Source organism: Miniopterus natalensis, chromosome 21 (assembly GCF_054644295.1).
Source record: "Miniopterus natalensis isolate mMinNat1 chromosome 21, mMinNat1.hap1, whole genome shotgun sequence".
Taxonomy (NCBI): domain Eukaryota; kingdom Metazoa; phylum Chordata; class Mammalia; order Chiroptera; family Miniopteridae; genus Miniopterus; species Miniopterus natalensis.
In genome coordinates, this window is record NC_142101.1 from 19,545,243 (window position 1) to 19,764,557 (window position 219,315).

A 219,315-nucleotide genomic window follows, 5' to 3' on the forward strand; every position below is an offset into this window, starting at 1 on the left:
TGCCCTTCCCTGCCCAGGTGCGGGATTTGCAGAAGTCCCCCCCTCCGTCCCTGCCGGGCAGGTGGGGGTTACGCCTTCCTTTACTGTGGCCATCCGGCCGGGTACAGCCTTCTCGGGGATGCACTGTCCAGGACAAGAGCGTTGGAGACTCAAAGCTAAATAAAGCTGGTGAGGACACCCTGCCCGCAGATCCTGGGCAAGGTGGCAGGGCTGCTCCTGCAGGGCCACTGTCCAGAAGGGACAGGAGAGGGGCTCCGCCAGACCCCTCACCTCGCCTGCACCACCAGCCTTAGCTCCTCACCTCAGGAAGTGGGGGCGGGGAAGTGTACCCCGGGGAAACCCTGTCCTGCTAGCCAGTCCCATCGCGGTGATCAAGACCTCATCCTGGTCCCCTTCATATTCCCACCTTCCCAGCCCCACCGCTGCCCAGCACAGACTAGCCTAGGGGCCGGGCTGGGATGGGCTAGGTCAGGGCAGGCGCCTCCCCTGGGTGGCGTCTGTGCTTCCTAAATGTGTTGATAATCACCACTGTGCATCTGAAGCCAACGCAATCGTGTGTGCTGCCTGTCACTGACAAGTAGAAATAGAAAAATAAAATAAATACACAATCCGTGTGGAATGTATGGGGTGTCCGAGTCCACACGGGACAGGCCGGTGCAGTGAGCACGCTGGTCATGGAGCAGCCGGCTTCTGGTGATGTAGCCCTAACTGTGCAGTTACTGTAGTTAGGGAATACATGTAAAGTCCTCAGCACAGCGCTGGGCACACAGTAGGGCTAGTTGGCGGCAGATATACGGAGCCAGAGGGGCCCCTGTGTCAAGTTTAGACGGGGAAACTGTGCTTGTTCTTTACCCCAAGTGGCCTCCTGCCTCCTGCATCCGGGGGCCGTCTCCTTTGGGGAACTGGCAGGGGAGGGGTGGACGGGACAGGAGAGGGGTGAGGCCACGTATGCTCAGCAGGTCTCCCTGACCCCTGGTGTCAGCACAATCCCAGCCCCGAGCCGCCAGGGGACCGCACCACCTCCCGCCGCCCTCCATATTCCTGAAGAGCAGCCCCAACCCCACTGCCGCCTCCAGACTTGCACTGCCCCGGCCTGATTTTCCAGGGAACCTGCTTTGGGATTAGGGTGTATGGCAGGTGTGGCCGAGGCCTGAGTGCAGGGCTATGGGCAGGGCAGGCCCTGGGGCCTGGGCGTTCCCCACCAGCAAGGAGACAGCGTCCCCAAAGTCTGCAGTGGCCAGCAGTTTCCACCTCTTAGCTGCTGGGTGGGGGCTGAGAACCCGGGATGAGCAGGCGGGTGGGGCCCGGAGGTGAGGGTGGGCTGGGCACCCAGACCCTGTTTCTGTGAATTCCCAGCCCAGAGGGATTGGGCCTTCAGTGTGGGTCCTACAGGGAGCATGGGGGCATTGCCCAGGGAAGCCACAGGTGCTCGGGAGGCCCCCAAAGATTTCTTGGGAAATCAGGGACTCGAGCAGGCCCTCGGGGATGGGAGAAGTCGGGCTGGCAGAGAGGGAAGGAGAGGCTTTCTGGGGTAGGGAAGAGAAGAGACGGGCTCCGGTCTGCCCTGCCCTCCAGCCAGCCCCCACCCCAGCCTGGGACCTATGCCTGAGAGAGGACACCTCAGCCCCCCGCCCAGGGTGGGACCTGCCCCACCCTCTCCAGAAACCAGCTGTGGAGTCAGGGGTGGAGCCCACCTGGGAGTGGGCCCTGCCACCTCCATCCTGCCCTGGCACAGACTGGGGCGGCCACTGGGGCGGGGACAGTCAACAGAGGCTGGCTCTTGAGTTTCTCTTCCTCAGTCTGGACTCGTGTGGACACCCTTTCCTCCAGGGCCCGGGTCTCCCGGGGACTCAGGCCCTGGTACCTGGCAAGGTGAGGGAGGGCTCTCCTGTCCCGCCCCCTACCTGCCAGGTGAGACAGAAAAAGTGACAGAAATGCCATTCGGTGTGCAGCGGCTTTTATTACTGGTGTGGGCATGTGGGATACAGTTGTGTGCAGCGGCGTCCGGCTGGGCCCCTCCTGGTGTCCAGACAGGAGCTACCCCCCCCCCCCCGTGCCAGGAGGGCCCCAGGAGTGGGGGGCATGCAGGGCCGGGATGCAATGAGGAGCAGACCCAGGTCTTCACTTCCAGCGCCCGGTGACCTTGGCCTTCCCGCGGGTCTTGGAGCTGCAGGAAAAGCAGGACCCAGTCAGAGGGGGGTGCAGAGCAGGAGTTCTCCCCAGGGTGGGGTGCTGAGGGTTGAGAGGGGCAGCCTGGAGTGGACAGTGGCCATGGGCTTGGGGGGAGGGAAAGGGAAGCCCTGAAGGGGCCCCGAGAAGAAAGCCTGGCGCTGGAGGAGGGCGGGAGGGCGGGAGACAGGAGGGAGGAGGCGAGGGCAGGGGAAGGCCGCACTCAAACACTCACACTTTCTGGTTGTCATTGATTCTGTTTCTAAGAACGTTGATCTGTGAGAAAAGTGGGAAAAACAGAATCACCTGGGGGCTCCCTCGGCTCAGGTCCCAGGTGCCCTGGGGGTGGAGAGGAGGGGTTTCGGCACCGTAGCCGCAGAAGGGGCCTGACCCAGCAGCAAGGTAGGACCCGCTCAAACCAGGGGGAGCAGGGCTGGGGAGGGGGCGCGGTGGGCCGGCTCACCTCGTATTTCTGCTGCTTGAACTTCTCCTGCAGGTCGAACTTCTCGGCCTCCAGGTTATAGATGCTTTGCCACAGTTCCTTGGCTTTCTCCCTGCAGGGGCCAAAGTGGGGGTGGGGGGGTGCTGAGGACAGGAAGGACGGGCCCTCCTCTGCCGTCATTCTCACCCTCACCCAGCCCCAGGGGCTCAGATCCCCTTCCCACCTGCCCGCCTGGCTGAGCTCGGGGCTCAGGGGCAGGTACCCAGTGCCCCAGCCAGAAAGCCAGGCGGGAATTGGCGGCACCTGCTGACGCCAGTCCCACCAAACTCGCCCCTGGAGAATGTGCGGGGCGGCAGCGCCCCCTGGTGGCGGAGGCGAGAATGCGCCCTTGCCGGGGCCCCACCTCAGCTGATCTTCATTCAGGTGGTCGATGGCCAGCACCTTCCTCCTCTCGGCCAGAATCTTCTTCTTTTTCTCCCGCTCCGTCTGCCTCTTCCCACTTCTCTTCTCCGTCTGGAGAGGGTGGCAAGCAGGGGGAAGGGGCATTAGCTAAAGGACATCCCCTCCCGTTCTCCAGCCCCCCCCAAAACCCGGTGGGGAGCGGACAAGGCTGCAGAGGGACCAGGGGCTCATCCTGTTCCCACAACACCCGCCCCATCGCTGCCCGGATTCCCCAGAGAAACTGAGGCATGGGCTAGGAGGGTCATTTCGGCCTCACCAGGATCCGTCCGCCCCACCCAGCCCCATCGCCAGGATCCTTCCCTCCAGGGAGCCCCCCCAAAGAAAAGAGGAGGTTTTGTACCCACCTGTGCCTGCTAAACCGGGGCACCATGACAGAAAGACCAGAGAGAAAGGCGGAGAAGAGACAGAGAGAGGACAGGCCCAAGGCGGAGAGAGGGAGAGACGGGGCAAGGAGAAGGTAACTCAGACGTGCTCCCTGTGGGCCCCTCGGTCACCAGGACGTGAGGCTGGAGGCGGGCAGGGTTTGGCTGTATGGTCGCCCCGGGGCGGAGGTGGGGAGGCTGGCCTGGCTCTGGGCTGGGGCTCAGAAAGGCAGCTGGACATCCCCTCCTCCCAGGGAACGAGTGTCTAGCAGGAGGGGGCCTGAGAGTCAGGAATTCAGAGGGAGTCCCCGGAATACGCTGCCTCACAGGAGTGAACCCCCTTGACCTCAGAGGAGGTGGCAGACCCATTAACCCCACTTTACAAATGAGGAAACAGGCCCCCACACAGCTGTCTCCGACCAGAGTCTCCGACCGGAGCTCTTGAGTCCAGGCGCAGGGCTCTGCCAGCTGCGTCCAACCTCCCAGAGCTCTGGGAGCGGCTGAAGCCGGAGATGGGGGGCGCTGGGGTGCCCCAGCCTCACCCACAACCCTGACCCCAGCGGGCCCTCCTAGTGAGACCAGCCGCCCGAGGGGGTGGAGGGCTGGCACGAGGAGGCCGAGGTCTCACCCACAGAGGCTGGGACGTTCCCCCTGGGTCCCCGGCCCTGGCCATCCCCGGGCCCCAGAACCAGCGCCGCCCACCCACCCACCTTCTGGATGTAGCCCCCGAAGTGCATCATGTTGGAAAGGGCCTTCTTCTTCCGGGCCTCGTCTTCTGCCCGCCTCCGGCTCTCCTCTTCCTCTCGCCGGGCTCGTTCCTCCTGGCGGGGGGCGCGGCAGGTCAGGGGCCGGGGCCAGACCCTGGTTCTGGGCTTTATGGGTGGACCAACCGCTTCCTCTCCATGGGGCTGGAAGTTTCCAAGGTCCCCGCACAGGGCCTGCCCCTCGGGGGCTGTGGGGCCTCTGACGTTCGAGTGAGTGAGCCTCGGCCCAGGAACAGGGCAGGGGGGCCGTCACCTGGCAGGTGGCCCCGGCTGGGGAAGGGACGTGCGGGGAGTCCCTTAAAATACTGAGCTCACGCAGACCACGGTTCTGCCTCCCAGCTCTCCTGCTTGTTGCTCTTGACGGAGTCAGTGTCTGTGAGTAGAGGGGCTGGGGCCGCGGGAGCTGGAGCTGGGGGCTCCCTGGGCGGGCAAGGGGGGTCACTCACCGCCAGCCGGGCCTGCCGCTCTTTCTCCCGCTCGCTGCGGATGCGCTGCTGCTCGGCCCGCTCCGCCCGCCGCTTCTCCTGGGGAGGGCGGGTCATCAGAGGACCGACTGGGGAGAGCCGGGCACAGGAGCCCACCGGGGACGCCCCTCCTGAGCCTGAGGCCTGGCGTGGGAGGGCTGCGGACAGAGGGGGTGTCAGGGGGCAGCTGGGTGGGACGCGGGACACCTACGATCCTGTCCTTGAGTGAGATGAGCTCCTCTTCCTCTTTCTTGCGGTTCTCGAAATGAGCCTCGATCAGCGTCTGCAGCTCGTTCAGGTCCTTCTCCATGCGCTTCCGGTGGATGTCCTGCGGGGGACACGGGCTCCAGGGGGGCACAGGCAGGCACTCGTCGCCCTCCTCCATGCCTGGGGCCCAGCCTGGCCGGTGCCAAACGCCATCCCGTGCCACCTTCTCCCAGCCCACAGGTCCTGAGGTCTCCCCCTCTCATTGGGGGCCCTCGCGACGGCCCCAGCCCAGGCCTGCCCTCCCCACAGCCCCCGCTCACGTCGAAGTCCACTCTCTCTCCGTCAGGGATCTTGGGCGGCACCAGGTTGGGCATGAACGGCCTGTTGAAGGGAAGTAGGAGCTGAGCACCAGCCTGTCCTGGGCCCGGGCGCTGGGGTGCCTGGTGCAGGCAGGGCCCCCGTTTCCTGCAGAGCTCGGTCACCACTGGGGTGTCTGGGCTGGGCTGGTCACAGTCTGCCCCCCTGAACCAGGAAGTGTGTCCCCCCAGTGCCCACCGTGCCACCCACCCCTGCTGGCCCTCTGCTCCCAGGCCTTGCCACAGGTATGTCCTGCTCACCTGGGCTTGGGTTTGGACTCCTCCACGGGGCCATCTGCAGAGGAGAGAAGCACACAGCCACGGGGTCAGGAGGCCCGGGCCTGGTCCCAGCTCTGTCCCGATGGGCTGGGTACTATGGGCCTCTACTTCCCCATCTGCACAGTAAGTCCCTTCCAGCCCTGAACTCCCAGTTCCAGCAGCACCCTTGAGAATTAAGGCCCAGGGCTGCAAACCCATTCGCCCTCTCGTAGCGACTCCCAGGGTGCAGTCTCCCTGGACTTCCCGGGGGCAGGATTCTAATCCTGGCTGGCTGCCCCTCCCCCCAGAGGTGTGACTGTGGCCACAGAAGTGACCGCCACGTGGACCCACTATGCCTTGAGATTTTACCCTACGGACCCCGCACCCTGTGAGTGATTCTGCTGAGCTCCCAGAACCTCATGTGTGGATATGACGGCTGGGAGCTCTGCCCAGAATGGGGACCTGGACACTGGTCACCTCCCCCATGGGGGAGCCCAGGGCAGCTGCTCTGGAATGAGGAGGGACAGAGGCGTGGAGCCAAATGTCACGAACCTACACAGTGACCAACTCTGTCCTGACCCGCAAGCCCTTCTCGCCTATCTCCCTGTGAGCCGTCTCCCCCAGGGCCTCCAGGAGGGTCCCCTCAACACCCCAAACCTCTCCCCTGGCACCCAAGGGTCACCTTCAGCCTCTTTAACTTCTTCTTCTTGTCTGTTGTCTAAACAAAAGGTGAGAAATTAATACAGTCCTGGTTCTAAGCTCAGGTCCCCCTGCCGGGACCCCCCCATAGACAGGGCATGACTCAGTGCACCTGCTGGTTTCTGGGGTCACGGAGCTGTCGGTTCACACACACGCACACACGTGCAAACACGCATGCACACACGCACATGCACACAGCCACACATGCACACACATGTGGGCCCTGGGCCCGGACCCCGCCCGACACAGGAATGGCTGTGGGGCTCTGCTCCCCGCCTGCACGCGTCACAGCCCCGCACCCTCCCCCGGAGCCCCACCGTCTGCGGTGGTCGCCTCAGCCTCAGCCTCTGCCTCAGCCTCAGCCTCTTCTCCTGCTGTCACCTCGTCCGCTGCCTCTTCCTGCTCTGCAGAAGTGACAGACACAGTGACAGAGTGACAGACGCAGTGAACACCCAGGCCCCGCCCCCGCCCCCGCTCCCGGAGGCTCCCAGGACAAGAGGGGTGGGCATGAAGCAGAGTCATGGAGACCTGCCCTCCACCTGGACGCCATGGGGGCTGGACGTCCGGGGCGGGAGCATTTAAAGCTTCCCATGGTTAAAAACAGAGAGAGAGAGGAAAAATAATAATAATTCTTCATTGGAAAAAGTGGTGATTCTGTTTGAACAGGGGGGTGGTGGACAGTAGAGACAGGTTTAACCCTGCCGTGAACCTGAGCTACCAAGGTCGGGGCTGGTCCCCCGTAGGAGCCACAGGTGTGGAAGGAGCTTTGCTCCGCTGAGAGGGACAAAGACAGACAGACAGCTCCCCTGGGCTCCCGGGAACCCTGGGCTCCTGGGGCTCCTGGGGCTCCTCCCACCTCCCACCATCAGCCCAAGCTCCGTACCTTCCTCAGCCTCTTCTGCTCCGAGGTCACAGCCGCAAGAGAGAGACAAGAGGTGGGTCAGTTTCCAACCAGGCCCCCTTCACCCAGATGAGTGTGCAGGTGGGCGCTTACCTTCCTGCTCCCTGCGGGCAAGAGACGACAGTCAGGAATGTGTGCACACACACTGCCACACACACTCACACTGCCACACACACTCACACTCACACTGCCACACACACACTCACACACACACTCACACACACACTCATACACACACACACACCCCACCCCCATCCTCCTGCTCCCAGGCAGCTCCAGGGGCTGGAGGGAAGGGACATGCTCCCACACTCACCCCTCGTACTCCTCCACCGCCTCTTCTGTGTCAGACATGGTCTCTCCCTCCCTCCAGAAAGAGAAAAACGTCAGTGCGGGTGGGAAGGGGCCCATCTTCCTCAGCTCAGCCCCCTTGTCAGTCCTGGAATGGGCATCGCTAAGACTGTGGCTGTAACAGTGTCCGCATCCTAACTGCAACTTGCAACATAGTTGCGCAGATGTTACCACTGGGGGAAAACGGCAAAGTGCACAATGAAGCTGCCTCTTTTTTTTTACAAGTGCTGTGTCCTCAGAATGAGGGGCCGGAGAAGAACCCTGGGGTCAGGTGTGGGGGGGGGGGGTCTGGCTGACAAGCACTGCTGGGTTCCCGGGGAGCAGCTGGAACTGGAAGCTGAGAACTGAGGCTGCTCCCGGAGCAGGGGAGGAGTTTGTCACCTCCAGAGGGGTCATGTGCGGCCAGTCAAGGGCATGAGGTCTCTGGTGTCCTCTCCCCTCTCCTGCCCTGCCTCCCACCAGCTCAGAGCCACTGGCCCTGGGGTGCAGAGGAGGAGGGAGCAGCCTGGAGCCTTCTCCCTGTTCCTGGGAGCACCACCCAGCTCCCCAAAATAGCATGCCAGCCACCAGAGGGCGGGGGAGGAAAGTCAGGGCGCCAGTTGCCTAGGCCTGGAATGTGTTTGAAATTCCTGACACTCCAGGCAACCCCTTCCCCAAATATTTTCTTCACCTGCTCAGAAGCTAAAAATCAAGGAACTCTCTCTCTGCAGGCATGTTGGGCGGGAAGAGCTAGATTCAGGGCTAACCTCTAACCTAGCAAGCTGAGCTCACAACCCTGAAGGGACCTCCCAGCCCACATCTCTGGGAGGGGAGGATGCTGGGTCTGGAAACAGGTGAGCTTCATCTGCTGGACTGTGGCCCCTCTCAGGGCTTCTAGGGCAGTCTCTGCGTCCTGGAGAGAGTTTGACCCCCTGGACTGCTCCGACTGGTGTGGCCACAATCTCACTCGACTCTCAGGGGACCAAGAAGGACCTGCCTGGGAAGCTTCAGGGGAACCTCAGCCTGCAGGGGGACACCGAGCCATCTAGGGGAGTCTCCGTTGTTAGGGCTTCGTGGTATTTAGGGCAGGCAGGGGCCTGATGAGGATCCTGTCCTTTCTGCCAATGAGGAAACTGAGGCCCAGGGATGGGATTAGTTACCCAAAGCACCCCAAGTAAAACGTCTTTAGCGGCAGATTTGGGGCTCAAACCTGGGCCTCTAATTCCTAACAGAGGGTTCGCTCTGCTCTCCCTGGAGTCCCATCCCTGGGTCATCTCCTCCAAATCCGGGCCTCCTTGTGGAGGCCACGCAGACCTCTGCCCACTCCAATGGTCTTCAGAGTGGACGCTGGCAGAGCCTGCTCCCCCCTCTAGCGTCTCCCCAGGTCTTACCTCCCAACAGGAGCTGCCTGCAAAACAAGCCGCCTGTTCAGCCTGGGCAGGGACTGGGCAAGGGCAGGGGGCGGACAGGGCTTTAAGCAGGCACGGGGGCTGGGGCCTGTGAGCCAAGCCTCAGGGTGGGGGCATGTGCAGGGGGCGGTGACGCTGGGGTGGGGGTGCCAGCCGCTGTGCTGGCAGGTGGGGGGACAGGGCTGTCGGAACATGGGCTCATCACCATATAAGCCCATGTGGTGGTCCAGCTGCTGGGAGAAGCTATTTAAAACCGGAACAGATATGCAGGGGACAGAGGGGAGCAGGCGGGTAACAGAAGCCAGCTGTCCCTCTTGACAATCCTGATAGAGCAGATGCCAGCGGCCGGGCCTGGGGAGGAGGCTGGGGGCTGGGCTGGGCTGGGCTGGGGCAGGAGGCAACCCCACAACAGTCTTGAGTGGACAGACGTCCTCCAGGCCACTGGCTGCTTCTCATGGGCCAAGCGGCCTCCTCGGGACACAGGTCTGGGGCCTCATGAGGACATCTGCAAAGTGGGTCTTCTCCATGACCCCCCCAAACCACGGGACAAGCCCAGCTAGCTGGGAAGGGACGAAACCCACCCCAGGAGGTCAGACAGGGAGAAATAACTTCCAGGAGAGGGCGACGGGTCTCCTGGGACAGGCAGCTGGCTGTGTGGGGACCGTTGCTCGCCCCCTAGGGCTTTTAAACGAAGCTGGGATCTTCTGGACCGACTAGACAGTGAGACCCGCAGGGCCGGGCCCAGGGTTTTCCGTCGTCTGCTGGCGGGTGTGTGTCATGGCCCTAGTACAGCCCGGGACAGCTGAGGGCTCAGTGTGTGACCGAGACTGAGTGAGCAGAGGAAACTGAGTGGTGGCAGCCGAGCTGACAGTCCCCTGATCTCACTGAATCTTCGAGGCCCCGGTCCCAACTCTGAAGAAGGGGTGCCCCCGTCTGGACCAGGCTTCTCCTCCAGGTGCCCCCCAGCGCTGACCCCTCGCCCCTCCAGATCTTGCCCGTCAGTGACTCGCGCTCTTCTCTGTGGGCAAAGAAGGTCCTGCCCACTCTTCCCTTCACTGACCTGTGTCCAGCCTTCCCAGCCGAGCTGCCTGGGGGGGACACTGCACTGCAGCCGGATGTTTCTCCCGTCTCACCCACTCCGCCCTCCAACTCTTGTCCCTTCACTCAGCTGAAATTCTCCCCTCCATGGTCCCCAGCAGCCTCAAAGCCCAACGGCCTGACTCCACCCCACCCCCAGGCTTATCCCCTGCCTCGTGGCCCCCCACCCGGACAGCAGATCGGGGCAGGACACGCTGAAGCCACGGGCCTGCCAGCCAGCACCCTGGGGGGCAGGCAGGGAGGGGCGGGGGGCAGATTCACTGAAAAACCGTGGGTACCAGGCTCACCCGTGGCAGCCCACCAGGGCCCAGCATAGCTTTGAGTCCTGGCCTGGAATCTCCTGGAATTTAGGGGTTGTGTTTCCTAGACAACCCCCCCCCCCTTAATCTGAGCGGCTTCAGTGGGTGATAGTTCCTTGTAGGCCCAGCAATCCTTCACACAGACCATGACCTGTGTGCAGGGACACCAGCCGAGGGGACTGGGTGCCTGAGTCCCCCCGAGCCCCACGGGAACCCCCGTGCGTTCTTGCCGTAACTGCGGGAGGCGGGGATCTAATCCCGAGAGCTGGGAGGCAGTCCCTTAGCTGGTGTGACCACCCAGCCACCCGCAGCAGCCACACTGTGACACTCAGGGCTGCGCCCACCCTTCTCAATGCCCCGTCGACCGTGAGACTCAAGACAGAATGTGTGACCCTTAAGGGTCCGGTTCCAAGATGCCCTGGAGTTTCCCAGGCGGGGGGGGGGGGGCAAAGCAGATGGGGGCAGGGCACCCATATCTGTACATTTTTTAAATTACAGCATTGAGGGGTGTGACCGGCCACCGGTCTGTCATAGTCTGGTTTGCCCTAGATTCTCAGATGGCCCAGCATCTCCACGCTTACAGGGGCCATGATGTTGGGGGGCTGGCGGACTGGATTTTGGGAGTGTGTGTGTTTGAGGGGGGCTGGCAGTTCTGCCCCCAGACTTACTACATAGCACAACAGGATGCAACCCACCTTAATGTGAGGAAAAGAGGGGCTATAAGGAAAATGGTGACTGATTTACCCGCCCCCCCAGCCAAAATAATCCACAACCCCCAACACAGACACACACTCAGAGGCCCGTTAGGAAGCGGAGCCTCCAGGAGGGATGGGTTGGAGGTCGTCTTAATCACTTTCACCTGACAGTGAACGAGTTTATCGGATCTTTCCTGAGAACAGAGCGGTGAGGGCCACAGAAAACACTGAGGCCCCCCGGGCAGTGAGAGGGGGCAGCGGGCAGGAGGAGAGCAGTACAGCTGCTCCGCATGGGAGCTCAGCCAGCGGAGGAGGGGGGCAGGCCCCCCAGGAAGGTGGGGCGACCGGGCCTCAGCTAGGGAGACACCTGCTGGGAGCAGATGGAACAGGTGGCCTGGAGTCCTTGAGAGACAGAGCCACTCTGACCCTGGCAGGAAACAGGAGACACCGTGGACAGGGTGCTGAGGCCGCAGGGTGCTGGTAAGAGCCAGGGCGGTGCCCGGGCCGACGCAGCGGGACAAGACAGAGCCAGGGCACACCTGCCCCCTGGGGCGGGCTGGGAAGGGGTTGCCGGAGTTCCCCGGACATTCCTGGCCCCGGGTCCAGAGGCAGAAAGGGATCAGGGCAGTGGGAGGTGAGGGTGCAGCTGCAGGAGGTGGCGCCTGGCCAGAGGGAGGGCCCTCAAGACAACACTTGCAGGATGTCCTGGCAGGGCTGTCACACCTGTGGGACAAAGGTCTGTTAGATCAAGGGAAGGGGGCTCCTAGGGCTGGGAGGGGAAGGGGTCTCTGGACAGGAAGGCGTTCCTTTGCCCAAGCCCCGCACCCACACTGGGACAGAGACCCCCATTTTATGGGATGGAAGGGGGTGCAGCTCACAGGGCTGCAGGGACACAGCCAGCTGGGGCTGCAAACAGGGCTCTGGAGGTTGGGGCACAGCAGCCTGAGAGCAGGGCCAGGGGCACTCTGGGCACTCTAAGTGGGCAACTGCAGGCCAGTTAGTGGGTGTGGGTGTGGGGTGGGCATGGGGCATCCCCCAGGAGTGAAGAGGGGCTGCCCCTCACCTCGGCATTCAGGGATAAGTCTGCTTTTTTCCCCCACTGGGTTCTCTTGGTGGCTGTCGACTCTTTCTGCACCTCCTGGTTGGGGGCATCAGGGTGAGGGTCAGGGACAAGGCAGACTGCAGAGGGACCCTCAGCCCCTCCCCCTTCCTGGAGGGAGGACCCCAGAACCGCCCCTCCTCTCTGGTGCCTCAGGACCCACCGGCTTCTGCACAGCCTGCCCACTCCTGGGTTATCCCCTTCACTCTCAGGGCCCCCCTGACCCGCCTCATTCTACCCTGAAAGGGCCCATGGTCAGGGGCCTCAGGTAGGAACCAGGTACCTGGGGATCCTGCTCTCCCGGCTCCTGGGTCCTGCTGATCCACAGGTTGAGCCTAGAGGTCACGACCCCTGAGAGCTTCAAGTTCTCCTGAAAAGGGAGGCTCCGGTCAGAGCTTGGGGCCACTGATGCAAGACAGGACCCACCCCATGTCCACCAGCACAGCCACATAGACCTGGAGGTCGCTGCCCCCTTCCCCGGGACCTGTGGAGTCTTGGGCTCAGGTCACAAACAGATCAACAGCAGCTTCTGCCACAATGGACACATGAAAACACGGTGCTTTCTAGCAGTGCCAGGGCCAGGGCTCTGGGTTGGGAGACCTCAGGCTCCGTCAGCCATGCCCCTCACCTTCCGGCTGGAGGCGGGGTCTGCCCGGCTCTGTCCTGCCAGCTCCTTCTCAAAGAGGTGGCGCTTGCTGGCCACGCCCACGGGCGCCACGAAGAACTCGGTGCGGGAGGAGCCTGAGGACCTGACCGACTCTGATCTCTGGAAACAGAGAGCACAGACGCTGAGCCCGGGGAGCCGAGGGGGCGGACCACACCCTCACACCGGCAGGCACCACCCACCTGGATGGCCGAGTGGTATCTCTCCAGCTTCTCGCCTAACTTGACTGGGAGCCTCACACTGGCACTGTAGGACAGAAGGACAGGGTGAGACCAACCAGGTGATCCCTGCCCCCAGGGAGACTGCTCTGCTGCACCTCCATCACCAGGTGAGGCTCTAATGACCTGGCCCAGGTAAAATCTGCAGACTCCAGGACTGTCCTCACCTCCCTGGAAGCAGCCATTCAGTAGGACCAGGACTCTGCCATCCTCCCAGGTCCTGTCACTTCTACCCAAACACATCCCCTGATTCTCCTCACCTCTGCCCACCTCCCCTGCCTGTCACCTGCATTCTCCCCCGGCTCGAACCCCAGGCCGGGAACTGTGCCTCCCCTCGTGTGCTATGGAACAGCCCGGCTCAGCAAACACAGGCCGAACATGACCAGACAGGAGAGCAGAGCCTCCGCCCCTGACCTGCGGGTTAGGGTTGTTTCCGAGTTGTTTATCCTGGGGCTCATCTGAAAGGAGAGAAAGGCAGTGATGAGTGTGTGGCAGGGGGTCCCAGGGCGGCGGAGCCCCCTCAAGGAGGGGCTCCGCTATCAGAACACCTCCCACCCCTCCGCTGCTCAACTCCCAACCTAACCTCCATGAAAGGACCCCCTCTTGTCTGGGAGATACCTGCCCCCCCACCAGTCTGGGTCAAAAGCCTCTCCTTGGGTCCCTGCAGGTGTTTTGGGGGTACCTGCGGTTCTGTCTGCCCCCCGACTGCAGGCCGGTGAGCCCTGTGGGGGCCTCCAGGCTCCCTGCAGCTCCGGCTCCCACCACCAGGTGGGGCTGCTCTTATGTGTCCATAAGCATCTTCCAAGTCAATAACCTGCCCTCCTCAGGTAACTCAGTCTCCTCCGCTTTGGCCCCCAGGGGAATCCAAAGCCCCCCCCCACCCCCAACTCCCATGCAGACAGTCTTCCTGGGGTCTGACCCAAGGCCTCTGTGCTGTGACGGATGCTGGTTCCCTGGGCTGGCCCTCCCGTGGACAGGACAGAGGTACCCTGGGCTCTCACCCGGAAGGAGATGGTCCTGGGGCTGGAGCGCCGGAGGGAGCTGCTGTAGGTGGCCTGGGTGGGCGAGAAGGTGTCTTCCTCCTCCTTGCTGGGAATCTTCACCTGGATGGGTGGGGCGTGTCACACAGGAGGTCTGGGGAGCCCCGAACCCAAGTTGCCATGGGGACCACAGGTGGCCCGGCCCATCCCAGGCTGCCAGGGGAACTGCTGGAAGGACCCCGAATCCAGGCCCTGAATGAGGATTTGCTCCCCATTACGCAGCTGATGCCTCTTGCAGCCCAGCAGCCGCCCTTGCCTCCTGTCCCCTGTTCTGACAGTGACTGGGAGCAGCTGGGGGTGGGGCACGCACACGGCCGAAGTCAGCCTGAAGGTGGGAGACAGGAGACAGCAAGGGAGCCACAGGCACCTGGGCGGGACTGGGAGGGAGGGGGCACTGCCAACCTGGAGTGTGATGGGGGGGAGGCGGGAAGTCGCAGTTGGAGGGCTGCATGCTGCTGGCTCTGCTGAGGACGTACGGTTCTTCCCAAGGAGGGCCCTTGCTCTCTGGATTCTCCCAGCCCCTGGCTGCTCCTGGCCCTGGGGGTGCTCTGGGGCCTGAGGCTTCTCGTGGGCCTGGGGCTTCTCCCGGGTATGGGGCTGCTCCTGAGGCTTCTCCTGGGCCTGAGGCTGAGGCTTGTCCCGGGCCTGAGGCTTCTCGTGGGCCTGAGGCTTCTCCTGGGCCTGAATCTGCTCCCGGGCCTGGGGCTTGTCCCGGGCCTGAGGCTTCTCGTGGGCCTGAGGCTTCTCCTGGGCCTGAGTCTGCTCCCAGGCCTGGGGCTTGTCCCGGGCCTGAGGCTTCTCATGGGCCTGAGGCTTCTCCTGGGCCTGAGTCTGCTCCCGGGCCTGGGGCTTGTCCCGGGCCTGAGGCTTCTCGTGGGCCTGAGGCTTCTCCTGGGCCTGAGTCTGCTCCCGGGCCTGGGGCTTGTCCCGGGCCTGAGGCTTCTCATGGGCCTGAGGCTTCTCCTGGGCCTGAGTCTGCTCCCGGGCCTGGGGCTTCTCCTGGGCCTGGGGCTTCTCCTGGGCCTGAGGCTTCTCCCGGGCCTGGGGCTGCTCTGAGGCTGCAGCCCTCTTTGGGACCAGCTTTGTCTCTGAGACCTGCGACCTCTCAAAGATCAATGCCTTCTCAGACACCAGTCTCCTTTCCGAACCTGACGTCCTCCCTGGGGCCGGAGGCTTCTCCGAGACACCTGTTTTTCCTAGGACTGTTTTTTTCTCTTCCATCTTCTCCAACACCGATGTTCTCTCAGAGATGGAGGTCCCCTCTGAGTTCAGCCTCTTCTCCAGCGCTGACGTCTTCTCCGGAACGGCGGACTTCTCCGAGACGGGGGACTTCTCCAGGACCCCCTTCTGTCTGCCCGCCGAGCTCTCCTCCTCCCGGGCCCAGGGCCCACGCTGCTCCTGGCTCAGTCTGCGGCGAGGCGGCGCCCCCACCTCCTGCTTGGGTGAGAGGGGCTGCTGCTCCGCCGGCCCAGGGCCCGAGCGGTCCCGTCCCTCCTCCGCCTCCAGCCGCTCCCGGATGGGGGCCTGCGCGACCTCCACGGCCTGTCGCCGCTGCCTGCGTTCCCTCCTGGTCCTGAGGATGGCCTGCACATCCTCGCTCTCCTCTCCGGAGGCTGCGGCGGGCGGCGGCTTGGGGGCCTCTGCTTCTTCCACACTCGGCAGTCTGAGCCAGAAGATGGGAGGTAGGGTCAGAGGACGTGTAGGGTGGGAGAGACCCGGGGTGTCGGACCCAGTAGGGATGCCACCAGGGTCGCTAGGGAGGGGCCCACCATCACCATCACTTAAATAAGGACCGCTTTCGTCTGCTTTACGCAGAGGGCGTCTGAGATATCATTTCAACAGTTTATAAAACCCTGTAAGGCCCAACCATCCAGGGTCAGGCCTGATCGATAAACATGGGTTGGACAACTACTTTATATATGCTAAGCCCTGTACTGAGCATGGGAGTCAAAAGGAAGAATTCGGCCCCCACCTTAGAGCTGAGATCAAGACCAGAGATATTCAGGGATTTGTCAAGGGCCACACAGCCATTCAGCAGCGGAGCCAGACCCCAGGCCCTGATGCAGGATCCACCCTCCCGTCTGTCACCTGGACGCACACAATGCACTCCCTCCTCTGGGAGACCCATGGGACCCAGGGAACGTGACAGGACCGACTGAACCCCCAGTGCCTGGCCTCCTGCAGGAGGGGGTTCACCCTTCCCTCAGATCCCTGTTCCCCGTGTGACTCGGGAGAAGTCAGCTCACTGTCTGGGCCTTAGTTTCCAGATCTGCAAAGTGGGCTTATTAGGAGGGAAGATGAGACTCGTCCCACGGGTGAGCCCTGCACAGTCCCGGCACACAGGAGACATCTGGAAAATCCTGGGCCCTTCTCTCCCTGGCCCTCGAACCCCAAGGCTAGGCGGCTACACCAGCCCCTTCATCCCTCCCCTTAGGAGGGAATTACAGAGGGTCCGAGTTTGAGGGTGCAGCCTGGTTTAATGGGGAAAGTGGAGCCACAGGGCCTGACAGATTGGACAGAAATTCTGGCCCCGCCGCTCCAGGCGTATTACCTCAGCACATCACTTGTGTACGCCCTGACTCAGTTTCTCTACCTGTAAATGGGCTCATGGTACCTCTCTGGGGGACACTGTGAGGACTGAGTGAGACCCATCAAATGCCCAGCAAAGCACCGGCTCACGAATGGAATGAAGAGATTGAACTGATTACAGCTGTGAGGTGAGGGGAGCCAGGCAGGGTCCGGGGCGCTGGGGGGGGGAACCTAATGCTCCTTTTCACTCCCTGAGACACGTGTGCCCCTCCCCCCCACGCAGGCCTCAGGCTGCACTGAGTGGTCAGCCAGGAGAGGCTGTGACACCCGGCCCCGGCCCCCACCCTCACCTGTGGGAGGCCAGCCGCCCTCCATTCTGCGCGAGCCCGGGCGACCCGTCCTCGGAAGTGGAGCTGAGGTTCCGGTGGCGTCGCCGGCGCTCCCGTTGCTGCTCCTCTTGGTCTTCCAGGCTCCACTGCCGGGCCAGGCTGCGGGAGGGGCGGGAGGTCAGGGGGGCCCAGGGGCCCCACGCCCTGGCCACCCACAGGCAGACCTGGGAGGCCGCGGCTCCTAGGTGGCGCCCTCTGCGGGTGGCTACGGGCGCTGCGCCCACGTGTGTGTGGAAGACCATACGAAAGACAACCTGAGAGTCTCAGTGATAATTCTGTATGCGGGCGCCCACCCCAGACGCCCCAGCCGTCCGGTGAGAAAGGGAAGCGTGTCCACCCGTGACTCCCCAACCAAAGCACGGAACTGCTCCGCGGAGGGAGAGACAGGTACTGTAGGTTGTCAGGAAGGCTCAGGGCGGAGAGAGGGGCCCAGGGTAGCCTGGGGGCCACCTCCCTCCTCCTGCTTCAGGCGCATCTCTGCTCCACGCAGGGGAGGTGGAGGGCTCCAGGCTAGGCCATGTGGCCTTGACCACAGAATGTGGGAATTTCCCTGACCTTCACACGACCTCACAGCTCTGCACAGCTGCACACGCATCGTTCATTCATTCACTCGCTCGCTACACGCAAATGAGGTCCTCTTAGGACTAGGAGCCTGGGTCGGCCGCTGACCAAGAGGGATTCCCTGCCCAGGGCAGGCTGAGCTTGCGGTGCAGCCAGGAGAGCAGGTTTGGGGAAACCCAGTGACCAACACACTGACCTCTCAAGTCCAGAGCCAGGCTGGGGAGGGGGGTTACCCGTGGGTGCCACCATCCAGGGAGTCCCGGCCACCCTCACCAGCTGAAGGCCACTCCCTCCCTGTTGACAACCCTCTCCTCTGCTTCCACCTGCATTTGGGGACATGCACCCTCTCTGCCTCCCTGTAGGGCTGTGACCCCTAGCTGCTCTGGCTAGAGGAGGGGCAGGTGTGAACACTGCCCCAGCGCAGGCTGCCCCAGAGGCTCAGGAAGTAGGACCTGCCAACCTTGGAGGAGAGAAAAGACAACAGGGCCCAGGCCTGGGCTGGGAGGCCCCGCACCACTGGCTGTGTGACCTTGGGCCAGTGTTCAGCCCCCAAGGGTTGCACACAACTAGGGTCACCCTAGGCAGTCACCAAAGTCTGATGGTCTAGGGAGAGGTGTTGGAGGAGACCGAGGGCAGCCCTGGAAGGTGGGAGGGCTGCTCAAGGCCCAGGCAGGAAAATGATTAACCATGAGCTGCTCGGGGCAGGAGTTCTCAGATCCACCTCCACCCCCAGCAGACAGGCCCAGCCCAGCCTCGCCCACGACCGGGTCAGCCCAGGGAGGAAAGGACAAGGCTGCTGACAGGGCATCCAGCCAGTGGCTCACCACTGCCCCCGAGCCAAGGCCACAGCATCTGAGTTTCCACTTCATGCCAAGGGTGGGCTGCAAGCTGGCCCTCAGCTCCCTGCAGGGCCCCACTCGTCACACCTTCCTTGCAGTCCTCCCAGCCTGCTGGGTGATGTGACTCACGGCCCTCTCCCTCCTGTGCTGGGGCCTGTTCACCTGGGAGCGGAGCGGGAGCGGCCCTGTGCCCTGGTACATCAGGGTAACAGCTGGCAGCAGTGTGTCTGCCCTCGGGGCTTGGCCAGGGCTGGGGAGGCAGGGAGGGCAGAGGGGCTCCTGTTGCAGGACTGCCTTCGCAGGGCCACCTGGGCACCTGTGAGAACTGGACTCCGCCCCTGTGCCAAACGCGCCTGTGTCCCTCTGAGGAGTGGATAAGCTCAGACCAGACCCTGTGCCCATCTGAAAAGCCGCAGCACCCACCACACGCACATACCCAGGCAGGCGTCAGACAAAGTCACATACATCCCGGCAGCTGGCTCCTGGGGAGGCAGCGTCTAGTTTGACTGTAGTGAGGTCCGCAGTCAACACTCAGACGGAACCTGCTCGGACACACGGGACCCTACCGCCCACTCAGGCGCTTGCTCACTCCACAGGCCACAAACACGCCTACACACACGTGTGAGCACATCCGCAGGCACAAATATGCCCACTGTGAGAGAGAAGACACACCCACAGCCAGCCAGGCACACTGACCCACAAGCAGAGTCCAAGGCCTCGGCTGCCAGCCCCACCCGAAGCACATACCTTCCCTGGGGTGTGTCTAACCTCTCGGCAGCCGGGGTTCCTCTCCCAGAGCTCTGAGCTGCCTCCACTCTCGGGGCCTAGCTTCCCCCCTGACACCCCATGGGTCCCTCTACATGGGTCACCATGGGGCTGTGCTGCAGAGCAGTGGGAGGTGGGCCCCCCGCCTCAGGAGACGAGTGGGCCGGGGGGTGGCTGAGGCTGAGGCCCGGGAGAAGCTCTGTACTCAGACCACCACCGGAGGCGGAGGCGGGGAGACCCCAAGGCCGCCTTAACGGGGAAGGCCTGGGGGGGCGGCACCTGCAATACCCCAGCGCCCACCTGGGCGGGGCCAAGAGGCCAGCTCCTACCTGGGTAGTGACTGAGGGTCTGGGTCCGAGTTACACGGACCTCAGTTTCCTCAGGGGCAAGATGTGTGCAGCAGGGATACGGGGTGAAGGTGCTCGCGGGAGCACTTCGGGGTGCTGCCTCTGAGACGAGCCCCCTTCCCTGACCCTGACAGGACGTCCCGCAGGCAAGGATAGGACGCCCAGTCCCCTGACCCCCTGAGGGCCCCGCTCACAGATAAAAACGAGCACAGAGGGGGACACCGTCTATCCTGAGGTCACCCAGCCCAAACAGCACCCAGAATGCCAATCTCAGAATCTGGGGCTCTGGGGGCCAGCTTCCGGGGGGGCCGCCCTACAACTCTGCCAAAACCCGCAGCGAGGGGGACTCGGGAAACGAGGCTCAGCCACCCCTGACCACCTCCCAATCCCCCAGAGCTGGCCTGGGGGCGTTGGGGGCTCCCCAGGCCGGGCACCAGCGCTCCCCACGCGCCCTGTGCGTGGCCTCCACCCCCACGGGGAGGAAAGGAAGCGCGGGGAGCAGCCACACCACCCTGACCCGAGGGCCCCCCAGTTCTGGCTCCCTGAGGAGCGGCAGGCTCCCGGGACAGCCCCCCGGGGTCCGGCTCACCTGGACAGCGCCGACCAGTCCTTCCTGCCCCCGGACATGCTGCGGCCTCGCCTGCGCCCCTCCCCCGCCCCGGCCCAGGTGAGTCGCGGGGACTTATATCCGCGCCCGCCCCGCGCCGCGCGCTGATTTGTCGCGGCCGCGGCCCCGGGGTGTGGGCTCCCCGGTCCCCGCCCCGCCCCGCGCGCCGGACAGACACACGGCCGCTCGGACGGCCGCCGGGAGGCGCGGGGCTGGTCGGCGGGCGGCCCGGGCGAGGGCGCCGGCTTCCTGCCCAGAACCAGTCGGACCAGCTGCGCCCTCCGCGCGCGCAGGTGCCGCGGCCCCGGTGCCCGGCGGGGGGCGGGACGCGCAGGTGGGGTCAGGCTGAGCGCGCGTCGCCCCAGAAACGCGGGGCGGGAACGGGGCGCAGGTGCCCGGGCGCCGTGATCTCGCCCCAAACAGGCCTGAGATGGGCTGGGACGTACCCCCTTCCCCCCCCCCCAAAAAAAAAAAAACCACACACGCGATTCTCAGATTCAGTTCAGCAAACGCTGAAAACAGGAAGGTGTGGGAGGCTCCGCGCGGCCGCCGGGGCTGGACTTTGGGCTGGAGGGGCGGGCGTGCAACCGGCCAGAGGAAGGTCCGGCTTCCCCGGGAGGAAGGCGTGGACGCAGATAACTGGGACTGGGATTTTGGGGGAACTTGAGGCTGCTCCGGCACCACCAGCACCACCTGGCTCCCTTCACCTGCCCCTCTGGGCCGGTGGGTGCGGCCGCTTCGGCTCCAGGAGCCAGCTTAGGGGGGAAGCATCTCCCCTGAGGGACCCGAGCTGCAAGGTCAGCGCCCAGAGGAGCTGGCTGCAGCCTCAGGGGGACCCCCGGTGAGAGGACCCCGGGCTGTGCGCAGAGGCCAAGGCAGGGCCAAGAGCCACTTGCTGTCTCCAGGGAAGGAGAAGAGGGAACAGCAACCAGGGGCGTCCCTGGGTCCTCGGGCCCGGGCCTGATGGAGAACCTAGGGCTCCCTGGGCACCTGGAGCACACTCGTCCCACAGTGTCGGTGGTGGCACCTCAACTTAGAAGAGAAGTACCCCCAGGCGCTGGAAGCCTGGCCCTTCCAAGGACACTTCTCGAGGCCAAGAGATAATCACGTATCTTAAAGTCCAAAATCCACCCTGACTGGGTGGCTCGTTTGGTTAGAGCGCCGACCGGATTCGCCACGGTCGCAGGTTCTATCTCAGGTCAGGCCACATACAAGAATCAACCGAGGAGTGCGTGAATGAGTGGGGCAACAAGTCGGCCCCTCCCCCTCGCTCTAAAATTAATAAATAAAAATTTAAAACTAAAAGTCCAAAACCCGACACTCTCTCTGTAGATATAAAGACCCACAGACATGGACGGTTGGCGTGCGGATGACGGGAGTCATGAGGAGCGGTAAGTTCTATGACGTGCATTTTTCCAGCCGCTCTGTGCCGGGCACTGTCCCCAGGACCGAGGTAACCAAGTGCCGCCAACTGGAGCACTGTCTCTAGCAGCAAAACGGATGAGTAATCGGTGGTGTTTTCATCATGATTCCACGGCAGAGGAGATGAGCTGCAGGTGACTGTGTCCCCAGGGATGATTCTACAGCCTTAACCTCCAACAAAGCACCGGACACGGCAGAAAGCATGCGTGTCTGCCAGCCAGGCCGACAAAAAGGTGTGAACATCATGTGTCATTGACGAATTCACGAAATGTGTGATGATGTCGTACAGACAAGAAAAGGAATGAGCCCGGCCGGCGTGGCTCAGTGGTCAAGCATTGACCTAGAATCCAGGAGGTCACTGGTTCGATTTCCCGTCAGGGCACATGCCGGGTTGCGGGCTGGATCCCCAGTGGGGGGAGCAGGAAGTGGCCAATCAATGACTCTCATCATTGATGTTTCTCTCTGCCTCTCCCTTCCTCTCTCTGAAATCAATAAAAAAAATTAATTAATTTTTTTTAATAAAAGCTGCTCACCTCCTCTGGGGAGAGCCTGAAAAGACCGAGCATCGCGCAGGAAGTCCCTGGTCGAGGTCAGGAGTTTCCAAGACGTCCCAGCCAGCAGTGGGAAGAGGTCACGTCTCTGCTGCCAGGATGACTTCAGGCTCTGGAATCCCCCAACCTCAAAGGGCAGCTTCTCCTTCCCCAAGAGGCCAGAATGCGGACCCAGGGGGATCCCTGGCCCCAAACCAGCGGGGTTGGAAGTCACACCTGACAGTCACGAGCCTACCCCCCCCCCACACACACACACACTCCTCCTGGGGCTCCCAACTCAGAACACCTGTCCTGGCTCCCAGGTGAGACCATGTTTCTCTCCTGAGCCCGGAGCAAAGGGCCAGGTCACCCAGCCTGTGTGAGGGCCAGGTGTGGGCACTGGCTGGAACCAGGCACCTGCTGAGATGGGCCAGGAGTGGGCTCCCTACTCAGGAGCCCAGGCCTCTGTCTCTGGCTGGGAGACCAAGCTCTGCCCACACCCAGTGTTTGCAGTGGACCAGGAGTCCAGGGCCCTGCGTTTTAGTCCCAGTTTAGGTCTGTGACCTTGAGCGAGTCACTGTCCCACTCTGGGCCTCCTGACCTTGGCTGCAGATGCTGTCCCAGGGGTTCTGAGCTCACGCTGCTCAGCCCTGGCCTCAGGGACCCCCAGGCCAGCTCAGGGGTGGGTTGTGGGAGCAAGAGCCTCTCCCTCACGTCCAGTGATGGGCCCTGCAGCCGGCACCCGTGGGGCTTTCTGAGGAGAGAGCCCAGCTGGGTCAGGAGAGGAGGCGGCCATCAATACTGGTCCTGGCGGCCTGTCCTGGGCCTCGGTAGCCTGCTCACCCACCTGGAACGAAACTGCCCCCCTGGCCGTCCAGCCCAGAGTCTGCGGGGAGTCTGACTCACTTCACGGGGGGCCATTGGGGCTAATGTTTAACTGGCTCCCTCCTCGTCAGGGCACTTTAGCCCTAGCAGCCCTGAGCACTGGGCCTGCTGCGAGGCGGACAGACAGACAGTGCTCGCCCCCTGGCCCCTGGAGGAAAGGGCCAAGTCGGGGAGGGGGCTACAGCTGGCCTCCCGAGGCCTCGGACAGGCAGGGGTAGTGGCAGGTGGCATCAGGCCCATCTCCAGCTGCAGAGGGGGTGCTCGCCAGCTGTTGTGTGTGGCTTTGTCACCGACAGCCCCCCAAGTAGCCCCCTTCTCTTCACCCGGCCCCAGTGAGGCCCTACTGTGAGAGGAAGACCTCTCCTGTGATGTCATTTGCACAATTCCCCTTGGGCAGGACTGCTGCACCTCCCCAGGTGCAGGTGCAGGGCCCTGACCCCCAGCCGGGTCCCTGAGGAAGGTGGCTGGTTGGGCTCCGTTGACACAGATCTGAGTCCAGAAAAGCTCAACCCTGAGGCCGGCTGACCCAGGTTCCAATCTCCAACCTGCGGCCCCCAAACCCTGTAACTGAGGGTGAATTACCTCAACCCCCCAAGCCTGCGTTTCCTCCCCGTCCATCTGAGTCACGGTATCCACCTCTTTCTGAGGTTTTTCTGAGAACGGGGTGATATAATTCTGACAAATCAGCAGCATCTTATTTATTATTATTAAAATAGTGACTGAGAGCCCAGCCTGCGTGGCTCAGTGGTTGAGCGTCGACCTGTGAACCAGGAGGCCGCAGTTCGATTCCCAGTCGGGGCACAGGCCTGGTTTGCGGGCTTGATCCCCAGTCGGAGGCACGCAGGAGGCAGCCGATCAATGACTCTCATCATTGATGTTTCTCTCTCTCCCCTTCTCCCTTCCTCTCTCTGAAATCAACAAAAACATATTTTTTAAAAATAGTGTCTGGGAGTGTGGACTCTGACAGGCCTAATGGTTGAAGTCCTGGCTCCTCTGTTTACTGGCTGAGTGACCATGGGCAGGCGTTAACCGCTTTGTGCCTTGGTTTTCCCATCTATAGAATGGGGGTGTCCTAGTACCCTTCATGTGCTTGTGAAGGTTGAGTGAGTTAGGTGTACAGAGCAGTGCCCTGCATGTAGTGGCCCAGCTCTGCTCTCCCGGGTCCAGTCTGGGTCCCGCTGGCTCTCCATGGTGGGAAGATACACCATGCCTCCCGCCCAGGCCCCCTCCATGGCTGTAGCTAAAGTCCCAGCCCCTCCCCAACGTGCCCTTCACCCAAGGGAGCCCTGTGCCGGAGCCTCCTCCCCTGGTCCTCTCAGGGTCTCCCAGGCTCCGTGCCCACAGGAGGTGGGCTAGCCTAGCCCTGCGCAGAAACTGGAGGGACCTGCGGCCGGCCCTTCCCCAAAGGGCCCTCGTCTTGGGTGTGTGCAGCAGGCCCCACCTCCTCCGCCCACGGGCTCTCTGCACCCAGGTGTTTGTTTTGAGTCAGGCCTGGGGCTGGTCTCCCGTCTTATAGGGCAGGGTGGGGACCCCAATCTGCTGGGGCCCCAGGTGACTGGTCAACTGGTAGGACTGAGATTTGGCCTTGAAACCTGGGGCTCGGCTCTCGCAAAGGGCTTACAAGAGACAAAGCAAGGAGAAGCTTTGGACCCAGGCTAGCTGGGAGGAGCGCCGGGAGGCAGGGAAGGGGGGCTCTGTGGCTGCCTGGGCACGACGCCCCGCCCCATCCTCTGTGGCTCAAGGGAGCGCCCGTCAGGTGTGTGTGTGGGTGGGTGTCACTGGGCGGGCCTGAGGGTTTCTGGGTATGGTAAGAATTGAGTCTGCCTTTGTGCCCACAGAGCTGCTTGTAGCAGGAACCGCAGGCACATCTCTGCCTCCCCGGACGCATCCCATTGCTGTTCCCTCTCTGGCTGGTGGCGAGGCAGCCCCGGGTGCCAGACCCTGCCCTGGAGAAGAGTTGGCGCTGCCCTTTGCACCTGCTTTTCTGGCATTTATGACAGACAATATGCTGGGGGCAGAGGGCAGGCAGGGACATGCAGGCGGGCAGAAGGGGGCTCCTCCTCTCCTGGGATCAGCAAGCCAAGGGGCCCAGGTCAGGGACCAGACACTTCCTTTGTGGGCTTGGCTCTGAGGTCTGCAGCACAGGCACTGGGTGTAGGGGCAGGGAGGCTGCCCCAGTCCTGCCATCCACCCCAGCAGGCCGACGCAGCTCCCTGGGCTTTGGGTCCAGACGCAGGTCGGATGGAGAAAGGCCTGAACCAGAGGACAGACCACTGCTGGCCCATGGGGGCAGGGGGATTGACCTGTCCAGGGGTGTGAAGGAAATAACCAATAGCCTGGGCGAGGGTGGATGCCGGTGGAGCCAGCCAATGCTGGAGGGACCAGGGAGCCCCAGGGACGGGATGGACAGGCGCCACCCCCTGGTGGCCAGGTGCAGAACTGCTCTGTGCCCGCAGGCCCCCGGTCCCGAGCTGAAATCTCCCGACCTCTCAGCCCAGAACAGTCAGGAACCCCAACATCTCAAGGAGAGGGGCCCAGGTTTGCAGAGGAAGGGGCTGTGGAGTCAGACCAATGGGCTTGGAATGCAGAGGGCCCTCTGGATGGCTGGAGCCTGGGGGGCTGGGGCTGTTTCCAAGGTCAGGGCTTGGGTGAGCTGTGCACCTGGGGGGTGTGGGCGTGCCGTGTGAGGTCGCCAGGACTGGGCAGAGGGGTCCCGGGGGACCTAAGCGGGCTGATTCCTCAGCCTTCATTCTGACCGAGCTGCTGACTGGAGCCCCAACAGCCCTCTCTTCACAGACTCCCCGAGAGAGACACTGGCAACACTGGGATTTTAATGGAGGGGCCACCGTGTCTGTGGCCACTGTGCTTGTCATAGCAGTGGGGGAGGGAGTGGCGGGCGGGGGGGAGGTGCCACCCCAGGCCGGGGTGAGGTTTTCAGACGCTGGTGCTCTCTGTGTCTGCTGATCCCGGTTCGGGTTCCCGAAGACCAGGACGCTTCCCGGGGTGAAGAGGGAGGTGGGGGTGGGGTGGGGGTGGGGTTCGGAGACAGGCAGAGGAGGGACCACACAGGGATCCCAGAGCCAGCGCAGCAAGCAGCCTGTGGGGACAGAGAGGAGGCAGCCATCAATCCCAGTGACCTGTGTGCCCCCAGGTGGCACCCATGCCGCTGGTGCCAGACCACTGATCTGAGACAAGCTCCAATGATAAGTGAGGGGACATCTGTGAGTGACACGCCCAAGGTCTCAGGGTGCTGAGCCAGGATGGACCCCACGAGCATCCGGCCAGCTGTGTCCTGGGTCCCTATGGCCCCTTGGACCCAGGTGGGCCCCCGAGAGGAGGGAAGGGGTCTCCGGGTACCTCTACTGGGAGGTCGGAGACTTGGCCGCGTCGAACATCTTCTTGCGGCCCTCCATCCCGGACATGGCCTCCACGTTCTTCCTCCAGTCGCCCACCTCCACGGGCCGCTCCTGCGGGCAGGCCACACAGCGATCAGAGACCCTCCGGGCCCCCACGGGTCACTCGCTGAGGCTCCACAGGTGACCGTGGGGTGACGGCCCGTTCCAACCCCAGGACCCCAGACCAGCCTTGCCTCCAGGCCCCACCCTGCCCTCCTGGTCCCACTCAGCAGCCCAAGGCCACCTCCTCCAGAAAGCCTTCCTCCTGCTAATTTGGCTCCGTTTTCATCCACCAGCGTGCCGCCAGGCCCCCCTCTCCCATTATGAAGCTTCCTGGGCCACGGGCCACGTCTTTCCTCCGCGTTTCTCACCGACCTGCTCGGTTCTGAGCACGGACACCGTGACCTCAGCCAGCTTTGTGTGACCTGAACTGTCCTCTAACCTCTGTGCTCTGTGTGCTGTGACCGTGACAACCTGCTATCTTTTCCTCAGTGACAGAGGGCAGTGTCTCCAGTCACCCTAATCTCCACATCCTCTGGGTGTTTCATTCCTTGATCTGGTTCCTCCGTGTCCCTGTTTCCTCCTCAGGGAACAGTCAGGGAAGGGACCAGGTCTTCTTTCTCCCCAAACAGAATGATCAGGCTTCGTTCCTGGCCTCCCAGGGGCTTCGAGAATGTTCTAGCAGGAGCTCCTGGGCCTGCCGGGTGGCAGGTGAAGGCTGGTGGCTGAGAGGCTCCAGGGAACTCACCTTCTCGGTGTCTTCCTTCTTCACGGACTTCAGGTTGGCCCGCAGGTCCATGGACACCTTGTGCTTGGAGCCCAGCAGGGCCCGCAGCATGGCGTCGGCCGAGACGCGGACCCGGCGCAGGGGCGGCCGCTTGAACTTCCCTCGGAGGTCCAGCACCTTCAGCTTCAGGTCCTTAATCTGCAAGAGGGCAGGAGCCAGGGCTCGCTGGAGGGGGGCACCGAGGGCACCCTTCCTGAGGGTCCCAGCTAGAGCTACACCCAGATTCCCCGGACCCTCCGAGACACACAGACCCACCCCTCTCCTTGCAAATAGCCATGTGTGTTTGTTGATAAATGAACAAGTGGACAGATAAAGGCCCCCGGCCTCCATGGCCGTGAATGGCTCCTAACTTGTCCTTCCCCACTGAGCCTTCAAGGCAGCTCCTCGAGAGCAGAGCCTTGGTCCAGGTGATGGGTGAACCCCAGGCCCTGACCCCAGGGGGGATATTCAGGGTTCAATATCTGCGGAGATCAGTGAGTCCACAGATCGTCACTGCTGATGGGGGGGGGTGAGACGTGCCCAGAGGCAGCAGGAGCCCTGCCCTTCCTTGCCCAGAGCAGGGCCTGGACTGTGGAGAGAGCACTGAGCCCTGGAGTGTGTGACCTGGGCCGCTCTGAACCTCAGTGTGGTCCTCTGCGCGGCGCAGATAATAGCACCGACTTCATCCACAGGCGGGCGGAGGGATCAAAGGCGCCTGAAAGCTATTCGCTCAGGCAGGCTGTTACTAACAGGCATGTGAGTCTGTGGTGAGTAAGAGGGTGGCTTCTGCCAGACTGGGGAGCGTGTGTGCTTTTCATCTGAGCGGCGTCAGCCATCTCCAGCCCCGTGGGGCCAGAGCGGGGGAGGGAGGGGACCAGAGCATCCTGCGGAGCGGCCACCTCCAGACCCTGCAGAAGGAGGGGGGCCTGGTCCACAGCCGCAGTATCCTCGCCACCCCCTCCGCCTCCCCCACCTGAGTCCCCCCCCAGGCTCACCTCCCTGGTGTTGTGGAGGCATTTGGCCTCTATGTCGTATCTCTCTTCATCCACCATCTCCACCTTGGCGTGCAGGTCACGGCACAGGTCCTGGGGGAAGCAGGGATGAGGGGAGCCTCCGTTCCTGCCTCCCAGGCCAGCGCCCTGGCCCCCTCCCTGCCCCTCTGCAAGGCGGGCGGTCCAGACAGGAGCTAAGGAGCCCCTTCCCCCCGAGGCTCGCGACTGCTGACTGCTCAGCGAGGAAGCCCTGTGCCTTCCTTTCTGAATGTACTTGTTTTATTTATTTTTTTGAATATATTTTAATTGATTTCAGAGAGAGGGAGAGGGAGAGAGAGAAACATCAATGCTGAGAGTCATTGACCGGCTGCCTCCTGCAGGCCCCCGACTGGGGATGGAGCCCGAAACCCGGGCCTGTGCCCTGACCGGGAATCGAACTGTGGGTCGACGCTCAGCCACTGAGCCACGCTGGCCGGGCAATACTTTAAAAAGTTTTCTTATGGTAAACATAATATAAGCTAATTGTAGAAATTTTGGAAAGTGTGTGTTCAACAAAAATAATAAGATAAAAATAACTAGCGTTGGTGCAGCCCCAGCCCTGTCCCCAGCTGCCAGGCTCACCTGCAGGGCGCTGAGGGACAGCCCGCGCATCTGCAGCGTGGGGATGCGCTCGGCCAGGTAGCGCGACTTTTCGGCCTCGCGCTCCTCCTGCTCCTGCTCCCAGCACTCCTTGGCCTTGGCCAGCATCAGGCTCTGGACAGGACAGAGCCTGGTGAGCCTGGGCCGGGCGGGCCCTCCTGCTTCCCACGGGCATTGGGCCTGAGGGGAAGGCCGGCTCGGGCCTTAGCTGGCCCGTCAGCCTCTCTGTCCTCACGCTCTGGGAGCAACGCGGCCAGGACGGTCCCGAGAATGGAAGTGTGTGCACTGGCCGTGTGGGACAAACACCGCGTGACCCCACACACTGCAGGTCCTGGAGCTCGTCTTTCTCTCCCAGGCTCCTTCTACCCACTTCCGTTTGTTTGCCCACAAAGCTCCAGAGAGAGAAACTCTTAACCACAATAAAGCAAGTCCCTCTGCCCTGCCCTGGCTTCCCACCCCACACCCGGTCACTGCCTCCTCTCCGAAACCCAGGTCCCCACCCCCGGGCCCCCTGCTCCTGAGCTCACCTTCAGCATGAGCTTGCGGGAGGCGGTGATCTTGGATTTTCTCTGGGGGTGAGAGGGGGGAAAGACAGGGTGAGGGGGAGGCTGCGGAATGGAAAATCTGGGCCTGGCCAGGGTGAGTGCCGGCCAGGGTCGCTGTCATCCCCCAGAATCCTCGCCTGGGGTCCCTTCAAAGCTCCTCTTTAGCCAGTATTCTCAAATCCAGAGAGGGCGTCAGTCAGCTCCCCCGACTGGGGGCTAAGTCTCCCCTTCCTCTGGTTCTGCTGCGGCTGGAACCCCGGGAGATGCCACGGGTCCCGTGGCCTCCTTGGGTGCCACCTCCTAACCTGCAGGGGTGATGCTGAGATCCACCTGCCCCAGTTGAGAGTATTACAAACAAAATAAGGTCCGGATGGGCACATTCTTTGAAAAGCAGCAGAGAGATGCGTATTTGGCATCTGGAGGGAAACGTCCCCAAACCTGGGCTGGACCAGCTTTCAGAGCGGGTGACCCAGTGCTCAGCGCCAGGTGAGGGTGCAGGGTAAGGAGAAGGTGCTGAGTCACGCCCAGCTCTCTGCCGTCCCAGCCCCAGGGCCACCTTCCGTGACCTTATGCACTGGGCACCCCTCCCCGGACCCTGAGGAGCCTCATGTCCAGATCTTCACCCAAGGTCCCTATCCTCCCGGGAATTTGCTCAGCCGCTGGGCATCCGCCTCCCCAGGCCGCGACCCAAGCTCTCTCTGGTCTCCTGCAACGCCCACCCCGCCTTCACCAGTCCAGAGACTTAACCGGCAAGAGATGCCCCAGATCTCACTTACCTCGCTTCAGGCACCGTCACGGGAGGGACCAGGGAAAGAGCAGAAGACAGAGAGGGAACAAGTTATTCAGGCAGCCGCAGAGCCACCTGGGCAAGCTCGGGGGGGGATGTGTGGTGGCAGAGGGGCACCAGAGAGAAACCAGGCTCAGGCGGGGGCCAGAGGGACAGAATGAAACCCCGGGGCCTCTGGGCTGCTGGAGGCTCTTGTCGGGAGCGACTCCCCATTGGGGGTGAGGAGGGGGCGGGAGGTCAGGGAAGCCTGGACATGGGGTCCTGCAGTGAGAAGCTCCCATCTCTGGGCTCGGGGATAAATCCCCAGAGCTCCGTCCATCCATGGGACCAATGTTAAGTCACGGCAGTGGGGGCCAGTGTTAAATCTCAGCCTGGCACAATTCATTGATCAGTGTGGACAGACTGACTCTGGAACAGGCCAGGAAGCTCTTCCCCAGGCAACTTGGGGGTTTGGGGACACTGGGGATCCAGGCACTCAGGGCCATTTCTGTTTCAGGATCCGGCTTCTGGGGAACGGCTTTGGGGGGAGTCCAACGCTGGGGCTGGATTCTGCAGCAGAGGGACTTGCCCCAGCGCCCAGGGTGGGGTGGGACTACTTACACTTCCGGCATGGCGATGGGCGGTGGGCGGTGGGGAAGCACCTGGGGGCACAGAGAACCATTAATGAGGGAGATTACAGCTCCCGACCCCAACCCCATGGGGAGGGAGAGTCAGACAACAGGAAGCAAAACCCAGGCAGGGTGGACTCTGGTGGGTCAGACGGGATGGACACTGCATTTATCCAGGGGCTCCGCTCACGCTCCTGCAGTGTAACTGTGCCGGGCTAGTCGCCTGGGGGACAGTGTGCGGGGCACCCCTGGGGGGGCAGTGAGGAGGTCAGGGAGGGGGGTTGAGCCAGGAGACGGGGCAGGCCTGTATGCTATCCCGGTCTTCGTCCTGACCTTCTCCAGGCCCGCTTACCTCTCTGCAAAATTAGGGGCTTAGAGAAGTCGTTTTCCACGTAATGTTCAGCGTTTGAACCGTGTGTGAACCAAATGGCACTCGGAAGCAAAACAAAATCCATCCACAAGGGCTGACGGGGCTGGTTGCCGGGGTTCCCAGGGGAGCCCAGGGTCCTCTGTGAGGACCCCGGGGGGCGGGGTGGAAAGTGCAGCCTGAGGGCAAGGGGATGACCCTGGAGTCTCAGCTGTCACCCTGGGCGCAGAGGGAGAGGTGGGTGCCAGTCCACCCGCACATTCCCGAGATGCTTGGCTGAAATTAGATTTTACCGCCAGATGTTTGTTCTGAGGGCTCCGCGCCCCCGGAGAGACTGAGAAAGTCCCAAAGGAAACACGAGCTGGGGAAGAGCCACCCCCGGTCTGTCTGTCCGTCATCACTGCCCTCTTGAAATGCCTGCCCCGGGACTCGGCCCAGCAGTCTCCCGGCTCCGTCCTGGGATGCACCTCCCCCTCGGGGGACACGTGGCTGTGCTCGCGCCTGCCTCAGAGAGCCCCTGTCACCATTGCGGGGCCCACCTGCCCAGGCCGGCCCAGGCCTCCTGCCAAGCTCCAGGGCCTGCCCACTGACAAATGCCAGGCCAAGTGGTCCCCAGCCTGTGCCGTGATTCCCAGCAGACGGGACCCCTTGACAGGTCCCGTGGGAGACAGGCAAGGGCCTGATAAGGAGTCAGGATGTAGATAGAGTCAGATGGGGGGTTGGAGGCCAGCATTCCTTGCCCCCCACAGGGGGCCAGCAGGGAGGTAATCAGAAAACCCACAGGGAGGGAGGAGCCGGGGTGTGCCGCCCAGTCCCCTGGGGGGGGGGGGGGAGACTATAGCACTGAGCGTGAGTGTGTGTCGGGAAGAGAACTGGGCTCCCTGCATCCCTGGTAACCAGGGACACACATTTCTAGTCAGGCCCCAGTTCTTCCCCCTGCCTCCCACCCCTGACCTTGGGCCCAGTTCAAGGGCACCTCTTTGCCTGGCCCTGAATGAGTGTGGTACCTCAAGGCTAGGGCTGTGGACACAGCACAGCCCCATCTCGGGCTCTGTCTTCAAACCTGGCGGGAGGTGCGGCCTTGAGCCCCAACCGCAGACAGAGCCCCTCTCCCGCCCCCAGCCCCGGAGCCTCCCCACCCTCCCCGCAGAAGGTGATGCCCCTGCCATCTGCCCCTACCCCTCAGAGGCAGGAGCGGTGCCCAGGGCTTGGCAGTCCGCCCTCACCTGCCCTTGTCCTGCTTCCCAGACGGGCAGAGGGAGCTAAGCCATCCCTCAGAGACAAAGAGAAAGAGGCAAGAGGTGTCCTGGGTCAGGGGCACCTGGGGCCCCGTCTTCCAGGCTCCCCAAGTCCCACTAGCCATACCACCTCCTCTCTCCACTGCTGACACCGCTCACGTTCACTGCCCACCTGGCCCTTGCTAAGCTTCCACCTCCAGCCTGTGCCCCCGCCCCCGATCCCCAATGCCGCCCACTCCCCAAGGGGCTCTTTCCCTCCTGGGACTTCTAGGTGGCCCGCTGTGCAGACAGGGCCCACTAGGCTGTGCCCTGGGCTCGTGGGGCAACTTGCGGATGCTCTGCTCGTGGCTGGTAGCCCCAGTGGGCAGGAGAGGTTGGCATCCTATGGATGAGATGCTGTGGGGGGCCCAGGGCTGCTCCAGCAGGAAACGGCTCCTCCCATCTCCAAGCCCTCATGTTCCCCGGCCGCCCCACCCTGGTTCTGGGCCTGGGCTCAACCTGAATTGGAGACCCAGACCTCGGGCACTCACCTGGGTCAGTGTGCGTGAGCTGGGCTCACTGTGTCCCGCAGCCGAGCAGACTGTGGGGGTGGCATGGAGGGGAAGCTATGAAAACTTCGGCCCTCAGCAACTGGCTGGTAAAAATAGAACAGGCCCGATGCCCCTCCCGCCGCCCCCTCCCACCGACTCCCAGAGCTCTAGCTCCTACACACACACACACACACACACACACACAGCGGGCCCTCGGGCTTGCAGACACATGTGGGGGGCTCGGAGGACACACAAATCCTGTGCACGCAGAGGCCATCGGCTCAGTAACCCGAGCACCGCCTGGGGAGCCCCGAGTCATAGGGAAGGACAGGCAGACCCAGGGGGAGCAGCAGTGGGCCTGGCGGGTGGGGACACTGGGAGTCCTGGGCAGCAGGGCTGGGGGAAGAGACTGTCTCAATGACCCTCCATCTCTTACAAGGAAAAGGGGACGCCAGGCCCCGAGTCCACGCTCCGCACCTTTTGGGGACGCTTGTAGTGTGTGAGTGTGGAAGTCTGAGGGTCTGCAGACGCCTGGCGCCCCCTCCAGGTGGGTCTCCAGGAATCGAGGTTTCCCCCAGGCCTGGACCTCGATGAGACTGTCTCCCCTTTCCGCCCCCCTTTGTCCCCAGCCTCGTGCCCACAGGTCTGCACCTGTTTACGGGGTATTTTTAGGATGGTTGATGAGCACATAATACCCACCCTATAGTCAGAGAAAGACAATGCCTGCTATGTTAATCCAGGGCTATTATTGTCGGCCGACTCAGCCTCAAGGGGCAGAGCCCAGGCTGGGCCAGGACAGCGGTGCTGACCCCTCTCAGGCCAGGGAGAGGCCTGGCAAGAGGGGTTTGGGGAGCTCTGGGTCCCCCGTTTGGTGGGGAACAGAGCTGGTGGATGGGTGTCCCTACGAGATGCGCCCAGAGTGTCCAGTAGTGAAGCCCCTGCTCTCCAGACACTGTCGTTCTGGGGAACCACAGAGGTGACTGTGTGGCTCTGGAAGGCTGCCAGGGAGAAAGGACAGGGTCTGGACGTCATGGGGGCTGGAGCCCAGGGTTCCGAGTGGAGGGGCAGGGATGGAAAATCAAGGCCCGACCCCGCCAGGGAGCAGCTGGCATCAGAGAAGGAATCCAGGGCCAGGGCTGAGTCGGCTGCAGTTTATGGCATTGCTTGTTACGTTTATAATTTGTACAAGAACTTTCTTACGAAGGCTTCACGTGCACAATAAATGAATACCTGGGTGAATTATCCTGCGTTTTGACAAGGAAAGGAGAGAGCAGACTGGCCAATATAAGAACAAAAGGTGGTCAGAACCACCCAAAAGGTGGGGAATGTGACCTGCCCAGTGGACCCCTTCTGCACAGGGAATCTCGGGGAATCACAGGGAATTGCAAGGAATTATGGGGAATCTTGGAGCATCTCGGGGAATCTCAGAGAATCTCGGGGAATCACAGGGAATTGCAAGGAATCATGGGGAATCTCAGAGAATCAAAGAGAACTTGGACTCTGAGCGTCCCGGGTGCGATTCCTCCCCAATCTCCTGCCGGGAGAGAGTGTTGCCGGAGTCCCTGTCCCCGGAGACCCACCCCAGGACTTGGGGGGCCACAGGGCAGGGGAGGAAGTGTCTGGCCAGGGAGCTAAGCCTGGTGAGGCTGTGGGGTGGAGTCAGGGCCTGGTCCCTCCTGACCCACACCTGTCAGCCCAGCTGCCCTGCATTGTCTGGGAAGTGAGGAGCCCAAATTAGCCAGCGTTCAGGCCCAGGAGCATCTGTCTCCCGGGCTCCCCTCCTGCCACAAGCCTGCCCCCACGGTTGGGGCCATGGCCTCAGTGACAGCCACATCCCCCCTCTGCCTCCTCCCCCACCCCCATCCAGAGCCCCCCTCCCCCTTTGCTCCAGGGCTGGGTTTCCAGGGACTGAGTTCTGAGCCCAGGCCAGGCTGGGGGCTCAGGAGCAAGAGCAGAGGGATCAAAGACCCAAATGTCGCCACCCCTCGATTCTCTGCCACGACAGGCCTTACCACTAAGGCCTGTGGCATCAGAGACACACGCGGGGCAGGGGAGGCACTGAAGCACCCCCCTTGCCAGGAGCACCAGCTCTAGGAGCTTTCCCCACTTAACCCTCCGGAGCCTCTGTTTCTCACTGGGAACCCAGGTGGCCGTGCTGTGCTGAGGTGGCCTGTGTCTGCACCTGGCGAACCCCTGACAAGTGTCAGCTCTCAGATCCTCCCAAGGAGGCAGGTACTGTTATCACCCCCATCCTGCAGAAGAGGAAATGTCTCAGAACGGTTAAGAGCTCCCCCAAGGTCCACGGCAGAGGGGAGGCAGAGCAGGGCCAGCGCCGGGGGTCTGTGCTCCTAACCAGCCAGGTGACGACCGGCCCAGAGCACGGGCTCAATTAGCCGGCTCCATTATGACTTCACTGTTCTCTGCAGCCAGGGAGGCGGCCCCCTGGGAATGTGGGATGAACTGGCAGTGCTTCCTCTAACTCATTCCAACGTTAAAAACTGTAAGTAATGCTCGGAACGACCGAGTCTCTGCCTAGCTCTGTGTAAATGTTTCAGCTGCATATAAACAGATGGTATTAGCACTGTTTTCAGGGCTGAGATACCTGCAGGAGGAGGCCTGGGCAGGGCCAGGGCTGAGTGAGTGGCAGCTCTCGGGGCCACTGGAGTGGGAGAGGCAGGAGGGAGGGCCTGGCCCCGGCAGACTCCAGGCTGGCTCCCGGACAGGAGGCCCTGGGCCTCAGCTGGTGCATTTCTCACACCCTCGCCTTCAAAGCCACCCCCCACCCTCCGACTTCCTCCCACACACACACCGCTGCCCAAACCTGTTGCCTCCCTTCTGCCTGGAGCACCCTGTCCACCCCGAGTCCTCCAGCCTGTTCAGTGCTGTGATGAAGGAAGGGACCCAAGGCCACCCCCACCTCACCCCAGGCCCCACTGTGCTGCCAGCTGAGCCCTCACACCTGAGGGCCTGGGGCCAGGTCTCAGCAGATCTGCTTCTCCAGAAATCCCATAATAAGCAAGTGGGGTTTGGGGCTGAATCCTGTAGGGATGGCGGGGGGGGGGGGGGGGTGCGGGGCACTGAGGTGGAGAGGGAGCTAGCAAACCAGGGTGGACCCCACCCTAGAGACAAGCATCATGTGAGCAGTCAGCAAGGCTGGGACTGGGAACCCAGCTCACTCTCTCCCAATCCTGTCTCCCCATGCCCATCCCCCCCCCCCGCCCCACCCAACGTCACCACCCCAGGTCTCTCCTGCCAGCTCCCGGCTTGCCCGAACCTCCACCCCTGCACCCGCCTAGCTGCTGCTCCCAGCTCATTGTGGGTTCTGCTTCTGCACCTTGAAGCTTGAAGGTTCCCACAGCAGGAATGCTTCTCCCTCATTCCCCCCAGCCCCCTGGAAGCTGCCCTTTCTTCCAGGCCTGCAGGAAGCCACCCCTTCCTGGGGGCCTTCCCAGACTCCACCTGTCTCTCCTGCCACAGGACTTTCTGTCTGTGCCACTCACTGGTAGTAGCATTCTGTCCCCTCTCTTCAGGTGAAAACCTATCTGGGGGAAGGTGACGGGGCTTCTGCTCTCAGTCTGCCCTTCAGGACTCAGCACGGTGTGGGCAGGACAGGCCTCGGCTAGCCCAGTGGGTTTCCGCCTGTTGGGTGCGTCAGAGCCCCCGCAGGGCTGGGTAAAACACACACTCTGGGCCCCACCCCAGGGTGTCTGGTTCAGCAGGTCTAGGATGGAGCCCAGAAATGTGCATTTCTAATAAGTTCTCAGGATGGGTGCTGCTGCTGGTCTGGGGACCCCACTCTGAGAACCAGGCAAGGTAAACCAATTAGTCTGGTTTTTAATTCCGTCCCTGAGGGCCAGGCACAGGAATCGATCAGGAACTCCTTGACTTCCAGGTCACTGCCTGCGGGACCGGCCACTGTAGTGAGCTGTGGGAATTGTGGTCTCCTGGTCTAATAAAATGTCCCTAAAATGACAAGTTAGGAAATTTTCATAAGGAACTACATAAAATAGTTAGTGCAGCTGTGGCTTTCATTTCGGTCCCGCCCTGGCCTGTACCCAGGACCTGGAGGTGAAGTTCTGCTTCTGGCCACCAGAGAGAGCATGTGCCTACCTGCGCCCGCGGGTGTGACGGGAAGAGCGTGAGTGGGACTGACTTGTGACCTATCCACTCTGAATCTGAGATTGTCTCTGTGTGAGGATTGGGGGTGGCTGCCCGTCTGAGGATATCCCTTCTCTCCATCCCACCCTGGCCCGCCTCCTCCCAGATGACAAACAGTCACAAGTGTTTCCGGTCCCAGGCCCGATCCCATCACTGGCCGAGCCTCCCCCGCTCCACGGTCCTCCTCCGCACAGTGTAATCTGGGTCAGCTCCAGCGCCAAAGCTTAGAGAGCAACAAACACAGCTTATCTGATACAAGTGTTTGGAAACACAGTTACTGTAACCCCAGTGTAGCCACTCTGGAAATGTTTATCTTTCTTAAACTGCTGGCTAGACGGTCCCTTGAGGAGCTAAGGGGTTACGTGGTTCCTTGCTTTGGGGAGGGGAGGTAGAACTTCCTTTGAAAACTTGTAAAATCCAACACATTCACACACATCATTTGAAAAGTCATAAGCTCTCACACGTGCCCATGCCAGGGCTCAGAGGCCCTCGAAAACGCATTCAGTTGATAAAGTTCAGAAATCTTCCAGAAAGTACCCCCCCCCCCAAATATATAGGAAGTAGGTCAGGAAGGATAAGATGATTAAATGAGCACCAGGAGGTGCATATTTTGCTAGTTGGAGTTTCAAAGAACTTAGAAAGAAATAGTTATCACAGAAATTAAAACCGCACCTTCCAAAACCCAGGGGGCAAGACTCACCAAGCGCCCAGCCCTGTGTCAGCAAAGACCTGAGGCACGGGGACCAGGAGAAGAGATTTGAAACATCCACAGAGAAGAAGAGGGTCCCATACCAACCCATAGCTCTACTGGAGCATAGGATACAACAGATAATAACAATGTATCAATATTTGTTCCTTCATTCTAACGAATTAATTGTAACAAATGCAGGATTATTTTAATGATTGGAGAAACAGTGTGGGGATGTGAGAACAGCATTTAGGAAAACTGTACTTTCTGTGAAATCAGTCTTTCTGTAAACCTAAAACTGCTCTAAAAAATAGTCTATTTTTAAATGGAAAAAAATGCCTTCAGAATTCTAAGGGAAAATCATTTCTAGTCTGACCACCTGCATTGTGTGTTCCTGCCTCCCATGACCTCTCTCTCCCACCCCACCCAGGGACCCTGGGAACAGGGTGAGATGGGGGTGTCACCCGGAAGATGACATTAGGGCGCTTGCTCCCTCACCAGCTCAGCTGGGCACGGGGTTGGGTGGTGCAGACAGGCCACCAGGGGGCGCCCACACCCCGGCCCACTGGGCCCAGGGAGCCCTGAGGTCCAAGAAGAGGCGGAGGAACAATGGGGTGATTGATGCAAATAGGCCATGAAAGACAAATTGTTCGGATGCAGCACTGAGGGCTCCTGCCAAACGCCCAGGGTGCGTGGAATTTCAAGGAGAAGCTGAGGAGAGTGGGGCTGCGGGCCGGGACTCCAGGCCACCCTCCTTGGAACCCTGCAGGCTTGGCCTGGGCCCCCAGAGGCCTGCCCCGGGGGTAGGGGTGGGGGCGGCAATGGAAGTGGATGGAACAGGTGGGCAATGGGGGGACAGCTCTAGAATGGGGACCAGACTCCCACCCCTCAGATGGTCTCCCGGTCCTGAGTCCACTCAGCCTAGAAAAAACTTCTCCCACCACCTGCTAACCCCACGCCCAGAGCTGGTGTGAACCAGGCTCCCTCCTGCTCCCTGGGTGGCCTCCAGTGTGGCTGCCGCTTCTTTGAACCTCTGTTTTCTCATCTATAAAATGGAAGCACCACCCCCTCCATTTCTGCCTCCCAGGGCTTGTGAGGATCAAATGAGAACAGCCTGGAGAGCCCAGCATCTCTGTTCCCTTCTGCTCAGAGACCACCCTGGGCAGCCCATCCCACCTCCTCCAGGCCCCAGAAACCCCTACCTTGCTCCCAAGCCCCCCCCCCCTCCCTGAGACCTCCAGGTGACCCTGCTCCATCCAGGGCCCGCAGTGTGAGCTCCTGCCTCCTCCCACCCCAGGATCTGAACTTCCGACCACCCCCAGGCCAGGGAGGGTGGGGCAGGATCTGAAGCTGAGGCACAAGGGCTCCTTGTCCCACTGGGCAGGCTGGCACCGCCTGTCCTGTCCCCAGGAGGAGTCTCTCTGGCACTATTGTCTTTCTGTTATGGTTTGGGGGAGGGGCCCATCGGGGTCCATCAGGACCAGGCCAGTGGCCACAGCCTGGGCCACCTCCACCCCACCCAGACACCTGCCAGGCTTGTGAACTGTGCCACCTTTGCCCTGTCCCCTCTGAGAAACCGCAGTTCCCATCCTCACAGCCTCCATCCTACGCTGGCTCCTTTGCTGTCTTTATTTAGTGAATTATTTACAGTTCATACACTGCCCCGAGCAGAATGCCCGCCCACCTAGGCTTTCAGTAAAATCTACTATGGCCCAGCCGCCACCCTCGGTCACCCAGGGCAAGGAGCTAAAGCTCCCAAAGCTGACTCTGGGCCTCCTGCCCGCCACGGCCCAGGGAGGGGTCGGCAGGCCTGGAAAGGGTTAAGTCCCCAGGATGGGCCTGGGACCCAGCTGCTTCCCGTGGGCGTGTGGATTTACAGCCTCTCCCACTGGGGGGGCTACAATCCGGTGCTGGGGCAAGAAGTGCTCCGAGGGAGAGAAAGGCAGGGTCCTCCATCCACTGACAGATGCCCGTCAGGCAGCCAGGGCCTCCCACGCAGGCGCCACTGGGGGAGCCAGGATAGAGGGTCTGGGGGTCTGGGAGCAGTGAGGGCCCCACCCCAGACACCGGGATGGTCAAGGGCGGAGCTGGCCCTGTCTGTCCTGGGCCTCTGCCCATCTGGGGAGAGTTAACCTCAGAGAAGTTGGTCTGGGAGTTCAGACTTTAATTTCCAGGTGAGAGTGGCATGCTGGGATGTTCTGTGCCTCAGTTTCTCCCCTCTGAGCACACCCTGCAGGGTAGGTTTAACAATGGGCCTCCACAATGTCCACCTCGGTTGCAGGTTCGATGCCTGGACCTGGTCAGGTGCACGCTGGAGACAACCAACCAACGTCTCTCACATCTCTCTCTTTCTCCCCTCCTATTGTCTCTAAAAAAATGGACAAAATATCCTCCAGTGAGGATTAACCAAAAAAAAAAAAAAAAAAAATGCCAGAGGGAGAGAGTGAGGAGACAGATGGAACTCAGTCTTCTGTGGCCTCATCGCAGAAGCTCCGGCCCATCCTAGTCAAAGGCTGGGAAGCAAGTCCCAGGCCCATCCAGAGACTCTGCCGGGAGGGGCCCTTCTGTCCCGCAGGAGAAATGGACACTCTGGGCGGAACCAGGGAAGGGACCCCCAGACGGTGAGAAACACCCGATGGCCGTGTGTAACCTGCAAGTGGGGTGAGCACAGCTGAAGCTGCTCACCGGCCCTGATCACCCCCCCAATCAAGTGTAATTAAGGGCTGAGTGGGTGCCGCTGGCTCTTCAGATCTGGCTGAGCCCGGCTGTTAATCTTCGAGGTGTTGGCTTACAGGGGGGACCCACCTCCCTTGCGTTAGGAAGCCAGAGCCAAGGGCCCTCGCTCAGGTAAGGTGTGTGACATGTGACCAGTCCTCCCTTCTTCGTGGTGGGGGGACGGGGTGAGCAAGTGCGTGAAGGGCTGAGAGCCCCTGGAAGGCCCTGGGGCTATGGGTGCGCAGCACCCTAACCCTCGGAGGGGGCTGGCGGGCTCCGTTCATCCTGTCCACCCAGGAGGCACCTGGGGGGAGTGAGAACAGCCAGTCCCAGTCGGGGGCACTGCCTCCCCTTCTCTGAGCATCGCCTCAGGCTCCTTTAGGACGCAGACGCTTATCTTGAAGGGATGTGTCTCCGAGTTTCCTCGGCGGTTCCGGCCCTATTAGGGAAAAACCTCGGCGGTTCCGGCCCTATTAGGGAAAAACCCCGGCGAGCTGCTAATTTCGGTCTAATTGCAGGCGGCTTTCTCAAGAGGGTTGGGGTTATCTCACTGTAACAACAAACTACCCCCCACTATCTGTGCATCTTATCTCTTTATAGACATTTCCTCAATTAATTCTCACAGTGGTTCTAGGAAGGAAGCTGTTATCATCTCTGTTTTAATGGGGTGACAGGTAACTTGCCCAGGTAACACAGCCAGTAAGAGGCCCAGCGGAGCTTCACGCTCAGGTCTGCCTCCCTCTCTCCTGCTGCTACTGGGGCCAGGGAAGCCAGGGACTCTGGGCCCCACTCGCCCTGACCAGCACGAGCCGTCCCTTCTCCCCTCAGTTTCTGCACACACCCACACACACCCCATCCCCCACCCCCGGCGCCTCCTCAGACTCCCAGTTGCTAGACTGGGACTTGCCCTGTCTCCTGGTCCCATGGATGACTCACACAGCAGGCGGGTGGGCAGGGGTGAGTCTGGGCTGCCAGGGCTGAGGCCGTGGCAACAGCCCCTCCCTGGCCGCCCAGCATCCACAGGCCCAGCTGAGCAAAGTTTTCCATCCCGTGTGTGTCTGCTGGCACTGCCGGGCCTGTGTATGCCCTCGAGGGGGGCCTTGACCCCTCTCTGTGGTCCCACCAAGCATTCCTGAGGCCCAGGCTCCTTCTCCAGAATTCAGAGCTGCCGGAACAGTGAGGACGCCCCCAGACCCAGGGAGCAGGCTAAGCCCTTCCCGGCATAGAGACAAGCTCTCCCCTCAGAGGTCACTGGGACACGGATGCTCCAGGCACTGGGTCTTTGTGGGCAAAGAATTGCACTCAGCAGACAGTGTGGTCACTGCCCTTTGCAGGGCGTCTTCATTGTTGGACAGGCATGAAATGGTAATGGCCAAACCCCCACCCCACCCCCACCACCTCCAGGCCTAGCAGGGCAGCGAGAGCAGAAGGACAGGAGGTGGGGGGAGACGTGTGCAAAGAGAGGGCCTGGAGGGGTGGGGGTCCCAGGGGGACCTAAGCAGCAGGAGACCCCCCCCAAGTGTGGGCCTCAGACCCATCAGCGTCCCCCACCAAGGTCAGTCCGGAGGTGATCTTCCCCTGGGTGCCAGGCTGGCCTCCTGTGTCCTGAGGCTTAGCACCCTACGGGGCTCTGCCCTCCTCTGGGCGCGGCACCAGCCAGGACGGATGGCAGGGCCCCCGGAGGGGCTTACATGCCAGGTCTCCGCCGTGATCCATGAGTCAGGCCTGTGGCTAGAAGGCCCTGAGCCGGGGACGTCCTTAGAGTCGGAGAGTGTCCAGGGGCTGAATCTTCATTCTCAGCCCTGCGTGGCCTCTGCCCTCCTGCCCAGCCATCCACCCTTCAGCTCCAATGCCTCCTGCACCTGACCATGACTCCGCTTCGCCGGGTGGGACGTGGTCATGCCCAAAGGGCCATGGCGCTGGAAAGAAAAAGAGAGTATCCACAACAGCTTCCCCACCACGAAAAACAGAAAATAGTGTTTGTACATGACTGAGCAATGGGGGAGCCTGCTTGCCCACCCCACCTGAGGGACCAGTGAGGGTCAATTCTCACTGAATGGGGATTCAGTGTTTACAGGAGGGTCAGAGCAAGGTGGGGCCCCACACGGCCCCTGGCTCACTGGGACTCTCCTTGTTGCAGTGAGGAAGCCTCAGGGCAGGGAGTCGAGGAGTGGAAGGTGGGGGGTGGTGGTGAGGGGGACTTGGATCCTCACCAGGGAAATTAAAACCAGAGTGGTGCAAACCCATCCCCAGCCTGGCTCCTAGTTCCCAGGGGAGGGAGTGGCATCTGGGGCAGAGGGCACAGGGCTGGGGGCCAGGCCTTCCAGGTTCTATTCCTGGTCCCTCCCCTGGGCCTTCCTGACCACAAATCTGCCCCACCCCCTGCCCTACCACTCGAAGAAGCTGAAGACATCACAACTAACAAATCATGTGCCCCTCCTGCCCCATCTTCTCTGGCCCCACTGGGCATGGGCTGGTGCTCAGGGGCAGGTGGACAGGTCCATCCCCGGGGCACCGGTGACCTGGCCTGCCCTACCTGCAACTCCCCTGGTCTCCCAGCAGCTCAGCCTTAAGACCCAGAGCCCACTGTCAACAAAGGGTGGTGGAGCCCCGGCCAGCCCAGCCCAGCCCTCCTGCTGAGGCCCCCACCTGGCAAGTGGGGTTCCTTGATCTGGTCACAATCCCTGAGGACCCCACTAACAGAGGGAGTCCGTGTTTCTGCCTCAATTCCATGCTCAAACTCTCCTATGGGGAGCATTCATCCTAGCAGGAGGGGGACAGGCTTCTGTTCACCGGAGGCTGGGTTCTCCCAGCTCCCAGAAAGCGGAGGCCCCAGGTGGTCTGCCCTGCAGAGGAGCAGAGGCCCAGCGGCTTGGGGGGCTGTGCAGGCCAGCCTCTCTCCGCCTGAGTCATGGTAGAAGCAACCTGTGGCAAGGCCCATCCCGCCCATCTTTCTCTCGGACGCCTGCAGGGCCCCCCTACCAGGTGCCCCAGGGGGAAGTCCAGTTCTTGGCAGGGTTGGGGGTGGGGGCAGGCCTCCCAGGCCCAGACTCCCCGGCTCCTACACTCTGCAGGGGCCCTGGGACGGTCCAGCTTTTAAGTGGAATGCTGGCAGGAGCCCCCCACTTTCTCCGTAGGGAAGACAGACAGAGCGCCCAGTCCCCAGAGGGCTTACCCGATGTGACCCCGGGCACCGAGTCGGTGGAAAACTGGAAAGCAGGGCAGGTCAGAGGGCGCGCCCCGGAGGTTTAGGACACGAGGGTTCCGGTCCCCAGGCTCTGGCGGGCCCGCACCGTCTGGATGGCCTGCTGGTTCTTAAACTTGACCAGGCCCAGGGTGATCTGGGCGTTCCAGCCGGGGTCTTCGAGGGGGCAGCGGAAATCGATCTCGCCGCCACCCTCGGTCACCAGCGTGAAGTATATGTGGCGCCCGGTGCTTTCCACGCACTCCACGGCCTTGATGCGCGCGAAGCTGAGCTCCTTGGGCCGGCCGCCCGCGCCCTTGGGCTCGAAGAGCTGCAGCCCGCGCTCGGTGAGCACGCAGCGCTTACGCTTCCAGAGCTGCAGGAGGCCGCCGCTGCGCTTCTCCAGGACGCCCTCCTTCAGCACCGCCGCCGCCGCCGTCATGGGGCCGCGGGCCCGGGAACCCCGCAGAGGACGCCCCTGCCCGGCGCGCGCGCGCCCCGCTCGCCCCGCGCCCGCTTCAGGCCGCAGCGGCCCGCCCCGCGCGCCCAGCTCCGCGGCCCGCACCGGGCGCCCGCTCGCTGGCTCGCCTGGGCCCCGTCTGCGCCAGGGCGGCAGCCCCGGGGACTTGTCCTTACACGTCCCGCCGCCGCCTCCTGCGCGGCGCATTCCTGCCTCGCCGGCCCGCCCCTCGGCGCCGCGCGCCCGCCCGGGCACGGCCTCGGGGGCGGGGCCGGCGGGGGGCGGGCGGCTGCCGAGAAGGGGCGGCGGACACGACCGCCCCAGCCGCAGGCCTCCCGTCGTCCGCTTCTTGGAACCCCTGCTCGTCCGGGCCTTGGCCCCGGGGACGCGGTGGAGGCGGGAGGGGACCGCTGCCCGCGGTGGGGAAAGGCTCGCGCCGCCGTCCCGCGGTGCCACGCGCACGGTGGGCGCCAGGCGGCTGCTGGATGCTTCTGGGACCGCGCGAGGCCCGGCCTCCCAGCCTTTGCCCTCTTTCCTAACTCTGCCAGCTCCCCCTTGGCGTTGTGCAATCAGAAGCATAAGCAGGATCCTGGGGTCAGGGGCAGGAATGGGACTCCAGGCGCGTTGGGTTCCTCCCCCCCGGTGCAGGGCCCTGGAGAGGCTGCCCGCAGCTGTCTCTGTTGGGAAGACCCAGCCCTCCTCCCACCCCCATCCCTAGGGGGGAGCCTGGCAGAGGGGAGCCAAAGTGAACCGAGGAGAGGAACCTGGAGGTCACTCGGCCTCCCCTTGACCTGGAGATGTCCCAGCCTGCATTCCTCGGCATCGGCACACACCGGGAGTGCCCCGGGGCTCTGCTTCCCCTCCTAAGAGAAGGGCCTTCTCCCTGGACTGAGCTTCCAGGGGCCTGGGGGGAGGGGTTCCCTCCCTGTCCTGCCTTAGGGTTGTGTGAAGCCAGGAGCTTTGCAGAGCTGGGCTCAGACCTCAGCCCTGCCCCTCACTGTGTGTCCCTCCCGCCTGCCCAGGGCAGGGTCACTACCCTCCAATTTCCGCAAAAGTCAAAGGGGGGGATAGATTTATTCTATCCCGTAGATTCTGATGGGTAAGGCAGATAACATTTTCGGAAGGCCTAGGACAGGGCCTGGCAGCTCCCAGAGTCTCCACAAATGGGATTCCCCCCCACACACACCCCAACTTCCACTGCCTTAGAGGATGGGGACCCTGAGATAAGGCCCAGCCCTGGAAGGTGGCCACTCTGCCCCATCTGATGAGCTCCTCCAGGCCCTCCCATGTCCTAAGGGCCTAGTCATTGACGTGTTAATAACAGACGATTATGGAAATAATGATATGTAGTAATGACAGTAATCAGGCCTCTTTATACCCACACCCCAGGTTTCCACCCCCCTGCCCAGTGAGACAGAGCCTAACGGGCACCAGGAGGGTCCAGTGTGGAAGGGGGTGCAGTACCCCACCCAGGAGGTGGGGGGCTGTCAGTGTCCTATCACAGTTCTTCAGCCCTGGAGCGGCAGAGGCGCCCCCACACGAGAGATCGGGACCTTCCCACCCCCGCCCAGGGAGAGGGTGGGCGACACCGTGAGAGAAAGGAGGGAGCCAAGGCCGGTGTCCCCTCAGGCCCAGAGGGCTGCAGTGGAGGGGTTCAAGGTGCCCACAGCCATGACTTAGGGACCCCCCCAGGTGTCAGCCATCTGCCAACACTGCCCTCCTGCGGCTCCTCTCCTAGCCCCCACCCCACCCCATCCCTCCACAGGAGTCCACTGAGTGCCCCAGCCGGGGACAGTCCTGCTATGACCCAAAGTTTCATCTCTGTTACTCGCTGCTCTCCCATCCCTGGGCCTGGGACTCCTGAGGCTCCCTCCTGCTCCAGGTTAATTCACAATCGCTCTGGCTTTTGCGAGGTCACAGAGCCCTGTCACAGGTGTTTGGTTCTCATGACTGATCGGTGTTGTTTTACTGAAGAGGAAAATGAGACTCAGAGAAGTCAACCAACCTAGATACGGTCACACAGCTCTGCCAGTGGCAAAGCTGGGGTGGGAAGGTGGGGTGGCCAAGAGCACCCAGCCTCTGCTGATGACACCACACTGGCCTGTGCGGGTCCTTGGAGCCTGGGAGTCCTGTCCTCCAGCCTCATGACCTCCTGGGACTAGGGCTGATGACTCACTTTCCCCATCTGGGAGAGGCTCAGGCCCAAGGTGGATTACTTGGGCCATGAGAAGAATCTAGAAGACTTTGGGACCCAGGCGGAGCAGGATGCAGGGGGCTGGTGCTCCCTCCCTGCTGGGGTATTCCTGCCCCCCCCCCCCCGGAGGGGAGCTCTAACTTAGCCTTTTGGGGAGCACTCGGCTGGGGCAGTGCTGGGCCCCAGAGACACTCAATTCTTATTGACTTGTTGACTGCACATGGGGCTGCTGGACGGAATGTCCCCTGGTTGCAGCCCAGAGCGGGCTCCTCCAGCCCACCCTGGAGGAAAGGCGATCTACCCTGTCTGTCCATCTGGGTCCAGCTGGAACGGCTGCATTGCACAACAGCCCGGGAACCGTGTGCCAGGGACGCTCTGGCGAGGCCTGAACCATCCCCCGTGCAGAGGAGGGAGCCTGGGTCCCCTCGGGTGGCCTCCCAGGACAGGGTGGGAAGAAAAAACAGGAATAGGGGTGACCCGAATGGGCACAGAAAGTAACACAGCTTCCTAGAAGTCTCGTTATAAACTCCACTTAGTGGTCACCCTACGGGACCCGCCTTGCATTCAACGCCTGTCCTCTGTCACCCACGCTGCCAGGGTCTGAGTCCCCATGGGGAACAGGCATGGGGTGCTTCTCAGGCGGTAAATGCAGGTTCTCATTGAGTAGGTCTGGGGCGGGACCTCAGACTCTGCCTTTCTAGAAGCTTCCATGTGATGCTGGTGCTGCTGGAACATGGAACACACTTTGGGCAGGGAGGGCCCAGAGCAGGGCTCCTCAGAGTCCCCCAGCAGCCTCATCACGGGGTCCCTGTTAGAAATGCACCTTTTAAGCCCCACACCCCCATCCCCGCCCAGACCTGCCAATCAGAAACTCTGGATTTGGGGCCCAGCCCGCTGGGCTTTACCAAGCACGCCGGGTCATGCTGATCCGCGGAAGGTGTGGGGACCTAGTGTAGGGGAAGGAGCACTGAGGAAGGACACCTGTGTCATAACCCAGCTCTGAGGCTCCCCCTCTCTGACCTCAGTGCCCTTGACCTTAAAATGTAGCTGTCTGGCCCGTATTAAATTTGCAAGGCTGGCTGGTTTATGGGGGCTAAGGACCGTCCACGTCAGGGGTCCCTCCTTCAGGTAAGACAAGAAGGTTGTTGCTGTTCCCGCCTCAGCCTGACCCAAGTTCCCGGATTCATCGGGTCAGGTAGCTCCTCCCCACCCAGACATGACAGGAACACGGGTCTCCTTCCAGCTGTGCTCCCCCCTCTGGGCTTCTTCACGCACCCTCCAGCCCTCAGGTCTCCCCCTCCTCTCCCTGGGAGACGCCCCCAGCTGACCTCTCCCTCCGGCTACTCCTGACCCGCCCCAGCCCTTTGATGTGGAGCCCTCGGTCCCAGAGCTGTGGGTATCCTCAGAGGGAAACAGAAGAAACCGATCAATGTTTCAAGGCTCCGAGGATCTGGGTTTTATGGGCACCGTTGCAACAGACCTCGAGTGGGCAGCACCCTGAGGCCAACCCGCCCAGGCTTGCTCCTGGGCCTGGCCCTCTCGGTGGAAATCCCCTCCCACGCTCAGCTCTTTAATCACTTTCCAGGCCAATAACTTTCCTGATTCACCAGGGATCCCTTTCGTCTCCAGGGCGCCCACTGCCCCCTCTCTGATGGGGCCGAGTCTGGGCTTGATGACATTTGATCCCAGCTTGGGTCTGGCAAGGACTGGACTTGTGGGCTCAGGGTTCAGGTTGGGGCCTGCAGAATTTCCCCTTTTCCCAGATCATGCTGGCATCTGGGCGCTCTTGCTGCAGGAGCAAAGGGGCCTCCCTGGCATGACCCTTGTCCTCGGGGACGCTGGGCTGAGGGGCAGGGACATCAGAAGAAGACTGGCTGATGCTCAGGGGATGTGTGACCTTAACCCACCTGCCAGCAATAGCAGAGCAAACTGGACCCAGGCTCTGGGCACTGGGGACATTGTTCTCTTTTTAGTGGGAACTGGCCAGATGGGGAGGTGGCGTTCCTGTCCTCCGGGAGCTCCCTCCTACTAAAGAAGATCTCAGAGTGAACGTTTCACAGGCCACAATCTTGGCTTTGCAGAAACACGTCCCCCGGGATCAGACACAGCTGCCTAAGGTGACATCCCCACGTCACTGCTCATACCGGTGCGTGTATGTATCAGGATAGGCTCGGCCCTGCTCCACCAACAAACTCCCCCAAATCCCACAGGTTGTCCCAAAACCCAGCGAAGGTTGTCCACTCGTCCCACACGCCGACAGGGCTGGGGGGGGCAAGGCGAGGTGTGCAGACCATTGCAAATGGGCACGGCAGTGGCCCACCGCACAGGGGGACTGAGGACCAATGGCATTCATACATTTAAGGTCTTCAGTTAGTCTGCGACATGTAGTAAGTGCTCACGAGGGGCGAATGATACTCTTGGGGACAGATAACTTACACCAGGGCCCTTAAAGACTTTTGCCCACAAGGGACACTTCTAACCTCAATTCAGAGGCCAGAGCAAGCCACGGGGCCACATCTCACTTCAAGGGAGGAAGAGACGTGTGACCCAGAGGGGGCACATGAGTGACCAGCCCTACAGAACTAGCAGTGCAGCCTGTGGGGACCTGTGGGTGTCCCCAGGAGGCCAGGACCAAGCCCACAAACCCTCTGAAGTAGTCAGGCTGAGGTCAGCAGAGAGGAGATGCAGAAGGCTCAGGGGTAGGAGCTTTGAAAAAGGCAGCAGGGCTTGTCCAGGCATGAAAATGCCCACGAAGGGCTTTATTCAGATGACCTGCTTCCTGAATTTTCCTGGCCTCTGGGGCGAGTCTTCCCAGGCCCATAAACCCAGAATGTGAGAGTTGGGCGGGTCCCCAGAGTGTGGCCAGGGCCACAGCATCAGCACCACCTTCCCCTGGGAGCCGGTGAGAGATGCTGGGTCTCAGGCCCCACCCCAAGCGCCCGAAAGGTATCTTCATTTTCACAAGGTCCCGGGAGGCTCCCCGAACATTGTCACCTCGGAAGCACTCCTCTGGCGTTTAATTGAGGCCAACATCCTCGGTTCACACAGGAGCGGTTGAAACCCAGAGGGGAGGAGGCTGGCCCAAAGTCACACAGCTGGTTCCAGCGCTGGCTCCTCTGCTTGCCAGTGATTTTGACTAAGTCACCTGAAAACTCAACAGGTCTCAGTTTCCTCTTCTGTGATAAAGGGATGGTATATCCGCTTCATACTGCTGATGTAGGACTCAAATAAGACAGCATGTAGATTAGTGCCAGTGCACAGTGTGTGCTCGACGCATGCTGGCTACTGCTATGGACCTAGCACAACTCCTCCTACCTCTCGGCCCACGGGTTCTTCTAAAGAAGACTCAGGTACAGTACAGCGGTGCAGGACTGGGACCTGGACCCAGCTGCCTGCATGTCTATCCTGCTCCTGCCATTTGACGTTAAGCTGGTTCGAAAATTGTCCTTTGGTTTGATCATTTGTGATGGGTGTGGTGACAGGGTTATTGTGAGGATTCAGTGACTTAATATACTTATGGTCCCCGAATAGGCTGAGGCACATAGTGAGTGCAGGAGATGGGTAATGATGCTCCCAAAACGTCCAGAAGAGGGAGGCTCAGGCTTGGGTGGAGGGAGCCAGCCCGGCAGGAGAGGGTCTTTCTCAGAGGGAGCCACTCTGCTCTGCCCACTGACCTATTTACTGCAAGTCCCCAGGCTGCTCCTCTGGCCCCTGCACAGCCCCAAGCCCGGCTGGGATTTTCTTTCTCAGCTGATGAAGTGGCTTCCCCCAGCCTCTATCAGGAACCACTGAGTGGCCAGGGTGTTTGCCCTGGAGAGGGGCAGACTTGAGCCGACAGGCAGCTGTCACAGGACGGAGATTAGACCTGCTCTGGGTGGCTCTCAGAGACAGAAATAGGAAGTCCTCTCTAATCATTGAAATCGTGCAGAGCCCAGCTGCCGGGTGGGGCGCCAAACTCAGGGCAGCTGAGCGGTCACCTACCCACAGGGCTGTGGGGTGCAGGTTGGAGCTGGGGCTGGACTCCCCTGGTCCTCAAGCCTGGCTGAGCCTGAGTGTCAGAATCACCTGAGGGGCTCTGCAAATGCAGATTGCCAGGCCCGCTGCATCAGAGCCTCCAGGGGGTGGGGCCGGGAATCCACTGTAAAAGGTTCCCCAAGTGATTCTCATAATTGGGGGAATTGGAGGAGGGACCAGGGGCAGGGAAGGCAGGGCACCATCCAGCAGTTTATCCCTGAGGGTTCTTCCCCTGCTTGGCTCACCCGGTCCATGTGTCGGTCCCTCCCACAGTATTTCCGTGCCCTGTTCAGGGATTAATTAACTCCCACACCTAACAGCAGCTAACTTCCCTCTCTCTCTCCTTCCTCCCAGCCTCACCCCTCGTTGGTCCCTCAGCCCTCAGGTGACCCAAATAAGTTGCTAGGGCTCTGGGAGGAGGGGCTCTCCTGAAATTGGCCTCCCATCAGGACCACAGCTGCATCCCATCGCAGCTTCCTCGGAGCGGAGAGCAAAGAACAGCCACTCCCGCCCACTGCGCATCCCGGCGCCCAGCTCGGAGATGAGAGAACCAAGGAAGGAAATGCCTGGACGGACACTGAGATCCCGACTCCCTGCCTTTGGGTCACTACGTGGCGTGGTCTGCTGCAGGCTGGTTAGCGGGAACCCCTCCGAGGGAGAAGCCGTCACCTGGGATTCCAGGTGAGCACCGCGCGCGCAGCGCGCACGGGGGCGGAGAGCGGGAGGGACGCGCTGACCTGGCCGGGAGCCTCCTGCCCTGGCTCCACAGCGCCACCTGCCGGCGGGTCCTCCTCCCTGCAAGGTACCACCCCCAGGCGGCCCTCCCTTCTCCAGGGCTCCTCCCGCCCCCCCCCACCCACTACACGGGCCCGCGCCCCTGACTTCACCGGGTTTCGCTCCAAGGAGGTGCGTCCAGCCCCCTCCCCACAATGGGGCTGTTCTGGAAGAGGCAGGCGGATGGCCTTGCGCTGGAGAGCAGAGACCCACCCAAGCAGCCAGCAGAGGGCAGCCTGTCCCCAATTTTGGGCCCCAAACTCCCATTCTGGCCTCTCCTGTGGGCCTCTCCCAGAGCAGGAAGATGGTCTGGGGGGGGGGGGGGTGTGTGTGTGTGTGTGTGTGTGTGTGTGTGTGTGTGTGTGTGTGTGTGTGTGTGTGTGTGTGTGTGTGTGTGTGTGTGTGTGTGTGTGTGTGTGTGTGTGTGTGTGTGTGTGTGTGTGTGTGTGTGTGAACATCCATCCCTTCTCCCCGACGCACAAACCCTTCCCAAAGACCATAGCCCCTGGCCAGCCTCTTTCGGTTGGCCACAGCCTGGGCTGGACCTAGAGACCTTGGCGCTCCTGGAACCCGCAGCCCTGGACAGCACGCTCCTCTAAACCACCACAGCTGTGCTACCTGTCACCTGGCACATGCATCTGGTTCTAAAGTATTGATTGGTCCCACACACGGTTAGATCCCATACCCAGAATCAAGGAGGGGGTCTGTCAAGGCCGTGGTTGGATCTGGTCATCTGGTTGTGAGGCTCACTAGGTTTGTTGCTGTTACAGCATCTGCTTATTGTGGTTTGTTTTTTTAAAATATGTTTTTATTGATTTTAGAGAGAGAGGAAGGGAGAGGGAGAGAGGAATAGAAACACTGGTGAGAGAGAAACATCAATAGGCTTCCTCCTGCATGGCCCCTTCTGGGGATTGAGTCTGCATCCCAGGCATATGCCCTGACTTGGAATCAAACCGGAGACCTCTTGGTGCATGGGACAGTGCTCAACCACTGAGCCACGCCGGCCGTGAAATTTCTATTCTTTATCGGCCACCCCGTTCGTGGTGTTTTGTTGGAGCAGGCTGAACGGAGGAAGGCAGGGCCCTCACAGCGCCGGGCTGAGCCAGGCCCGCCACTCCACCCTGGGCAGAGGGAGCTCTCTGAGTTCCACGGGGAAGTTCCCATGGCTGAGTTCCCCTCTCATTCTGGGGCTTTCCAGCCAAGGGAAGTTCTGAGCACAGTTTTGGGGCCTTGCTGAGCCTCTCAAATTCCAAAGTGCGCTAAATTCCATGCCCAGATGTGGGGTTCGGCGAGACAGGTTCCTGCAATAGAGCCAGGACAGATCACTCCATTCCCATGGACCTCATGGGAGTCTCCAATCCGGCTCCCTCCCGGCCCCAGGCCGTGGCAGTGACACAGACGGACACCAGAGCTCTGTTCTATCAGCTTTTATTGACCAAGTGAGGGATGAGCTTGAAAACAGCCTGAGCAGCCCCCTCCCGGGCCACAGCTCTGTCTTGTCCTTTCTGTTCCTGGGAGCAGTGAGACCACCCCCACCCCCTTGTTCCTGCTGCTCCTGACCTGGGGGCCTGGGAGGGATGGGGGGGACGTGGCCAGAGAAGGTCCTGGGGAAAGGTGGGTGGCAGGGGCAGGAGGGTCCTGAGCTCTGGGTGCAGAGGGGAGGGGTGTCCAGATGAAGACTGAGTTGTGTGCCTCCCATCCGAGGGCCAAGCGGGCGCAGCAGCAGAGCCCTGGGCTGGGCGTGTGGGGACAGGGGAGCCGTTATCGCTGCAGCCTGGGGACCCCACTGCCAGAGTCGTCTCCCCTCAGGTTTGGGCCTCTGATAACAGAAGTGTGTGTTTGGGTGTTTCATGGGGGCCCCCATCACACAGGGAAGTGGATGCTGGGGAGGTCAGACGACATCCAGACTCGGGTTCTCAGACCTGGGTGTTCTCCCACCCCGAGGGGAGGACACCAGCTCACCACAGCCTCAAAGGTCACGGCCTCAAAGGTCATGACCCAGACGAACAGGTGTCTCCTGCAGACCAGGACCCCATCTCATGCCTCTCTGTCCCCTTCCCTCCCCCCCCCAGTGGCTGCCGAGCTGGGGGGACTCCCCAGTCCTTTTCTGAGCGATACCAAGAAGCCCACCCTCTTTCCCACAGAGAAGAAACTCGGGTCAGTAAACTGCAGCCTCCCCTCTGGGCTCTGAGATGTGGGCTCAGGGTCTTGGCCAGATGATGGTGGACGCTCAGCCTAGGAGGCTAAGAGCCGGGGCCTGTGGGGTTGGTGTGGGGAGACTAAAGCCACAGAGACTCCTGCAGGTGACGGAGGCAGACCCCAGGCAGGGGGAGCTCCTGAGAGGGGGACCTCAGGCAGACTCCAAAGGGGGCCTGAACCAAGGGCTGAGGAGAGGCGTCCGGAGGTGGCCGAGGCTGCGGGGAGGGGGTGGTGGAGATGGCACGTGGGTGGGGATGCTGTAGGCGGCCTTACTCCGAGTGGACCAAGGCCCCTGCCCCTTGTCCGAAGCCAAAGCCCTTGGGCCCAAAGTTTTTGGCATAGCATCCTGCAGAGAGAAGAGGCAGGTGAGACACTCCGCCCCCAGGCCACCCCTTCCTGACCCCGCTGTAGACACACCGCTCCTAAGGCCTGACCAGGCCTCCGCAGTAGTGCTGTCCTATCCCAGGTCCTCTCCCTTCTGCAGCACCCCAAGCCCAACTGTAAGAAGGGTCCTGGCCCCACCCTGTCCATCTCCCACTGCAGAGTTGACAGAGGCACTGTCTGCGGTGACAGCCCAGGACCAGATTCAGGGATCCACTTGGCCCGCCCAGCCTGTCCCCCGATCTGCCATGTGACTCCGGCCATGTCACTGTCTCCCTCTGGGCTTGTCCCCTCTGTAAAGTGAAGGGTGTACCAATGTTCTGGACCTGACCCCGAGGCCAGGAACAGGTTTACACAACCAGGGCGTCATCGCTCGGTCCCCACCCCTGGGCCGCCTGACCCCGGGGCTGGAAGTGGCCCACCCACCTTTGCAGTAAATCTCGCCGTCCTTGTCGGCCAGGGTGGTGGACTCCAGGCCTTTGCCACACTTGGCACATCGGAAGCAGGACTTATGCCAGGACTGTATGGGAAGGGAACAGTTAATGCTGCCACCAGGGACTAGGGTGTCCCCTGCCCCCAGCCCCCTGACATAATGACATAGAGGGCTGCTCAGCAGAGGCTCCTGGGGAGATGTGGCCCTGGGGCCGGGCCAGGGAGGTGCAAGCCAGGACCTCACACCACCTCACATCACCTCAAGGGGCCGGGTGGTCAGTGACACCAGCTGAACCACAAGCAACAGGCCAGGGGGTAGGGTCACCGCCCAGGTAGCTGTGCTTCATAGGTGCCGTGGGTCAAGCCTTCTCCAGACCCATGGGGTCAGTGGTGTGGGCATGGGCTTGCCCCAGCCCTAGCCCTTACCAGCTGCACAGCCTCAGCCACTTTCTCCTCCAGGGGCCTCTCCGCCCACCTTGCAGAATGGACATGGGAACTAGGTACATGGATGCTGCCTGGCCAAGGGCACGCTTTTATCATGGGGACTCTCCTGAGGCAGCCCGGCCCCTGAACTTTAGAAATGGGTGCCTCGTTCGCCCAAAGGCCCTCACCTCTTGGAGAGGGGGCTGGTGGCCCTGCCCTCACCAGGCAGCTCTGAGGACTACATGACTTTCGCAGTGGACAGTGCCTGGGACAGGCCTAGCCCGCCCGGGGGAGCCCCGGGCCAGTGGTGTCTGGTGTTACTTGGGAAGGAGATGGGTCTGTGAAGTGCTCTGAACTCAGCAGGAAAAGGCCCGAGTGCAGCTTCCCCAGGGGCTGCAGGAGGCCCTGGCGGATCTAGGAGGAGCTCGGAGGCCCCACAGGGGTAGCAGCCTGGCGGGGACGGCACTGGCCCAGGTTTGCACCCCGGGATGGAGTGGCTCGGGCAGGAAGACCTCTGAGAGACCAGCTCCAGAGGTAACAGCTGCGCAAGCTCAGGGGTTGAGGTGTAGACAGCCCTGAAAGAGGCAGGCGGCACCCAGGCCGACAGAACCAGGCCTTTTAAGGGCAAAGAGCCTCCCTCAGCACAGCCCCCCATCCCGGGATGGAGAGCGAGAAACAAAACTGGACCTCCTGGGATTTCCTGGCCGCCAGACCTCTGCACGCTCTCTCCTCCCAGAGACCGGGGGGGGGGGGGGGGGGGGGGGGGGGGGGGGGGGGGCCCAGCCCCCAGCCCCCAGCCCCCAGCGCCCTGCCTGAGCTCTCCAGGCTGGGGAAGGAGACTCCTCTGCAGAGCAGCCTTGAGTCTAGCTCAGGCCCCGCTGGCTAGGTCATGGAAGAATCGATTCTTAGCCACTTTTCATCATTTTCTTTCTTTCTTTTTAAGAAGCTCTATTGCTTCTTTAAAAAAAAAAAAATGTTTTCTTTTTAAAAAAAATTTTTTTTATTAGAGCCCACAGCCCAGGTATGTGCTCTGACCAGGAATCGAGCTGGTGACCTCCTGGTTCATGGGTTGTGGCTCAACCACTGGGCTACACCGGCGGGGAACTTTTCATAATAATTTCCTATTCTCACAGTGAGTCGGCAGAAAAAGCACCAACTTAATCCTGTTACTGTCTCCTGTTTTCATATCATCTAATCAACGGCAGGGATCTTCCTTCTGACCTCACGGCCACCCCCAACAGTAAACAAGGACAATACCAGCGGCGGACCCCAGGCGCTGCCCTGGGTGGTATTTGTACGTTACCTCATTTAACCTTTTAAACCACTTTCTTTGTCAGGGTCCATCGTGTCCTCTACTTGACAGATGCGGACCCGAGGCTCAGGAAGGTGACGTGGTTTCCCCGAGTCACACAACTAAAGGGAAAGGCCAGACGGGCCAAGTCCTGGAGCCCACGTGTCAGGAAGGTATGTCGCCGGCCCACACCCTCCCCTCTCCCGGGACGCCCGCGGCCGCCTTACCTTGCCCGCACCGATCACCTTCTCGGCGGCGTAGACGGCCTGGCCACAGCGGGGACAGCGCTCGGAGCCGCCGATCTTCTGGGCAAACTTGGATGCGTTGGGGTTGGTGGTGGGCCTGTGGCCAGGGGCCCTGCGCGAGGAAAAGGGGACGGACGTGGCTCACACTGAAAATACGATGGGGCCGGATCGGGTGGGCACGACCCCACCTTCATCTCACAACGGGGGCAGCGGGCAGCTTTCCGAGCCAGTTATAGGACCAGGGCTACCAGGAACTCTTGGGTGGTCTCCCATTTCAGAGATGGAGAAACCCAGACTCCCCACAGTGTCACTTCCCTGGAAATACCCTATGGCCCTCAGTCGCCTGGTTACATGCTGGAATCGTCTCACACCTCATTGCTAAGCACTGCCCTCCTCTCCCACATTCCTGCAGACTATTATCAGATTGTTTCCAGGACAAATCTGCTGACCAGTCATTTCCCCTGGGCCATGACCATGGCTGGCATGTGGTAGCTCATCTGTCAGTCGTTTCCGTCCATCCCCCTGGGCCAAGGAGCCGGCCAGGGTGACTGCTGACAGCCCTGTTTACAGCAGGTCAGGGGTCAGTGGGTGCCAGGGCCCTAGTGACACCCTGTAGCATTTCCAAGGAAGGGACGACAGAGGTGACAGGTGGCAGAGGCTGGTCTGGCTCAGACACTCGCTGGCAGGGGACCCGACAAGTCACGGGCACTGGGCTGAGTTTTCTTGTCCGTGGAAAGGGGACAGGGAACCAAGTCAGCTTTGGGGTCCTCTCCGCTCTGACCTGCCACTAGGCCTGTTGGTTCCCCTGGGACCCCAGCTTCTCCGATGGGCCTGGCACTGAGTGGGGGCCCCGCGATGACCTTGGAAATAGGTTTTCTGAGCTGTCGCCGCTTAACCAGAAGCGGTCGAGAGTGTCTGGTGGAGCTGGGGGTGGGGGAGCTCTGGTACTTACTCCTCATGCCGGATGCCCAGCGACTCCCCCTTGTCTGTGCTCAGAGTGCCGGCGCCCTGTCCGTAGCCGTAGCCCTTGGGCCCGTACTTCTTGCCGTAGCAGGACCTGCAGTAGATCTCCTCACCGTGCACGGCCACGGTTGTGCTGTCCAGGTTCTTCTTGCAGACCACTGCGGGGGCGGGGGGAGGGGCACAAGAGCCCGTGAGTGGGCACAGGGACACACAGAGGCTCCCCGAGCATGCGTCACACCTGCCACCGTGACCTTTGAGGAACAGCCTGGAAAAGCAGGTCGGGGTGGCCCCGAGCTGGGAGGTGACAGGGAGGGAGTCTGCATGTCCCAAGGCCGGGGATGCCGGCCAAGCCACCTCTCCCGGGAGCCCGCGTGCCTCGGAGGCCTCCGCCCCCTCAGGATGCCCAGACAGCAGTGCACGCAGGGGTCGGAGGCAGCAACCTCGGCTGACCCCGGCCCCAGGAAGCCCGCTGAGGCCTCCACTCTGCCCCGGAGAGAGACCACGTGTCCGGACGAGGGCGGGGGGGGGGGGGAAGAAAGGAAGGCAGAGGAGGGCAGGCTCCCAGCAACGGGGGCCAGAAGGGACACTCGGTGTAGGCTTGGGGGGAGGGTTCAGGTGAGGCAGTGAGCCCAGAAGGGAAGTTAGTGTTTATCAGGCACCCAGCTGGCAGGCTTGGAGATGAGACGCAGGATTTGCCAGCAGCATTTGAAGTTCCCAGTCTCAGCGTGGATCCCCGTGGGGGGGCGGGGGAGGGGGAACCGGGCTCAGACCCGGGGAGAATGCCCACCTACTGGGCTAAGAGATCGGAATGGGGGCAACTTTAGAAAACTGGTGGGCCTGGGTACCTTCCTGTTTATGCCAGAGGGGAGCTGTGCCCAGCCTCGCAGAACAGGGCGGCTCAGAGCCTAGGGTCCTGCAGCCTCAGCCAGGGTCAGATCCCGGCTCTCCCGCTTTGCAGTGACCTCGACCTGGGGCAAGTTATTCTTATCTGCATTTGCAAGTGACACTGAGCCCAGAAATGGAAATATCTTCCCCAAAAGGTGGCTGTGAAAAGCAAATGAGGCCTTTCGCAGGAAGTAAATAGCACAACACCTGCACCCAGGAGGTTGACTGCTCTCATTAGTATCTGGAGTGAGTGTCGTGGGGCACAGGGATGGAGGGACAGGTCAGGCCTCCAGAGGCCCAACTTCGCTTGTCTGTCAGCTCTTGTCCTAATGATGTTAATTTGGCTTCTTGACATTCCTTAAATATCAGGATCCAGTGTGCCCCACAGACTGACCCCTCAAGCCTGCCCTGGGGAAGCCCCGCCTGTCCCGGCCCTCCTCTCACCTCCCTCCCAGGAGGCTCTGAGCTCAGCCCTCTGCAAACTGGCCACCCTCTCCCTCTGAGCCCCAGGTTATAGACTTCAGACTAAATAAGGCCCCTCTGGTCCAGCCCTTGAGATCCCCACCTCATTCCAGCACTCTGGGCAGCCCAAATACGGAGCTCTCCATAGCCCCCCTGGGGCTTGGCTCCGGACAGATGGAGGGAGAGGGAACAACAGGCCAAGGCCTCCAGCATTCCCTTCTAGGGCAGGAAGTCAGGAGCTGCTTCCCATAAGGCCCCGATTGAACTGGGAATTCCAAGACCCGGCAGGCAGATAGCAGAGATGAGGGTCTCTTCTGAGGGGGTCTCTCCAGCAGGGGTCCCGGGAGCTCAGCTAGGAGACCCAGGGCCTAAAGTGGCTCCAGGTCACGACCCCCATGGGTCTCTGTTCTCCCAGAGCCCCCACTCCATCCTGGCTTTCTGCCCCTTCACCTCCTCCAGGGGATGCGCCCTGGAGTCTGCCCACCTGCAGGCTCCACCAGAGGCTCAGGTAAGGGGAATTTTTAATGAAGGGCTAAATTGATTTCTGCCAAATCATGTTAAGGCAGTAAAGAGAGTTAGGGTTAACAGCTTGGGCTGATTACTGAGTATTGGTTGTACTCCAGGTGCGCTATGCCTGGGTGAGTCCTATCATGCTGATTGGAATCACAGAAAAGAGGCAGCCACAGGTGAGGGCCCGCCCTTCCCCCACTCAGGCCGAGAGCAGGTCTCTCTGCTTCCAGAAGGAAAACCGAGGCACATAAGGGACCGGCCAGAACACAGTGTGACCTGGCAGCCCACACCCCTGTGAGCCAGGCCAAGTGTGTGGGACCAAGAGGTGAAACCTGACATCAGACCTCACCCTGTGGGTAAGGAGACAGGGAGACGCTGGTGTTCTGGGGCGTGCGACCCCTGGGAGCTTCCCTGTGCTCTGGGTTCTGGGAGCAGCCGCCTCCATCGGCCCCGACCATGAGGTAAGGCCAGACCTGGAGGGAGCCTGTCAGAGCTCAGAGCTCAGAGACAGGCACTAGCCTGTCCTGTCCCCACTGTGACCCCAGGGGTGCAGGGCAGGGCCTCTCTGTCCCTGCTCCCAGGTCAAAGGCCAAGCCCAGGACGGAGGCCCTGCTCCCTGAGTCCAGCTATTGCTTCACCCTGTCTTCCTGTCTGTCCCAGACCCAGAAGGGACTGTAGGCCCTGAGCTGAGCAGAATCCAGAGCCAAGGACCAGAATGGTCAGAGGAGCTCTGGGGATGGGAGGCACTCAGGACTGGCCAGCAAGGGGCCCTTCCCGCCAGCCAGGCCCAAACCCTGCGGCCTCTCTTCCTTAGGAGGGAAAGTCCTCTGGTTCTGTGGGTTGCCCTGAATTCTTGAACTCAAGCTGGACGTTTCTTAGTGCACAGCGAAGCTCCTTCCATTCCAAACAGGTGGCCAAGTGCCCGGAGCCGTTCCGGGCACCAGGAGCCAGCCTTGGAAGGCTGGGACCTCCTGAGGTCCGATCCTAGAGGGACCCCAGGGATGTGAGACCGCTCCCCATGGCTGTTACTTTCACAATAGCCTCCCCCACCCCCCGCCCCAGCCCTGTTACAACTGTTTCTAACCCTCCACACCTCCTCACACCCTAGCCCAGCTGGCTCCTTCCTCTGCGGCCCCTGAATTCCTGACCCCCCTCCACTGCCTGACCCACAGCCACCCCTACAGGCAGGACTGCAGGCGGGGGGGGGGGGGGCAGCTCTTGGCCACAGCCGGCCCTCCTGGTCAGTGATTAAGCAACATTTGAGAGCACAGAGGCCCTGAGGACTGGACCCCAGCAGCCTGCACCCTCTTCCTGGCCAATGCCAAACTCTCTCATTCCCCCTGAAAAAATAAACGGTTAGGAAATTCCTCAGGGCAGTGAGTTGCTGATAATAAGATGCGGCTGTTACGGCTCCTCGGTGGGCCGGTGGCCAGCGGACCGCACCAGGGCTCGCTCACCCTCCATTCATCAGACTCGGCCCATGGCTGGTGGGCTGTGGTTCCAGCCGGCTGGGCAGGGGTGGGCCCTGAGGCCTGTGCTGGCTGCTTCTGCTGACCCACCAGGCAGCAGGTAGAGACCTAGTGAGCAGGTGGCCCCTGGCCCAGCTGGTTCCCAGTCTGGATCATAATCACCTGGGACAAAGACGCCACAGGGTGTCCTAACGTTGCTCAATGCGTCACAGGATGACGTGGAACAGGCTGGGTCTTCAGCCCCTGGGCATTGTGACCCTGTCTCGCTGTGTCAGCTGTGTGTCTAGGAGTGTCTGTCACACACTGACCACTCACACCTCCTTCAGGTGCTTGGTTTCCCAAACTTCTTTCATTTTCATTTCCACAAAACCCAGTATCGTTACCTCCCGAGAAACAATGAGAAAACTCAGCCAGAGAGACATGGACTAACCTGCCCATCACCACTTGGAATTAAACAGAGTCCCACGCAAACCCCGAGGACAGGACTGGCTCTGAAACCTGGGGCTTCGCTGGCCATTCTTGAGTCCCCTCCACCTGCCCTCAAGGGCAACGCATCGATGGACATTGCCGCTTCCTCAAACCCAGATCCTCTGCTGCGATCACAGTGAACCTGGGGAGGCCCCCCAAGTCCTCACTTCCTGGGTGCTCTGAAAACACGCCTGGCCCATGCACCAGCCAGCAAAGGGCAAGGAGGCAGGGTCCCTGGGTGGCCTGAGGTCTCCTGGCAGCTTGGCATCTGCTGCCTGGTTCTCGCTCATCCAGGCTGCGGTCGGAGCGAGTCTCATTCTGGGCTGTTGGGAGTGGGTGTTAAAGAGCTTGGGCTCACCTGGCCCTGGTGCCTCAGGTGGCTGAGCATTGTCCTGGGCACCGAGAGGTTACCGGTTTAGTTCCTGGTCAGGGCACATGCCTGGGTTTGGGGCTCAATCCCCAGTCAGGGGCGTGCAGGAGGCAGCCGATGGATGATGTTTCTCTCTCGTCGATGTTTCTCTCTCTCTCCCTTCCTCTCTCTCTAAATTCAATAAAAACATATTTTTAAAAAGCACGTGGGCCCCTCTTTGCCTGTCCCAGGCTGTGGGATCAGGAAGGGACAGAACAGAGGTGAGGGCCGGCCCAGAGGGGGAGGAAGGGACAGCTGGCTCTTGGCCCAAACTCAGCTCCTCCTAAGCTTGCAGCCTGCAGGGCCTCTGAACAAGGGATCGTGAGGCCCACGGGCTGGTGAGACTTGAGGCTGAACATGTCTTCAGCTCTTAGAGGACAGACTGTGACAGAGAGAAAGGAGAGGGAGCGAGGGGAAAGCTTTCCTAAGCGAGTCTTCGCAGCTTGGCTCTGGGCCTGGAGCCCGCCGCCCCCACCGGCTCTGGCCAGTGTCCGCTTGGAAGGCGGCTTCCGCGGGAACAAAGAGGCCCTTAAGTGCTTCCCGCCCCAGCTGCGGCTTCAGCCAAATGTCAAGCTGTTTACATCCCATGGGGCCAGCTCCCAGGGGCTCTGACAGGCCCGGCCTGGCCTGGGGGTGCCCCCTCCCATCCTCATGGCAACCGCGGGCCTGGGCCTACTCACTGCACAGGAAGCAGGACTTGTGGAAGCTGCTCCCTTCACACTGCACCTCCTCGGCGAAGTACACGGTCTTCTGGCAGACCCCGCATTTCTTGCCTCCTCCCCAGTTGGGCATCCTGGAACTGGGCACAGAAACGGGAGTTGACGACGGGACACCCAGGCTGCTCGGGACAGAGGACCCCAGGCGGGGACCGAGGAGGAGAGGAGGTCAGGAGACCCGGCTCCTGCAGGGGGGGCCCAGCCCTGGTGGGGGGCACTTCCTCTGGCCCCCTCCCCAAATCCTCCTGCAAGTGCTGCCTGGGGGGCACAAGTAAGCGTGAGATACAAGCCCCACACGGATGAACCTCACAGATGTTCATTTGGAGCAAAACCGGCAGACGAACGAGAGTTCAGAGAACACAAGTCCCCCAGTCAGGTCCCCACAGGCAGAATCTATACTGTCAAGTGCTCAGGAAAAAAAAATACCCTGATCTTCTGAGAGAACCTCCTGGAAGCAGCCTCTCCTCCTGAGCAAGGACAGGGGAGCCAGGGGCTCTGGACCATTGTCCCCAAGGGGCCAGGCAGGCCCAGGATGAGGCTGACAGCGAGTGGGGCGCACAGAGCTGAGAGACAAAGAAACCCAGTGTGTGGTGACCTCATCGAGTCACCGAATTCAGCCAAGCTCTCTCTGAATTTTCCAGTTAAGGAAACCAACAAATTCCCTTTACTGTTGAAGCCAGTTACTCTACAGCTGAATGCATCCCTGGAGACAGTGATTACTGGGAAGCTGCTTTGGGAATCTCCGTCCCAATCCATCCCTGCATCGCTGCCAGGGCCCCTGCTCTAAAACCATCAGTGGCTCCCTAGTGCCTGAGAAAATCAAGCCTCCCTGAGAGCCCCCATAGCACAGCCTTCACTCACTTGCCAGCTCAGGCACCTGCTTACTGTGCCTCAGTCACGATGGGGGCTGGTGATTTAATCACCGCGCCCACCCCTACAGTGCTCCATGCAGGGCCTGGCCGTAGAAAGAGCTCAGCTGTGCCTGTGCAGAGCTGGGGTGTGCACAAAGTGGGGGGCTGGAGCTGGGGGCCTGCTGTCCCTTCCCACCTGGCTATTGACCACTGCATGTGGCCAGCTGCCCCTTTCCAGGTCTGGACCAACCGCAGCTTACGCACATCACAGACACACCCGTAGGTAGGGTTTCTCCAAAGGCACCTGATTCTCTGTGCCCTCCTCAGACACCTCCCAGGGCCTGAGCTCCCTGATCCCCGGGGACAGTCCTCGTGCCCCACAGTCCCTTCGGCCCCTTTCGGCCCTGGAGGTTCCATGGGCCGGCTGCCTGGCTGAGCAAGCGCTCAGGGCTGCAAAACCATGTAGCATGGAGGACAGCCAGTCAAGCACAGTACCGGGTGTCAGTCTGCCTCACTGGCAGCCTCCTCCCTCTTCCTTCCTGCAGGAGGCTGAGATCAGAGTTCCTGCGGGGTCAGCTCAGTTAGGAAGATGGTGTCTGGGTTCAAGGCTTCCTAGCTGAAGGCTTGTGGGCCGGCTCCTCTGCACTCTGAGCTCCAGTTTGCTTGTCTGGGTGGGACGAGTCTTAGTTCTGAGGATTAAAGGAGACCATAGCGCTGTGACCACCACGTGCCGGGCACGCGCTCCGAGCACGCTCTGCTGCTCCCGGCTAAGGGACTGGCCAGGTGAGCCCTCCAGCCAGATGTCTGCTCCCCTCCCAGCGGGTCTCTATCTGGAACAGTGAGGCCTGAGAAGGATCATTCCCCGTCCAAATAAGAACCAGGAACTCACGGCTTCTCCGTCAGCCCAGCGCAGGAGCCTGGGACGTGGGACCTGCCCTTCTTTGGGGTTCACCTGGCCACCTGCAGGCTGGCTGGCTGTGTCTCTGTCCCCAGGCCCTCTGTACGTGGGTGGGATGACCGGGGGGCAGGGCTGCCTTCTGCTATCACGTCAGCCACCTGCAGGTCTACAGTGAGTCCCATCAGAGCTGCATCCCTGCTGGGAACTGCAGTCCGAGTCCTGGTTTCTCCTGCTTTCCTCTGTTAATATCTCAACAGAAAGGGCTCGGATGTTCTGCAGAAGGGCTGGAATTACCTGGAAGCTCTTTACCGAAAGTGTCAGGGCCCCCAGGGCTGGACGCTAGAAGCCCAGGATGGATCGGCCTCATCTCACAAGCAACCAGCTTGTGTCTGTCTGCCACACCATCCCATTGAGAACTGTACCCTGATCCTTAGTCTCGACAGGACAGATCCGAGGTGGCCCAGGATGTCTTTCAGCTGGGCTAGTCCTTTGAGCCCAGCCGCCCAGTTGGAGGGGGTCTCCCTTCAGGAGCAGACACAGGGCACAGGCTCCTGTTCACCCCAAGTCTCTGAGAGGCCAGGCTGAGATGACAGGTTCAGCCATGTTCCGAGTCCGAGAAACCTTCTCAGAGGTGGACAGTCCTTAAGTGCCTGAAGGAGACCCCCTTCTCGTCAAACCAGTAAGCGACAAACCACTCCAGGCCGTTACGTCCAGTGGAAAATCCCCATCGCTCCCAGTCCAACAGCTCAAGTTCCCTCCAGCCAAAGAGCGACTTCTGGGCACAGTGCGTGTCCCCACCCACGCGGTCTGGTTGAGACCTGTCAGGCGTTTGTTGAGGTAGAAACGTGCTCTCACATTACCTGAGCCCTGTGGTATCCGGCCAGGTACGCACAGTCCAGCCTCTTCCCGAATGCCCCCGGGTCAGGATGGCAGCCAAGGAGAGGAGAGAGGGAAGGAGGGGGCTGGCTGGTCAGGGCTCAGGGCCCATGTCTTGGAGGTGACACTGGAGAGCCCAGGAAGATGACCCCTGAAAGTAATGGTCACTGGCAGGGGACAAATGGCCAACGTGGAGACGTAGGCCCGGCCTTATCCCCGCATCTCCCCAGGATTTCTTTGGAACCCTGAGTACAACTTGCTTCTCTGAGCATTCCACCGGCATCTCTCCCGGCCCCGTGGCCCCCCAGCTCGGACGGTCCCTCTAGCTCAGCTCGCTCTCTCCGCTGTGAGTTTTCTCTTTCCAAAGCCCTGTCCCCTGGCCCTTGTGGGACTGCGAGTGACAGAGGCGGGGTTATCTGAGTCTCTTCCCTTCCTGCTGGCCCCCTAACGCCTTGTACAGCACAGCTCTTCCCCCTCGGAGTTCAGAAATCTGAAGGTCAACCCAGGTCAACACCGGGGTCTCCTGTTTCAGCGGTTCAAGCCTGTCACGGGAAATCCTATATTATAATAAGCCTCCCGGAGTAATCAACAGATCAAGTTGTTTTGCTTTTGTCTGGAATGATGCCAACTTGGAGGGGTAACCATCGTGATCCCTGAGAAGGTCTCAGTGATTTCTCTTTAATTTTTTAAAACAAGGTAGCACTCTTTTCTTTAAAAAAAAAAAAAAAAAGAAAAGTTGTTTGCAACTGACATCTCAGGAAGCCCCATCCTGGACATCCCAGATAAAGAGCACTGGGCACCCTGGGCACCCTGGGCACCCTGGGCAGGGAGGCGCTGGCTGCCGAGCTGCCCCCCTGTGAACCTTCTTGGTCGCTTTGAGGACTGGGCCGCAGCCTTCGGCCCTGGGGAAGCACTGGAAATGCCAGTCTGGAAGGCTGCCGCCTCCATATTTACACACTTTACCATACATGGGAATCCCTCGGCGCTGACGTCAGATGAATTCCTGGGGAGCTGCGTCTACAGCCAGTCATCACCATAGCAATTACTGAAAGCTGGAAACCACGGGCCCAGGGCTCCTGTCAGTACCCAGGACCCCTCCCTGTCCCCTGTCCCCTGTCCCCTGTCCCCTCCCCCGACAGCTCCTGTGTGTGTGTGTGTGTTTCCTCAAGCGGACTTTTTTCCAGGCTTTTTCTTTCCTGCACACTTGGAACCAAAATTCAAACACATCAGACCTGAAGAAAATGTACCCACTGGGATCTGGGACCCGCTTTCCGGGGTCTCCTCTCCCCACCCTGGCCAGGCAGCCGAGTGAAAACCTAGACGCCCTGAGCTTTAACCCCGACGCCATCCACGTTCATACTGATAAAGCCACTGGGATAGTTTACAAGCTGCTGTAGAGCACTTTGCAAAACCTATGTTTCACAGAAGGCAGGTGTTTCCTTAGTGGGTCTCTAGAAATAGGAAACAGAGTAGCAAAGAAAATGGCAACATAGTGACTGAGGTGGGTTTGGAAGGCGTTGGCCTATGTTTGAGTGGCGGCTCCGCAACTGACAGGCTGCAACACTGAGCAAGTGAAGAATCCCAGAGCCTCAGTTTCTCTCTCTGTAAAATGGGCCGCATCTGTACCTACCTCAGAGACTGTCCCAGGCTTAGGCTGGTGCAGATACCCGCTCACTGTTATCCTAAGGAAAGACCAACTCAAACACTTATTGCCCAGTTTGGGGTCTCTTTAGAGATTTGCCGATTCGCCTGAGTATTGGCAAATGGTTGATGTGGAGAAAAAAGTCTTTTTAATAGTCCTTAAGCAAGCCAACGTTTCACAGTATGCTGGGCTTGGACAAAGATTTCATACTTTAACTACCTATCAAAAAAGCCCTCCCACCTCCAAGGAGCCTTCTCTACCAGGGCATCCACAGTAAATAAAAAACCTTTCCCCCCTCACCTGGTGCTCACCACTGCTCACAGAAAAAAACCGGCCCGTGGCCATTTGCAAGGTTTACAAGTGTCCCAGCTCAGCTACCAGCCCATTGCTACCGCATTCCTCCTTCATCTCCAGATATTTACTGAACGCCAACCAAGTGTCAACACTGTGCTCCTGGGCTGCAACTCTGGCCGGACTCCTGGCTCCAGCGGCAGACACTTGCAATTAAAAAAGAAAACACCGGGGCCAGGAAGGAAGGGGCCAGGACAGACCAGAGGCAAAAGGCCTTGGCACTGTTTGTCACATTTTACTTAGCAGCCTAGTGGCCGCGCTGGTGGGTCTACCTTTCAGTTTCTCTCCTGCAGCCCCCTTCCCAGACCCTTCAACCGGGCAATGCTCCCCTCCCCCTCCTCTGGCCCACACCACACCCTCTGCCAGATAAACTTCCTTCCCTGTGCACTGGCCTGCCCCATATTTTCCCAGAGGCAAAAGGTCATCCCCCAGTGAATGCAGAAGCTGCCTCGGGGCAGCTGAGGGCTGAGGACCCGCTCTCTGGCAAAAGGCCGGAGCCTGGCTGAGAATCGAGAGTTGGGCGACCACAGTTGAGTGACCGTTGGGGAAGCTCAGCATCCTCACCGTCCCAAACTCCACCTGGGACAAATCCCCCAGATGACAAAGAAGCAGCCAGCACCAGCACCAGCCTCCTTAGCTTCTGGGAGGCCCTGAGCGGGGAGACAGGGAGAAGATAGCAGCTGACCCCAGCGTGTTCCTGGTCTGCTGTGCACTCCATCTCCAAAAGGAACTGAGCAAGGAGAAATCATTTGTCCAAGGTCACCCAATGTCAAGAAGCAGCCAGTCTGCCTTCCAAACCATCTCTCACCAAGACTCCAGGGAACCTGTGGACGCCCAGAGACGCCCAGTGGATGTCCCCGGTGTCACTGTCACAGGACCCCAATGCATAGCCCTCTGGGCTGGGAAGGGGTGGGAAGGGCCTGGCCCTTCACCCGCCCCGCCCAGCAGGGCGTGGGTGGCTAGAGCCCAGGTTTCCAGGGAGGGGCCTGAGCTCACCTACTGCCCCAGGCCTAGCCCCAGGTCCTGAGTACCTTACAACCTTGCAGGGACTGGAGCTTGAGAATCCCCCCCCCTGTGAGTAGGCACCTGCCTAGCGGTTGCATGTTGGGTAACATTGTAACTGGCTGTGCTCAACACCAGCAGCCTTCCTGCACCGGAGCCTTCACCGACTGAGGTCACCAAGCACCCACTGTGGGTTACTTGGGCTCTGAAATCGCCCCTACTTGGCACCAAGACACGGGTGGCAGAGGTGGAACATTGCGCTTCCATCTGGTTCTTTGGAAAGCTTGAAACCGCACACCAGTGCTCAGGGCGCAGATGCCCCAGGCGGGCCAAGCGGCCAGATGTTCCCGCGCCCCACCCTCGGGCATGCTCTCCCGGGCCAGGAGGGCCAGGGAGGGGGTGGCACGGGGGCCCTCATCCATCCCGGCCGTACCATGAGCGTCGGGGGCGCGCAAAATCGCCTATTGTTCTGCTGTGGGACCTGCGAATGGCGCCCGGGTCAGGGCACGTGGGAGCCCGGCGGGGAGGGACCCAGCGCCTCCCGGAAAGAGAAGCGCCGCGGGGCTAACTGCCGCCACTTCTCCTCGCTCAGCGCCCGCGACGGCGCCCGGCAGCGCCACTTTTCCTCCCAACTTTCCTGGCAGCGGGAAGGACCCGAAGGCGCTCGGGACACGCGGTGCGAGGGGCACAGCAGAGGAACCGGGGCGCACTCACGCGGAGCCCGCTTGGCCCCGGGGCGCCCAGCCTGGGGCGCGCTTCCGCTGCGGCGCTGACCTGGCGCACTCACCTGGCGCACTCACCTGCGGCGGGCGGGCGGGCGCGGCTGGAAGCGCTCTGGAGCAGCTGCGGGGTGAGCCCCCGCGCGCGCGGTTTTGTTCTGCTCCAGGAAGGCGTGTCCCGGCCCCGCCCACCTGTGGGCTCTGCACACAGCACCACTGCAGGCTGACGTCAGGGCGCCCGCCCGCGGCGCGGGGGGCCCCCCCAGACCCGTGCCGCCGGAGGGGAGACGCGTCTCAGGCCTGCCCTGTGGCCCCACTGTGCGCTCAGACCTCTCTGGGGTTTCCTATCAGCCAGATGGTGAGGTGGGCATGTGATCTGAGACCCCTGATAAACTCGTGACTCAAAGGAATGGGTGGGGGTGGGGGGTGTCTCACTTTTTGGTGTCCTGGTAGCCAGGTGTAAGGGACACATTTGGGCGCCAGGCAGAGACAGGTCTAAATGCTGATCCTGCCCCTTCACTTAGGAGCTGAGCTCTTGTCCTAAACACAGACCCCCTGGGCTTCGGCGGTTGAGCGTGGAGGTCAAGGTTGGATTCCGGGTCAGGGCACATACCTGGGTTGCAGGCTTGATCCCCAGTGGGGGGCATGCAGGAGGCAGCCCAGAGATGATTCCCTCTCATCATTGATGTTTCTATCTCTCTCTCCCTCTATCTGAAATCAATAAAAAAAATATACATTTTAAAAATATACTTTATTGCTAAAAAAATGTAACCATCATCTGACCCTTCAGAAAATCAAACATAGTATCTGAAAAGTGCAATAAATGCGGCGTGCCTGTCTCCATAATTCCACGAAAGCCCCAGGGGAAACCAGGACATAGGGTCACTGGGCATGTCCACCCAAAGACCATGTCAGGGCACGGGGCCTGGGAGCTGTCCAGGCAGAGCTGGAGATAAAGGAAGTCTAGCAGGCCCTGCCTTATCTGCTGATTTTCCAGAACCTTCCGCCTTTCAGTCACACCACCCTCCCTGCATAAGTGCCAACCCTCTGGGCTCAGGCTTTCACAGCCTTTTTGCATGTAAAGTAGACTCCGGGGACAGGGAGGACTTTGGGGTTGAGGTGATCAAAGGTGTACAGGGTTATCGACCAGGTACACAAGGTACTGGCCTGATGCTGAAATCTTAGACCATTAGACTTGGGGCATCACACACACCCAAAGCTCCTCTTGCTGACCTCGGTTAAATAGCCTAGACTGGCCCACCGGGCCAGCAGCCCCACCTCTTCACAGACAACTCGGTCAGAGCTGCGCAGTGCCAGGCGCCCACCAGCGCGGGGAGTGTGGCATCTCGGAGGCTCTTTCCAGCTCTGGATCTTCCTGGGTCTTTCTGGATCAGATGAGTTCGGAGGCTGTGACAAGGCAAGTTGAAGGGGAGCTGTGGAACGGGCCCAGCGTTTCTAACCGGGACTCTCAGTCTCTGTACTCATGTTCCCAAGGAGGGGGTCCTGGGACCTCTGGGGGTTTGCAGGGGAAGTGAGTGAGCCTGACAGCCAGGCCAATGCAGAGGCGGGAAGTCTGGGTGTACACGTCAGGAAGATAAAATTCTTGGAGGCAGGAAAAGGGGAAATCCATCTGTAAAGGAACCAGGGGGGACTTCAGGGGGCTCCGGATATCAAGTACACTGTGAAGGCCAAGATGGGTTCAGGGGAGCTTAAAGGGTGACTCGGGGACTCCCTCGGGGAGGCTCAGGGCCAGGTCCCCCAGGGCTGTGAAACCTGCTGGTTACCTTTTTAAATGACCACTTCCTCTCCCCTCCCCTGGGCCTGAGCCACGAGCCACTTCCGCTCCCCTTGCAGCCTCCCTGCTACTTGTGGCCTCTGAAAACAGGCCTCCATGGGGGGAGGGGGGCTCCCGCCTTCACCGTGTGGGCAGGGACACTGGCCACAGGGAGTGAAGGGGGAAGGGAACTCGGGAGCTGTGCACCCTCCGATATCCTGAGCCCCTCAAGCCTGGGCAGAACTGTGTGTGGCCACAGGAGGGCGGCTGGAGGCTCAGGAGAGGTTTCCCTGCCAGACGCGGTTCCAGTCCGCCCAGCTGTCCTGGCTCCTGGTCTGCTCCCTCCTGCTCCAACCAGGATGCTCTGTCTTTTCTGCTCCCACCTCCTCTGTGGTCACTGGGCCAGACAGCAGAGGGTGAGGGCAGTGGAGTAGGTTGGAAATACTGGCTCTAGGTAAGAACTTGGCCACCTCTGTTCCAGCCGGGTGGGTCCTGGGAAGTTAGGCTCCAAGAGAGAAGAAAGGATTGGTGGTTTTTGGAGTCTGCAGTCCAAAGACAAGCTCAAGACAGAGCTTATGTGCTGGGAACGTCTCGGAGGGTAGGGACCGTAGCCTGCTCTCCTTGGCAGCTCATGGGGAGCAGGTGTTTAGTTAATATTTTATGAACAAATCCATCGCCTAGTTTACAAAGGAGCAGGAGCAGGGCTGCTGCCTGCTGGTGAAGTTGTGAATGACACGTCTCTGCAGCCCCAGGAGGGGGATCCCCACAGTAGTTATCAAGGAAGGTGGCACCTGTGCAAAGGAGGGGGTCATGAAGGGTGATCAGGATTTGATGGGCAGTGTTCCAGGTATCGGTTGTTGGAAATTGCCCCAAACTCAGCAGCTGGACACAACAACAGTCTTTTTTTTTTTTTTTTTTTGCTCTCGTGTGGTTCTCGGGTTTACTCAGGCCAGCTGACAGTTCTTGCCCAGGGCCTGTTGTCATGTGACCGCTCAGAGGATGGCTGGCTGGAGGCCTCCTTACTTTCATGACAGCCCTGGGGTTGGAAGGCAGGTTGTCACTGAGATGACACAACTAAAATGTGTCTACAGGGAACGTCGGGACCTGCTCTAAATTAAGGAGAGAAAGTGGGGTCTTCTCTTTTTTTCTCTTTTTTCTCTCTGGTTCAGCTCACTGCTGCAGCGTCCTCAGGGTTTCCCAGCTATAGGTTCCAGGCGGTGGGCAGCCGGGAGGTTTCCAAGTCACAGAGGCTCAGGACAGGCTTCCAGCCTGACTCACTCCGCCCAGAAATTCGGTCTGGATCTTATTCTCATTTATTCTTGGTCTCGTCAAGGGTGCTTCAGACTCCAGATGAGGGGATTCTGAGCTGCAGGCGTTTCTTCCCACCCCTCCCAATGGATTGCAAGGTTTTTCCAACCCTCCTGCCCTTTCTGGGGCTTCCCCTGGGGCTGCAGAAAGCAAAGCGCCAGCAGGGGTCAGCAGCGCGCCACGTCTGGCAGGAGCGCGGCCACAGGGGCGCAGGGGCGCGCGGTCTCCAGGCCTCGCCAGGCCAGACGCGGAGCTGAGCTCCTCCCGCCTAGGCCTTGGCACCCTCTGAGCCTTGAGGCTCCAGCCGCCTGGCCCTGCACGAGGCGGGGGATGGGGGAAGGCAGAGACGTGTGGGCGTGGGTGTGATCCCAGACACCAGCGATGCCAAGTCCCCATCTGGTTTTCGCCTGGAGGTTTTATGTGCGTTGGCACGTGGGATGTACTGTGCAGGTCTGGATGTCAGAGGACGTGTGTCTCGGATTTGCCTCGTGGAAATGTTCTCAGAGACCTGGGATTTCTGGATTTGCTCAGTGTCGGAGCGCCCTGGGGATGGGCCTGCCTCACAGCCTGTGTGAGCCGCGCTCCCACGGTGCCGGCCAGTCCACGCCCCACGCAGGCTCGGTGGGGAATGGAATTCTCCCCAGGCAGACACACAACGGCGAGTTCTGCTCTCATTTCCAGGCTCAGCCTCATCTGGGCCCTCGGCAGCCACCGTCTCCCAGCCCCCTCCTCTGGGCCGCACTGCTGCTCAGCCCCACAGCATCCCCACCTCCCAGGACAGCTGGAGGGGTCCCATTCAAGACTCCCGCTGCTCTCCTTGCTTCTCTGTCACCCCCCCCCCCAAACCCCTGCCATGTGGTGGTGGAGTGGCCAGAGAACCATCAGGAGCCTTAGGGACAGGGGTGCCGCTGGAAGATGGGCCCAGCCTGTAGCTGAGACTCCTGACCCCGGCCCCCTCCAGGCAGCCCTCGGGTGCTGCTGTGACTGACCGGCAGATGCCACACCTTTCCACCTGCCCTTGGCAAGGAGGACCTGGGCCAAGCCTGGGCACCTGGCCTGCCTTCCCAGGAAGGAGTCACAGCAACTGATCTAGGCAACAGGTGTGGGCCCTGCCGTGCAGCTGCTGCCGGGCACATGGTACCCAAGGGGAGAAGCTGCTCCACACAGCAGGCCCGTCAGTCACCCGCACACCCCAGAGCTGGGCGGCGTGTGTGGAAAGGTCAGGGGGTGACAGAGCCCCTCCCCGTTGCCCACTGGGCTGCTGCGGGAACCCCCCCCCCCCTGCTTAGGCAGGGCACTCCAATGCAGGGCCTCAGGAGTCAGTGCCTGGGTTCGAATCCTGGCTCCAGCAGGTATGAGCTGTGAGGCCCAGGCAACTCGACCTCCATTTCTTCACTTATAAACGGGAGATGAAAGTGGTACCTATTTCCTAGGGCTGCTGCCAGGATTCAGGGGGTTCATAAATGGTAAAATCTCAGAAAGGCAGTGGGGACGAATCTCAGTACAGCGTGGCCACCTCAGAGCCGGCTTCTTAAAAGGGACTGTCCGGCCCCGCCAACCCCACCTCTACCCGCCCGGCCCCTCCGAGAAACATTTCTCTTCCAAAGCCATCTTTGGAAAAACACTGCGGGCTCTCAGCTCATCTCATTCCTGGTAACGGAGAGAGAGGGAGGAGCAGTCTTCCCGATAAGGCAATGACTCGCTGGCTCCCATAAAACACTCATGACTGTGCCAGCCCGTCCCCGAAGACTCTTTCTCCCAGGTCCCTGTAAGTTCAGCAATCAGCACGGAGGGCCCTTCTCATGGGGGACCCTGGGGCCAGTCTTGGGCCAGAGTGGCCTCTGTGGGGACCGTGCTTTGCCCATGCCTCACGCCATCCCACTGCCACAAAACCCCTCGCTGGGTAATGAGGCGAGTTAGACAGGACAAGGTTATTCGTGGCCTGTCAGAGGTCCGTCTCTCAATCGTGGGTTTTTAAGCATGTTCCCTGGGTGGGGGGGAAGGGGGCCGGGGCAGGAGCACAGTACAAACCTCTCGCTCCCCCGTTATCTCACTGAGTTCCCCCCCGAGCCTCGCCTGGTGGCGGTGGTTGTCCCCTGGGTGTCAACACCCTTTTACAGAGGAGTAAACAGAGGTGACGCACAGCATCGCACGGCCCGGCTGCGTGGACGCCGGTGAATTTCCACTGTGCCCCGTGCGGAGGCCAGAGCTCCCTCAGACTCCACCTCCAAAGCTTTAATGGCTTTTTTAAATGCTCAGGAAATAAAGCAAAGTGCTGTCTTCACATCCTGCCAAGAGCCTCGTGCGCTGCTCCCGGAGCCCGAGCAAGAGCCAGAAGGTGGACGGGGTCCCTGGTCCCTCCTGGGCCACACGGAAACAGCTCCCACGGCTCGAACCCCCAGAGTCCGGCCAGAGCCCCCACCCGCCGAGACAAGTCAGCACAGGCCCGGGGACCTCAAGAGGCAGGAAAACAGGCAGAGTCCCCAAGGACATGAGGCTGGGCCTGAGAATGTCACTCACTGAGCTTCCTGGGGCTCCCAGAGCTCACCTGCAGCCGGGTCTGAGAGGCTCTGGGGACCACAGGCTCCTGGGCTGATGTTTGAAAACCCACTTGTCTCCTTGGCGGTAAACCTCTTAGTAACCTCCTGTCCCTACTGGGGATTGGCTCTAAGCTGTGGGTAGAGGAGGGGAACCGGGGAACTACTGAGTGTTCAGGAGCCTCAGGAAGGTCAGCAGGGCCTGGAGGCCACCTTCTAGACGACTGCGTGGGGCTGGGGCTCATGGTGAGCCACCAGGGTCCCCCTGCAGTGAGACTGAATCTCACTCCCCGGCCACCTCAGTCCCCAGCACCCTCCTCTGCCCCCCTCTCCCGCAGCCGGGCCCTTGCCTCCACCTCTCATTGATTTTCATATTTCAGGAAAACCCATTTGCTTGACTCAAAGCAACTGAGTCATCACTGTGCTCAGAGGAAAGCCTCTCCCAAAGTAGGCACTTGGCTGAGGCTCCTTTTGGGATGGGAGGGGACCCGGCAGCTCTGTCCAGTCCGGCTGCTCCCTGGGGTCCCCCCTGTTTCAGGGGCCTTCACCTCCCCTGCCCATCACCCCAACCAGCCTGGCCTTTCTCCCCTGCCCCCCACCTGTCCACATGCTATGTGGCTTGTCATGGGGACACCGGAGCAGGGGCTTGTATGAGGGCCCTTCATACTCGAGGAGACTTAACCCTTAGGGAGCCTTGGCTTTGGCTTTCTCTCCTGTCCTGGGGAAAGGGCATGGTCTCGGCATCGCCAGGGGGAGCGGGGCCCTGTGTCCCGGCCTCTTCAGCAGGGAACTTGCTCAGTGTTCCTGTGAGTCGAGTCCATCCACAGTCACTGTGACCTCAGGCGGGACCCGGGCCCCCACGGCCTCCCCTGCCGGGGAAGCTTCTTAGACCTTCCAGGGAGCAGCTTTTTTTTTTTTTTTTTGGCTTTCTGTTCTTCAAACCTCCCACCACCTCCATCCAACCCCAACACCCTGGACATGAATCAGCCTCGCGTTTCTCAGCGGGAGCCGGGGAGTCTCTGACCCCCTCTGCTTGGTCACTTTCTCCCTCGGAGCCCAGGCCACCGGGTGGCCTTCTGCCCTCCTCCTGCGCGGCGGGGACCCCCTCGCCCCCCACGGCCCTTTAAGGAGCAGAGGCAGAGCCTGGAAGTGCGGGCAGGTCGCGCGTTTCACTGAGCACCTACTCCTGCGGGCCCTCCTGGGGCCTCCGCTCCGCTCCGACGGGGTCCGGGGCTCAGGGAGGGGGCGGCGGGGGGCGGAGCCAGGAGCCGGGACGCGGCCGGCTGTCCATCTGTCTGTCCCCTTCTCCCCCCAGCGGCCCGCGGCGCGGCCCCAGGACGCGTGCGGGGCGGCGGCGGCGGGTCCCGGGCGCAGGAAAGGCTCGATTGTGCGCGGGCTTCCGCCCCGCCAGCCCGGGCCCCCGCCCGCCACCCGGCAGCCGCCTTTCCGCGGCCGGGAGGCGGGGCGCAAGGCGCAGGCGGAAAGGGCCAGGGGGTGGCTTTCCAGTGACCCGTTCTGGGGGGACCTGGGCCTCCGCCCCTCGGCGGGATCCGCTGGCACCGCGCGCGGGAGGCCGGCGGGGCGGGCGGGCGGCGGAGGGACAGCGGCGCGCGCCGGGGGCAGCGGGTCACCAGGCTCCGCCCCGGCCCCGGCCCCGGGGACGCACTTTGTTCAGGACGCGCCTCCCTCCGCATTGTGGGCCGGGGCCGGCGGCCCGAGCGAGCGCGCGAGGCCGGAGCGACGCGGACGCCCAGCCGCGCGAGGAGCCCCCGCCCGGAGCCCGCGGGAACTTTCTCGGCGAGGCGGGGACCGGGGCGGGCGCTGCCCGGGATGCGCGACTGTACGCGGCGGGGCGCGGACTCCGGGACTCGAGCGCACACGCACCGGTGAGTGGCCTGCGCGGGGTTGTCGAGGCCCGGGCCGGGGCCCCTGGGTGGGGGGGGCTCGACCGGCAGGTCTTGGGGGGTTGGGACCAGCCCTGGGGAGGTGCGCTCGGTGCCTGGAGCGGCCGGACCGGGGCGCTGATATTACACTACGGGGGAGCTGGGTCCGGACGTCCCTACGGGGCTGCGCGTCCCATCCAGGAGCTGACTCACCAGGGTGGCCGACTTCAACCTTCTGAGCCTCAGTTTCCCTCCTGGGAAATACCTCCCGCTGACACTGCGTTGTGATTGTACAGTCAGGGACACCCGGCGCTGCGTTCTCTCACACCCGACGCGCGCGTCCTCTCGAGTCCCAGCGGAGCGAGCGGAACCGCCTGGGCAGGTGACCTCGCGGGCGGGTCCAGATGCTCCCTGGGCACCGGGATGCGCCCAGAAGAGAAGGGATCCCGCGTCCCCGTCCCCCCCTCCCCCACCTCCGCGTCTCCTGAGCTCCGCTCCTTGGCGCGCGCCCAGGGCACGCGTTCCCGGGGGAGACCCTGGAGGTGCAGGGAGCGGTCGGGTGACCGCGGGGAGTTCACCTGAGGGCGCGCAGGGCTCCAGAAGCCCCCAGGGTCCCTCTTGTCCTCGGAGCCCACAGAAACTGGTCACAGGATCAAGCATCAGCGGAGAGGGAAGGATTCGAATAGGGGGCGGTGGGGGCGCTGTCCAGGGGTGAGGTCCCCCCCCCAACCGGGCCAACGCAGGAAAACGGGCTGCTGAGCCAATGGGACTCTGTCGGGACGGCGCGGGGCGCAGCTGGCGCGGGCTCAGGGAAGCGCGTCCCCGCAGGCCGGCTGTTTGTCTGGCTTCCTGTTTCAGCCTTCGGGAGACCATTGGCTCGTTCAAATCCGAGGCTGCGACGCTGCAGCCGGCCGCCCGGCGAAGGCAGTGGTGCCCGGTTTTCCTCCTGTGGCCTCTTGTTCCTGCTCCATGGGGTCCCCCCGCAACTCCCTTACTGGGGAGCAGGGGACTCACGCAAAGAACCGCCCCCCCCCACACCCCCAGGCAGGGCTGTTCCTCAGACGCCAAAGATACATGTGACTCCAGCCACCCTGAAGGTTCTCGCCCTGCTTGGGGTTTGGTTCGGTGTCTTTGGAACTAAGTTGGGAAGGGAGACAGGGGCCGTCGGGGCTCCCTAAGACGAGCTCTGCGGGGATGCAGCTCTCCCCTTGGGTTTCTAGGGGAAGTTTGCTGGCTGTCTGTAGTTGCGCGTTGCCTGGAGAATCCGAGAGTAAATAATTCCTCGCTGGGCGGGCCTTCGTTTCCACTTCTGTAAAATGGAGCTGGGGGGGTTGAAATGGAGCTCAGGGGGGCAGAAGCTCCAGCCTCTGGGGTCGATTTCCTGAACTTCCCGGGGTAGGAGGGAGCCGCCCTGGGGGAAACACCCTCCCCGTGGGTTTCACATCCTCCTTTGTGTTTAGACATTGGGGGGCGGGGGGGTCTGTGCACAGGCCTCATCTCCTTGCCTTCCAGCCAGAGGCCCTCTCTGACCGCTCACAATACCCGGCACACAGTAGGCACTTTATAAATGGCTAGCACACAGTAGGCACTTTATAAATGCTGAATTAATAAAATTAATAAAATTGGGGGGATCTAAATGCCATCCAGAGGCCCCCCATCCAATGCAGGTGCCCGTTTATACGTTGTTTGGTGTGTGTGTGATTTGTCTCCACCCCCCAAATACACGGTCCATAGTGAGGTGGATTTGCCCCCAGGTGGGCCAGCTTTAAGCATTCAGGCCTTTTCTGGGATCTCCTTGGGGAGCCGAGGGAGCCTGAAAACAGGAACTGTTTTTCCTTCCTCCCTAAGCCGGCCCCTCCTGAGTGACCACGAGCCCCTGCTGTCAGCTCGGTGGGGAGAAAAGAGGGGCCTAGAGGAGAAACATCTCTTGTCCGTCTTTGAAAATGTGTCTCTTCATTTTTCCTTTGGGTCAGTGCCGCATCCCTCTTTGAAAGTTCTTTTGAATTTTTAAAGGGTTTGGCTTTTAGAAAAACTAAAATGTCAAAGTCCAGAGGATGGCTTCCCTTCCCACCCTGCTCTGCCCTGGGCCCCTTTACAGAAGGGACGGATGGGCTCAAAGCCACACAGCTGGGCCCCCGCCTGGCTCCGGACTCATGCCTTCCCAGCGAAGCCCCTCCTGCCTCTCAGAAGGCTCTCCCCCGGGTGCTCCCAGAGGCTGCCTGGCTGTTGGCAAGAGAGGAGGAGACAGGAGGGTAAGGAGGGTGATGGGACCGACTGCAGCAGCCGAGTCTGGGAACACGGAGAACTGAGCAATGTGGCAATACTTGGCGAACAAAATATCTCTCTGGCCCCTCGTCACCAAACAATAATTAAAAACACTTTTAGTTTCTCCTACAACTTAAAAACCCCACCAACTTTCTGAGCGAAAGCCACCCCCTTCAGGAAGCAGCTTCCTGGGTCTAATCTGGGCCCTCCCCCTTCTAGGAAGCTGACTCAGGCCAGTTCCTCCGAGGGGCCTGGGATTTCGTTCCCCAGCTTCCCGTGACTCCGGGAACGTGAAGGGGGGCAGTTTGGCTGAGAACCAGGTCACGCTGACCTGCTCGCAGAGGTAGTTCTCCTCACGCGTGTCCTGCGCCGTCCACACCACCGCCCCGGGCCGTTAGGTCTGTCTGCTCTGCTTAATTTTCATAGGAGATGTGCTCAGATGCCTGAAAAATTACAGGTGCTGATGCATGTGCCCGCGCGGGGTCCGTTAATAACGAGATGTTTCCAGTTCAAAGGACCCAGACTGTCCTGCTGCCCAGCCAGCCCTCAGATGCTCTGAGAGCAGCGTAAATGGGGGTGTTGTCTTAGTTTCTTTTCAGAGTGTCCATGGCTGGTGCAGAGAAACACGTGTGTGTTTTCTCGTTCTCCGGATCGTTGCTGAATTTGATGTTTAGCTGTAGTTTTTTTGTTTTTTTAATGTGTGTGGATTCCTTGGGATTTTCTATAGATAGAGGATCATGTCAACTGTGAGTAGAGATCATTTTATCTCTTTTCCAATTCGGATGCCTCTTATTTATTTTTCTTGCCTGATTGCTCTGGCTAGGACTTCTATCCAGTATGATGCTGAATAGCAGCATCCTCGTGTCGTTCCTGATCTCAGGGGATAAGCTTTCGGTCTCGAGTGCCCTTCATCAAGTTGAGGAAATTCCCTTCTCTTCCCAGTTTTCTAAGTGTCTTTATCATGAAAGGGTGTTGGATTTTGTCAGATGATTCTTTTTTCTGCGTCACTTGAGACAATCATGTGTTTGGGTCTATTACGTCGATTGTTTTGCTTATGTTGAATTACCCTTATATTCCTCTGATAAATCTCTCTGTGAGCTTTTTTTTTTTTTTTAAATATTTGAAAAGTTTCTTTTATTTAAAAAGATTGAAGAAAATTTGACAAAGGGCTAACATTCTGCCGTTGGGTGGGTTGGTGCAGGCCCATTATATTTTTCTTTATAGTTATTGAGCTTTAAACATTTGAAAAATGTTTATGGTGGTACAATGTACATAACATGAGCTTGGCCACTTAACCACGTTTAAGTGTACAGTTGAGTGGCATTAAGTGTACAGTTGAGTGGCACTGAGCGCGCTCACGTTGTTGCGTACCGTGGTCATCACATCCATCTCCAGAGCTCTTTCCAAACTCTGCAAGTTTGAAGTTTAGTTTCCAAAGTGAAACTTTGTATCCATCCGACAGTACCTCCCTGGTCTCCACCTCCCAGCCCCTGGCGAGCAACATTCTACTTACCTGCGCTCTCTATGAATTTGTGGAAACTTTGTAACCACTAGAAAAGTCAGGACTCCGCTGAACGCTGCATGGAGGGTTCAAGGACCTCACCTCCCAAGGGAGCACCTGAAAGTCATTTTGATTGGGAGCATCATGACTTTCAGCCTCTCAACAGCTGCCTGCGTCAGAGGCTCAGAGGGGTCTGGCCCAGACGTGGGGATGAGCCGACTCCTGGTGACCTGGGCGCAGGGGGCAGCAGGGCACCTCACCCGAGCCCCGCTCCCTTCAGCTCAGCTGTTCTCCTTCTTGGCTGCGCATTGGAATCACCTGGGGACCTTTTAAAAGTCCTGATTCCTGGGCCCAGCCCAAGAGGTTCAGCTTCATTTGCTGGAGTGTTGTCTTCAGTGTCTGTTGTTTTCCAAGCTCCTTTGACGGTTCTGATGCTCCAGGAGGGTGCCGGCTGCTCACAGGGGGAGAGCTGACCTCCTCCCTGGAACCCTCGATGGGTTGTATTTTCAGTGACGCAATCCCCTCCCCATCTGGACAGCGGCAGTGACCCACTTTACCTCCCTTCCCGGATTTCAAAATCCATTTGTAAATAGAGTCAGTGCAGACTTGCACGGGACCCAACCTTCGAAGTTGTAAACTGTAGCCCTGTTTTTTTCACGCACATCAGGCCCCTCTAACCGGGGGTCATTGGGCTTGGATACCTCTGTCCCTGGGGAACTCACTCCCAACAGCAGGATGTTGAAATCCTCTTAGTCCCTACTTGGGCAGCTCTGTCTTTCAGAATTCCTCCTGGTATTAATCTGTCATGGGCGAGGCTTCTTCATTCGTGAATGATACCAAAATGCACCCCAGATAAAGTGGGGATGTTCGAAAGAAACCACGCAGAATAGGTGTGACTGACAGATAGCCTTGCGCAGCCACCACCTTCTGGTGTCTGGGCGCAGCCCCACGTGCCCGCCGCCTCCTCTCCGCTCTCAGCAGCCCTCCTTCCTCAGGCCTTTCCTGGACATGTTCTGGGAAGTAGGTGATGCTGTAGGAAGAATTCGCACCATAAAATGGGCCAGACTTGGAGCCAAGGTTCAAATCTTGACTTTGCTTGTACAGTGCTGAGCTCTTGTGAGTATCCAGTGAATGTTAGCAATGGAATTTCTGTGTCTCGAGGCTGCAACGTGGGTGACCTGAGGCAACCACAGACCCTCTCAGGGATCCCAGGAAAAGCGAAGCAAAATGCCTTGCTTTTTTTTTTTTTTTTTTTTTTTAATTTCGAAGAGAGGAAGAGAGAGGGAGAAACATCGAGCCAATCGACTGCCTCCTGCACGCCCCCTACTGGGGATCAAGCCCACAAGCCGGGCATATCCGGGTGATGCTCTAACCCAGCTCCTGGGCCATGGCTCCTCCTCAAGATTTTATTTTTGCAAAATGTCAAATCAATAGAGAGGGTGAAAAACAGTGGATTCTGGACTCGCTGTTCACGTTTTGCTACGCTGCTCCACCCCTAGGTCTGTCTGTCTGTCCACATACACATGTGTAATAAAACTTCCCTGCAATTATTTGAAAATAACTTGCCCGGCACTGTGACTCTTAACCCCTGACCACTTCACGTGCGTCTGCTGGGAACAAGGACCTTCTGCTACAAGCCGCAGTGCGGGTCACACCCTTGGCACTGGCTCGGGCAGGATCATTTGATCTACGGCTTATTCAGAGCTCCCGGTTGTCCACCCAGGGCCCAGTGCCCCGCGTGCAGGGCCGGGCAGCTTTCTCTCCCCGAGTGAGGAAGGTCACAGCCCCTCACCCTGGGATGGTGATGCCCGGGTGCCGAGCACTTTGGGTTCTTTACGGCCTTTTGTCTTGACAACCATTGCACTGGGGGAGAAGCTGTGGCTCGGAGAGTCGTCTCCATAGCGCGAAGGGGACGCGCCCGGACTCCCTCCCGGGCCGCGCGTCCCGGGCGGGTCACGGGAGAATGAGGCCTTTCTCACATTCGCACAGAGCCTCCTCCGTGTCCTTCCCGGGCCCTGGACCTTCACCGCCGACGTCCTGTCACACAGATGCAGAAGTCATGCTGAGCCTTTATCGTTCATTTTGCTCTTGCGTTATTTTGACAAGCCCTTCAGATTTGTCTTTTCATAAAAACTACTTAAAAGTGCATCCCCAGATTTATCACTCGGGCTAATTTTACTCGTCAAAGCAGCCTTGTGAACGTGTTATATTTTGAGCTGTTTCTCATGTTCTCCTCAGAGTTGAAAATAACTGTCGTGCCTGAGTTCAGGCCTGTGTGAGGCTGGTAGCCCATTGGGGTCCTGGCCAAACAAGCTGTCCCCTCCCCATTTACACATCTCCTGAGCCGTCCAGCTCTCTCCCCGTCACTCATGGCCCGTCTCTGCACAGAAGGTCAGCACAGAGCCCCGTCTCTTAAGGCCACGTCTCGCCCCTGAGTCATCTCCCCACTTCCTCCTGCTGGCCTGAGAGAAAGCAGAGGCCACTGGGGAGGCCCCGAAAGTGACCACAGGGTTGGGGCGGCTGTGGGAAGTGGGCGGGAAGGCCGCAGTGAGCTGGCCGAAGAGACAGCAATGCTCCCGTGCCCCATCCACCCCAGACAAAGGCCTCTGTGTTTGGGAGACAGGACTGTGCCCGATGCGGGGCGGGGCCTGGCATGCTGATACTGGCTGGGGGAGGCTGCCCGGGGCAGAGAGGAGCCCGCAGGCCACACGCGGCTGGACTTGCATCTGGAAGTGGCCAAGCTGGGTCCTAGCACATGGCCCGGGCTCAGGAAATACTTGCTTGTTGATTCCTGAGAGTGATAGGGGTGAGGGATGGGTCTGCCCTTAAGCTGAGGGACAGGCAGGAATGAATGTCCATCTCTTTCTCTTACCGTGGAGTGTCCTTGGTCCCGAATCTCCCTGGCTTGCTCACAGGCGCCTCCTCGCTGCCTGGGCCTTCTTTGGAGTCAGCCTGGCCTGGGCCCCTGCAACCCCTTGAGCCTCAGTTTCCTCACCTGTAAAATGGGGACAAGAATATCTACCCCCAGAATCGGGAGGGGCGTCCTGGAGGGTGTCACAAACATGGGGCACAGTTCACATTTGCCGTCAGCCTCACCCTGACCTGGACACCCCACGGCTCACTGCGCTTGGTCCTTTGAGGGTAAATGCAGGCTTGTCAAAGTGACTGGACCAAGCCAAGAATGTCTCGAGCATTCACCCGCGAGCCCTGCAGACCACGCTTCTGGGCAGATTTCTCCCCAGAGGGGTGTTTGAAGGACTTTTCTGTCTGAGCGTCAGACGTGTGGGAGATGCATGGTCCCTCCGGGCTCCAGACTGCAAGCTGCTCGGGCGGCGAGGGGAGTGGATGGCCTGGGGTTTTGTTTGGCAAAGCCCCCTCATTATCTGGCCCTGGCTGTTTCCAGGGCATTATAAATAGCGTGGGCTTCGGAGGAGGGGCCGCAGATGTGACCGAGGCAGAGTACAGGGGAAGGTGGGAGATTTGAAATGATGAACTCAGCCCCGGGAGCCAAAATACAGGCCAGGGCCGTCTCCATGGCAGTAGGTCCCCACGGAGGGTCTGCCTGGACACCTGGCTTCTCCGCCAGAAGGAGCCGTGCTCAGTGGCCCGTGGGCCGAGCCGCCTGCTCCGTTGGCTGCCATCTGCCTCGGCACAGAGGCCTGGTGCTGCTTGAACCCGGCCGGGGCCTGAGCGGAGCTGGGGCGAGACCCAGGTGGAGAGAGACAATTGGAAGGTAAAGTCCCTCACCTGTGGCCTTCAACAGGGGGGGAGGTCTCTCTTTTTTAAAATGTTTTTATTTTTATTTTTTTAGAGAGAGGGCAAGGGAGAGGGAGAGGAAGATAGAAACGTCGATGAGAAACATCAATCGGCTGCCTCCTGCATGCCCCCTGCTGGGGGTTGAGCCAGCAACCGGGCCTGTGCCCCGACCGGGAATTGAACCGTGACCTCCTGGTTCATGGGTCGATGCTCAACCCCTGAGCCACACCGGCAGGCAGTGCTTGTCTTTTTTTATTCTTCCGTATTTGGATTGAGGTGTAGTTTACAAACACCTTCATAACCTGCACCCCAGACTAGATATAAGATGTCCCCAGCAGCCACAGTGTCCTCCCGTCTGTCCACCGGTCACCTCCCCCAAGCCCTGTGTCCTGATTTTGTCACACAGGGAAGTAGTGCCTGCTCTGGGACCCCATGGACACCGAATCCCGAGCGTGCTCCACAGCGTGTCCGGCTTCCGTAGCTCACACACTGTTTCTGAGGTTCACGGTGCTGCACGAGCTGGTTTGTTTCTTTTTTCCTGAGGTCAGAAGGTGCCTCCGGTTGTTTGGGGACCCTTCCCCCTGTGGCTGGGACCCAGGCACGTCCGGAGCATCTTCTCTCGGCAGCCCGGGGGCCATGGAGCTCACCTCAGAGAGGCCTGGAAGGAGAGGCCACTCTAAATCGCTCTCTCGAGTCAAAAGGCCCCCTTCCTGTTCAGGAAGCACCGAGGCCTGAGGGGCAGGAAAAAGGTGTTTCCGAAAGAGAGGCCAAGAAAGGGAGAGGGCGAGTGGGGGTGCCCGGAGGCAGCCGGGGGAGGGGTCGGTGGGTGTGGCTCTGGCTGGGGACAGGCCATTCAGGAACCTGTGAGAACAGCCCAGGGAAAAAGGCCCAGGAGGGGCCTGAGCTGGAGACAGGATTTCAGGTTGAGAGAGGACTCAGGTGGCACATGGGCGCCCGGATGGGAAACCTCAACCATAACTGTCCCACCAGCTGCAGCCTCAGCCCCTGTGGGCGGAGGCTGGGCCCCTGGGCAGAGCTGGCTTTGCAGACAAGAGAACCCCGGGCACTGTCCTGAGGGAGGTGACCCGCGAGCCTGGGCCCCTCTCCCTTGGGTGGGTCCCATTTCGTTTAGGAGCCCTCGGGGACAGGGTGGTGCTGCCCCTCCACTGCTCCAAGGACAGGCCCCCGGGCCCCCCGCCCGTGGTGCCAAAGGAGGGCAGGAGGAGGGATTCTGGGAAAGGGAGCCCCAGCTGGTCCCCCTTTGTCTGCATGTCGTGCACTTCCCGTGGCTGCCACCAGAGGGTGCAATTGCCCAGCAGAAGCCCGCGGTCCCCACCCTCCTGGGCTGGAAATGGGCCTGGGCCTCCTGCTCTGCAGACTGGACCTGGGGCTGGGGGCCCTGCACCCTGGGGCCCCCAGGGAGGGTCAGTGAGCAGGGTCAGTGGGGGGGGGGTTGGGGGGAGACGGGTAAGCTGGATCAGTGTCCTGGGCTCTGTGTTTGCCTCCAGTTTTCTGGGTGTATCAAAAATTCTCTTATTTGCCGGGCTCAGCGGTGGATCCAGGAGGTGGAGGTTCGATTCCAGGTTTGGGGCACATGCCCGGGTTTGGGGCTCGATCCCCAGCGGGGGGGGTGTAGGAGGCAGGCAATCAGTGACTCTCATCATTGATGCTTCTATCTCTCTCCCTTCCTCTCTCTGCAATCAATAAAGATATAGATATATATATATATTTTTTTAATTACCTTATTTTTTTAAAATTTATTATTGATTTTAGAGAGGGAGAAACATTCATTGGTTGATGTTTGTATGTGCCCTGACCAGGGGTCGAACCTGCAATCTTGGTGCATTGGGAAGACACTCCGACCAACTGAGCTACCCGACCAGGGCAAAAATTCTCTTATTCTTGATTTTGGTTCTGTCTCCCTCTAACCAGCCCTCCCAGCCAACCATCAGCATTCTTGCCTTCTTGCCTCAGGCCTCCCCTTTCAGGACACAAAGCCCAGTAAGTGTCTTAGGTGACAGCCGGCCAGGGTGCTCTTGGCAAGAGCAAAAGGTCAAAGGTTTTTCCAGCCTGGCTGCTTCTTCCAGAATCTTCTCCCCTTTGGGCGATGAGACCCTGAGCCAGGGCAAACCCCTCCGCCTCCGTATGGCCAAGACAGCTTGCCCAGGGCAGACGGGCAGTGTCCCCAAACCACGGCTGGGCTGGCCAGTGACCCTGCAGCTGGGTAGTTTGGGTGCCGACGGGATGAAACCCCGGAATGAGGCTGAGGAGGGTGGGCTGGAGGTGGGCCCGGGTTCCTTGCTCCCCACAGGCCCTGAGAGGCCGGAACGTCATGAAATCCTGTCTCCCATCCCTTCAGGGCCCAAGTCACCGTTTCCGTGGAAAGCAACCAAGATCCCTGGATCTGGCCCTCCTGCCACGTGGCAGTGTTTCCCTCCTCCCTGCTCTGAGAGCTCTTTCCTGGGAGGGCAGGTAACAGATGCCGCGCCTTTGGTGGGCTCCGAACGCCCAGTGTGCCCGACCTCGGTGTTGGGTCTCTGCAGGCAGAGGTGTCTCTGAGGGGAGACAGCTGGGGGACAGATGTGGAGCTGGCTGGGACGGGGGCAAGCCCGGAAGGCTCCGGATGCCACTCTGACTCACCCCTCGGGCCGCATGGGTCGGTGGCCCAGGCCTCGCTGGCAGCGGGCCCTCCCCCAGGCACAGCTGTGCGTCAGCAGGGAAAGTCAGCAGGGGTCCTGGCGGGGACTGACCTATCGCCTTGTGAAACTGCTTCAGGGCCCGGCGTGCCCCTGGGTGTAGCTGAATGAATGCCCTGTGCTCACCGGGGCTGGAGGTCCTCTTTGTGAAGGAGGGTCAGCCCGAGCCCATCCATGTCTAGCACCGAGGCTCCCCATCCCCAGTCTCCCCTTCCCGAGCCTCTGCTCTCCCCTGTGGCTGCTGTGACAAAGGACCGTGAACGCAGAGGCCTAAACCCCCCACATTTGTCCTCTTAGGTCCCTGTGCGTTAGAGCCTGACAGGCATCGCTGTGCTGAGACCCGGGTGTCACAGGGCTGTGTCCCATGTGGAGGCCTCTGGGGAGAGGGGACACCCTTATTCTTTGGTTCTCAGCTCCTTCCCCCAGTTCAAAACCAGCAGCAGGCCAAGTCCTTGCCACACCGCCACCTCCCTGGGTCTCTGTTCTCAGGTTAGAATGGGCCACCTGGACGGTCCAGGCTACTCCCGTCTCAGGGTCCTTAACCTGGGTCTCACCGGCAGAGGCCCTGCTGCCATTTAAGGTGACGCGTTCGCAGGCCCTGAGCATCGGGGCGTGGACGTCTCTGGCTCCATGTCCTGCCTGTCACAGGGGTCCCTACACAGAGCATTGTTGGGAGGAAGAAATGGGTATTTTTTTTTAAAGGTAATGTGTGGCCCGGCCGGTGTGGCTCAGTCGGTTGGGCATCAACCCAGGAACCAAGAGGCCACCGGTTGGGGCACGCGGCTGGGCTGCGGGCTCGATCCCCAGTAGGGGGCGTGCAGGAGGCGGGCTGTCGATGTTTCTCACTCTCGTTTCTGTCTCTCTCGCCCTCTCCCTCCCTCTCTCTCTAAAATCAATAAAAACCTATTTTTTTAAAAAAAAGGTAGCGTATGTCAGTGACTGGCCCGTCTTGAGTGCTCAGCGAGTATTCGCTGTTTGCGCTTGTCCCGCCTCCGCGGTTAAATTCGCTCTCCAAGCGAGAGGTGCGGGCTGTGCCGGGTCCCTGTCCTCCCTCAGCTGGCTCAGCAGGAGCTGGCCCTGATCTTGGCGGTTTCCCTTCAGGCCCAGGAGACACAGCGTCCCTTGTGCCCTGCGAGGGCGGCTGCCAGCAGCGGGCACGGGGCCCACGCTGTCCCGGGGACGCACACTCACGAGACCTCAGGGAACAGAAGGGCCCTTCTTCCGAGGGCAGGGCGGCTCCGAGGGGGCCCCTGGGAACTGAGCCGCTCTGTGGGAAAGCATCGCCCCCGCCACGGGACAGCCTCGCGACGCGCAGAGCATTTTACAATCGTTTTTATAGCGGAGCCCCCGAGAGCCGAGTATAACGGAAGGGCTGTCACCCATGCCCTGCCTCTCTGGGGAAACTGAGGCCCACACGGCTGGAGGCAGGACCCCAGGGCCCAGGACGAGGCTGATCAGACCCTCAGGGGCCTCGTGGCTTTGGACCAGGATCTCGTCACCGCGGGCGCCAGACGCTCCTTCGGCCCCCAGTTCACTGGGCTGAACCCAGATGCCCCTCGGCACCTCTCAGGCTCCCCTTTAAACGATGAATTTGCCACCTCTGGTCCTTCCTTTCCGGTCCCGCTGCCCCTCCTTCCCCAGCACCAAGCTCTGCCCGTCTCGTCCAGACACCTGCCTCCCGTGGGCTCCGCACCCTCCCGGCACACACGCTGATGGGTCCCCAGGGGCCACCGGCAGGCCTCCTGTCACTCTCTCTGTTCTCCCAGGACCCTTCCCACGTCCCCAAACACGGAGCATTTGGGAGGCCAGTGTGACACCCGCTGCCTCCCAGACAGCTCCCCACTGAGCCCACCCACCCCGGCCCCCACCCCAGGTGCAGCTCAGGGCGGCCTGTGGCTGTTCTAGGAGAGCGTCTCCCACCCCCAGGTCCCATCCTCTGTCCCGTGGCCATTCCAGCCCCCCCCCCTGCAAACACACAGACCTTCCCTCCTTCCCTGGGGAAAGGGCCGTGTGCCCCACAGACCCCCCCCCCTGCCCATTTTTACGAGTGTTTTTCCTCCGGCTTAACCGAGCTCATCATAGGAAAATAGAAAACCGCTGAGTAGCTCTAACCCCCACGAGAGAAACAAGCACCGATCCCACTGCCCTCTAGTCTTTTCTCTCTCGCCAGCAGGTTTGTGTGCACACAGCTGGTATCGCCCTGGGCACACAGTTGTGCCCTTTCGTGATGTTATCGGAACAGTTCCTGTCGCTGAAAGTTCTAGACTTGTCGTTTCTAACGTCTCCCGTGTGCGAGTCCCGTGATTGGCTCCACCGTCTGTGCCCCTCCCTTATCTCCTCCAGACCACAGGCCCTGACATCACGGGTCCCCACCTCCACCCCAGCCTCCGGAAGGCAGGAGGTGACCAGCTGCTCCTCACGGGGCCAGATTAGGACCCGACGGGATGGTGGCTGGAAACTGGGTGGTGGTTAGAAATTGGTACCCACCCTCTCCACGCCCTGCCCTTCCTGCCCGGCCATGGGAAAGCTGACCAGTCCCCACCCTGCCCGCGGGGGACCTGCTTCTGTTGGCACAGGGCCCCTCTCTGCTGTTTCCTTTGACCCGGCTGCGCCCCCTCCCGGACTCTAGGGCATGGGTTGGGTCAGAGGGGCGTTGACCTGCCGAGATTACTGGGGCTCCCTGCCCGCGCCGGAGCAGGTGAGGTACCCGGCACAGGAGCCCAGAGGTCCGGCTGGGTGGGCTCTGCCGCCTGTTAGTTCTAGCAATGCTCAGAAAGGCGTCTCCGGGGTCCACTTGGGCTCTTTGCAGCAGTAATTCGGACCTAGTGTGTGAACGAATGACCAGTGAACACCAAGGCACCAGCACAGGGATGTGAGCTCACCGCTCTGTGGGATCTCTTCAGACCCAGCTCGGCCAGTGTCCATCCGTGAGACTGTGGCTCCGGCCCGTCCACGGACACCTGCCTCCAGCTGTGTCAGGACCCAGGACACGCACGCGTCTCGCAACCTTCGCCGTCAGAAAATGACACGGATGCACTGACCTGTGGCAAATAAACACTGAAGGGGTCAGGAATGATGTCGTGTGGGCAATACCCCGAAATGTCCCGTGGGGAGAGTTCCTTGTACTAAAACTTGGAACTTTTCTCTGATTTTAAGGTGATTTCTAAAACATACATCAAAAATAAATGCGTAAATAGAAAAGCTGAAGAAAAGACAATGGCCAGCTTCCCATGGGCCCGGCCTGAGCCTTCTTTCCCTGCCCGGGACGTCGGCAGGCTCTCCCGGGGGAATCCACGGCCATTTGCTGTTTGAGGCCCAGTTTGAACTCGCGCGATCTGCGTGGCTGACACAGGCACTGCGGAAGGATATTTATATCACAAATCTGCCACACGCCAGGTCAGCCGGTTCCACCCACAGGCCCAGGTTCATCCATGAAGAACTGGAGCATGTGGGGGGAGGCTGCAGGGAGGCGGTGGGTCCCCAAGCTTGAGAGATGAATTTATAGAACAACCATGGCAGGAAAAAAAAAAAAAAGTGTCCCGGAAGATGCAGAGAAGCCAGAGCTGCCGTCTCCGCTTCCCTTGGGGGGCATCTGGAGGAGGTGGCACCTGTCCGGTGAGCACAGGTGTCCAGGCCCCGTCACAGGCCCAGCCCGTCTGGTCCCCTTCGGAGACCGGGGCTGAGTGGACAGAACTAAGGCCCTGGAGGCTCTGACCAGCTGTGTGACCTTGGTCGAGTCCATGTCCGTCCCATTTGCTGTTTACCTGTGAACCGCAGGAGGGCTCTCGCCTGCCTGCCTGGCTCACGGGGTTATCGTGAGAGCCAGTGAGGTCACCCGAGGGCGAAGCTCCCACGGCCGGCCATCCCCGAGGGCTGTTCTGAGTGAGGCCTGCGCCCCGGAGCCCAGCGGAGGGGACTGTCGCCTCTCAGTTGTCCGTCCCTGGACCCAGGCCTGACCTGCGGCCTGTTTTCCACCGTTACCCCTGCAGCTGCTTCTGCTCCCCGCGGACCCCGGTCGCCTGTTCCTAAGACAACAAAGCCCTCGAGTTTTCCGAGCATCACGGAATCTCAGCACCCATTTCCCCCATGTCCACCCCGCCCCGCCCCGCCAGGCGGGAGGTGCCCTGTGGCTGCCCTGTCCCTGCCCGGGGGCCGTATCAGGCCTGCCAGGCCCGCTGGCCATGGGTATGAAAGAGCAGGGAGGTCGCCCCTGCAGTGAGCTACGTGGGCTCCTGGGTGCTGGGTGCTGGCCACCGTCAGCCCAGCCACCCAGGGCCAGCGCTGTCCAAAATGTCTGTCATCCTGGATGACATGGACGAGCCCCCCCCGCCCCCCCAAAGTCCATGCTCAAACTTTGTTTAAAGCCCTGACATGGTGTTTACTTGTGTCGGTCAAGCTCAGCTTGAATTATGTGGGCACGGGGCCCGTCCCTGAGGAATTTACCATCTAGGCCAGACACCCTGACTCACTCGGAGGACACACAGACAGCCCGAGGTCAGGCCAAGGCTGACCACAGGGCCCTGACCCCGGAGCACTGGGTTCCCAGAAGACGGCCGCTAACTCGAGGGTTTTTCTTCTGCTGAGAGTGTGTGTGCACATGTGTGCATGTGTGCATGTGCTTGTATGTGCTTGTGTGTGCAGGCCCTGCCCAGCCCTCCCCTGGGCCAGCTCTTCCTCCCACTGTCCTGAACAGATCTCGGCCCCCACCTCTCTGTCACATACCCCCCTGGCCGGCTCAGTCAGGATGCTCCATAATGATAGAGGGAGGCCCAAATTGTCTTCTGCCCCAGGCTGGCCTGCCTTTCCCCTGTGGCTGGCTCCAGATGTGGCTGCCCTGGGAATGGCCACAAGAAAGCCCAGCCCAGCCCAGCCCAGCCCTGGGCTGTGCGCCACCAGCCCTGGCAGCTGCTGCAGCTCTGCGTGTGCCCCCCTGCCCCTGAGAGCCCTCCTCTCCCAGGAGGCAGCCCCTGCCCACCCTGCGGGCGCCTGAGGGGAAAGCCTGTCCGTAGTCCTCCGGCTGCCCTGCCCAAGCCCTGGGGCCACCCAGTCTCCAGGCAGCCTGGTCCAGCCCAGAGTCCGCTCCGTCCGAGAGATTCTGAGAGGAGCCAGGGTCCTATAGCTGTTCAGATGCGCTGGGGTTCAAGTCTGTTGTTTGCTGTTTCTGGCTGTGTGACCTCGGTCTCAGTTGGTGTCCGAGCTGGCCAAGCTACCCCTCTGGGGCTCAGCCCATCTGGGGGTTTCTTGGCCCCTCCCCGCCCGCCAATTCCTTTGTGCGCCCTGGCCCGGCTCCCTGCGGCGGTAGAATAGCCCCGGTTCCTGAGCCTGTGGGAGGGGCGACGGGGGCGGGGGGGGGGGGGGCGGCCCCACCCTCGGCTCAGCAGCCCTGTGCCCCGGCTGTGTTAATTGTCCAAGCCCCCCAACAAGCAACCCTGTTTCTTGCCCGCAGTTAAGACAAAAAGCTCGTTATCTCTCTGTGCCCGTCATCGGCACCCCCCGCTAAGGGCCTTTCTGGAGACAGGCACCTGCAGAGGCCGTCAGGGGCCGCGTTAGCTCCTCCCAGCTGTAGCCCGAGGCCGCGGAGCCCAGGAGGCCAGCTAAGGAGGCAGCTGGGCTGGCAAGGGTGGCAGGGCGGGGGGGGGGCACTGCGGTGCTGGGTGGAGCTAGGTATTCGGTAACTGACTGGAGAGGACCCCAGGCAGTGCCACCCCCGACTGGCACTCCCTACCCCTTCTGCATACACAGCACCGACACCTGCCGCCGGTTCGGTTTGGTTTGGTTTGGTTTTTCAAATCAGCGTGGCTCCTCTCACTAGAACACGGTTGGCCCCTCAGGACAGGATTGGGGTCTGACTGGGGTCCAGCCCTCTCCTTCTTTTCTGTGAGACAAAGAATCTAAGGCCTCCCTCTGATCTCTGTCTCACTCCCAGTTCCCGGGTTCCAGGGAGAGAGGGGGCAGAGGAGGGAGGCTGTGGTAGCTGTCACCCCTGAGCCGTGAGTGACAGGTGCGCCCGACGGGGAGGTGTGTGCCCAGAGCCTCCGTCGGGGGGAGGAGGGGAAGCGCAGCTCCCAGGGCCTCTCTGAGTCGGGTGGGCCAGGGCCCAGTGGCACTTGGTGGCTCCCAGCCTAAGGAGGGAGGATGTGGGGCCAGGGCGGAGTAGGGATGCGCATATGCAGATGTATGCAGATGTATGCAGATTTATGCAGATGCACGCCAATCTCTGAAGCTCCGCAGCCTGCGGGCTGGGCTCTGGGAGGGGGGAGCCACAGCCCCACCCTGAACCCATCCCAGGTGTGACACCTCCTCTGGCCGGAGAACTCGGCTCCCGGTTTCTCGCTCCAGAAGCATCTTCCCCCTCTCGGTGCCCCGCCCCCACCCCACAGGAAGTCGGGAATGTGAGAAAGCTGAGTCATGAGGTGGGAAGGGAAGGGACCGGGCCCCAAACTGAGAAGGACAGAGCCTGAAAGCCCCCCAGCTGCACTGGGGCTGGGGAGGCTGCGGGAAGGTGGTGGGAGCCAGCTTGTTGTGAGCAGACTAACTTGAGGACCCCTCGGTGGCCAGAGGCAAGGCCCACTGTGGGGTCCTTCTTTAGCAAGGACGAGCGGAGGCCTGGCCCTACAGGGCCCAGGGGAGCTGAGGGCCTGGTTGCTGCGAAGGGAAGGAGGCAAGGCCGGGAGGGAGGTGGGCATGATTCCTGGAGAGAAGACGGGAAATGGATTCTCTCTGTGACAGGTGGGTGGGCAGAGAGGGGCTGGGGTGAGGGGCGGTAGGGACGGGAGCTGGATCCTCTGCAGCAGCCTGGCTGGCAGAGCCCTGGGGCGGGCAGGGCCTGGGTGGGACCACAGCTCCAGCCTGGGCCCTGGCGCCTGGCAGCTGGGAGCTGTCCAGCACCGAACCTGCTGAAACCAGCAGGGACCTGAAGGAGGCCTCTGGGGGGAGGTGGGGTGGCTGTCCCCGGGTGCCTCTGTGCTCCGGCCCCTTCTCTGCTCCAGGGGCGGAGACCAGCCCTGAGACAGGGAACACTGGGCAGAGGGGCCTTGCACCGGGTTTGCGAGGAAGGGCAGGGGTGGAGCGGGGGTGGGGGAAAGAGAAAACAGTGCTGGAAACGCAAGGACCAGTAAGATAGTGGACTGCAGCTTGGAACTGGACGCCTGCTCTTTCAGCTGAAGCCTCAGAGGCCCCGCCCAGCTCTCCCCCTTCCCTAGCTCCCCCACCCCCACCAGGGATGCTGAGTCTGTTTCTCACCTTCACTCACCAGCCCCCCCCCCCCCAGACCTTACAGGCTTCTGACCCTCTGAGGCAGTGATGGGGACAGTGGGGGTAGCTGTGTCACTGCAGGTGGGCAGGTCTGGAGGCTGGAGGCCCTCTAACCTGGCCCCTGTCTCCCAGCTCCGGGGAAGGGGAAGAAATTCCAACCCACTGCTTTTGGCTAACGTGAGACCAGCTAACCTGTGCCCCCTGTCACTGCGTGCATGTCCCCTGCCACCAGGACGTGGGCCACCTGTTTATTGAGCATCTACTATGCACACGGGACCTATGGGACGCGGGAGACACAGTCGGAATGAGTGTCGATGGGAAGCAGCCATGGGGATCTGGTGCGGGGCAAGGGGAGCGTAGGAGAGCAGGGGTCAGTGAAGAGGGTGAGGAGAGGGAGGGCTCAGGCCTTCTGTAGCCCCCCACCCTCTGTCCCAGCCTCCACCAGCCCCAGGCGCCATTTCTCTGACGGTACAAACCCGTCTTGGCCAGACACCTCCCACGGCTTTTTCCCACCCCTCCCGCCTCATCCTGAAGGCAGCTCAGCTGTCCTGCTGGGGGCTCTGTGGCTGTCTTGACTTGGAAACCACAGACTATCACATCACCTCCTGACGCGCCCCTGGGGCCTCTGGTTAGAGAGGGAGAGGGGAGCAGCAGACACCTTGCTGCAGGCTGTGGGGCGCCCCCTCTCCTGGACCAGCGGCCTGTCCTGTCCAGCAGCAGAGAGGGTGGGCTTCCCTCCCCCACTCTCTCCGGAAGCTCTGCCCAGCCTCCACCTGCTTCCTGTTTAGTGGGGACGCTTCCCGGCCAGCTGTGGCTCATTTCCTCTCCCCCCTCCCACGCTGTGTGCCATCTCCTGTCTGCACCCATCCCGCACCCACCCTCCACCCTACCAGGGAGCAGGGCGCAGCTCTCTGCAGGGCTCTGAGGTGTCAGGGTGTTGGGCTGCTCCAGCATCTAGAGCGTCTTGGACATGCCGGGCAGGCACTGCAGTGGGTGCCAGGAGTCCAAGCTACGCAGGACCTCTGGAGCCTCTCGTGGGGCCAGGGCTTCTGTTGGGTCTCTGACTGTCGGCAGGGTGGGCCCCCAGGAAGCAGCACCCACAGAGGAAGGCCTCCTGGGGGTCGATGAGGTCACACTGCTCCTGGATCCCATGTCCCGGCTCCTTGCCTCCAACCCCAGCCCTCTGGCTGGAAAGGGACTCCCTTTCCCAAGGCCCCGTTTTCCTGGGAACGGAGGTGAAAACCCACCTGCCTGCCCTTCACTTGCACCCAGGGACCAGCCGCCTGCCCGTTAACCTCCCACTGGCTGGCCCCACCCCTGGGTGGGCTTCCTTGCTCCCCCTGTAGACCACGGAGCACAACACGAGTTGACTCGAGGGCGGCTCAGGAGATGGACTTTCTGTCAGCTCCCCGTGGGTGGTGGCCGGCCAGCCAGTCCAGGGCTTGGGGCCTTGGTGCCCACGTCCTGGGCACTTCTCTGCACCAACCTTGCATCCCTAGGAAGTCAGAGCCCTTCCATGAGCCCCGTGATGAAGACGGGGACCCAGTGGGCAGGGGCCTGTCGCCTGCTCTGAGACTTAGTCAGCGCCACTCACGTAACTGTTTCTAAAAGCAACTGTTCCTAAAGGCGTAACTGTTACAAAGGCGGCTGTGGGGCGGGGGAGGGGAAGGTGTCTGTGCCATAAACAAGGAGAGCTACTTAGTGGCTTTTAAGTGACACAGTTATCTCCAGGGAGAGCTTGAGGGGGAGAAAATAACACTTTATTTGGAAACAATTCTGCCGAGAAACAGTCTCCTCTCGGCTTCACTTTCCCTGCCGCTCGTGACAAAGTGGCCTGCGCTCCTCGCTTCTCCAAGTTGCAAGCCTCCCCGGGACTCTGAGCCGGGGCAGCTCCGGCTGGGTCGTCCGTGCTGGAGGGAAGGGTCTGGGGCAGGACAGCTGCCCTGGGGCCCCCCAGTCGTGCCCCCCCCCGCCCAGCAACCCCCACTCACAGCCTCCCCGGCCTGCAAGCCCGGGGGGGGGGGGGGCCGAGCAGAAGCCCCAGCACCTCCTGATGTCTGCTCCCCTGATTAGAAAAGCCGGCCGCGAAACCACAGCCGGTTTGGTGTGTCGGGGGCTAGAGCTGGGGCGACGTAGCCGGCGAGATGAGAATAACACAGCGTCTGCGTGAGTCACTGCCCCCCGCCGCCTCCCAGTCCCCGAGTGAACCTCCAGACGGTGAGACAGTTACCTTCTCAGCCGGTTACACCGCACTGAAGTCAGAGCCGGGGGACTCGAGCGAAGACTGCAGCAGGAAGGGGTTAGGCTGGACGGCAGGGACGGCTCCCTGGACTTCATGGCCCGGCCCCGGGGGATGTTACAGCGTCGCTTTCCTGGGCCGCCTCAGGGGGGTTGCAGACGCTCTGCCTGCCTGGGCCGCCGAGGTCAGGCCTGGCCCTGAGTACCCTTCTGCTGTGACTGGGTGACTCCCGTGGGGCCCCAGCTGCGTCACCGTGAGGTGCACAGAGATGGTCGTTGGGAGCCGTCACCTGTAACTACCGTGAGGCCACCCCCTGCTGCCTTTTGCTTCTGGTGACAGAAAGTCCTAGTTATGGCAAAATTCATCTGCTTGGAAATGAGCCTGGGGGATGTGCCTCTGTGTCCTGTTCTGTGTGCCTGCGTCCTCTCGCTCGGTGTCTTCTCCGCAGCCACGTGTGGCCGGGGTGCTGGGAGGGGCCCCCGGGTCCTCCTTTCCTTGAAGGAAGGTTGGAAGGAGCCTCAGCCCGGACGGGCAGGTGTCCACCGCTCAGCACACTCGGGCGGGGGGCTGGGAGTGGGGGCGCTCAGCATTCAGGACACCGCTAGGGGCTCAGGGTCTAACCTACCGGAGTGGGGTCCACCTAGTGACACTCTGAGGGAGAGGTTAGCGTCCCCACTTTACAGACGAGCGACTGAGACCCAGAGAGGTTCACAGCTGGCCGAGCCTCAGGCAGCAGGCGTGTTAGCCTGGTGGAAGCCGGGTCTTTGGACATTGGGAGCAGGGCTCTTTCCATGCCACCCCTCGGCTCTCCACACCACCACGTGGCCTTTCGATTCTGGTCCTAATCATGTTGATTAAGATCACAGCAGATGGCTGGTCACCAAACGCCAGCGACAGTGGCCACGCCATCCACGTCTTCTGAGCCGTGCGCCCTACACGCCACGTTGCCGCCTGTATTCCGGCAACAGCCGGAATGAGATACACAGCGCGGTCCCCATCTTGCGGATGAGAAAACTGAGCTCGAAGTTGTGTCCCTGGGAGGGGGCCCCACACCGAGGAGCAGGCAGTGGAGATTCACGCCCAGGGTCGACCGAATGCGCAGGCTCCCTCCACCGCGCGGTCTTCCCGTAGAATTTTCCCTCTCTCCTGTTCAGGAACCTCTCTTTGTCTGGCTCCCGGTCCACCCTGCTGCCCTGTAAACACAGCTATGAAAACATATCCGTGTGTGTTTGTTTTGTTTTATCGAGGCATCAGCATCCCAGCAGATACACACGGTGGCCCAGCCCCTGCAGGTTCTCTCCTCCGGCTTCTAGTTGGGGTTTTTTTTTTCCCCTTCTCGGGGGTCCTGTCTCCGCGTCTCTCCCAGCCTGTCCCCCCGGGGTGTTTCCTGTTCCCCACCTGCCCTCCTCAGCCTTCATGCTCCCTTAGACATCGGCAGCCAATCCTGTACCTCCCGCATCTCGTTGCCAGGCAACGGGCTTCCTACCTGCCCCATTGTGTTAGCGTCTCCATGACAACAAGGACTGCCAAAAGAAAGGGGGGAAAAGTTAGGTGGTGGTAGGAGGGGGAGGTGAGACCCTGCATTTCAGGACGTTCGTGCCTTTTTCCGGCAATAACGTGCTCACTCTCAAGGTCCCCAGAGGGTGTCACAGGTAACCGAGGCCAAACCTCATGAGACAGCGAGTCCTGGGACTGACAGTCTGCTTATGGAGATGCAGATTCAGCTCCGGGACATCCATGGGGGGGGGGCAAGAATGTTTACTGTTCAAGGTCGAGAGTGCACAGACCTTCAGCCCCGCTTTGGACACCTGTAGGGGCTCAGCGAGCCCACCCGACACCCCCATTTTGCCGGCACTTTCCTCAGGGGTACCATCATGCACTTCGAGTCCCTCCTAAGGCCAGGGGACATCCCATCACCCTGTCCCTGGGCCTCGCCCTGAGCATTCTTCAAACCCCAAAGCAGGACTAAGAAGCCTCTGGCCTAATAACCCCCAAAGCAGAGCCCTCCTTCCCTTTTCTGTATTGGGGGGGACGGAGCTGCGGCCCCAGGGCCACACCACACGGTGTTGCCGCCAGCTTGGCTCCCTCCAGGGCCTGACTGCTGCGTGTTCAAGGGGAGGGGGCAGACCCCGCAGAGGCCTCGGCCCCGCTGCTGAGCTGGGCGGTCGGGTGCAGGAGCCCGTTGAGTCAGGAGGAGCCAGTCGGTGGAATCCTTCTGAGCGGCGGCCTGCAATTTGTAACCGAGCCCAACATTCCCCTTCTAGGAATGTAGCCCGGGGCTTACGTGCATGTTTATCCCAGGCTGTGCTTAACGGCGGGAAGTTGGACACACCTGGATGGCTGGGGTGGGGTGGTTAAGTCTTTCCGCCCGGCGCAGCCACAAAATCCCGTAGTGCAAGTTCACAAGCAGGTTTTCGAAGGTTTTTAAAAACACAAAATAAAACTGCGTAATACGTAGCACGTGAAAAGATATAAAATGTGTGTCTAGTATAATCATGATTTTCTACGCGTGTGTGAGTGCGGATCGTGCACTGTCCTGGAAGAAACCAAAGCTCTTAAAAATGCTGGACGTCCTTTATGTATGTATTTCTAGATTTTCCAGGCTTTTGTAACAAGCATGTTACTACTTTTAGTATAAGAGTTATCTTTTATTAAATATTTCCGGTGGGCTGACTGCTTTAGGAGGTGGGGTCTTTGGGAGGTGACTAGGCCGTGAGGGTGGGGCCCTTGGGAAGGGGATTCGTGTCTTTATAAAAGAGCCCCAGCTGGTTTCGCTCAGTAATTAGAGCACAGGCCGGTCGACTGAAGGGGTTTGATTTCGGCCAAGGACATGCACCTGGGCTGCAAGTTCAATTCCCCAGCCCCAGCTGGGTCTCGCATGTTCCCTGACCAGGCATCAAACCCCCAACCTTGGCGTATCTTCTCCACTTGTGATGAGAAATGGGCCCCCCCCCATGGGTTTAGCTTGGCTCTGAGAGGCTGGGGGAGCCAGCAGGACGGGGGGGCTCAGGTTCTGGAATGAGAGACTCAAGGGAACTTGAATTCAACTCTCTTGTGCTGGAACCGCTGGCCCCACTCTTCAGACGGTGACGCTCAGGCCGAGAGATGGAATAACCCCGGGAGTTACTTGGTACTGGGACCCGGCCAGGTGGTCCCTCTCCCGGGCCCCTGTTGACCGTGGGGCCGGCCACCAGCCCCCAGGCTCTGCCTCCCGGCCCACCACCGCCCTTCACGAATTCTGAGTCTCAGGTGAAGGCCCATGTAGCCAGCCTGCTCTGCACTAGCCTGGCAGGTGGTCTGGTCTGCATCTCACGGCCCAGTCTCAGAGACGGGTTTGCAGTCAGACTGAGGGACCCGCACCCCAGGCGGGCGTCAGCCACACACTGCCAGCAGCAGGGTCCCTGGGCTGAGGGCCCTAAGAGCGGCCCAGCCCCCCTCGCCCCCCAGATCTCCCCTGCCCCAGCCTCGTAGGCCTGGACTTTGGGGCCTGAGATGTATGTGGGGCTGGTCGAGTGAATCCCCCCCCCCATCCTCCTGGCTGGAAAAACCATCCAGGAAGAACATTGGAGGGTCTGAGTTGTGGGAGAAAATAATAATAAAGTGTGAGGGAGATGTAACTGACAGGCCTGCCGGGTGACCGGTCACCTGGCCAGCTGCCTGGGGGTCTACTTAGGCTCCAGTTTCTCTGTCTGTGACGAGCCCCCCACCTCCACGGCTCCTCTGCCTCCCGCCCCACCCCCACCCGTCAGCCCCAGGGCCCATCTGGAATCTAAGCTGTTGCTGGGGAAGCCAGACCTCTAGTAACCCCCGGCCAGGAGGAGGTAATGAGGGAGAGACGGAGGAAATGAGACTGGGTGCCACACGGACTGACTTCAGGGCACCTCCCCGGGGGCCTGGGCTTTGCACCCTGTTATTTAGAACTCGAGTCTCGTACACACGATAGGAGGGCCCACCTCGGGCAGGGAGCACCCAGAGCGAGTAGAGCCGGGTGCCGTGGTGCAGAGAGGGGGCCCCGTGGGGCCGCGCTCTCCCCGCCCCAGCTCGGCGTCCTGGGAGGTATTTATAACTGCGGCCTCCAGCCCCCTGCGACTTGTGGGATGGCTTTAAACCGTCGGTTTTCATTAGCAGTAAATCATTTCTCCTGGCTAATTGACAAGGAACCGCGGAGACTGGCAGTGGTCTGTTTCCGCCGATCAAATCAGTGAAAGATGGGAGCGTGTGGACACAGCACAGTCCTCAGCTGTGGGCCCCTCCCGGAGCTCAAAATTCACTTTCTGTCAGCGGCCAGAGGCTGGGAGGAAGGAACCCCCCAGAATGGAGACCGGGGGGGGTCCAACTTGACTCAGCAGGAAGAATGGGACTGAAAGGACATCCAGCCTCGAGAGGGCGGGTGAGAGGTTCCCAGAGACGAGTTGGAGGGACCTCCCTGTATGTAGGTTGTTTGAGATCCCTCGTGTCCCACCGGTCGGCTTGGACCCCGCCAGAGTGGGCACCGGGCCGGGGCACAGTCCGGGGAGCAGAGTGAGGGACTTGCTCTGGGAAACGCCAGGGCTGGGCAGGGCAGCATTTGGGAAAACGGGCCAGGCTGGTTTGACAGGTGGCGTCTTGGCACCGACTCGATCGCTTTCTGTAAATGCCAGGAAACTGACCTATTTGCCATCACCTGAGACGGTCGCGGCCAATCCCGTCTTTCCTCTGCAAGAGCCGGAAAGGAGAGGGTCTGCAGGGTTAAGGCTAAAGGAACCCCCCGAGGGTGCCGGACTCCGGCAGGACAGTGATGAGCCCCATCGCTCGCTCACTCGTGGGCAGTCCTAGGCCCCGTTCTGGGCCAGGAGCCAGCCCGGTGGGCGCTGGGAGGACTGAGCCCCCTCCCCAGCCCTCCCGGCCCGGCCCAGGCCAGCAGACCCCGGTCTCCTCTGCTTCGTGCCAATGCCTGTGCCCTGTGCTCACGCCCACCCTGAGGTGACTGCTGGCTGCCCATCCTGTTCTCTGCCAAGGACCAAGCCCAGCCGAATGGCCCCCGCTGGCTGCTGGAGCCCAGAACCAGGGTGGACAGGCCAAGAGCGTGGGGCAGGGGGCTCCTATTCCCCCCCCATCTGAGACCTTCCTTCATCCAACTGAGAGATGGGCAGGATTAGAGGCTGGATGGGAAGAGAAGCCTTTAGTAAATGGCTACTGGGCCCTGTCCTCAGCCCTGGGGGTCTCTCCACGATGCCCATCTTGGGGTCTAGCCGGAGGGGAAGCTGTGTGAGTGGGGGAAGGGCACAGATCAGGAGCCCCCCCCCCCAGGCACCACCATCACCCAGCAGCGGGGCTCGGGACAGACATCCCTTCAGTGTCTGCTATGGGCCAGGCACTCCCGTAAGTGACGTTCCCATAATAACGCAGTTTCTGTAACAACCCTATGAGGGGTGTTCTTATTACGGTTCCCATTTTAAAGGAGGAAACAGGCCCAGGCATTAAGTAACCAGCTGAGGACCACAGCTGGGAAGCAGCTGGATTTGCCGTGGGGCGGGAGGGGCGAGTAGGAGGAGGGTGGCTCTGGCTCCTGGACCCCACACCGTGCTGGACACATGGTCCTGCACCACGAATGGCCAGTTTTTTCCTCCCTGTTTCAAAGCCGGTAGACAAGGCACTAGGGAAGATAAATGATGTGCCCCAGTGTAGACCCAGCCACCGAGAGTCCCACCTCCAGGCTTTTCTTTTTTTATTTCATTTCTTTTTCTTTCTTTGGGCTTTTAAAAAACACATCCAACGTCTGGACGCTGTGGTTACTCTGTTCTGACCTGTGGAAACGGGGCCCCTGACGCAGTGCAGGCCCCTTTAAGGGCCACTGCGGCGGAGCTGTCCTATCAGCACCACTGCCCGCCTCGCCCGCCCTGCTGAGGGCGCCTCAAGGGCACAAGGGGTGGTGGGGAGCCCGGGCTGGATCTGCGGCCTGGCGGGTCCTCCAGAACTGCCAGGGACCTTTGAATACAGCGCCCGCCTTCCCTCCCCTCGTCCCGCCGGGCCCAGAGCTGCGGGACCTGGCACTAAAGCCCTCGCCACCTTCTGAGCCCCAGTGGAGTATTTATGGGCCCCAAATACTTCCTGGCTCTGGGTGTGCGGAGCTCGGAGCCAGTAGCCTCCATTTGTCCCGATGGGGCTGGAGCCAGAACGGTCTGGGCTGAAAGGCTGGGAGGTTGGGGGCGGGAGAGACGGGGGAGGCCTGGATCCGGGCTGCAGGGTGAGTGTTGGGGCAGGGTAGTCACAGGCACAGGCTGGAGCCAGACTGTCTGGGCCCAACCCTGGCTCTGCTGTGGGATCCTGGCCGAGCTCCTTAGCCTCTCTGTGCTTGGAGCCCCGGCCTGTGACATGGGAATGACACATCCGGCACCGACGAGGGGCCATTGCAGGCGAATAAAGGAGGGACCCTTGACACGGTGCCTGCGCCTCAGCTCATGAGACTGAAAACACAGCAGGGACGGGATGGAACGAGAGGGGGGGGCTGTACCCCGTGACGGGCTAGGGCTGTGCCACCTCACCCTGGAAGCCGCCGGCCTCTCCATTCACCTGCCCCCCGCCTGACTGTCCCGCTCCGTGTCTGAATTAGGCTCCTGTCTTTGTAAACGGTTTCAAATTCCCCTTGAAATGAAAGCGATTCACGTCCATCCGTCCATCCATCCATCCGTTCACGTGCTGGGGAGAGGGAGCTGAGGAGACAGGAGAGAGATGGGACAAGTAATGGATCAGGGGTGGGAAGGGAAGGCGCAGGGGGTGTGGGGAGGACCTGCCTGTATCTAACGGTGGGACACGGTCTCTGAGGCCAGAGGAGTGGGCAGGGGACAGTTTGCCAAGTCAGGAGGTGCCCTAACCTCCAGGGACTGAGGGGTGGGGACAGTGGGAGGAGCCAGGAGAGTGGCGTCAGTGAGGAGGGCCAGTGGCTGGCGTGGGCCAGGTGGCCAAGCGGGAGGGGGGTATTTACAAGTTTATGATTTGGGGGCATTGTGATCGGCTGCGCCACCTTTGGGCCTAGTGGGATGCGCTGGGGGACAGTCAGGTGCCAGGTAACACGGCAGGTAGAAGGGATGTTTGGAGAAAAGCCTGGGCACAGGCTGCTGGTTGCCCAGGGACACCCTAGACCCAGGGAGCCAGGGAGGGGCTGAGAGGGAGGGGCTGTGAGCGGGAGCCTCTGTCCTGATCAGCGGACAGGAACGGGGTCGGGGGAGTGAGTGAACCTTGTTTGTCCAGCTCAGTACAAGTCACAAAGCATGTCCCCCTCTGTGGCCCTCCCAGCACCGTTCTGAGCCGATAAAGGGATTTGGGCGCCTCCCGCCCCCAAAGTCCTCTTTATGCACCGAGGGGCAGAAGCTGAGGACGGTGCCTCATGGTCTCTCTCTCCTCTCTCCCCAGGGCACTAGTCCGTACCTCCGGCCTTGCTGACCATGCATGGGATGGCCAACGTGAACTCGGCCAGCCGCCCGCACTACGCCTCCTCCATCCCTGTGCCCCGAGCTGCTTCCCAGACCCGCATCCACACCCCGGGCGCCTCTCCTCAGCTGCGGCCTCGCCAGGCTGGCCTGGCCCTGAGCCCGCAGCGAGCAGCCTCCCCGAGGCCCGGCCGGGCTGCCGGCCACCCCAGGGGCGCCTCTCCTAAGGCCTCCCGGGGGAGAGGCTCCCCGAAGCCCTCTGGGGCGGCGAGAGAGTCGGCAGAGGGTGCTGAGAGCGTCTCCGGCTCCCCGTGGAGCAGTCCCAGAGTGACCCCCAAAGCGGCCCCGTCCAACCAGGCTGGTCCCAGAAGAGCTGGGGAGACACAGGGCTCCCAAGGCCGGAAGAAGGTGGCCCGGGAAGGGATTCCAGTCCGCCAGACCCGGGGCAGGAGCCCAGCCCGAACGAGCCCTCGTGGAGAAACCCAAATACCAGGGACTCCTGAAGGTCAAAAGCCTCCTAACTGCCCTGGGAAAGATCAAAGAGACAGAAACTACAGAAGTTCTGGGGTCCCCAGGTCTTCAGAGCTCGAGGCCGGGGCGGCCTCAGGGGCTTCCTCTCCAGTCTGCAGCCCCGTGCAGAGCAGCCGCCCCTCGCCAGCCCCGGGGGCCATCAGCTTCTCCTCCGGCCATCAGCAGAGCCCTCCCATCACAGCTACGGTGGCACCTTTCCAGTACCGGTGAGCTGGGGCAGCGGGACCCGGGCAGGCCCAGACAAGGGGGGCCCTTGCTGGCCAGTGGCTGGTGGGGCCCAGGGGGCCCAGAGCGTGGAAGACGTCGGCAGGGCAGGCCTACAGAGCTGGGGTTTGAGAGCTGTGGTGGGATTGGAAACTTAAAAAGGGGACCGATCCAAGCCCTGGTCTTTGCCTATTCTGGGGACTCCAGAGCAAACCGAGGCAAGGTGCTCCTACAATGTCCATTTCTCCTCTGTGGGAAGTGAAACCGTGTATCATCGGGGTCTTTTGGAGGCTTAAGCAGCTGGTTAGGTAGGTAGGTAGGTAGGTAGGTCAGTCTGACCCAGCTCACCTGGGACCGGGTGGGTTAGATTAACTGCATTGACTCAGACACTGGCCCTTCAGGTCCCGGGGCGTGAGGCCCTACCTGTTGGGCCCCTAAGTGCCTGCGTCTGTCTGTCTGTCAGTCTCTCTCTCCACTTACGGTAACATTGCCTCATGTGCGTCTGTTTCTGGGCCCGGCATACCAAGGACGCCACGTAATGCTTCTCGAATTGTCCTAGAGGGGTGGCCGCCGGGCCACGGCTCGTAGCAACAGGGTCAGCAAGCTGTCTGTCCAGCTCTCCTCAGACGTGGCGAGTTGACACCGTAGAAAAACAGACGCTCCAGTCCGCTCTGCTTTTCCAATGAAAACAGCTCCGTGCTCAAGTGACCACATTAAGTCAACGGAACTTGAGTTACTAAGTATCGCTCAGTCTAGAAACACTCAAGTGCAAATTAGGCCCCTTTCTGGCCGCCTCGGTTCCTGGGGTTTTCCCTGTGCTCACGGGAGGGGGATCGCTCACATTTGGGTGTAGAAAATCTTCTATTAGGGGGCTTTGAGGGGGCACAGCGTCTAGGGGCCGGGGGTGGGGTCCGTGGGGAGCGTTAACTTTCTCACCAGAAGCCGAGAGTGTGAGGAGGTCTCTGGAAAGTCTCAATGCTCTCGTACCGGTCATTGGTACCTGGGGTCCCGTGACCCTCCGCACGTGTTCAGGCCTCCCTTAGCGTGTCCGGGTGTGGACACCACATTTGAGAGGGACAGCGACACACAAGAGCACCTGCGGAGGGAGACTGGCAGGTTGGCGAGGGGTCCTAGGAGTGACGTGCCACGAGAGCCATGGAAGGAACGGAGCTGTTTGCTTTGGAAGAGAAAGGCTCCGAGAGGGTCCCCGGGCCGTTTTCAGATACTCGAGGGGCTGTCACGTTGAGAGATGAATTAGGTTTATTTTGTGCGACGCGGTGCCAAGGAATGGAGTCGGTGTCCTGGTGCCCAGAAGCGAGTCGAGACAGACGGGGGGCTCAGTAGGAAGCGCTTTCCAGCCAGAGAGGTTTACAGATGAGCTGAGAGGCTGTGAGAATTCTGCCCGACTCCTCCTCGAGCAGGGACCTCTCACCTGCGGGCCCCCGTCTCCCAAAGCATCTCTCTGACCCCGCAGCCCACACGATGGGCTCCTTTTCGTTAGTGTGTTTTTTAAAAATATGTCTTTATTGATTTCAGAGAGAGGAAGGGGAGGGAGAGAGAGAGAAACATCAATGATGAGAGAGTCACTGACCGGCTGCCTCCTGCACGCCCCTGACTGGGGATCGAGCCCACAACCCGGGCCTGTGCCCTGACCGGGAATCAAACCACGATCTCCTGGATCCTAGGTCGATGCTGAGCCATGCCCGGCCGGGCTCAGTAGTGTTTTTAAAAAATATGCTTATATTGATTTTAGATTTTAGAGAGAGAGGAAGGGAGAGGGGGAGAGAGAAACATCGATTGGCTGCCTCCTGCTGGGGATCAACCCTGGGATGTGCCCTGACTGGAACTGAACCGGTGACCTCCTGGTGCACAGGATGACACTCAACCACTGAGCCACACAGGCTGGGTCATGGGTTCCTTTTCTAAGAAGCAGCTCACTTCTGTCCCCGGCGACCCTGCATGTCCGTAGAGTCTCAAGGAAGCGGAAATGCAGGGCAGACCCTCCCTCGAACGGTCGTTTTCCAGTTGGCAAGATGCCGCCCCGGCGACTCTCGGGTCCTCCTGACGCGCTTCGTCTCGAATTCAGCCCCCGAGAACAAGTGTCTGGGCATTAAATAGGCGTTAAATTGTTCGAGGTTCTCCATGCTCTCCCCTGCAAGTTCCCTGCCCTATTTAGAACCTGACGTCTTCCAAAGGGGTCAGAACTTTCTCCTCTGAACATTTCAATGCAACCTAAACATAGCCACGCGGCGGACGCTGCATGTTTGCGTTGCAGACAGAAGTGCCGGGGGGAGTGTCACATCATTCCACCCCTCGACCCTGCCCCTTCCAGGCCCTGGATTCCGGTTGCAGGTAGGGTCACGGTTTGAGCAAGGGAAGATTAGGACCAGGGACACCCCCAGGCACGGCAGGCAGGTGGGCAGGGGCCCAGCACACCCTGTGAGACCTGGAGCTGGTGCCATGGGCAGCTCTGCCAAGGGCCAGGCTGGGCCGTCCTGCAAGTTTCATAGCCAAGGACATGCCATCTGCTCCCTAGAAGCCGTAGACATTTGCTTTCGTGGAATCGGCTCCTCAGCTCCGACAGAGCTGCAGCCTGGTGGAGCTGACCCGCTTCCCCAGGGAGTGAGCCTGCCAGCCCCACTCCCTGGCCCCATCAAGGGTCCGGTGCAGGACAGCCCTTCCCAGGGGAGTTCATCGCCTGCCTCCCCTCTGACCCGGCCGCTGCCCCTTGGGATACCCCGCCCCTGGGACCCAAGGAGGCTACAGTGCCCCTCAGTCTACTCTCTTGGTCCTCGGGTCCCCTGCATGTGGCCCCTCCTCCCTTTGCAGCTGCCTTTTGTCCTGTCAGTGGTGTCAGGAGGGTAGGGTGGTTGGTTTTTTCCGTCTGGTTGAGCCTCGGCCAGCGTCCATGCAGGCCGGAAAGTGAGGGAGACGTGGGCGGGGGGTGCAGAGCCCACCGAGGCGGGGAGGTGCCAGCCGCCTTCCTCAGCATCCCTGGGGAAGAGGCCCGCCCCTCCCCCACCCTGGCATTCTAACAGTGGCAACAGTAACCATGGCAGCAAAGGACTCCTGTTTCTAATCCTGGATGTTGCCCACCTGCTCTGGGTCAAACCGCTACTCTGTACATAATGCTGTTATCCAGGGAAACACTTACACCTTCGTAGAGTTTCTTCTCCCTTCTAGAACATCCAGCGACTCCCTCACCAGCGGGCTCTTCCCTTACTTCAGACACCCAGGTCTGCGCTCACTGCTCCCCAGAACTCAACCCCAGACTCTCAGACTGATCTGGGCCATGGAGGGAGGTCGAAACTTCCACCCCACCCGAGACCCAGAGAGGGGAAGGGAGGGGTTTGCTCTGCGTTACGCAGCGAGTTCACGGCAGAGCTGAGCCCGAGGCCCGGCAGGCTAGGCGTTGAGAAGTAAGAACTGGAGAGAGGGCAATCTCACAGCAGTGGAGACGCGCAGGGTCCCCCAGCCTCGTCCCCACCCCAGGGCCAGCATCAGTTTCCCCTCCTGCCTGCACAGCCCTCCCCTCCCCCTCCTGCCCAGCTGCCAGAGGGCCCATTTAGCTGGAGACAGAGAGAGCCATGGGCGGGCCAGCTCCGGAGCCCAGGGTAATTGCCTGTAATGAGAGCTCCCTCAGCCTTTGTTCCTGGGAGGGGTCGGTGGAGCTCAGAGGTCTGTGTGCGCTGGGAGCTGGTGCCCAGAGACCCCACCCTGCCTGCTGCCACCACTGGCCCAGCACATGCATCCTCCTGGGAGTCGAGTGGCCCAAGCCCAGCCTACCCCTCCTCCTTCCCAACCTCCCTGCCTGGACCTGGGCCAGCCCAGGGAGTCTGATTGTCCTTGAGCTCCCATGATGAGCCAGTGACCTCAGCTCAGAGGGAGCTCTCCCCTGTGTGACCCATGCAGAGCCCGGGGCAGCGGCCAGGCCTGAGATCCTGTGCACTATGGGTGATGTAGGAACAGGGTGACTAGCCTCAGGCATCTGTGCCCTCAGAGGCTCACCCGTCTCCTCCACCCAACTTTTCCCAGAGACCTGCTGCCTCCCAGCATGCACACATGGGCATGTGCCCACCAAGGAGGCCCAGGCATACGGGTGCAGGTACCAAGCTCTATGGGGGGGTTCCTTGGTCCCATGGAGAGGCTTCGAGGCCTCAAGTAACCTCCACTTTCTGTCCAGCAGGTTGCAGACCGACCATGAACCCGGCCCCAGCTCCCAGGGCAGCTGGACCTCGGATGGCTGCTCCACCCCCCCTGGCGGGACTGAGGACGATGACTCCTGCATGGGTAAGTACTCGGAGGAAGGACTTCCTCCCGGGGTGGGGAGGCCCCTGGGCACCTGGACGGGCAGATCCATCTCTTCACTGAGGGGCATCAACCATGAATTACACTTGGTGCTTGACTCAGCCCACAGCTGGACCTTCCCATCCAGGAGCCCCTCAAGGTCAGGACAGGAGAGGGGCTGGTGGGGGCCATGTTTAGCCAACGCTCAGGTCGTGGGAGCTGCCGAGGCTGGGACAGTGAGGCACAAGCTGGGAGCGTGAGAGCCATCGATGCAGGTGCCGGGCGCCAGGCCTACAGCCCAGAGCCATGCTGCTACTTGCTTCCTCTCCCTGGACTACCTTCAACAGGCCGCTCCCGTGCCAGTCACCTTCGCTGTGGACTCCTGAGTCACAGCACATCATGGCACGTGGGTAGTGCTCTTGCCTGAGCCTCAGGAACCAGAATATGAGACTCCCCAAAACAGTGATTCTCTCCAAAGGCAGAGACACTGTCTGTTCCCAGGGCCCGTCTCTGGCCCATGGCTCAGCAGGTGTCTTGAATGAATGAATGGCGCGTCAATGAATGCACCGTAGGTTGGGTCCTAAATGGATGAGATTCTAAAATCTTAGCAGGGTTTGGGCGGGGGGGTTGGTTTTCCCGCAACATTAAATACCTAGAGGACAGCCGAGGCCCACACCAGAGCCACATGGGACTCCACCCTGCAGGGAGCAGCTCTGTCCTCTGGTTTCTCAGAGAAACCGACGCTTGTCCCGGGAATGGGACGAACTAGCTTTTGGCAAACCCGGAGTTGTCACAGCTTCAGCTCGGTGCCCTGCTCCAGTGGGAAGAGGGACCCAGCCTGACCCAGCTGTCACCGGACACTGCTGGCTGTTGTCCCCGACTTCACTGTCCTCTGCCGGGCAGGCGGGCAGGTGTCCCACTCGGCCTAGGAACTGGGTTCTTCCGAGCCGTCTCCAGGCCTGTAGACAGCGGTGACTTAGAGCCACCGCCACCCTGAAAACAGAACAGCCACACTCCCCGGCAGGCCTCGGGGAGGAGGGTGCTGGGGTGGAGCCTGGGTGTCGACACAGTGAACCCCCACCTCCCACAAGGGGCAGGCACGCAGGGGAGCGGGGGGCACTGCAGGGGACAGAAGGAAACCCAGCTCGCTGGCACTGGAAGCCGTCAGAATGAGAGTGTGGTAACCGGGAAACTATGTCTCTATTTTTACATCGGCAGCTTTGTTACTGTAACGGCTTCCTTATGTGCGCCACGTGGCTGCAGCCACTGGTCGCCACCGAACCGGCTTGCGTTCGAGATTGTCATCCGATGAGTGGGGGGGGGGGCTCTAGGAAACCCCCCCAGGCTTGTTTGCTGCAAGACCCCTCGACTGCTCAGTCTGAAAGTGTGTCACCCGTAGGGGAGAGGACCAGGAGCCTAGGAGGAACTTTACTCAGGGCTTGGCCGACTCATTCATTCATTCATTCATTCATTCATTCATTCAATCGGTCGTTCATTCGTTCGTTCAATCAACAAAGCACCAGGGAATGTAAAAGATGAATAAGGCTGTGGCCGGCACTGAGGGAGGTCAGTCTCGAGGTTCGTCCAGCGAACCTGCCCTGGAGAGTCCGTTGGCTCCCAGAAGGCCACCCAGTGACCACCCGTGTCGGAGCTGACCAGGCAGCACCGGGGGGCCTGGGCTCATCCCCCCACATTGTAGGAGAGCTGGGCGCCTCAGAGGTCCCACATTATAGATTGGAGCTGCCCACAGGACCCGGCACCGCTATCTCCAGGCTGTGGATCATGTGCTTTTTCTGGCTGCGGATCCTGTGATCTCCCTCTCAGTTTGTGGACTACAGGGGCCAGGTTTGCTTCCTTCTGTAGCTCAGACACCCTCCCTCCTGGTCCAGGAGCTCACCTGGGTCCCGTCCCCTTGCTCAGTGCCCCTGATCCGTGTTTGGGGAGATGGAGCCCCGAGCGAGTGCGGGGGGACGTCAGGGGTCATGGAGCTTGTCTGTCCTCGTGGTCTGTGTCTCGATCTGTGGCCGAGGAGGAGCAGCCAGCCTTTCTCTGCTCTGTCCTCAGTAAGGTCCCTGTGGCATCCAGGCATCTAGAGGGACGGAGTCCTGGAGGGACCTTTCTCAGCCTTGCTATGCTTTCCTACTCAGTCTGCCTGGAAACATCGTGCAAATGAGGCAGAATCACTGTATGGCCGGCAGGGAGGGAATTTCCCACGACGACCGGCCACCTGAAGCGGTCTTGGCGTTGGCCTTTGTGTGTCCAGGGGTGTCCCCAACCAACTGCTCCCTCCACCGCTACTCTGGGCAAGTGCACATGTGCACTGACCCTCCAAAGGGGGTGGCTGGGGTGCCTCCACCTGCCAACTCTCTGGGGGTGCAGGCCATGCAAAGCAATGCCCAGGCCCCCATCCAACCTGAGCTCGGGGAGCCCAGGGAAGCCAGGCTGGCGTGTCTGTGCCCATGTGTGAGGCAGGGGGACTGGGAGAGCCCGCCCAACGTTGACACAGATCCTTAATTACTTCCACTCTGTGACACGTAGGCTGCGACTTGCCTCATTGGAACATATTGCTGAGGGACAGGAGAACCTGGTCCCCACTGTGCCGCTCCCCGAGGCTGCTGAGTACAGAGCAGGGGTGTGGAGTCTGGCCTCACTCCAGGTTTGCTTCCCTCCTGCCTCCTTGCCCCACGTGGAGCAGATTCCATCTTTAAGCCACAATCAAGTGTTTTGTGTCTTGTGGATATGGGATCAGGGATAGTCTCCCTTCTGAGAAAACGAGCGACCCCGGGTGTCCTCGGCTGGGTGGGAGCGAGGTCTGGGGCTGTCCCCTGTGCAGAGGAGCTTGCCTTGGCTCCTGGTGGTCCTCAGCAGTGGCGCCAGCCCAGTGTTCTTCTGGGAGCTTCAGGCCAAATCCGAGTGGCCTGGGCTGCAAGTGACTTGGCATCAAAGGACACATGCCACCTGGTATGGCCTCATTTTCCAGGGGAGGCACAGGGAGGAACTGTGACCCGCTCGAGATGGCACGTCAGTTAGCAAGTGACCGCTGCCTTCCCAGGCCCCAGGCACTGCATGGCCAAGTGGCAATGACGACAGCCATGTACTGAACACCTTCTATGAGCAGGGCCTAGGGGAGGCGCCTCCCACCAGGTCCTTCTCAAGCACCTTGCACCGCCCTCTGCAGGTGGTCCGGTTAACCTGTGACAGAGGAGGAAACAGCTCAGAGAGGGTGCATAGAATAATCTGTCCGAGGACACACAGCTGGGGCTGCACCCGCCAGGATTTGAATCCAGGTGCAAATCCCCTGCCCTCCCACCTGCTGCTGGCACTCACCTGTCACCCTGCCAACTGCTCAGGTTTTCAGCTCGGTCCCCCCCAACCCCTGCCAAGTGACAGGGAGGATCCCTGAGCCACAGCCCTGCTGACGTCTCCTTCAACCCAGCAAGCCCAGGACATCACTGGCTGCTCCATACCCCCGAACCTGTGTCATTTCACGCTGAGTTCACACCGCTGCATGCCCTGCCCTCTGGGGACTTCAGGCTAAGCTGCTGGTTCAGCCATCCGTGGAGAGGGTCATGCAGACAATTGACTAGAAAACGCAGACAGACCTCCTTCCCGGAAGATTAAGCACCCCCGGTCCTAATACTCGCTCGCAAACCACCTTCCCGTGTGCGGCCCCCGGGCTGGGGAGTCCAGGCTTCAGGGGGAGCTGGAGTTGATTCAGGGGTCAGGGCAGGGGAGGGTCAGGAGTCCAGAGAGGGAGGGCAGAGAAACGCTGGGCAGGGTTACCTCTTCTCTCCAGACCCTCCCACCAATGGGCGAGCCTTGTGGTGAGAAGCACTGGGGTCAGACAGATGAGAGGACTTCCCAGGAGGAGCTCGGCTCAGCCCACCGCCGGGGAGGGACAGCGAGCGGCCCCTGCACTACCCAGATGGGCCCAGTCTGGGGACATCCTTCCTGCCCGAGCACCTGGGTTCCATGGGGGTGAGGTGGGGCAGGAAGCACGGCGGGGGGTCAGCTCCTGGTGATGAAATCGGGCTGTGGGAAAGGGAAGTCCTCCCCCCCCCACCCCCGGCGCTGAGACTCCCACCCAGCGCACCGGGGAAGGCCCTCAACATTCACACAGCCGTTTTTAGATGCCGGATAATTGCCAGTGATTATTCTATTAGAATTATGAACCCACGGCATTCCTCTGTCAAGTTCAACGCCTCGTTTCAAAACCCAACAAAAACTCACAAAGCGCGGAGGCGCCGAGGGAGAAGGTGAGGACAGCCGCGAGCCGGGCTGTTTCTCCGGGGCGGTAGGAAGGCCAGGTGTCTGTCCCCACCTGTTTGGGTTCAGGTTCAAGTGTGGACAGGTGCTCCTGACTCTTGTAACGGTCTGTAGGTTTTTGGCACCCAGTAGCTCTCTCTCTCTCTCAGAGCCGGGCGACATCACGTGTCCCCAACACAAAACTTGTATTTGACGGTTGGCTTTGTGGACCCTCTGACTCCAGTCTGGACTCAGGGGAAGCCCTGCTCGGTGGTGGCCGTGATGTCATCGCGGAAATGTCTCGGTAACCAGAGCCCTGGCCGAGCGAAGGTAGTGACTCGTCCGGGAGGAAGCGAGTGGGCCAATCTGGGAGGGCTTCCTGGATGAGGCCCCAGAGGTGTGAGCAAGCCGCTGCCTCCGTGTTGGACCACTGGGTCCACTGGCCTCTTCTCTTCTCCAGGCCGCAGCGGAAGGTGGGGCTCAACTTCCAGCTGGGGGCGGCAGCCTGGGGACCCCTTGCCCACTCTTGCCCCTGTCTCTCGGCCGTGTCGCAGGGCTCCCCGCGCACCTCCAAGCAGAGCACAGGTGTGCGGGAGGAGAGGGTCGTTTTCCTGAAGACCTGCAGCTTCCCTCCAAGGGACAAAAAGAGGTCCTGCTGGCCGCCTGCAGCCCAGGGCAGCAGGGAAGGGGGAGAAGGCGTCGCTGGGACAGGGTCCCAGAGCCCGGCTCCCCTTCCAGCACGCCAGCTGCACCATCTCTCCGGCGGGTTTCCGAGAGGTCACCGCTGTTTACGTCCCCCACACATCTGCTCTGAGTCACGCACTCATTCATTCCATCCGTCGTCATTCACCACAGATTCCCGAGGGCCCGCTGTGTGCGAAGAGCTGTGATGGGTTTTGAGAGAAAGCCCGTGACCAGAGGACCTACCAAAGATGGAAAGAGAATCGCGCGAATAAAGAGAGTTGGCCGCCGAGGTTAGGAAGTTACCCGGGTGGCTGTGCAGCCGCAGGGTCGGTCGGCATTCGTGCCGCCCCTCAGCCCCGCCCCCCAGGACCAATAAGTAGAGACGAAGGTTGAATCTCTGTGGCTCTTCATTCGGATGGTCGTCGATCTGAGAAGACGAGGGGTTAAGCACCCTAAAGAGGCCGTCTTCCGTCGTGTCTCAAGCCGACCGTTTATAAGGAGAAAAGTGTAGGTAAAGGGTTCGGAGTTCAGGAGAAAATAGGTAAAGGGTGGAGTTCAGGGGGAAAAGGTTAATCAGATAAGAGCTGCCGTCCACGATTTTCGGAGCATCCCTTCGTCCGCTGACCAGTGATTCTTTATCTGTGTCCTGAGTGGCGGACAGTCTCTCCCTGGGGCACAATACCGTCTTGGTCAGATTGCTTGCGGGTCTCCTAAAGCCAGGACAGGTCCAGACATACCTTCCAGTTCCTGGGACAGTAGCCTTGTACATGCATCAGTTACCAAGCCCGTTAACTATGTATCTAAAGCTAAAACATTTGTAACTTCTTGAGCTCCCCACCAGCTGCAGTGAGCTGCAGGAGTGTCAGGGAAGGTGTCCCGGACGACCGGGGCACAGAGGCTCTAATCCTTCCTCGAACATCAGCTCCTCCGAAAGTCTTCCCAATCTTGGGTGACGGCAACTCCAACCTTCGCGTTGTCCGGGCCAGAATCCTTGGGATAGTCTCAGTTCTTTCCTGTTCACCCACCTCTGCTCCGACGGCTTCAAAAGATAGCCAGAGTCTGACGGCTCTTACCATCACCAGAGTCACCACCCAGCGCCAAGTCACCTAGAATCACCTGCCCACTGCCCCCTCCCTCAGATTCCGCCTTCTCCCAAGGTCACCTTTCAAGGTCAACCTTTCAAGGTCAACGGGATGCGGGCAGCCCTGCCCTCCTTCCTGCCTTCTTGTCTCTTCCTCTCTCCCTGCCCACAGCGATCCTAACCCAATCCAGTGGGCAGAGCCCCAGACTCCCCGCGGACGACCTGGGCCACATCCGCCCAGCGGTGGACGGCAGGGTGGGAACGCTGGGCGTCACAGCATGCCTTTCCGTGGCTCTAGGCCTCTATCTTCATACCTCAGATTGCTTTAAGTCATTGGCCAACAGATGTGGTCAAATCACTCATCCGCATCTGCATCACAGAAATAAGCGGCGGAGAGGAGTGGGGTGATGAGCCGGTTTGGCGCAGTCAAGGATTGGGGACTTGAATGATTCTAAAGCAGCCTCTTTCCCGCCTCCCCTTTGGAAACTGAGCAGGACCTAGCCCCTTTCTGTAGGTCTCCAACATCACCAGGGTCCCCTCCCTGCCCCTCATCACAGCTCCTCTCTGCAGTGGACCCTTCTGGGTCGTCTGTCCTGTGGGTGGAAGGGGCTCTGGGCTGGGTCTGGGGGTGGTGTGACAGGGGAGGACCCTGTCTTTTTAGGAATCACTCGAGGAAACATTCTGCACAGATAGGCTTGATCGACCGGTGCTGGGAATGGCTGTTGCCACGGCAGCAGGGCCTCCCACTGCAGCAGGGGATGGTGGGAAACTCAGGGGATGTGGAAGGAATGGGAAAAGAGCCACCGAGGGAGAGAGAGGGCACATTATGGAGCATCCGAAAGTTCCAGGATGCCAAGGTGACTGTTTTAAGGGGCCACCACGTGGCTGTCGTAAGACCCTTTAAAGAGTGACCAGGGGAAGGTGACCTGTGGACAGAGGAAAGTTTGGGGCTTTAGGGGACCCCCCAGTGAATTCGCTCATGAGAATGGCATGAAAGGTGTCTTGTCTTGTAAACTGACAGGTGGTGTTTTGAGCAGAAGGGCATGTGGAGTTCAGAGGGTGTGATGGGGGCTTTTGCCTCATGTCCTGAAGAGGCAGGATTTCAGGGCCTGCTCATTGAAGGAAGGGAAAGGACTTGGGGTTTGGGGCATATGACACCCTGGAGAGGGGACACAGAGGAACAGGAGGAATGAAGAGAAGAGGTGGGGGCATCAGAGGACCCCAAGGAGAGGAATCAGGCCCCCAGGCAGTGGGCATCTGGGGGCGAGGCAGTGCATGTGGACAGAGCACGTGGAACGGTATTTCACACAGTCCCAGGGATTAACCCAACAGGAGCAAAGCTACAGCCGGGGTACCAGAGGCGAGCCACCGAATTAACCCCAGGGAGAGAGAGTGCCAGGTCCTGTCTACAGCGGGACACGCGGGTAAACCGAGGACAACCCGTTCATTTCCCCTTGTTGACAAAGGGAAGGTGAATTTATATGCAGGAAAAGACCGCGATGAGCGAGAAACACCGTAGCTGGTAGATCAGAGAGCACGTGTCCCCAGACTTCAAACCGCCCCTCTTAGGGAGAGGTCAGCGTCCTGTGATCGAACTGTGTGTGTCTTGTGCAAATTAGAGAATGACCTCCGAGTGAGGCTGAGGACTTTGGAAGTGACTGAGACCTCACTGAAAGTGGGAGGACCTGGTCACCCAGAGATCTGGCACCGATGATGGGGCTTGAGCCCTTCCTTGAGCTGGGTGGGATCCTGTGTTTCGGCACAAGCGTGAGGACCTTGTGTGCCGAGAGGAAACTCCCTGTGCCCCGGCTTTAGGATCGGGACCTGCCCCTTCTGGAGCAAGCTTTGCCTTCAGAGATGTCCCCGGCAGGTTCTCCAGCAACTTGGGAGGCCCTGGGAAGATGGGCGGCGCCCCCTTACTGAGGGACAGCCCCAGGCGACTGCTGCTGCTCCGTCTGCCTCTATCCCCTCCACCCCAGCTCTCTTCCCTGGGCCCAGGTGGAAGGCAGGGAGAAGGGCTGGTGTCCGAAGCCCCGCTTTAGCTCTGACAGGCAAGGGCCCCCCAGCTTCGCTGGGCTGGACTCATCACAGCTCTCAAGTCCTTTTACCCGTGCAGCTGGTATTACAACCACTGCAAGAGAAGCCGGAGCCAGAGGGTGCAGTGACTTTGACAAGGTCACATGGCGGTTAGAATGGGCACCCAATCTCCTGATACCAAGAACTAGTCTTTTCCTTCAATGCCCTGACCTCCCCCACCCCCACCCCAGTTAACCCTGGGCCCAGTCTTTCCAAACCTCAGTCCTCAGGGGAGCAGCCTGGTGCCTCAGAGACTGAACAAGGTGGGACTGGGAGTCTCCTGGGGGGAACCAGAAGAGGGGGGGTCAGGGAACCAGCGACCTGGATATTACTTCCCACCCCCTCCCAGGAGAACACTGGCTCCTGTCCCGAGCTGTCCGGTCTGAGTCCCTTTTACCTGCACCCCCACATCTCAGCAGACCCTTGACGCCCCCCCTATGGGGGGCACAGCGGGGTGCCCCTCGGAGAATCTCCTTCTCTGAGTCCAAAGCGAGGAGAAAAACTGGCGCATCCGTTATCTCTGCCCCCCCCCCCCCAACTCGGGTACCCCTACTCACCCGCCCCTGCGTCTCTGCCGCAAATACCACCCGCTCTGAGCCAGAAATAGACGCACGGCCCTCCCCCTGCCTGGCGCGCCCTCCTCCCTCCGGGCTGCGCCCGCCTCCCCGCCCTCCGCCCTCGCTCCGAGCCGCAGCCGCAGCCCCCGCTCCGGGCGCGCGGGCGGCGGGCGGCGGGGAGAGGCCGGGGCGCAGCGCCGCGCGCCCCAGGACCCCAGGGGGCAGGCGGGGCCGGGCTTCGGGGCTTCCGCTCTTCCTCGGATTGATTTTTACATTTTAATTTGTATTTCCCCGCCCGCCCCTTTTCCTCCACCCCGCCCCTTTGCTCCCCGGCTTCCTCGCTCTTTCCTTTCCGCGGCTTCCTTCCTTGCCTGTCTCCTGCGCCCTCGCTCGGCTCGCCTCCCTCCCTCCCTCCGCCCTCCGCCCTCCCCCTTCCTCTCCCTTCTTCCTCGGTTTCTTCCGTCCTTTCTCTCCCCTCCCCTCCCCTCCCCCCCTCCCCCGCCGCCTCCTCCCTGCGCTCCCCCGCCCCGTGCCTGCAGACGCGCGCATCGTCCATGCGCTCCTCGCGGGCAGAATGCTGGGCGGCAGCGTCAAGAGCGCGCAGCCCGAGGTGGAGCTGAGCGGCGGCGGCGACGAGGGCGCGGACGAGCCCCGGGGCGCGGGGCGGAAAGCGGCGGTGGACGGCAGAGGCATGCTGCCCAAGCGCGCCAAGGCGCCCGGCGGCGGCGGCGGCATGGCCAAGGCCAGCGCGGCGGAGCTGAAGGTCTTCAAGTCCGGCAGCGTGGATGGCCGAGTCCCCGGAGGGCCACCCGCCTCCAACCTGCGCAAGCAGAAGTCACTCACCAACCTGTCCTTCCTCACGGACTCCGAGAAAAAGCTGCAGCTCTACGAGCCCGAGTGGAGCGACGATATGGCCAAGGCGCCTAAGGGCTTGGGCAAGGCGGGGTCCAAAGGCCGGGAGGCCCCTCTGATGTCCAAGACGCTGTCCAAGTCGGAGCACTCGCTCTTCCAGGCCAAGGGAGGCTCAGCCGGCAGCGCCAAGACCCCCCTGGCTCCCCTGGCGCCCAGCCTGGGAAAGCCCAGCCGGATCCCGCGCGGCCCCTACGCCGAGGTCAAACCGCTCAGCAAGGCTCCGGAGGCTGCCGTCAGCGACGATGGCAAATCAGACGACGAGCTGCTCTCCAGCAAGGCCAAGGCGCAAAAGAGCTCCGGGCCTGTGCCCTCCGCCAAGGGCCAGGAGGAGCGCGCCTTCCTCAAAGTGGACCCCGAGCTCGTGGTGACGGTGCTGGGAGACCTAGAGCAGCTGCTCTTCAGCCAGATGCTGGGTGAGTCCTGACCTGCCCCCCTACCCCTCTGCTTTCTCCTAGCCAGCTGCACGGGAGGGCGTGGGGAAAGCACCCCCTGCCTCCCCGGGGGGCTCTCCAGATCTCAGGTTGGTGATGAGGAGGCATTGCGTCCAGATGTGCAGGGCTGGCCCACTTCCAGATGCCAAGGCTAAGGTGCGGCTCCTTCTTGAAAATGTCACCACAGGAGGAAGCCCTGCTCTGGCCTGCCTGAGGTGGGGCTGGACAAGGGGGGGGGGGCTGTAGATTCCCAGAAATAGAGCACCTTGGCCTCCTCAAATCATAAACCCCGGAGTCCTAATAGGGCAAAACCTGGGGCTGGCGGGGACCTCTGGTGCTGTGGGCTGCGCTCCGCTCTGCGCCGTCAGCGCATCCAGCAGGGCCAGCGGCGCCTGGGGAGCGCGGGGTCCAGCGGACACGTGTGTGCGGGAAGCAGATGTGAGGCTGTTCCGCCCCAGCAGAGCTGAGGCCCCACTTCCTCTGTGGATCCCCGGTGGGAGCACGAGTCGGATATCCCGGGTGTGGGGGGTTCTGGCAAAGGGACTCGAGGCTGGGGCCCCGGCAGGGGTGGGGGGTGGGGGAGGCCGGCAGCCAGCTGTGCGCATCTGGATGCGCATCCTATCCCTCCGCCCGGCTCTGGCCCAAACCCCGACGCCCGGGTTTGTAGGGAATGTGTTAGGGTCTGTGCTTTCGCGCCCAGCCTCCCGGGTGACCGTGAAGCCTGCGACCTTTGGCTAATGGCAGGCGCGCCGGGGGGAAGGGAGGAACAAAGCTCGCTCGCTGGGGCGGAGGGAGCTGAGAGAGCGACCCCATTGTTCTTCCAGCCCCGGGTCTGTGCAGAACCTGAGCGGCCCCGGGACTGCGCTGGGTGGCCCGGGGGTCCCCTGCCCACAGATGGGACCGTGCAGGACGCGGGGCTGCGGTGCCTCGGGAGCCCGCACGGCCGCGCTGGGGCCGGGCCTGGAGCCCAGTGGGCCGCTTTGGCTCCGAGGACTTGTTGCGGTGGCTGGGATGTGGGTCCTGGGCGCCGGGGACGAGCTTCCCGGGTACCAGGCTGGTGCCCGCCCCGAGGGGGCTGGGAAGGGGCGTGTCCGCGCGCGTGCAGGGGCGGGACCGCGAGTGACAGGCTGGCCGAGGAGGGGCCGGTGGGGATGGACCGAGGAGGTGGCGCCCTGGAAAACGCTGCGCTGCAGGCCGCTTGGCCCTGCCGCAGTCTCCCCAGGACCCCCAGGCCCCGGCCCGTGCGCCAGGATGAGCCCCTGGCCTGGCACAGGGATTCGGAGCCTCGCTGAGGAGGCCGCCTGTGGGCTCTGCAGGGACAAGTCGGGGTGGGGTTGTGGGTGCAACATGGGCCGGTGACCTCACCAGCCTGCGTCCTGTGCCTAGAGCTGCTAGTGCGGTGAGACAGACAATGAAAGAAAAGAGAGAGTTCTAGGCACGAAGGACCGCCGCGGAGGAAAGGACCTGGGGGCCATGTGATGGAGAGGGACTGGGGTGGAGAGGCCTGGGGAGGCCTCTGTCAGGAGGTGATAATTGAATTGCAGAGAGGCCTGGACAGGCGGGTGGACTGGGAGGGGCGGGGGGCAGAGGAGAGGCTGGCACAACCGTCTGCCTGGGGGTGCCCAGTGGAGTGTCAGAGAGACTCCCAATAGCAGAGGGCACAGCTCCGTGTTCAAGGTCACGGCTTCGCCTGTTGGGGATGACTTAGCTAATCTGGGCTGTCCCCAGACCTGGAAGCCCCAGCTGCCCCAGGACCTGGCTGCCTGGATGGAGCCTTCCTAGTGGCTTCTCAAGAGGCAGTAACCAAAGACACCCTGACCAATGGTCCCCGAGCTGGCTGGGGAGGGGCTGAGCTGTGGTCCCCACTCCTGCCGGGCCAGCACACTGACAGGAGAGGGTCCCAGCAGCCTGGGAGGTGAGGAGAGAGCACCTCCTCCCACCCCCGGTGGAGAAGGCAGTGTCCAGGGCCTTGGGACCCTCTGGGTTCCCCGTGGAAGGCAGATGCTCCCTGTGTCTCCTGGTTCCTCGGTTACAGTTCTCTCTGGGAGACCAGACTGGGGGGGGGGGTCAGCAAGGCCCCAGCCCTGCCCTGATGGCCCCACAGAGGGGTGAACTCGGGTGGGGGAGAGGGCCAGGCAGTCTGGCACACATGCTGGCCCATCTCTGGGGGGTGGATACGGAGGGTAGACGGATGGAAGAAGGGCTGGTAGAGCGGCTCAGTCTCTTGGAGCCCACAGAGGTGCTCTAGGTTGTCAGGCCGGGCCCTCCGTGGGGAGCAGGGTGGCCTCTGGGGACAGGAATGGCTGCCTCAAGGTCTCAGGATGGTGACTGAAGACACAGGACGTTTGTTCCCCCACAGCAAGGCTCAGAATCCAGTTACACTCACTCCCTGGTATCATCCCAGACCCAAGAAGCTGCCAAGACCCAGTTTCTGAGAGGCGGGGGGAGGCAGCCCCAAGTCAGAGCCTTTCTGGAATAAAAAGAAAAGAGCTGAAACCTGATAGTCCTTCTCAGGATCAGCTGGGGCCCAGATGGTCCAGGCGGCGCCCTGCCCCTTCCCTGGCCGCGGAGCTGCCAGAAAACTAGGGTCCCGCTGGAGAGCCCTAGAGACTTGGAGACCGAGGGGTGATGGCCCAGGGACGTGGGACAGTTCCAGGAACCAAATGCCTTTGGACCCCAGCGGCCGACAGTGGACATGGGGCAGTTTGGCTCCCAGAGGAAAGACCACCCCCCACCTCCCCGGACTGGGTCTGGGGCAGAGTGGGAGCGGCAACCTCGAGTTCCCTGTCTGAAAGTCCTGAGCTTTGTGACCTCCTCTGGGACTCAGTTTCCCCATTTGTGAATGGAAGAGACCCTCCCCTGACTTCTCCTCATTGATAGGAGTTGGGGAGGGGGTGCAGAGTAGGTGGCTGGGAGAGCCCCCAGGATGCATACCTGCAGCTCAGCACCCCTGCCGTCCGCCTCTGCAGCTCACGGCCAGCCGTGTCTCCCTGCACAGCCGGGCAGAGGAAGTCCCTTCTCTGTGTAGAAAACACGCCACCCCCCTCACCCTTCCCCGAATTTCACCCAGCCACGTAGTGGAAATCTCCAGGCTGAGCCACCCACCTAGAGCCGAAGTGAATCCCTCTGTAGCACCACAGACAGGTGGGTGTTCTGTTTACACACTCCTAGTCACGGAGGGCTCACCACCTTGTCTACCTGGGAAGCACTCATTGTTAGAGAGCCTGCTGTGCCCAGACTCTGTCTCCCGAGAGTTTCCACCTCTGGATCCAAACCTGCAGCCAAGATCCTCCCAGACGACACCACCTGCCTTTCCCAGACCCAGTTCCCTGTATCAGAGGTCCAACCTCTGTCTTTTTTCCATTCCATCTTTTCATTTGAAATAAGACGATAGAAGGAGGAGCCCGACCTGTTCCCGTGGTTCCTGGGCCCGGTGCTGTCCAGCGCCCCACCTGGACCCCCTCCCTTCGTCTTAACGTCTGCGTCCCAGCACCCGGCTGAGTTTCCCCCCTGGCTCCGCTGGGCTCTGCTCCCTCTGCCTGGAAACCCCGTGCGAGCTGCCCGGCGGAGGGGAAGTGCAGGCCACATGTTTCTCGTTGGTGCTGGCCGACCCCCTCCCACAGCCTGTTTGCATTACCCAGATGTGTTTGATGTCCCAGAGCCCGCGGCCTTGCCTCTTGCACACAGGAAGGGCCTGAGCTGGCGCAGGAGCCCTGGGGACCCGGCCAGCCCTCCAAGACAGCACCACCTCCCTCACCTGCCCCACACTGTGGGGAGAGGAAACCAGGGCCTCCTGGGTTCATTCCTCCTGTTCCAGGTGCATGGGTTCCTGCAGAGATCAGGGTGCAGACGGACGAGGCCCTGGGAGCTGTGTCTGTCCCCAGCTGGAGGCCGAGGCAGGATTAGAGCTGTGCCCGGGTGTTCCGGCGTGGTCACCGCTGTGAGCTGAGCGTGGGCACAGCAGCGCATCGGGAACGGGCGGGAGGCTCAGGCTTTTCAGCACCTCTGCCTCCAGCACAATGAGAGGGAGAGGAGGACCCAGTGGATGCCCACGGCCAAGCTGAAGCCCATTCTGGTGCCGGGTGGGGATGGGGCACTCAGCCCCTCGGCGGGTCCGGGTTCAGCCCAGAGCCTTGGCTCCGGCAGGTCCCAGGCCCTCGCTGCCAACGCTGTTCCTCGTTGTCTGTGTTTGACCCATGGCTCTTGCCCGGCTCAGCTCCAGCCAAACCTCAGCAAGGCGGCCTGGCCCGGCCTGAACCGTGCCCGATGCTATTTTAGACGTCGCAATGGTACACTGCGTGGCCACAGAGCAGGCGGCTTCTCCTCAGCGTCGTCTGATGTCTGGTGCTGGACTCCTCCGGGTGCCGCTCCTGGGATAGGCCCGTGTGGACTGGGAATGCTCTCGTGTCATTCCCGGGACCCCAGGTGATCTCGAAGGTGCCTTGTGGGATGTTGCCCTTGGGTGTGGTCTGGTTGGGGAGGGTGGACAATGTCCTGAGCGCCCGGTGTTTCCATGGAGAGCCAGACTGTACCTGTGCCCCGGGCCGGGCAGGAAGATGGTCCTGTTGAGAGAAAGGCTCGGGCACACGAGGGGCTATTTAGAGGTGATGGGGAGACGCCAGCAGAATCGGTATTTGACACCATGGTTGAACTGTGATGGGTGTGAAGGAAAGGTCGTCAAACGTAGCCCCTTCTGTTCAGGTTTCTGACCCTCAGCTCAGGCAGGGCCTTGCCCAGATCAGGGCAAAATAGTCAGTGTCCTCGTTTCTGGGCAGGCATGGGGGCTCGGGCCTGATGCAGAGCTTGGCCCTGGGCCTGTCTGTCCCCTGGGCACCCCAGGGCCCCTGTTCTGGGTCCTTCCTTTGGCCAACAGCCCCTCTGGTGGTCTTGGAAAAGTCCTCCCGGGGCCGAGGCGTGAAATCCGCCCCGGTGGCCTGTTGTCACACAGCTGGGAGGACATCTGGGAAGGAATGAGGCCAAGACATCCTGGCTCCCTCCCTTATCTCAGGGGGGAACAGGTGCCTGGGCAGGCCGACGCTGACCCACGATTTCCCACAAGCTGAGGCCGGGGTCTGGGCCAGGGTGTTGGGGTGGGAGGGGGCCTCTGGCTGTGCCTTAGGGGTGGGATGTCCGATGGGGGTTGGGAAAGAATTTGCCACAGAAGATCCAGCCACAGAAGATCCAGCCTGGGGCTGGAGGCCTGCCATATTCCCACACTCTGCCTGGAGCTTGGGTTTCCTGCCGAAACGGTATCTCTGTGTCACGATCTTAAAGTCCCAGCGTCTCCGCTCGAGCCGTTGGCAGCAGCTCTGGCTGTCTTAAGTCACCCCCTTTCTCTCCTGGGGTCCTGGGAGGAAGGACCCAGAATACAGCGGTCACGTGCACAGGGGGAAGGGGTCAGACGGACCCGGGGTCAACCCCGGCCTCTGCGTTAACCAGCTACCGAGACCCTGGCTTGTAGTCTTCTCACCTGTTAAAGTGTCAGGCGATAGCTACCGCCTAGGATTGCTCCCAAGGCCCAGTAGGCCACTGTGTGTGACGCATGGAGGACTGCCCGGCACGGGACTGGCACCCAGGGAGTGACAGCGGATATTGTTATTCCGTTGTCATTTGTCCACCCCAACTGTGGCAAAGAGACACAGCCCCTGTCCTCTTTGCCACCCACCTGCCACCACCGCCAGCCCATCCGCTCTTTCCGGTGTCCTTGGGCCCTGCCCCGGTCATGCCGTCTCTGCCAGTTGACTTGTCCGTAGGTCCTTCCCCGTGTGCCGACGTGTCCCCAGGATGCTAGTCCCTCTCAAACCCGCCCAGGCGCAGACACAGACATTAGACGTGTCCTTGTGCGTGCTGTGCCGTCTGCCCCAAACTTGCATTTGATTGAAGGGCACCAGCACCCTCCCACCCCTAGGCCTCCCCTCCCCAACCGGCCTCCCCTCTCCCAAGTGCACCCCACCTCTCCCTTCTCCAGCTCAGGAACCCTCCCCTCGGGCCCCTCCTCCTGGCCGCCTCAGGTGTTCGGGGCGTTCTCTGCTCCTCGCGTCTCTTCCCGCCAGCTCCGCAGATTTTGCTTGGGCACAGCCTGTCCTCGGTGTGCCTCCAGCACTCGGTCCCTGAGCTTGTTGTGGGGAGTTCAGCTGCTGGTGGAGGAGTCAGCCGTCTGTGCGGGGGGCTCACGGAGGCGGCGATGCCCACCCTCCACCTCCGTTCCCGCCCGCTGCGGGCACCACCCTGCGCAGGAAGCCACCAGGCGCCCAATAACCTTAGACAGGCGTCTTCTCTCTCCAGCCTCCGTCTCTGGAGGGAGGAGCCACAGGTGGGCAGGTAGAGGGCCCCCCTCCTGAGGACAGCGGGGGGCCGATAGACCAGGAGAGGCGGGACCAGGGGACTGCTGGGAACCCCTGGCCCTTCCTCTGCAGTCACACTGTTGGAGGGTCTGCATCCTGCCCACCCAGCCTGGCACCAAACCTGCTGAGGTTTGGGCTGCAGATGGGCGCATCTCTCTGCATTGTCTGCGTCAGTGTGAAAGTTAGAAGAGAAAGCCCTTCCCTCGGCCTCGAGCTGCAGTTTTACTCTGTGGCTTCAGACCACTTTTGACTGTGGCAGGTGCCCATGTCGAGACCCTAAACCCGGGTGAGGACCTGAAGGAGCTCAGTGCATGGACAGGTGAGGCCGAGTCCCTCAGGATGGGGTCTGAGGCCAGTGGGGACAGGCGCGGGGGGGGGCTCCAGACTCCCACCGTCTTCCCGACAGACCCAGGGCCCTTCCGTCTGCCCAAGGGGGAGCCGGGGAGGCAGGCCCCCCTTCTCGTGCCTCCCCTTGCTTCTTGTATGCTCGGGGACTGCAAACTGACACTCATCAGCCTGAGCCAAATAAAATTGGAAGGGAATACGTCTCCGCGTCCCACTCTCGTCTTCCCTCCTCCTTCCAAAAAAAAAAAAAAAAAAAAAGATCGTATATTATCTGGAGCAGCTCTGTGTGTGGGAAACACAAGTCTGGGAGAAAAGACAGATTGGATGGGGGATGGGTGTGAGCGACTGTCCTTCGCATCCACGGAGGAGGGGCCCGGAGAAAGTGAGCGTAGCAGGAAGGACTGGGGTTCGGCTTGGCGAGCTGGTCGTTAGGACAAACGGGACCTCGCTGTCCATGCCCATCCCTAGGGCAGCGACACCCTGGGCCGTTGCCTCTGGAGGGTGTCACCCTCCTGGGTAAAGGGAGGAAGGGGGGGCCTGCCTTCCTCCGGGAGGGGGCGCCTCATCTCAGTCTCAGCTCCCTGACGCCCTGAGGTCGAGTGGGCCTTCGGATTCGAGGATTTGGGGATCCTGGGAGGCCGGTTTCGTTGCAAAGCCAGCAGGAGCCACCTGCTGCATTGTTGCTGGTCAGGATTTCTCCGAGTGACATCCCAAAACAAGAGCCAAGAAGAGAGGTGAGGGCACCCGGCTCCCGGGCAAGGTCAGGGGACACCTCAGAATCCAGCCCAGGACGTGTGCCCCACCCAGGATGTCACCTTGCCCCTGACACGGGACCCACAGCATCAGTGTCAGAGCCAGAGGGGGCCTGAGAGATGGGGGGCAAACCCTCCACTGTGCCGACGGGCCGGCGGCAGGACCTTTCGGAGCAGAAAGAAAAGCCGGCCTCCAGTCTTTAAAAAAAACATACTGCTGTTAATTTTAAACATGAGACTTTCTGCAGGCTGAGAGAAAGCGTGAGCTTAGCTAAACACTTTCGCTGTTTCTTAATGAGCATTGTTTTCGGCTCTGTGAGAAAGCAACGAAAGCCTTGAGATTTTATTTCAAAAGAGCTCAGTGAGAATGAGTCCCCGAGTCTGGCGTGTGGCTTCGTGGACCCGAGCTCAGCGTTGGCCGCACGCGCGTGGGCAGCCGGGCTGCAGATGGGCCGGTCACACGGGAGCGTCGTCGAGGGGCGGCCGTGGGAGGCCCGCGCACAGATTGCGTTTCTGCCGCCTTCCTTCGCCTGGCGTAGTAGCGGGGAGTGGTGGCGCAGGGGCGAGGCGGGCTGTGAAGCTGAGAGACACGTGCCGATTATCCGCAGACTGGATCACCAGTCCCCCCAAACTGTGATCCTGCCTCCCAGCCGCCTCCTGCAGGGCTGGGAGGGTCTACCCATTGCCACCTGCCACACCCAGCCATCCACAGGCCGCGCCCGGCCCTCGGCCGCTTCAGCGGAGCCCAGTGCAGAAATTCTAAGCAGCAGAACAGGCCCTGCGCTCAGCCTCCAGCCTCCTGGGAGGATAAGAATACAGGGGACAAGCCTGTTGACCTGGGACAGGCAGGCCCTGGACGGCGGGGCAGCTGTGGGTGCATCATACGGGGCCAGGAGTTGCAGGAATACTGTGCCAGCTGAGTGTAAATGCGGAGAGGTTGTCCAGGAGCCGAGCTGTTGAAGCCTGGGGAGGGCCGGGAAGAGCAGCTGTGAGAAGGCAGGCCCTGTGCCCACGGCCGCAGTGCCTTCGGGGGGACCGAGGAGGACTGTCCCCGGCCTCCCACCAGCCCCCGGAGCCCGCCACAGGCCAGGCCCGCATCCCCTTGACGCGCTTTCCTGTAAGGCTCGCTTGACAGATAAGGTTCGAGGACCCTCCTTAGCTGTGGACGCAGAACCCAGTTAAGTCGCCATGGTAACCCTCTGGCTGATCGGGACTTCGGTTGCTATGGAAACTTGTCTAAAACCAACAAGTATTTTGGGGGAGGGGTTTCGGCGGAGAAAGGGTAGTGGGGACCATCTGTGGCTTCGTCACAGCGCCCAGGATTCCGTCTGTTTCCTGTTCAGGTCCTTCGAGAGGGCGGGGGCTTCTCCAGGACCCACCCTCGGGCTCCTGGTGGCATCAGGACATGGTTTCGCCTGAGCCGTCAAGGCCAGGGTCCCGGCGGCCTTCCTCTGTTCTCCCCCAGGCCCGGCCACCCGCTGAAAGGTGAGCCCAGTCTCAGGGGCTCCAGCCCACACCCGGTCCGGCCCCGCGAGCCTTTCCTGTTCCCTCCAGCCCAGCATTTTTATACCAGAATCAAGTAATTAATAATCATGCCTTGCACTGTGTTTCTGGCGCTCCCCACTCTTTAAATTGGAATCTGTGTGTAATAGATTCGAATGTCAGCCCACAGACCCAGGCCTCCAGGAAATATCCTGTTTTATTGTCTTGACATCAACCTAATTATAATTCCGAGCCCCCACGCACCGGAGCAAAGGGACGTTTCGCGTCAGAACGGCTGGGAGAGGACCCCAGGCTTAGGTGGGGCTTGGAGGCGGGGCAGGGACGGCTCCGCTGTGGCCCCTGCGGGCTTCCTCCGCACCCAGGCCCACAGTGGCCTCCAGGCCAGCGGCTGCCAGTGGTAAGGCGCCCGGCTGCTCGCTCTAGGACTCAGGGCCTCGGTTTCTCGCCTGTTCCCGGGTCCCCTCCGGGAGACCACGTTACAGTCAGTCCTCAGGTCCCGGGCTGCTCGAGACCGCGACGGTTTCTCAGACGTTCCTTGGTTTCGACGACCCGCACGGTTTTGAAGAGCACTACTCAGGTATCTTGTAGAATATCCTTCGCTATGGCTTCGTCTGGTGTTTTTCTCGCGGCAAGACCGCCGCTCGGTAGGTTTGGGGGGTGACGCCCGCGGTAGGTTTGGGGGGTGACGCCCACAGAGGCAAAGTGTCCTTCCCGTGACGTCGCGTTGAAGGGGATACACACCAGCAACACGACTGTCGTTAGTGCTGACCGTGGTCCCCTGGCTAAAGCCGTGTTTGTCGGGTGTTCCCACTGCAAGGTTACCCTTCCCCCTCTTTATATAGTGGACTCTTTTTTTTTAAAAAAAATATATGTTTTTATTGATTTTTAAAGAGAGAGGAAGGGAGAGGGCGAGAGATACAAACATCGTTGATGACAGAGAATCATCCGTCGGCTGCCTCCTGCACACCCCCCACTGGGCATCGAGCCTGAAACCCAGGCATGCGCCCCGACCGGGAATCGAACCTCGATCTCTTGGTTCATGGGTGGACGTCCAACCGCTGAGCCACCCCAGCCGGGCCATAGTGGACTCTTCAGAAGGAAGTCCTGTTGCAGGAGTGGGGTCATCAGCATGAATTCTCCTTTGCGGGACATGCGTGTATTGTCTTTAGACCCACGTGGACTCAGAGGTATTCACTTTACACCTTGAGTCAGAATCTGGTACCACATTGGGTTTGGTTTGGTTTGTATTTCTTTGCTTTGGGTCCCCTACGCCATGCCCCAGACTCTGCTGACGTGTTCCCAGCCCCCGTCCGAGAATCGGCCGTTTCTCCAAGGAGCCTTTTCCCTTCTGTTAGGATGGCGTTCGAGACCCAGATCTACCTGCTGGGTGTGCTCATTGCAAGGGGGTGTCCCTGCTGCTGAACCCCTCAGTAGACAGGGCTGGGAGACGCATCTGTGTTTGCACAGGTGTGCCTTGTTATAGTTATTATCTTTGATATCCTAACGTTCGTTAATACTTTTGTTCAACTCGAACGTAGCTCCACGTGCTCCATTCTGACCTTCCTTCCTTGATGTGGCTTTTTAAACCCCATTTCTTCTGAGTCGCAATCTCCAGGGCTGGGCCGAAGACCATCCTCACAAGGCCGAGAGACACAGTAGCAAGCACGCCAATGTCCGTTCACCCTGAGTTTGGAGGAACCCGGCCCTGCCCCATCACAGGCGTGCAGCACTCTGAGACCCGCGAGTGCCTCTCTCATCCCGGGGCTGGGGGGCAAATCCTCCCACTGCCCCCCGGTGGCGGTGGCGCTCTGTGGGGAACAGCCCAGAATCCTCCCCAAGGTGTCAGTCACCCCGTGTTTGGGTGTTTCTGCCCATTTCCTCCTGTATCTGCTTCCCCGATCGCCTGATTCTTCCTGGTGTGAGGCCAGAGCGTCTGGGATCCATGACTGCCTGCGGCAGGGCCTTGGGTGGCAGCCCCGCCTGTCCCCCTTGGCCTGTTTTCCCTGCGGTGACAACCAAAGCATGTGTGTGTCTCTAAAAGCCCACGAAGCTTGAGATGACTTATGGTCATTTTACAAATGAGGAACAGGTCCAGGAAGCAGCCAGTTAGTGGCAGAGCCAGGAGCAGGGCCCAGGCCCTCTGCGTCCTTCAAATCCAGCCCGTGTCCAGCCCGTCCTTCTGGGCACCCTGGGCCAGAATCGGTGGGGGGAGCCCTCAGCCGTGTATCTCTGTAGCCCCCGTGACCTAAAACCCCCCTGGATGCTCTCGGCCTGCTTTCCCCAGAGCGTCCCTGGAAAGAGCGCCTGAGACTTTCCCACAGGTGAACGGCATGAGCTCCGCTCGCTGGTTTGTTCCACGCTCACCTGGGGCTCTGAGCCCGAGAAGAGCGCGTGGGAGGTGCACCGGCCCTGTCCGAGACGGGGAGCCTGTCACCCCTAAGCAACACCCCGCTTGTCCGTAGCTTCCCCCCTCACCCCTGTATCTGCCCCTCTCCTCAGCCCCTCTGTTCTCACTCCTCCCAGGTGGCCGGGTCCTGCACCCTCACGGCTTCTAGTCCCCAGCAGCCCATCCCCAAAGTCCCCATCAAAACCCGCATCAATCCGGTCACAGCGTTTGGAAAGCAGTCTGATTAAACGACAGGACAAGGTGCTTTCCAACCTCACAGGCCGGTTAGCCCGTTTGCGTAGTTGGGGCGACTCCAGGCGCGGGTGCCCTCCCAGTCTCTGCGCTTGGTGCGTTGTCTTCCATGTGTCCCCGGGGCCTCCTAACCACGTTTCTTTATGCTGAACTGCAGATATTGTGATTTTACCGCAAGAGGCATTTCCGTGCATCTGCTCCCCCTCCCCCGCCCCCCTTCCCCACCCGTTTGCCTCTTTTAAGCTCCCGTAGGTGGGCTTTTCTCCAGCCACGTCTGGTGCCACCTTTCTCCCAAGGAGCCCTTACGTGGGCTTCCAGGCGGGTGGCGGCCCCTCCTGTTCTTTCTGGAGAATACCCGCCTCCTCTGCCAGCGTCTCTCCCTCCCTGCCCATCGCAGGAAGCTCGGCTGGCCAGAGGAGGCTGCAGAAACTCAGCCGCTGTGTCCCTGGATTCAGAGGCTCCTTCCTGGTGGGCAAGGTCGTTCGCGACGACGCGTGGCGACCCGTGAACGGGAGCCTTTCAGCTCCCGGCGCGTGTCCTCCTGGCGCCTTTGCCTTCCTGCCTCCGGACGTCGTTAAGCATCAGCCGTCAGGACGGTCTCCTTGGCCAGCGCGGGCACAGTAATGTAGAAACGACGCCAGGGACCTGCTGCCCGGTGACCCTCCATCGAAGGGTGGGGAGGAGGTGCCCGCAGGCTGGGGGTGGGGACCCGGGACGGTGTCCTGCGGGAGGGATGTGAATTCACACAGCTGAGCTCTCCCGTTTCCCCCGGAATCCAGGAGGACTTCCTGGAGGAAGTGGGATGTTTTAAAGAACCTGGTGAAAGAGGTTGTGGGGTGGGGCTGAGAGGTAACCGTAGGTAGAATGGAAGCGATAGTAGACATTAGAAGTGGGACGCCAGAAGTGATCATATTTCCCGGAGTAAAGGATTCCCACGTGGAAGACGGGGACCGTGTCACCAGATCGGAGCTCACACGTGGCCGCCGTGGTACTTACACCCTGCTCGCTGTTTGAAACCGGGATTCCTTTTTGCGGGCCGGGGAAGAGGCTCAGATATCACACAGTTATCGCCGACACCCGCCCCGATAGAAAATAATTATTCAGGGGGTTCTGAGAGCCAACGTAATTAGTCCAATTAATCTCTAGCGATGAGGTATTCCGTCCGGTCGTCGCCTTTGGAAGCAAAGGGTTCGTTGGCGTCCCTGGCTGACAGCAGGGCGTCACATGTCTCATTCTGTCTCCATTAACAAGGAGGCTGGCTGGGGGAGGGCAGAGCCAGGGACCCCCGGCTGCTGCAGTGTCGCCTGCTCACCCCCCCGACCTTGAGTGTGGGGCCTCAGTTTACCCAGTGGAAACTTGGGGAGAATGGAGTGCGAGTTGGTGCCCAGCTAGCAGATCAACAGGGTGTCTCTGGGGGCTTCCAGGAAGCAACCCCGGCACCACCCCTGAGCACAGGTGCCCTTGGCCGCGCCGGCGTCCTCGAGCCCCGGGGCCAGGACCCTCCGCTCTCTGTCTGGCTCTCACCTGGCGGAGGTGCTGATGGCGAGACCCAGAGCAAAACCCGGGATGGAGCCCTGCCTGCCCACCTTCCTGACCAGAACCCCAACCCGAATTTTTTTGGTTTGTTCAGCTTTTTAATCCCTGGAGCCTAGTCCCGTTTTGGGAACAAAGACGATGCTCGGAGTATGTGTGCGGAGTGGATAAGTGGGTGGATGGATGGATGGATGGATGGATGGATGGATGGATGGATGGATGGGTGGGGAAAGGTGGGCCCCACAGAGAATGGGGGAGACACAGTGTCCAGGACCAGCTCTAGTAAAGGCACAGGAGCGGGTGTCTCCAGGGAGCCGCTCCCTGTTCCAGGGACAAGGGACGGGACTGTGGCTGGTGCCACTCTGGTTGGGAAGCTGTGGGATTTTCTTTCTGGGGACCCCTAGTAAAAGAGGAGGGTAAGCCAGCCGCAGACGCGGTTCTGCTTGTGGGAGAGGCAAGCGAGAGGCCCCTGAACCTCGGCTAGTTGATCACAGACTCCTTCCTGATAACCTTGGGCTTGACCTTGGAAAATGGGGCTGCTGCGACCAGCCGGTGCGGGTGGAGGGGAGAGGGGGGGAGATTGTGGGAAACGGGACCAGACGTTCGTTGCAGCGAGCCCTGAACGCCAGGCCCAGGACTCGCGTGTCCTCCTGGAGGCAGGGAGGTCTTGAGCTGCAGAGGCCCGTGGTGGCCTGGATGGTGCATCCTCAGACTCCTCGGGCTGGGGGATGGGGAAGGGCCTGTCTGAAGCCACCTGAGCCGTCACTCAGCCTCCAGCAGGGCTTGGCTCTCCCTGGTGTGTCCCCTGGTTTGGCTTCCCAGTGGGGAAGGGACAGGCACAGACATCCACTCAGTCAAGTCTGCTCACGGGTCCCCAGGAGCATCCTTGGCCGTGGTTCCCATGGCAACCTACTGTCAGCGCCAACAGCGGGAAGAGCTGCAGCCCCGAGTCATCACTGGGGCTCCCCCTGTTGGACTGGGGGCCCCGGGAGCAGCTCCCTGTGATGCAGAACAGGACAGAGATGGCCAGGACCCCTGAGGGCCAAGGGACTCCCTTTGTCCGTTGAGGGAGAAAAAAATCTAAGTGCTGACTGGAGCGGGAGCTGGTTCCCGTCTCTTCTCCCATCCCTCCTCTGAGCCCGGGCGACCCCTCTGTGCCCTTCATCTCATTAAAGATAGATGACCCCAGAGGGACGGGGCAGGGGTCACCAGCTGCTGGGGCCTCTCGCCCAAGATGGGCTGAGGATCATTTGCAGGGAGAACACGACCTGGGCCACCAGCTCCGACCACAGCACTGCAGGGAGAGTCCGGGGATGGTGGCCTCGGTGGGTGGGTGACCGTCAGCATGTCCCTAAGAATAGGTCCATCCTGTTGACAAATATCAGAAGCAAACCGGGAGACCCATGAATACCGAAGGAGCCCGTGTTCTGAGAGGTCGCTTTGTCATTGAACACCTGAGATGGGCGCCATGCAGAGTCCCCCCCCCGAGGGGCGCCCGGGGATGAGCCCTGGGGTCACAGTCTGAGAAGCGGGGCTCCAGTCCCAGTCCTGCTGCTCCGGAGCCCAGACCCGGAGCAAACTGCGTCTCAGTCTCTTCGGCTGCAGAATGAGCTCTCATGGCACCTGGCACTCGGTCGGCGTTTAATAAATGCCCTTGTTTCTGAAGGTAGAAGGGCAGGTGAGAGCAGTTCTGCCGAAGGGATCTAAGCACTAAGCTCTCGTTTCTCTTGGCCACTCTCCCTTCTCAGAGCTGAGCCTCGTCCGGCTCTAAGTCCCCCCCAGGCAGCCCCTCCCGGGCTCAGCCCCCTGCTCCAGCCTGGACGGGATGCACAGCAGGACATCTGGCCTTACCTGCCACCCGGGCAGTCCTCCCCCAGGCCCACCCCAGGGCCTCCCTCCCAGGCCCTCACCGCTCGTGCCCACGTCCCCAGCCCCTGCCTCCACCCCAAGGCTGGTCCTCCCCCTGGTCACCCTTCCCGAGCCCTGTGCGTGGTTCCCGGTCCAAGCTGACCTTGTTTAGCCCACAGAGTGGTCTTCCCCTCTCGCCCTGTCTCTGTGCTCTTGGAGGGACCCCGGAGAATGGAGCCCCGTGGGGTTCTTCCAGGGACCCTAACACCGGCCAGCGGGGTGGGGGGAGGCTGAGCGTGTTGTCACTGAACATAGACAGGGCCGTGGAGCTTGGCAGACCTGGAAGTCTCTCCTGGGAAGATTTTTCCGTGGGAATCTGGCTGCACTCACGTGGTGACTAATTCCGAGCTGCTTGGTGGCTGCAGCCCAGAGCCGGGGCACCGCGGGCTGTTCGCCGGCCCTGGCTGGCATGACTGAGGGCTGAGAAGGCCTGGCTGCCTCCACTGCCAGTGCCCGACCCTCTGGCCTCCCTGCGCCTCACTTTAATAGGACTTCAGGGCTCTCCGGAGTGACTCCCCCACCACCACCGCCAGTGGCCCTTGGTTGGAGCCCAGGCTGCTCCTTCCTGAGAAGAAGCCAGGACATAGCTCCTGCCCACGTCCTTCCTCTCCTCGTATGTCTCCCACTCTCAGCTCTGTGGGAATGGGGTTAATTCTCTCTCAGAAGGAGAAACTGAGGCCCAAGGAGGCTGGGCAGCCTGCTCCCGGGCACCAGGCAGTGCTGGGGCCAGGACACAGGTGTCTCCGCTTCCAGCCTGACGTTCGAGCTGCCTCCCGGAGAAGTGGGGACCCCATGGCTCCTCCAGGGGGAGGCCAGCTCGGGGGCAGGACTGGGTCAGGAGGAGGGTGGGAGCCTCCCGCCCACACACCTGTGTCGCCCAGGAAGGAGAAGGGGAGGCGGGAGGAGGGGCACAGGGCCGAAGCTCTGCTTTGGCTGCGGGCAGTTCCCAGGCTCCTGCCTTGGACTTGGACTGGGGTGGGGATGGGGAGAGGCTGAGGGATCTGATTAAGCAGCCAGCGGAGCACAGCCGTTGGTCTTGGCAGGCAGGCCGACAACCTGCCTGCCAGACACTCTAGGAAGGTCCTCTGGAGGCCAGGGATGTGCAGGTTCCAGAGGGGGACAAAGCCGGGGGGAGGGGGGGAGGGCCCCTGAGGATGTGTCCAGCAGGAGCTGTGCGGGCCAGCAAGGCCCAGACTGGCTGGAGGCCGCCGTCTCGGAGGGAGAGAGACCGGACCTGGCCGGCAGCCCGTCCCTCATCTGTCTCCTGGCAATCCTGTGTCTCATTCATTCCAAGGAGGGGACAGGCCTCTTCCTGTGGCCTGGAGGGAGTGTGATCCTGCATGTCAGTCAGGAGGGGCCTCCTGGTGTCAGGCTATATGGTCTTGGTTGTCACTTGTAATTTCTTTTGGAAAAAGCATGGACCTCAGAGTCAGACTTGGACTCAGACCCCTCCTCAGAACACAAGCTGTGTGACCTGAGGAAGTGAACCGGCCTCTCTGAGCCAAACATCTATAACGCGGGGATGATTAGACTCAGAACACACTAAGCAGATACTGTTCCCTTTTCTCCCTTCCCTTCCTGCCTCAGAGAACATTGCCTGCTTTTAATTACCAAGCTGCACTATAGGATTTCTCTGCCTGCTCCATCGGAAGTCCTCCTTAAAGCTAACCTTGAGGCTTCTTGCTTTAGTGTGTGCCCAAGCCCCTGCAGGGGACCCTCGGCCTTTGTCCGAGCCTGATCCTTTTGGTGGGTAGTGGGACTGTCCTAGAGGTGGGGGGACATGTTGGTGGCAGATGGGCTGAGCCAGAGGGTCCCCAGTGCTGGGCAGCAGAGGGTCAAGGGGATCGGTGACAAAGAAATCTTTTCTGGAAACAAGACCAGCCACGGGGAGAAAGAACCCCGCTCTGCGATTCAGGGGCAGATGCTCTGCTGCGGAAGGGGTAGGCCTGGGCAGCTCCTTGGGCAGAGGGACCTCGCCCACCCCCTGCCCCAGCTTCCTCCCTCAGAATCTGTCCTAAAGCCGACCTCTCGCTCCTCTGTCCCCAGCCTGGCTCTGGGGTCAGCAGGCTTTGTCATCTCCACCACGTCACTGCCGCTGGCAGGTCCTGGGGAAGGAAGTGATGTCATTTAGCACAGGCCTGAGCTGGGGGCCTGCACAGGGAGTCAGAGTGGGCGGTGCAGGTGCAGGGCCTGGCAGAGGTGCCCATGGCCAGAGCCTGGCCTCACCGTTGCTGCGGGTGCTCCTCTGCCCAGGATTTCAGCTCTGGCCAGTCTCTGAGCTGCTTTGGCCTCAGGATCAGGGCCCCAGGAACCTCAGGATGGGCCCTAAATGCACCAAAGGCAAACCCTTCTAGAAAGTACTGGTGACATCGGTCCTCCTGCCAGGCTCCCACAGGGCTACCATCGAACTCTCAGAGGTGACAGAATGCTCTCTGTCGGTGCCATAGTGGTCACCAGCCAGCTGGGTGGCATGGCTACCAAGCACTTGAAATGTGGCTACTAGGTTGGTGGATGCCAGGGGCGGGGCAGGGCAGAGCGGGGAGTAACTAGGAACATGCACGGAGTTTCTTCCTGGGGTAATGAAAATATTCTGGAATAAAACAGTGGCGATGGTTGTGCAACTTTGCAAATGTGCTAAAAACCACTGAACCGCACGCTTTAAAAGGTGACTGCTGTGGTGTGTGGATTATATCCCAGTCCTTACGTAGCTGTCTCCGTGACTGCAATATCCGACCATGCGTCTCGAGGGTCAGACGATTTGGGTTCAAATCCCGGCTTTGCCACTTGCTGTTGCTGCTTCAGGCAGTTCACTTTAACCTGTCTGGGCCTCCGTTTCCTCAGCCGTAGAATGGGGGTAGCCGCTGGACTACCCCAGGGGGTTGTTGTGAAGATTAAATGGTCTTACGTACTAAAACCCCTAGACTAGGGCCCGCACTAGGGCCTAGGCCAGGTTGTCAAAGAACTAGCCGATACTAATATTTAACTAGTTTCACAACTGGAAATTCCCCAGGACCCCCCCAATGCTTGTCCGGCCCTGGGCCCCGCCCCCAGCCCCTCCGGCCTCGCCTGCAGATGGTTCTCTGCTGTGTCAACTGTTGCCATAACAACCACTCCCATCTCCCAGCAGCCCGACTTCGTTGGCGCAGGTGTCGAATGAAGGGTCTTGGATGAAAACATTCCCGGTCAATCGCAAGGCCCACTGGACAGGAGAGACAGGGCCTGTTAGGGACTCGGGACCGCGTCTCTGGCTAAGGTGGGCGGGCCATTCTTTGCAGGGGCCTGCCCTCCAAACAGCCTGGAGTCGGGCCTTCAAGTGAGAGAAGACTGCGTTGTTTGCAAACACTCTCTCTGGTCCTGATGGGCCGAGAGGAGAAGACAGGAGCAGTCAGCACCCTTTCCAAGCAGGAGGCCCTCTCCTAGTCCCGCCACCCTCAGCCCCTGACGGGCAAGCCCTTGCTGGGCGATACGGTGCCAGATGGTAAATGTGGCTGTGCGATGTCACCTGCACTGGAGCCCAGTGCCCATGCTGCACATTGCCTTTGCTGACAGGCTGGGCAAGGCTGAGCCGTGCCCCCCAGAGCTCCGGCGGCCACCCCGCCCTCTCCCCACTGCGGGCGTGGGGATGGGGGTGGAAGGTGACTCCTCCTCATCGAACAAGCTTCTTGGCAGAATGTGGCAGAGGAGCAGAAGTGAGACCTCCTGCCACGGATTTGAACCCCGATCTGGTCCCCACACTCTGGCCCTGAGTCTGAGCTTTCCAGGTGGAGCCCGCAGGTCCCCGAGCCTCCCCTGCGCTGGTTGGCTCACCCCCCGGGAGCCAAGAGTGGGGAGGCTCCCCCAGGTGGGTGCTGCGAACTCCTGGCCGTTCTCCAAGGATAGGGTACAACCTGAGGCCAGGGGCAGGGAGGGTGCCAGCCCCAGGAGTGCGGAGCCCTGGGGTGGGGTTTGGAGGGTAGAGGAGCTGTGCTGAGCAGCTTGGGCAGCTGCTCCCAAGCCTGGCAGCTGCCAGCCCTGTGGCCAGGGCAGCTGAGGACCGGCAGCGCCCCCTGGTGGCGCCTTTCCAGCAACTAGCCCCAGAGACCCCGTTGGGGGCTGGACCCGGCTGGTGTCCTCTGAGAGCAGGACATACGGGCTCCTCTTCTCCGAAGCCTGCCGGGCAGGCATGGGCGTTCTCAGAGGACAGACCGTGGCTCCATGCCCAAGAGTAAGCCTGGTCTGAAGGCTCAGGACACAGCACAGCGCCTGGCGGCAGGAAATCCGGCTCCTGTTTTGTGAGGAATACCCTATCCTGGCGTGTGCAGCACCGTATCGGTGTTTCTTAAAATGTGGGCCCATCCCACCTGCTGGAGTCACACCTGGCACCTGCGTTTCTAACGCACTCTCAGAGAAAGAAAGAAAAAAATGCTTCTATGTGGGCTTCAGCCAGTTACAGAACTATCGAGCCAGACTGTTAATGTTGGTTTGAGGCCTTGGGTACCCCAACTCCCTTATTTCACAGATAGGGGAACTGAGACCCAGAGAGGGGAAGTAATTTACACAAGGCCTCAAACATGGGCGGAGGTAATTAAGAGTTCAACAGGCAGTTATTGAAGTCGACTTAATTGTCAGCTAATCATTAAAGTTGTACAGAACTGGGGGAGATTTGCCATCTGGGTGACGGGTCCACTCGAGCCCCTCCTCCATCCCACCGGCCCCTGATCTGTTGAGGTTACAACCCTCCAGTGGAGGCCCCTTATTCCTACAGCTAAACGGGGTGCAAGGGGCCGGGTTGAAGAAGCGACTTCGGTAGGGTGGAGGTGGGCGTGGGGGTCAGGCCTGACGACTCCGGGACAAGGTTTGTCACCACCTCACCCACCCCCTACCTCCGAATGTGACCACCTCCCCCAGCCAGAGTCAGATCCCAGAGGATAATGTCGGGCCCTCCTGAGCTGTGCCCAGCGGGAATGGCACTGCAGTGAGAGATCCGGGGGGTGCCCGCTGCTCCCCGCCCCTCTGAGCCGTCCGACAGACACCCCCAGGATTGTTGGGCACAGCCAACCTCTCAGGGGCCCCCACCCACCAGACCCACCCTGAGAGGAGAATGCCACCTTGGAGAAGCAGGGTGGCATTTCCACAGTGACCACCAGGGGGCACTGCTGGGCACCGGGAGCTGCCCGGGGAGCCTCCTGGGACCCTCCAGCAAATCAGTGGGAACCCGGCCCTGCGCCTGGGGGAGGCTTCCATTCGTGTCTCTCTGTGGCCCCCAGCTAGTCACCCTTCCCTGGACCTCAGCCCCACGTGGCTCAGTGACCGGGTGGGACTGAGGCCCTTCCGAGGCCTCCGCGGCTCTAACTTCTGGCAGGCCTGTGAGATTTGGGGGCAATCCTGTCCCACTCTGCTGGCATGGAAATAAGGCAGGGGGCCGGGAGGTGTCTTCGAAGGAAGCAAGGTGGGAAGGAGGGCACAGTGCTCGGTGCCCTGAGAAGTGAGAAAGTGTCTCTTCTTCTGTCGCGACCCCCTCTATGGCCCTCCCACGGCCGGCCACTGGGAGTTCCTATTTTTCCCTTACAAAAGAAAGACATCTTCCTAACCGGACGTGTATCCGTCCATCCTTGTGTGGGTGTGCGCGTGTTTTTAACTGTGGTAGCATCCATCCATTCTTGAAACGTTCGCTGAGCACCTGCTGTGTGCCGTCGTTGGCACTGGTGCTGCAGAGACTCCTGAGATAAATCGGAGGGAACGGGAACATCTCCCTGGACGTGGCTCTGCCTGGTGCTCCATGCTGGGTGCGTGGCCTTCAGTCGGCTTCATCTCTCTGAGCCTTAGTTTTCTCATCTGTAAAATGGGACTTGGGCACAGCTCTCCCATAAGCACTGTAAGGATTCAACCTGTGGTGCATGCGAAGGGCTGGCACACTCAGTCTCGGGGCGGCTCCCGGTCACCTCCTCCTGGGGACTGCACACCCCCTGGGGCGTCTCCTCTGTCCAGGCTTTTCCCTGGTCCCTGCCAAACCCATAGAAAGCGCTGCCCTGACCCAGAATCCCACGGCTTGGCACTGTGCTCGTGGCCCCCACGTGGGCATTTTAGAACCAAGCTTTAAAAGCATATACATAGGCTTTCTGATCCCGTCTGTGTTCCTTGCCAAGCCCTCCGTCAAGGCCAGGGAGAGGCTCACAAGGTGACATGTGCCAGGATAAATAGGCAGGGCAGCCACGGGGATGATGTCAGGCTGGGGACGGAGCTTGGGCCCCTGGCAGGGAGGCCTGCGTTTGTCCCTTCTGCCAGCTAACAGCGTGGAGGCCTGGGTCCATGGGGCTGACCGCTGGAGATGCCACCACCCTCACCCCCCCCCCCCAGGCTCCCCAGGGAGGCGAGGGGAGGGGCTGGGGCTGGGGGTGGAGCTGGTCCTCAGAGAAGGTGCCGCCTGGCCTTCTGCCCACCCTGCCTTACCTCCCTCGGCCAACAAGACAGCCGCTGCCCACCCGCGGCCTGAGCTTAGTCCTGGGGGAAAAGGCCTCCTGAAGGGAGTGAGGCGTGTTCCCTTTGGCGGCTCAGGAACCTCTCAGTCCTGCTGAGCCTGGGGGTGGGGAGGGGCACCGACGGGCAGTGTGGTTGTCAGCAGAGGGTCTGGGGATGGAGGGTCAGGGTTCCCGGGTCTGCTTCTTGCCGTGGGTCCCGGAATCTCTCCCGTGGATGGACTCAAGGGGGTTCTGGATGCCAGTGAGCGACCACGGGTCCCAGAGTCAAAGCTGAGCGTGGGGCAGGGGCAGGTCCTGTGTGTGTCGTGTCCTCAGAGCTGCTGTGGTCTCTGGCTCGCAGCGTGTGTCTGATCGGGGTCCGCTGGACAGACCGATGGAAGCAAAGAGACTATTCCGTTTCTTCATGCCTAGGTACTGCTCTCCTGTTTCCATTTATTTTCTTTCTGTCTTTTTTTTTTATTTTAATGTGTCTTTATTGATTTTAGAGAGAGGAAGGGCGAGGGAGAGGGAGAGAGAAACATCAGTGATGAGAGAGAATCACCCATCGGCTGCCTCCTGTGCGCCCCCTACAGGGGATCGAGCTGGCAACCCGGGAATCGAACCGCGAGCTCCTGGCTCTTAGGTCGATGCTCAACCGCTGAGTCACGCCGGCCGGGCTCCACGTTACTTTCACCCGGAAAGAAGACGGGTGGGTTTCTCTTCGCTGTCGTAGACTCTCACGGGACCCGGCTAATAGCCTACCTGCCTGAGAGGCGGGGGACCGGCAGGCCCCAGGACCAGCCCCTGGGAGACGACCGGTCTCGGCTTCCCTGACCCCCCAGGCTCCCAGCAGCGAGTCTTCCTCACTCACTCGGCTGCCTTCCTCCCTCCCAGACCCAGAGTCCCAGAGAAAGAGGACCGTGCAGAATGTCCTGGACCTTCGGCAGAACCTGGAAGAGACCATGTCCAGCCTGCGAGGCTCCCAGGTGACTCACAGGTAAGCTCTTCTGTCTCCTGCGCTGGAGGCAGAGCCCCAGGGTCTCTGCAGACTCACTTTCGCTCCTTGGCCGCCCCTGGTTTGTCACGTGGTTTCACCGAGGGCTCTGGTCTTCCCGCTCGGAGGCCTCCGTCATTCCGGAATTCTAGGGCGGTGCCCTCCCAACACCAGGGTCCTTTCACTCTGTAGTTTGGTTCCTTCCCATTTGCAGCCTGACACTCGGTGGGGCCCACACAGTGTCACCCAGATTCCATGCCAGTGCCACTCCAGGGACCCCACGACCTCCAGCTGCTTGGGCATCACTGAACCTTCAGCACTGCCCCCCCCCCAGGGCATCCTGGCCACAGCCTCTGTGACTCAGAATTTCCCCCCCTGGCTCCTCGGGCTGCCCGGATGAGCTCATGCTGTAGCTCCGAGGGGGACAGAGGGCCGGGCTGCACCAGGGGGTAGAGAGCAAGCTGCAGCCAGGATTGGGAAATCATGGGGGCGTAAAGCAGGAAGGCTCGTGGGGGGACAGGCCGCCTCTCCAGCTGGACTGGGAATCGGTTCCTCCCCATCTCCCGGGGCTGGAGAGTGAGAGGGGAGTTGGGACACAGGGCAATGGTAAAAGAACTTTCTTAGCCCAAGTGTGTGGCCTAGTGGCATCCAGAATAAATTTGCATACTTTCAGTGACGGAGAACTCATTACCTCTCAACCACCCCAGCGCGTGTGGGATTGCCGAGACTGAAGTAGGACTAAAATCAGGCCACGGTGGCTCTCACCCGCCCGCCCCAGTCCTTGTCAGAACCACCCCACCCTCCCTCCTCAGCCCTTTGCTTCCAGGCATCTGCAGTATTCTCAGTGATAAATCAGTCCCCCTACACTCTGGGCCACCTCTGCTCAGGCGACGGAAAGGGATGTGGTCAGGGAAGTCTGAGGAGAAAGCGGGCGGCGGGGCTGCAGGAGGCCCCGGGAGGCGAGCCTCCTCCCTCTGTCTCCACCCTCCGCCCCCCGCGGGCCAGGGGTCTGGCTCAGCTGGGCTCCTCCTTTTAGGGCCGCTGTGGGTGAAACCTTGAACACCTCCCTTCCCCATCCAGGGAACGGCCCGCAGCACTGTTGCCCGCCAGCCCGTGCCAGGGAAGGCAGAAAGCACCTGGTTGACACCCCGAGTGACTCACCCCCCAGGGGAAGGGCAGAAGCAGCAGATTCAGCCTGGGGGGGCCCCAAACTCTGAGCAGCCAGCCCCCCAAGTTGAGCTGAGCAGCTTGACGCCAGGCAGGCGCTGTTTGGTGGGGGCGGGGGAGAGGGAGGCCGAAAGCCTTTTGCATACAGCTGACTGGTTGGGGGGGGGGGGGGGGCACATCCCAGGCCTCTGGCTTCCATCTCCCTTTATGGGAAAGGGAACCAAGAGCCCTGAGGCTGGTTTTCTGTTTACTGTGGGCCCAGGGCCACTTCTGCTCCTAGCCTAGCTTCCTGTTAGTCCTGTCCCACAGCCCAAACAGTGCATGGTTCTACTTTCTCAAGCACTTTGCATCCTTCAGCCCCTCCCTCAGGCCTGGGAGTGGACAGGACAGACACACAGTCCCTGGGTAGAGAGGGAGCAGCCCCGGCGAGTCCCCGGGAGTCTACAGGCTGGTGAGGGCTGGTCTGCGTCCAGCAGGCTCAGAACGTGTGTGGGCACCAGGCAGCGTGCAGGGCCCGGCCTGCAGAGCACACACCGGCTCCGTGCCCCGTGCCCCGTGCCCGAGGGGCCCGCAGCCCAGTGGGTGCTCCCTGCAGGGTCATCCTCACCCGGGAGCTCACAGGCTTGTTTCGGTTTCTTCCAGAAACTTCTGCCCCTGCCCTGCTTCCTTGTTTCCCAGCGAGGGGAGCGTCTGGGTCAGGGGCCCGGACTGGGGAGGAAATGAGACTCTCGCTCCCTGTGCTCCGGGCTCACTGCTCCCCAACAAAATGTGCTCCCTGGACGTAGGCAAGAGGGAGGCCGGGGCGCAGGATGGAGTCAGGAGCCAGAGCGAGTCCTCTCCACCGACTTGGGTGTTTGGAGATGGGTCGGGGGGATGAGCCCGGGCAGAGATGTGCAGGAGGCGCTCAGTGCGAGAGCCGGATGGGAGCAGACAGGCACAGACCTGTGGGGCCCAGACACTCGGCACAGCCCTCTCTGCACCCATTTCGTTACTGGGGTGTAGACTGGCTGCAGACACCAGCTCTCCTGGGCCTCTCGTGTCCTGTCCCCTACGCTCAGGCCGCCATCTACTTTAGCCTGGACGTGCGTCCTTGGCCGGGCCGGCCTGAGGCTGGGGACCCTTCACCCCAGTGTCCTCTGTTCTCCCCACTGTCCAGCTAAGCTGTTCTCGGGTGGGGCTCCCCTGCTGCCCTGGGCCTTTGGCTGGGACCAGTCTTACTGGGAATCAGCACCCATCCCAGGGTGAGCGACAGGTCTATGCTCAGGTGGCCTGTCCCCCCGCCCGGAGGTCTCAGGGGTGAGCAGGTCTGTGTACCAGGCTCTGGGTGAGGTCTTCACACCTGTGATCCTCGAGCTCTGAGAAGCAGCTGTGAAGCTGTTGTCCCCACTTTGCAGGTGAGGAAGTGGAGGTTTAAGTTTAGTTACGTTCCTCCGAGTTGTAGTCAGCTCACGTCACAGTCTGTGCTGTCAGTGGTGTGTCAGGCTGCCTTCCCAGCACTGAAAATCATTTCCTTTGCCAACCTGAGGTAGCAAATAACAGGGGTAACACACACAGCGGGAGGCCTCCTGGAGGAGGTGGCCTTGGGCAGCTGCGGGAGGCTCTGGGGAGCAGTCTGAGGGCTTCCTGGAGGAGGTGGCCTTGGGCCCGGAGTAAACTGAGGCTCTCTGCTCCTGCCCAGCTCCCTGGAGATGACCTGCTACGATAGTGACGACGCCAACCCCCGCAGCGTGTCCAGCCTCTCCAACCGCTCGTCTCCTCTGTCCTGGCGCTACGGCCAGGCGAGCCCGCGGCTGCAGGCCGGTGACGCTCCCTCGGTGGGCGGAGGCTGCCGCTCAGAGGGGCCGCCCGCCTGGTACATGCATGGGGAGCGGGCCCACTACTCGCACACCATGCCCATGCGCAGCCCCAGCAAGCTCAGCCACATCTCCCGCCTGGACTCGGACGACGCCGACCTCAAGTCCGGCTACATGAGCGACAGCGACCTCATGGGCAAGACCATGACCGAGGACGAGGACATCACCACCGGGTGAGGGCGGGCCCCGCGGCTGGGGGTGGTCTGGGGGACACTAGGAGGCCAGTGCGGCGGGACCCCCTTCCCAGTGGAGCAGAGCCTGCGGCCGGGGATCAGGCCTGCTGAGCTGTGACGGGGCCTCCTGCTCTGGTCCTCAGGCCCCTGAGGTGCACGTGGGTCTTTCTCGACTTGGGTGGGGTGGGCCGGGCCACCGCCTGGGGACCGATGCCTCCTCTCATTGGCCCCCGTGGCTGTCACTGTGGTGTCCCCCGCCCTGGTCTTTGACCCTCAAAAGGCTGGTAGGAGGGGCCCTGGAAGAGGTGTTGGTCCCAGCGCTTCTGCTGACACTGCGTGGACCTTGGGTGACCTCATCTGCTTCCCATTTGTGAAAAGAGGGTGATAAGACCAGATCTGTCTCGAGAGGCCACTAAGGAGAGGTGAAAGGCGCGGATGAAGCGGGCGCGAAACGGGTCAGGTGGCGGCTGCTCCTCCTCCTGTGTTCCCGGCTCCCGGCCCGTTTTACCCCGAGGCCCCCGGCGTCTGCGCCTCCACTTCCTCTGCCAGCCTCTGCCAGTCCTGTGCCCTCCTGTCCCTGCCCCAGCCTGTCTCTCCCCTGTTCTCACCCCACAGGACCCTCATCTTATCTTTTTCTGCCCCAGTTGACGGGGTGTGGTTTGTGGAGCAACTTGGACATGGGTGACAGCCTGCGGGGGACTGGAGAGGGTGGGAAGAGAGGGGCTGGTCAGGCCCTGAGACCGCAGAGCCACCTGGGTTCTGGAAGCTTCTCAGGGCATCTCCGCTGACCATGTCTCCACTGTTCCGTTTGCTGGGACCCTCTGAGGGACCACACAGGTGGCGGCAGGGACTCCCTCTCCCCAGGAAAATCTCCAGCTTTGAGAGAAGGGAAGGCCGAGAGCCCAGCTCGGGCCACCCACTGCTCCCCACCCAGGGAGAAACCAGGAGGGACCTGGCAGGGCCCGTACAGCAGAGGAGGCTGCTCTGGAGCAAAAAAAAACTGACGCATGAATGGGGTTGTTTACTCCCTGTAAATCCCAGGCCCCAACCTCACGCTCAGCTCGCGGCCTGGAGCTAGGGCCGGAGAGAAGCCGGCCGGCCCCGCCTGTGCTCAGCCACTGAGCCACGCCGACTAGCCCCCAGTTTATTTTAGTATTTTCTTAAATGATCCAGTTTTCCCTGCTTGTCCTGCTCACCCCCCTGGAAGCTGTCCAGTTGTCCACGAGCCTCTTAAAATTTGGCACCTAGACGGCTCACCGCCTGACCCCTTCCCGCCCTGGTAATATACACATCATGACACTGTAGACAACTTCGAGTTGGCTGCTGAGTGCCCTAGGTGACAGCTCGGGACATTTTTACCTCTTGAAAAGAGAAAAGGAATTTGTTTTTCTAAAAATAGTTAGGTCTGGAATTTAATCTAATAAGATAAGGTCTGCAGCCATCTGTCGCCCATCCCAGCACCCTGGTTGGAGCGGGAGGGGATGGACACAGGCACGGGGTCTAGGCCACGGGTGCCCAGGTGGGAAGGGGTCACCCAGCCCTCCCTGCATCCCCCCCTACTCTAACTTGGGTTTACCTCCCAATGTCTCCATTTCTGTCTGCGTAAATGGCACTCTGGTGGCTGTGTCCCAGCTTTGCAGGGTGAGGAACCCGGGTCCCAGGCTGAGCCAGTCGCAGTACTGATGGGCCTCCCACCTCCAGGGGGCGCCTCTCACATCGTTCAGAGTTGTGTCCTCAGCAGCCCTGGCAGGACCACCATCCAGGGTCTCATGCCAGGGGCCGGGGGAGGAGGGGGCACAGGAGCTTAGATGAGCCAGCAGGCCCCGTCTTGAAGAGGCTCTGTGAAGGGGGGGAGGCTGGCGGGATTCGTGGCTCCTCGGGTGGCTCCCTGTTCCTCGTGTGGCTGAGTGTTCCAGTCCTCTGTTCCCTCCTAGCCACCCCTCCCTCCCCAGCCTGTCCTCTTGAACTGCGCCTGGGAGCTCAGGACCAGATGGGATTCGTTTCCTCCTTGGCTCTGAAGTGCCCTGACATTGAAAAATGTCAAATAAAATAAACCGGAGGCCCCTGCCTTCTCCCAGGCTGGCTCTGTGCTCCTGGAGGCAGTGCGCCCCGGCCTTAAAGGGACTCCACCCAGCCTTGCTGAGCGGCGGGGGCCTCTGCAGCCCCCTCTCGAGAAGGAGCTGGGCCGCCGCTGCCCAGTGTGGGGGAGCCCACCACCTTCACCCACAGGAATCCTCTCGCACGGCCGTTGGGTTTGTAGGTTTGTACAAGGAGACGAGAACCCGTCTGAATTTGGACGAGCAGGGAGAAGTCTTCTTTTCCTTCTGCCTCTGTCTTCTGTTTCCCAGGCCAGGCTTTGGCTTGAGCCACCGGGCCGTGGGGGCCACGCTGGGGAGGACCCAACGGTCAGGTTCAGGAAGGAAGCAGTAGCTGCCCTCAGATCGAGTCAGATCTGAAAGGAGGAAGGCGCCCCCTGGGCCCAGTGCAGAAGCAGCCTCATGCAGGTAGACTGCCTGGGTTCGAATCCCGCGCCTCCTCCCAGCTGTGAGTTTGGGCGAGTTCGAGCCCCTGCTTGGGTTTCCTCAGCTGAATGAGGAGGGGAAGGGTGCCTGCTCCGTCAGACTGACTGAGGGTTCAGTTAGTTACATGTTTACTGGAAATGTAACAACTGTTCGGCTGTGGCTGTGAGCGACTTAACAGGGGCCATCACCTGCAGATTCCCAAGGATGATACAGTAATTGGAAAAGTGTGTGTGAACCTTCACGTTTGAAAATGATGTTTCTGGCCCTCGCTGGGGGGACCACCTAAGTGGTTTGCCCAGCAAAATGCCTACACCCTGACTCAGGTACACCTGTCCATGCAGTGTCCTCATGCACCAAGAGGTGCCCACCTGTGGTCTGGAGCCCGGGCTGTGGGTGCAGTGTGTGGCTCTGTAGTGGAGCTGAGCTGGCTGCACACAGGACCCCACAAGCGAGCTCAGCCTCCTCCCCATCCTGACCTGGCTAACGGGTGTGTGCGCCCCTCGTTCGAACACGTTTGTCTTCGTGCATGAAGAGTGGCTTGGGCTGGGCTCCCTGAGGAGTGACCTTGAGACCGAGGTTTGAGTGCAAGGAGAGGGTGACTGCAGGAATCACCGAGGGGAAGCAGGGAAGTGAGTCACGGGGGAGTAAGGACATCTCATGGAACCCAGAGAGCAAGGAGCTGTGGGTATGAATCTCCCATTGTGTCCTGGTGGCTCCACGGGGAGAAATGCCTCCTGCTGAGGGTCCCAGGTGCCCCCAGGAACGCTCTGTTGGGGTCCACGGGGACCGTGGCTGCAGAGGGGACAGGGGTGGAACACAAATGGCCTCAATTATAAAGAGGGAAGGTGAGAAGGGAGGAGGGGAAAGAGGGTGTGGAGTCAGACTCCTGGGTCTGATGGGAGGAAGGGGGTGGCTTCAGAGAGCCCCCCGCCTCTTGAAACATCCCCTTAATTCTTAAAACAAGATTGACAGCACTCCCCAGTCTGAGTGGGGTTCGTCTGCGTCGCCGTGTCTGTTCCGACCCAGCGGGGTTGGCGGAAGGTGCGAGTGAGCCAGGTATTCCAGAGGGGCAGCTGGATGGATGCTGGCTGCCATGGCAACGGATGCGGGGGAAGCTGCGGCAGGGCCCCTCCTCCCGCGTGTCCTAGTAACCTACAATCGAGCTGCTGGGTTTTCGCTGTCTGATGACATACCATTTGGTTGACAGTCAGCGTGGAGATGGGGTTGAGGAGGCTGTGGAGACGGGTTTGGCTTTTCCCACCAGCCGTGCCCGCCTGCCTGCCTGCCTGTCTCCTGATTGTCGGCCTCTCCTTTTTCCCAGGAGCCTCACGTTCTGTGACGAGCCGGCTGGGCTCGTGTGGGGCCTGGAGATGCGGAGCCGTCTGATGTTACAGGAGGGGATTCTGACAGGCCGGGGTTCAGATCCCAGCTCCCAGGCTTTGGGGAGACTGCCCGCATTCTGGCGGGAGCAGTAATACGAGACTGGGATTGTTGTTGGGGCGACATAGAAGGTTGTGTTTTATGTACACCAGGTACCAGTTCATACACTAGGTATGCAGTAGGCTCTCAGGAAATGTCACCTCCCTTCTTTTGATTGGCGCCTGGAAACCCAAACCTATAAAAGTCCTAAAGGCTTTAGAATGCAGCTTTCCCACCTGGGGGGTCATGCCCAGTTGCCCACTTGTCTCTGCCAAATCCCCTTCCTCCGGGAAGCCTTCCTTCATTCATCCCATTGCAAATGCTTGCTGTCTGGCCCTGGGTTGTCCTGGACTCTGTGTCAGTTGTTTGTACTGTAAGGACTCGTGTTTTCTTGATTCTCTAAGGGTTGCACAGCAGGGACGGTTTACAAACACAGGCACACTTTATCTTATTTTATTTTATTTAATCTTAACAACACTGTGAATTCGCTAAGCAAATCGGAAGGGGCTTAACTGGCCTGCCAGGATCCCGTAGCTTAAAAGTGGCAGCTCCGGAGCTGAACCCAGGCCCCTATCACCCACGGCCTCGCGGTGCCCATCACACAGCCTCTTCCTTCTGTGTGGGGCCTACGTGCCCCTAAGCCTGGGGTATGTCAGGGGCAGGGGTCCCATGCCTTCTGCCGGAGTCGGAGCCTCTCCGGGACAGAGACCTTGTCTTCTCTCTCTCGACTTCCTTTCAACACCAGCAGCGTAGAGTTTAGGCTGTGCTGGCGACTGAGCAATGAACCCTTGTTAGACCCCTCCTGGGATGCCCCTAGGTGACCCCTCCATCTCCCAAGATAGGGTCTTGCTTTGGAGAACCACAGGGCAGTAGCCACAGGGCCCAGGGCGGCAGGCGCCCTGATCCTCTGTGAATACAGGTCCTTGTGGACTCTGCTCAAAGGCTCGGCTGTCTCGGGAGGAGCACGAGGGGCCAGCTCTGGCCTCCAGGCTGTCAGATGGCTCTGGCCAAGCAGCTGACGACAGGCCAGCAGGCGAGGCAGGGGACTTGCCCGCGGAGCTGGAGCTGCACACGGGGTGCCCTCAGGGGCTGGAGGGCTGAATAGTTTGCCAGGATCTTGAGGCAATAATGGGACAAGCAGAGGCAGATGCACAAAAGCGTGCATTTGGAAAACAGGCCGAAAGCATCAGGAAGCTACCTGAGGGGTCTCTCTTGTCCCTTGTCTCTTGTGTGGCATCTCCAGCCTGGGAGACAGGGACAGATCTCCAGCCCTGTCCCTGCCCCCTTTTCTTGACGAGGTGCATTGAAACCTTCCTGCCTCCCCTTCTTCTACCCCGATCTGGCTTCTGTCCCGGCCCCTGTGGGTCTGATGACAGGGCCAGCCCAGTAGCAACACAGCCATGTGGACAGACCCGGGCGGTGGGGTTCCCAGGATGACTGACATTCTGCCGAGTGTGACTGCAAGAGGAGGAACGGAGCTTATCACCCAGATGTCACCGTCCCTTTCTGAGCCACAACAAGCCTCTGCAGAGGGGCCTGGGGACAGCCGGCTGTCTGTGCCCTCGGGGTGAACTTCCTCAGGTGACCCGTGTTCTGGATTTCTCCGGAGCGAGATGCTCCTCTCGTGAGGCTCCAGCTCAGGGCAGGTGCCCAGAGGTCCGGAGGCTGCAGCTACTGTTGTGTCTCCACCAGCCCCCGTGGTCAGTTTCCTGTTCTTGGGAGGCAGGTCTGCAAAGCCAGTGGAACATTCCGGAGTCCAGCAAACCTGGGTTTAGTTCTAGGTTTGCCCTTCACTCTCTGCATGACCTTGGATGAGTTACTTAGCCTCTGGGTGCTTCCCTGTCCTTGTCTGAAAGGAAAGGTGATAATGTCTTCCTCAGAGTCAGTAAATATTTGTAGAGTAGCCACTGGACCCGACACCTGGGGACACAGAGGAGAGAAAAAGAGACAGGCTTCTTAAACTCGCACGCAAGAGAGATGGCAGACGGGTCATACAGTAGAGCAGGAAAAATCAGGCCGGGTCGGGCAGGGCTCATGGAGATGGGAGGTTGGGGAAAGGCATGGGCAGCATGTGCAAAGGCCCTGAGGTGAGGATGGGCACGTGTTCAGGGCCCTGCAGGGAGGTCAGCGTGGCTGGAGCAGAGTGAGGGGAGAGTGGTTGGAAATGAGGTCCGGAGGTCACTGGGGGTCTTGCACTTTCCTTCTGAGTGAGAGGAGAGGCCATGGGCAGGTTTCAGAGGGAGGAGTGATGGCATCTGACACATTTGCCAAGGGTCCTCCTGGCAGCTCTGGGGAGAATAGACCACTGGGACCCGGAGAGAACCCCGAAGCTTGGGAAGGAAGCGGCTCAGTCTCGTTGGAGAGAGAAGGTGCTACAACCAGGGAGGGGCAGGTGCAGCTGCTGGGAAGGGTCCTGAGGCTCAAAGGAGATGGTATATTTATATATTTACGGTGTCTTCTCAACTTGCTTGAAACTGTTTCTATTTCTCTGCAGAGGTTAGAAATGTAACTCAGTGACCGAGAGCCTGGGCGGTGGGTGCTCAGGCTGCTTGGAAATCACTGCTTCCAGCCTCAGGGATCTGAGCTGGAAGTTTAGACACATGTGCATGCACATGTGCACACACATGCATATGCACACTCACATGCACACTCATGCACACTCACATACACACATGCACACACGTGCACACACACCCAGCTCAGGGAGGCCAGCTGAGGGTCCATCAGTCCTTGTTGGAGAGGCAGCCTCTCCTCTGTCTCCGTCCCCATCGTCGCATCTGTCCCTTGTTCTCAGACCCACACCACGAGGCTGAGGTTTGGATGGCGGGAGGAGGGTGTTGAGCTGGGACGACTGAAACAGTAGCTCTCTGTAAGGTCCGGGAGGCGCGTCCTCTCTGATGCCTGCCCAGCTGTGGGGTGGTGAGAAAGCAGGTCTCCTCCGAGGTTGTATAAATATTTGCAGAGCAGTAACGCAGCTGGAGCAGCCCCTTCCTCCAGCTGGCCCGCTTGCTCCCAGAGACATCACAGCTGGATTAGGGATACTGCATTGTGCATCTACTGTGCCCCCACCCAGACTGTGCCTCCAATTCTCCAAACCTTCCCTCTGAGCCCCAGGCTGGCATAGGGAGGGAGTTGGTAAGGAGTGGTGGGTGGCACTGACCAGTCCAGAGAATGCTGGCCTGGGAATGGGAAGGCCTGGGCTCCGTACAAGGACCCTGAGCGAGTCACTCATCCTTTCTGAGCCCTAATTGGGGCCACTAGGGCTCTGCAGTAGTGTGAAGGAAGGAATGTCTAGGGACAGCAAGGTCCCCTGCACCTTACCCCTGACAGGCCTCAGCTCCCTCCCTCTGGGCTCTGTCCATACAGAAAACATGCACAGCTAGATCCAGAGAAAAACATCCCCCGCTGGTGACATTCCTCTGGCAGAGGCAAAGTCATTCTGCTCGGGATTCCCTGCTGGCTGAAGAGAATCCCTCATGTCCAGTCCTATAAGCTGTTCCCCAGATGACCCCGCGGCCCACACAGCTGTGCAGGCAGAGCCTCCCTGGAGGACTGACCCCCCTCGCTCTTGGTGGAGAGGAGGCCAGGGATGTCACCAGGGCAGAATGGCCAGGCTAGGGGCTTGGTCTGGGACACCAGCCTGGACTGAGACAGGAGCATGTGCCAGAGAGAACCCCTGCTCTGCTCGGATCCCCCCCAAACTGCTCTGCTTGGGACCTGGTGGTCTTTTCTAAGCCTGACCACCCAGACCACTCAGGTAAAGGGGGTAAATGTCCACTTGCGCCTTTGAACTCAGTGCATGTATAAGAAGTTGGTGCTCTGTCCGTGGCCCTGGGCAGCCAGAGGACTGCAGCCTGCCGGGCGTTAGGGAGAAGGGCTGCCTTTAGGACTCAAACCCCAACGTGTGGAGAAATGCAGGGCCGCACCCCTGGCCATATGCACCAGGGTCTCACCTTCAGCCCCTCCACAGGCCTTGATCCAGGCGGTGACTGGTTCCTGCACTTATTCCAATTTTCAAAGCCTGGAGAGGGGCCAGGAGGGAGCAGGGAGGAAGCCCCTCTGGGAGGGCTCAGGAGGCCTCCCAGCCCCGGGCTCACCACCCACACACACCAGAGACCTGGAAATGCACTGCTCTGGCCCCTCTGCCACTGCAGCCCAGTAAGGGCGCTGGGGGGGCCAGGGGCCCGGCGGCAACTGCGACGGACCAGGTGGGGGTCTAGGCCCTGCCCAGCTGCACCCCACCTCTCTGTCCCACTGCACCGCGCTCCAGAGGTTCGGGGCTCCCTGCCCCGGTGCACCCCGAGCTCCCAACCTGCACCCCTGCAGCCTGGGTCCCCGAGGATCGCCCCTTCTGGGGACCGCCGGCCCTGTTGCACCCCCCGCTGTGGAGGGTGAGGGCCCCCCAGCCGCGCTGCGCCCCGGCTCCCGGGCCCCGGCTGCGGCGGCCGCGTCCCTTTGTCTACCTGCCGGGCGTTCGGGGGCCCGCTGGCGGCGCGCGCGGCGGGGCCGGGGCGGAGCCGGAGCGGGGGCGACGCGGCTCTGCGGCTTTAAGGGCCGCGGGCGGCGGGCGGGGCGAGGGCGGGGCTCGGCCGCTGGGCTCCGGCCTCCGCGTGGCCGGGCTGTCCCCTCGGCGGCTCCGGCGGGGTGCAGGGCTGCGCGCCCACCGCGAGTGGCCACGAGCCGCGGCGATGCGCCACCTGCCGCCGCCCCGGGCGCGGAGGACCGTGCGCCTCCCCCGCAGGTGAGCCCCGCGCGCGCGCGCCCCGGGCGCGGACCTGGGTCCCCGTTTGCAGCCCCCACCCCGCCCCCAGCGCCCCCGCGGCTGCAGCCCCGAGGGGTGGGTGGGGGTCTTCTCTGACCCGGGGGAGATCGGCGGCCCCCCAGATGGACGTGCCTCTGGGGGCATCTGAGGTTGGGGTGGGTGCGCGCGGGGGTCAGGGCGGGAGCGGGAAGGCCAGGCTCCGGGGCTCCCCAGAGACGGGACAAAGCTGAGACAATGGCACAACTTAATTGAACTTGGGTGGTCGCGGGCAGGGCCGTGGGGGTGCTGGGGGCCTGGGGAGCTCCAGGAGGGGGCTGCAGCCCCCTGATCCGTTCAGCGAGGGGTCTCCCAACCCCAGGCGCTCCGGCTGCCTCCTGGGATGAAAGGAGCAGGTGGGGGCGGAAGGGTGCGACCTGAGGGGCCTGGGGGTGAATCTGTGGCCCCTCAGCCGGTGGAATGAATCCTTCTGAGAGGGGGTGACCCTGGGAATCGGCTGGGAAGCGCTGAGAGCCAGGGACTGGGGGCTGGAGAGGATGCCCCGCGGGGGCCGGAAGGCCGGTCTTGGAAGGTGAGGGCCTTAGCACCCAGGCTCCCCATGGAGGCAGGGGAAGTGAGTGTGGCCACAGCCAGCCCCCAACTCTCAGCCGGGATTAGGGGATCCCAGCGGCCTGAGAAAGACGGCTGTGGCTTCCTGGTTTTTCTGGGAGCTTCCCGCCCCGATGCGCACACGCCCTCCTCTCTGCCGGGGTCCGACCTGGCCCGCCGGGGAAGCTGGGTCAGGGAGTGAATCCTACTGTGACCACGTGCACCCCAAGAGCCCGGACTTGCACCCCGTAGCCGGCTCCTGCTTCCCCAGGGCTCCTTGGAGGGGGCCCAAGTCTCTCCACTGGCTGGAGAATTGGGCAATGGCTGGGAGGGAAAGTCCTGCAGGCCCCAAACTGTCTGTCCCCACCCAACAAGACAGGCTGCAGCTTCTCTGGCAGCCGTGTGACTGGGGACCGTTGGAGTCCAGTTGATGAACAGAAAATAGATCTATCTGGGGACTTCTGGGGAGGGGGAAGGGAAGAGGGAGGTGTCTTACTTTTGGTTAGATCCTGGGCCGAGTCCTGAGTCACTGGGCCCTGGAGAAGGTGGGGAGACGGGGCCATTCATGACCCCCCCACACACTTCTACAGTCACCCCCGTTCAGATCCAAACTGGATGTGCCCGAGGAAAGTTTAATTGGTTCTACCCCGTGCCTGCCCCGACCCCCCACCTCCCAGAAGGTGGGAAAATCCCTCAGGTGACTCCGGTAACCCTTCCTGAGCCCATCACACCTTCCTTCCCCTACAGCCTTTTCCAGGATTTTCCATTTCTTCTGAATTGGTTCCTCTCTGCCCCCTTCCTATGCCCCACCCCACCCCACCCCGGGAGACCCGGGCTTTGTACTGGGGCCTAGCGCCCTGTCCTGGGGCCACAGCTGTTGCATACTCACCTTAGCTCCTTACCAGAAACCGACTTCTGGGCAGGTGTGCCCGGGCGGGGACCTGTTTGCCACGGCCCAGGGAGAGGTAGGCGCAGGTCGGTTACACCTCCCCAGCCTGCTGCCTGCTGGGGTGGGGCTGGGTTGGGCCTGTGGTTTCCTTTCCATCAGAGCCCGGATTCTCCGGATTGTTCACAGGCAGGGAGAGGGAGAGGGGATGTTGTTAAACGGCAGGTCAGTCCTCAGCTTGCCAGAGTTCGAATATAAAATGTAACTGCCCTGGCTCCAGTCCTCAGAGGGACAGCTCAGCCCAGGCCTTGGCTCTGGGGACCGCTCGTAACCCTTGTAAAGGATGTTTGAGGCCCACTGGGATCAAAGAGACACCTTCCCTGCAGGCCCAGGCTTCCCTTCAGCTCCAGGGGGGGCAGCCAGAGGTGTGAGGTAGCAGAGTGAATGACTTAATTGCCCTCTGAATAGCTCTGTGACCAGCTTTGGATGAGCTGAGCTGGGATCGGTCCCTCCATTTGGAAGCAGACGCCTTTCCTCCCCCCACCCCCGTGCTGGGATGTTTGCATCCCTCGCCAGAGGCTGGCTCCCGAGGCACCATTCCTGCGCGTCTCAAGTGTTAGGGTCCCTCCTGGACACCCCTCTTCTCCTGTACCCTCCCGTATCTTCCAGGCAGGAAACCTGGAGTCCAGGCATCTGTCCTGTTCTGCCCACCTAGGTTCCCCTCTGGGAAGGACCCTTAGCTAGAGCCTGGGGACCAGTGGGAAGCAGACCTGCTCATCCCACAGAGACACCCCCCCCCCCCCCCGGGGCAGAGGGCTCCGGCCCCGACAGGAGCAGCCTGTGAGAAGACCAAATGCCCAGGACAGCAGAGCCAACGAACTGCTGCTTGTTAGTTTTACGGGGCCCGGCGTGCACACCGCAGGCAGACCGCACTTGCTGGCTCAACCTCCTGCTGCGGAGCCCCTGCCCTCCGCGGGGGAGGCCAGGAGGTCGGGGCTGCCCCCTCTCACCGACACTAACCTAGGCCCCGGGAACAGCAAATGCCGGAGACGCGGACGGCGAGGGTGTGGGCGCGAAGCTGTTGATTTCCGGGCTCAGCGCATCTCCCGTGGGTTACTTAAATTCTTCCGTAGGACCGCACGGGATGGCCGGGGTTTGATCCTGCAGATCCGACCACTGGGTGATTTTAAAAATAGGTTTTCAAACAGCTTTAAAACAGAAGCGCTTTTTCTACTAGTGGATGGATCTATGGCTCCGAGGCCCTCAAGGAAAACAGACGCTTGGGTTTAGGCTTTATCCCCGGGTGCCGCAGGCGCCTGGAATGTGAGCCCTGGGCACAGTGGCTGGGACAGCTGATGGGCGGTGGGAAAGCGGCGCTTGAGGGGTGGACCGGGTCCTGAAACCCAAGCCTCCTGTCTGGGAAGAGCCCCCCCCCCCCCCCCCCCGCAATCCTGGTCTACGGCGGAGCCTGTCTCCACATTCTGGAAATTTCTGCCCTTCCTATTTCCTACCTTATATACGTGTTAGGGTTGCCCACGGGCCACTATTCTTCGTGCTTATGATACATTTTAGAATCATTACCTTGGAGGTATCGTGAGCGGTATGTTAGGGTATAAACTGTCCTCTGTGTGCTTTTCCCACGGTTACCGGTTACGTGGGAAGGAGACAGGTGCGTGGTAACCTCAGCCTTCCCATGCAGTGGGTAGAAACTGCGTCATCTTCTGTAGATGGTCCCCAACCTGCCATTCTTTCCGCAGGTCCCCCCCACCCACCCCCGGAGTCCCCATCGAGAAATCCCAGCAGATGGGCACGTGTGGGTGTTTAGAAAGGGAGATGGGACCTGGGGGGAACGCCTCTGCCAGCTCCGCCCTCACCTCGAACCCCAGTGGGGAAAAGACCCCCCTCGGTCTGAGAAATGCAAGGCAAGGCGCCTCCTGCAGGAGGGAGGGAGCCATGGTTTGCTCATGCGCAGCAGGCTCGGGCGCTTTCCCGCTGCCTGAGAAGCTAATTCTGGGGAATCTGCACAGAGCTGATCACTGGGGAGAGCAGCTCTGATCCCCAGAGAGTCGGTCAGAAAGCCCTTGGGAAAGAGCCTGCTCAGCCCGGGGGGCGGCGCCACCTGTAGGGGTCCCCCAAGGACTCGGAGACTCCTGGGTTTGGAGCGCGGCTTTCGCATCACAGCCCGGGCAAGCTCCCGAGCCCCTCCCTGCGTCTCTGATGAAGCTGAACCAGGAATCTCTCTAACCCAGAACAGTTCTACCAGTAAAACAATGCCGTCCAAGTAGAACGGTGCCGGCCACGGGGTTTGAGCCCGGGGACTCAGACACACTCCGAATATTATTCCTACCAGCCGGGAGTTAGCTCATCCCACCTGTGAAGCTTACGGAGAAGCCGGAGGGGTCAGAGCGGAGCTGGGGTCACGTCTTCGGCCTTGTGAGCCTCGCTCTGTCCTCGACGCGCTCTCCAGGCCTCTGCACGCCAAACGCCAACAGGCTGCCGTCCCTGGTGCCCCCTGAGCTCCCGTCCATGCCCATTGAAACTGCATCATTTAACTATCACATAAATCGACGGCGTGTGATCGGCTTTGGGAAGCTGGAGGAGCCGGTGGTCAGGAGCGAACGCTCTCTGAACTGGGGCAGGACTGGCCCGGGGGATTTTCTAACCCTCTGGGAGGACTTGGCGCTCAGACGGCTCTGCGCTTTGGAAATCTCGTCCCGCGTTAAAGAAACGGGCGCTGCGGGCCGTGGCCCACCGTGGGTTCAGGTGGGAAGAGTGGGATGGGAAAAGCAGGAGTCTCGGGGGGGGGGGAGATCCTGCTGCTTCTGGGACTTTGAGCGGAACCCAGGTTCGCGGGAGCTTTCTGTCATTTTCCGTCACCCAACGAGTGCCCGAGGAAGGTGGAAGCTCTTAGGGTGAACACCCGTCTGTCTGCATGATTGTTCATGGCTTGGGGGGCCCGGGGACCGGGAGGAACCGGGAACCTCGAGCTTCTGCCTCCATTTCAACCTGTGCAGCTGTCTTTACCCATTTAATACATGGGGGGGGCTTCTGGTAAAAAAAAAAAAAATAGTAAAAAGGGTTCCTCTTTTAAAAGGGCTTGGAAAGTACTAAGTGAGTTCTTTCCCGTGTCTCTCTCTCTCTCTCCAAGTCCACCTGCCACTGAGCCTGGCTCTCCCCGAGTTTTAGTGCCCAGGTCACACCTTCTATCACCCATTTCCGATCCTCTGGAGTGAAAATTGATGAATTTCATGTTTACTCCACCCCAACACTTGGTTGATGGGGGGGGCACCTCTGAGGGATGCCCCTTGGGGCCTGTTGGGCACCAGAGGAGGACTGGGGGGGGCGGGTGGAGCGGCCAGGCCCCTCCCTCCTCTAAGCTGAGTAGGGTGGGCGCCACCGGGCCTCCGAGCAGACGACCAGCAGCCGGGAGAAAGCAAGTGTTTTTGTTCCTGTCTGTTGCCTGCAGGCACCTTCCCCAGAAACGAAACCAGTTTGATTTTGATTAACTTTGTCTTTTTCTTTTCATTCCGGCCTCCCTTCTTTTGACCTCTTTAAGGATTATGCCAAAAGCCCCAGACTGATCATAAAGCCCTAGAACCGAGGTTTCCACTCAGAACCGCCCAAGAAAAACATGTTAATACCAGAAGCCATTTCCTAGCCGGTCGCTTCCTGTGTTCTCGACATGGTTGTTTTTTCCCCTCAGATACACATCTTCAGATAACAGAGGTGGTTCTCCCCCCCCACCTGGGGGAGGCGAGGTGGCCCGCGGCACCTGGGGAAGGGTGGACGTCCCGCGAAGTCCACTGGGCGGACTCGGGGTACCTCGCTGTTTTTTAAATATGTTTTTATTGATTTCGGAGAGAGAATAAAATACCAAAGATGAGAGAGTCACTGATTAGCTGCCTCCTGCATGCCCCACACTGGGATTCAAGCCCGAAACCTGGGCATGTGCCCTGACCGGGAATCGAACCGTGACCTCCCGGTTCACGGGGTGGCGCTCAACCGCTGAGCCACGCCGGCCGGGCTCAGAGTACAATTTGGATGCTGAATCGATGAAGCCCCCCCCAGAAATCTAATACTGACATGTTCCAAAACCTTCAGCCTCTGCTTCCCCTTTTTTGGTGGAGGAAGGCCACGGCCTGCTGAGGGGCACAGAGGCCGTCCTGAGACGGTTGGAGGGAGGGGCTCGGGCCCGTGGCAGGCCCCTCGGTTACAGAACTGCGGCGACCCAGTCTCTCGGGGCGTTGAAAGCAGCAGCCGCTCCCAGAGACGGCCGGCCAGGCAGGACCTCTGCCTTTCAGGTGTACCTGGCGCTGGCAGGCGAGGGTTTCAGAGGCCTGCTCTTTTCAGCTCCCTGTTATCTTTCAGACCGGGGTGTCCCGCCTGGGCGCTTTTGTTACCTGGAACACCTGCATCCAGTTTTCCTCCAGTGCGATCCTTCAGTTCAGCCGCCGAGTGGCTCGGAATTAAGGTCCCTTTTTCTTAGCATTCGCTTTGCTCACGGCTTTGTAGGAGGCGGGGGCGCGCTTACTTTCACAGGCACGGGAGGCTGGCCCATAAAGACTGAGGTCTTTCAGGAGGCCGAGCGGGGGTGTTCCCCCGGTGCCAACCTTTGACCCCGCACACAATGTGGTATTCAGCCGTCCTGTTCTCTGAAGCGAAAACCTGCGGGGCCCTCCCCAGAGATACCTCAGCGAGAGTAAGCAGCCCGTGAACCCAGGGACTTGAGATAAGAGGCCAGTTAATGTCGAGAGAGATGAAGGCGAGAGGTCTGTAAAGTTTACAGTGTCCACCGAGACCAGATCACGGACCCTCCCCCCCTCCTTTGCTCCCCCGTGGTGGGGGAGGTGACAAGTCAACCTTCTTTAAGACCTAGATGATTAAAGAGACCAGTAAACTTTCTATTTGGTGGGATTTCTTTTTTTTCTTTTTTTAAAATATATCTTTATTGATTTGAGAGGAAAGGAGAGGGAGAGACAGAGATAGAAACATCAATGATGAGAGTCACTGATCGGCTAGCCCACAACCTGGGCATGTGCCCTGACTGGGAATCGAACCCCGATCGCCTGGATCCTAGGTCGACGCTCAACCGCTGAGCCACGCCCGGCCAGGCTCAGTGGGATTTCTTAATGCTGGCATTCCTCTGCACTGACCTGCCCTGTGTTCCCAGGTAGAGCCAACGAGAGAAGAGGAGAGGTTGTTAGTGGGAGAGGAAGCTACTCTGAATGCAGGCATCTATCCTGGCCCGTGTGGCTCAGCGGTTGGGCATCGGCCTATGCACCGAGAGGTCGCCTGTTTGATTCCCGGGCAGGGCACTTGCCCGCGTTGCGGGCTTGATCCCCAGCAGGGGGCGAGCAGGAGGCAGCCGATCAGTGACTCTCATCATGGATGTTTCTCTCTCTCTCTCCCTTTCTCTCTCTTTAAAAAATCATTAAAAACATATTTTTTTAAAAAATGCATGAATGTAGACGGCCTCTTTGGGACACGTCTTTTGACATCCAGAATAAGTATTCTTATTCTAAGGGTTTCGAGGATGGGAGCATTTATGGGCGGGTTGGCAAGAAAGGAACCTTCACAAGTCACGCGTGGACCCAGCCACCGCCTAAGACAAAATGCGGGGAAGGTGACGGGTTATAGCGCGGCCTTTGTTTGTTTTTTCTCCCCTTTATTGCTCTCTAGAAATGCAAGGGAAGACAGCCTTGGGAACACAAGCCTTGGGTGTTTAATTGTAAGGTTGGTTGGGAGGGAGACAGAGAGGCGAGGTAGGGGAAAGTCATGGTTTGGTTTACGCAGAAAAATCCCTCCCGAGGACTGCGCTCTGCGTGCCTGCCTGCCAGTCCCGCGCAGGCGTCCAGAGTCCCGTGGCGTGAGGAGGCTCCTCTGCTGCATCTGGGAACTCGCAAATTCTTCCCCCATGAAGCTTTATTTTTGGAGGCCGCTGTAATTGACAGGTTGGGACCTATTATTAACGGCCAGTTTTCTGCCGTTATTGGAAATCTTTACATTAGGAAAGAATGTATGGTTTGTTTTGGGGGGGGGGGGCGGGAGATTCAAATGAAAGGTTACCTCGTATAGTATCTCAGATCTGTCTGGGATCGGAGATTGGGTTAGAAACCCAAAGAAGGTTCTCTTGGCCGCCCGTAACTGTCTTCCCAAATGAGGCCCATTCACGTGTCTGAGGAGTGGCTAGTTCAAAGGAAAATACAGTAATGTAAATACTGTTAAAACGGTCTATTTGGGAGCCACTGTGGTCTGTGTAGGTACTGAATCCATCCTAGGGGATCGAATTAATGAGCCCCTGTTGTAGCGACGTAGCATTTATTTCCATAAACGAAAAAGGCAGAAGCTCCGTGCTCTATGAAATGTCAGCCCATACCTGGGTCAGTGGGGAAGCCCCTACTTTCATGAATTCCATCACCCTGGCGTCCCCGAGAGTCCCCCGGTCACATACCTGCTTCTCTCCGGAGTCGGCCCTCCCAGGTGCTCAGGCCTCTGGATCGGAAGGCTCTTGGCCTCCTGTCTCAACAGGAAGGTCTGCGGGCAGGTTTCGGACGTGGCGGCCGGTGATATTCGGGCTTCAGGACCTGGGTTTGTGGTGTTTCTCTCTGGCTGGCTTTCCTGTCTGGCGTTCCCCATTCTGTTTTTCTTCGGTGGATTAGATGTGGACCAGCCTCGGGGTAATTACGGGCAGAAAGTTTGGGCGGCGAGCTCGCCCTCCGCTTCGAGTCAGGATTTTTGGCGGAGCCAGGAGGCTCAGTGAGGAAAAAAGGCCATCTCTCCGGTTTATGTGGAAACAGTAAGGAAGTTGGGAAGTGGACTTTTTACTGGAGAGGGGAAGGGGGGAGGAAAGGTGATTATGGAAGGCCCGGGATTCCGGATGAGAGCGCTGACTGCCATAAGGAGAAGCCGGAGAATGGGGAGAGGGCCGCCGGCCGGGGAGGCCTCGCTCCCGGAGAGTCCTTCACAGGCGGGCGCGAGGTGTTTATTGCCGCCTCAGACTGAATCTCTGGAGCTGCCAGAACCGGTTCAGAACTACACAGACTCTTAACCTGAGAGTGTGGATCCAGGGCCCGAGGCCCCCTTTCACCTCTGGCTCCTACCCCGTCACCTCCTCCAATACTCACTTGGAGCTCACAGGGTGACCGGAGATGGGAAGGTGAGTGGCTGCTTGTTAACATCGAGGACTTTTCCCTGTGCTCTAATCATACCAAAAACATGCACAGGACGCGTGCATCCTACGTGACCCCTTCCCACCCGGGTGTCTGTCCCTGATGCACGATTTGAGTAAGCCCTGCGTTGAGCAGCCGAAACCTCGGATGTGCCGGGTCCCGTCCACGTGAAGGCCGTGCCAATCCCAGCAGAGGGTTGGCAGGGGTGCCAGGCACACTGGTGATCCCTTTTCCTCCCCTGCCCTCTCTGTCCCCCAATGCCCCCCCATTTTGACTTGTGGACTGAGCAGGTTAGATCAGAAGGGAACGGGCATTGAGGCCCTTCCTCGCCCAGAGTTGCGTTTGGGTCCAGGATGTGTCCACGGAGGGATTATTATTTCTCTGTTTTTGTTTTCAGTCTGGCCTAGGCCAGCAGCAGGCAGCAAACTTTGGCTCTCTGGTTCCAAACGGTCCTCTCCCTCTCCGGGCCCGGCCCACAGAGCTAAGGATGGTTTTCAATATTTTTAAGGGATTGGGAGAAAATCATTCTTTTGAAAGAAGCAAAATATTTGGTGACTCATGAAAATATGGTTGGTTGTCTGGACGTTCGCTCTGCCCTTTCGTCAGGGCCCTGTCCACGTTGGTTTCACCCTGCAGGGCGGGTGGGGCCCCGCATTCCAAACCACGGGCCCCTCAGGGCCTGAAACATCTACCATTTGGGGTCTTACGGGTAAAGACTGCAACCCCGGCTCGAGGCACTGACCCTAACCCTTCCCGAGCTGTCCGGGTTGTGTCCGTTGACTCTTAATTTCTCATGGGTTCAAAGAAAATGCAGAAATGCACACATTTTGGAGCTGTGCGGGAGACTCCGGAGGAAGGGCCCCAGGGAGAATACGGGTGAGCAGTGGGCAGGAAGCGGGGACTACCCCATAAAATTTTAAATCGGATGCCACCATCTCCCCTGTCCAGGAATCTGCAAAAGGGGAGGCCTGGGCGGGTTCCAGGCAGCGCTCCCCTGAAGAGCCCCCCGCAGGCCTTCTCTGACCAAAACTCAAACTAAGATCACCTGTGTCAACGGACATCCTAATTTTGTGACTTTTTTCATCTTTGTCAAGATGGGGGGGTTTTTTGCCCAAGTTAAGAATCAAAATTATTTTCCCCGATGTTCAGCTTCGCCAACATTTGGTTCCCAGATGCTGAGACAGAGCTGAGACAAGGACTCACTCAGCTCCCGAGATAAAGACCCCGCATAGGAGCCCGGCCGGCGTGGCTCAGTGGTCGAGTGTCGACCTGTGAACCAGGGGGTCACAGTTCAATTCCGGGTCAGGGCCCACGTCCCGGTTTCAGTCTCGAACCCCAGCAGGGGGCATGCAGGGGGCAGCCGATCAATGATGATTCTCATCATTGATGTTTCTCTCTCTTTCTCCCTCTCTGAAATCAATTAAAAAATTAAAAAAAAACACTGCATAGGGGATTTCACACGATTCCAGAGCCTGTGTCAGTGGGTCGGTCACCTCTGCAGGGGCATGTGACTGCCCCCCCCGAGAACGTTCCCCGTTTCTTGGGAGAGGCCCTCCGTTACCTTTTGCTCTGTGAAGGATTTAAATGTCCTCATTGGGAAAGGTCCCCACCCCTGGGAGAAGCAGAGGAGGGGAAGGCGTGGGGCAGGCAGAGGGAAGTCTCTGAAACCAGAGAGAAGGCAAACAAGCGGCGGCCGCCGAGTCAGCATTCCTCACCCACAGTTGGTCCTAATTAAGGAGGCTTGGGGCTCAGCTCCGCGTTCGGCTCTCTCCCTGCTCCGTCCCGCCAGCCGCAGCTCGGAAACAGCCTCTCACGTCTGCCCTGTCCCCTCACCTCTGCCTGCGCCCACCACCCTGCAATTACCCTTTCCCACACCGAGGCCCCAGGAAAACGTCGACGCTGCTAATCCAATCGCGTCCCACAAAGTGCCGCCCGAGCCGTTCCGTTCGCAGGCCGAGTAATCTCAGTCGAGAGGAGCAGGAAACCCGATTTCATCGTGCGGGAGCTGTGTGTCTCAGATCCTCCCGCCGCCGGGTCGGAGCGGCACTGACCGTCCCTTCCCCTCTGCTTGGCTCCTCCTTGGTCAGTTCACAGCTTCTACTGCGCCTCGCCGGGGGCCTGGGGTGTTTTCTTTCTGCCTTAACAACCGACGGTATCGTGGTCAAAGCACCGTGTTAGCAAATCTCTCAACTGAAAACCGGCCATGGTCATGGAGGTGGTCAGTGTCCAGTGTAGCCCACTGGGGGTATTGATGTTTAAAGAACGAATAGGCTGATTTACATCACTTTACGGTTATATTCGTCGGCTCGGGCGGCTGTAACAAAATACCAAAGGAGTCGGGGCTTAAACCACAGGAAGCAATGTTCTCACAGTCCTGGGGCCTGGACGTCCAAGATCTAGGTGCCGTCAGGGTCGGTTTCTGGTGAGACCCCCTCCTCCTGGCCTGTAGGCGGCTGCTTTCTGTCTGTGTCCTCACGTGGCCTCTGTCCCGAGCACACAGGGGAGCCAGCCCCTCTCTGGCATCTCACCCTCCTCTTAGAAGGACACCAGTTCTGTCAGATGAGGGCCCCACCCTGTGACCTCATTTAACCTCATTACCTCCCCGAAGGCCCGTCTCCAAATATAGCCGGACCGTAGCGACCGTGGGGGCTCACGAACTCCAGCTCGGCACAGCTGCCACTTCTCTGACCAAAAGTTTCCCGGTTAGGACAGAAACGTGAGGCACGTCACAGTTTAGAAAGTAAGGTGGTGAAATGAATCACACGGTTTTATTTAACCCAATGTATTTAAAATAGTACTCTATTATGTAATATAAAGTTATTAATAAGGCAGATTGAATACTTTTTTTTTTTCATACTAAGTCTTTGAACTGTCTGGAAGAGAATTCCAGGAGAAAGCGAGGTTGATCCACTCAGTGGTAAATAATCAGAGAAACGTGGTCGCTGATTCACCAGACATATTCCAGACAGAAGGAGACGGACTCCGGCCCGAGTCTGACTCCTGAGGACCACACTGTGCTAGGGAAGCGGCAGGGGTTTTGCCGGTGCGGTCACAACTAGTCCAGCCTCCCCTCCGGCTCGCCCACACCCTGGGCCATTCACATGTGTGCAATGGCTGGACCTGGACCGTGGGGAGTGGACCGGGTGAGAGAAGCCTGGGAGGGTGACCAGGACTAGCCAAGAGCCGCGTCCGTGCCGGTGCCGTTCCCAGAGGGGAGGGCGTTCCCTGCCCCGGGCCTTGCCATGTGCCTGGCCACGTGTCTGCACGGACACAAACAGAGCCGCGTTCAGTCGAGCTGGCCTCCGTACAGCCCTGTGTTCACACTGCAGAGGAGATGGGTGCCCCGGGGTGTCCCCAAGACTGTGGCATTTGTGCCAGGAAGTGGACAAGACAAGAGGAGGAGTCATTGCCATTCTCACAGCCCTGGGTGGAGGCTTAAGGAATTCGCGCCAGAGGCTAATTTATTGAAAAGAATGATACAATGTTGCAATGCCCTGTCACTCCCACCCTAACAACAAGATGATGCATAAGTAACTAACTTAGAAAAGGAAACAGTTTGATATCTAAAGATACAAAGTTTCTAATTGAGCTCCGTTTCAGAAAGGAGTGAGCCCTGCCCAGGAGACCAGGAACACGGGGTGCGTTCATCCCGGGGGCTCAGCAGAAGGAGGGGGAAATACCGAATGTCACGCTAACTTTCGATGGCTGCACGCGGGCTGGCTATAAGGAGACTCGGTCGCAGCGCAGTGTGTACCCATTGCCCCTAATTTGCAATGAGGCCTTCACTGAGCACGCGCAGTGGCAACGAGCTGAGACTGAGGGCAGGGCCGACAGCTGAGCAAGACCAACTGAAAAACGGAAAGGAGACAGTCGTCAGAGAAATAATCAGAGAAAGTTTCCCAAAACCCAAGAGCATGCGCTTCAAGATTAAAAGGGCCAGCGAGGTGTCCGGCTCAGCGGGGAGGGATGGGCCCACACCGTTCAAAAAGTCTCCTGTATTTCTTCTGCATAAATGATCCCAGGGTGGAGTGAGCTGTATAAACAGAGAGGCAGCGAGCAATGATAGGTCTGAGTGGTTCTAGAAAAAATAAATCTTTTCCTGGCCCTGGTTCAGAAAATGTAGAAGTTTAGCAAAGGGAGGGAAACTACCCGGAGATCACGTCTAAAACGGAATAAAGATGTAGTGATTACAAGGAGCGGGAATTGGCTTGTATAATTAGCTCGGTCCTTGTCTTTGTCATGTATCTTTCTGTTGAGGAGATATAACATCTGCTGTTGCCAGAACAGACAGCGTCCTCCTTTTACAAAAGAGCATCGCCGAATTTCAGGGCAGCTTACATCGCACTTGGAGCTTCCTGCAAACCCAGGCCTAGCTCCCAGGCTTTCTCCTTTTGGCCGTTCTTCCGTCAATGTGAAAAATACCTATCTTGCCTCAGCCGCTCCAGCCGCTTACCTCTCTCTCCCCCCTCCTGCAGCTGGGATGAGAGCAGCTCCATCAGCAGCGGGCTCAGCGATGCCTCTGACAACCTCAGCTCAGAGGAGTTCAACGCCAGCTCCTCGCTCAACTCCCTGCCGACGACGCCCACTGCATCCCGCAGGAACTCCACCATAGTGGTACGTGAGTTTGCAGACCCCCGGGGCCCGCGCCTGAAGGAGAGGCAGCCTGGGCCGCGCCTGGGGCAGGTGTGCACACAGCCTCACCCGCCCCGGGGCACTGGTTCCCAGATGCCCTGGCCAAGCCCTTTTGGAGGTGACAGGAAGAAACCCGGGGCTCCCAAGTCGTCACCTAAGATATCAGCTGCTGTAGTGAGCGGGGCCCGAAGGTAGTGTCCACACCGGTTCGGAGCTGTTCCAACTGGAGGTGAAAGAAATCAGAGATCCGTCGGGGGTCTGCTCTCTGACACCCTAGGGGTGGGTGGGTGGACACCCTGGGTTGACTTCAGCCTCTAGGAAGAGCAGGGCCACCCAGCGGCCAGGATGAGTCCCCCCGGCCGTCCACCCTCCGTCCCCTAATGAGCGTCCCGGGTGCTCACCGCCTTCTCCGCAGCTGCGCACGGACTCGGAGAAGCGCTCCCTGGCGGAGAGCGGGCTGAGCTGGTTCAGCGAGTCGGAGGAGAAGGCCCCGCGGAAGCTGGAATACGACAGCGGGAGCCTGAAGCTGGAGTCCGGCGGCTCCAAGTGGCGGAGGGAGCGGCCCGAGAGCTGCGACGACGCGTCCAAGGTCGGGGAGCTGAAGAAGCCCATCAGCCTGGGCCACCCCGGGTCCCTGAAGAAGGGCAAGACCCCGCCCGTGGCCGTCACCTCTCCCATCACCCACACAGCCCAGAGTGCCCTCAAGGTCGCAGGTGAGCTGGGTGAGGTCAGGGTCCGGGCGAAGGCCTGTCCCTTCAGCCATCACAGGCCCAGGGGATGGCGGCCGACACACCTGCCTGTCGTAGCTCATCGCCGCTGGTCCTCCCAGCCGTCCCACGAGCTACACCCTCACGCAGGCGGGACGGACGACTCAGAGAGGCCAAGCGGCTGAGCCACGGTCACACAGCTAAGAGCAGGGAGGGCCAGTGGGGATGTTCTGTCCAGAGACCAGTTGGACCTGCCCCCCGTTTTTAATTCACCCAAGACGCTTGGTTGGTGTCATCCTCACAGGGGACGTGCCGCTCCCCAAGCCGGCCCGTAGGGTAACTTTTCACTTCATCCGTGTTCCCCGCTCCTCTCCCATCACCGACAGACGTGGCCACCCTCTGTTTCCTTCCTGGACCAGCTGCTAGATTTTCCCTCCCTGAAAACCCCTGTGGTTGCCTCTGTCGTTTTAACCAAAATGGGGAGTTCCGCTCTGGAAACAGAAAACCCCTAGGCCACGCCGTCCGTCAAGAAATGTCACCGGTGCCCGGCCGGGCGTGGCTCAGCGGTTGAGCGTCAACCTAGGATCCAGGAGATCGGGGTTCGATTCCCGGTCGGGGCACAGGCCCGGGTTGCAGGCTCGATCGATGACTCTCATCATTGATGTTTCTGTCTCTCTCTCCCTCTCCTTTCCTCTCTCTAAATCAATAAAGATATATTAAAAAAAAAAGAAGAAGAAGAAAAAATAAATGCCGTCGGCCTCCACAGGGGCCGCTTCCTGTGCGTGGGCCCCTAGATCCTGCGACCCGCCGGCACACCCCTTCTCTCTTGGGGGGAAAGAAAGGGGTGTCTGCCTTGTTGGCTGGTTCCTCCCACTCTCACCTCCTTTCCTGCCTCCCGCAGGCAAACCCGAAGGCAAGGCCACGGACAAGGGCAAGCTGGCGGTGAGGAACGCCGGGCTGCAGCGCTCCTCCTCGGATGCCGGCCGGGACCGCCTGGGCGACGCCAAGAAGCCGCCCTCGGGCATCGCCCGCCCCTCCACGTCGGGGTCTTTTGGCTACAAGAAGCCTCCGCCTGCCACGGGCACGGCCACGGTCATGCAGACGGGCGGCTCCGCCACGCTCAGCAAGATCCAGAAGTCCTCGGGCATCCCCGTGAAGCCCGTGAACGGGCGCAAGACCAGCCTGGACGTGTCCAACGGCCCGGAGCCTGGGTTCCTGGCCCCCGGGGCCCGTTCCAACATCCAGTACCGTAGCCTGCCCCGGCCGGCCAAGTCCAGCTCCATGAGCGTGACCGGAGGGCGGGGCGGGCCTCGCCCCGTGAGCAGCAGCATCGACCCCAGCCTGCTCGGCGCCAAGCAGCCGGGCCTCGCGCCCTCCAGGCTGAAGGAGCCTTCCAAGGTGGCCGGTGGGCGGGCCGCGCCCGCCCCTGTCAATCAGACTGACCGTGAGAAGGAGAAGGCCAAGGCCAAGGCGGTGGCCCTGGACGCAGACAACATCTCGCTGAAGAGCATCGGCTCCCCAGAGACGACGCCAAAGAACCAGGCGAGCCACGCGCCGGCCGCCAAGCTGGCAGAGCTGCCACCAACCCCCGTCAGGTACCTGCCCGGGCAGCCTCCCCCGTGTGCCTGCCCTGATGGTGTCGTGGATCCCTGCGTGCCCCGGGCTCCTGAGGCCTGGCCCGGCCTGGCCGCCGTGGATCCCTGCGTGCCCTGGGCTCCTGAGGCCTGGCCCGGCCTGGCCGCCGTGGATCCCTGGGTGCCCCGGGCTCCTGAGGCCTGGCCCGGCCTGGCCGCCGTGGATCCCTGGGTGCCCCGGGCTCCTGAGGCCTGGCCCGGCCTGGCCGCCGTGGATCCCTGGGTGCCCCGGGCTCCTGAGGCCTGGCCCGGCCTGGCCGCCGTGGATCCCTGCGTGCCCCGGGCTCCTGAGGCCTGGCCCGGCCTGGCCGCCGTGGTCTGGGCCTCACTGGTCTCTCTGCCACCCCCTGCCTGCCCAGTTCCTCCCCCCTCCCCAAACTGCGTTCGAAGTTTGTGCTGTTCCCCGATCAGCCAGTGCCTGTGTCCAGCGCCTGTGCGAGTGGTTTTACTATATTTACTCACAGTCACGCACACGCCTGCGCTCTCCCCACTTTAAGACTCAAACGGGTCCCAAGACAGGTACCGGATTTCCCTCCAGTCCGTGTCCCGCCCTCTTTGGGCTAAGCCTCCGGACGCAGAGGAAACGGGACAAACGCTTTTCTAAGATCCCATCTGCCCCTGGCTTCTCCGACTCCGATTATTCTAAATATTCCGTCTTGTCTTTACTCCTCAGGGCCACAGCCAAGAGCTTTGTCAAGCCTCCCTCGCTGGCCAACCTAGACAAGGTCAACTCCAACAGCCTGGACCTGCCCTCGTCCGGTGACGCCCATGCCCCGAAGGTCCCAGATCTGCACACGGCCGGCACTGCCTCCGGGGGCCCCCTGCCATCCTGCTTCACCCCTAGCCCGGCGCCCATCCTCAATATCAACTCCGCCAGCTTCTCCCAGGGCCTGGAGCTCATGAGCGCGTTCAGTGTCCCGAAGGAGCCCCGCATGTACCCCAAGCTCTCGGGCCTGCACAGGAGCATGGAGTCCCTCCAGATGCCGATGAGCCTGCCCAGTGCCTTCGCCAGCAGCAGCGCCCCCATCCCCACTCCCCCCGCCCCCCCGGCCGTGCCCCCAGAGGAGGAGGCTGAGGACCTGGCCTGGAGCGGGAGCCCCCGAACCGGGCAGTTGGACAGGTGGGTGGACAGAGACAGCCGAGCCTGTGTCCCGGCTCCTGCAGCTGTTAGTAATACGTCCTAGGTTTGAGCGCCACTTTGTGAATTTTTTTTAACCTTCGTTAAGTAATTTCATTTGCTTCCCAATTCCATGAAACAGGACGTTTTTGGGTGGTTTTTGTTTTGTTTTGGTTTGGTTTGTTTTTTAAATAGGATTTTATTGATTTTAGAGAAAGAGGAAGGGAGAGAGAGAAACGTCAATGATGAGTCAGTCATTGATCGGCTGCCTCCTGCGCACCCCCCTGCTGGGGATCGAGGAGCCACAACCTGGGCACGTGCCCTGACCTGAAATCGAACCCGTGACCTCTTGGTGCACAGGTCGACGCTCAACCACTGAGCCACCCTGGCCGGGCTGGTTTTGAAATTTTTATCGGGAGGGAGACCCGGGACATCAGATGACTTAACCAAGGTTGCATGGCTGGCTGTCACCCTACACCCTTGCTTCCTGGGATGTCATTTCTATGACATCATGTCCTGGTTTCATCGACCAGAACGTGACCTTCTCGATAGCTCCCACACCCTGATTCCTAATCGGAGGAAAACATGTAGCATTTCAGAGAAATTCCTGGAGCCCGGGGCCCAGAGGCCGCGCCCGTCTCCCTTGGTGGAGATAGCGGGGCCTGCAGCCTGGCGTTGTGTGTTCAGATGGTGCGTCCCTCAAACCTAGGGCCCGGACTAGTTCCTCGGATGGGCCCACACGCTCCTCTTGTTTTTCCTCCGCAGTAACCAGGGGGATCGGAACACGCTGCCCAAGAAAGGGCTCAGGTAACCCTGACTCGTGCGTCCCAGTCCTGCTGCACTTCCTCCATCCCCTCGGTCCCCCCGGGCGTCCCGCAGGGGTGCCTTCTAGCCCTGCAGCCCCTCGCGGGGGTCACCGCCCCTGCGGTTCCCGCCTCGGGCGTCCCTGCTTGCCCCCTCTCCTTGCCTCGCCTTGGAGCCCACCCGCCGGCCACGCCTGACGCCACCGTGCAGTTGCCCTGACCGCGTCCTGCCTCCCGACAGGTACCAGCTTCAGGCGCAGGAGGAGACCAAGGAGAGGCGACACTCCCACACCATCGGGGGGCTGCCGGAATCCGACGACCAGTCAGAGCTGCCGTCTCCCCCCGCCCTGTCCATGTCCTTGAGCGCGAAGGGCCAGCTCACCAACGTAGGTCAGTGTCGCAGTCACACGCCACGCCGCGGGGGGCGGGGGGGCCGGACACGGGGTCACCTGCAGGCTTTTCTCTCCTACGTGCTTCGTACCGTGTTGGGTCACCTCACGGGGCTTCGGTTTATTTATCCAAAATAAGACGAAGGCAAAGCCTCCAGGATCCTGAACTGAAGCTGCCCCTGGGCACTCGCTGTGGGTCCTCGTAGCATCGGGGGGTCTGATCGAAGGCCTGGCGGTCATTGTCCGTGCAGAGCCCACGCCTAGTGCGGCACCCCTGGTCCTCAGGGTGCTGGGAGGAAGGAGGGACGGCTGGTGGACGGCAAAGGATGGGACCTGCCCCCAAACCCCGAAAAGCCCAGAGCCCCCCACTACTGGGGCTGGGCCAGGACCATCCGTGGCCTGAAGGCAGGAAGATGCCAGTGGAGGGCCTGGTTGGCCCTGTGGGAACCCGGCCTGCACAGGCCTGCGGGTTGCTCTCCGTGTCTAAATCTACCTCCTCCAGCCGAGGGAGGGAAAGCCTGTACCGTCCTGTGGGGGGACTGGGGGGATCTGAGGACAAACTAGGAAGCAGGATTGTTTTGCCTGGAGAAGGAAACGGCTCCTACAGAAAGATCACCTGGTCCCTTAAGAGCCATTACATGGAAGACAGAGCCAGCCGGTTCTCCGTCTCCACCGAGGGCCAAACACGGGAAACTCGTTTACGCTGCCGGCCGAGGGGCCGAGGGGCCGAGGGGCCGAGGGGCCGAGGGGCCGAGGGGCCGGGCTAGACAGTGATCAGCCCGCACTTGGAAGGGCCAAGTCTTGCTCTGCACAGATCTGTGTGGTCAGACAGCGTCCATCTATCTGGGTGGCACAGGAGACCACTGGGGGCAGGGTGGGCTCTGAGGGGTGAGCCTGAGGCTGTGGCCCAGGCGGGGACCAGGCTCTGCCGGACCCGACACTCACTTGCTTTTTCCGGCGACTTCTCACCGGAGATGCTGGGCAGAGGGGCCGTGTTTCTCGCTGCGGGAAAGCGACAGTGACCTAGAACTTGGTGGGGAGAGTCTCGGGCCCTCCATCCCGTCTACGGGTGGCCTAGCTGAGCCCCCTTCTCTGGCTGGCTCTTTGCATCTCTCAGACCCGAGTCTTGGTCTGATCTCTGTCTTCCCGGCCTCCTCTGTGTTTTAGCAAATGACATCCATGTTCATGGGCACATCTGAGCGATGTGAAGGTTTCGGGAAAGCGCCAGGCCCCCAGCCTGACCTTGCAAAGTGACAACTCCGGGGCAGGCAGGACAGGGAACGCTGTCCACCCTTGACCACAGACAGCAGGGTCCTTATCCGCTAGGGCCCGTCCATCCGTCCCCCCCCCCCGCTGGCCTGCACACCCTGCCACCCCACCTCCCCACCTCCCAGCCCTCCCGCTCCCGGCGCCCCGTTCCCCGAGGCCCTGAGCGCTGATGATCCTGCCTCTTCTCCCCCCCGACCCCTCCCGTCCCCTCCTCCCTCTGTCCTTCCAGTGAGTCCCTCTGCGGCCACCACGCCAAGAATCACTCGCTCCAACAGCATCCCCACCCACGAGGCCGCCTTCGAGCTGTACGGCGGCTCCCAAATGGGGAGCACCCTGTCCCTGGCCGAGAGACCAAAGGGCATGATCCGGTCAGGATCCTTCCGAGACCCCACGGACGATGGTGAGACCTCACACGGCGCGGTTCACGCTCATCCCGGCCCCGCGGGGCCCTCACCCGCCTCCGCCTCACCGCCTGCGCGGCCACCACACACACATGACTCACGAGACATCCGGGGCCATCTCCGCTCTCTCTTCCCATCCCTGCGAAGGGTCTGGGGGCCCAGAAACCTTGGGGCTGGGGAGGGAAGTGCCGTAGCCGGGCTCGGAGGCGCCCTCGGCGGTCTGCTCCCCAGACTCTCGAGTCCACGAGGACACTCAGGGACACGGTGGCAGCTCTTAGGCCCTTACGGAGCGGTAGGCGTCGCATTCCTCTTCCAAGGATGCTCCAGAGGTCAGCCTCAGGCAGGCCCGCGGTTGTCATGGTATCGGGTTCACGGTCAGCCTGGGGGCCAGGCTTCTGCAGGTGGATGTCCCTGCATTGCTTGAGGACGCGCCCGAGTCCCCTCTGCTGGGCTCCCCCGAGTGATCAGGCAAAGCGTTTACACCCAGCAGTTTTTCATCTAACGATCCCCGGGCTTCTAGCACGTGCCCCGGTGCTGAGAGGAGGTGCGGGCAGGCGGCAGGGTTGTTCTGAGCGGCTCCGATGGGAAGACGACCCGGCACCGACCCGCGAGCACCCCCTTTCCCTCCCCGGGCCCTGGCGCCCCTCGCGCAGGCCGGGCCGATGCGGACGGAAGGAGGAAGCCGCTCTGCCCGGCAGTCCCGACCCGCCTGGGCTGTTGGCTCCAGCTGGGCCCCCGTTTGGTTCTCTCTGTCGGCTCCAGAGTCAGTGCCGGATCCCGCCTCAGGGCGCTTCTCGGGGTCCCCAGCCTGGTCCCCGGAGCCCTCGGTTGATGCCCTGTTCTCTTCTCTTCCAGTTCACGGCTCGGTGCTGTCCCTGGCATCCAGCGCGTCGTCCACATACTCCTCAGTAAGAGCATTACCTTCTCCGCCTCCCTGCCCTTCCCCACCCCACACGGCCGGGCACCTGGGTGAGGGTGGGGAGCCCCCGGCCGGGAGCTTGGGTTCCCCGGGCTCTGTCTGGCCTCCGAGCGCCTTGCTCCCTGCGCTGGAGGCTGGAGAGGACAGGGATGGGTCCCCAGGACCTCAGAGCCCTGCCCCGTGCAGTTCGCCGCGTGTCCACTGTCTGCTGGGCTCTTGCGGCTCCTTTGTCCTTGGATTTGTTCTGCCCTCGATTCTTGGCTCAGTAAAGCTGGGGGCAGAAAGGGTTCATTCCAATCAACCAGCTTCACTCCCCAGCCTCCTCGGCTGTCACAAAGCTGGCTGGACATAGATGTCCAGAGAAACCTCCGGTTCGAGCCCGTGTCGGGTCTGGGCCCGTCCCGCGAGGAGACGGGCCCAGGGAGCGGTTCCGGCCTCTTCGTGCCTCCGGGCCTGGCTTCCCCGCCCCCTGCGGGCCGCAGGCCTGGCCCCCTCACCTCCGCGGTAACCCCGTCTCTCTCTCTCTCCCCCCGCGCTCCCTTCTCCAGGCTGAGGAGAGGATGCAGTCCGAGGTAGGGCCCAGGCCGCGGTCCCTGCTTGCTGCCGCCCTGCGCCACGCGTTCCCTCCGGGCCTCTCGCTTCCGCCGCCGTAAGCCGTCTTTCTCTTCCTTTCGCAGCAAATCCGCAAATTGCGCCGGGAGCTGGAGTCCTCGCAGGAGAAGGTGGCCACCCTGACGTCCCAGCTGTCCGCCAACGTGAGTGACACCCAGGCGGTTATTTTTTTCTAAAGTTAGACGAGCTCGGCCAGAGGAGGGGAGTTAATTCATAAACACCCCCCACCCTGGGCTTCGACACCAGGGGAGCAGAGAGGGCTTGGGCATCGGCCACCCCGTCTGTGAGCCTCGATTTTTTTTGTAAAGAACCCTCCTGGCCCAGGCCAGTGCGGCTCAGTGGTTAGAGCGTTGGCCCATACACGGAAGGGCCGTGGGTTCAATTCCCGGTCAAGGGCACAAACCTGGGTTGTGGATTCGATTCCCGGGCCCTGGTCAAGGCACATGAAGGAGGAAAGCGATCGATGTCTCTCTCTCTCTCTCTCTATCCCCCCCCAGCCCTCCCTTCCACATTCTCTAAAAATCAATGGAAAAAAATATCCTTGAGAATTAACAACAACAATAACAAAAGGACCATTCTGCCCCAGTCTAATCAATAAGTATGGGTGGATTCACGGCTGATGGTCTTTGAATTCCTTAGGGAAAGAACAGAGGGTTATCAGTGGTCCCGCATGGAGGTGGACACCTCCTGGCCAGCGGCCGTGGGCAGGAACCGTTACAGGCTCACTTACGGAGCCCTCAGCAAGCGTTTCCACCACCCTGGGGGGCGCCCTGTCCTTGTTCACGCCACAGGTCTGGGTGGGCACAGAATTAGCTTCTAGAATCCCGTCCGGTGACCCTGACACTGCTTCGGACCCACCCCGTTCTAGTCCAGCCCCTTCCTTCCCGGACGCCATTCTCAGGAGTCCCCCCGGGCAGCTGGCAGAGAGGACCTGAGCTCCAGGTCGGGGCCAGAATCTGCGTCCGCGCCCTCAGCCTTCCCCAGGGCACGTCCGTCAGAACCGCGGGATGGGGGGAAACGAGGCTGCCCCTCTGGCCAGGCTGCGGCCGATTGTCCCCGGCGGCCGAGTTGCGAAAAGAGAACATAAGAGTCATTTTCCAGCAAAGCTGTAAACACCAGCTGAGCCGGATCCGGGGGAGCATCCAAGTGTTTGCACAAAAGTGACCGTGTCTCCAGCTTCCGCTGTGGTTTCTGGCTGTTTCTCTCCCTTCCTCTCCGGGGAACCCAGCTGTCAGGCCCGGGTCTCCCCTCCGAATCAACTGCTCCCCAAGATCTCGGTGTTGCCAGTTTATTTCAATAGCGGGCCCCTCACACACTGGCTGTTCTCTCTCTTCTCTGTCCCCAAGCCCTCGATTTAGACGTTGGACACGGTTTGCTTGAAGCTCACGTCGAGCACTTTTTTCCACTCCTGGGGACTTATAAGAATTGTGCAAATAAGAACCATCTCCCCCCTGCCTGTACCCCACCCACGGAGGCGGTGGCCTGCGTCGGGTCCTGCACAGCCTGGGAGGTTCGCTTCTGGGAGACACTGGGGGAGAGGCGCCAGGGGCACAGGGAACATTAGCGCTCTGATCATTTACGCCGCCGGCCGTTGGCCATAGCGCTGTCGAGGCTGGGCGAGGGCCAAGAACACGAGTTTAGAGGATGATTTTTCTTAGAACAGGAAGTTCCCTTTGGCTTAAGACGGAACGAACCAAACGCCCAGATAGGACAGGCCCTGAATTTTCGAGGCAGAGCCTTGCTGAGGTCTCGGCCCTGCCCTCAAGCAGGAGATGTGATGCCGGGACCTGGGAAGGTTTTCCCGATTCCTGCGTAGGCCGAGCTCTGGTCCGTGCGCTTCCCGGCTGCCGGGGCTGAGGGCGCCCGGACCGCCGACCCTCCCGTGTCAGCCTCTCTCAGCAGCACTGCTTAGCCAGAAGGTGTGAATGTACCTCGTCCACTCAGGGAGACCCGTATTTCAAAATCCCCAAGACGTGTGTCAGCCCCGGTCAGCTCTCAGATGGAAGATCAGCTAAACTACGTCCCTGTCGGTCCCCCCGGCCCCCGTTCCCAAGCCTCGGGCAACCTCAGGGCCCCCTATGTGCTTGTTTCAGGCCAACCTCGTGGCGGCCTTCGAGCAGAGCCTGGTGAACATGACATCGCGCCTGCGGCACCTGGCGGAGACGGCCGAGGAAAAGGTGAGAGGCCTGGGCGGGGGCGGGCGGGCCACGGCGACCCCCCGAGTGCCCCAATGCCCGGTTTCCCTGTCACCCTGAATTCTCAACCTACCCCTTAATACAGCCGTCCCGATTCTCTGCCCTCTGTACCGTGTCTGGTAGGGCACAGGTGCCCAGCCCATCGCCTGGCACATAGGTGCTCCAATCCCAACCAGCGACACTGTTCCACTTCTCTCTCAGGACACCGAGCTGCTGGACCTGCGAGAAACCATAGACTTTCTGAAGAAAAAGAACTCTGAGGCCCAGGCGGTCATTCAGGGAGCCCTCAACGCCTCGGAGGCCACGCCCAAAGGTAGGCGACCCGGCCGCAGGTGGAGGGAATCAGGGAGGGGTGGAGGAGGGGGCGGCAGGCTTTACCACGGTTCCAGGCACATGCTAGGTGCTCAAAAGACACCACACACACAGACATGCAGACACACAGACACAGACATGCAGACACACACACACACAGACATGCAGACACACAGACACAGACATGCAGACACACACAGACACAGACATGCAGACACACACACACAGACATGCAGACACACAGACACAAGCATGCAGACACACACACACAGACATGCAGACACACAGACACAGACATGCAGACACACACACACAGACATGCAGACACACACACACACAGACATGCAGACACACACACAGACATGCAGACACACACACAGACATGCAGACACACACACACAGGCATGCAGACACACAGACACAGACATGCAGACACACACACACAGACATGCAGACACACAGACACAGGCATGCAGACACACACACACAGGGAGCACCCCAGGAGTCCCGAGGTGGCCCGCTGTCGTCTCCTTTCTTCATTAAATCGCCCGCAGCCTCTGAGTCCCTCCCGTCCCGGCCTCTTCCCGACCTGTCCCTGCTCCTCGAAGGACACTGTCCGTAAAGGGCAGAGACAGCCCACAGGAGGGGAGGAAACAGTTGCAAATCATACGTCCCATAGGGGCCTGGCGTCCAGAATGTATAAAAAACTCCACCATAAAAAGACAAATAACCAGCCCTGGCTGGTTTGGCTCAGTGGTTAGAGCATCAGCCTGAAGACCGAAGGGCTGAGGGTTCGATTCCAGTCAAGGGCACAGGCCCGGGTTTCGGGCTCCTACCCAGCAGGGGGCCTGCAGGGGGCAGCCGATCGATGGCTCATCAAGGATGTTTCTATCTCTCTCTCTTCCTCTCTCAGAAATCAATAAAGACAGGGGAGGGGGAAGGAACGGGGGGGAAAGGGTCATTGGGGGGAAAAGGGACATCTGTAATACTTTAAACGAAAATAAAAATGATAATAAAAAGAAAGAAATCAATAAAGACATTAAAAACAAAAGAAAAATGAAAGCGTGGCCCAGACGCGAGGACTGTGGACCGAGCTGGGTGGTCCCCTGTCCTCCAGCTCCTGCCCCTAGGCTTGTCCACGCCTCCGGTCTTTAAATCCAGCCTGTCCGTTCTCCCCCCTGTCCCCGGCCCCCAGAACTTCGGATCAAGAGGCAGAACTCCTCAGACAGCATCTCGAGCCTCAACAGCATCACCAGCCACTCCAGCATCGGCAGTGGCAAGGACACCGATGCAAAGAAGAAGAAAAAGAAGAGCTGGGTGGGTGCAGGGCTCCGGGGGCGGGGGGCACACACGCATGGAGCATGGGGGCCACCCCCGCCTCGGGGCAGAGCCCGGGTCCTTCCAGAAGAGCCCGAGACGGAGTCCCTTCGATCACGAGCCCCAAGCTCGTGTCTGCCCAGAGCAGGGTCTGCCCACTGTCCTTCCCCACGGGTCCCTCGGCCGCCCTCGGCCACGCACGTCTGCTTCCCTGGGGCTGCCGCACAGATGAGGTCGGATGAATTGGTCAGCGGAAGGGATGTGCCGTGGTCCTGTCCCAGCCTCCCTGCCCCGCTCCCTCTGCGCCCTGGAAAGAAAAACCATGGACCGAGCCATTCATTTAGATGCTCCTGGGGCCGTTTCTTTTATTTGGGGGGCCGGGGTATTGGTGGAACTCTTCAGATTACTTCCAAAGGAACCTTTACATGGACGTTTGGCCCGGAGGGAGCTGGGTTTATGTTCCCCGGGTCACCCTGAACTGCCTGTGGCCGACCGGTCGGTCAGTCCTCTCCGGCCGGCGGTAGGGAGGGGTCCCCAGTGCGGGCTTCTTGCTCTCGGGCCCGGTCGGGGGGACTGGCCCCCAGACCTCTGTGCGGTGCGGACAGGTTCCCCGTGCGAAACGAGTGATTAAGTGTTGCTTCTTTCTCCCCCCCCCCCCCTGCAAAATGCTGTCTTCAAATCCCCATTTTTTTCCAGGTCTACGAGGTAAGAGACGTGGTCCCTCCTCTGTCTCCTTTCCCCTTTGCCATGCTTTCCCATGCCCACAGCAGCCCTCTCCCCCACAGACAGGCCGGCCGCTATGCAACTGCCCATGACGGTGCCCCCAGAGCTCCAGGCTCGCCCCGCTGCATGGTCCATCCTCGCTGCCCCACCCCCACCCCCGAGCGAGAGGAGTGGTCCGGCTGGGCCAATGGGAAGGTCACCGTCCCACTCTGTTCCCCCCCGTCTGCCCCTGGTCACAGAAGCGGTCAAACCTGACGTCTATCCAAACACCGAGCTTTCTTGGTTTTGTTCCACCAAACCCTAGAAGCCCCCAAATGGAAGAGAGTCCTGGGTGAACTCTCTCAACTATGCTTTCCAAGGGCTAGTGGGGTCTAGACGGAGAGGAACCAGAGTTGGGTGAGGGTCCGGACCCAGTCCAGGGTGCCTCCAAGTCGCCCTGAAGCCCGCAGCCCTCTGAACATTCGTGGAGTCTCCGAAGACGTTTCAGGGATCAGAGCCCGGTTAGGCCGAGGGCAAGCTAAGAATTTCTGCCACAAACCAGACACCCCTGGACGTTGGGCCGAGAGGGCTTACGCCCCAGGCGCACGTGGGCCCTGGATCTCCATGCGCACATGTGCACGTGGGCCCGCACGGCTTCCTGTGAGGCAGTGTGTGGAGGGGACATCACCGGATTGAACATTAGGGAGCCCGAGTCCCAGCCCCAGGCCTCCCTCAGTCATGCCGTCCCGAGCAGCCAGCTGTCTTCCTGCCTCAGCTCAAAGCAGACTGAGCCTTGTGGCACTTTTGAGCCTTGAGAACTCGAGGGTAGCACGTCCCTGCACACTCCCTCTGGCTAACTGCGCACTTACCCCCTCACTCCTACCCCATCGGAGCCAGATGGGTCCTTGTCACCGAGTGCAGACCCCAGCACACACCACCGTCAGCACCGACCATCACCAAGCAGCCCCCCTGAGCCGCAGGAGACACTTAGAGGAGTCCCCGCAGGTTCCCCCCTTTCCCTTCTCACTGTCCCAAAGGTCTGGTCTGCTCTTGTCCCCTGTGGCCTCCGACCCCTCCTTGACTCTGTCTCACCGCCCTTCCATCCGTGTCCCCGTGTGGTGTGCATGCTGTGTGGATGCATGTGAGTGGGTGTGGGACAGGACCCTGGTTTGCACCTGCAGCTCACACCCCTAACCCCTGAGCTCTGATCACCACCTGAGACCAAACCAGCTGTGGTCACGTTGCAGCATCCCCGGTGCTCTGAGGAGATGCTGGGAACCATCCCCTATCCTAGGACCTTTGGGTGGCCATGGTAGAAAGCCCCTGAGCTGGTGGTTCTCCCCGCCTGTGCCGTGCTGAGCACAGAGACACTGTAGGGAAAGATACTCCTGTTCTGTTGACTTCCACAGAATCATCCGGTCGGTTTCTGGTTAACAGGTGCATAGATTCTGACCTGATGCGCCCAGGTCGGAGCCGGCCCCAGGGCTCCAGTGAGCTAGTCTCTAGATCAGGGGCGGGGAACCTTTTTTCTGCCAAGGGCCATTTGGATATTTATAACATCATTCGTGGACCATTACAAAATTATCAACTTAAAAATTAGCTATGGAAAAAGCTTCTAGATTTATTGCATTTCAAGTCCCGCCTGTGGTTGCCTTGGCTGGATCAGGCCAAATGATTCTGCATTCCCCACCCCTGCTCTAGACTGACCGACTGGTCATTGGTCTTGACAGAAGGTGACTGGATGGCCCCAAGGCGTACCTGTGACCTCTGGGGGCTTCCCTGCCCCTCTCACCCCCACTTTTCTCAGCCCTAATTTCTAGGCCACTCTGCTCACATTCCATGAATCAGGTGAAGCCCTAGAGAGGGGGGCTGGACCCCAGCAGCAGGGGCCCTGCCTGTGTGCCTCGCAGTCTCAGGAGTCCCCTCCCACCCCTCCCTGTTTTCCCACGTAGCCCTGACGTCGCTCTCCCTGGATCTGCTTTTTTCTAGCTTCGGAGTTCTTTCAACAAAGCCTTCAGTATAAAAAAGGGACCCAAGTCAGCCTCCTCGTACTCCGACATCGAGGAGATCGCCACCCCCGACTCCTCAGCTCCCTCGTCCCCCAAACTGCAGCACGGTCCCACGGAGACGGCCTCGCCTTCCATCAAGTCCTCCACCTCGTCCTCGGCGGGCGGCGACGCCCCTGAGTAAGTGTCCCCCGCAGCCTGCCACCAGCCCGGCCCCTGCGTGAAACCCTGGCCCCAGTCGGCCGTCAGCCCATCAGACCCTGGACACAGGTGCTCCACCCAGACCTCCGCCCGGCCTCAGACCAGCAGGTGGACCTGCACTGTCACCGCTGACCCGCTAAGGAGCAGGAGGCACCGCGACCCCACCACCCTCTCAGTTCCCCGGTAACCGGCGCTTCTGGGCGCGGCCGGCCTGACTCCCGCTTTCCTGCAGGGCCCCTGCCCACCCGGCCCCCCACACTCGGCTTTTCCACGCGGGCGAGGAGGAGGAGCCCGAGAGGAAGGAGGTGTCCGAGCTGCGCTCCGAGCTGTGGGAGAAGGAGATGAAGCTGACAGACATCCGCCTGGAGGCCCTGAACTCCGCCCACCAGCTGGACCAGCTCCGGGAGACGATGCACAACATGCAGGTGAGTCCAGGTGGCGCTGTGGGCGGGGGGCAGGAGGCGGGAGACCAGGCCCGTCCATCCAGCCCTGCCCCCTACCCTGTCTGTTCTGGCCACAGCTGGAGGTGGACCTGCTCAAGGCGGAGAATGACCGGCTGAAGGTTGCCCCGGGCCCCTCCTCGGGCTCCGCTCCAGGGCAGGTCCCTGGGTCGTCTGCGCTTCCCTCCCCTCGCCGCTCGCTGGGCCTGGCGCTCACCCACTCCTTCAGCCCGAGTCTCGCAGACACAGGTACCTCTGGGAAGGGAGCCTGTCTGGGGGAGGGGAGGAGAGGGTCCCACCCACTGCTACACATCCCACGTGCTCTGGTGGCCGCTTCCCTGGGCCGGGGAGGCGACGGCCCACACCAGGTAGGTGCCAGTGCCACGAGACACAAAGGCCTCCTTACTATTCACTGTGGGGCTCCTGTGCCTCTCTGTGAAGCTTCGAGAGTTAGGTGGGAAGGATGATGGCTGGGAGGCTCAGGAAGGCCTGCAGGTGCCCCTGAGGCCCACAGTGCCTCTTGCTGCCCGCAGACCTGTCTCCCATGGATGGCATCAGCACCTGCGGCCCTAAGGAGGAGGCCACCCTCCGGGTGGTGGTGAGGATGCCCCCGCAGCACATCATCAGAGGGGTAAGAGCTTCAGGGGGGAAGCCGGCAACACCCATTCTTATCTGAGAAAACCTGGGCCCCCTAAAACCAGAGTATTCAGCTCCCGAGGACTTTGAGGGCTTCCTTTTCCCTGGCGTCATCTTCCTGGAGGCTCATGTGCTCCTATGTTGGCCTCACAGGACCTGAAGCAGCAGGAATTCTTCCTGGGGTGCAGCAAGGTCAGTGGCAAGGTCGACTGGAAGATGCTGGACGAGGCTGTTTTTCAGGTGTTCAAGGTAAAGGGAGATCTGTTCTCGAAGAGGTGGCTTGTCCTCCCTTGGGAGATTGAGTCACTCAGAGCCCAGGGTCCTGGGAACCCTGGATCCCTCGTGGAGAAATGCTGACTTGGAAACCGCACTCTCCTTCCTCTCCGTCTACCTGTGTTCCCTCTCTTCTTGTGCTTTTACACCTTTGTGTCTCCTTGGGGTTCCTCACCGTCTCCTCGTTCCCCTCTTCTGTCAGGACTACATTTCTAAGATGGACCCAGCCTCGACCCTGGGGCTCAGCACCGAGTCCATCCATGGCTATAGCATCAGCCATGTGAAGCGGGTGTTGGATGCGGAGCCCCCGGAGCTGCCTCCTTGCCGCCGAGGTGTCAACAACATATCAGTCTCCCTCAAAGGTCGGTCTTACTCTTGGGGTGGGGGGGGTGCGGCGGAGGGAGGGAGAGGGTGGTCAGATAGCCCACCGTGTGTTCGTTCAACAGCGATTGTTGAGAAGCTACAGTGTGAATCTCACTGGGCTTCAGGTCCTCCGTTCCACATCCTTGGATACAGCTAACCCGGGTGGAAAGCATGTTTCTTAGATGTTACATTGTTGCCGACATGTCCTATGTAGTCACTGCCTCTGATTGTAGCATGTATGCCCTAAGCGATACAATGTAACATTTACACAGCATTTACATAGTATCTGGAGATGATTTAAAGTACACAGGAAGGTGTGGGTAGGCTACTTGCAAGTACTACCCCATTTATATGAGAGACTTGAGCATCCTCTGATTTTGGTACCCGCAGGGGTAGGGGAAGGGAGAGGGTCCAGGAACCAATCCCCCACAGACATCAGATACTGAGGGACAACTAATGTGAGATATAAGAAGATAAGACCCAGCCCTGACCTTTGTTCCCAGGGACATTTTTGTTAGCAGGGAAATTTCTGCCAAGTCCACCTACGTACCTATAGCTCACGGCAGGTCCCTAGAAATACAATCCATATGGTCAACCCTCGGGGTTCGGGGCTTCCTGTGGAGCCCCGGGGCAAGTGGCTCTGAGCTTTTCAGTTTAGTGGGCTCCCCGATAAGGAAAGAGAAGCCCACAGGGTCCTGGGGCCATCCTCAGGACCCGTCGAGACTCACGCTCTGTGGGTTGGGTGCAGGTCTGAAGGAGAAGTGCGTGGACAGCCTGGTGTTCGAGACACTGATCCCCAAGCCCATGATGCAGCACTACATCAGCCTCCTGCTCAAGCACCGGCGCCTGGTCCTCTCGGGCCCCAGCGGCACGGGCAAGACCTACCTGACCAACCGGCTGGCCGAGTACCTGGTGGAGCGCTCTGGCCGTGAGGTCACCGAGGGCATCGTCAGCACCTTCAACATGCACCAGCAGTCCTGCAAGGTGGCTGCCTCCCTCTTCCAGCCTCAGCCTCCCCCAGCCTTGCCCAGGCCCCTTCCCCTCCTTCCCTTCCCCGGCCTCACCTCAGTCTTCCTCCTGCCCCCTCCCTCCCGTCGCATCTCCTTTTCTAGTCCCCTCTGTCCCGACCTTGTCCCCCACACTCCTCCCCTTGCCTGTTAAGCCCCTCAATTCTACCCACTCCTCTTCCGTTCCCTTTCTTTTTGGTGTGATTCGCTGACTCTGGGCTTTCTGGGAGGAGGCACTCAGAATTAATTGTTACCTACTGTGCGGTCCCCTGCCAAGCCCCGGTGTCTCTGAGCACCTACCCTAACACTTGGGGGCTGGTTCAAATCTTGGTTCTCCCAGGTTGGGGAGGCAAGTTCCCTGGGAGAGATCATGGTACCAGCCAATGAAAATCCACTTAGCACTAGTGTTCCCCACCTTTGGGGCCTTTGGAACCACTGCTTAGGAGGGTGGCTTTAGAGCCCTGGGACCAGTGTATATCAGTCTTTGGCATCTGTTTCTATAGTCCGGGGGGGGGGGGAAGCAGAGGCCCCAGGGAGGTCCCGAGATAACATAGCGTCTGTAGGGCCCGTTGCCAGGGCTGAGCCGGCGCCTGCGGCTCCTGAGTGCTGACCCCTTGCCCTCTGTCGTTTCAGGACCTGCAGCTGTACCTCTCCAACCTGGCCAACCAGATAGACCGGGACACAGGCACGGGGGACGTCCCCCTGGTGATCCTGCTGGACGACCTGAGTGAGGCAGGCTCCATCAGCGAGCTGGTCAATGGGGCCCTCACCTGCAAGTACCACAAGTGGTGAGCTGGGGGCAGGACCATCGAGGTGGGGAGCAAGGGACCCGGGCCAGCCTGTGAGCTCTCGTTGGGCGCACATGGCAGACCACGCGTGTTCGGACGAGTCCGAGTAAATCCTTTTGTTCTTTCCTCCCACAGTCCCTACATCATAGGTACCACAAATCAGCCTGTGAAAATGACCCCCAATCATGGCCTGCATCTGAGCTTCAGGTGAGCACTGTGGCCCTGGAGTCTGTAAACTAGTTACATCCCGGGATCTGGCCAGAGTCGCAGCTGATTAGGGCTCTCTGCTTGCACACCCTGCCCCCAGCCGGTTGTCCGAATAGGGTCACTGGCTGGAGAATCAGCTCTGCCTGCCCAGGGCTGCTGCCCCGGGCCAGCTGACCCCTCTGTGCCCTGAGAAGGGACTGAGTGGGCGTTAGTGGAAGGGATGGACCTGCAGGGGACGAACCTGACAGCGTCCCCGTTGCTGCCCTGACCCCGCTCCCCCACCCCTGGCTGCAGGATGCTGACCTTCTCCAACAACGTGGAGCCAGCCAACGGCTTCCTGGTTCGCTACCTGAGGAGGAAGCTGGTGGAGTCCGACAGTGACATCAACGCCAACAAGGAGGAGCTGCTGCGGGTGCTGGACTGGGTGCCCAAGCTGTGGTATCACCTGCACACCTTCCTGGAGAAGCACAGCACCTCGGACTTCCTCATCGGTACTGGGGCTCCCCCACCCTACCCCCCACATGCCTGGAGACCTCAGGGGCTTCCCTACCGCTCAGCCCTTTGCGGGGAGCTCCCCCCCCCCCGGGGTCTTTGGCATCAAGGAGTGGAAACCTGTGACGTCGGACTTAGAGCCTCTGGGTCCCTCAACAAGCTTTCCCATGAGCTGGGTGAATCACTCCTCCCTTCAGGATGCTTCGCCCCTCCCTCCTGTTTCCCCGAATGAATGGAACAGGGGAGGGAAGTATTGGGGGTTTCAAGGCTTCCTCCCGCCCTCACCCAGCCCCACCTTGGGAGGTGTTTATTTAGGAGGTTGCCATCCTCGCCCCCTGCTCTGGAGGAGCCTCAGAATCGCCCCACTCTGAACTCCCTTCACCCCTGGCGAGTCAGCGCCCCCCCCCCCCGCCTGGGATTAGGGAGTCAGGGAGGCGGGGCCCTGGGACAGCCCAGCGCTCGGCCACCTTCACGGCCGCTCGCTTTTCCGCAGGCCCCTGCTTCTTCCTGTCCTGCCCCATCGGCATCGAGGACTTCCGGACGTGGTTCATCGACCTGTGGAACAACTCCATCATCCCCTACCTGCAGGAAGGAGCCAAGGACGGGATCAAGGTGAGCCCTGCCCTCCGCCCCCGAGGTCAGGCTGTCCCCCCCCACGGCAGGAGCACCTATTTCTTCGGCGTTGGTCACGGGCTGCCGAGACGGGTTAGGCTCTCCTCCTGGCGGGTAGACTGAGGCACTGGATGGACGAAGCCACCTCTGAGGGGCTGCCCGGAGCCCTGTGTCCACTGAGCTCCACCCACTCCGGGGATCAGGCAAATGGAGAAATAATTGTGCTAGGAATTATTTCTAATATAATTAGAAACATTTGTATCAGCCACGAGCAGAGCCTGATACAGATGTTCCTTTGGCCTCGCTTCTTAACATCCTCAAGTGAAAGGTGATAAAGTCTGCTCTGCTCAGATCGCTGGGCCGAGCTAGAGGCCGATGAAGCGTGGGGAGCGGTTTTTAAGTGAGAATAGGGACTTTGTGCTAAATGAAGATGTCATTTTTTAAAATCTCTTCCATCTCTGCCCCTGTGAATCAGGCATCTGTCCCCGCACTAGGGAGCGATGATGCCGTGACGACCCGTCGGTCGGTCACACGCTGTCCGTGAAAGTAATTTTGTCCTTGAGGCAGGTCTCTCCCGGTGCTGTGGTGAATTCCTAGAGACGTGGTCTGTCGGATGGAGGCCAGGAATCGTCGTTTCACTTAATTTTGCGTGACTAGTGCCCGTTTTCCAATTTAAAGGCATTTTCACACAGAGCGTCTGTCTTCAACAAAGTCAAAAAAATTTTTTAAAGGCGTTATTACCAAAGTGGAAGAGTTTCCTACTTGAAAAGTAAATCTGCAGGGTTTGTACGTGTTCGGTTTTCACACCATCTGCCAAATTACCCTCCAAAGCGGTTTCACCAATTTACACCAAATGCCTTCCCTGGCTGGGAAACGCAGAGAAAACTCCGCGGGATCAGAGCTCAGGGTCTGCACCTGAGGAGGTGCGTGGCGTGGCCACGCCTCTCGTCCGTGGGCTCCTCTCTCAGCAGCCCGCTTCCCCCCTCCAGGTCCACGGACAGAAAGCCGCGTGGGAGGACCCGGTGGAGTGGGTCAGGGACACTCTCCCCTGGCCGTCAGCCCAACAGGACCAATCAAAGCTGTACCACCTGCCCCCACCCACCGTGGGCCCTCACAGCATCGCCTCGCCCCCCGAGGACAGGACAGTCAAGGACTGCACCCCAAGTTCTCTGGAGTCCGACCCTCTGGTGAGTAGGAACCATCCTAAGATACGAACATCGAAGAATTGAAGTTTTCATGCATTCCTGGTGGGCGGAGGCCGGAGAGGGGCAGGAAGGGCAGGACCTGGATGAGGCCAGCAAGGAGCTCTGCCTGCCAGAGCCTTGGGGGGTGGGGGGGTACAGATCGTGAGCCTGCGGCCTGGCTTGAGCTAAGAAAGAATGTGCCAGCAGCGGGCATCCTAGCAGGGCCCGGGCCTCAGGCAGATCCGGTGGGCGAAACATTAGCAGTGCCGTCACCCAAAGGGACCGAACCTCAAGTATAGAAAAACGTCCCCGGGCAGAAGAGCAGACAGAGGACATGAGCCGACGTCCGACCAGAGGAAATGCACATGGACAATAAAAACATAAAGAGGTCCCACCTCTCCCTTAACTGCAGACATGCAGATGGAAACAGGGAGACGGCATTTCCCATCGGCCACAACGGTGGGGGAGGACGCACGGACGTCCCCAACGGCACCGTGTTAGAGCCTCGCACACACACATCCTGGGACCCTCGGGTTTTCCCTTCCGAGTGGAAAACTCTTCCACTTCAGTCACAGTATTTTTTAAAAATATGTTTGTTTTTATTAATTTCAGAGGGAGAGAGAGAGAAACATCAGTGACGAGAGTCATTGATCGGCTGCCTCCTGCGCGCCCCCTACTGGGGATCGAGGAGCCTGCAACCCGGGCATGTGCCCCGACCGGGAATCGAACCGGTGACCTCCTGGTTCGTGGGACCATGCTCGACCGCTGAGCCACGCCGGCCAGGGCGGCATCGAGATTTTTTATGTTCCCCTTCTGCGGGCAGGACCGAGCCCCGGCTCTCACGAGTCCTCTCTTACCCCTCTCTAGATGGCCATGCTGCTGAAGCTTCAAGAGGCTGCCAACTACATCGAGTCTCCAGACCGAGAAACCATCCTGGACCCCAACCTCCAGGCAACACTTTGAGGGTCCCGGGGGTCCCTGTCACCCCGGGCAGCAGGACGCTGGCATCGGCTCTGTTGGCGCCCCCTTTCCCCTCCCCTCCCCCAGCGCTGGCTCTCCAGCGAGACCACAACGGGAGGGGCAGGAGGCGCAGGAAGACGGCGGGTTCTTGGTGCTGCACCTTTGAGAACTTCCTAGCGAGGACTAGTGGGGTGGCGTTTGGGGACGTGTGTCCCCAGCATACATTTACTGGCCTCCTCTCATGACTTTGGGGAAAAGACGATGCTGGGTCTTTTTCCTTGATTTCTTGTCTCAATGACGGACTCCTGAGCTTTCTGGGGAGGGTTCAGAAGACACCAAATGAGCCCACAGCAGGTCCTCACCGATCCTCAGGAGCAACTCTGAGACAGACAGTCCCCGCGGGGACATCCAGGGAGGCGGGAGCTCCCAGGACTTATGCAGACCCCTCCTGACCCATCGCCACTGCCAACAACTCACCCCCGGAGCCCAGAAAAAGAAGCATGTGGTTTAAAAAAATGTTTAAGTCAATCTGTAAAAGGTTAAAAAAAAAACAAAAAAAAAAAGCAAAAGATGAAGCTGGAGAGGGGAACAGGTGCCAGGTAGAGAGCGTCACCCCCCCTCCCCCGCAGGCAACAAAGGGGACAAGACAGCTGGCCGCCCAAGAAGTCGCCAAACCACAACAGCGACGTCAGGGCCTTCGGAGAAAAGCAGCGGCTATGTCTCATTCCCGCTGATTTCACACCCATGGGCATCGATGAACCCTACGTTTTTATTTTTCATTTTCATTTGTGTTTGTTTCTATTTTTCCTCCCATTTGCCTATTTATTTCCTTTTCGTATTTTTTTTTTTCCCCCACCTGCTCACATGTTCACGAGACGCTTGGGCTGCTTCTCCAGGGGCTGGCTCGGCTTTTTCCAGGTGGGTTTTCTTTGGAGCATCTGACGCCATCTCATTGGCGCCGGCGAGGCGCCTGCCCGGCTGCCATCCTCGGGCTCCCTGGGGCTCACGGGAGACGCGGAGCATTGGTTCAGAGCCCTGGGACGGGAAGAACTTGGACGCCCCTTTGGAGAAAGCACGCGGTCTTGCGTGGGCGCCAGTGTGTGACTCCCTGTCTTGATAGAAAATCTACCCAGCTTCACCGTGGACTCGGGGAAACCAGGAAACCAGGGCTGTTCCTCTGTCCTGTAGCCTGTCTGGCTCCTCTCTGCGCCACTCTGGTGGTAGCCACTTTGCCTGATGAATTCCAAATCCCCAGCTGGCCTTCACTGTCTGCAACAAGTGAGTGTTCACATTCAGGACACTGAACATCCGTGTGAGGTTCTCCCGGCGAGAACACGAGGCGCTGCCCTGGAGGCCTGGCTGTCGGGTGCCTTCGTTCAACAAGCAGTTTAAAAAGAAGACAAGACTCGGACCCATCTGTTCACAGTCTAGTAGAAAGTGTTAACCTCCATGAAGCGCACATCCCGGTGTTACCGAGACCGTCAGGATCGTCAGAGGTGGAGCCAGAACCCGAGGAGCCAGCCAGAAAGAAGCCTTTGACGGGACATGCAGTGCACTGTGGACAGACGGTCCAGGGCCGGTTACGACGGACCTGAAGGAGCACGGCATCTTGCTTCTCTCGAGTGGGGAGGTCTACTTTCTGCCACTTTGAAAGCCCCTTGGGCCCACATTCAGGCTGAGCTGCCTGTTGAGGCCGAACCTTTGGGGCTCCGCAGACCAGAGAAACGTGACGAGCCCGGGCCCAAGCGCCTGCTCCTCGGATTCCTAAGTAGCACGAGACCGTCCGTCTCCGAATCTACAGTCATACCGGCCTGGGTCACTGTCCCACCCAAACAAGGGGCAGATGCATCTGAATCTTCGTGTCAGAATATTTTCATTTAGGTCCAAAAGATGGCCCGGAGTGTTCCCCTAAGAAAGCGTCTGCAGTCACCTGGTTGCTCCCAGGGGCGACAGGGTCCTCCGTGCCGGAGACGATCACCGCTATTGCTGCTAAGCCCGTGAGCTGTGAAGACCCCCGACCAACTCCGCTGTAACACATGCAATTCTGTGAGGGGGGCGGGGAGAGGCTGCTGGTCCCAGGATGGTGCTGACATCGCTGCCTTAAGGTCCCTGCTGTGCGGCGCGAGGAAGCCCCAGAGCTGGAAGTTCTGACCTGGAAGGAAGGGAAGACCGACGGGCCTCCTTGGGACCTAGGCCTCTTCTGAACCCTGTCCTAGCTGCAGTCCCATGGCAGGGCTCCGACTCTTAGCGCCATCTCCATCGGGTGGCCGAGCCCTTAACTCTACCTTCTGGTGCTGCCCAGCCAGTGCCTTCTGTCCTGGATGTTACTGGCTACTTGAGAAAAAGGGAGGGAGAACCCCTTCCTCCGTTCCAACTGCCTCAGACCCCCCCCGGAGGGACTCTTGTCTCCCTGATAACCGTGGGCGCCACCGTGAGTTTTATTTGGATCCTCGGCAGGTTGCTTCTGGAGGCCTCTTGTGCTATGACTTTCCTTCTCTATTCCCGGAGCCCGCGCCCATCTACTCTCAGCTGGCTGCTGTATTTGGCCCAGGCCTCCACTGCTTTCCTCCAGAAAGTGTGTTCCCATCTAGCGAGTTCCCTCCGGAGCCGGGACCCTGTTTACAGCTGTGCGCCTGGGCCCCTCCCCGTGGGGCCAGTCATCTCACCAAGGACCCGCGGTCACACCACAGCCGCAGCGGGTTGAGCCTCCCCCTGGTGCTATAACCCCCGGGACGCTCATCCACACTTCTCCGAAGCGGAACCTGAGCTCCCCTCACTGCCCTCGAATAACAGCAAGAGCGGGTCCACCGCGTCCTTCTACCCACTCACCTGCTTCTGGGTGGAGGCGACCGGGATCATCCCTCAAAAAACAGAAACTGGGTCCCACTGCTCATCGCCCCCTCCAGGCCCCTTCAGAAGAATCCAGCCTACCTAAGACTGGAGTCTGTGTTCTCCCCGCCTCTCCCTGTCCCGGGGGGCTGACGGGGTCCTCTGCGCCGGAGACGGTCACCCCAGCTCCTTTCCTCACCAAAGCTGGCTAGCAGATGACAAGGCTCCGTCCCCGGCATCAACCTGGGACAGCCACAGTCCGGGGGGAAGGGGGCTCCTCAGCACAGCCCCCCTCCCTTCCGGACAGAGAAGACCAACATGTTTTGTTCAGTGTACCTGTTTCTCGAACCCTGCCTAGGCACTAACAATAAAACTCTAGGTGATTGGAGGCCGATATGGGGCCTGATGTCTGTGTGTCTGTGCGTGTGTGTGTGTCTCGCCAGAGCCATTGGCTGTTGCTGTTTCCCATCTCCCGAGGCTCCGCAGAATGTCCCAGACGACCTGTGCTGCGTGGAGGCCCTACGGTGCTCATCCCTGTCTCTGCAAATCCTCAGACTGCCGTCTTTTTCCAGGGAGTCTAACCATTGGGAAAGCCGGAGGCCGCCGGGGAAGGGGGGTTCCCCAGAGCCCATGGAGAGACCCTACAATGAAGTCCTTAATTGGATGGCATGCTCCGTCTTGAATTACCAACCTCCTAACTCATCTCTCCATCCTCATAGAGGACTTCACACAAAATAGTGATTGGGGGGGGGGCGGTTCATTTCTTGCCTTCTGGCTCCCCTGGTTTGCAAGACCTAATAATCTCTTCCCTTGTAGCTCCCTAAGACAAGGGCTACGCTATTCTGAGGGGTACCCCCTTTCTGTGGGCTGAGGTAACTATTAACTGTATTATTCCAGAAAGAGCCGGGAGAAAGCAGCAGTAGCCGCCTCTAATGCACAAACACCTCACCCCCCCGGGCAGCACCATGGACAGAGACCCTGCCACTAAGCCACGATTAAGCCACGTCTCCCTGACCCCCATAGGGCTTGGTCCTGGGAGCCAGGAGGAAGGGGAGACCTGCCTGAACCTCTAAGGAGGCCTCCTGGCCTTAGGACAGGAAGTTGTTCGGTCCTGATCACACATTCGCATCGGCTTCAAACGCTAAATGAACCCGATCACCAAGCGTTACCTCCCCGTATTTTTTCCTTCCTTGCTCCTGTGCCACAGCTAAGCTGAAGCTAATACGTAGATGACAGGTCAGGCCCACTGATGGGGTGACTGTGGGTCACTCATGATGTCTAATGACTGGGCGTTGTGGCCCCACCGAAGAGGCCGTAAGTAATACAATGGTCTCAGGGACACCGTGTTCCCCAAAGGCCAAAGCGTGGAGATACTGTCCTTTATCATTGAGTCAACGACATATATATATTCATGAGTTCTCAGTCAACCTGGTCAGGGCCCTCCCCGCGGCCAGGGCCCATGGGTGCGTGTCCGCTCGGCCTGGCCCTGGGAGAGAGGACAGTAAACTAAGAGACTGTAGGATCCCAATGTGAGGACACCCACCAGTTAAAATCAGGAAGCTGCGGGGAGACCAGTGCAGTTGAAAATTAAACCCGCGTAGGCCCGGGTCCTCCCAGCATGAGGATTTCACCCGTTTTTCTTCAGAGTCGTGCCCTGGAGAGTTTTCTACGATGAGAGTGCTCATGGAAGTAAGTGGGCCCCTGGCTCCTTGACTTGTCTACTCTCATTTCTTAGAGAAGCGTTTCTCAGCGTGAACTTGTGACAAATGAAATTCTCAGGCCCCGTCCCTGACCCACTGAATCCGAAACTCCGGGATAGCGCCCAGCACCGTGGGTTTCACAAGCCCTCTGGGCAGTTACTGTTTTAAAGGAAAACCTAGCATCAGGGTCCCCACACTGAGGGGCTTTGGGACTCTAAATAAGAAAGTCCTAGATGATAATTCAGACTTTAACACTCATTCCAAAGTCCCCTTTTTCACGCTTCCTTATGTTTTTCCTTTTATTTAATGCAGGAAAGGTGTGTGTGCTTTTGCGGGGGGAATTAAGGGGTGTTTGGATCTCCTGATTAATATAACCTTCAGAGAAAAATTGCATGGCTCTGAAATTTGTACCTTGCAAACCATGTCCCCTCCAGCCTTGTGTGAGTTATAAAGGGTACTGCTGGGCCTGAGGACCTGGCCAGAGCCCCCTTCCCCAGGGCAGCTAACAGGTGCAGGGCTCCAGTATCCCAGGAAGACCCCTTCTCTTGCTCCGCTCAGCTCCCGGGACAGAATTCAGCACAATAAAGGGACAGTCCCAGGAACCAAGTCCCTGGGTTCATTCCTTTCCTTTCCCCACACCAGGACTTGGATATGGAACTGCTCAGCCATGGAAATAGAATAAAATCCTTTAAAAAATTAATTAATCTTTCCAAACTCACAGACTCTAGCTGTTGGGGCCATAGGGGAGATGAGAGTGTTTACATCTGGTTTTGTTTTTAAGTTTCGATTTTTCCCTGGGAGAGAGCAAAGAGGCATGCTAGTACTCAGCCTCTGAGCTCTGGAACCCAGCCTTTTGGGGGAGGGACTGAAGCCCGAGGACGGTGGGGGTGAAGCCATTGCACTCACATCACCCCTCGGTCCCTGGAAGGCTAACGGTGGGCCCTTTGGTCACCTCCTGTGGACCTTCGGCTTCCCTGTCATTTCTCTGAGACTGAGGTGTGGGTAATGAGGCAGGAGCCCCCATGTCCCCTCTAGTCTTGGCTGCTGCTGTGTAGTAGCCTCCACTTCCCAATGTTTTGTGTGTGTGGTGTTTTTTTTTAACAGAACAATCTTTCTAAAAATGAACTCCAACCCCAGCTAGATCCCCCACCCCCTCCCGTTTTAGGCAGCACTGGTCACGTGATGGGGTATGTTTCTCAAATGCATGGCGACCCTCAGGGGGAAGATGGCAGGGGATTTGCAGCACTTTTTTTAAAAAGACCATATTGGACAGAAAACCCCAAACCAGGCTGTGTGTGTATCTGTGTGTTTATGTTTTTTCCTCATTTGACCGCCCCCCTTTCACTCTGCCCCCTTTTCTAATGTAGAGAAAGCAAAACTTGAGTCTGGAAAGTAGAGCAATGTATATAATGCGGTAACAATCATGACAGGAGCTGGGCTGTCCCCCCAGTAATTCATTTTTAATAAATTGGTTGAAAATTAATGCACGCCGGGGTCGGCCAAAGAGGCCTCGGGATCTGGGCCCTCTGTCCACCAGGCACGTCTCCTCCCAGCAAGACTCACCCGTCCTGATGCCATTTGCATTTCAATAAAGTTATCTTCTGAATTGTCCACCTGTTCTCTAGCTCCCTCTGCCTGGTTTCTGTCTCTGTTTATCTTGCATTCTGGTCCTTGGCCTGGAAGCTGAGACTGCTTGTGGCCATTTGCCTAACCCGGGAATGTCTGGTCCCTTTGGATTGGGGGGGGGGGGGCTCCTGTTTGCACAATGTGGACCTAGTGTCCTTCACCAGAACTTGATATGTCCAGCCCAGAAGATGGGGTCCTTCTTGGGGTAAAAGAAAAGAAGCTGTTGTAACGGAGTTCAGCGTCTGGCCACCAAAATAAGGGAAATGAGTCCCAGTGTCCCCCACTGTGGTGCTGCAGGACCCTGGAGGCACTTTTCCCTAGGAAATTGCTGTGGGAACACAACCCACTCTCACATGGGAGGTGACACGTGTTTAGAGCTGCCCTCAAAATGAATGCAGCAGTCATCCTATTGGAAAGATCCTCAGGTGAGGTGACTTAGCCCTGACTGTCCTCAGCTCAGTATCCACAGCTGTAGAGCTGGGCGGGGCACTGCCAGCAGGTTGCCTCTTCCACTTGGGAAGGGGAGTCAGGGTTCCCAGAAACCTTGCTAAGATACCCCTGGCCCTCTTTGCTCTGGAGCCTCCCGCTACAACAGTACACACCTTCCATCCCTTCTGCCACCACACGCCACCCTGCCCTGTTTGCAGCCCCTCCCTGGATAACCCTGTCCACTCACTGGGTATCCAGGGGCGTCTCTGTCCCTTCAGCCACCTGTGAGACCAGCTCTGGTACATCCACAGAAAACGACTCCTGTTCCTCCACCCCTTAAATGTCCAGCCTTAATTTCCCCGGGGAGGTGGGTTATACATTCTCAGCTAATAGGGCTCATTCTCAAATAGTCACATAAGTACTCGATCTGGAAGAAATACCCTTCCCATGTGGGTGCTCTCTCCTGGCCGGCCACTCTCCAATGTCCAGGTGGGCTCATGAAAATCAAGGGACTGGGCCTTTTTTTTTTTTTTTTTAATGTATTTATTGATTTCAAAGAGAGGAAGGGAGGAGAGAGAGAAACATCAACGATGAGAGAGAATCATCCATCAGCTGCCTCCTGCACGCCCCCTACTGGGCATGGAGCCGGCAACCCAGGCAAGTGCCCTGACCCCAGTCGAACTGTGACCTCCTGGTTCTTATAGGTCGATGCTCGACCACTGGGCAACACCGGCCTGGCAAAGGACTGGGCCTTTTGAAGGTGACACTCCCCACTGCCTGGTCGACTTCAGTTTCTTTGAATTCCTGAGGCTAAGAGATGAAGAGACTCGCTTGAATCAACCTGTTTTCAGCGTTTGGGGGAAAACTAGGTCGATTAAAATAGCCACTGCTGACCCAGGCCCCCTCCTTAAAGCCTGTGTGCCTGCTCGCTCCTAGCACAGCATCTTGCACCCGAAAGGCCCACGCATCTAGAGTCCCACGTCCCGGCCTTCGCTCCAGGGAAGCCCGCTAACGCCTCCGGGGCTCAGCTTCTCAGAACCCCTCCCTCTCGCGGAGGAAGGTGCGTTTCCCGTCCCTGCCGCGGGAGGCGCTGTCCGCGGAGGCCGACGCGCATTTCCCCGGAGCCCGGGACGCCCGGCGCGCCCGCCGCCTCTGGTGCGCAGGCGCGGCTTCGCGGATTGGCCGCGCGCGGGCGCCGTCGTCGGGGGCGGGGCCGGCCGCGGGGCTGGCGGGCTGAGCGGGGAAAGATGGCGGCGGCGGCGGCGGGCGCGGCCTCGGGGCTGCCGGGGCCGGTGGCCCAGGGCCTGAAGGAGGCGTTGGTGGACACGCTCACCGGGATCCTGTCCCCCGTGCAGGAGGTGCGAGCGGCCGCCGAGGAGCAGATCAAGGTGCTGGAGGTGACGGAGGGTGAGTGAGAGGCGGGGCGTCCGGGGCGGCGGCCGGGAGCTCGCTGAGGGGCCTGAGGCGGGGGATGGGGGGGGGGAACGGCGCCGCGCGGGGTCCGGCGTCCGAGGTCAGGCCGGGGGTTCCGCGCTCAGGCCTGGGAATCCGGGGCCAGGCCCGGGGACCCAGGTCAGGCCCGGGGTCGGAGGTCAGGCGCGGGGGTCCGCGCTCAGGCCGCGCTCGGTGGTCCAGGCGCTGGGACCGCGGAGGCCGGCGGGCGGGCGGGCGGGTGCGGCCCCGGCTTACGGTCCGTCACGACGTCCGGAGTCGGCGAGAACCACGTGCGCCCCGCGGCCCGTCTGTTCTCAGGGCGCAGCGCCCACCGCCCTTTGTCTGCGCCCCGCGTCCCGCGCTCCCGTGGGCGCCGCGGCGATGGGTCGGCGGCGGCGGGCCCCGCGGGGCTTCTCCAGGCCCTTCAGTGACCGCCCCGCGCGCCTGGCCGCCGGGGCGTCCGCGCCAGACACCCCCCCCCCCGGACCCCCGCCTCCCGCGCCCGGCGGAGACCCCCGAGCGCCGCCCGCGCGCACCCGCCTCCGGGACGCGGCTCTCGCCCCGGACTCGGGGTCTTCCCGGGAAATCGGCGGGCACGTCGCGCCTGAGTTCGGTCTTGACGTCCCCACAACGCAGGAGAGCTGTTGGCGTGACTGTCGCTGCGTTGAGACACGGGGAGACTTGGGGCCCAGCGGGTTAAGGGCCGTGCCCAGGGCTGGTGGAGACTGTCGTCGCCGTCGTCCAGAGTGTCAGGCCCTCGGACAGCAGCAGCCCCCAGGAGGGAGCTGGGCAGCCGCCATAGCGTCGCTGCGCTCGCGCCCCAGCCCTGCCTCCCTGGGCTGTGACGGAGGACAAGCGACAGGCGGGGAGCCTCCTCTCGGCCGGGCTCCTGCGGGAACGAAGTGGAGCCCCCCCACCCCCCGGAACGACGCCCAGTGTTCCTGGGGCCCCAGGCTCAGGTTCAGCACCTTTCCAGCAAGGGTGGCCCGTGCTGGCGTCGAGGCTGCACCGGGGCCCTGGTCCCTCCCTCACCCTCGCCGGGACCCCCTCTAGACCAGGTCCGTTGCAGAGCTCCAGTCCCTAGCTTTCTTCAGCCTTTGCTGTCTCGAAATCCAAAATTAAGCGGAACTTTGCATTTGATGGAGGCCGCTGGTGGGAATAGACCACGGCCGGCTGGTGGTGGGTGTGCTGTGGCCACAGGGAAGACCGGCGGGCCAGCGGGCGGCTCAGGTGCAGCCACCTGACCCCGCACCCTGGCAGGAAGGCGCGTGGCTTGGGTCTAGCGAGTGGCAGGCAGCCGGTCAAGTCTCTCGTTGAATGCTCTGCTTTGCACCCTTTGGATGCTGTTTGTGTTTTTAAACATCCTGGTTCTTTGGGGTTATTTAGAAACTGTGGAGGCTCACAGTTCGGTGGAGGATGGTGATGTGACCCCTCCCTCAGATACAGTACCTTGCTTCTCTCCTTCCCTCCTGTGGCTTCCACCCTGTTCTTGCCTCTGGGTCCAGAGTACTGCCCGCTTTGTATTCTGCCTGAATCTCAGATGTTTCCTTAACATCATGGTCATGTTTAAATACATTTTTATTGATTTTAGAGAGAAAGGGAGAGGGGGAGAGAGACATCAGTCGGCTGCCTCATGCGCGCCCCTTACTGGGGACAGAGCCCACAGCCCAGGCATGTGCCCTGCCTGGGAGTCAAACCGGTGACCTGTTGGTGCATGGGAGGATGCTTGACCACTGAGCCACACCAGCCAGCATCAACCAGCTCCGTGGCCTGATGCAGCCGCAGGACGTGGCTCCTGCTGTCAGAACGCCCAGCAGGCCAGCAGATGAGCAAATGATTTTGCTCCTTTGGAGTTGCTTCACGTTGTGGCTGTATTCTTGTGGGGAAACCTTGCTTTCTGGTCCTAGAAACATGCTTCCCTAAAACTTGAAGTTAGCAGGAAACCTGGGAGTTGGTGTTTATTATTTGTGTTCTGGTGATCTTCTGAGTTCCGTGAGCTCCAGCTCAGGTGACAGCCAGATCTGGTTGTTTCCAGTCCCTTCCAGTAATCACACCATCCTTGTGAGCTGTTTATTAGTGCTGCATACGAGAGGCTGGTCTCAGCTGATCCTTAAGATTGACGAGTCTTTTGCCTTTGGCAAACAGTTGTGCACACCTGTGTTGGCTCCCAGGTGATGCCCCTAGACTTGAAGATTCAGTAGAATCTCTAATGTAATTTTTGGGAAAAGGGCACAGGTCAGCTGAAAACTCCGTTAAATGAACAGACAAGAAAAAGTTGTCATGCTCTTAGCTGATTTGGGGGTAGAAGAGATTTAAGAAGCAATTGTCTTAGAAAATTGAGGGGTTTTTGTTTTTTATTTTATTGGCAATCAGAAAATTGAAGTTGCTGGAGCCCAAAGTACATCCTGGTCATTTAGTCAGCCAGCTGATGTTTTCCAAGAAATAACTTGCCTGTAACTGGCGTTTTCCGAATGTGAGCCTCTTATCCTCTTAAGCCAGGGGAGAGTATGTATGTGAGAGAGCCACCCGATTCCTGGTGAGTCCACTTTGAAGGGATCGAGAGAGTTGTTTCCTCAGTCCCATGTCCCGGAATGACTTTCCTGAGTCCGTGTTTGCCATTTTCTCTAGTCACTTGGTATCTGGCGGAAGCAGCAAACGTTTCCGAGTAGTGAAAGCCTAGCTCATAGGGTTGATGAGAGAAGCAACTGGTGTCACTGGCCACCCTCGGCAGCTCTGGTCCTGAGACGAGGAGCTGGCGCCTGGGAAGTTGGGCAGTTACACAGTATTCCAGCAGGTGGCGTCACCTTTCATCTTTCTGAGGGGATTGAGATTTTGAGCTTGATCAGCAGGGTTTGTGGGAACATTCTACCCCAATAGAGCAAAAATATAAGGCTTTTTAAAAAAATGTTAGAGCGTTTTTATAATTCCGTTTTATTAATAGGCAGGTGATACAAGCATTTTATAAACGTAATAATTAAAGAGATGAGATGTTGTGAGCTGCCAGTGATCTCTTACATCAGTCTCATGTCCTGCAGTCAGTTTCATCAGCTCTTTTTTGTCTGACTTACAAGGTCATGACTTTGATAACATCAGCTCTCTGTTTTTGGTATATTTACATGTTCCCGTTTTACATCTTAGAGTACAGTTTATTCTTCTTTTGTCTCCACTTTTCCTCTAAGAGTAGCATCATCTTGGTAGTGGAGCTTTAATTCTCCAGGCCGGCATGGCACAGGCTTTCCTGTATAGTTAGATTTAGACCCTCCGTCATGTTTCTTTCAGTTTTTTCTTTTTTGTGTACTAGAAATGAAGACGTCCTGTTGTTTGGCCTTGACTTAGTCTTGTCTGTCTTGCTCCCAGCAGATATGTCACAGAAAACATGTTTTTTTTTTCCCTTCCACCACCATAATTGACCTGGGAGAGTTGCCTCCCTCCTTCTTCCTGGCATTCAGATGCTGCCCAGAATCTGTGTTTATCCCCCTCTTCGAGGCCTAGAGAGATGATCCTGCTGGCTGGGAGTTGCTTCCTGGTTCTCATGGGCGCTTTTCTGGCTCTCTTGCAGCCTAGCATAAGCACTGTCACCTGTGAAGGCAGCCCCTCGAGGATCCAACGCAGTCCTGGGCGTGTGGCACTGAGGCACTGGGCACTCCTGGGCACTGAGCCGAGTGGAAGGAGGCCACGCTCGGAAAAAGGCCAGTGGTGGAGTTTTCTTTTTCCCTTTAGCTGTGGTTTTGTGGTGATTCCCAACCCTCATAAGAAAAAGGGGCTTCTCTAGAGCTGTGCTTGTAACCCTTCTCCTCCCTGAAAAGCCTGCTCACAGCTCTGCACACCCTCCCCCCAGTAGCTTCCTTGCCTGTGGAGGTGCTGTCAGGTCCCACGTCCCCATGCTCCCCTTGGATCATCCTTCTAAGCCAGTTTTTAAAAGATAATGTTTCTGCCTGGTGGGACAAAAGATTGAAAGAAGGAGTTAGGAAACAGGAGGGTAAAGGCTTTCTTGGAAAGGAGTCAGGATCCCATTTTAGATTGGATTAAAGGTATAATCAAGAACCTGGACTCAGCCCTGGCTGGTGTGTCTCGGTTGGGCGTCATCCCGTGCACCGAAAGGTTGCTGGTTCCATTCCTGGTCAGGGCATGGGTAGGTTGCAGGCTCAATGTAGGAGGCAGCCTCTGGATGTTTCACTCTCTCTCTAAAAGTCAATAAAAATATTTTGAAGGAAGAAAAAAAAAAACCCTACCTAGGCTTGGGGTGAAAACCCAGATTAACAGAATAGTCCGTCCTATTTCACCTTGGGAAAAGTAACTAGAGAAATTCAATTTCTTAACACAAATGACTTTAGAAAGCCAACTTCATACCACCCACTTGGGAATGTTCCCCTTCGGCTAACTCAGATTGAATTTTAGTTAAATCTGAATTGATCCTTTCTAAGCAAGACAAAATAAAACAGTAGTATATGTCTGTGTCTCAGGTTTTTCTGCCTTAATCATCTCGAAGTCAGTTTTCGGCTGTTCTTTCTAGTGCTTTCTAAAGAAGTTATGTTAAAGACACCAATCAGCAAAACTGGAAATTCCCCAACACACACTAAAATAAATAAAAGTACTTTTTTCTTTAGAGATATACTTAGTTGTATTTCTTCCAAAAATATTGTACGATCTCTTTTGAGTGAATACCTGTAAATAAGTCAAGTCAGAGAGCACCACCACCGTCACTCCCTGTAAACAATTCTTCACATAGCTCTTTAAAAAACTAAAGTTTTATGCTATGAAATTCTCTGGTGACTGATATCGCTATTTCTAATGGGTACATGTGAAGACAGAATAATTGGGTTAAAATAATAATTGATACTTTCCCTCTTATATTCCCCTATAACGTAATGCAAGTAAGCTCTTTGTCTTTGAATTTTGGGAGTTTCCAAACCAGAGTTGATCACGTGGTCACTTTTTTAAAACTAGGAGCCTATAGACAAAATCTATTCTGTTCATCCATCCCACTTTTAAAATATGTCTTTAGTTAATGGTGATGGTAACTTTAAAGATTTCCTTTCCCATTGGGGCTTTTGAGCCGAGGGTAGTGTTACTTGAACTTTCAGGCTTCCTCTTTCCTACAGGGAGGCAGTAAGCTTTCTGAGAAAATCCCTCTGTCAGTGCTCGTTGTAGGTGCCAGTTGCCTGGTTGACTTAGGGTTCTGGGCCCCTCATGGATTGTAGTTTTCTGGTTGTCTCTTTCCATCCTCACAGTCTCAGTGATGTGTGAAACAAGGTGATTAGTGGAAAGTGGGGTGTGATCTCTGAAGGCTACTAGGCAAGATTAAAGAGCTTCAGCTGTTGTGATCATCACCAGAGTACTACCTTCTCCTGGCTGCGGAGTTTGCCTGGTCTTCATGCTGTAATGACTCTTCCAGTTGGTGCCCACGTGGACTGATGAAAAGTGTGTGGTTCCTTCTCCCTTCTGTTTAACCCTCAGTGTTAAACATCCTACAAGACTTAGAAACGGGCTTGAATAAATGGAAAGGAGTATTGACCTTGGATGGGGCCGCTTGGCATTATTGGTGAGTTAGGTTGATTCTGAAGCTCGCAGAGAAGCAGGTGTGGAAGGAGAGCTCAGAAATACTGGACTGAGTATCCTAGGACTAAGCCTGAGAAAGCTAGATCTCCTGAGACTCAGTCATCTCTTATCTTGTGGTATGTGTCTGAGCAACTCCTGCAGTCTCACCTTTTACTTTTTCTTTGGGGTCAGATAGTACTGGTTTCAGTTGGATACATGTTCATTGGTTTAAGAGGAAGATGTTAGCGTCTTGGAAGGGAAGGGCTGGGAGATGCCTTCCAGTGACTGGAGAAGGGGAACTGGTACAGGAACTTGTCTCTGTGCGAGGCCTAGTCCTGCAGCCACCTGCTTCTCCTCCTTGGTGGAGTTGATCTTATCATTATCCGGGCTTTTAGAAGGGAAGGTTCAAGCTCCTTTCTGAAGTCTTTCTTGTTGGCATCAGGGTCATAGCTCAGTAAATTTCTAGCGCTTTCCTGCTTCTCTTAGACTCACAATAAAATTTTCTCTTTCAGAATTTGGTGTTCACCTGGCCGAGCTGACCGTGGATCCCCAGGGGGCCCTGGCAATTCGTCAAGTAAGTCCTGCCTGGTTGGTCCAATTTATAATTCCCTGTACTTGGTTATGAAACTTTTATGGGAAAGAGAAGGAGTAATGCCAGTTTGTAAGAAACCTTGGGTTCAGTACCAGATTTAGCTCTACTTGGAGTGAGTGCATCAGCCATGTGTGTGGTTTTACATGAAGAAAGCCTCTTGCTATGGACCTCGCTCATGTTCTCTCCGCAGCTGGCCTCAGTCATTCTGAAGCAGTACGTGGAGACGCACTGGTGTGCCCACTCGGAGAAGTTCAGGCCTCCAGAAACTACAGAAAGGGTAAGGACAGTTACTGACTGGTCTGCCTGGACAGTGTGGAACAGTTGGAGGACCAGGCAGAGAAGGCGGTCGGGTGGCTGGTATTGTGGACACATGCTAGAGATAAGGGGACATTAGACAGCTCAAGTGGCAGGCCGACTGGCACTCGGGTCCCAGTCTGCGGTGTTGGAAAAGTATTTTTCTTCTAAGCCCCGATTTCTTAAATATCTAAAAGTAGAATTAAAATTCTAACTTCTAAAGAGTTTTTTGAGGATTAAATGAACTAACGTTTCTGTTTAGTACAGAACTGTGCATCCATCCTGGGCCCCCTGAGAAATTTTGAGGTGTAAGCTGTCCTTGTAGCTCTCTGCAGTTATGGGATGTCTGTGTGTTCTGACTGAGGCTTTCATTTTGTTTCATTGTAATTAATGTCCATGGCCATGTGGAGCTGGTGCTGCTGTGGTGGACGGCACAGATGTGGGGACCACAGGGACTCTGAGTGAATTGTGTGTCAAGTTTATAGATTGGAGTTTTCTATAGATAGGCAGTGTCTTGCCCACAGTGCTTTGCTAATACATAAGTGGGTGTTTTGCTGACCACATACAACCTGGTCTAATGGCAGATGGGCTTTTCTCCTCTACAGGCAAAAATTGTTATCCGGGAGCTGTTGCCCAACGGGTTGAGAGAGTCGATAAGCAAGGTGCGCTCCAGTGTGGCCTACGCAGTGTCAGCCATCGCCCACTGGGACTGGCCCGAAGCCTGGCCCCAGCTCTTCAACCTGCTCATGGAGATGTTGGTGAGCGGAGACCTGAATGCCGTCCATGGAGCCATGCGCGTGCTGACAGGTACGGAAGCCTTTTCTCTGGTGGTGCTGGATCCCAGGTGCCATGGCACCTACCAGAAGCTGTTTGATGGAAGGGCTCTGAGCAGCAGGACTTGACCTGTGTGGCTCTCCCTGGTGCTGCTGCCCCTCCCAGTTCTTCATCTCCATGTCTGTCCCCCCTGCCCCGTCCGCTCTCTGTGGGGAATTCTGTTGGTGTCATATCTGCTGCTCAAGCCTTCACACTCAAGGGCAGGTGAAGCATGGTGGTGAAGCCCTCGATCTCAGTTCATGTCCTGGCTTTCCCTCAAGCCTGGGTTTTCTTGTGTATAAATTAAGATAATGATTGTATCTGCCTCAGAGGAGCTTTGAGTCGTTTAAATGAGCTGCTTTCCATAAGCGGTCAGCACGGTACCTGGCGTGAGCACCCCTTATTGTTAGCCATTGTGATTTTCATCATTGTTATATGATTTTCCTAGTTAGTTCAACCAAGACAAAGTTAGGAATAGTCAAGTAGAATAAAATACTTGAACTTTTAGTCCAAGGAGATTTGGTGGTATCTCATCTAAGCTGCATTGATAACTGTGAGCCCCTCCCGGCACCTGTTAACACATTTCCCCAGGGAGGACCCAGTTTCCCAGGCTCCTAGTTGTACTCTGTTTCCTACCTCTGGGTGAAGTCGCTGCTCTGTTTTGCCTTCAAGGAATCCTTACCTGGACATTAGCCATCTTGCGTTGGTCTTTTAGAAAGCCTGTGTCCCCTCTGTTCCTACAGGTTTGTGGAAGTCCCAGCTGTACTTTCTTTCTCTGATCTGCTGGCTTTCCTGAGATGCATTCTAACCTAGTTATGAAGCCAGTGCTACTGTTTGGATTTCAGTTTACTGAACTTGGCATCTGGGCCCAGCTTTACTAAAGTCCATGTGATATTGATGGTCTGTAACATCAATCTTGTTGCTGGTATCCCAGCTTTTTCTGATTTGCTGAGATTAAAGGTTTACTTTCTTAATCTCGTGTGTTTTCCTTTATGTCTGTATTGTTCTCTTTTTTTTCTACCAAATAATGAGTAGCTCTTGCTACTTTTCCTTCCCCAGGACAAGGCCACCAGGCCAGTGTCTTTACCTGTGTGCTATCTATTGGGGAACTGCCACCTAGAAGCAGTTTGAAATTTTCAGTTAACATCTACAAAGCAGATAGTTTACAGCACTCCTTTTTCTTTGTAGAATTCACCCGGGAAGTAACAGACACGCAGATGCCGCTCGTAGCTCCTGTCATCCTCCCAGAGATGTATAAGATCTTCACCATGGCCGAGGTACGAGGTCTCAGGGCCGAGGCCACGGCAGGCAGAGCTGCGCAGGCTGCAGTCAGCCTCCCCTCTCCGGTGGGAGACTGGTGTTGCTGCCAATCCCCAACCTGAAGACCAGAGTGACCCAGGTCCCTGTCTAAACCACTCACTTTTGATAAAAGACTGAGAGCTGCCATCCTTTTCACATGCGTCATCCTCGTGCACCCTGTAGCCTGAAGTCTCTGAGCCGACTGCTCCCTCCAGCCTCACTGAGGCCTCACCCCAGAGTTCACTCACCCGCTAAGCACTTGGAAGCAGCCTGTCACTACATTGCTCACAAAGACCATTAATGTACCACATGTAGATGTGCTCATGAGTGCATGAGTAGAACTCATTCACAGTAAGACAGGAACCTTACGGGTAGCATTGTAGCCGCCCTCCTCCTCTGTGCCCAGCCTGGTGTTCCCATCAGATCAGCCTACAGAGACCTGTGCACATAAGGCTTGTTCTAGTGAGTCCTGATTGTCCGCTGCCTTCATCCTCTGCATCACAGAGTCTGTCCCCTGGGCATGGTGGATGGCGTTCCCATCTCTCCAGGGAACCCAGTCCATGTCATGGTTGAGAAGTCACAGGTGCACAGACATAGCAGTCTCACGGCTCTGCTGTACCTTTTTCCCAGGTGTATGGCATTCGAACCCGTTCCCGAGCTGTGGAGATTTTCACCACTTGTGCCCATATGATCTGTAATATGGAGGAACTAGAAAAGGTACGGGAACTTTTGGGTCACGTTTTGACACCTCCATTGGGGGCAGCAGCTCTCTGCAAATGCACATGCCCGGGTGGCAGGGACACTGGACATTCAGGATAATTTTCAGGCATATGTGTCTCGGTGTCCTTTCGTTTGAGTCTTATTTCTTCCAACACCTTGTCCTGCTCCTGTTCACACTAGTTTCCCAGAACTTCACTGGTATTTTATGCCCTTGTGTGAAAGAGGCAGCTGGAAACACCTATATAATGGCTTCGAGAAGGCGCGGTGCAGACCACTGCCAGGGACTGGGGCCTGATGCCTTGGGTGCTGGTGTCTGGTTTGTGCTCGCCGCCCTCAGTCGGCGGCCTGGTGGTCCTGACTTGCTATCTGGTGACAGGGGGCCGCCAAAGTCCTGATCTTCCCCGTGGTGCAGCAGTTCACTGCAGCCTTCGTGCAGGCCCTGCAGATCCCGGACGGGCCCACGTCCGACAGCGGATTTAAGATGGAAGTCCTCAAGGTAAGCACCGGCTGCTGCTGAGGGCTTGGGCTTGAGGGTGGTCTGCACCCTGATGTCTCTCCTGTGGTCTTGTCTCTGGCACAGGCAGTGACCGCCCTGGTGAAGAACTTCCCCAAGCACATGGCGTCCTCCATGCAGCAGATCCTGCCCATTGTCTGGAACACACTGACGGAGAGCGCGGCCTTATATCCTTTCCAGGGCTGTGGAGGTCATGCTGGGCTGCGTGGTTGTGGGGCCCTTAAAGCACTTGCTCTAGTGTTAGCTGGTATCTTCCCCTTAGTGTCTACCGTCCCTCGTAGAAGGTATGTAAAGCAGATTCCAGGTTCTGTTTCTTTACCCTTCATCATACTTACGTGAGGACAGAAGTCAATTACACAGAGGAAGTGGAAGACCCTGTGGATTCTGACGGTATGTGGTATGTCTGAGAGAAAAGGGACCGTGAGGAGAAGACAGACAGACAGGAAAGCGGTCACTGGGAGGCTCACTCTCTTAAGCCAGTTTTCTAGTTGGGTTTCCTTTTGCTGTGCTGGGTGTGGGAACAAGGCACGGGCCTGAATCTCACGGTCACGGGGCCTCGGAGTTGGACAAGGTGCCTTCCAGGCCGCCTAGCCCAGCCCCTCTCATTCCGTCTATTTTAACTTGGGGGCCCCAGGGGATGACACTTTCCTTCTGTTGTAGTATTTTAAGTATTTCAGATCAAAAACAGACATGCTGGAAAATACATTCTCTATTTCTGATTCTCCAAAAACCAGAGTGTGCTATCTTCAAAGTTCCTTTCTTTTAAAAAAAAAAAAAAATTTTTAATATATTGTTATTGATTTCAGAGAGAGGAAGGGAATGGAAGAGAGAGAGATAGAAACATCAGTGGTGAGTCATTGATTGGCTGCCTCCTGCACGCCCCTGACTGGGGATCGAGCCCACAACCCGGGCATGTGCCCTACCGGGAATCGAACCGTGGTCTCCTGGGTCCTAGGTCAACGCTCAAACACTGAGCTGCACCAGCCGGGCCTCAAAGTTCCTCTTTGGCTCCACAGCCCCTGGCTGTTCCCTGGAGGCAGGAATTAGGAAGTGCTGTAAACCATCATTAGTCGGACAGCCGACGCCGTTTCTCCCGGCATGGTCTGGCCTCGCTCCCTTGTCGCCGACGTGCTCTGCTCCCTGTAGGCGAAGTCCTGGGCTTCGAGAACCTCGTCTTCAGCATCTTCGAGTTCGTGCACGCGCTGCTGGAGAACAGCAAGTTCAGGAGCACGGTCAGGAAAGCGCTGCCGGAGCTGACCTACTACGTCATCCTGTACATGCAGATCACGGAGGAGCAGGTGGATGCACGCCGGGCGCCGGGAGGGCTTCCTGGGCCTCGGGAAGCTGGCACAGCCTGCCCGACCCGGGCGCTGGGGACCCGAGCCCGTAGGACCTCGCCGAGGCTCACAGCCCTGACCCCGTCCTCAGGTTAAGGTGTGGACGGCCAACCCCCAGCAGTTCGTGGAGGACGAGGACGATGACACCTTCTCCTACACAGTCCGCATCGCTGCGCAGGACCTGCTGCTGGTGAGCCGGGCGCCCTCGGGTGGGGGGAGGTGCCCTCAGCGCTGAGCTCTGCTCGTCGCTCAGTAGTGTTTCTGGGCCTGAGAAAGGTCAGGGCATCTGCACAAGGCCCCGTCAGTAGATTAGCCCTTTAGCTCCCAGTCAGGCTCCCCGAGTCAAGCGCCTGGTCCGTTGTCAACACAGCGTCACCTCATGTTGCTCACGCAGACGCTGCAGAAGGGATCTGTGCCTGCCGTCAGATCCCCAGTGCCTGGGCTCTGGCTCCATCAGACCTGCACTGGGAGGGCTCGTGTTTCCAGTGCTCGCAGGCAGGGCTTAGCACGTGTGTGAAAGAGTTGGACCATTCAGTGTGCGATGCAGCTAATGTGGGTTCACTCTGCACAGACAGATGCATTAGCCCACCCCCTGTCTCCCCAGGCTGCAGCCGCTGACTTCCAGAATGAGAGTGCAGCCGCCCTTGCTGCTGCTGCCACTCGGCACTTACAGGAAGCCGAGCAAACCAAGAACAGCGGCGCTGAGCACTGGTAAGGGGGACGCAGGGGCTCCACCTGGGGACATGCTGGGCCTCAGAGCTGCCTTTGACTTTTGGGTTCAAAGCATTTCTTCCCAACCTGATGGTAGTTGTTCAGATTGTTTTATTGGCCTTTCTAAAAAGCTTTCAGAGGAAGAACTTTACCTTGTTTTAATTAGAAGGCTTGTCCTGGATTTCTCTGTTTCCACTCTTGGTTTTGATGGGAAGGTCAGGTTCTGCTGGAGGCCTCTCCTGAGTCTCCTTCCCTCGAATGTTTGTCTTTCTGGCAGCGAGGTTTTTGCAAGTGATGATGCCTCTTTTGCAGGTGGAAGATTCATGAGGCGTGCATGCTGGCACTGGGCTCCGTGAAGTCCATCATCACTGATAGCGTGAAAAATGGCCGGGTCCATTTCGACATGCACGGGTTCCTGACCAGTGTTGTCCTCGCAGACCTCAACCTCTCAGGTATGGCCCAGCAGGTCCAGGGTCTGGACAGCCTTCGGGCTTGTCAGCCCTTTGTGGTGTTCACTGAGGTGGGTCAGCCAGGTGCTCGTGTCCTCTGGGGAAAGGTCTTCTTTCTGCCCTAGAGCTTGAACTCATCTGCTCCTAAACAGCCCCAAGACTTGGCTCACCCTTACCAACCAGGGGCTGCAATTGCCTTGCTCATGGTTCTCCTCCAGACCAGCACTGCCTTCTCAGCCGTGTGACCACTTGAAAGGTCCGAGGTCCGGTTTCTGTGCCCTGAGGACTTGAGCTCTGCTGCCCAGTCGGCACCCTGGGCAGTTCTTCCTGTTTGCTTCCTGTCACTTCCCTCACACTTGATTCTTGGCCAGTATCCAAGTGACACGGTTCTGTTCTCATGACCATGTTGCCACTGCCCTAAGAGAGAAGCAGCCTCCAGCACGTTAGATCCATTTCCCAGCCCTCCAGAGTAGCCGGACACTCACGACGTCTGGCTGAGGTTCTCAGCTCCGCTGCCTCTGCTCGCGCCGTGTCTTACTCTGCTCTGCACCCATAGACTGACCCCTTACACCCTGCTGACCTTGCTTTCTCTCTGCGCCACAGCACAGGCACTTGGCGCTGCTGCTCAGCCCTGGCTTTTCACGTGCCTCTCCACACACAGCCCTTGGGGCGCATACTTCTCCTGAGGGTTCTGTGCTGGCTGACAGGCAGCGTGTCATAGGCTCTCGGCTGTCACTTCTGTCCTCTGGGTCGACATTGAGACGACTGAGTGTCCAGAGCCCAGGCCCATTGGGAGCATCCTTTCCCCTTTGTTTATGGGAGGCTGCACTGTGGCTGATGAATGTGTTTCTTCCTCTTGCTCATTGTGAGGTCTCTGAGAGAGCAGGTGCATCTAGTATACTTTCTACTCCACGGTGCCTGCATGGACTATACATGTGACACGTGTTGAGTGAAGACATTGGAACTTCTCAAACCATCAGCCTATGTCTGTAACATTTGCCCTAACAAAGAATCTTCAAAAGCTCATGCAGATTTGAGAATATTTAGTGGTAAGACTGGGAAAAGGTTTAATAGATAACATTATTATCCTGCCTTTAGCAAAGGACTTTTCTATACCAGCCATTTTTAATTATTAATGATCCCGAAGAGAGTTTTCTGTGAATTTCATGTGTGAATACTTAACATACTGGCAATTAAAACTGAGCCATGGTGTCGTAAGTCACATGACCCCAGGAAAACTCCCCTGTGCATGTGGAGAGAATGAAGTGAGCAGACAGACCGTGTCATGGTGTTACATGAAAGCAGTTTTAACACTTGGGGCTCCCGCACTCCCGGGTCCGTACCTGAGAACTGCCGCTCCCATTATGTTAGTATGTAATTATCTGACTGGTACATTGCTGGGTTCTGTTTAGTAGATCCCATCACCTGAGTGTTTACTGTTCAAGTAACTAAGTGACACCCTGTGCAGCTGGGTAAGTGCAGTCCCTGTTCTTGGGCTGCACAGAGTAGGTAGGGGGTCAGCCCTACACCAGGGCCAGAGTATCAAACATACATACCGCGGAAGGAAGCTAAGGGTGTAGCGTTACAGCGGCACAGAGGGAGGGGGGCTCCTGCTGCCCAAGAGGGTGATGCTGGGAGAGGCGAGAGTGTTGGTTTATAAATAGAGCGCAGAAATGTGAGGACAGGAGTAGCTGGGGAGGGTTGTGCTTGAGTCGAAGTCATACAGGGAAACTGTAGGTAAGGCAGAGTCACTGATCTCAGGGCCTTGAAGGCCATGCTAACCAAGGTGCCTGTTGTTGGGCAAACTGGCATTTATGGACCTGTTGTAGGTAAAAGGACTACAGCTGTAATTTGTGGTGCTCCAGCCGTGGCCTGTGGTCCGAGAACACCCAGGGTCTGCTTCTCTCATCTAAGCTGTGACATCCAGTGACTGGCAAGCTGAGGGATGCAGTGGGTAGGAGGAAGGGCGAGTAACAGGAACATTGTTGTCCAGCCCCTAATTTCTCTCTCTTCCCCCCAGTGTCTCCCTTCCTCTTGGGTCGGGCACTTTGGGCTGCCAGTCGGTTCACTGTTGCTATGTCCCCTGAATTGATCCAGCAGTTTCTACAGGCAACAGTTAGTGGTCTTCATGAGACACAACCCCCATCAGTTCGGATTTCTGCTGTGAGAGCCATCTGGGGGTGAGTGCGCCACCTTAGGGTGATAAAACTACTCTGAGAGAATTACTGAGAGCAGGCATCTCTCACAGCCATTGTCAGTGGTCACGAGATTCTTAAAATTGTTTTTAACATTTTGTTTACTTATTGGTATCACAACATTTTTTAAAGTTGATTTTAGAGGAAGAGAGAGAGAGAAACATCAATGTTAGAAACATCAGTTGCCTCCTGCAGTGTTGACTAGTGATCGAACCCGCAACCTGGGTATGTGCCCTTATTGGAATTGGACTCGCCATCTTTTGGTGCCGGAATGATACTCCAAACAACTGAGCCACTCTGAAAAGCATTTATCAAGTACCTGTGGAAGCCCTTGTTTCTGTTCGAGGATCTTTAACACAGAGAAACAGTGTTTTTATTGACTTTGTTACCATTTTGAAAATGAACAAAGACTTAATCACTGTACCCATTGGACATGGTGAGCAGCGTCCGGTAGAGATGTAGTGATTGGAAATGTAGAACACATATAGCAAACTTTGAACCCTACAGATAGGACATCAGTTCTATAAGTGTGCATAGAATGTTTATATAAGTTGATCTCATTTTAGGATTCAAAAGAAAACCAAAGAGTACATAATTTTTATAATGTGGAAGTTTAAAAATCTCTTGCTAAATAACACTTATATCGGAAGAGACGATGAAACACTAAGTATTTGGAAAATAACAAGAATATTTATCCAGGTCTTGGGAATGTGACTGAGCAGTAGTCGGGAATCGTGAGACATTTAACTTAGTATCTTAGCAATTCAGATGTAAAGATACGACGGGATGTATTTTAAGACAGAGTGGGAGAACCATGAAAGAAATTTTAAAGGGAGTAGATTAGGAAACAGACGGTGGTGCTGATATTTGTGAAACATGCTATAGGAAGAAGTAAAAACTAGCTGGAAGTCGCTTCATAAAGCCACACGTGGAAAATGCTGCTCCCTGCTATTGATCGGAAAACCAGCCTGAGTGATTCCTGCTTCTCTGTCTCTCCCCAGTTACTGTGACCAGCTGAAAGCCTCGGAGAGCACCCACGTCCTCCAGCCCTTCCTCCCCAGCGTCCTGGACGGCCTGATTCACCTGGCCGCGCAGTTCAGCTCCGAGGTCCTGAACCTGGTGATGGAGACGCTGTGCATCGTCTGCACAGTAGACCCAGAGTTCACGGCCAGCGTGGAGAGCAAGATCTGCCCCTTCACCATCGCCATTTTCCTGAAGTACAGTAACGGTATGCCACCAGGGAGGGCACCACCCGGAGGTGGGCTGGGCTTAGCTGAACATGTCCCTGGGGCCCGAGATCTTCCGCATTGTAAGCAAGGACTGACTATCAGCAGAGCTGAAAAGGAGAGCTCCTATTCTCATACGTCTAACCTCTGATGAAAACCAGGAGAGAGTGGTGAAGAGGGGCTGTCAGTTCCATTCAGAACTCTGGCAGCAAAGTAGGAAGTGGAGCATCTACATCAAAGCTCCCGGGAAGGAGAGGCCTGGACTATAACAGCCAAGGCAGTGGGAGGACAGAGAGGTGAACAGAGGGGTGCATCACACGTTTTCATAGCACAAATGTGGGAATAGTGGAGATTAATTTATACCCATAAAATGGGGCACTGTACAGCCATAAAATCCAACTTCAGGGGACTGTTTAAAGCAATGAGAATGTAGACAGTTTTGCAACCCCAAGTTTTGGTTTTGTGTTAGAAAGGGATGCATATAAGTATATGTACATAAGAAAAGTACTGGAAGAAAATACATCAGCATGTCAAGGGCAGTGCTTCTAGGCGGGGGGATTACGCTTGTTTTCTTTCTTTTAACAGTTCTGCAGTGTGTAATGTTAGTTCTTTATTATCAGAAATAACAGGATGTTTGTTTTAAGGAGAAAGCCCCGGTATTGAAGCTCGGAATGGGTGCTGGGGTGGGGCAGTACTGCACGTTGTTTTTGCTTCTCACTTGAGAGCGTGTCCTGGTGAGGCTTCCATGCTGCACTGTCAGATGGGCCCCACTCTCTGCAGCCATCATGTCACAGTCCACAGATGCTCACGGCTGACTTCCCTCTGTTAACAGACAGCTGTGTGCAGGCCTGTAACGTGGACCTCGGTGTGCTGCATGCGTCTCTTGTGGAGAGGAGACCCTGTTGCCCAGGCCACGTGGCTCCAGCTGAGGTGTCACTTCTTCCAGGCTCTTGGCCTGGAGCAGGATCTGCAGGGTCCTCCCATATAGTTGCCCCCAGGAGGTGCATGGGCTCCTCCTCCACACGAGACCAGTAGCAGTCGTTCTTTGAGCACAATCCCAGTGTCACACAAATAAAGACATTAAAGAATTCCCCAGAAGAGCCAAATTTGGTTTTAGGAGTAACTTTCACAGGCCCATCCGTGGTGTGGGGAGACCTGTGTGCCTTTGGAGATGCCACATCTCTCCCGTTGTTTCAGGTTATCCAGGTGGCCCCGCTAGGTCCCGGGTGTGTGGCATGTCATCCAAGCAGAAGTTGCTAACGTAGGTTAGGGCCACCCACCAGGCATCACTAAGCCAGCAGCATGTGCAGACCATCGGGCGGGGCCCGTGTTGCCTTGTCCACCTCAGATCCGGTTGTCGCTTCGCTGGCTCAGGACATCTTCAAGGAGCTATCCCAGATCGAAGCCTGCCAGGGCCCCATGCAGATGCGGCTGATCCCGACGCTGGTCAGCATCATGCAGGCACCAGCCGACAAGATCCCCGCGGGGCTGTGTGCGGTGAGTGGGCACAAGAAGCCACACGGTGCAGGTGTGGGAGGGTGTGAGCAGGTGTAACCTCACACTGCCACTGCTACCTGCACATCCGCCCAGCTGGCAGGACACCAATGACCGTGAGGTTCAGGGTGAGTTTACTGGCTGCTTTGTCCGCGGGGACGGGTGGTTCTTGTTCCAGAGGTACCCTTGTTTTTCAGCACCACTTAGTATGTCACCTGACGCCCAGTCTGCTGCCATACGCCACACAGCCCTGTGGCCAGTCAAGTCATGAGCCACCACGAGGAGGCTGGGAGCACACGCTACCTTCTCGTGGTTCCTTTTCTTTCATTAACGAGCTTTCTCTGGGCAGTAAGGACTGGATGTTGGGCCCCCTCCCCCATCTCAGCGGCAGTTCTGACCTCCCCTCTCTCCTGCAGACAGCCATCGACATCCTGACCACAGTGGTGCGGAACACAAAGCCACCGCTCTCCCAGCTTCTCATCTGCCAGGCATTCCCTGCCGTGGCACAGTGCACCCTTCACACAGACGACAACGCCACCATGCAGGTATCTCGGCCATGGCAGCCAAAGGGGAGGCAACTCCCACCATGCTTCTCGGAGGCTGGGGCCTCTGGACATGTGTCTCTCACACCCGTACTTACCCAGAGGACCAGGGCGGTGCTAGCTGCAGAAGCCTGTTGCTCTGTGCTTTGGGGTGTTACCTTGGTAGCGATGTGGACACCCCTATGTCTGCGGGGTCGTCCTTTGTAAGAGGTTACAGACAGACGGGCCATAAGAAAGCCTTTTCTGGATGTTCCTTCTGTGAATAAAGTCAGCAAAGAGAGGGTTTTGGAAATCTCCAGGCACCTGTAGTCCCCCAGGTACACTGGGTCTTAGATATGTTTCCAGTACCAGGGGTGGGTTTCTATGGCCCTTGTCCCTGAGATCAGAGTGCCTTTTTTTTTTTTTTAATATATATATATCTTTATTGATTTCAGAGAGAGGAAGGGAGAGAGATAGAAGCATCAATGATGAGCCCGGTCAGGCGTGGCTTAGCGATTGAGCGTCAGCTTGGGATCCAGGCGAACGGGGTTCGATTCCTGGTCAGGGCACAGGCCCGGGTTGTGGGCTTGATCAATGACTTTCTCATCATTGATGTCTCTGTCTCCTTTCCTCTCTCTGAAATCAGTAAAGATATATTTTTTTTAAAAAAAGAAACATCAATGATGAGTCGTCATTCATCGCTGCCTCCTGCACACCCCTGACGGGATCGAGCCCACAACCTGGGCATGTGCCCTAACGGGGAATCAAACTGCAATCTTGTGGATCCTAGATTGTTGCTCAACCGCTGAGCCATGCCCTGCCGGGCAGAGTGCATTTTTGAGAGAGCTGAGTGGTAAGGTGGGGACAGTGGTGTGTCCATGTCTGTGATGGTGAACAGCAGACTTCAGTGGAACAAGCCCCCATGAACCTGAAGCCCACCACTCTGAGGAGGGTCAGACCCTGGACAGCAGTGCTTGCCTGTACATACTGAGGGCCCCTGGTGTGTGTCCCAGCTGTTAATCTCACCTGCCACCTGTCTCCCCAGAACGGTGGAGAGTGCCTGCGGGCCTACGTGTCGGTGACGCTGGAGCAGGTGGCCCAGTGGCATGACGAGCAGGGCCACAACGGGCTGTGGTACGTGATGCAGGTGGTGAGCCAGCTCCTGGACCCCCGCACCTCCGAGTTCACCGCGGCCTTTGTGGGCCGCCTGGTCTCCACCCTCATCTCCAAGGCTGGGCGCGAGCTGGGGGAGAACCTGGACCAGATCCTCCGTGCCATCCTCAGCAAGATGCAGCAGGCGGAGACGCTGAGCGTCATGCAGGTGAGAGGGTGGGGGCCAGCTTCCCACCCTGGGTGGTGGGAGTGCAGACCTCACCCTGGTCCCTAGTTACTGAGCTCTGACTGCCCTTGTAGAACAGTTAGGTAAAATCGATCAGGAGACTTGGACAAGGAAGGTTCCAAGTACTTTGTTTCTTCAGGTCCCCACCCTCTTGTCGCCCCTAGTCCCTGATCATGGTGTTCGCCCACCTGGTGCACACCCAGCTGGAGCCCCTCCTGGAGTTCCTGTGCAGCCTGCCTGGGCCCACCGGCAAGCCTGCCCTGGAGTTCGTGATGGCTGAGTGGACGAGCCGGCAGCACTTGTTCTATGGCCAGTATGAGGGCAAAGTCAGGTGAGCCTCTTCTCACGCTGCTCCTCCCCAGATTTGCGCCCTGGAATTTTGTTGGACATGACAGACTGCCCCTTGTGTCCCTGAGGTTCCCAGATAGTCAACCGTAGCATTTGATTTCTATCAGCTAGACATGCTCCTCTGCCTCAGACTCCACCAGCCAGAGGTGGTTCTTGGCCAGCCCAGCCCCTGCCCTGGACCTGGACCTCTGTCCTGGGCTCTGTCCCCCTGGGCTCATCACCCAGCGCACCACCCAGCAGGCTCATTGTGGGGCTTTCCCAGCCAAGCTGTGTTCAGCAGCTCCTCTTCTCTGCTCATTACTTGTGAACAGAACTTTGTCATAAAGAGAGTGTCTCGGGACATAATGCTCATGTCCTTGGAGCGACCTCTGGCTGGGTGGCTGAGTGACCCTCCTGCCTGTTCCTTGCCAGCTCTGTGGCCCTGTGCAAGCTGCTCCAGCATGGCATCAATGCAGATGACAAGCGGCTGCAGGACATCCGCGTGAAGGGCGAGGAGATCTATGGTGTGGACGAGGGTGTTCGCACACGCGCCAAGGCCGCCAAGAGTGGGTGACACTGGGGAGACCTGGGGGAGGTAGGGTTTAACTAGAACTGTCAGTGACAGGCTGGATGAAGAGCAGGGAACTGGGTGAGCAATAGGTCAGAACACGGTTCTCCCTGTTGCTGGACATTGACAAACGTCTTCAGCACCAGGGATCCTGCTTCCAGCTTTATCCTGGGGCTTCGGTACCAAGTTCAGTGTATGTTGATTATCGGGTCGCCTGTGGCCTGTGACCCCAGTGACTTGTAGGCCTTGAATGCTGCACTGCCCCTGACCTGAGGTTTATAATTAACCTGCCACCTCTCCATCCGCGGGTTGTGGGGACTGGTGTGCTTGGTTACATGCCCCTACCTGGTGTCTGAGCTTTATTACTGGCCAAAAGCTACCTCCTTCAATTCCTGAGCTCTAATAGCACCGGGCAGATGAAGTGATGTAGCTAAATCGTCCATTAGCATCTGGATGTGATCTGGGAGGAGAGCCTGCAGGTGGTGGACTGTTGACCATCCGTGCATGACAGGGTATGTCCAGGGAGCCGGTGAGCCTGACTGGAAGCCTTTTCTTTCCCCCAGACCCTGAGCGCTGGACAAACATTCCTTTGCTGGTCAAGATCCTAAAGCTGATCATCAACGAGCTGTCTAATGTCATGGAGGCCAATGCTGCTCGCCAGGCCGCTCCCCCAGAGTGGGGCCAAGGTGCTCAGACCCGCCTCCCGGGAACCTCGTAGCCTTTAGGCCAAGCCGCCTGCCTTCAGATTGCCCGTTTGGTTTATTGAGTCACTCTGGCTGGTGGGGCTGGGTGTGTGGAGCCGCCTCTCAGTTCTGCCTGTGAAATCACAGGGCCGGGTGGGATTAGGGCGGCATTAGCCCATCCTCTGTGGTTTTCTTCCAGAACCTCGCAGCCTTTATCTCCCCCCCCCCCCCAAATACCCGCTCTTCCTTCACACCTGCCGCCCCTGGTTCGCCCGTGGGCCTGCAGGCCACAGTCAGAGACCCGGGGACCCTGCTCTGCCCGTTGGGTTTGGGGAGGAAATGTGTGCGTGGCTGCAGCTGTTTTCATCTCCCACCAGACGACTCCAATGACATGTGGGAGGACCAGGAGGAGGAAGAGGAGGAGGAGGGCCTGGCCGGCCAGCTCCTGTCCGACATCCTCGCCACGAGTAAATATGGTGCGTAGTCTGGGGAGCGGGCGGCGTGGCGAGCGCCTCTTCTGTGCCCACCACTCCCAAGACAGTGCTGGGAAGGGATTGGGGGCCTGCAGGGATGTCCCCAGCGTCCCCACCCTCCCTGCAGCCATGTGCTGGGCCTCAGTGGGGGCCTGGCCAGGCTGTGCCCTGACCCCCACCCCCCCACCCCACCCCCCACCTGCGCCTGGCAGAGGAGGACTACTACGAGGAAGACGAAGACGATGACCCCGACGCCCTGAAGGACCCCCTCTACCAGGTCGACCTGCAGGTGAGGCATCCAGACAGAGCCCCTCCGCTTCACGCTGCAGCCTCAGGGCGGACCTCCTGTCCTGCTGAGGCCATGGGCTTGGGTGGGACTTTGCCTCGTGCTTTAGTCCGTGACGCGTCTAGCTTCTTGAGGCTGTCACAGAGGTCCTCGGGGTGGAACGTGAGATGGGTCCTGGGCAGAGTTCATTTCCCTGTGGCATTTGGTCTCCAAATGCCTACCTAAACCAGGAACCTAAACCAGGTCAAGAATGTGGGAAGCCACCCCTGGGGTGCTGGTGTTTGTGTAGGAGCCCATGTGTCCGGGACCGTCAGTGCTGCCCTCCTCCCCACAGGCATATCTCACGGACTTCCTCTGCCAGTTCGCACAGCAGCCCTGCTATGTGATGTTTTCTGGGCACCTCAATGACAACGAGAGGCGGGTTCTGCAGACCATCGGGATCTAAGGAGCGGGTCTCTGTGCCTCTAGCCCTCCCTGCCCAGCTGCACACCATTTCGCAGCCCACGGCCTGGAGGTGCACATCCTTCTCAGCCCAGAGTGGCCTCAACCACGGCCCTGGCCTTTGCAGTGACCCTGGCGACAGTTGAGACCAGGCTTGTCTGTGCTGTCACTTAGCAATGCTGGAACAGGACACTTCTCACCGTCCCCTTGACAATGACCCGTCTCCACAACCTCTTTTCCCCAACTGCCCTCCCCTAGTTCCGGAACACACTGCTCACCAGGAGGACATGTTCCCGGGTGGTTTGCCCACCTCAGGGCGCCACGCCGGTCCTTACTCTACAGCAGTGTTCACGCTCCTGGGACGTCTGATTTGCTCAGTGGGAGCACCCTGGAGGGAGAGAGCTTCTGCTCTCGAACGGACGCCCGCCTCTCAGTGGAATGAGAGGACGCAGCTACCTGCCCAGGCTCCAGGGCCCCTCCCCTCCCACATGCAACACTAAGACACTCGCCAGGATTTTTCCTGTCCCTCCTGTTTGCATGACCGCCCCTCCCCCAAGCTGTTCCCGTGTACACACACGTGCACACACAGGAAGCCGGGCAGATGGCAGTCTGTTTCTCCTGTTTTTTTGTTTTTTTGTTTTTCTAGAAATAGGAGAAACAGGTTTTTTTAAAAGTCCACCTCTCCAACCGTATTTAATGTACCTCCCCGCACTGTCTGGTGTCCAGAGGTAACTGTCTCCCTCAGGAGTCCTGACGTGAATGGTAGCCCTCAGATTTGCAGCGTGTATTTTTCTAGGAGAGTAAAGTAATCTTTACAGACGAACCTAGTCTGCACACCTCTGCCCCCTCCCTGGAGAAGGGAAATTAAATGGGGAAGGGCCAGGTGGAGCCTGTGCAGGCCCTGGCGTCAGCTGACCCAGCTCCAGGTGAGAGGCACACTGTCCACCCAGGTGGCTTTAAAGGAGGCCCCTTAATGTGGAAGTTTAGTCTATCGTGGGTTCAGAAGTGGGTGAGGAAGGTCCAGGGGTCCTTTTCTGCTGTGCCCACACCAGGTGCCCGTTTTTTCACAGTGCAAAGTACTCCTTTAGATTAGTCTCACGGGCAGGAAATGGAATTAAGTGAGACTGTGCCTCGGGGAAGGGTCCACCGTGAGGCATACAGGATGGTTCTTTACCCTGGGTGTCCCTGGTGTCAGCTCCCGTGTCTAGTTGGAGGGACATCTGTCTGCTGCCAGCCAGGAGCTGAGGCTGGTTCTACCTCCTGTTTCTCCTCTTTGAGCTGGGGAGGCACTGACATTGGGAAGTGACAGGGTCTGGCCACAGTCGGTTAGTGCTCCAGGCCAGATTGACCCTGATGTTGACCGAGAAGGCCTGCAGCTGCACTGACAACCAAGTCTGGGCGTGCTGACCCCCCACAGACTGAGGTTGACGGGGCCGCCTCCTGCTCCTGGCCCAGACACAGGGCTGTCAGACCCCGTGTCCTTGCGCCCAGAGCACTTTCACGTTCATTCGGCTGCACCTTTGCAGCAGGTGCACAGTTCCCGAGAAGAGTTCAGAGACCACACCCAGGTTGGGGCAAGAGGAAGAGTACGTGGCCCGAGGTGCTGCCAGGTGACCACCAGCTCCTATTCTGTCCAAATAGACCAGTCTGGAAAGGGCAGGGCTGGCTGGTGAGGCACTGAAGTTTGAGATAAGGGGACAGGAACGGATCTGGCAGCTCTGGGGCCCTGCAGGTCTCGCTCTGGTGCATGGCAGCTGGGGCCCCAAGGCGCTCCCAGGATTTGCAGAGCTCTCGGTGGACAGGAGTGAAGGATGTGGGGAAAACACTGGAGGACAGAGTGGGGTAAAAGGAAAGGAAGCCAGTTATAACAGGTCACTCCTGCGAGTGACACTGGAGTGATGAATGAGTGATGCTCGAGAGCCAGCAATGCCCCATGGCCACCTTGTCTCGTTCCTGGAAGAGCCCAGAAGGTGACGTTGGAGCCCTGGGGAGACATGGGGGTGACACCGACCGTGAGAGGGAGTGCACCCACAGCCACGGCCAGACACCTTTGATGCTAATGACAGGCGAGGGGCCCTTGGCGGCTCACCTGTGGCCATTTACAAACGATGCTTAGCTAAGGGTGAGGTGATGGTCACATTTCTAGGTAATGGGATACCTTTGGAAGGGATGACAATTTAGGATCCAAAAAATGTATGCCAGCTGTGCGAGTGGGCAGACTCGAAGCTGTGATTTCAAGAAGGCAGGTGGACAAGGCATCTGGAAGAGGCCGAGGGCTGTGGGGGAGGCCCTGCTCCTTGCTCACGGCCATACCAGGGGTCACTGTGATGTCAGGATGTGGGCCTCTTCAGAGCTCCCCTGCGGACCTTGCCTAATGGCAGACACCCTTGTCCAATTAGGGGTAAGGGCCCTTCAGTCCTGTGCAGGTCAGCAGTGCCACAGCCTTCTGTTCCCTCCGCTGCTCAGCCCAGGTGCCCTGACGGTAAGTCCTCCTGGGATGACCAAGAAGTGACCTGCTGTGTCACAGGAAAGGAGCTTCTGTGATTATCTGTGATCACAGATAAATACTATAAATTACGTATTTAGCTGCATCTGCAGCATGGGAGGCAGAGCCGCTGGGGGACAG

At 59.6% G+C, this 219,315-nt stretch overlaps 7 protein-coding genes across 10 annotated transcripts; 2 read left to right on the forward strand and 5 right to left on the reverse strand.

The window, feature by feature from the left end:
• Nucleotides 1-1,997: 1,997 nt before the first annotated feature.
• On the reverse strand, nucleotides 1,998-7,435 carry TNNT2 (troponin T2, cardiac type). 2 transcript variants are annotated; one of them, XM_087828952.1, is made up of 15 exons: nucleotides 7,398-7,435; nucleotides 7,178-7,188; nucleotides 7,067-7,081; nucleotides 6,501-6,587; nucleotides 6,167-6,202; nucleotides 5,488-5,521; nucleotides 5,191-5,251; nucleotides 4,875-4,991; nucleotides 4,646-4,723; nucleotides 4,146-4,256; nucleotides 3,418-3,426; nucleotides 3,015-3,124; nucleotides 2,633-2,723; nucleotides 2,405-2,445; nucleotides 1,998-2,167 (listed from the first exon to the last, which is right to left on the reverse strand). In XM_087828952.1, the coding sequence occupies exons 1-15, from the start codon at nucleotides 7,433-7,435 to the stop codon at nucleotides 2,122-2,124; spliced, it is 885 nt and encodes a 294-aa protein (XP_087685078.1). In that variant the 3' UTR covers nucleotides 1,998-2,121. The 2 variants fall into 2 exon arrangements, with proteins under 2 accessions (XP_087685078.1, XP_087685077.1); XM_087828951.1 differs by lacking the exon at nucleotides 3,418-3,426.
• A 4,112-nt stretch (nucleotides 7,436-11,547) lies between these two features.
• Nucleotides 11,548-19,990, reverse strand: LAD1 (ladinin 1). Its single transcript, XM_016211570.2, has 10 exons — nucleotides 19,953-19,990; nucleotides 16,813-16,950; nucleotides 14,336-15,596; nucleotides 13,895-13,996; nucleotides 13,308-13,351; nucleotides 12,858-12,921; nucleotides 12,640-12,777; nucleotides 12,295-12,381; nucleotides 11,976-12,050; nucleotides 11,548-11,635 (listed from the first exon to the last, which is right to left on the reverse strand). The coding sequence occupies exons 1-10, from the start codon at nucleotides 19,988-19,990 to the stop codon at nucleotides 11,630-11,632; spliced, it is 1,953 nt and encodes a 650-aa protein (XP_016067056.2). The 3' UTR covers nucleotides 11,548-11,629.
• A 5,726-nt stretch (nucleotides 19,991-25,716) lies between these two features.
• TNNI1 (troponin I1, slow skeletal type) lies at nucleotides 25,717-29,164 on the reverse strand. Its single transcript, XM_087829001.1, has 6 exons — nucleotides 29,127-29,164; nucleotides 28,582-28,713; nucleotides 27,964-28,053; nucleotides 26,951-27,127; nucleotides 26,165-26,274; nucleotides 25,717-25,904 (listed from the first exon to the last, which is right to left on the reverse strand). Exons 1-5 carry the CDS (start codon nucleotides 29,133-29,135, stop codon nucleotides 26,167-26,169), a joined length of 516 nt encoding a protein of 171 aa, XP_087685127.1. The 5' UTR covers nucleotides 29,136-29,164; the 3' UTR covers nucleotides 25,717-25,904; nucleotides 26,165-26,166.
• A 12,464-nt stretch (nucleotides 29,165-41,628) lies between these two features.
• On the reverse strand, nucleotides 41,629-43,868 carry PHLDA3 (pleckstrin homology like domain family A member 3). The gene is made up of 2 exons (XM_016211586.2): nucleotides 43,411-43,868; nucleotides 41,629-42,154 (listed from the first exon to the last, which is right to left on the reverse strand). Exon 1 carries the CDS (start codon nucleotides 43,859-43,861, stop codon nucleotides 43,484-43,486), a length of 378 nt encoding a protein of 125 aa, XP_016067072.1. The 5' UTR covers nucleotides 43,862-43,868; the 3' UTR covers nucleotides 41,629-42,154; nucleotides 43,411-43,483.
• An 8,405-nt stretch (nucleotides 43,869-52,273) lies between these two features.
• Nucleotides 52,274-62,699, reverse strand: CSRP1 (cysteine and glycine rich protein 1). The gene is made up of 5 exons (XM_016211621.2): nucleotides 61,679-62,699; nucleotides 56,785-56,953; nucleotides 55,815-55,944; nucleotides 53,868-53,961; nucleotides 52,274-53,406 (listed from the first exon to the last, which is right to left on the reverse strand). The coding sequence occupies exons 1-5, from the start codon at nucleotides 61,788-61,790 to the stop codon at nucleotides 53,330-53,332; spliced, it is 582 nt and encodes a 193-aa protein (XP_016067107.1). The 5' UTR covers nucleotides 61,791-62,699; the 3' UTR covers nucleotides 52,274-53,329.
• Nucleotides 62,700-75,285: 12,586 nt separating this feature from the next.
• Nucleotides 75,286-187,330, forward strand: NAV1 (neuron navigator 1). The gene is made up of 31 exons (XM_087828942.1): nucleotides 75,286-75,558; nucleotides 102,659-103,412; nucleotides 107,597-107,700; nucleotides 116,880-117,665; nucleotides 140,038-140,140; nucleotides 142,983-143,330; nucleotides 165,149-165,287; nucleotides 165,721-166,018; nucleotides 166,914-167,607; nucleotides 168,320-168,766; nucleotides 169,529-169,570; nucleotides 169,808-169,956; nucleotides 171,454-171,624; nucleotides 172,481-172,533; nucleotides 173,222-173,299; nucleotides 175,250-175,333; nucleotides 175,553-175,664; nucleotides 176,859-176,980; nucleotides 179,672-179,868; nucleotides 180,122-180,314; nucleotides 180,410-180,578; nucleotides 180,863-180,960; nucleotides 181,119-181,214; nucleotides 181,441-181,600; nucleotides 182,350-182,585; nucleotides 183,242-183,396; nucleotides 183,532-183,603; nucleotides 183,898-184,094; nucleotides 184,589-184,707; nucleotides 185,697-185,894; nucleotides 186,759-187,330. The coding sequence occupies exons 2-31, from the start codon at nucleotides 102,691-102,693 to the stop codon at nucleotides 186,852-186,854; spliced, it is 6,438 nt and encodes a 2,145-aa protein (XP_087685068.1). The 5' UTR covers nucleotides 75,286-75,558; nucleotides 102,659-102,690; the 3' UTR covers nucleotides 186,855-187,330.
• Nucleotides 187,331-194,682: 7,352 nt separating this feature from the next.
• IPO9 (importin 9) lies at nucleotides 194,683-217,512 on the forward strand. 3 transcript variants are annotated; one of them, XM_087828972.1, is made up of 24 exons: nucleotides 194,683-194,842; nucleotides 200,920-200,981; nucleotides 201,190-201,276; nucleotides 201,899-202,100; nucleotides 203,295-203,383; nucleotides 204,036-204,122; nucleotides 204,502-204,621; nucleotides 204,706-204,806; nucleotides 204,971-205,029; nucleotides 205,786-205,937; nucleotides 206,068-206,166; nucleotides 206,581-206,687; nucleotides 207,000-207,139; nucleotides 209,157-209,316; nucleotides 210,333-210,559; nucleotides 211,906-212,054; nucleotides 212,468-212,596; nucleotides 213,618-213,893; nucleotides 214,076-214,242; nucleotides 214,671-214,804; nucleotides 215,370-215,492; nucleotides 215,867-215,965; nucleotides 216,175-216,251; nucleotides 216,583-217,512. In XM_087828972.1, exons 1-24 carry the CDS (start codon nucleotides 194,683-194,685, stop codon nucleotides 216,691-216,693), a joined length of 3,117 nt encoding a protein of 1,038 aa, XP_087685098.1. In that variant the 3' UTR covers nucleotides 216,694-217,512. The 3 variants fall into 3 exon arrangements, with proteins under 3 accessions (XP_087685098.1, XP_016067105.2, XP_087685099.1); XM_016211619.2 differs by lacking the exon at nucleotides 194,683-194,842 and adding an exon at nucleotides 198,453-198,558; XM_087828973.1 differs by lacking the exons at nucleotides 194,683-194,842; nucleotides 200,920-200,981; nucleotides 201,190-201,276 and having other exon boundaries at nucleotides 202,028-202,100; nucleotides 202,850-203,383.
• The last annotated feature ends 1,803 nt before the right edge of the window (nucleotides 217,513-219,315 follow it).

What these genes read in the sequence shown, in the direction of transcription:
- IPO9 (XM_087828972.1), top strand. Translation starts at nt 194,683, where the DNA reads ATGGCGGCGGCGGCGGCGGGCGCGGCCTCGGGGCTGCCGGGGCCGGTG. An exon ending in GGGCCCTGGCAATTCGTCAA is followed by an intron (nt 200,982 to 201,189) that starts GTAAGTCCTGCC and finishes TTCTCTCCGCAG; the next exon opens with CTGGCCTCAGTCATTCTGAA. An exon ending in AACAGCGGCGCTGAGCACTG is followed by an intron (nt 206,688 to 206,999) that starts GTAAGGGGGACG and finishes CCTCTTTTGCAG; the next exon opens with GTGGAAGATTCATGAGGCGT.
- CSRP1 (XM_016211621.2), bottom strand. Translation starts at nt 61,790, where the DNA reads ATGCCCAACTGGGGAGGAGGCAAGAAATGCGGGGTCTGCCAGAAGACC. An exon ending in CAAGTCCTGCTTCCTGTGCA is followed by an intron (nt 56,954 to 61,678) that starts GTGAGTAGGCCC and finishes CCGCCCCCGCAG; the next exon opens with TGGTCTGCAAGAAGAACCTG. An exon ending in AGGTGATCGGTGCGGGCAAG is followed by an intron (nt 53,962 to 55,814) that starts GTAAGGCGGCCG and finishes CTTCCCATACAG; the next exon opens with TCCTGGCATAAGTCCTGCTT.
- PHLDA3 (XM_016211586.2), bottom strand. Translation starts at nt 43,861, where the DNA reads ATGACGGCGGCGGCGGCGGTGCTGAAGGAGGGCGTCCTGGAGAAGCGC.
- NAV1 (XM_087828942.1), top strand. Translation starts at nt 102,691, where the DNA reads ATGCATGGGATGGCCAACGTGAACTCGGCCAGCCGCCCGCACTACGCC. An exon ending in GACGAGGACATCACCACCGG is followed by an intron (nt 143,331 to 165,148) that starts GTGAGGGCGGGC and finishes CCCCTCCTGCAG; the next exon opens with CTGGGATGAGAGCAGCTCCA. An exon ending in CTGTTTTTCAGGTGTTCAAG is followed by an intron (nt 181,215 to 181,440) that starts GTAAAGGGAGAT and finishes CTCTTCTGTCAG; the next exon opens with GACTACATTTCTAAGATGGA.
- TNNI1 (XM_087829001.1), bottom strand. An exon ending in TGTCCCTCAGCGCCCTGCAG is followed by an intron (nt 28,054 to 28,581) that starts GTGAGCCTGGCA and finishes TGCTTCCCCCAG; the next exon opens with GACCTGTGCCGTGACCTGCA. An exon ending in AGAAGGAAGACACCGAGAAG is followed by an intron (nt 26,275 to 26,950) that starts GTGAGTTCCCTG and finishes GCCTGCCCGCAG; the next exon opens with GAGCGGCCCGTGGAGGTGGG.
- LAD1 (XM_016211570.2), bottom strand. Translation starts at nt 19,990, where the DNA reads ATGTCCGGGGGCAGGAAGGACTGGTCGGCGCTGTCCAG. An exon ending in GACTGGTCGGCGCTGTCCAG is followed by an intron (nt 16,951 to 19,952) that starts GTGAGCCGGACC and finishes CCCCTCCCGCAG; the next exon opens with CCTGGCCCGGCAGTGGAGCC. An exon ending in GATACCACTCGGCCATCCAG is followed by an intron (nt 12,778 to 12,857) that starts GTGGGTGGTGCC and finishes CTCTGTTTCCAG; the next exon opens with AGATCAGAGTCGGTCAGGTC.
- TNNT2 (XM_087828952.1), bottom strand. Translation starts at nt 7,435, where the DNA reads ATGTCTGACACAGAAGAGGCGGTGGAGGAGTACGAGGG. An exon ending in TCTCACTCAAGGACAGGATC is followed by an intron (nt 4,724 to 4,874) that starts GTAGGTGTCCCG and finishes CGCCCTCCCCAG; the next exon opens with GAGAAGCGGCGGGCGGAGCG. An exon ending in ATCAATGACAACCAGAAAGT is followed by an intron (nt 2,168 to 2,404) that starts GTGAGTGTTTGA and finishes CTTTTCCTGCAG; the next exon opens with CTCCAAGACCCGCGGGAAGG.